Raw genomic sequence first — 235,569 nt, forward strand, 5'->3', positions numbered from 1 at the left:
CGTTTTGAAAAGGAGCGCCATTTCAGGGCTCCTTTTTCGCTGCACCAGGAAGCCTCGCGGTCTGGCCGCTGGGGCTTCCCTCCGCAGCGAATGGTGGCGGTGGGAGAACGGCCTAAAATTAGCATCTATAACCACTTATAAAGAGACACTGGACTCTTGAGAGCTTTCTAAAACTAGGTTATGACTAGTTATTTAGACAAAGAAACAACTTTTCTAGCAGTTATGACATTAATTTGGTTTATACCAAAGTACTAAGGGTCTAATATGTGTTTTGTCTCTAAACACAGCCATCAAATGCAAACCCTAATACTTCTAATTAACCAAAATATGATGGACAATATGAGGTCACACACTCATCTCTATGCTTATTGACAATTTGAGGCCACTGTAGCAAAATTACAACAAAATGACATGGAAATAAGGTATTTTCTGTACAGACACTTTTAGCTTCACTAGGATTGTACTTACAAAGAAGAATTAAGAGTGCTTTGTGCTTCATCACATAGTGAAATCTCCATTCAAATCTTCACATCAGAATAAGTAGTTATTAGCACAATACACTTTTAATTACGAGTCAGAAGAAAGTTACCAGATTTAAATTCTTGCTGAGCTCTTTCGGTTTTCCTGATTGTCATTTGTATGGTAGGTACTGAAACATTAAGGAAGACTGCATGCGTTTTTGAAGGTTTTTCCAGTCAAAAACAGATCATGTCTTTCATTTTGATCATGGATGAATCTATCACACTCAGTAATATTCCCAATACACAGCTTTTTGGTGTAGCTGAAGTTCAAACACCTTACCATTTAAAAAACTGTTTTTATTGAGCTAGCATTTAATAATATTGCTAATATGGTAGCAATATACAGGAAGAAAGACATTCAGGTGACATTCAACACTTCAATATGAATAATCAAGAATGCTTTTGCAATCTTCTTGCATGTGTTCAAGTCAACATCTGACATAATAAATCATGCCAATGAGCATTGCATAACTGAACAATATTTCTTTCCAGATGAAACAGTGCATTAAAAATGACTAGAAATTACCTCCAAAGCACAAGCAACAAACACACCCACCTCATGCTCTCAGAAACACTCTTCACAACTATGGGGTTGTTTACATACATATACTATTGATTATATGAGCTTATATATGTCAAAAATTATCTTAAACATTAGACAGAAACTTATTAATATCTGCTGATGAAAGCAATCCTATCTGAATCATTCATATACCTGATATCCCAAAACAAAAGCATTTGATAGTTTTTAGTTCATTATGTTTCTTCAAAACTGTAGTGCAAACAAAAGCATAACCTAACTTTTCCTGAGTTTTCATAGGAAATTAGAACCATATTTTTATTTGTTAAATTTAATTATCTTTCCACCAAATAGTTCTCAAGATCCTTTAATCTTGTCTTGACTAAATTTGATTTGAAAGAGTCTGTAAATTTATAGATCTGTTCAAAAGAATGGCTAAATCTTCCATCTATACTTCACATAGTTACAATTAAATGGGACAAAAAATTACATTTTCAAGTGAAGACCAGTCTCTGAAAATTCTAATACATTTTTAGAATGTGTATACTACAAATCTCAATTCATTTTCCACAGATGAATTAATGCCCAATGTCTTGTCACCCCACAGACAAAACAGCAAAACAAAAGATCTTGGGAATGTATGTTGAGTGGAAGTTCTCTCCTAAAAATACACCCTTGATGGCTACAGACCACGTGTTTCTAACTCAATCTTATCTTCACTTTGTAGTGGTTCAGGTTCAATTTGAGCAACAGGCGGCCTCAATATGATTTCTGGTCCTCCCCCATATATTGTTTGCAGAAAATTCCATGTTTCTTCAGAAATCTGTCCAGAATCAGCTCCTAAAAACATTTTTTGTTAAAAATATAATGGTCATTTTGAAGATCTCAGTTGGTTTTGAAAATATTTTGGTTAGAGACACTATATTTTAATACCAAGCACCCAGAGCTAAGAAAATACAAGTACAGTGGACTGTGTTTGCAGCATTAATGGGTCTATGATAGCAACTCATCAGTTTCTGCAACCGTACTGCACATTCAGCCCAGCCCTATTACATATATTGTGACATTTTTATTTTTATTTTGCCATGAGTAAATGTTTTACTATGTTCAAGACATTCAAGGAGACAACATTTACAAAGAGTCTTGACATTATAAAGGAATTCTGTCTCCCACTAACTTTGCTCCCTCACTCTTTTAGTCTGTGTCTTCATACATCTGCCTGAACATTTCTACAGGTGTTTCCAGTGGATCCTGCTGCCTCCTGTAAAAAGAGGGAGCCCTTCCATTCACAGAATGGGCCAATCTAGATCCAGCTCTGTGGTAAAAGTATGCGACACTTTGTATATGCCCTGCACACAGCAGAAATAGAGACAGGGACACAGCAAATCCTACATGCACATCACCACTGACAGAGAATGGAAAAAACTGAACAAAAAAGAGATTATCAGTAAGTCCATACCTTGTTTCAGAACAACTGTACCACATTTATTGACAGCAATTTTGGCATTATCAATGGGTCCTGGAGGATCTAATATACAGAAAAATATATTATATGGAATGTAACGGCATTGTAAGATTAGAGGAGTACACAGGAACATCATTTTTGTACTTTCTGCATTATCTCTTTTCGCTACTTCTAAACAAGTTAAATAAAATACTGAGTTATTAGCAAAACAGATCCATGATATTAAAATGGGAATTTTAAGAACCAGCACCAAATTTCAATTAACCTGTCTACAAGCACACAAGGAACTGCATATCTTTAGCTGCGCTTTTTTGGAGGGGGGTGGAAACACAGCTACTTTGCACTATAAACAGCTTTAAAAAAACATTTCTGAACCACTGCCCAAATCATTAAACAGACATTTCCACCCCCTCCAAAAAAAAAAAAAAAATCCATTAAAAATGTTATAAAAGCTCCTTAAAGTGCAAGCATATTTGTATGGTATTGTATTGATTCAGTTTGCATCTGCAAATATAGCATGTCTGTTCTAGTAGTTTCATTGTAAGCTGTGGTAGTTTCCCATATGCACATTTATCACGTGCCAAAACTTGTATTAGTCATTCTTTTCTCTTCATTTTATCAAAGTATCTGCACATTGGCAGAATTTTACTTTACCACAGTAATTTACTGATGGATAAAACGGTAAGTGCATAGTTAAGTGCCTACTACCAACTTGACATGTTTTCTGAAAGCTACTCACCACTGTCCTTGCCTTTCACAAACCCTTCCCATTCTCTGAACCACTGCATACTGATACAATAGAATATGGATGGAGAATCTTCTTCCTGGAATGCCTTATTGAGCTGAAAGACATTAAAAATAAGTTCTAAGACTGCAACCTTTGTGTCCCTTATGACGCTTCCTTGAATACAGTCGGACTTACTTCTGAGTAGATTTTAGAATTACACTACAAGATTTCTAGTTATACTGCAGTTACAGAATAATAATTTCAATAAGAAACCTTTAATATTTTCATTTATTATATTTTATCTTCATTCCACATTTCCCAGCTGTGAGTCTCAAGGCAGCTTAAAACAGAGAACAGCTAATATTTGTTATGTTTAGAGCACACAGTCAAATGAGAGGGGGGAAAATTCAGACTGATATCAAACATACATCTTTAATAAGCCTTCGTTTTGAACACTGGCGATTGTTCTCAATCAACGAGAGATGACTTTGGGATTGCAAATAGTGCTGTGGTCAGCTCATGGGCTTACAACCTGATAGATACTCCGAGTTAGGGAGATATCTCAAAGAAATAACCTGCAGGTTATATTTTGCCTGAGTGGCAGGATAGAGCTTAGAGCAGGGGTTGGCAACCTCCAGCCCGTGGGCCGGATCCGGCCCCCGGAGGCCTTTGTTGCGGCCCCCGGGGGCGGTTGCCGCCGCTGCCGGGCGAAAAAATAACGGCACCCAGAGTGGCAAAAAGCTGCGCTGGGCGCCACCATTTTTTCACCCAAAATGGCGGCGCCCAGAGGTGAAGTCTCGCGCGACCTCAAACAAGGTCGCGCGAGACTTCGGCCTCCAGGAGGCCCGATCCGGCCATCGGACCCCTCTTCGAGGGCTCCAGCGACGGCATCGGGCCACCTGGAGGCCCGATGCCAGCGACGGCGCCCTCGAAGAGGGCTCTGACGGCCGCATCGGGCCTCGAAGGCCCGCTGAAGCCATTGGAGCCCTGTTCGAGGGCCTCGGCGACGGCATCGGGCCTGCAGGAGGCCAGATGCGGCCGCTGGGGCCCTCGAATAGGGCTCCGACGGCTTCAGCGGGCCTTCCAGAGGCCCAATGTGGCCGTCGGGAGCCCTGTTCGAGGGCCCCGGTCGCTGGCACCCTCCAACAGGGCTCCGACAGTGGCAGCGGGCCTCTGGAAGGCCCAATGCCGCCGTCGCAGCCCTATTCGAGGGCTCCGGCAGCAGCAATGGGCCTCCTGGAGGCCCGATGCCGTCGGTGGCGCCCTCCAACAGGGCTCCAGTGGTGGCAGCGGGCCTCCAGGAGGCCCGGTGCCGTCACTGGGGTCCTCCAAGAGGCTTTTTTGCCGGCCTCTGACAGGGCCTGGGGCCCCGTCAGGAGCCTGCAAAGATGGGGAGGCCTGGCCCCCGGAGGGTGAAACTCCACCCCCAGCACGTGGCCCCGCCCCGGAGGGTGGAAGCTCCACCCCCAGCATTCAGCCCCGCCCCCGGAGGGTGGAAGCTCCACCCCCGGCTTTGGCCCCCCAGTCGCCTGAGGGACAGCAACCCGGCCCCCGGCCCAAAAAGGTTGCCTACCCCTGGCTTAGAGAAACTAAACAAGAGAAAAGAGCAGGGTAAATGTCCTTGGAAACAGTAACTTTGATAACGTAAAGAGTTGACTGGTTGAGTTGCAGTTCTGTTATATCCTGAGGGATTTCATAGCCTGGGTGGCTGAGTTAATAATAAGAATACAAAGATACATCTGGAACTAAGTGACCAAGAAAGACTAAAATAACAACTTTATATCATTGATACTTTATACAATTATATTTTTAAATACACTTTGGTTATTGTTTAAAACACCACTTGACCTGAGTTTTAAAACACAGAAACACGCTACTAAACACTAAGAGTCTAGAGTGGGCTGTCACATAATTTGGTGGCAGTGGTGGGAGAAGAATTCCCAGGTGCCTGCCATTATAGGACGCTTGTGGCACTCTTTCAGCAGCGCCAGAAGGAACTCGGTTTCCCGAGCGGCCCCTTTCTCCCTCTTCCCGCCGCTGTCAGAGTGTCCTTGGGGCTTGAAGCCCCAAGGACACCCCTTTCCAGACTGCAAGGAAGCAGCCTTTTGCCGCTTCCCAGCAGCCTGGAAAAGCGGCGGATTGGGGCCTCGGGGCTGCCGCTGTGGCAGCTGAGGCCCCAACCTGTCGGGGAAAGGGGCAGGTGCAGGCCGCCCAAAAGGGGCGGTATGTGTCCCACCAAAGCCAAACCTCCAACCATGAGAGAAATGGTAGAGAAAGAGGAGGTTGGAGAAGAAATGGTGGCTAGTGTTGAAACGGCCATTTCTGAACCTCAAGAAAGTTTAGAAATGTGGAAAATCAAACTTGAAATGGCCAGACTCAAGGAAAGTACTCATAACAGGGAAATACATGACATAAAAATGAAGAAACTGGAGAATGAGATGGCTGTGATGCTTGCCCCAATGCTGAAATTTCACCATCACATGACAAAATGGATACTGTGTGTGGTAAAAATACCATTACAAAGTATTTCAGTTATGAAAACCTAAATAAAAGTTAATGTAGACATCTTGGCTTGGATCTTGAGCTGACCTAGTGTGAACAGAAACCTTTCTGTTTGTGGAAGGCTCTTTGATCCAGAGGAGAAAGATATATATATATATATATATATATATATATATATATTACTTTATAGGCCTTGTACCACTTCCCATGCTATTTCAGGAGTCATTCAACTGCCAAATTAAATGGGGGGAGGAGGAGTTCCTCACAATGGAAGTATCCCATAGGCAGAGTGTTTCTCATGGGTCTGATGATCCAAGCCACCACTTTTGTGAAGGTAACACTTAAAAAACCAAAAACAAAACCATAAGTTATTTTAAAAAGGAAGGACACATTACCCGAATAAACATTTCCAGTTCTGTCTTCCTTCTTTTCTCTATTTTCTCTGCTTCCACTTGGCAGGTATGACAAACATACAGATGGTTAACAGCTGGTCCTCCACCATACCTATAATTAGTAGATTATTAAACATTTCACATACTCTTATCATGGAAAAAATAGATTCTGATGAATTAAAATCTTAAACTCTTTTCTGTGTGTTTTCCACAAATAAAACGTGTGTGTAAGAGGGACAGAAGCTGCATGCTCAGCTCCATTGCTGATGTCCATATGTCTGTCCCCAAAGTCTTCAAATGGAAACCTTCATGAGTGGGCAGTTGAACTCTTATAGGTGTTCCATGCAACTGGGATCCGCAATTGCACAGAGGCTCTGACTACATGAGGTGTGTTCAGCTACTCCAGTGTAGAAGCCCTCTGCAGATGTTTGGGCAATGCTTATGGGATGTGGGTGCAACAGCAGCAGCACCATCACAGACAATGGTGAGAGAGGTGCTAAATGCAGAGTGCAACTGTATTATTATCCATACATACATCCTATATATGGATAGCATGGGGAAAGGATTCTGATATATAAGAAAGCAAAACGACATACATAGCTAAAATATTAGAAAGATACAAATTACTCCACCTTGCCTATCACTGTAATATTCTAACCATTTTATCCCAGTCTTCAACGAAATATTGATATGTGTAATCAACCCCCAAAGAAAACAGTTGTATTAGCATATTAAAACAGAACTTATTTAAACATTATATTCTGCTGCTGAACTAAAGTTACTGGTAAGGAAGAGACAGGCATCTACAGTTATGGGATATGCTGCTTGATGAAAAAAGGATTCGCCAAGTTATTAAGACAATGTATGGAAGCCAACAGAATGGAAGGCTAACTGCAGAATGAGCCTCTCTCCTTCCAGCTTCAGCACCATACATCCTCCCAAATTTGCTATGGTGGGTCCTTCAAAACACCAGAGCAAATTTTGAGAGTACACAGGGGCTGTGTGATTCTGTGGAATTCCCCATGCATACTTCCTGAAGTAACTCTGTCAGCCTGAGGGCAGGAAACTGTCTAATTTTTTAAAAAATGTAAGCTGCTCTGATAGCCTTTTGGCTAAAGAGTGGGGTATAAATACTACTACTACTAATAATAATAACAACAACAACAACTTAACAGAAAAACCATGTTGGATTCATGGATCCACAGATCTCCTGCTTGCAGAATGGACCACTCCATTTCTGTTAAAAAGAAAGGAATATGTGACATCTGTCAATATCCCTTGCTTCCATCTAAAAAAACTGCTTCAGAAATTGGGAAGATGTTGTAGAAGAGGAGTAAACTGAGGGGCTGCTTGGAGGGATTCCTCAAGGTTCTTTGCTTTTTCTATTTGCCTAAAGCACAATTAGACCAAAGCCAATAAAGACATATGTATCCATTCATGACGTATTGGGATTTAGTTTGAAAGGGATATTCTATATGTTAGAATTTGGGATATTACATTCATTTCAAATCTGTACACTCCAAAAAAATTCATTACTCAAAAATGGACAAATACATAATATCTTGACTGATGAATGGACAAAGCATCTGATAGATTTTATGTTTACTGGAAATGGGTTCACTTAAGGTTCTGAAACTCCTCACCCATCTATGGATGGTGTAGATACTGTCAGTAATGAATCCAATGGCTTTGGTAGAGGAAATCCTACCAGAGAGCAGTTTTGAGGGACCTAACAAGTGGCACAGATACTGAAACATTTACAGTCTGACCACGCCATCCGTGGGCTTGCCATCCGTAGACTTGAGCTCACGCAGCTGGCAAGCCCTGGTGGACAAAATGGTGCAAGTGCTGCAGGCGTGCACTGCCGTACACAGGAATGTGCCACCATAGGAATCCATAGGATTCCAGCATAGGCAGTTTTTCTCATATGCAGGAGACTCCGGAACAGATCCCCTGCATATAGGAAGGGCCCACTATATTTTGGTACTGTTGAGAAAAAAGAATAACTACCTTATGTTGTGCCTTTATAATCTTACCTGTTGCCTTCTCTGATTTCATGAAAGCTAGCAATACATAAACTTTTCCGAAATAAATTATTTTATTTCATTACATATTCAAACAAAGGTTTGAAAGAAATAAGAGTTTTCCTTTGTGTTTGTGGAACACCTTTCTTTTTGTACATTCTGTAGCACAAGTTTTGAATGTGCTCTTCTAACCATTTGAAGATGGACAGCTCAGATGCCCATGGTATTAGATTTATCCACAGGCATTAAAGCAAGGCTTCTTACCCAAGAGGTCAAGATCCAGCTCCAGTGCAAAGATAAAAGGATGGTTGGAAAAAGCACACTAAAGATGCAAGAACTCACACCAAAGTATAGCTACTCTATCAGCTTGCTACAGAGCATAAGTTTTAGGTTTGTTTTCAAAATTTTGCTTGTATTTTTTATGTTATTAGCTAAAACATTTTGGCACATAAAAGACAACATTTTATCCTATTTCATCTCATTCTATTATGTGAAAACGATTACTAGATTCTAAGCTGCTTATGGCTTATACTGTAAACTATATTTATCTGCTACGCTGTACCTAAGAGCTAAATAAGCTTGACAAGGATTATGTCACTTGTTTTGTCAAAAATAGAATCATGCAGAAAACATAATGCAAACATGGTTCTGAGATTAAAATAATGATGAATTTGGAACAGCCAGTTTTTCAACCTTGCATGTGTTTCACCATTTTATTATTTTTATAAGATACTCTTTCCTTCCTTTTACAACTCTAAAATGAGTATCATACCAGATTTACAGCCAAATCCTTCATAAATTTTCTCAGATTTAAGATGAAATCTGTCCAATAAGAATTACTCCAAAGAAAACATGCAGACAACTGCAGCCTCAATTCTACCACATTTGGTTTTCTGGCTTACATCATGAGAGATTACTCTACTCATTAGCACAGAGACATAGGCAAGACACTACACGATCACCTTATGCTATCATTATTTTTCTATCTCTCAAATTCTGTAACGTGTTAGGAGCCAGTCCCAAAAGTTACACTAAAACACAAACATAATTTTCATTTCTATTTTTGCAAAGCAACGTTTTTTTCCTCTTAGCACCTGTCCTCAAGCACTAACCCCTTCAAGATACAGGTTGGGTGTGCAATATTTCAAGGCCTCAGCCTTGTCAAGAATAACTTGTCATTGTCCATCTGCTATACTGGAGTGAAGGGGCCTAGCATACAACCCAGTATGCTAAAAACACTCAAGCCCAAGACTTTTTGAAATGAAGAGGTTTATAATTCAACTATTATGAAACAAGTCTAGTTGCTTACTGGAGGCAGAAAACTAAAAAGTGAAGATAGTTTGCTACAGGTATGCAGAAAGACAATAATTATCATCTAATGCTTTTGTTCCATACACAGAAGGCTCTATAATCCAGCAGATTTATATGAGCAAAAGGAAATAGAAGTTATTACATATTACATATTATGTACATATATGCTCCTTTCCCCCAGTCCAGCAGTTCCTCCCTTCCACAACCACTTCTCACACCATTATAGAGGGTAACATTTGGGAACAGTTTGGGGCTTGCAAGGAAGAATCAGCAAAAACTGTATCCCGGCCTTTTGTTCACAAAAGTTTTTGTTGGATTAAAGATCCTTCTGAGAGCAGAACATGCAAATGGAAACAATAAAATATTTTGTTCAATTTCGCACAAAGGCTTTGTAAATATCAATTTTTTTCCCCAGCTACTATTTGATTAGCGTAGAAAAAACATTGTGTTTTACAAATGGAAGCTTACCGGCTGTACAAGCTATCCCAAATGTTCTGAGGCAGCATTACAACCAGATCCTCAACAGATGTAGCCTTGTGTGGTGGAACTCCTGTGGAAATGAAGACCAAGCCTTTGAATATTTTTATCTTTCAAAAATATTTTCGGTAAATAAGCTTTGCTTCTGACCATAAATGAAAACAAATGTCTGAAAGTTTCATCAAGCTGAGTGGTTCAAGCTGTCAAAATAAGTTGCTAGCATAACCTTCCCCTAGAACTGAGTAAGAAACGTATGAACTTGAAGTACAGTTATCCCATTAATATGTATAGAAAATTTTATTCCTATAATTTGCACAAAAGTTACAAAATTTTAAAACAGGTAATGGAAACTGAGTACCTGCTTGGGTTCAACATGCCATTCAAAAGCACTGCTCAGTAATTCACTGCTTCACTAGATACATCAATTCCCAAAAGTTCCCCCACAAACCCCTCATTCTTTTGATATGAAGGTTTGTTGCCAGAAGGGAATGTATAAAAGGTTTGAGTGAGAGAGAAACAAGAAGTTCATTCTACTTTATTTCAAACCAAAGGGTTGAATCCTGACACAATCCACTAGCAGCCTTGTGCTTCTAAACATGAATTGTGGAAGTTTTGTTGCTACTACTAGAATTACTTTTATAGATGTGTGAGTCAGTTTTAAAAATAACATCCAACCATTATGGATAAGATTCCTCAAGGTTTTTAAAGTACAGACCATCAATTAGTTTTAAGGTAACAGGACTTGAGTGATGCCATTTAGAATTTTTAGAGATATTCTATTTTGATGCCAAAACTAAAATTGCACATACTGTTGAGGAAATGCAAACTTGTTTATTTTCCAAGGGTCAATCTACAGAAGAAAAAGCCCTGAACCAAAAGAATTTCCCCCCACTTCAAACAAAGTTTTGATCTCCTAAATGGGACAACTTTAATAGTGTGCTTTAAAATAAAAGGCACTCCAAGAATGATAAAGCCATCACCTAATTTAACTTGGAATTGATACAGGGTTAAGAACTTGATTCAAAGAAATATGTGAGCCCTTTAATTTGGGACTTCACCACATTAGAAATAAGAGTTGAAAGTTCTTTTAGTGTTTTGCACCTGACCATCTAATGAAACTCTGACATCCTCTCCCCCAATACTTTTGCCTCTTCCTTATCAGTGTGCCTGAAATTAGCAGGCAAGATCCTTCTTTTGCTGATTTAGGAAACACTAAAGATTTTTAGAAGTTTAACAGAGTCAGATGCCCCCTCTGTCAGAGGCTAAGTGTGGAAATAAATGATGATGGGGGGAAAGCCTATGTGAACATAAACAGCAAAGCAAATTGCTGTTGGATGATGAAGATACTGGTCTTTCTAGCTCATATCTTATATATAATTATGATCTAACACAATTTTTACTATAGCTTTAAACTTAAATATTAGATGTCCAATGGTGATTATTTAAAACCAACAACAAGCAATCTACATGAAAAGTATGTGTATATGTGCATGTAATTTTAAATCAGCACACTCCCAATTTAATCTTCAACAGGAGGCATACCTCAAAAGAGTTAAACTCTAAAAGAAGTCATTTCTACTGTTAATAAAATAAAAAGGGAAATCAGGGCATATGATCACATCCTGAACTAATTACATGAGATACTCAATTCTGTAAGATGGCAACAGTGAAACTCTGCCAGCAAAGAGGCAAGGTCAAGGAAAACAGTAAATGTATTGTTCCAAAGTAACAAAACAAGCTTTCATCTTCACAGGGGGACAGTTTCCATAACAGCACTCTTACCTCCATGTATACAGAGGAAATCATTATTTGAAATAGGTCCCGGCTCTGCAAAAGTCCTGTATTTATTCAGCCACTGTCTGGAAATATAAAATTGGAGGAGGCTTGGTTCCATCACATTAAGATTTGACAGCCTCTGTCTCTCTTTTTTGGCTTCTTCGTTGCTTTTTCTATTGAAAAGAAGTAATATTAAAGATCATTTATGTAGATAATCTTATCCCAACTCCTATTGAAAATAAAATAGCATAATCATTTTTATTCACATATATTGAAGTGTCCAATTCAAGTAACACAACAATAGTTCTTCAGATTCATAGGCCTAAATCCAATTACTAGTACCAACCAGAGTAAACAACATTAAACATTAGGATTTACATACATATTTATAATTCAGCAACTGACTCTATAGGTTACTCAAACTGGAAGTAGCTACTAAATTTAGGCCAAATTGTTCTGTATGTTTATAAGGCAGTAACTTTAATTTGAAAGTATCTAATGAATTAATATAGGTATGTATACTATAATTATTCTTACTGCTCACAAGAAAGAGCTTCCAATTTTAAAAGACAAGGAAATGATGCAAATTTTGATTTGTTGTAAAGAGAAAATGTTTAGGTATTAACTTGCAAATCTATATAGTCTAACAAAAGCTAGCACATTATTTTCTTCCACAAGTGCAATACATCAGACTTCTCTTACACTGATGGGAACTCATTTATTTTAATGGTACAGTACTATTTAACCTACAGACACTTCTGGTACACTTGCCATGGATGCCCCCAAAATGGGGGGTCCTGTCCCTCCTAAATTTATTTTTGTTAATATGTACAGAAAAATACACATGCATATAGTCAGCAAGAGGTACAGATAGGTTCTGAGTCCACTACCACTAATGCCATCCACCAAACATGGACTCTTTGCATTGAACTAGAAGAGAGCTTTCCTAGGTAAACTCAAATGAATACTGCTCATTTTGACGTAATGATGCTGCTTCTACATATTTTCCAAGACATCCTAAAAATACAGAAATAATATAGTCAGTGTGATATAGGTTTGCCAAATAAGAAATTTATTGGTATCACTTTCACAGCAATGAGCTTGTTTGGAAAAACCTTTTGGAGTTCCTTACTACAATCTGGAAACTATATTAATTGTATAAATTATCACAGCAGCCATGGGCATTCTCAGTGGGGAAAAATGGGATTAATCTTCCATCTTCATATAAGATGCAATCTCCAGAATCCTTGATTTTATTTTTTTAAAAGACAAGTTTCTATTCTTGTGGAGGTTAAGATAAAGAGGCAAAATGTGTAGCCATAACTCTGCCCATTTGTTTTTCCAAACCACAAGCTTAATCCCATAATGTTTCACTGTTTTTAGAGAAGGGATTTCCTGATGCGTTTTAAAGGTATTGTTGTGGTCTCTCTATATAGTAAGTGATTGCTGGCCCATAATAATAATTGGAGTGCCTACAATGTGTCTACTGGGGTCCTTTCCACTTCTATGATTTAAAATTTTGCCTGTCACCCCACTGAAATGGAAGCAACAAAGATTGTAGTTAATGTTTCTAATTTGGGTCTGATTTAAAAGAATTTTTCCTTGAAACTGTAAACATTTAAAAAAACCTATCCTACCAATTCAGGGAAATTAAACTAATAATTTCATATCCTTGTGACAGAAGAAGGATTGTGGATGGGGGTCTGTGGGTTATGCCAGCCCAGCAAGGTAGCCCAGTGCTGTTGCAACCATTTTCTTGCGAGAATTCAAAGTGCTCTTTGACAAAATACACAAAATAGGCACCTCAAAGAGAACGTTTTTAGAACTCAGTATTCAAGTAATGCAAGTTATTTTATGTCATCTGATTAACAGTTCACTGTCTTCTAAAAACCCCAGCCCTGACCAAACATAGCCATTTCTCATCCCACTGCAAAAGATACTCTGTAGACCTTATTCATATGCTCTTTGTTATTGTTGTTATGTTCCTTCAAGTCATTTCTGACTTATGGAAACCCTAAAGCCTACAGCTCATACAAAGTTAATGTTATTATGGATGATGAAGCCAAAAATACATTATGAAACACTTGATCCTTCTCACTCTAAGTCTTAAAGTTTTTTTTTTAATGGACCTCACTCCACATAACTTTTTGTTGGAGTTTATGATACTTCTTTTGATCTGAATTACAGCTGTAAAATGCCACTAAATATGGCAATGAAAGTCAAAGCATGTGTTCATCCACTAGGGAAAAGCTCAGGAGCCCTGGTGGCGCAGTGGTTAAATGCCTGTACTGCAGCCACACTCAAAACCACAAGGTTGTGAGTTCAAGACCAGCAAAAGGGCCCAAGCTCGACTCAGGCTTGCATCCTTCCGAGGTCGCTAAAATGAGTACCCAGACTGTTGGGGGCAAATTAGCTTACTTGCTAATTAGCTTACTTGCTGTTCACCGCTATGATCTTTGGAATAGCGGTATATAAATAAAACAAATTATTATTATTATTATTATCATAGTGGCGTGTGTCACATGCACAAATTATGATCAGATACTACAGTGTAATTTTGCTACCCCGCTCACAGCAAAATTCCTTACAGTTTGCTAAATAAGGATCACTTTTCCCTGCAAGGTTTCCCATTTTGGGGGCCAATATCTGTCATTTAAAGCAAGCACAATTTCTTTAATCATTTAGTTCATCGGTTTATTTTTTCACAACTTACATTCCTCATTCATAGAATGTCTTTACTCTTAAGACTGGAACATTTATTTTCTTCTCCTGATCTAGCTCACATTTTTTAAAAGCCCTCAATCACTGGAGCTGATGTGTTTCAAACTACTACAGTGAATCTCCTTGTTCTCCAGCTCCCAGCTGCTAGACTACTAACAGCTCCTTCCTGTTGCAATTGCATTTTATCTGATTTTACAATCCTTTTACATGTACTCTCCTATGAATTCAAATGAAGATATTGAAGTTATTCCCTCAAAGTGATCTCTCTGCAGTGTTCAAGTTTACTACAGTAACCTGTGTGGGGTTTTTTGTTAACTACTGCATGGAGTGTTAAAAATTATAAAGTATTAAAAATTAACAGGACTATTACACTTAAAAAGATAACATGTGAGTCGCTTCAGCTCATTCTCTAGCTTTACATCAGAAATATACATTTGTCAAAGAAATTTTTTCACAGCCCTTGTTAATAAGATTATAACATTAAAATCAAATCTCTTAAACTTATACAGCATGCAGTTTCTGAAAAAAGAGATGGAAAGTGCTTTCTGTATCATTTTACATGGATTAAGGTTAGGACAACAATTAAATAAGTTCCAAGAATGTATTTTAAAAAATATTAGAGGGAATACTAGTAAAAACTAGGTCCCTTGGAAAGAGCCCAGAGAAACCGAAGGTGTTAAAAAAATCTAAGAACACAGGGGGAAATGCACCAAATTTCTGCAGACAAACATCTTCAAAGAAGCCAAGCCTTTTGTGCTGCAGCTGATCAAAACTCCAGGAAACAGCAAGACAATGAGCTAAATTCATGCTCTATATTCCATGAACAGATGAACCCTTCTGTCCATAGAAGGCATTTGATCCAAGGGAAGGAACCAACTAGAAAAAGGGAGCAAGGAAGCAAGTTTAGGCATCTTCCAGCCAATAAATGAAAGGGACAAGCAGCTGCAGGGAGAAAGGAAAATGAACCAAGTGTCCCGGCCCTTCAGCTGACAGGGATGAGAACTCTGTTTAAGGGAATATCCTGCTGGCAGCAGCAAAGTCTTAATCAATGCCATTATTTTCCACACTTTTCACTTGTTTTCTCACCTGTAGAAGAGAACATAAGCTTCTGCATTTTGGACAGTAGATTCCGTTACTTCAGTGACGCTCTGATCATCAAACTCATACCATCGATTATTTAAGTTATTCCGGCAATAGGCTATATAATGGCCATCTAAATTCAAGAAGAGATAATTTTCAGTGTCAGAACTGCAATGCAAGCAATGAAAGCCTTTAATTCCACATTAATTACTTAAAAAGCAGCATGCAAGAATATATGCAACCTGGAAGAAAGCATATACAATATGTACTTACTGATGGCAGTTCCATGATGGCAGATGACTGATAAAAGATCATATATCACTATTTGAGCTGGACTGTCCTTAGCAAGAAAAGGCTGAAGATCAAGCCCTTCCAAGGGAAAGGACACATGAGTCCCAATTTTTGTAGAAAACATAAGGTCATGCCTGAATCTTTTGAGATGAATACATAAGATCTGCAAAGAAGAGTATATTCATTTGAAAACCAATGTTTACCTCATTTTAGTATTAAATTATGTAGTTAGTAACCTGGTTCTGTGTTCTCATTAAAATGTCACTCCAGGGCCAGTTATGAAAGAATCAGGCCTGCAGGTGCTTGAACAGTATAGTATGTCTTCTGGGACAGAAACATATAATATAGTACAACCTCCGTATCTGTGGGGGATACATTCCCAGATTTTGCACAGACAAAACTGTGGATAGTAGTGAATCCCAGGCTGGATGAGACAGCATGGTGGGGGGAGGCAGCAATACCATCCTGCTCCAGCTTCCTTCCTGCCTCTACTTGCCTTCCTTCTCTCCTTCCTGGCAGGGCTCGGCAAACTCTCTATGCACTTCTCTCCATCCTCACTGCTCATACAGTAACGACAAAGGGCTATCCCCTATCTACCTCTCCTTGCTTTCCACAGCAGTCAGCTGGCTAGCAGCAGCTGCCTCAGCTGCACCCAAGTTGCTGCAATCTCTGGTTCGTGCCTCTTGGCTAAGAGAGGTGCCGGGGGTGGATTGCACAAAGCTGTGTGCCTCTCTCGGTGGCAGGTGTCACACTCTTGCATACGATACAAGAGTGTGGCCTTCCTTCCTTTTGTTTTTGCATTCAAGAGTGCCGTGCCCACGCATAATTTCTTGCAGTCAGCCCTTCTCTCAGATGAAAAGCAAGAACTAGAGGCAGTAGCGAGCTGGGCACAGCCAAGGCAGATGCTGCTGGCTGACTAGCTGCTGTACACGAAACTGTGATGGGGTGACGAGGGGGCAGCCCCCCATTCTCCTTGTCATGCAATGGGGAAGGATGGAAAGGAATGTTGCAGAAGAAGAAGGGAAAGAAGAAGGAACCAGGTAGTGGCACTGCTTCCTTCCCTCCCTCACTGTCTCACAGAAGGAAAAGATGAGGAAGGAGACTGGCCAGAAGGCCAGATCATGGGTAAGCAAAACCACAGGTACTGGTCCCGTGGATACAAGGGTCATACTGTACTAATAAGCATTGCACCCTTCACAGCAAACCAGTTTCTCTTCATCTTCAGAATTTGTCTTCTACTTGCTAAGACCATTTCCTTTCTGCTCTCCTCCTACTTTCTCTCCTCCCTTATTGTTTGTTGTAACCCTCCTTGATCCATAGGGAGAGGTAGGCTATAGATAAAATGTATTATTGTTGTTGTTATTATTATGAGCAACCTCCTCTAATAATAATCTCAGTTGTTCAAGCAAGTCTACCACCCAAAAATACATTTTACTAATCCAATTTATAGGGATGTAACTCTGGGATACTATCATATTTCTTGCCAACCTCATTTACATATCATGTAACCATCAGAACCAAAAGAATGAGTGATTCTTGCATGGATTGCTACTTTGATAATTAGTTAGAAACATCCTCTTCCATTAGGGTTGCCATATTCCAGTCTCTCATATCATTGAATCTAATTTGCATATTATGCAAATTATTAAAATTATGCATATTATTAATTTGAATTTTGATTATGCAAATTCAACTCATTAATTATTGCACTTTTTCTACCATTATGTTTCAATTTCAGTACCAGTACCAAGCTAAAAGCTCTTTTTTCCTCTTTCCCCCGCTAGCTGATGTGGAGAGAGGTTTCCAAGCAGAGGGAAGCTTTCCAAGTAAAGGGACTCCCTTTACTCTCTCAAGGCTGTTTGGAACCAAAGCTTCACCATGCTGCCTAGCACTAGGCTCAAGACACTGAGAATCACCATACAACACAAGGCCATCTCTGCTTGTCGCCTTTCCTTTCCCAACTTCTGGGCCTATTGGGTGTAGGGGAGAGGGAATGGAAGAATAAGGTGGAAATGCTATCCCTGTGCAGTAGGAACCGGAGCCTGCAGGGTGGGATGAGGATCCTGCCACTGCCAGACGTCTTGCACAGTTTACTGCTTCTTCACCACTACCACATTTTAACCTACCCATTGCCCTGTGATGAAGGAGAAATCCAGGACTTACTGCTTCAAATGGCCCAGCGGGCCAGGACATTTTTAGTTTCTTCAATCTGGGATTTTCCAGGTTTTCTGGAACAAATGGCAACCCTATCTTCTGTATTAAAAGTTAAATTCACACATGCACATTTATTCTTCATTGACTAGATTGTCAAGTGATAACTTACATATGAGAAACTGCCATTATAAATTAGGTATCACAGAGCTTTAATTATAATCCCAGAACAGATTAAACGCAGTTCCTTTCAATAGAAATAAATCACACATCCATCTAGAAGTCACATTTTCGAAACATTATATTAAATGTGTGAATCATGCCTAATTATACAACCTTTGAAAAGCAATGCAGGCAATATGATAAAACATGTTTAAGCAAAAAATATTTTCATTTATTTTAGTTGTACCCCACCTCAAAGATCTTATTAAGTGATCAAATGTAATCAGACATATACATTTCAGTAAGTAAACAATGAATCTACAGCTTAGTATTCATGCTGATCTATTATTCAGAATCAACTGTGACATTTAAGATATCGGTATTTGAAAAAGTAAAAGAAAAATACCTCAGGAAAGTGTTGAACTTTGCAGAATTTTACTCCATTTCTTAACCTAAAGAAAAATAAGCATTTGGCAAAGTTGTAAAAGTGATTAATTATAGATATCTCCTGATTACTTCAGAAATGCTAACTAGGAGCAGAGTGTTTTATATTTAAAAGAAAATAATGGGATTGGGAAGGATCATAAATCCATTATTTCTGTCTCACTCACAAATCCTGAAAGAATAGCTTCCTATAAGTCATATGTTTTATACAGTCAACCTTTTGTATCCATGGATTTATCCATGATTTGAAGAATCAAAGGTTTGAAAATATTTTTTAAATGTATGAATTCCAAGAAGCAAACCTTCATTTTGCCATTTTATATAAGGAACACTATTTTACTATGCTACTGTATTTAATGGGACTTGAGCATCCACAGATTTTGTTATCCATGGGGGGCCCTGGCACCAAACCCCAGAAGATAACAAGGATCCACTGTAGTTATATACACTATCTGTTCAAACATCATTATGAATTTATTAAATCCTTTTATATAAACAAGCATATATAGGATGAGACAGCACAGGCCTTAAATTACTTTAATATTCTGAAGCTTGCAGTGGATGAACATCGATCAGAACAGTTAAGCACAGGGGAATTACTGCTCAGCTGGCTGAATGATAACCTGTGGAGAGCCTTGCCTTTCCATATCATGTCTGCATCTGGCTCAAAATAGAAGGGAGATGACAAAATAATCAGTCTGAAGATACTGGGGTAAAAACAAAATATCTGTCAATTTCTGACAGGTATGCATAGGAACTAAGTTAACTAGAAAGGATTATATCACTTGCAGAACCCACTTGTCACTATCTGCTAATTCTTTCAAACCCAGCTGTAGTCCCTAACACTGCTTCAAAAGCTATTCCAGAGAGTACCTGGAACCTTTACAGAATCATTGGCAGGGGCAAATTGCTGTAGCAGAAGGAAGGAGACAGAAACTTCCTTACAAAAGTACAACTCTTCCAGTGGTTACTAGAGTGCAGCTCCCATTATCCCTTTTTTTCTTCTTTTCCCCGCTAGCTGATGTGGAGAGAGAGAAGGGTTTCCAAGCAGAGGGAAGCTTTCCAAGTAAAGGGACTCCAATAATTAATTATAACCAATAATTAAGAATGCTGGTAGTTATAGTCTAACATTGGGAAGACTAAATTAAATCTACCAGTTAGTTTGAACTAGAATGGATCCACTAAATTAATGGCATTCACATAAAACAGACTACTGCAACCATTCAACAACTGACTCATTGGTTCTATTCTAGTGATGCAGCCACCTCAGTTATAATTTTCTGCATACAAATGAACAACAGGTAAAAATTCAAGGAATTATTACCAATTCTTGATATACAAAGACAAGTTGCAACAGCCCTGTAATAAGCACTCATCTGGCAAACCCACATTGTTCATATGTTCAGCAATCTGCTGCACATATAAAACAGGTTCTATCATATACTGTAATCCTTGTTGCATGACTCTACTTCCTGCTAATAGGAATAGCTTCTGCAGAGCAGAGTTCCCAAATACTTTGTGCCTAGGTGACAGATAAAACAGAAAGCAATGCTTTGCCACCTACATATACTACTCAGATTTTGTTCCCACGTCCTTGCCAAGGTCTAAGGTAAGCAGTAACATGCAAATTCAATGCAACATCTCAGCCCTACACACCTTTATTTGGAAATAGGTAGCACCTAGTTTAAATTAATTAAAATCTCAAACAAACTGACTTAACAGAGCCTACATTTAAAATTATTTAAAAAGTTTTCTGACTAAAAGGAAGACTAAATGTAAACTTACATACAGAAAAAGTATTCATCTCACTGCTCAGTGCTAATACCAAAGTTTGCAAAAGCTTTTATGCAGAAACATAACTCTAAACACTTACTTTTTACACTTTTCACAGCTGTACATATTGTCACCTGTGGACACCATAACGAAGAAAGCACAATCATTATTCTAAAGAAAATGAAGCCCTATCCCTTATCCACAAGAACCTACACTGGGTACTTCTAATTTTGCAATTTTGGGGCACATTCTTTTCATTTGATGAAAGCAGATACTGAATGGCATGTTACGAACTAGGCCTTTCCCTAAATAGTTAAAGAGCATTTATCTTAATGAATTCAGGGACTGAGTGTTCAGTTAAAAACCTAAAACATTATGATGTGAAATCAAAGGGAAATGACAATACTTATCATCAACTGATATATCAAAAACAGTGTAATGGAAGAATATTATGAGCTGTTTTCTGCAACCTTTAAATGTAATGTACTAATTTATTTATTCATATTCCACTTTTGTCCCATATGTGACCCAAAGTGGTAGGGGACCCAAAGGTACAAAAAGTAAAGGAAGGATATTAGTCAAATGATGGGAATTAGCCTTTTGGCTGAAGAGTGGGGTATAAATAAATTATTATTATTATTATTATTATTATTATGTTTTACCAAGTATGTCAGTTCCTTACCTTTCAGTTCATCTCTAGCAAAAAAGGCAGCAAGACAATCTTGTAAGGTAACTGTTGGGCCCCAAAACCAGCTAGGAATACATGAGACAACAAACCTGAAACATCATTGATAGAAAAAACAGCATATGTTCTGCCGGTACAGCAGAAACATCAATAAAAGAGATCTAAACATTGGAAAGGAACCAACCTTTTGAAATATTCCACAAAAAATGCTATCCATCCTTGAGGAGCATATGCTTCACCACATGACCCTGCCTTGACAAGAGATGTCTGATGACTTGCTGAGTGCAGCTTAGCAAGGTCTTCCTTACCTGGAATAGGCAATGATAAATCCTGGAAAGTCTCCAAGGTAACTGACACCTATTGCCAAAGTGAAAGAATAAGACCATTAGGCCAACCATAGTTTTCAACTGACTCCAAAAGACTATACAGCGCCTTACGCGGCCTTGAGCATACGTGCTCAAGCCGCGGGGCGCGCGCGGGGTGGAAGGGCGGCGTGTCCCATTCAATTGAATGGGCACGTGCGCCCATTGCGCCCCGCACACGCCTGCGCCGCCACGCACGAGCCCCATTGTTTCCAATGGGGCTCAAGCATAGGCGGAATTCGCCTTACGCGGAGGGATCCGGAACGGATCCCCCGCGTAAGGCGAGGACGGACTGTACATTTAAATGTTCTGAATATTTTAATTTACTCCATTTAAACACATTTCTTCTATAAATGAGACATCAGGAATAGCACCTGCAAATTCCACTTGCAAGTAGGTATAGTGCTTTTTCTAAAAACACCACTAGGTGACAAGCACCACACAATTATAATTTTAATGTGAAATATATCTGGACCAGCCACTGGGTCACCTTGGGCAAGTCACATGGTCTCAGACTCAGAGGAAGGCAACAGCGAACTTCCTCTGAACAAAGCTTGCCAAGAAAGCCCCATGATAGGTTCTTCTTAGTATTGCCATAAGTCAGAAACAACAGAAAGCACAGAACAATATGCTGTAGGCCCACCGTATCTACAGACTCCAGATACACAGATTCAACCAACTATGGACTCAAGATATGTGAAAAACATACAATAATACAGGAGATCTAATAACATGAATTATTACATACAGAAGGAGAAGAAAGGAAGCCAAATTGCCTTTGCCCAGTTACTCTCCCATTCACCTCCACAGCTTGGCCGAGCAGTCCCGAGGCAGCAATGGAGGTAAGCCCCAGCCATTAGGTACACATCCAGCTGCCAGCTTCATGGGAACAAACAAGGAGGAATGGTACAGTTGCCTCCTCAAAGGCAGAAACAGGCGGTTGGTGGGTTTCCCAGAGGGGAGTTGTCTGAAGAATGTATGCCTGGTGGCCATGGTTAGCCACCACCTCTGCTGCTGCCAGGCTGTGGAGATGAGAGGGATAGTGAGTGGGCAAGGGTGATTTGGGTTCCTTTCTTCTTCCTGCATATGTAATGTGTGCCTGGCAGCTGGGGCTTACCAATGCTGCCGCTGCTGGCCTACATCATTTTAAATAATAAACTTCAGCATCTGGGGTTTTTTGGTGTCCATGCAGGGTTCTCAAACCAACCCCCCATGGATACGGCAGGCCCATTGTGCTGTGTTAATGTGGAAAATATTCATAAATGTGGATTATAAATCAAGGTCTTGTTCAGGTATTCCCCTGATCAAGTGTAAGGCTAAGATTTGAGATGGCCTCTATAATCATTAAGCACCCAGAAGTAAGACTTCACCCAGTGTGAAGAGGACTCCATAACTGCACCATGAGTAGGAATTCAATCTAATCAGGGAACTCAATTACAAGAGCTTTGTAATTACATTCAGTCAAATGCAGTCAGATATTCACATTCAACACATGAAGGCCTAATATCTAAGAGGTCAAGCAACATTTGGGAAAATGCTTAAGTACTACTCATGCACTTTTTCTCAATGTGAGTCCTACACATAATCAAGGAAATACAGTCATCCCTCCATATTTGCGGCTTTGATATTTGCGGATTTGCTTATTCATGGATTTCATTAATATGTTCTCTGTAGGACTGTCTAGGTCCTCCAGTGCAACTCTGTGGTCAACTTTAACTAAAAGTTGCACTGAAAGACTATTTGTAGCTACTCCAGTGCCATTCTATGGTCAGTGTAAGTTGGACATTGACCACAGAGTTGCACCGGAGGACCTAGAGATTCCTAGAGAGGTGTCCTCTCAGGTAAAAACAGTGTTTTTGTTATTTGCAGTTTTTCCATATTCACGGGGGTCGTGTTCCCCTAACCCTAGCAAATATGGAGGGACAACTGTAGTCAAAAAGGGCTTAAATTGAAAAAAGTGCCATACTAACTACAGGAAACAGGCCAGCCTGACAGCTCAAGCTAGAATAATCGAAGCAGGCACTGCATATTATTTAAAAATTGATTCTGAGTTGATGAATACGTATAATTTCATTTTAAAAGCTTTTTTTCCATGCAAGGAAAGACAATCTGATCATGAATTACAAATGTATGAACATGAAAGAATATGGGAAAAGATGGAAAGAAAAAGAGTTTCTTCCATACACTTACCCGATCACATGTCAGACACTGTACTGAACTTACAATAGTTCCATCAAATATATCTGAAATAACACTTCTGTATTTTTTGTGTTTCTTCTTTTTAGAGGGAGAGATAGCTGGAACAAATATAAACAGGGGAAAAAACTAAAACCAAAAGGACTCATTGTCACATGTGTTAACCCAGGCCCAAAATAGATGGGCCAAAAGAGGAGGCTTCCAGACGCTTCAGGGCCATGGCATTCAGATGACACATGCCCCCAAAGTGGCCAGAAGCCGCTCCGAGGCTGCCAAAGGCAGCCTGAAGCTGCCAGAAAAAAGAGCGCTCCTGCCAGCAGCCCATGTGGCACCGCAGTAACCAAGCAACCTGCTCTTAGAGGCTGCTCCTTGCCACCCATCTGCTTCACCCCCCCAGTGCAGAAAATACTAGGGAATCTTGCAGAGGGATAGTCTATATAGCTATATGGGAACAGGGTGGGAGGATGGTAACATCTAACAGGAATGGAAAGTCAGAAAGGTGAGGCTATATTAACAATTATTTGCAAGGCTGTGTTTGGACAAACAAGTACAAAAGCTTAAGATTCAGACTTAGGGGGATAAATGTATGAAAGCATTAAAAAAAAAAAGCCCAACCAGAATGATAGCTAATGGTAGAAAAGAGAGGAAAAACACTTCTATCCAAAAATCTCCCTAACTAGTTCTTTGGAAAGAACTGACTAAATAAAGGTATGTTTAAGAAAAACACAAGAATTAAATGTTCTTGGGAAACTATAATATACTTAAATTAAACTGCCAGAATGATGCAACTCCCCAATGACAAACAGTCAATAAACAATATACTGTACTAGTGTCTGGTCTCTTGTGTACTTGCTCTCCGTTACTGCCTTAATGTTTTGCTGACTAGAAGTAAAAAGATTACAAAACAGCTCTAATGTTTGATAAGTATGCTAACATGGCTTCCACTAGATGATAATAAAATGTAAAAACCAACAGGCATCTCTACTCAGTGTCCTCTATGAAGAGACTAGGGAGGATGGAATCATCAAAATGAATGGGGGTGATGTTATAGTGTTAGGAACAATACAAGATAAACAGAATAAAGCAGTAAAATAAGGAAATGTTATACCCTTTTTGTGTGGAGGTGCCAGTCCAGACCAGAAGGAACCCGACTTGGGGGGGCTGGTTGATAGGCGTGCATTACCCCCATCTTTTGAAGGAAAGCTCTGTGTTATCGACACATCATTCATATGGACATCATTTACATAGTCTGTAAAAGATATCTTTATTGTTATTTTATTTTCACAAATAGTAGAAAATATTTGTATTTTATACTTTAATTTTGCCCAAGTATTATTAAAGTAAAATTTAGATAATGAAGCTGGTAATACTAACTGCCAAGATCAAGATTCAAATTTCATAGCATCATGGAGCTGGAAGAGTACCATCCAGTCAAACCTCCTACCATGCAGGAGCAAATGACCAAAGCACTTCCAGCAGACGGCCATCCAGCCTCTGCTGAAAAACCATCAAAGGAGGAAGCATTCTTTACTACTGAGCTTAAAGAATGAGCTGTGGTGCCACAGCATCCTTCAGAAAACATGGTAGTACGAAAGGCAGAAAATGGACCAGGTATGAGAGAAAAGTTGTAAATAAAATCTGGCACAATTGAAGACCTGAGACAATTCTATCTCAGAAGTTTTCAGTAAAAGAATAAAACTTGGAGAGAACTGCATAGAAAGCAAAGAAACTGCCTATTTTGCCACTTCATACATAACCATCAGTCAGTTCCATCATTTTTCTATATTCATATAAGAGTGTTCCACAGTGGTTGAATTATCTGGAATCTGTCTGAAGTCCCCCTGCTTTGCTTTCCCTAGATTCTTTGTAAACCATCTGTCCACTTTACAAAGAGAACAAAGCCTGATCACTTTTATCTAAAACTGCTGTCTTTCATTCTTCTCCTTTATGAAAAAACTGGCTGTAACAAAACTAATGCACTCATATCTACCATCCCAAATTAATCAATATAAAAATATTCAGCCATACTCAAATCAAAAGTGGGATTAGAAATACTAGGGAAGAAACTCTGCTAGAACATGGCCACACAGCCCACAAAAAAATATGGTTGCCAGCCATGAAAGCCTTCAACTTTACTAGGGAACTGTTAAAACATAATACAGTGCGCCCTTGCCTTACACGGGGAATCCAAGTCAAATAGCGCGTATCCCTGAGGCCCATTGAAAATAACCTCGTTGTGTGGCTTTCAGCATAAGCGTAAAAAGTGCCCATGTAGTAAGGGGAAACAAATGCAGGATAACTGGGAAGGGGTTATTTTAATGGTTACTATTGAAATATTTCTGTCACATCAAAGTAATAGTAATCACCTGAGTATCTGCTGTGTATTTGCACCTTTACTGTTTCTTGATTATTCAAAAGTTCAGCCATTTCAAATAAAGTGTTTATGTCTTTTTCTGTGTTTTCCACAGAGCTCGCTGGGTTCATCTTGGCAGACAAGGATTTCTCTTTTTGATAGTCTTTAGATACATTTTCAGCATCCTCTATTAACATAGCATCTTCTGCATGGTTCTCCACCACAGGTTTTGACCAAGATTCATTGTCTTCCTTGTCTGTGTTACCACATGAATCAAAATCGCCATCTGATTGGCTCCTCTCTTCTTCTCCTCTCTCTTCTACATTTGTTGGGTTAGTATCCTCTATTGTGAAAACAGGCTCTTTTAACTCTTCATGTAGCAAATCCATTAAACAACGCAGAAATTCTTGAGCATCCTGGAAGTAAACAGTATATCTTTTTCAGAATAGCAATTCAGTGGTTCTAGGTATTATGTAAAACTAAAAGGCATTTTCATATAAAAAGCACATGCAATGTGTTGGCTAGTATTCAGTATAGCATTTACGTATTTATAACCTAGAGATGTTGTTGACGTTGTTTGCTGCCTTTTAGTCGACGTCAACTCATGGCGACCCTATGAATGAGACATCTCCAAGGCCCCCTATCCTCTGCTCAAATCCTGTAGGCTCAAGCCTGTGGTCTCCCTGATTAAGTCTATCCATCTGGGATGCAATCTTCCTCTTTTTCTTCTGCCTTCTATCTGTCCTAGCATTATTGCTTTTCTAAAAAAGTTATGCCTTCTCATGATGTGGCCAAAGCATGACAGCTTCAGTTTAGTCATCTTGGATTTAGGCTTGATTTGTTCTAGGACCCAACTGATTGTCTTTTTAGCCATCCATGGTATCCTCAGCAGTCTTCTCCAGCACCACATCTCAAATGAATTAATTTTTTTCCTATCTGCTTTCTTCACTGTCCAGCCCTGACATCCATACATGGTAATGTAAATACAATGGCTTGTACAATTCTAACTTTAGTGTTCAGCTAATCTATAACTTATATTTGTTTTCTTTGGCCTGGTCCAGATGGGCGCGAAAGAACGCCCTTGTCACATGCGAGGGGTGGCGCTTCTAGATGCCCCTCACCCCTGAGGGTGTCAAAATGATGGCGTCCTATACAGATGGGCGTAGCCATTGTTACGTGCCAGACGCATAGCGTCCGCACGTCGTAGCGCCATTATGACACCGCGAGTGCATCATTGGCGCACTGCGACATCAAATTGGCATCGCAAGAAGAACCTGCTTTTCACAGGTTCTTTTTGGTCCGTGGGGAAGTCCTGCGTCTGGAGGCTGCAGCTTCCCCACGGACCAAAACTAGGTGCCGGGAGACCATCTTTTTTGGATGGTCTGTCCCACGCCTTTATGTTTAAATTTAGGCCTGTTTTTGCGCCCTAGAGATATATTTCCATAATCAATCTGTATTCAGTAAGACTGTAGTCTTATTGAAGCATCCCACCTTAAGAACCAGCCACCAAATCAGGCAAAGGAAGTCTTGTTCAGCTTCCAACTGGCACACATGGCCGAGAATGCCATTTCATTCTCCTCTTGCCAGAGAGTGAGGCTGTGATAATGAGAAGCAGGACCTGGCAGAAGGGGGATGGAAACATTACTCTCCTTGCACCCCAAGTCAGAAACTGAATGGACTTCCTTCCCACCATTCTGGCAGCTGGCTCTTAAGGTGGGCTGGTGGTAGTCATGCTACACAGACATAAATAAATAGCTGAGCTGGGATACTGGAGGTAATTTTTTATTCAATTTTACAATTAAGTATTTTTCTCAATAAAGATCCAGAGATATACACAGGGAAGATGACTGTCTGAATATGACTCTCCCTCCCACTCCTCCTCACAGCATTCATGGAAATCATATTCTGAGCCTCAGAGGGCAAGGCTAAATGAGGGATGTGGTGTTGTGGGTTCAAGAGGAGGCGCCTTGAAAATCAAGAAATGCTTCTGCCTGATTTTTGCAATCTTCTTCTCCCTGATTCCCATGTGCTACAGCCCATTACATTCAGAAAGGCACTCAAGACTGTCAGAAAACATTTGTCACGTGCTACTCAAGAGTAAGGGACAGAAAAATCCAATTAAACATTCATTACTTGAACATCTAAACCACACTGCTGTTATATGCCTTTGACTCTGATTTATATTACCCTATCCTAGAGCTATTATTCAGAGGTAGTTTGCTATGCTTTCCTGTAAGGCCGAGAGAGTGTGACTTGCCCAAGTTCATCCCATAGATCTCCATGACTGTGCAGGCATCTGATAACTGGTTTCCCAGAGTCTTAATCAACAATTTAAGTAGTACACATATGCTGATTCATAAATAAAGAAAAATTAGATCTTCAAATATTCAGTATTAGAACCAAGATGAGTAAACTGAGGCTGTCGTACTTTGGCTATACCATGAGAAGACATGACTCACTAGAAAAGATGATAATGTTTGGTTTGGTAGAGGGCAGCAGGAAGAGGAAGACAGGATTCCAGATGGATAGACTCAATCAGGGAAGTTACAGCCCTGAGTCTGCAAGACCTGAGCAGTGTCGTTGAGTATAGAGTAGGTTGGAGATCTCTCATTCACTGGGTCACCATAAGTTGAATTCAAATTGAAGGCAGCTATCAAACTACACCAAACATTTGTTCCTAACATTATGAAAAACAAAAGAAGTTTGCAACTTCCAAGCTCCCTATGTTGGCCTAAAATACTAAGTTGTTGTATTTTGTTACATTATGGACATAGATAGTATTTCAGCTATTTACTAAACAATATTTTGCTGCAACAGCATTCACAGAGGGAACCGTAAGAAAAACATACCTGTTGAGTATAGCCTCGAAACGCTGGATTAACTGTTTTGATTCCTTGGAATAAATTTGTGGGGACAACAGCTCCAGGCCTGGAAGACCAAGTGAATATATAATTTTTAAAATTCTTTAGAATGCTTCATGTTACTACTACTCAATCTGGAATAGCTCCTAGGGCAGGAAATCAAGACCACGGTATTATTCTGTAGTATGATCTTATCATGTCTACTCAGAACTAAATCTAAGTTCTATGGGACTTATACGAATTGCATTTATCCCTCCACCCATAAGTGTGAAGACTCTGTCTAAACATTATATGAAAACTGAGGGATTTTCAACTATTTCCGACTGTGATAAGACATTTGGTGGGCTACACTACTTGGGATGCTACTGATTGGCAAATATTCCTTTCACTTATCAGAAGCACACACAGGTTTGTGTATGTATGACTGCACCCAAAGAAAAAGCTTAAGTCACCAAGCATGACAATCTGCTTTTATAAATATATATTTAATAATTACTTCCAAAAACAGAATTTACAAAAATTACCACACAATCAAAAATGTGGGATTTTCAACTTACGATCTACTGTATATACTCAACTATAAATTGATCTCATGTACAAGGGGAGGGCACATTTTGGGGCCAAATTTATGGATTTTGGTATGACCCATGGATAGGTTGAGGGTAAAACTTTGAGGCTCCTCAGGTCCATGGTGGCTCTTCAATATTTCCCTGTCAATGGACAGAGGCAGAGACTTCCAGCAGCCCATTCCCAGGCATGGAGGAATGTGGGGAGGAAGGTGTACATGTGTGTCTTTGTCACTGAATGAGCTTCCATCATCGGCATTACCATAATGAGCCATATATAAATAGACCCAGGATTTCAGGGTCAATTTTCGGGCATAAATTTTTCAACTTATAGATGACTATATATGGTACATTAAGTTCACAAGAACATGCTAATTGTATACGGTCATATTCAGAGTGGTTTAAGTGAACTTCCAAGAGGTTGTCTTACAAATAATATACCAAAATGGAAACAACACAATACCTGCTTTTATGCCAGAGGTCTGTCATGAGTTTGTAGTAACTTCTGCAAATAGCTGGTTTCTTATCAGTCCGAGCTAAGTTCCCACAGTCAAGAAAAAACTGTGTCAATGGTGGGCTGGTAATGAAGAAAAAGAGCACTAGTAAATTGAAGTAGTAGCAAATGTGCCAATATTCTTGCTACTATACTTATGCAGTTCCTTGCTCATTGTCAAGTACACTCCTCATTAGTCTTTGACCGGGTTGATAAGATCATGTGTGCATGTTTTCTTCCTTCTACTCTGTTACTGTAAGCATCCTTGTATGTAGCTCATGAAAAAAAATTAGGAAAAAGGTATTTTCACAACTACCTTCAAATTCCTGGCAAAATCAAGTCTTAGTGTTTCACAATCCTGCAGTTTGCAAAATTATGAAGTGGGTTGTCAAATGCAAAAATGTGGGCTGCCAATTAATACATAAAACTTCATCTTAAACTTGAGTGATTTTACATTAGTTAAATTACATCTATAAATCTAAAGTTATTTGCTGAGGTAAAACTTCTGCATTAGATTGCAGTATTTCTACTTTATACATTAATAACGTATCATGGAAAGTAATGAAGTGGGTTTCAAAATTTCGGTTAAAATATTAAGTAAATGTATTTATTTTACCCACTAAACACATTTATCTATCTTTGCAGTTTGGAATACAGAAATTTAAGCACTTGTCCTTCAAAAGTGTTTCACTGCATCCTTTGCAACTTCCAGCCCAACCTATTAAATGCTCTAAAATAATTATGTGTATTGTAAGAACTCTAAAAATAATAATAATAATATGTTTTATTTATAAACCACTATTTCAAATAGATCATAGTGGTATACAAAAAAATTATAAAACAGTACAATATATAAAAACAAATGCAATAGATATATGAAACTGATAAAAAATCACTTTCTTACCCTCAGTGTCATAACACTATTTAACTCTTTTAATACCTAAAATCACCAACTATTTCTGCCCTTAATAAGAGGCTTATATAATTACAAGAAGACCTATAAAGCAAATATAGCTATAGGTTGAGTCTACCTTATCCGGAATTCCAAAATCAAGCATTGCCCACAAGGGTGGATGAGATACTGATACCTTTGTTTTCTGATCGTTCACTGTATACAAACTTTGTTTCATGCACAAAATTATTCAAAATATTGTATATAAAATTACCTTCAGGCTATGTGTATATGAAACATAACTGAATTTTTATGTTTAGACTTGGGTCTCATCTCTAAGATCTCATTATGTATATACAAATATTCCAAAATCCAAAACATTTCTGGTCCCAAGCATTTCAGATAAGAGAGAATTAACCTGTACTACTTCATTTGAGTTGTAAACTACGGAACTTCAGGAAGGAACATACTTTTATCATGGACTTTACCAATAATTTCAGTTAGGATAAGGTTTCAGTTACTGTTACTAGATTCTTAAAGACTTACTGATCTTCACCTCTAAACAAGCTATTAATTGATCTGGAATTTCTGACAGCTGAAATATGCCCTACCCTAAAAATAGCTTTTCTTACCAATTTGAAAGAGCTTGTAAAGCTGCATTCATGTAACAGGTATTTCCAATGTTTTTCAAGCCTGTTAGTCCTACAAATAAGGGGGAAAAATTGCTTAGCAAGCAAAAAAATTAAACATTATGATATATGTAAGAAAAAAATCCTTAGATGTTGAGAAGCAAGATTTTACTCTGTTTTACCCATATGAATTTTCCAAACCTAACGAGATTGCTTTGCAAAGAGATATGTTATTATATTTTCTCTTAAAACATTTTCTACAAGGCACTGGGTATCTTGCTTAATGTGGGAAATCCAATTCCTTCATCACCATCTGCAAGTCTTTCCATACTCCTATATTAACCTATTACTGGTTTAAATCACTATCTTCCTTTGACTATAACTAGCACTCCTAGACAAAGCAGCAAAGAGAAACATTTATATCTCAGCTATTTCAGTTTACAGTGGCTCGGTTAAGCGCGCTTGACCGATTTCACCAGCATGAAGGGCCTGTTTATCTGCTCTGTTTTTAAAGTGGCAGAAACTTAACACTCACTTTTCAAGCTGGAGAGCCCAAACTGAGAGGGAAGGGGATGGAAGAGAGGAAGGAAGAAGGAGCTGTAGGAATGCAGGAGAACTGGTGGTTCTTTGGTACTTGCCTCCATGGAGCACAAAGAAACAAGGGGAACAGTACTGGGGCGGTGACTGTGTGATACCTGCCCTCATGAAGTGACAATAGGTGAAGGGGGCAGCAGAGAAGCAGCGACATCTCCAGCACCTCCCCTCAAAAGAGAACCAAGAGGCGAAGGGAGCAGTGGGGATGTAGCAACAGTATTGGCACCCCCAACTTATCCATGAGTCATATCAAAACCCATACATTTTGCTATAAAACCTGCCCTCGGCTTATACATAAAGATGACATACATGAGCACATATGATAATTTTACTCTTCATGTAACATGCCTTAGTGGTAGATTAAAAATGACACACTCATTACAATCAGATTTCTTTCATGAGCAGGATACTATTTGAACGCAGCTTGCACAGAAAAACTACTTTGAAACCACCAATGAGACAGAACTACAACAAAAAATGGATACTGGTATATTTCTCATAGAAACAACTTGTGTCAATTACTGTCATTCAGAAGAATTATCTAATTATATTACCTCTCGCCTTGAATTCATCTTCTTCATCTACCTGTGTATCTAGCTCATCAAATGTTGCAATCAGAGAAATTTTCAGTGTTGGGATACTAGGCAACCTAATATCCTTTAAGAAAAAATTAAAAAGCAGAACGTAAGTAGTATTATTTGTGAATATTACATTTTCCTTGCTTCCTCTTAAATCAGCCCCCAAATTTATTTATTTTGAGTTAAAATGCTTAGAAACAAAGCCAAAGTCTACTGATATGTAAATATAATAGTTTGTTCTTAAAATATGACACATGAAGCACTAATGATTACATACTGGAAGGTCAATCAACCACTGGATAGTGATTAATAATGTATATCCTTCCTTTGGTGCTGCAATGAAAGTAATGCTGCAAACTGATGCAGAATTAACAGTGCATTCCAAATGCAAGTTTATATAGTGTCTTTGATACACTTTTAAGAATGTTTGCCACAAGATGACTCAGCGTTGTAAATAAGTTTTCAGTAAAAGAATAAAACTTGGAAAGAACTTCTTAGAAAGCAAAGAAACTGCCTATTTTGCCACTTCATACAGAACCATCAGTCAGTTCCATCATTTTTCCATATTCTTATAAGAGTGTTCCACAGTGGTTGAACTGTCTGGAATCAGTGGCTGTGCTTCAAACTGAATGGAGGTCTCAAGCCACATGATTCTGCCCTGAGACTGAAGCTCTTCAATATTTTTATCAGCAGTTTAGATGATGGGGTGGAGGAAATCCTTATCAAATTTGGAGGGGTAGCTAACACATTAGAAGATAAGAAAGGAATTCAAAAGGACCTTAACAAACCAGAAAACTATTCTGAAATTAATATAATGAAGTTCAACAGAGGCAAATACAAAATTCTGCATTTAGGCCCCAAAAACCAAATGCACAAATATAGTAAGATGGGGGATACTTGGCTCAGCAGTACTACATGTGAAAGACTTTGGGATTCTTGTTGATCATAAGCTGAATATGAAGCAGCAAAGACATGAGGCTGTAGCAAAGAAAGCAAATGCTATCTTAGCCTATATTAATAGAAGCATAGTTTCCAAGTTGAGTAATGTAATAGTCCCCCTATATTCTACACTGGTCAGGCCTCATTTGGAGTACTGTGTTCAGTTCTGGGCTCCTTATTTTAGGAACAACATAGACAAGTTGTGGAGAACAAAACATATGAAGAGAGGTTGAAGGAGCTAGACATGTTCAGTTTGATGATAAGAAGACTAAGGAGTAGCATGATCACACTCAATGGCTCCAAGGAGAAAGGTGCAGGCTTGTTCTCTGCTGCTTCAGAACTAAGTCTAATGGCTTTAAGTTACAGGAGGGTAAATTTCAATTCACATTAGCAAGAACCTATTGACCATAAGAGCAGTTCAGCAATGGAACCAATTGCTCAAGAAACAGGGAGAAGTTATAGATCTCCCTCCCCACCCCCCAGCCATGTGAATGAAAAGGTTTTTTTTCTATTCACAACTGACACCTTTGGACACATGCACTTTCTGTGTTCATGTCATCCCCACAATAAAACCAAACGTCAGCTTTTCCCTGAGTTGTGATTTTATCAAGAGTTGGGTGGTTGTTGTTGTTTTGGGGGGGGGGGGGGGACTTATGTAACAAACTTACTTAAATACACAAGTAACTGACAGTTTATAAACAGACTTGTCCAGCATTGCCCAACCTTCAGAAGTGTTGGATTACAACTCTCATAATCCCCAGCCAGGTATTTGAGCAGTATAGTCCAATTTATCTAGAGGGCACTAGGTTGAAATGTATAAAAGGTGGTAACAGAAATTAATTCCCAGTGTCACATTACAAAACACCTTAACAATTCAGTATAAGATCAAATATTTAATCGAAGTAACATACTGCATTAAAATGTAACATAATATGTGCACTACTGTTCTGATTAAAAGTTTAAAAAAAACTGGAAAAAAGCATACTCTAAAGTGATTCCTAATGTATAATTATGTGTAATGTATAACTATAATCATAAAATATAAAAAAAACCCACACACACTAAGCATAAGCATTTAATATGGCATTTTAGAGTTTTGAAGTTTTTTCACATATATTCTAAAACTTAAGAGTGTAAAATCAAGAATTTAAGATTAAGACCAATGCTACATTATTCAAAGTTTGCTAATGCAACAGGATTTTCTCCTTCTTTCTTGTTCCTTGTGGCTACTGACATTCCTTTCCCTCAATCTGCTCCACATGGTGCCCAATTTTTCAGGATAGACTAAGGATCTTTGGTGGGAAAAAGTTTCATTATAAGGAGCTTGCAACCGCATACCACTATGAAACTTCACATATTTTGTTAAAATCTGCCATAACTGTTCTGCGAAATGCTTTGATATAAGAACAATAAAAACTCGAATAAAAATTCACCTGAAACTTTTTAGAATCTCTACGAAAACAGAAAGATAATCTATGTACAAAGTTATTTCTATATACAATTCTGAATGAATTATTTTCCTACTTACCTGTATAATGATGTCTGGAGCTTGATGAGACAGTCGTACATTTTGTAGTGAAGAATGAGATCTCAGTTTTCTGTCCAGAAAAACCTCTTTGCTACATGCATAACACCAAACACGTAGAGTTGTAAGATTAACAGTCAGACAGTGCTTTGTTTCCTAAAAAAGCAAGATCAGTGAACATAAGAAAGCTAACAAAACAAATATTTTTAATTGTAAGAATAGCTAATACAGAAAGTAAACTTTCAATAAATGCTATTAGTGCAGCTATTACATTCTGATGTTCTACTGAAGATTATAATCAGAAAAGCAGTAAAAAAAAAGTCAGGCACATCTTGTTATACAGATAACAATGTTGATTGTCTTCCTCCTTGTGCTTTAGTTAACTTGAGGAGAATATGCATCAGGAAACAGAGGGCCAAATACATCTCAAAGCCTGTAGAGACTCAGGCAACAATCACCCACCGGGATGGGATGGACCTAGAGAACTTGGGTAGATAACAATCCACATCTTAAATGGAACAGTTCCTTGCTGCAGAGAAGTAGCAGAGGAAAAGAGAAAACAAGTCCTGCTCAGAAAAAGCAGTATTGGAAAATGAATTGCCATTAAAAAATTCAGGTTCTGTACAACCGTATTTGAGAAGTTCTAATTTCTGACCTGTATGCTGGTCTATGCTGAGAGTAGAGATCAGGGAAAAAATTTATATTAAATTATGTTTTTCAAGAAAATAACTCCAGCCAGAATGTAAAACACCTTTTTTCCCCAAGGAAAAATTGGAGGGATTAGTATTTACATTTGCTACATTCTACCTCTCCCACTACTACCTCCTCCTAGCTCTCAAAAGAGTTTAAATCCATGGGAGGCAGGCAGCTATGATGGCAAAATGGCAGCAAAAAGTAGGAGAGAGGGAGAGAGAGAGAGTAGCAGACAGGAGAACCTTGTAAGATGTTGTCTATGATGCAGAGCTGCATGAGAAAAAAGGATCAGCCTGTGCAGGAAATTGTGAAGGGAATGGATGTTGCAACATTTGATTGCATTTGTAGGGGTCATTACAAAAGTAATAGTGTATTTTGGCCAGAAGTAAGAGAATATTACACTTAAAACATTTTATAGTTGCAGATAAACCCAAATTGGAAATTTTCAGAAGAAATTCCTTCCTTCCTTCATCCATCTATTGTAAGGAATAGAACTGTTTGGTTACTATTAAGGGTTTTTTTTTTTTGGGGGGGGGGGGTTGTTTTTTTTTTTTGAGCAGGGGTTTAAAAGGATTTCAGTGTGGTATTAATTATTCTAATACAGCCTGCTCACTCTGACCAAATGGGGGATAAAAATAGTATTTCAGAAATACTGTAGTTAAGAAATCATAATTACATATGAGTCTGTGAAACTTTCAATATCAGGTGTTTTAATAAGTGCAAACAATAAATGAAGTTTTATTTTAGTATATTATTAGATTTTGAATGTTTTATGATTTTTATAAATAAATGGATATTATTTCATTGACTGGCTTATGATCTTCTCACAGATAGGATTGCTGCTGTGGCTGATGCAGGCATCACAGCATTAAAGAATATGAAAAGATGGAAGAGCATTAGGACGATCCACAATCAAGTACTTGTGGCTTCAAAAATGAAATATTCTGGCATGGGTCTGAAATACCTGTATATAGAGGAAAACCTTAAATATAAAGCTGAACTCCTCCAAAGATGATCAGTTCAAAATGAGGTTCCACACTTAATGGGAAGCAAAATTTGAAGTAGCCAGGGGACTGAGAATTGTTCATGCATCACAAAGAATGTGTTATGAATACAATTTGAATGTGAAGAGTTGCTCTTTGCAGTTTTGTCTCGCTGTGTTCTTTGTTTTCTTATTTATCTTTCAGTGCCATATTCTGACAAATTAAGACAAGTCCTGGATGCCACTGGAGGAGAAGACAAATGTATGAAAATATGAACATCTGCAATAATGGCCAAAAGGAAGCAGTAGATTAAGAGCTGAACACTGAAGTAGCCAATTGCAAGGCAGTGTGGACAGAACTATTACCTTTGTTGCAACAGAGATATTACCTCTTCAGCATGTATAAAAACATCCTTTTGTGAATTAATTTGATTTCTTGCTCCAAAAATATGTGTTTCAAGACAGTGAGAAATAGAACCGAGCAGACTGTAGTCAGCATGCAAGAAAAATAAAAAGCAGATGGTTGTGGTGTCATATACAGCAACCCCTGTAGATTACTGGACCAAATGCAAGAAGAATTTCCAGGGTGGTGTGTTAACAACTTGCTAGATCAACCAAATTATTCTTAAACATGAGGTGGCTTCAAGACAAAAAGATCCTAGACAAACCGTGGTGGAACTCAACTGAAGCAATTATACAAGGCCCTATTGTGCATTAAACAAACAGAATGGTATTATATGCTACCACTCTTTCTGACCTGATAATAGAATCATAAAGGTGGAAGGAACCACGGGGCCATCTTGTTCAACCCCTTGCCATGCAGGAATACACAGCATAATGTATTAGTACAGATGTACACAGAGGTCAAGAGGCTATAGCCATTATGCATCCTGCTGCTGAAAGATGTCATGCCCATGGACTATCTGCTATGAACTATACACATTATGGAAAACAAGCTGAACACAGCAGAAACTAAATTAGCACCATAAAGGTTCTGCCTTCTGCGCCTGAGAAGGTATTATGAACTTATTAAAAAGTGACTTGTACCTCTCAGGGAAGACAAGTACCTGCATTTGACAGACCTCCTCCACCCTCACATGAAAGATGGTTGCAGATAATGAGGACACCAAGATCAATGAGTGAGATTAGAAAATAAAGAGAATTTCAGATGTGCCATCACAGAAGGGTAGATGTGAATGCATGCAATCCAATGTTCTGTTTTCTTCCCAGCAAAGGCCTATCGAGATGTAATAGCAAATAATTATGTAATATGATGCATACAAATGCACAGGAATAGGGGGCATCTTTCACCCCAGTACACCCCATGGGCCGCATGGGCTAGTGATGGAAATGCCTAAATGCTGTGTGTATGAAGTAAGATGTTACATAATTCAGGAAGAAATAAGTCAGTGATACCATTCCTTAACGGACATTTTGCCTTTCTTTCCTAGGTCCACACACTTAATTAAAAATATTTTAATTTTAATTTTAATTTAATATTTTAAAAAGGCTGAATTTAAAAAAATATATTAACTTACTGAAAAGAGCTGTACGAATTAGTATTTTGGAAATGCAGTTAGCTTCCATATGTATGGCTTTGAGTTTTGCAGACTTGATTATTTGTGGTTTTAATATGTTCTCCCTAGGATCTCTAGGTCCTAGAGTTGACCATAGAGTTGTGCTGGATAACCTAAAAATTCCTAGAGAAAACACTTCTCTAGGCATTTATATGTCCTCCAGCATTATTCTGTGATCAACTTCTGGTATATGTTCATTGCAAAGTTGTACTGGAGGACCTGGAGATTCCTGGAGAGGTGTTCTCTCAGGTAAAAAGAATAGTGTTTTTTTATTTGCAGTTTTTCCAAATTCACAGGTGTCCTTCACTTTCCAGCCAACTTTCCTGTCTCTGGCTCAGTGTGCCAGAAAGTTGTATCTTTGTTCCAGTTATCTTGGCTTTGCTCCACAATTGTTTTGATAAACTGTTTTCTTACAGTTTTACATAGTATGATGGCACTTTAATAAAATTAATTCAGGGCTGAATCAAATAATACCAGCCTTTCCTCACATGTTTTGAACAGAGGAAGCAGCAAGTTAAGTATTCTGTATAATCTTCCTACTGTGTTAATACCCAGTTCAAGGGATTTTTTGCTTCTCAAAAAATTGAGAGAGAAAGGAAGTATCCCATAAACAGGACCTTGCATTATTTGACAATTTATAAGTGTTCTCCCAATTCTAAATATAAGAACCAAAGCTTATAATTATACTTGTCATTTACTGAGAATGAATCCTGAAAGACAGTTTATTTCATGACCAGACCAGCGTAATTAGGACTGTTTCTCTTGTTACGAGAAATGTAGTTCGCATCTTAAAAGCAGAGCTGCAAAAGAATGTGGTTGTGCTAGTTATACATTTATTGGTGTTTTGCAATCGTACATCTCCTTCCCACATCAGCTTTCTGCATTATAACATCTTCACTGCAAGAAACCCAAATGTCAAATAATCTTTCAAAGAATCTTGGGAAAGATTTTACACAACCTTTTACTTTGAATTTAATGCCTCTCACACTACTACTTTCAATAAATATGTTTAATTGCATACCATGGATACTAACACTGATGTAAAATGACTAGCCGTTGCATCACACTATTCCACACATTTTGCTACTAAATATAATGGCAAAGTTATTAAAGTAGCTTCTATACAGTTAATGTTGGAAGACTTAGGCGGCATCTGCATTGTAAAATGACACAACTAACTGCCATGACTCAATGCTATGGAATTCTAGGATTTGTCGTTTTGTTAGATATTTAGCCTTCTTTGTCGAGAGCTCTGGGGTCACAACAAATACCAATCCCAGGATTTCATAGCCATGGTTGTTACAGCAGTGTCAAACTGCATTATTTCTGCAGTGAAGATGGAGCCATAGTAATTACAGGTGCTAAATAATAACAGTATTTACAAACAGTATAAATCAAACAGTTCTGGGTTCTAATTTAACACCTAGCCACTTCCATCATCTATTGCAGTGATTCCCAAACTCTTGTTTTGGACTTCAGCTCCCAGAAGCCTTAGCCATATTAGCCATTGGTTCAGAATTTTGGGAGCCGAAGTTCAAAACACCTGGAAGGCCATAGTCTGGGAACCACTGATTTATTCTGTATTAATAAATCAGCAGTTCAAAAAGTAGTCATAAACACAGTCCCAGTATATCAGGAAAACTGGAGAAGCTTTGACAATGTAATCTATTAAAAGTTAAAAATCAACCACATATACCTGAGAATGTATGGTGCTGTGATCTATATGAGACTCTCCACAACCAACATATGAGCATCGATTCTGTCATGCAAAGAGGAGAAATTATTAAAAATATGTAATACACTATATCTTCAGGAGCTCAATCGCCAACAAGTTCCATACACAATGACAAAGATCCATGAAAAACAATACTCTTTCTGAATCTATACAAAAGGGTCAACAAGGAAGGAAGACAATGTGTCAGTTGGTCATAGAATCATAGAGTTGGAAGAGACCGCAAGGGCCATCCAGTCCAACCCCCTGCCATGCAGGAACTCTCAATCAAAGCATCCCCGACATCAGAGAGGCAGTTTTTGTGATGCACTTACTACATGAGCCAAGACAATGAGTTGAGCAGTTAATATACTGTACCAAACATTTCTAACTAAAATCATTTTGGAGTAAATATACACATTTAGCAAATACATCTAATAATGATTATTAAAGTATTTATGAGTCTTTTCCACCTGACTTTCTTCTTTTTAGCAGACTACATTTTCCCCCCAATGATTTTATTTTACAAACACAGACATGCAGTGGTTGAAACAAAATCATCTTTTAAAAAGGTACTGGTAGTTTTATTTTGTGAAGTATGCCATGCCGGCTCTCTACTGCTATCATGTTAGATGTGAATACAAAACCTGTTAGCTCAAAGTGGTACTCAAACATAAATTTAAATGTGGTCTTTTTTTATTAATGGCCTAAAATGTAAAATAACATACCCCAAAAGAATGCCAAGCAATCTAGTGCACATACGAAAACCTGCATTACAGCTCTGCCATGACTAGTGGTGAGTGAATATTGTTTCCTACATACTATATGTTAATTCTGCTTACCTCTAAGCATGCCCAAAGATTTGGTCCTTTTATTTTACAGTCCTGGCAAGTGCCCTGTTAAAAAATACCAGACAATTCTGTGGTTAGTTAATAAAACTGGTGTGAAACAAACAAAACGACAGACAGAAGACAACTGCACATTATTTTCATTCTGGAAGGACTAAATATTTGGTAAATTACTAATTCAGGAAATGTGCTTTTTAAATATGCTACCTTTAATTTGAGAGAAAACACATAGCTAAATTCTGTTCTTTAAAACCCATTGCTGTTCTACAGTACAGTGGTACCTCGGGATACGAAATACCCAGGTTACGAAATTTTCGGGATACGAAAAAATCCCATTGGAAAACATTGTTCCGGGTTACGAAAGTTTTTTCGGGTTACGAAAAAACTTTTGGTGCTTTTCGGCGCGATTTCACACGGAATCGCGGCTTTTCCCCATTAGCGCCTATGGGAATTCGGCTTGCGAAAGCCTTTCGGGTTACGAAATTGACAGCGGAACGAATTAATTTCGTAACCCGGGGCACCACTGTATATCTTTGGTTCTACTGGATCACAAATGTTATCTGTACAAATTCTACTGCCTTTATATCTAATAAGGGCTTGTACAGAAAACAGAATGCAATATTGTATTCATATTCTAGGTTAAACAATGCAATACTATATGTATCTACAGAGAAGTAAATCTTATTGAGTTCAAGGGGATTTATCCCTAAGAAATTATATATACGATTGCAGCACTAAAAGCAGAAAGTTAAACCTATATTAAATCCCCTGCTACAAATCTAAGAAATTAAGAAGGGCATTTTTAGCAATTGATTCAAATTCCAATATTCATGGTTCTCTAAAGATATAGAAATAGATAAATAAACTGATACATATATAATCTCTATATCTCAAACTTACTAGTGAATTTAAAAATCAATGGTTCCATCCATTTAATAAGACAAGTGTGCTGCCTATTATAACGCTGACACAGAGGTATACTTTAATCCATTCAAGAAAAAAGTAATTAAGAAGCTAATATTAATTCATCAAGTAACCTAATTAATTAAGACTCACATGAGATTTTTGTATTAAGTCTTCCTTAGTGATCTCACCAACAGACTCCAGATGTGAGCAATCACTTAGTGCCGACATTTTAAGAGAAGTCACTTCCAAAGCCAGGTATTATCTACACCTTGAAAAGAAACATGATTATTGTACTCTGAGAGGTGGCTAGTACAACTAATAGCATCTGGCAAAATTTAAAACCAGATTATACAATTTAAACAGTTTATGATAGCATTGGAAAAAAAATGTAAAATACCAGAATAACAACAACAAGTGGCCTTTGTGAGACACAGAAAATAACATGCCTATAAAGTGCTTTGGGCCTGCCCAAAAATTATGCAAATAGTGATGTCTCTAAATAGCCCAACAGGTTATTTTTATAACCTTTTCTTCATATTACAGCCTCTAAGGCAGTGATGCCCAAACTCAGTGGCATTCCTGCACTGGGTGCCTGGGGTGTGTGTGACTTCCGGAGGTGAGACTTCCACCTTCTAGGGGCGGGACCTCCGGGGGGAACCCAAGGCACACTCTCTCAGCATCAAGCTAGCAATAGCAAACCCTCCTCTAATAAAACTTTCCAAGAAAACTCTCTCATAGATTCACCTTAGGGTTGCAATAAATCAGAAACTACTTGAAGACACCACACATACAAGTCACATTCTCTCAGCATCAGGGGATGACAATGGAAATCCCCCTCTGACAAAGCTTTCCCCATTATGGTTTCAGCTCAGGGTCGCCAGGAACTGGCGCTCGGAAGGGTCATCTGGGCCCAGTTGGAAATGACTTGGAGGCACACAACAACAACAAGCATAATGAAGCACAGAAGGCACAGCACAAGAACATAGAGAGCCAGTGGTTTGAGCAGGCAACTCTGGAGACCAGGGCTCTAATCTCAGCTCAGCCATGAAACCCACTAGGAGACCTTGGACATGTCACATTATCTCAGCCTTAAAAGAAGACAATGGCAAACCTCCTCTAAAGAAACTCACTTGGAGACCTTGGGCAAGTCACACCGTCTCAGCCTCAGAGAAAGGCAATGGGAAACCTCCTCTGAAGAAACTTTGGGAAACATTTGAAAGCACAGAAAAGATGGGCAAGCTATATTCTCTCAGCCTCAGAGATGGCAATGTCAAACTCCCGCTGACCAAGCTTACCAAGAAGCCCCTGTGATAGAGTCATTTTACGGTCACCAGAAATGAATTGAAAGCACACAAAGCCATCCCCGCCAAAAGAGTCTGGGAGGAGGAGGAGGAGAAGAAGGTAATGGCACCCTTCAGGGACTGTGCCTCATGGCAGGAGTGGCACTTCTAGCCAGAAGGGGCAGGGCTTCCGGCACTTTTTGTCACAGCTGGGTTTTCCAAGGGAGAACTGGGCCACAGTAAGGAGCTGAGAAGTCAGCCATGCCTCCCCGCCGCATGCCCGCCCAGAAGGCTTCACGTGGCACTCGTTCGCCAACACAGCTCTATGTGTGTGAAACATTTTAAAGTAACATTTGAAACATTTTAAAGTAACATTTGAAACATTTTAAAGTAACACAAAGGCTGACAATAATTTGTTTCAAATATAACATGGTATAATGTTAATGAGTGCATCTTTCATCCAAAGCATATTTACTAGAGCTTAAATAAGTCAGGTTGAAATACTAAAAGGGCACCTTTCAACTTCAGTTTATATGCCAACTGCCCTACCTGCCCCAGGGGGACCTTGAAACAGTGGTACACATACTGGTAACCTCTCGTTTAAATTTCTGCAATGCGCTCTACATGGGGCCAAGTTTGTACCAAGTTTGGAAGCTTCAATTGATCCAAAACGCTGCAGCCAGATTGATCGCAGGTACATCTAGATTTGACCATATTACTCCAATATTAAAATCATTACACTGGCTGCTGCAGATCAGCTTCCGGGCCCAATACAAAGTGTTGAACATTATCTTTAAAGCCCTACATGGCTTGGGCCTGGGTTACTTAAGGGAACGCCTCTCCCTACACAATCCGCCCTGCACTCTCAGAACATCAGGGAAGAAAATATTGGAATATACAAAGACCAGACTAATCACATCTTCCCATAAAGCGTTCACAGCCGCGGCCCCCACACTTTGGAACAACTTACCAGAAGAGATCCATCTTATCACCCCCTTAGATGCCTTCAAGAAGGCACTTAAGATGGATCTCTTCCGGCAGGCCTGTTAAGGAAAAAGCAACATGGGACATACAGTGATTGAAATAAAACATGTATGTGAGAGTCAGGATGACTCAGCAGAAGCAAATTAAGAGCCACACAGGTGTAGAAGGTAATGGAATTAACAAGTCCTAAATGCCAAGGACAGAAATGCAAAGTGGATAATTGAACACACCTGAAAATTGTTAAATGGTCAAGGCTGAGATGATGAGATCATTAATTCTGGGTAGTAGTAGTGGATAGTAGTATTATTGGAGTTGTGTTGGATATTATTGGAGCTGTATATAGTAGAATAAAGTAGATCTTTTATATAAGACTACTGAGTTGTCTGGTGTCTTGAGTGAAGATACAAGAGCCAGCTGGATCCTGAAGAAGTGGGAAGACTTCTGTGGAAGCAAGAGTGAGAAGGCTTGGAGAGTTTGTCAGGGTCTTCAGCCTATTCTCTGTAACTCTGCTGCTTTTGAAGCAAAGCTTTAACCACTGACTAAAACTGGTCAGCGCCGGTGCGTAACAAGGTGGTGAGTTCGAGCCAGAGGTGAAGAGCAACAACTCCCATCATCCCTGACAAGGCCTACCCATCTAAGCTTCTATAACTGATCTTAAAGAATCTTCCACACTTGAATCAATAGTACAGAAATAGATGACAATTTGACTATTTTAATGACTGTGCATCTATTTTTGTGTGCTTTTATTGACATTTTGTAACTGTATTGTTCGATTTTATCTGTTGTAATCCCGCCTCGATCCACAGGGTGAGGCGGGAAATATAAATAATAATAATAATAATAATAATAATAATAATTTTACTTGTTTCATTGCTGCAGAGCAATGCAGTGCACATGTCCTGCTTTTTTCGTGTTATTTCTGACATGGTGAATATAAGGCAACTCAATCACCAGGTTTTCTTGGGAAGATTTTTTGGGAAGGGGGTTTGCCGTTGTCTTCTTCTGAGGCTGAAAGAATGTGGCTTGCTCAAGATCACCCAGTTTCCATGGCCAAGCAGAGATTCAAAACCTGGTATCCAAAGTCATAGTACAGCACTTAACCCACTACACAACATTGCCTCTTGCTTTTGGACTACACATAACAGTTTATCAGACAAGGGAAATTGGAAGTATAATCCAATGGCAATCCGAACACAATCATGGGGTTTAACGTTATTGTGCAATAGACTACCACACACAATTTCGGGCAACGGGAAGTCAATCCGAGAGCAATCATGGGGTTTCATGTTATTGCGTGATAGACTACTACACACAATTTTGGGCAATGGCAAGCTATTTTCGGGCAATGGAAAGTCAGTTCAAATGCAATTTGAATTCACGTAAATTCGCTGAACTAGCGAATTCACGTGAATGTGTTCTGGCCCCACTTTCTTTTCATTCAAAATTAAGAGAAATTCCTCCCGTGTGAATAACTCCATAGGCATTTGGCTGGGTGCCATGAGAACAGAATGCTAGATTAGAAACAAATTTGACAACAGTATGCTCTTCTCGTGTTCAAAGTAGGATTTTGAAGGCATATAAAATAGGTAAAGCTGCAATGCTGTAAAAGATTTCTTTGAGGTTATAACTGAACTGTGTGCACCCATTTCAACTCTATGATTCTATGTAATGTACAAACACTATCTCTATAAAGTACAGTTTCTGGATTGTGTTTAGTAATGTTCCTTGCAAACTGTTTAGTCTTTGGTAGCTTTACAGATACCAGTGCAGCCATTAAACACTAGCAACATAATATATACTACATCAAAAAAGCCAGCTTCTGCTTCACCGACATCTCCCCCCTCCTTCTCTTTCACTCTTGGGCAAATGTCATTTGTCTTTCCATCTGTTTCAAGTCCATATCCTCTCAGAATGGGTGGGTGGACATTAAGATTCAGAATGAGAGTATCTGCAAATGTTCTGTATTCAAAATTCCTTAGGCATCCTCTACAGGCTGCTTTAAACGGACATGAACACTTTTCTTCAGCCAAACCTTCTATTCACAGTTTGTTCAGAGGTATTTATACAAAACAGTTTTATTATTTAACATTGGTCACCTGTTCCCCATCAATCCAAAATAAAACTACAGTATATAAAGCAGTACAGGGTCAATGAGTTAGGCACAGAATCTAAATTAAAAAGGAGCAGGATGCACCTCAACACGCTTCTGTTCTACCTTTCTGAAGGCATCTGTCCAATTCTTCCTGCTTTCTTTTCCCAATAGAGCTCACTGTCATTAAAGAAATAGAATGCAAGTTTGTATTCTATTAAATTTGACATGCACCCTAAGACAGAAGGAGTTGAAACATTTTCAAAATGCTTAAATATCCTCTATGCTGCCTGCATTCTTCCGTTTCGGGGTGGGTGGGGGGGTGGACTGAGAATCTGCCGTTCTGCAGTGTATTCTGCAGATTGATTTTTTTGCAGTAGAAACTGCTGCCCCTGCACTACTGCAAGCTGCAGTGGTGATTTTAACCATCCTGTATATCAAACCATGCTCTGCAGCACAGAAGTGTCGTCCCAACTATTTATTAACTGGAACATATGAACTGATGGGGTTATACATAAAGCCACTCTGATAGCCTTTAGGGCTGAAGGGCGGGGTATAAATACCATAAATAAATAAATACATAAATACATACATACATACATACATACATACATGAAAAGAAGTCCCTAGCCTTACTCCCCTTCCATACCAATATAAACTTACTTTACCTTAGGCCTTATGACAGGAAAAAGATGATATTATCGGACAACCTGTTTTATATTCCCTCAGGGGTGATCAGCCAGGTGCAGCATCATTGGGGGAGGAAGAAAAGCCAGTAGTGCATGGGACAAAGGTGAAGGCAGGGAAGCCCACCTGCTTTATATCTCCTTTGAACCCCAGCCTGCATGCTCTTGGAAAAGGGACACATTAACTTTCTCAGGCCTGTTACAGACTGCCCAAATAAAACTGCTTCGGGTCGCTTTGGAGGTGTGCTGTTTAAATGGTGCATGGGCCCTAAGAGTCTGGAGGTCGCGCCAAAGCCACACTCCATTCCTAAGCACTGGAGGGAAGCTTTGGTGCAGCTTCCGGATTCTTTGGATGCATGCATCATTTAAACAGCATACCTCCAAAGAGACTCGAAGCAGCTTTATTTTGGCAGTCTGTAACAGGCCACAGAGAGCTTTTGTAAGTAGAATGTAGACTACATAAAATTAAGCTGGCCACACATCACACTTTACACTAGCCTGAAGAAGAAGAGCCCTCCTCCAGTCCATCTGCCTTGGTCCAGGCCTCAGAGGGAGAGAAGTACCACTGGACCTCATCCCCTTTCCCTCCATCATTCCCTTCTCCTTTTGTGTCATGTCTTTTAGATTGTAAGCCTGAGGGCAGGGAACCGTCTAATTAAAAATAATAATTGTAAGCTGCTTTGATAGCCTTTAGGACTGAAGGGCAGGATATAAATACCATCCATAAATAAATAAATAATATCGAAATTGCCCCACTTGGTAAAGCTAGACTCCCATTTTTGTTCTCTTTAAGTTTCACTCTGGCAAGTGGTCTTGCTCTTAACTGCACGTTGTCAATCAAGGGTACCGCTAGCCTTCATCTATCAAACAACACAACATCTATCAAACAACAAAACAACATGCTGCCTCTTAAAGGGAACGGTTACTTAATAACACCAAGCTATACAATCCTCCCAAGGCCAAGTTAAATGCCCAGACTGGAGCCAGTTTGGACATTAGCAATGCAGAGGACTAGCCTTGAAAAAGGCAATCTGCATGTTCTCGGATGCATTCCTCATCACCGTGCCTGACTCCTTGCAGCATTCCCAGTACTTAGCACTTGTTGTATGGTACTCTCTAGAAGAGAAAAGAAAAAATAGCCTCACCATCAACAGAGGGTAAATAAAAACATCAAAATGCCCCAAAGGGTGGGAGGGAAATATAAGTCAACCACGAAGACCACAATCTCTCAACAATACCTTACTGTGGCAGGTTACAAACCGCCATTTTGTCCGTATTGAATACGTATTAGGGTTAGGAAGGGGCGGTGCTTCCGCACCCCCCTAACCCTAGTACGTAGTCAATACGGACAAAATGGTAGCGCCCCTTCCACATGGGGGCCGCCATATTGACGGAGCGGACGCTGTGCGTCCGCACGTCGCTTATGACATTGCGAGTGCGCCATTGGCGCCTCGCGGCGTCATAACCACGCCGCAGGAAGAAGCTCCATTTTGGAGCTTCTTTTTTGCTCCGCGAGGGAGTCGCGCGGTTTGGCTGCTGCGGCTCCCTCGCAGAGCAAACAGCAGTACCGGCAGACCGCCACAAAGCGGAGGTCTGTAACGCTCCTGTATTTCCTATTTTATGTATGTTGGTTGTCTGAATAAAGGTATCACTGTTTTGTGGATTCTGGATGTTATTGTACTTTGCTATATGGCCAAAACAGCTATCCCTGGATATATTTACACTCTGTGTATGTGTCATAGAATCATAGCGTTGGAAGAGACCTCAAGGGCCATCTCGTCCAATCTTCTGCCATGCAGGAACTTTCAACCAAAGCACTCCCAATAGGTTTAAAGACTTCCAAAGAAGGAGACTCCAGCACTCTCCCAGGGAGTGTGTTCCACTGTTGAACAGCCTTTACTGTCAAGTGGTTCTTCCTGATGTTGAACTGGAATCTCTTTTCCTGTAGCACTAATCCATCGCTCCAGGTCCTAGTCTCTGGAACTGCAGAGAACAAGCTTGCTCTATCCTCAATATGACACCTCTTCAAATATTTAAACATGGCTATCATATCACCTCTTAACCATCTCTATGAGTCTATGATTCTTCTCCAGGCTGTGTGTGTGCCTTCAAGTCATAGAATCATAGAATCAAGTCACCTTTGGGCAACACGATGAACCTCACAGGGTTTTCCTTAAGCAAGGAACACACTACACACCGAGGATCAGCTTGGCGTAGTGCTCTGAGGGCTGAACTACGACTCCAGAGACAAGGGTTCAAATCCCCAATGGAGCATTAAAAACCCTCTAAGTCACACTCTCTCAGCCTCAAAGAGTGGAAAGAGCTCTTGCAGCACCTTTGAGAGTAACTGAAAGAAAGAAGTTGGCAGCATGAGCTTTCATAGACTTCAGACTACTTCCTCAGAAAAACTGGGGTCCTCTCTGTTTCCCACTCTCTTCTGCTCTCCTTACCTGCAGGCAATACCTTCCTTGCTGACTTTGCCCACTCACAACCACTGTTAAACCTGGACTTGTCACCCCATTTCCACACCCACAAGGTTTCGAATCTGAGTTGAGACTCTCTCACACACAAACAACTGATATAGCTCTGCCCCTGGGCTTTCCACTCCACCGGGGCTCAAATCCACGAAAGCTCATGCTGCTGCCAACCTCTCTCTTTCAGCCAGTCTCAAAGGTGCTGCAAAGGATCCCTTTCCCATTCTGAGGCTGAGAGAATGTGACTTGCCTATTAATATAAATTCATGAGGTGTTTTTTTAAATTGTGATCTATTTACATATTATTTTAACTGTTACTTGTTTGTTATTTTAAGGGGGAGGAGAGGGAAATGTGGGTTACATTCAAGGTATTGTTGGAATTTTATGTAAGCCATGCCGATTGCTTGTACAAAGAAGTGGGATATAAATAAATAAAAAATATTATTATTATTTATAGGTTGCTCTGTGGGCTTTAATACTCCAAAGGGGGGGGGGGGTCTCTTTCCCACACTGATTCTTACAGAGGAACATTCATAGAATCACAGATTCATAGAGTTGGAAGAGACCACAAGGGCCATTCAGTCCAACGCTCTGCCATGCAGGAAATCTCAATCAAAGCATCCACTGTCGAACAGCCCTAACTGTCAGGAAGTTCCTCCTAATGTGGAGGTGGAATCTCTTTTCCTGCCATTTGCATCCATTGCTCTAGGTCCTAGTCTCTGGAGCAGCAGAAAACAAGCTTGCTCCCTCCTCAATATGACATCCCTTCAAATACTTAAACAGGGGTATCATATCACCTCTTAACCTTCTCTTCTCCAGGCTAAACATTCCCAGCTCCCTAAGGCATTCCTGATAGGACATGGTTTCCAGACCCTTCGCCATTTTAGTCGCCTTCCTTTGGACATGCTCCAGTTTCTAATCTCAACATCCTTTTAAAATTGTGGTGCCCAGAACTGGACACAGCATTATTCCAGGTGGGGCCTGACCAAAGCAGAATACAGTGGCACTATTACTCCCTTTGAACTAGACACTATACTTATATACTTTCTGTCCTACACTATACCTTTCATTGCTATGAAGTCTTTGAACTCAGCCTCTTTTCTTGTTGTGTGCCTTCCTCCAAGTCCAGGTTTGTTCAGAGGAGGTTTGCCATTTTGTGGCTGAGAGAGTCTGACTTATGCCCCAAGGCCACTCAATGGGGTTTAATACTCCAAAGAATTAAGACTTTCCCCTGAGGCTGAGAGAATGTGACTTACGGCCCAATGTCACCCAGAACCCAGCCTCAGAGGAAGGCAAATGGGGGGGGGGAACCCTTTGAAGAAAACCTGCCATGATAGGGAAGCCATAAAAATAAAATAATATTTTAAAAATAAACAATATTTAAATAAATAATATTATTTAATATTTTTATTAAAAATAATTAATATTTGAATAAATAATATTATTTATTAAAAATAAATATTTGAATAAATAATATTATTTAATATCATGTTTAAAATAATATTTAAATAATTAATATTATTTATTAAAATAAATGATATTTGAATAAATAATATTACTTAATATTAATTATTATAAATAAATAAATAATAGTTTATTAAAAATAAATAATTAGAATAAATAATTATTATTTAATAGTAATTATTAAAATAAGTAAAATTTTAATAAAATGTTTTAAAATAATACTTAATAATATTTCTTAAAAGGCAACACATATTCCTATCCCCAGGGCTGCAGTTCGGACTATAACCCAGTGCAGAGCAACCCTGAGAAAGCAGAGGAGCCATTTCTGAGCCAAAGGGGCTCAGAGGGCTTGGTCCTCCTTCGCTACACAGCCACCTCCCCAGCCATGACCCACAGCCACCTCCTCCTGCTTCTGCTCACCTGCCTCCTCTCAGGCTCATCCGGGGAATCTGAGAGCACAGCCGAGGCCATCCTGAGATGGAGGACGAAGAAGAGGGGAGGCCACGCCCACTTCCTTCTTTCCTTCCTCGCCTGCCCTCATTGCCCGCTCTCCACTGCGCATGCGCAAGGAAGCCAAAGCCGTTATATTAATCGAACCGTACAAAAAATGGCGGCGCTGGCTTCAATCCCATAGACATGCCTGGAGTACAGCTTTTTCATTATTATAATTTGCCCTTAACAAAGATGGAGGCGCACGTGTTTCCCCCCCACCGAATAGAAACGAGATATAGAGATAGTAATTGTAAGAGTGGCCCATACAACGTGACCGTTTGGGTTCTCTCAAAAAGACAAGTTCATGCACCTCAGTTGCTCTTTTGTTAAATAAAATCTGTTTTGACCTCAGAAGATTATTTTCTGGTTTTCTTCTTCTTTTTTAGCAAAGAAGTGGCCTATATAGACGTTAACACAGTGTGACCCCCCAGACGTCCTCCTTTTCCAGGACGAGTCCTCCATTTCAACCTTCTGGCATTTTAAAATGTCCTCCGTTTTGAGCATGACTAAGAAGCATGAGTTGATAGTCCTATGACTGTGTTTAAGCTTTTATTTTCTGTCCAGGAGGACTGCCCACTAGTCCTCCATTTTGAGCAGGACTAAGGAGCATGAGTTGATAGCTCTATAAGTGCTTTTATGCTTTTATTTTCTGTCCAGGGAAAAAATAAGTACCCTTCGTAGACAGAGCTCTTAAAACAAAGAGAGAGACAGAGGAGAGGAAATGAATGCTGGCCTCAGAATGCTCCTCTGTGTATCTGTGTCTCTCCTGCTTCAGCCGCAGAGATCCCCAAACTGTCCCCTTTAAGGGATTTTGGACTACAGCTCCCAGAAGCCTCAGTCATATTGGCCAATAGCCTGGGATTCTGGGAGCTGTAGTCCAAAATCCCTTAAAGGGATCAAATGTGCAAATGATTTTCAGACGTAGACCGTGACAAATCTGTGTGTGTGTCCCTGCTTTCCCTCAGTAGCTGTTTCTTTAAGAGCTCTGGCTCAGAGGGAAGGCTGAAGTGATCCCCAAATTATCCCCTTTAAGGGATTTTGGACTTCAGCTCCCAGAAGCCTCAGCCATATTGGCCAATAGCCTGGGATTCTGGGAGCTGTCGTCCAAAATCCCTGAAAGGGGACAGTGTAGGGCTTGCTGTGCTCTGGTTAGAAGGGAGGGCTGAAGCAGGAGACAGTGTGAAAGCGAGAGAGAGGAGCATGCAGGGATTCAGACCAGGAGGCAAGCAGGCATTCATTCTCCTCTCTCTTTCTCTCTCTGCCTTTGCATCAGCTGTTTGTTTTAAGAGCTCTGGCTACAAAGAAAGGTGGGTACTTATTTTAGGAGCTTTACAAGCAATATTACAGTATTGCCCAGTCTTGCCCCACAGCACTGGAAGTAAACTTGCCCCAAAGAACCAGGGGAAATCTGGCAACAAACACAAAAATAGGGAGGATCCCGTAAACAAACCATAAGTAGCTTTCACATTACAGCAATGGTGCAAAAAAGCAAATTCGTGAATGAAAATGAAATGAATTCATGATATTTTCCCCCAAAATGCCTATTTGCCACTTTCTTGTTGGATTCTATGCAATTTGTACACAGCGTCATGTGAAAACCATTCACGCATTTGCGCCTAATATGCTGGATAATCACGGGTTCCTACCTGTTTAAGCTTCTCATTTTCCCCTTGTGATAAACTCCTATGAATGAATAAAGCTTGGAGCCATTGTGGTGGTTTGAGTGTTGGATTATACCACTAAAGAACCTGGGTTCAAATCCCTGCTGTGCCATAGAAACCCACAGGTGACCTTGGACAAGTCACACTCTCTCATCCTCAGAGGAAGGCAAGGGCAAAACCTCTATGAACAATTTCTGCCAAGAAGACCCCCTAAGTTCACCTTAGGGCTGCCATAAGTCAGACATGACCTAAAGACACACAGCAACAATGAATGAGATATCATCAAGGGTGACTCAGCTCTGCTCAGATCTTGCAAAGCCAGGGCCCTGGCTTCCTTCATTGACTATAGCCACCTGTAATGATGTTGTACAGGGATCCACAAATTGTTGTTTCCGACTCATGGCGACCCTATCGTGGGCTTTTCTTCGCAGGTTTTGTTCAGAGCTGGTTTCCCTGTGCCATCCTCTGATGCTGAGAGAGTCTGCCTTGTCCAAAGTCACCCTGTGGGTTTATACGGCCGAGGTGGGATTCGAACCCTAGTCTCCAGTGTCCTAGTCCAATGCTCAAACCACTACACCATGCTGCTTTTTACAGTCCACAAAGGTTAAATAAAACAAAACCTGTGAGAGTTCCAAGTGCCATAAAACCCATTGATGATTTTGCTGCTTTCCTCCACTTTGAAATTTTTTTCAGAGCATGTTTGGTAGTCTCTGTTTTCCTCCTTCTAGAAATAAAATGAGTTCTAGAAACATATATCAGCTGTAAAACATGTCCCAGATTACAGCCAAAATAAATGTAGATGACTTCCCCTGGCTGCACCACAAAGCAATCACTCAAATGAGGCATTTTGCTGAGGAGTGAGACATGGGCTGCTGCCACCCCCCAGATTGGTGTAAGGTCTCTATAATCGACCCAGGAAAGATGCAGTGTTCTATGTTTTTTCCTCTCTCTGTGGTTTCCCTGGCTTCATTTTAGCAGCTGCTGCTGCTGCTGCAATAGTAGCTGCTGCAAAGGGAGGACTGGGGAGGTCCTGGAGGAGGCTGCTTCTCACAGCTGAGACACCTGAGAGGTAATGCTGGGAAGCCTCCAGGGCTCACCCCCTTTTTTAGTGAGGGGGAAATATGATAGCGCTTCAGCCCCTAAGGAGAGAGAGGCATTGCTAATATTTTCAGCAGGTGACAGGCTGCAAACCTTCCCCTAAGTCCCAGGCTTAGCAAGTGGGGGAAGCAAGAATACATGGGTGGGTTTTTATATCAAAAACTTGTGATCTCCCTATCCAGGTTGCAACGTCCTTCCTTCCTTTCTTTTTCTTCCTTCCTTCCATTCCTTTCTTTTTCTTCCTTCCTTCCTTCTTTCTTTTTGGACTGTAATACAGGCACATCCTTTATCTTGTATGGACTTCTGGAGCTAATGAAGCTCATAGACCAGACTGTGAGACGATCACCTCTGATCTAAACCCTTGCCATCCAATATGTGAGCATCCTGGTCTCCCAAAGAACATGCAGGATTAAACACCAAGATCTTTGAAATGAGGGATGTTGGTGTCTAGCTAAACTGTTGTAACCACAAGATTCTTTAGAAACTCTTCTGTTTTGTATGTGTTACCCACCCACTGCTCCATAAATATTGTAATGTCATCTGCTTTCCACTGCAGTCCTGAAAGCTAGAGGTACAACTTCTTCACTCCCCTGCAGGTTTCTGGGTTTGTAAATTTCCAGTTGGATTGTAGTCAGTCTCCCAGTGTTAAGCTGAAGAACTGTGTGCTCTTTCATTTCTGCCTTCCCTGCCCTTTAATTTCAACCTTTGTTCAGATCAAGAATAGTAAGCATAGTAAGAATCTGGAAAGAATGTGTCTTGGACCACTGCCACACATAGTTCTTTCTGTAGTACATGAAGAATGGAAAAAGCTGCTGGCAACCATCTAAATATTTTTTTAGGAGTGAAAGAAAGGGTACCTGCAAATGTAAAGCATTTAAAGTTTTTAAAATATAAATACTGTATATTAAAATAAAAATACATAAATTCTTTCCTGCTTAGAGAAAGATTATTTCCTCGCATTCCTCTTTGCATGTTTTGATGGTACGTAAAACTGTTGTGACTATTAAAGCTCCTTTGTGCATTTTAATAGTCTTATGTGTAATAGTTTTTCTACCATTCCACAAATATTTGGAGGTAGCTCAGGTCAGCCACAAAAGAATGGTCATTTTCATTAATAATCTGTTCTATTGGCGTACATAGCGTTTTACATCTTTTCCAAAAATGAGGGTGAAGGCAGAGCATTGGAAACTAATCCTTGGGAGACATTCCATGATTTTTCTACTTTTGAGAGCCAGCTATTCATTGGTACTTTACAGTGCAATTCCTGTACATGTCTATTCAAAAGTACATCTTAATGCGTTCAGTGGAGCTTACTCCATAGTAAATAGAAACTTGATTGCAGCCCTGTTCCTCTCACAGTAAAACTAGAAAGGATGTCCATCCGGTGCCTTTTTCTGCATTATCCACTGCAAACATTCATCCTTCTTTGTGCCCTTTAAATTCTGGACAGAAGATTTTTAAACTATGGTAAGCAACTGAAAGAACCTCTCAAGGCATAAGGTGTATAATCCATTATCTGTCTCTCATTGGCAGACTCCCTTCAGCATCACATGCCAATATTTTGACTTAGCATCTCTTAATGATGCTGTGGGAAAGAAGGAGCCATGTCAGAAGACGCTGCTGGTGAGACCCAATTTTCTATGAAGACAGTGGTTTTGAAAGTATTTGAGCTTCCCCTTTCCTGGTATCATTCTCTAACCCAGGTAACTATTGCATACCTTCATCTTTTTTTGTAGTGCTTTCTGAAGACTGACCTGATAATGTTTACTCTTCGTCATGTAACAGTATTTTATGTCATCTATTGCATATTATGTCTAAAATAGTTTGTAAGTCAAATTTTGGACTGTCAGTCATGATCGTTGTAAAAATGAAGCATTCTGTATTTTATAATGTGATAGGAGCCACACCCTTTATTTCATAGTACGAAATGCTTTGGGCAGGGTTTCTGTTCTATCTCTGTACATCTAGCAGTGGTTTTTGTTTTTCAGTGCTGTTGTTTGTTTATGCCATAATTTAAAGAGGGAATATAGTGGTGTTGGCATGTCATTATTTTTTATGAACTGTGAAATGGGAAAAGGCAGAAAATAAGGCAGTTATGTGGAAGGGTGGGCATGTGTGATATCTGTAACTAAAGCAGGCTAGGGTGGAGCCCGGACTGCTTGGAATATGGCTGCACTCAAATACTGACTTGCCATGATTATTAGTAGTCATTGAATTTAGCCACATTACTGTTGAATAAATAACCAACACGTCAGTATTGGTCTGAAGTGGGCAGAATTTAGCAGCATTAGTGTTAATGTTCTCCAGTCTGAGGCTTTTATTTCATTTGCCTCAGTGAGCATTTGTATAAGGAGTGAAATAATTTGGGCAAGCATTTTCTGCTCATCTCATGAGACAAAAGAATGAATATACAGGTGTATATAATATGAATTGGGAGTTTAAATATCAATGTAGTCATACACACATATTGGGAGTGTGACTGTGAATGTGCAAACAGAACATGTAGGTGATATATGCACAATATCCAGCAATAGGCAAACCATGTGCAGAAATAAAATGCTGTGCGAGGGTGGCTGCATGTCATTCAAGGATGCAACTGAAGGGGTTGGAAATGTATTTTAGCCAGTTTGTTTATGCAAGAAGAATCTTAATCCAGAGATCAGCAAATATAGCAGTTGAGTGAATGCATACTGCTATGCTTTTGGAAAACACTACCACTTCCCTGTGATTAACATAGCCCATGTACCCTTTCTCCATTGTCACCTGTTGAGCAAGAGAACACGTATGGAAAGAGCCAAAGATTTACCTGTGTTTTTGGATCTGTTGAGAAAAGCAAATGTAGGTGTAGGAATTAGAAATTGCAATGAAATATCAGTGAAGAGTCTATCCGAATAGATACATAATGCTTACATATCACAGGGTGCACAGGCTAAGATGTTTCTGCTATAATACATATTTATAATAATGCAAGGATTGCAGCTGGATATGTAGGTAAATAATGACAAAATATGTGAAGTTGAAGGCTTTCGTGGCTGGCATCCATAGTTTTTTTGTAGGTTTTTTGGGCTATGTGGCCATGTTCTAGCAGAGTTTCTTCCTGCTAGCATCTGTGGCTGGCATCTTCAGAGAATGTTTGCCTGGAAAGGACTTGGCTATATATATTGTGTGACCTGGAAAGGCAGGAGTGATTTGCATGTATATTGTTTGTTGCTAATGGCAGGCTCAGGGTGTGAGGGTCTGCACAAGAGGATTAATGTCTGCTTGATAGTGCTCATTGTCTGCTGGGAGAGTTCTCATTTGCATTTGTTGAGTCTTTATCTTGCTATCTTTCAGGACTGGTAGCCAAACCTTGTTTACTTTAAGGGTTTCCTCTTTCCTGTTGAAATTGTCCAGGTGTTTGTGGATTTCAATGGCAAAATGACAAAATATAATTGTTAGACTGGTGCTTGCAGAATAAAACAGCTGCATCAACCTGCCTGCACAATGTGAAGAACATCAGGGTTTGACAGTGATAACATACATTCTTTTTTTGTAGTGCTGCTTCTAGTAATACCCTGAAGGGTACCTTAGTTGGTCTTTTGGAGACAGACAGTTAAATATGATGGTATACAATTTGTAGGCCGCCTTCTTCACATGTGTAAAGTATGCCAAAATTGAGAAAAGATCTTCTCCTATTTGGGTTAGTAAAGGACTGCTTTAGGCGGCCCCGGCACAACCCTGGATGGCTTCTGGGTGCTCTGGGGGCGTGTATCGTCAAAGCGCCATACACCCCAGAGCAGCTTGAAGCTGCACTGTCTGGTTGGCTGGGTGTCTTCCTGGTGTCTTGGGGCATGTGCCGTCAAAACGCCATGCTCCCAAGCCACCTGGAAGCCAGCTTTTCCAGGCTGTATGTTCGGCCCCATTGTTTTCTAGCCATATCCAGTCTGCCCATGTAGACTTGCCATCTGTAGACTTGAGTTTACACAGACAGCAAGCTCAGGGGGACAAAATGACGCATGTGCCATGCATGGGAGCGCACCACCATTAAAATCAATGTGACTTGAGGTCCCACGGTTTTTCACATATGTGTGTGTGTCCAGAATGGATCCCCTGCGTATACAAAGGGACCACTGTATATGATTTTAAAATTTCTTTGCACTTTTCCAAAACCGAAGATTTATTTAAAATAGACTGTATGTGGGAGTCATATTTCCAGTATGAATTTTAAAAGTATGCATAAAATAATTTCTTCTTTCTGAAATATGTGTTATAACTTCCTTTTTCAATTTTTTTCCAGATTAAACTCTCACCAAGTCTAAAGAAGTTATTTGTAATAACCACAGTGAGTGCAGTGTCTGTGTTGTTTCTTGCTCATCACTTCAAAAGAAAACGTGGGAAGAAGTCCAGGAAAGTATCTCCATGGGAACCAAGTCATTTGGTATTAGACCACATGAAAACATCTTCATCAGACAAAGGTAGGTGAAATATCTGTGGAAAAGAAATATCCTAAACCTGTGGTGTTCTAAATACCTGAGATATGTTACATGCTTATCTGAGAGCAGGTTGCATAGCACTTACTTCTACATAAGGATGCACAAGAATCTATTACACACCTTAGAAATTACTTGACAGCAGGTTTAGCTGAAGAAACTGTTAAGAGTGGGATAAAAGTGTGAATGGGTTTGAGTGACTTTTTGGTGGAAAATAGGGGTATAAATATTTAGAAACAACGTATTACTGACTTTTAAAAAGAGAGGGAGAATTTACCTGAATTTTATTAGAATGACTGCAAAGTATGGTTGCCAGCACATACTGCACACTGTGCTAACAATAAGCAGCTGCCAGGTCAAATATATCCTATTGAAAAGTATGTGTGGGTTTGGGATTACAATTCCAGAAGGTATGGCCATGGGATACAAACCTCAAACTTAGACCCTGGACTGTTACTGTTCCCCTCCATCTTCAGCATGGTCCTCCACTCAGATATATTTGTCAGTAGGATACTATACTATGCTCAAACTTCTACAACATAGACTCCAACCATACATGGAGAGAGAAATCCCAGAGGTCCAGGAAAGGAAAATGCACTAGGGACCACATTGCAAACATATGATGGGTAGTGGAGTGAACCTTCCAAAAGAAAATCAGCATGTGCTTTATAGACAGAAGCAAAGCTTTTAACTGGATAGGTCATGAAAGGCTATGGAACATCCTTAAAGACATGGGAGTGCCTTGATAGTCTTGATGAGGAATCTGTACTCAAGATAAGAGGCTATTGTCAGAACAGAACATGGGGAAACAGAATGGTTCCCTATTGGCAAAGGAGTCAGACAAGGCTGCATCTTATCACCCACCTGTTTAACTTATATGCAGAACATATTGTAAGAAAAGCAGGCTTAGACACAGAAGAAGGAGGAGTGAAAATAGGAGGAAGGAATAGCAACAATCTGAGATAGTCAGATAACACCATAATACTAGCAGAAAACCTCAAAGACCTGGAACAACTACTGAGAAAGATCAAGAAAGAAAGTGCAAAGGCAAGTTGAACATAAAGAAAAGGGGAAAAATGACCACAGAGAACCTATACAAATTTGAATTAGACAACAAGGAAATAGAAATAGTAAAACAATTCTCAAACCCGGGATCAAACATTGATAGAAATGGAGACTGCAGTCAGGAAATCAGAAGAAGATTAAGAATGGGAAGGACAGCTATGAAAGAACTTGAGAAATCCTAAAATGCAAGGATGTACAACTGAGCACAAACGTTAGAATCGTACAAGCCATTGTATTCCCTACTGCCATGTATGAATCTGAGAGCTGGACAGTTAAGAAGGAAGAAAGGAGGAAAATCAACTCATTCGATTTATGGCGCTGGAGGAGTGCTAAGGATTCTATGGGCATCCAAAAAGACAAATAAATGGGTCCTGGAGCAGATCAAGCCAGAAATCTCCCTAGAAGCCAAGATGACAAAACTCAGGTTGTGGTACTTTGGACACATCATGAGGAAGCATGAATCATTGGTAAAAACAGTAATGCTAGGAAAGGTGGAGGGAAGTAGAAAGAGAGGAAGGCTGCATGCAAGATGGATGGACTCTATTAAAGCGATCACGAGTATGAGTTTACAGGAGTTGAGCAGAGCAGTGGAGGACAGAGGGTCTTGGAGATGTCTCATCAGCAGCATTGCCATGGGTCAAGATTGACTTGAGGGCAGTTAACAACAACAACAACAACAACAAAGTATACTATACGCATGTATCAGCATGTATGTGTTGGGTCTCTCTGTTTTTCTCTGGGCTGTGTTCTCCGCCAATTCCTAAACCGTGTCTTTAATCTTTAGATAATTAAAACACGCATGCATGCACCAATCCAGTTAGTGGGTTCATAATTTTTATCTCTGGGTTGCAGGATGTGTTAGCGTGTGGAGTACGTTAAATGCTAGATTTTATGTTATAGTTGTAAAGAATGACTTGTATTTATTTACATAAAATTTAAGTTAAAATTATATTTTCTCTCCGTGGAGAACTTCCTCTGTGGAGCGCTCCTTTCTGGTCTGTCGGTGGAAGAATTTGGGAGCTTATCAAGGGAAGTTTCAGGTTGCACAGGGAGAAGTTAAATTTTCCCTAAAAGCAGGTCCAGCATAAACATGCATTCAGCCTTTCTTATTATCTGCCATCCTCAGATCTTGCAAAATATGTGTACCATATCCCTGGAAAAAGCAATTAATACAATCTGATCTAATCATAACTTTACATACTCAGTATCCCATCAACCTTTGTATTTCAGTGCCAGCCTTTTTGAGCATAAAATTGGTCTCACAATGAGAATTTTTTGTGTTCTTTGCACATTCTCCTACCATCTTAAATGCAGTTGAAATACAATGGCAATTTTAGGGATTTCTTGATTAAAACCTATTTATGGTCATGGCAGTGTCACTAGTTTTAGTGGAACTCACTCCTGAATAGATGTGCATATAATTGTGGTCTCAATCAACTTGTTTTCTTCTTCAGGATCCAGTTGTTCCAGCAGCAGACAGAATCTATCACTTTCACTGAGTTCAGCCAAAGAAAAAGGATTTCAATCCTATATAAATGCAAATGGAAGTCTCTTCAGTAAATATTCAGGTTCAGTGCAGAGTTTGGCCTCGGTAAGTGCAGGTTATGAAAGATTACTATCAAGTACTCAATAAATCAGTTGCTATGTTTTCTTGATACTTTCTCATAACTTGTTTGCATAGAAGCTTACATACTATTTCCTCTTCTTTGGAACTGGAATCATTTCTGCATTCAGGTGTTTGAGGAAACAGAATAGCTTTCTGTCACAGCATGGCATTCTCTGTTCTACCATGATTTTAAAAAGTCAGGTTCAACCTAGGAATGCAATAGGAATACCAGCCTGTCTCTGCAAAGAGAACTGGCAAAATGCTTGTGATTCACCTGACAGAAAAGTGTGTTTACTGCCATTGTGGATTTTCCTGAAGCCATAGAATTCTTTTTAAAAAATCATGAATAAGATGTTCAGCAGAGAGAATGGGAATTTGATTTATTCCCTTGACATCTGATCAACAGGGTTTTAATTTGTACTGGCTGCACATTTGTCACTGCACAACTTCCAGCAAAGTTCTTCTGATGTCCTGTTACTTTTCAGCAGCTGGAAGTGTGCCTTTTTAAAGAAAGATGGTGCAGTAATGAATTGTTTCATTTCCCCCCCATTACTGCATATATTGTGAGACTGGTAAATGTATATTATACAGTACACTGTTAAATATCATGTGTAAATATAGCACCCATTTTTATCTAACTATGAGAAAGCAATGCTTCAGCATTGTGGATGCTGGCCTTTGTTTGTACTTGATCAGATGTTTACCCATTGTTCTTAAAAATGCTTTTCAGAAGCAAGTAGCTTTTCCAAGCAGGCTGTGTTCCTTCTTAAGGAAAAACTCTCACCTGAATTTAATAGGACTGGTGCACAAACCATTTTTGGCCCAGGGATAAGTATATTTACAGTTGCATTTCAGGAAGTCCGAATGCAAAAAGTGATGATTTAGGCTAAAAGATGGTAAGTATAAGCTATCTGTGCTTTTGTGTAGCTCCTCTCATATTAGCAGTAGAATACCTTTTGGGCTCCACAAACACTATTTTTGTTACTATTTTTCTCTGATGGACCCTATATCTCAGAATTTGCAGGTTAAATCCTTAACACAGCAGGCTATAGCAAAATAGCAATAGACTCATCCCTCCCCATTCACTTGGATTGGGGCACTGTGAATGTGGAACAACCGTAAATAACAAAAACACATGTTTTTACCTGAGATTCCTCTCTAGGAAACTTTAGGTCCTCCAGTGCAACTCTATAGTAAACATCTGCCAGACATTGACCATATAACTGTGATGGAGGATATACAGAGTGGAGTGTTCTCTCTAGGAACCTCTAGGTCCTTCAGTGCAACTTTTGGTTAAAGTTGAACACAGAATTGGCCTGGATGACCTAGATAATCCCAGAGAGAACATATTAATAAAATATGTGACTAGAAAATGTGGAGGGACGAGTGTATCACATAAAGCATTCTGTTAGTTAGAACAACACTGGGGCTGTTGTGGAATGTAGCAGAATGTAAGGCTCCATACAGACAGGCCAAAATAAATAAAGCTGCTTCGGGTCACTTGGGAGGTATGCTGTTTAAATGATAAATGCATCCTAAGAGTCCAGAAGCTGTGCCAAAGCTGCACTCCAGTCCTTAGGACTGGATCGTGACTTTGGCGCGGCTTCCTGTCTCTTAGGATGCATGCATCATTTAAACAGCATACTTCCAAAGTGACCCGAAGCAGCTTTATTTTGGCCTGTCTGTATGGGGCCTAACTTAGGCCCGTTCAGCACGGGCCTTTGCGCCGCCCCCATCACGTGCTAGGGGTTGGCCAATGACCTAGCGTCCATACCGGCCTCACCCCAGCACGTGATGGGGGCGTAAAAATGGCGGTGCCCTATACACACGGGCGCGGCCATTTTTACGTGCCAGACGCTTAGCGTCCGCACGTCCCCCATGCCTTGTGACGTCACGAGTGCGCCATTTGTGCACTCGTGCATCGCAAGCGCAGCGCAAAAAGAAGCCGCTTTTTGCGGCTTCTTTTTCTGCCGCCGGGAAGCCTCCCCGTTTGGAGGCTGCAGCTTCCTGTCGGCGGAAATGGAGGCGGTGGCAGACCGCCCGTTCTGGGCGGTCTGTAACGCGCCTTACTTTTTAAAAAAAAGCTCTTCAAGCCATTTATCGCCTCTTTGAAGGTTGTCAATAACTGCTCCCTTTTCGAAACTGGTTCTTGCTACCACTACGTTCTTGGATAGTATCTGGCAGGGGTAATGAAAGTATCCATACTGTATAGGTCCTGTATTTTTAAAGAAGCTTGAAAGCTGATCAATTCAGGCAAACAAAAATGTCTGAACTGTGGCAAAACTGGGCAGTCAGTAGAATGTTCTATATTCATTAATGGAATTTCTTTTTAAAACTGATAAATCTATCAAATTCCCTAGGCCGCAAGGGAGATACATAATGATAACCATATTCTAATTTTTATGACAGAGAGATATAATGAACCTTGGGTTTCTACATCCCTCTCTCTGTCACGTGATGAAACAATTGCAAATTTCTATTTTTGATGTGTGACTAAATACAGCTTTCAGATATACCTGAAACTGAAACTGAATAATTCTGATTCGGGACCTTATACGGGTAAAATCGGGGAGAAATCAGGAGTTTAAACAGGAATTATCCCATACAAAACCCGATATCACAGTTAAGATTGTCACACACATAGCTATTAAACAAGCAATAAATAGCAACAAATCATTTTCAGAATTACCCTGTGAATGATTTGTTGCTGTTTATTGCCTGTTTATTGCCTGTTTATTAGCAACATCATGTGAAAATCTTAATTGCTATATTGCATTTTACATGGGATAATAGCCATTTAAACCCCCGATTTTGTCTGACTTCCCCCGTGTGATAAGGTCCAAACAAATCAAAGTCAAATTTTTGGTTTCAGACCCTGGATAATTGGAGCTAGCAATAATCACAGTTAAAATAAACCAGTTTTCTCATTTCTGTTTTAATTTTGAATTGTAGGCTGGAGAACTCTAATGCCTCACGAAACTACAAATCTCAGAATTCCATAAGATGTAGCTATGGCAGTTAAGCCTGTATTAAAGTGCTATAATTGTATAGTATGAAACTCACCTGAGACTTGCCATGGTTTTATGTTAAATCATGCTTTAGCATAAATATTTGAAGACTTTGAGTGACATTTTTATGGTGCTTTTTACTCCCTCCAAGTTTTCAAGAATCAACACAAGACATTATGGGGAGAGTATGTTAAATTTCAACCCCTTTTCCTTGTTACTGAAGCCTTCTTTCCCCAGGTCAGTATTTTTCATTTGGAATGTCAAATTTAACACTTTCACCATTTTTTTTCCTTTTTGGAAAATACTTCAGTCAAAAGATCATGTTTACAAATAGTTCTTACTGATCTATCACACTCAACCCCAGATTTCAGAAACACTTAGCCAAAAACCATATGCACGTCACTTCCTTACCTTCTGCTTTTCCATTTTCCCTTCTTTCCTATCTTATTTGGAAGAATTTACCTTACTAGCATATATCATGGTTGAGCAATTTTCCTCACAATAATGGTTCATTATTGATGAGACATCTGTAATACATGATTATGAAAAGTAGAAAAGAATATAGTGTTCCAGCCTACATTGTGTTTGAGATGTGTGAGAATGGAGAGAGACGCATGCAAGAAGATTGTTTGCCACAGGTGTGGCAGACAAGCAAGAGGGGGCTATAGGAAGCATGTAGGAGAAGAGAGAGAGAAATTTGTCCATGGGTTTGGCGAGGCTGGTAGGGAAAGGCTGTATATTGGAATTAACCAGCCAGATCATTGTCTGTAGTGTTCCAGTCATTATTAATGTTTGAGAGTATGTGAGAGATTTTGTTATACTTTTGCAAGATAAAGCAGAATAGCACCAGTTAGTTACAATGAGTTAGGCAGAAATAACTAGGTAATGAGGCTAAAAGGATCAGAAATGGCCTCACTGAATACATGATAAATACCTCTTTGTATACCCATCCTTTTAGGTTCAAAGTGCCACATCCTGTCCTAGCTGTGCATGTGTCAATTCCAGTTCCTGGGACAAAGCTGATGAAGATGATGTCAAGCTAGTCAATATCCCAGTAACTACTCCTGAAAACTTATACTTGATGGGTAAGTGAGCTGCCTTTTCAATGTATTTTATTTCCCCCTGTAATTTACAATATGTCTAAATTCATTGTCTAAGTCTTAACTGTATGCCAAACACACACAGAGAGACATGCACACATAAACCCCCACTTTTTTTTTTTTGCATGGCATGATGGCATATATCTGCAAGGCATGTTAAAAACATAGAAGTATGTAGCACAGGCCTTAGTCCCAAGGCAAAATTGCCAGTGCTCTCACCTTTTGCCATAGGCAGATATCAAGACCAAACAAAGCACTTGGAATCTTTTTGATTTCATAAATACTATTAAAGACATAATGGCCTGTTACAGACTGCCAAAATAAAGCTGCTTCGGGTCTCTTTGGAGGTATGCTGTTTAAATGATGCATGGGTCCTAAGAGTCCGGAGGTCGCACCAAAGCCACACTCCATTCCTAAGCACTGGAGTGCAGCTTTGGTGCAGCTTCTGGATTCTTAGGATGCATGCATCATTTAAACAGCATACCTCCAAAGAGACCTGAAGCAGCTTTATTTTGGCAGTCTGTAACAGGCCAATGTCTCAAGTGCCTCTTTGCACATCCAATACCCCTTTGTGCAGCTCCTTTCCCCGGGCAACATAATAGAGCTAGACGGTTCCCAGGTGTATCTCTGACCTCCTGGCTACTGATGAGCTATGGAAGTGTACCTGCATACTATCTGACCTGTATTGTACAGGTGGAGGAAAGAGCAGCATTCCCCCACTGGAACTCCAGCAAGTATGCTAGAAATCCAGGTGAAGTCTGAAGTCTGTTGTTTTCTGTCACTAGCCATTGTAAGCCCAATAGTCTTATGTACTATAAGTCCAACAGTTCTATCTCCAGTGCACAAATTGGATGTGGGGGTACCTTGTCCATCTTGTGTCATGCAGTCAAGAAAAGAGCAGACTCAGGGGCTTTGCAGACTGCCCCTAAGGGGCAACCTGCAGCAGCCTTCAGCATGCTGTGGCCCTGATCTGCATGCCACGGCCCCTATCTGGCCTTTCCAGGGTACTGCGTGCCATAGCCCCAATCTGGCCTTTCCAGGGCGCACAAAGTGGCTGCAAAAAGTGGCCCCTTTTTGTGCCCTGGAAAGTCGCGGTGCTATGGGTTTAAGGCACTTCTTTGGCCTTGAGTCATGTGAACGCAGTGGCAGAGGAGTCCCGTGATGCTGCACACTGTGTGGAGCAGCACATAGTGTCACACTGCCCTGGGGCGGAGTCAGGGTGTGTGTCATGTGGATGCCATGCCCCGACTCCATCCCCCAGGCTGGCCTTTATGGCCGGTGTGCACAGCCCCTCACTCTCCAATATAAATACGCTGGTACAGTTTTAAACTCTGCCATCAAACTAGTAGGATCTTGACTTACATGTGGTTCCTGTACATAAAAAATCCAAAATCCATAAGGTTTTGTTAACTGATATAATAAAATTTAAGACTAAAATTTTGATATATGGATTCATAAAATGTTTTGTTATTCAGTGTTGAAATAATATGGAATAATTCTACTTAGAATAGTGGAACAGTGGAACAGGAAGGAATCAACAGTTGTCTTATCCAGCTCATAAACACCTTGCACTACCATTCTTCCTGATCTATCCATGCAGTAAAGACCAGCTTGGCCACAGCTGGAAAACAGGTACATTGTAGAAATGTGCCTGCAAAGTAAATGGCTCAACATGGCTTGAACCAAAAGGAAAAGACTTACGATACAAGAGAACAATTAAATCTTTATTTGTTTCTATCTTTTCTTTTTTTGTTGCTATTATTGTTTGTTTGTTTTCTCTTTAAACCCTCTGCTTCAGAGTAATTAACAAGAAAGCGCTAAAATAAAAGTAATATCAATTCTAAATAAAACAACCTTTTTAGTCAGTAGCTTTATCTTCCCAACACCAGTCTCTAAACCATAATTAGTTGCAATATTTTTGATACCAAATGATTTATCTCCACATATAGATCTTTTCTTTAACTATCTTTTTATAAATGACTATTATCCCCGCTATGTCTGTTATGGACTTATATCTAAGTCAGACATTAGTAAGGGGCTCTGTTACTCTGTGGCTTCCACAACTCCACCAAATGAGGAGGGGAGGAATTATCCCATTATCATAAGAGAAGAACAATTAAATCTTTGATGAAAGGATGGGGGATTTTCTTTTAAAAATCAGACAAAATCTGTTGCATTTCTTCCAGGAATGGAACTATTTGAAGAAGCACTGCGACGATGGGAGCAGGCCCTGACTTTTCGTAACAGACAGGTTGAAGATGAAGCCAATTGTAGTGCAATCAAACTTGGAGCAGGGGATGCAATTGCAGAAGAAAGTGTAGAAGTGAGTACTGTATATACTTGACTATAAGTCGACCTCATGTATAAGTCAAGGGCAGATTTTGGGGCCAAAATTATGGATTTTGCCATGATCCATAGATAAGTTGAGGGTAAATCTTGGAGGTTTCTTCACTGTATGCATATGTGCGCACAGCAAGAAGGATTCTAATTGAGGCTTTTTGCTTCAGCGTTTCAACTTTGGTTTCACACTTGACTTCCCAGATAGCAGCAGCCAGTGCAGGCAGGAGAGGAACTCTGTTTGTTTAACAGCAATCAATCACCCAGGACTCTTTCTGCTTGGCTCAAGAGAAAAAGAAACTGCTCTGCTGACTGCATGGGGAAATCTAAAAGAGGTGCTATCACATTACCATACTGACTCGTAAATAAGTCAACCTGGGATTTTAGAATCAATTTTTGGGCCTACGATTTTAGACTTCTAGACGAGTATATATGGTAAATATCAGTACATGGATGCTTTTTCACTAAAGCACTTTGGAAATTTTTCAGGAGCAATAAAAATATATATGCCAGGTTCCAGTGAAGAAACTACAGTTATTCAAGAGAGCCTCCTGCCATTTGGTGACCTCGCCTGTTTCACCATCTCAACATTGTTCTTTGTTGTCATTTTTCACCAGTATTTTAATGGCATTCTGTTACTATGAAAAAAAATGCTTATATGCAACCTTTTCAAAGTTACATATTACTTTTTATTTCTTTAGTTATAATGGCATTTACACTTTTTAAGATAAAAGAATAAATATTTAAATAAGTATTTTGTTCCTTTAAAATTAAATGTATTCATATGAGGTAGTTGTACCAATACTACTTCAGCTTCATTTTTGTGCCTTACTCCAAACATATTTTTGTGGAAATAAGTGTTCAGTATAGATCTGAACTTCATGTGTGTACAAGAGTTTACTTTTTAGTTTTCTCAACAAGAGTCTCTTTGTAAATAATGGTCAGACTTTGCTGCTCAGCTGCTTCAGTATGTAACTGTTCAGGTCCTGCTGTTCCATCATGTGGTGTCAAATAAACGGTTAATAACTGAAAAAATACTTGCTGAGTTTTGTACATCACAGAATCTCAATTTTGTTGTTCTTAATTGCCACCAAGTCAACTTCAACTTATGGAGACTGTATAAATGAAAGGTTTCCAAGGCGCGTTACAGATCGCCTGAAAGTGGCGGTCTGCTGCTGCCGCCATTAGCGGTGCTGAGGAGCCCCAGCGGCCAAACCATGAGGCTCCCTGGTGCCGCAAAGAAGAAGCGCCAAAATGGCGCTTCTTGTTGTGGCACACTAATGACGCCGCAAGGCACCAATGGCACACTCACGATGTCATTAGCGATGTGCGACGTGTGGACGCTAAGTGTCCGCTATGTCAAGATGGCAGTGCCCGTGTAGAACGGGCGCTGCCATTTTGTATGTCCCCAGGACGTACTAGGGTTAGGGGCGTGTGTAAATCACGCCCTTTCCTAACCCTAGTACGTCCTGGGGATGTACTTTACGCCCGTGCGGAACGGGCCCAAGTTACCCTAAACTCAGCTGCCCTGTTCTAGTTTCGCAGACTCGGGGCCATGGCTTGCTTGATTTAGTCTATGCATGTGGAAAGAAGTCTTCCCTTAGTGTCCTTCACCTTACCAAGCATTATCATATTTTGTACTGAGTCATGTCTTCTCGTGTTATTGCTAAATGACTGCCTCCCCATTACCTGCCTAAAATGTTAGTGAAAGAATCCATTTATGTGCTGCTCTCTCTTTTTACAGGATATCATTAGTGCTGAATTCATTCATAAGCTTGAATCATTGCTCCAGAGAGCATATCGACTCCAAGAAGAGTTTGAAGCTTCCCTTGGGGCATCTGAACCAGCTTCCTTTCCCAAGGATATTGGTGAGTTTTCCCTTTCCCTTTCTCTTTTTCTCTGTGTGTCTTACTCGTCCATATTGACAACAAACACTGCCATTCTTGATAACAAAAGAGGCCAGAGTAGGCACTAGGCAGAATTGGATGATACAAAGCTATTTGTATTTGTATTTCTATCTTTTGCACTTAGGACCAATTCTATATTCTGAAGAAGCATATGAAGTCATTTGTTCCATATTAAGACTAAAATCTGCTCAAGAACGTCTAATCAAATGATTAATATGATGTATGTTCATAGTCCTTACATGTAACTAGAAAGCATAATAGCTCAGATGTGAAAGTAGGGTAAAATAAGATACATGGTTCAGTAAAAAGTCAGCAGAGAAGGATATGACTTGTCTGGATGTTGTTGTTTTCATTGCTGTTGTTAGTATGTAACATCTAATTGTAGAGCAAGGTTGTGTGAAGGGCAGCTCTGCATATATTGGACTACAGCTCCTATCATTCCTCACAATTACTGGCTAGAGTTTCTAGAAGTGGCAGTCTAATATATGGAAGGCTGTACTTTACCCACTGCTGCCATAGGGAATCCATACTGTATCTTTTGTTTCATTGGGTATAGTCCAGTACCTAGAAAGCCACCTGTCCCCATCTCTGGTCTAAAATCTCTTTAAAAATCTCCTTAGGAGGTGTTCCCCTAAAATAAAACGGATTATATTGGCGCGATTCTGATTCGGATTATGTTCCGGGAATAATTTGAATTTTTCCATCGTTTCCATTACGAATAGGGGCAAATTACCTCAATTCGTTTAGACCCTGTTTTCATTCCCATTTATTTTAAATCGCTTTATTTTAAAGCGGATTAATTTGCTCCCCGTTCCCATTTGTGTCTGCAAGCTTCAGTCAAGCGCCTAGGCTTCAGACGTCACAAGTCTTGGTTTTTTTTGGAGGGGGCAGCCAATGAAAATCGTCTGCATCCAAAAGACTCTTCTGTTGTGTCTCCCCAGACTAGAAGGAACCTTATTCGTCCTCTTCTGTGTCTCCCCATATTAACTGCCATAACTCAGTGCTAGGGAATCCTGGGAATGGTAGTTTATTATGGCACCAGCACTCTCTGGCAGAGGAGGATAAATGTCTCACAAACACAACAGTTCCCATAATTCCTTAGTACTGAGCCAGGGCAGGTTAAGGGGTCTCAAACTGTATTATTTCTACAGTGGGTTTTGAACTACAGATGAGTGTTTTTTTTCGTAAATTAAAAAAGTTGTTACTTTATAATTTACTTTAGAAATATGCACACACACACACACACACACACACACACACACACACACACAAATATAAAACCTACTGTTTCAGTGGAGAGAGACTCAGCATCCAAAGCCCAGGGTTGGAAAATTGGATCAAGGGGGAGAAGGCATTGGGTTTCAGTGGGGACAGACTGCATCCAAAGCCCAGGCTCAGCAAATCGGATCAAGGGGGAAAGGCAGCGGGCTTCAGTGGGGAGAGACTCTTTGGGGAAGAGAGAAGAGAAGGCTTGATCTGCCCCCCAGATCCCTGGGCATCCAGGCTCTCATGTGTCTCCCCAGATTCCCTATGGGAAAGAGAGAAGAGAAGGCTGGATCCCCCCCTCAGATCCCTGGGCGTCCAGGCTCTCCTGTGTCTTCCCATAGTTCCTCTGGGAAAGGGAGAAGGAGCTTCCATTCCCCCAAATCCCTTTGCCTGCCCCATTGCTCCCTGGGCTGTCTGGGGGTCGATCAAGCAGGCATGTAATGCAAAGCCCATCTGCTGCTCAGGCGCTCAGGCAGAGGCGAAAAAAGAAAAAATAATAGTTTAAAATGGTGTTCAAAGGCTCTCCTCACACATCGGTCTATGAATGTGGAGCAGAGGGGAGGTTGCAATCCACCGAGGTAAAGGCTGTGCGAATGGAAGAAAATGGCGCTGGTGATGCAGAAAGAGAACAAAGAGTGTGACACCCCCAGGCCAGCCCCTTAAGCACTGCTCCTCCCATCTTCAGGTTCCTGAATCAGACACCCTTGTCGTTCCCATTCGGATACCGCGAATCAGACCCCAGAAGCAAAAATAATCCGTGTTAAAATTTACTGTTTTTTTTAAACCGGTTTATAGGCATATAATCTGGATTATACAATAAAACCTGAATCAGATTCGAATCTGGGAACGATTCCAGGGCAATGTGGATCGGATTCGGGGTTAAATGGGAACGATGCCCCCTTAATTCGCATCCTAATCCACGTTTTAGGCCAGTGGGAATGCCACCTAAGACAAGCAAAGCTTAAAACAGCAGGGGGCAGCATCACACAATTACATTAATAATATTGGGTGAGAAGGCTATCCATCAATATATCATATGCCCTCACAGGATATTTTTTTGTATCCTTGTTTGATTTTGTTTCCTTTCTGCAGTACAGACATTTAAAAAATAAAGATTTCAAAGAATACAAAACAGGGAGTGGTAACAGTAGGGAGAGAAAGAGAGTGAGGTAAGAGTGGTGGTGGGATCCCTTATGTTCTGGAAAAGGTATCACTTATTCTAGGTCAGTGTTCTGTGGATCTCTATAACCACCCACCCTAATTCTATTTCAAGCAAATATTTCTTTGTATGGTGTCCAAATGTCCTGGGGTAGGTCTTGCTGAAGTAATCAGTGGAAATAAATACACTTGAAGGATGCCAAAGTAGTTAGGTCTTCCAGACTGTTTATTTAGCTTAAGTGTTGTTCCTGTTGCCAAATGAATTTATTGGTCACAGTTTGTTCCTGGAAAGTGTGCATTTTATGGTTATCACAACTGCCTGGTTTGACTGAAGCCTCAGGTTTTCGTAGTATTAACATCTGAGACAAATGCTTCCCAACTGCCAATGTGCAATGCAGACAAGCCTACCTCCAATAACTTTATAATTGATTTTTTTATATATATTACACTTTTAAACAGAAACTCTCTCTTCTCTGAAGTGAATCAGTCACGCTTGTTCTAATACTGATTTATGAGTTTGAGATATTGATTGCCGCCAGAGGTCAGCAATTCATTCATTATTTTTGATGATGATCTGTGTATACTACTATTGCATGGGGACACACTAGCTTAAATTTAGTTAGTGGGTTCTTTTGCCTTCTTTTTCAGCACCTGCTACTGTAAATCAGTACACGGGGCCTTGAATGACAGCTCTGGTGTTAGAAATTGCCCTGCTATACATTGTATTGGCCTGCATCTGCATATCAGATGCTGTCTGTCAGTTTCCTTTTTAATTTTTCTTTTCTGCAGAGTCAGGCCTGGTACAGATGGCACAAAGTGCCAGCCTGCGGACAGAGTCACTGCGGAGCATCCGCACACTGGATGCCGTGACTCTACTCCACTCATACCATGACACCATGCGCCCTTCTAGACGACGCGCAGCATCATGGTATGCCCCTGGCACTGCATCTAGATGATGCAATGCCAAAAGGGTGTCACAAAGCCACACTGCAGCAGCTGTAACGCCCTTTAGAGGGTGCAAAAAGGAGCTGCATTTTGCATCTCCTTTTTTGCCGGATCAGGGCCGCCGCGTGCAGTGGCCACTGTCCCAATCCTGTCAGTAAAGGGGTGGCTTTATAATTGAGCTTTATCATTCTGAAAGGCTTGAATGAATTATGTATCTTTGAGTACATCTGGTGCTGAGTAAGGGAGTTGACTATGTAAGTAAAGCAGCCTTTTGAGTTTCTTGACATACTGTTTTCAGGCATTTAGGGAATATAGTTTTTAAGTATTTTAAACACTGCTACATGTTCAGATATGACAGTTTTACTATTCAGTAATAGCGCACATTAAAAAAACAGCTCCAGTTTATTCTGTAAATTTTTGTAGTGGCTACATTTCAAAGGAGATAAAAGGAAGAAAGAGTAAGCTACTTGATACTGCTGTTTCTTGTCAGTAAATAAAACCAACAAAACTTCTTCACTCTGTCTTAATGTATGTTGGCTTAATGCATGTAAATATGTTGTTGTTGTGTACCTTCAAGTTGTTTCTGATTTATGGTGGCCCTAAGCTGTGCACCCCAAGGTAGCTCCATACAGTATAATCAACCCTTACTCGTTTACTTTTTGTCCCATTAGGGTGAAATTTGAGAGTTGAGTTATCCATTTGATAGTATCTATGGTATTGTTCTCTCTTTGCATTTAAATATTATGAAATTATTTATGTAGGATAACAACTATTGAAGAACCTGACCATCCATCTACCTATTATACTCCATGTTATGTGATCATCAGTGTGTTATCTGAACAGGAGGCAAAAGAAAGAAAGAATTAGCAGGAGTATTTTTCTGAATTATGTCAAAAGCAACATAATCTCAGCTACAATAATTGGAATTTATCTTGGCAGCAATACCTCAGAATTATTATTGTTGTTATTTTGTTGGGAGGTAGTACAGTATTTTATGCAGAACCTGGAAGGTTGCTTTAAATAAAAGTTACTATAACTTTACGCTAATGCCATCCACAGCCATGTTAGGATGTTGGGTGTGGGGACTGCTATTTTGATTTTGCAGAAAACAATAAGAATTTAGGATCATAGAAAGGAAAATGTGCTGCTGTAATGTATTTGTATCCAAAGCTTTTCTTTCTTTCAAAAGCACTGAGAGCACTGAACGTTTCCATTTTTCCTTGGAGGATCAATGAGAACTTGTGTCTAAGAGAGCGACTGGTACAAACTACTGGAGCCTAGCAATGTGGAAAGGGGACTGGGACCATGTTGCATATCCTTTTGTCTTAGTAGTACTACTTAATAGTAGTAATAGTATTTACTGATTGATTCTGACATCCGTTGTGAAATTGGTGAATTTAAATGATATACAAAATGCTAAAAATATTTAGCTGGTCTGCCCTTCCTGCAAGAGGGAGCAGGACTGGAGCTCAAGGATGAGCAAGAGAATGCAGTAGCACAAGGAAATGGGAGGAAAGGAACAAGAGGGGCAAATGGGCAGCATCAGAAGAAGCCACAGGTAAAACCTAAGATCTCTAAGCACAGTGGCAACAGCTGGAAACCAGAGACCTAGAGATGATCAGCTCACTGTAGCCTCAGGTGACCAGAAGAAGAAGAGGAGGAGCACCACTTCCACCTCCTTGGCCTAGGCAAACTGCTTCCTCAATTCTTCACTAACTCCTGTGCCTCTCAGAGCTGCTCCTGAATATCTCCTGACTGCCCTGAATAAGCTGGTGACGGGCATGTGATCCAGGAGGAGGGCAGCCTCTGGGTGTGGGTCAAAGAGTGAAGTTGGCCAAAGAGTAGTAGCCAAAGAGAGAGGGCGCTGATTGTGGGTGGCAGTGACTGTGTGTTCATTCCCTCCCTACAAAGATTCAAAGGGCCTTTAAGGAGCAAACAGATGTCCAGAGACTGGCCGGGGGGGGGGGGATAATGAAAGTAGAAACCTACGCTTGGCATCCTTCAGAATAGGATATAAAGATGAAATTGATTGATTGATTGATTGTGTGTATGTGTGCACGCTTTCTTTCTTTCTTTCTTTCTTTCTTTCTTTCTTTCTTTCTTTCAAACACCTTGCCTTTAAAAAAAATGCTTCCCAAATCTTTGGAATACCCTGCCACCATATTCCCACACTGTACAATGGTAGCACTTGCAAAGTACTTTCATCCTGTGGAATCGTGGGATTTATAGTCTGATAAGGTACTTAGAGTTTTCTAATACACACCACAGGACTGTAGCCTTAGAACTCTTTATCAACAAAGTCTAAGTACCTCAGAAAGCTACAAGGAACAACAGTGACAATTAACTTTGATAGTTTAACAAACAGATGAAACATAAGTATCAGTCTGTGCACTATATGATCAAGAAAAAATATAATTATAGCTGGTATAGTTAGGAAAGGACTTGCTCTCTTCCATCTTGACATTTCTTTGTCAGAACTGGTAGATGATCAAATGCTATTAAATACATCAACTTTTAAATGAATTAAAAGCTTAGCATTTAGGCAGACATTTAATGCAGTTGCTACAATTATGAAGCCCTGGTTGTCCTATAAAGGGCTATGAACATGCATAAGCAGGCAGAGGCACCTCCCTCTCTGCAAATTCACTTAATTCATATTCCATTTTAGGGCATCTGTTCATCCACCTTGTCATGAGTCATGTGAACTCAGTGTGGCTTCCATCCAGCAGAAATACCTGATTCATCTCATGGATACTTTTTGGGCCAACAACAGTTTATATCATTATTAACTCAGGTCCAAAACACACTGCAGAAATAATCCAGTTTGACTCCCCTGACTCAATGCTAAGAAATTCTGGGAACTGTAGTTTTGTGAGGCATTTAACTTCCTCTGTCAGAGAGAGCTTTGGTGCCACAACAAACTACAACTCCCAGGATTCCCTAGCACTGAGCCAGGGCAGTTAAAGCAGTCTCAAACTGGATTATTCCTGCAGTGTGTTTTGGACCTCACTTTTTGGGTTTGTCCAATGATAGGACTCGCTCAAAGAATGAATCCAGACAAGCACTCTTATCCACATTGGCCTAAATAGATATTTCCATCTTGGTTGACTAATGTAGGTCCATTCTCCCAGGATGTTCCCCTTCATTCCACACTGTCCCACTGACAGCAAGTCACACTGGGTATCTGGGACGAAAGGATCTCTCTTGGGCTTATTTGTTCTTGCTCTCTATGCCACCGCCACTGCCCCTCTTCTTTCCCCTTTCTTCTGTCCAGCAACGTTTCCCATTCTTTGCCTGGCTTATTCGTCCTTCCTTCCTTCCTTCCTTCCTTCCTTCCTTCCTTCCTTCCTTCCAGTTTTTTGTCTGTGTTTTACCTGCCCCACTTCCTTTCTCTTCCTCTTCAAAATGGACTGCTCTACAGGCTAGAGAAACACACAGAAAAAAGGAACCATATGAAATGGCTGTAGTTTTATGTAATTTTTTAAACTGTTCTGGACTGCAAACTACTGCTTAAGTTGGGAATGTAGATTGGAAAAATCAGGACTCATTGCACATCATGTGAATTCTAAATAAAAAAGCACAAAGACAAATAGGTGAACAGGCCCTTCAAATGTGACAGCTTACCCATTTGATTTGCTCCACAGAGGCAATGAGAGACACTGTTTTGTTGCATTAGCCCTAAAATGTTTGGGAAAAGTGAAGTCTCAAAGTAAAATAAGAATGACACAAGATGGGATAAATGGAAAATAATAATATTTTTTGCTTCAAAGAGGCTGAGTTCCTTAACATAATAAGGTGTATTTCATGTAAAAGAATAAATAAGTTGATTTATTCTTGTGGGGTTTCCCCCCTCAAACTGGTCACTCTGGGAGATAATGAATTTGTTGTTTTTCCCCTAGTTTGCCCCACTCTACTGCAAAATCTGAGACCCAGAGACACATCTTCCACTTACAAATAGTGATTGCAAAATTAGCACATGTCCTCTCTTGCAATTGCAAAAGTTTGGATCCAGCAGAGATTTCACAAACAGATGTGGTAGAGAGACTACTTTTTCCAATTTCCTCAGTAATGCCCCATGCCATTTTCCTTATCTATTCATGTGTGTGTTTTATTGTCGGTTTACTGAATATTTGTTTGCAACTTAGAACTTTCTAGATATTGTTAGTTTAACTTCAACTATACAGGAATAAGTTGCAGTGTAAACATATTGGCTCCTTTTTGTCATCTTAACTTCAAACGACTTAATATCAAGCTGTAAGTTGCCATTCTCAAGCTATGAATGGCAGTAACATTATGCGCTGGTAAGTTGGAATGATATTAATTCTTGTGTTTTATTTGGGTTCCTTATTCAAAGCATATGCTTAGTCCCTCCGAAGGCCATATGTTTCAGTCATTGGCATTAGTCACAGCTTAAAGATAGACATTAGAGTTGGGATGTGAAAGATGACACTTAATTCCCCCTCCCTTCCCTTCTTATTATGATCAGGTGGAGAACAAGAAAGTTATAAGATCATACACTTTAGAATTTTCCTTTTCCAGAAGAGTGATGAAGACCACAAAAGTTTGAAAAGTTTGAATTAAGGGATACACAATGAAGTAATACAAATGCATTCTTTCAAAAAGGCCCTTTAACCATGAAATAAACATTCCATATGTGAAATGTTTACATTCTTTCAAGCCAGAATTTATCTTAACAAATAAGTGTATTGCCTGCTTTTTGGATGTTTAGATAGGCTGCAATGAAGAGTTCAACATGCCTCAAGAATTATTGTATTGCTTTCTGCTGTGCTGCTAAAAAAATTGCAGCAGGCTGCTTTTGTAATTTGGGAATTTCTGAACAAAAAGACAGTGGCAACTCTCCTGTCCCCCCCCCCCCAAAAAAAAAAACCCTCCAAAAACTGAGGGAGGTGACAGGCTTCAATCTGTTTCATCCTTTGTTTCTCTGATGTTTCTGAAGTAAGGAAAATGTAATGAGCTTCCCCTGTATTCTGGAGAGGTCTGTCCTGATGGCACATTGTGAGCTTTGACAGTATATAACTTTTCTCACTGCTTTATGATTCTCTGTGGGGCACGATGCAATAGAGATGAGCAGCCTCTCCCCTTTTTTCAGTTCTAAGCTAGGAGAAAAACAACGGATTGTCTTCTTTGATAGCTCTGGGTCTCAGAGCACAGTGTAACATGACTATATCACAAAAATGTACATGTTTTCACATTCTCCAAAGCTCCCTTTCAGGCTATAGGTAGTACAAAAACGGAATAGGGGAGAATGCGAAAAGGCCAAAAAATTGGTCTGCATATTGTAGCAATGAAGTCGCAAGATGTCAGATCTCAGTTGTCACTGGCTTTCAGGTTTTAAGGATGGAGATTACCAAAGAAAATCTATCAATTATCTTATGATACCATACATTATAACTCTTCTTCTGAAAAAAAGTGCACAAGTTAACTAGCTACCAGGACTTTCCAGATTCCACACACTCTTTACTGGGAAGAAACAAATGCTCTATCAGCCCTCTTGGATAAACTTTGTTTTCTGAGTAGAAGTCAGGGTGGGTCTAATGCCACATATATTTTCCTACAACAGAAGGGTTTTTTTTTAAAAAAAAATATTCTTCCCAAGTCTTTCCATGCACCAGAAAGCAAGTAATTTATTTCCTTAAGGTCATGCCCATTTCAGCCTTTGTACTACTCTAACCTACTCTTCATGAGGATTTCTTTATAAAGTGTATGAACATTTCAGCTGTAACAGCTAGATGTTGCAGAGAGCCAGCATGGTGTAGTAGTTTGAGCATTGGACTATGACTCACAGCCATGGAAACCCACTGGGTTACCTCAGGCAAGTCACACTTTCTCAGCCTCAGGAAGTCAAGGGCAAACCTCCTCTGAACAAATCTTGCCAAGAAAACTCCATGAAGGGGTTGCCTTAGGATCACCATAAATCAGAAACAACTTGAAGGCACACAACAGAAAGTTGTGGCCATCAGAGCTAGTTACATTAAACATGAAACTCCCTATTTTACAACAGCTTCACTGGCTATAGTCTGATTATCCAAGCACAATTCAAAGTATTGGTTACAACCTGTAAAGCCCCATATACTTTGAGAAAGACCATATTCTTCCATGTGATCCTGTCTGGGTTTTAAGGTCTTAAGCAGATGTCATTCTTTTGGTTCCACTCATCCCCTACCATTATGAGAGTTGGTAAAATGAACATTTTGATAAGCCTAGTTACCAGTGCTGTTGACTTGAGTCAATTGACTTGGACTTATGTTGGATTCAAGTTGCTTCAATGACTTTACTTGGACGTGACTTGGTAAAAATGACACACTGACTCGACTTGACATGGGATTTATGCATTTTTAGTGACTGTCTTGCTGGTGCCATTCACTTCGAGCAGCAGGCAAGACCTGCTCCCAAAGTATGGGGCACATTTGTTGAAAGGGAACAGCAAATGCCTTATGCAATGGGCTTTAGATAGAAGGATCCTTCACTTTTGAAAGGCTCCTCTGATGTGCTGCAGGGACAGGGTGCCATGCAGACCTCAACCTCTGCCTCAACCCATTTCCTAAGACACTTGCTGTTTCCTCTGAGAAATGCACCCCGCTTCCTTTTTTCCAGTTTAAAGATGGTTCCCAGGCTTGAGATCTTGCAAGGACTTGAGACTCAACTTGAGACCTGAAGGTAGAGACTTGATACTTGGACTAAAGGACTTGAATACATCTCTGCTAGTTACACCCCAACTATGTTGAGGCACAAGATGCCACTGCTTATTCTGTGTCAAGTTTCTCCAACATAAGTAAGTTGCATTTGAGGTTTTCCCCTGAAGCCTAACCAAGTTTTACTTGCCTTACCAATGGATATACTGATTACTGGTAAAATAAAACAAAACAAAAAACCCTCTGTGTTTACTTGTGTTTTCCCCACCCCTGTTGTGGAGTGTTAATGAATATTCCACGACATCAGAACAGCTCAGCCACTAGCTTGGAGGGAAGGACAGGAGGAGGTTAGTTAAAAAACAAAACAAAACAAATAAACACCAGAAATCAGAGCTACATCTGTTAACGCTTATCTGTTGCAAGATCCAAATTCAGTTGCAAGTAGGAAGTAGTAAAGTAGATTCTCAATAGGGCTAGACTAAACAAATGAATGCAAACAGGCATTTTTTTTAACAAAAAAAAATTGAGCTCTTGTATTTTTGTCTTATCCTGAGTGAAATATTTGCTTATCCTGGTGCCAATCCTGTTGGAATGAGTGCAATACATTTTTCTGTGTCTTCCCACCAAAGTTGTGACATCTCAAGAAATAAATAGCACTTATTAATCTTGATTTAGGCTGATTTTTAAATAAAGGACTGATTCATAGGTTTTCTTTGTTCTTCTAATAGGCAACAAATATTACTGTATCACAAGGGGAAATGGATTGTACTAAGTGTTAAAAAGCATGTTGTAATAAGGTACTGGTGAAGGAGGAGAAAGAAGAAGGTAGAAGTTTAGAAAGTCACAGAAGACAATCATAGTAAAACGGTCTTTTTTAATCCCTCAAGAGTTTTGGTAGGGTGGGGGACATGATGCACTTGCAGTCCATGGTATATGGGAGTCATACTATTGTAGCAATTTCAGTTTTGGTCTTTTTATTTCAAAAATGTAAATGTACAGTTGCTTGAATCGCTAAAGACAAAGTAAGCGTGGACAATAAAAGGGACATCTCTTTCCACTTCAGTCTGCCCAATGTCTTCAGAGATTCAGGAGTCATTGAATATTGTGCACCACACACAGAGACACATACATAGACATTTTGTAATGCATCATTTCAGTTTTTACGTTAAGAGGCATAGCGAGACAAAACAAGTGTTCACTTTCCTCCCTCACTTGGTCATAAAGTGCTGTGTTTCTATGAATCAGCCATGTGGAATTTGCTTGTCCTGCTGTCCCTCAAATGTGAGGAATGTGAACAGAGGTCTCTGATTTTATTCATGGTCTGTGAAGCACAGAGAAGGAAAATGCCAGTTACTGTGCTTTTGTTGTTCCTTTCCCCCCAAATTTCATCAAGTTTTTTTTAGGAAAAAAACTGGCTTTTGTGGGGGGATTGGGGGAATTGTCTGTAGCATAGCTGGGCTTGTAATGAGATGCATCTCCTGTGCTCTAATGGTTTTAATATATAATCCAGTGTGCTTTATAGACCATAGCAAAACCTTTGACTGCATAGATCATGAAAGGCTATGGAACGCCCTTAAAGACACAAGAGTGCCAACACATCTGACAGTCCTAATGAGGAATCGTTACTCAGGACAGGAGGCCACTGTCAGGACAGAACATGGAGAAACAGAATGGTTCCCAATTGGCAAAGGGGCCAGACAAGTCTGCATCCTCTCACCCTATCTGTTCAATACATATTATATGTATGTTCAGAACATATTATATGAAAAGCAGAATTGGACACAGAAGAAGGAGGAGTGAAAATAGGAGGAAGGAATATCAACAATCTGAGATATACAGACAACACCAAACTACTAGCTGAAAACATCACAGACTTGGAGCAACTACTAAGGAAGATCAAGGAGGAAAGTTGAAAGGCAGGCTTATTGTTGACCATAAACAAAACAAAAATAATGACCACAGAAAATTTACACAAATTCAACCTAGACAATGAGGAAATAGAAATAGTAATTTTCATACCTGGGATCAAATATTGATTAGAGTGGGGACTGCAGTCAAGAAATCATAAGAAGACTAAGAATGGGGAGGAGAGCTATGAAAGAACTAGAAAATATCTTAAAATGTAAAGACATACAACTGAGCATAAAAGTTAGAATCATACAAGCCATTGTATTCCCTATTACCTATGTATGGATGTGAGAGCTGGACAGTTATGAAAGTAGATAGGAAGAGAATTAATTTGAGATGCGGTACTGGAGAAGAGTCCGGAGGTTACCATGGACAGCCAAGAAGTCAAACAAATGGGTGGTAGAACAGATCAAACCAGAAATCTCTCTAGAAGCCAAGATGTCTAGACTGAGACTGTCATACTTTGGCCACATCATCAAGAGACACGACTCACTAGAAAAACCAATAATGCTAGGAAAGGTAGAGGGAAGCAGAAAGAGAGGAAGACCACATGCTAGATGGATGGACCCTGTTAAGGAGGTCATGGATATGAATTTGCAGGACCTGGAGCAGAGCAGTGGAGCATAGGGAGTCTTGGAGATGTCTCATCTACAGGGTCACCGTGGGTCGATATTGACTTGAGGGTGGATAACAACAACAACAAACAAAACAAAAACAGATTGAATGCATGCTTCCTCTAAGCAGCCCTGAGAATCCCCACTATCTGCTTTCAGGTTTATAGTGGGTAGGAGGAGGAAGGTTGAACTTCCATCAAATTCATGGTGGACAGATCCATCAGTCACTATTTGTCAAGATGACTTCATGCATTAACCATATTCAGAGACTATGTGCCTCCACATATTTTGCCACTTGCTAGAGAACTACAGTGGAAGAAGAATATTGCCTTCATGTGCTGTTTACAGGCTTCTCAGAGGCATCTGGCAAAGTTTGGAAGAGTTACTTTTTTGGACTATAGTTCCCAACATCTCCAACCAGCAGATTCAGTAGCTGTGTGGGTTGGAGGATTCTGATAGTTGTAGTCCCGATAGGTAACTTTTCTGAGTAGTGATAAATTAACTAGCTGTTGTGGGAAATGGAATAGGGACTCAACACAACTTTTGGTTCCATTATGCAGGGGTGGTGATCCTATAGTATAGAAAGTGTATCTCTCCTTTGTCCCTCCCCAAGCAACCTTTTCACAGAGTCCCATTTTTTCTTTAGTCTGTGAGGTGGCAGGCAGTGGGCGACAAGAGCTGTCAGCATAGTCTGGAAAGGATTGGGAATGATGGCCTGGCATAGTGCCCAGCATGATGCTGTGCCAAAGAGCAGGCTGGCTGCTGAGAACAGGTGGGCTGGAAACAGTGATCTGGCTTGATGTTTTGATCATAATAAAGGCTGGAAAGAGAAGTTTTTTCAAAAAAAAATTTTTGCAGGGGTTGCGGGAGGGGCTTGCTTTTTGAACAAAACAATGTCATTCCTGAATAGTGTTCTTGTAACAAATGATTTTTTTTTAATTTAAGAGAAATAAGTGTTAGGGCCCCTTCCAACCCTCCCCACGAATTGGGTAGGGTTGGGATTAGAAAGAAAATTCTTTTGTAAATGGTGAGGAGCAGGAGGAGGTGGTGGTACGATGAAGCTGAGAGTGAGGACAGTGCACCCTGTGACAGTGGGACTTGAACAGAATCAAGAGCGGGGGGAGGTCTAGTCTGATGCAGTGCCCCCATTGACTGCAGTGTTTAGGAATGGAGGGATTAGTGCTTGTGCCAGCCACCAATAAGAAACCACAAATCTGTCCCCCTGGCTTTCCATTCTGCCTTCCTCACTCCAAGGGAAAACACTTTGTCTGATGCTGGTCATATTTTGAAGGAGGATATAATTCAGGAGGAGAGCATTCAGGAATGGGAATCACCACATACCCAAAAGGATTTAGTCTGTTTCAGGCATCTTGGTATTCTGCTACCTTTAGACCAGATTTCTGATTGCCCTGAAAGCAGGGAACAGAGATTTCATGTCTAGTATTTATCTGTCTCTGTATAGTGGCCACTATGGCTTAATGTAAACAGTAGTAGAACTCCTGCTACCTCCTATCTCATCCTGACTTACTTCCAAATTGACTTTTTTTTGCACTTTTTTTATTTTACTTTTTTTAACCATTGTTCCTTTTTCCCCATTGCCATCAGTAAAAGATGATAAAACTACACTATCTCCAAGTCTGGTTTAGTCAAGAGTTCATTTTAGTAGTATGTTGGAATAAGAGATCTTTGACAAATCTCTCCACTTCCACCCATCCACTTCTGACAGAATAGCTCTGGCAAGAAGTGCAATGGTGTCCATGGTATACTGGGTATCATCCAGCAACATAGCTGCTACTTGACCTCTTCACCACCAGCAGAGTGGCTCTTAGCACCCCGTCTCACAATAAATCAGTGTACATTCTGCATTTATCTGTGCTTTTTTAAAAAAATAATAATTTTCTGAGTAGTGTTTGTAACACTGTCTGATCCTATAATTTTATTTTTTAAAATGTAAAAGCATTTCATAAAACTCCAGATACTATTATCTGAAATATTAAATTTATTGCGCCACTGGTGAACAATCAGTTGCTGGACTGTCTATATCAGGACGGAAAAAATATGGACACTCAATTTATACTTCAGTCATTTTTGGATTAAAAATGCATGAAAGCTAGAACTTTATGTAGATAACCACTTTTGATTATTACCCACTCTTCAAAAAATATTTTCTTTCCCATGATAAAAAGAACTTAACCTTAAAAAAACAAACCAACAGCACTTGAAGACAAGAGATTTCAAAAAACCTGTTGCTTCTAAAATAAGTACATTGAAAGTATAAATAAAATAACCAACATATCAGGCTGTTAGATCGTGGACATCATGAGAATCTGCGACTGGCTGCCTAGGGTGGCTGGGTGGATCAAGCAGCTGTGCATTCCTAGAGCTTTCATTGTGCTGATGTCTCCCGTCTAAAGCTCTCCGAAGCATTTGTAGCGTATACATTTTGAATATATGCAGCTCTAGAGAAAACTATGCTATAACAAAGTGTTTCCTGAACAGCTCTTGTCACTATGCCTTTTGGCTCTAGGATTTATTGTAAATGAGAGATTAAAGCCAGAGGCACAGTTATAGCCAAACCACAGGATAGGGCATCTTTTATTCCATGAAGTTGTGCTCAGCATCTTATCCAAAGAGCCTCATGTAAACTCCTTTGAGACATTCTGGAAAGATTAAGATGTTGAATGCAGTTCTACCTTCCTCTCCAGCCCCCAGTCTTTTCTCACAGTGAAAAGAAAGACAGAGAAAAGGTGCTGTTATCTGGTGGTAAAGATGTGAAAGGTATAAAGTGTTCAGGAGAAAGGAAGAAAGCAAGGGGTGGTTTGTCGGCTTGGGTCCCCAGAAGGTATTTTCCCCAGGATCCCTTCACTCCCACTAGCACCACTGATTAGAGGTATAATTGTTCTGAACATTTATTGCCTCTTATTTTTGTCATTCAGCTATCTGCAACTCAGGACGTTATCTCTTTATTGGATTCAGTTCTCCAACTATCTTGAATTGTTTACCTGATTATGAATGGGATACTAGGCTTTGTGACTGGTAGACATTTTATAGTTTTATGGTTCTGTTTGTAAGAGGAGATTAAAAATAGTGCATAGCAGAAGTGTCTGAAAGTGGCAGTTGGTAAATGTAATAGATACTTCACATGAGTCTCAACCATGAAAATGTACGATTCCAAGTACTTGTATGTATTGTTACTAATCAATTTGGGCGAGTAGTTTCTAAATAGTTTCCATGCTGGAAAGCCTGAGAAGATTTTTCTCTCTCATAAATCTTCTAGCTATCACAGATGGCTAAAAATTGGTTTTACTCATCCCGAATATTGGTTACAAATTTATTTTCCCTTTTGAAATCCAACCTATTTATTTATAGGGGCAAAATTCAACATTGTATACCCAATGACAGAACAATACAACTCAGCAGTGTCAGGAGGATAGCAGTCACCCCTTTGCACTGCAGCCCTCTGTGAACTCCCAAAATCTGGTCCAGAGGGTCAGGAAACCATGTAGAGCCAGTTTTCATGCAGCAACAATCCCTAGGCAGCTAATGTTAGTAACAGTATTTGCCCAAGAAAATGGCTACAAGAATGAAATTAAGGAGCACATTTGAGTATATCATTAAGTATAATTATTATGGTCAGTGAACAAAAGATGTTTTTAATCCATTTTTATTTCTTTGTTAAGATAAAGACACAGATATCACTGTGAAAGATAATACAGATGAATTCAGTCTGCGTGATACACTAAGCATTGGATCAACAGATTCATTTGTTTCAGCTGCAGAGGTATGTTGAACCAGCATTTTCTGTGTGATTGTATAGCCATCATATCTCTAAAGTCTTGCAGTAGATTAATCAGTGGTCTCTACTAGTTAGTACACATTGAGTCAATTATCCAAAATGTTTGGGACCAGAAGTGTTTATGATTTTGGATATTTTTGGATTTTGTGAATAGTCGCATATACATAATGAGATATCTTGGATCGAGACTCAATTTAAATTTACACCTTATAAATGTAGCCTGGGGTAATTTTAGACATATTTTTAATAATTTTGTGCATGAAATAAAGTTTGTATACACGGAACCATTAAAAAGCAAAATGGTCACTATCTCAGCTACCTATGTGGACATTGGAGCCCTGCTGACACAGTGGTTAAATGCCTGTACTGTAGTCACTCACTCACAAACCATAAGGTTGTGAGTTCAATACCAGCCAGAGACTCAAGGTCAACTCAGCCTTGCATCATTCCAAGGTTGCTAAAATGAGTACCCAGCTTGTTGGGGCCAATGAACTTACACCGCTTAAGGAGTGCTTAAGTGCACTGATAAGCAGTATAGAAATGTACTTGCTATTGCTATTGCTATTGCTATTATCCATGTGGATATTCAGCCTGTACTTATTTCTTCCAGAAGGGTATGTCCTAGAAAAGCATGTATAGATAATGAAGTTTTTTTAAAGGTGTAAATTCATCAGATGTAATTAATTCCTTTAGTTATAGGCACATAAATGCCAGGCTTTTTCTTCCAAGTTTCCCATGTTGGACGCATGTAATAGATTAGATTGAAATAAATTGATAGACTGTGAGGATTCTCATAAAATCACTGAAAATGCAAAGTGACTGATTGGCTTCTGGTGGTGACCACAAGTTAAATAAACATATCTCAATTAGGATAGCAATTTTTGGAAACTCAGGGGTATCACACTAATGGAATCTGTAGTCCCTAATTGCCTGAAAGAGATATTCTTAGTCTGGAACAGCTGGATGTTCAATTTCATCTGCCATTTAGTCTCTGCAAGACAGTAATACTAGTGCTTGTCTGATGGCAAAAGGAAGGCTGTGTTAGAAGATAAGAGTTATGTTATGTTCCTTGTACAAAGGATAGTTTTCTTTTTGCTTTTGTCAAAATGTTGCCTGAATCATTAAAAGGAAACGTAAGCGTGAAGCAGATGGGGCAGAAGGAGCTGCCAGAGGCCAATCCTGCCCCAATCGCCACAGGACTGCAGCAACCAGATGCTGTTTGTCCCAATGGTGGCTGCTGCCATGGTCCTGAATGGGCTGGGGTTTAGCGGCCATGTTTGGGCCATGTTCAGTAGACCTGGGGGTATGCGTCATGTGCACACTCCACCCCTGGGGCCCAGGGGCAGCTTTTTTGGGCCGTTTATTTGAAGCCCTAGATTCATAATAGAAATCCTGGGTTGAAATTTTAAGGTGTTTGGTATGCAGATGAGAACCTGTTTAATCAGAAGGAGTTCAAGTGAAACAACAGACAGTATACAACACTTTCTGCAAAGGAAATGGTGTTGCACTTTCCCCTTTTGCTGGATATCACTTGACAAATGTAGCTTTGTTTTGTAGTTGAAGTAGTTTTGAAAAGAGACCTAGATGCTGATTTGTCCAATAAAGAAGGTGGCTTAATCTAAATCCATTCCTTTACTGGGTTTGCAAAGGCTTTGTGTTGCAAGATATTCAAATGTCACTAAACCTGGTTAATGCTTCCCATTAATGCTTCCCAATCTGATTAATGCTTCCCATTGACTATAAATGTGGTTTTCCCTAGAGATGATAAATTAGCTTGTTTTACATTTTGTTGAAAATTGTACAAATTCTCACTTTTTGAACTTAAAGATGGACAGGGACCTAATTTGTCATCAAATTTCATAACATTTTGGATGTTTGTGACATTTTAAAACAAATACACACAATGTGGATACAGTACAGTGCGCTTGTGTCTTACACGGCTTTCAGCTTAAGCTGTAAGCCATGTGATGGAAATAACAATGGTGCATGCCCCTGTGGCGCATGCTCCCATGGCGTGTGTGTTCCATGCCGTGTGACGTGCACGAGCCCCATTATTTTCAATGGGGCTTGAGCATATGTGCTATTTGCCTTACGTGGGTGGGGTTTTTTTCCAGAATGGATCTCCCATGTAAGGCAATAGCACACTGTACATACTAAAATATATATGCTTAAGGGAAATAATGCACAAAAATTAAAAATAAAATGTATTTGAAAAAAATCAGTACATGTTCTGTGCTGGAAAAATATACATGTCTGTAAATGTGTATAAAAATCTGCACTGTAAAGATGTGACAAAATGAGACACACACCCCCCCCAGAAAATAGAGAGAAAAGTCAGTACAAATGTTTGTGAACAATTTTAAAAAGTGAAAACATGAAGCAAAATTGACATGACAAATTTACAACTCTGTTGGGAAGTCCTGTTGGGAAGTTTGTGATTATTATAAGACCCCACTCCATGTGTCAGACTGTATATTGTTGCAACCTTCTTTTCCCCAAGTACTGTACCATACTTTAATAAAATTATTCTTCACCATTTTTGGCTTGAGAGCATGTATTTCTAAAAGCAAAATACATTTCATGTCCTTGTAAATCACCTGATGTGTGTGAATCAGTCCAGAAATAACTGATGTTAGTATTTTGGGTCACCTATATTAAAAAACTAGATGTGAGTCTGAGAGACCAATGACATTGATTTGTTGTAATTTTTTTTAAAAATCAGCTTGGTGGATGTAGGCTGTATGGAATGTAAAGCTTTTGCATAGTATGACACTGATGCAAAGTTGTTTAAGAACATGCTGAACTATCATGGGAGTGATTTGTGTGGAAGTGATTTTACATTGTTAGTTGTATTTACCCCCACAGTGTTTTTACCTTTACTTGATGTAATAGTTAAAACAGTCTCCTCCCCTCTCTCTCTGTTTTTTAACCATGCAATATATAGCTGGAGTCCTTTGGAGTGATCACTGTGTGGGCCTTTTGTTCAATACATCCCAGCACAAAATGTGGACTATCTCAGTTTTCTTTTTTTATGACCAGGAACTTAATTGCCTTGTCTTGAAGTTCTGTATGTTCTTATTCCTTCATTATTAATCCCTCCTTTGGAAAGATATAATTAGAAGATCACTTGTAAATTATTCCTCTGCACTTGCGCACGCACGCACACACGCACACACACACACTTGAATTACTTGCATTGGCTTTTCTGGAATGTGCCACAAAAGCACTTGAGCAATCTTAAGAGCTCAGCTGTTGTTGCACAGTGGCAACTCTATGGCCTAGTATGTCACTGCCATTTTTCTTTTACATGTTTCAGGGGGAGAAACATTAACCTGCAATTTAAAGCGTATCAGTTCTGAGTTATTGCCAGTCCTTAAAAAATTTCTTTTTCAGCTTACAGAACACAAAGAAAGCCGAAACCCTTATAATTTGGATTCCTTTTGCCATTGTCCATTATATGAAGAAGCTATGCGTTTGGCAGAGGAGGGCAAGATTTATTCACGCATCTTACGGTACTAAGTATTTCTGTGTTTTTCATAATAACTGCAAATATTAAAAAATCTGAACGGAATATGAACATAGTTTTCTGTGGCTTTTCCGGACTATTTGGCCATGTTCTGCAAGAGTTTGTTCCTAATGTTTCACCTGCATCTGTGTCTGGCATTTTCAGAGAGTGGTGGCATGGAAGTATGCGGGGTATACAGTATATACTTGTATGAACATTGGTTGGGAGGAAGTGATTTACATGTTAATCTGTGCGATGGTCTGTTACTGAATGGCAAGGCCTCAGGGTGGAGAATATGACTCAGTGCATGCAAATGAACACCACTCAGGGTCAGAGGGTTTTCCCGCAGCCAATGGATTGCTAATATGAAATCGAAGGGTTTCATGGCAGGCATCCATAGTTTTTTCTGGGTTTTTCGGGCTTCTCTTCTAGAACATGGCCACATAGCCCGAAAAACACACACAAAAAACAATGGATTGTTAATTAAATTGACACATATATCTTTCCACATATCCTCCCACCGTGAGACTTTGCCATTCAACAACAGACCATCACACAGATTAACATGTAAATCACTTCCTCCCAACCAAGGTTCACACAGTATATAAACCCCACATACTTCCATGCCACCACCCTCTGAAGATGCCAGTCAGAGATGCAGAGAAAACATCAGGAACAAACTCTTCCAGAATGCAGCCACATAGCCTGGAAAACCCACAGAAAACTATAGATGCTGGATGTGAAAGTCTTCGACCTCACATTCAACATGAACAATTTCTGGAATTAAAGTGCAAGTCTTCCACTATGTTTCAAATGTTATCTTACACTTTTTTTTTTTTTTTTTTGTATTTGTAGGACTGAAATGCTGGAGTGTTTGGGGGACAGCGATTTTCTTGCTAAGCTTCACTGTATTCGACAGGCTTTTCAGGTAAAAAGTCCAGTTTTTAGATACAGTTGCTTTTCAAGTAAATGGGACCTTTCCCAACTGTAGGTATGCAGCTGTTAGACTATGGTTACTATGACCTACAATTTGGCTACGGTTTCTGGAATTATGAGACGTGGTTCAACAACAATAGGCAGAGAAACTGGGAAAGGGCGATCTAGAAAGCCCTGTGCTTTTATTATAACTAATGTACCAGTGAAACTCATGAAAGTATCCAGTAAAAACTAGAATACAGTCAACCCTCCTTATCCACAGATTTTTTTATCCACAGATTCAAGCATCCACAGCTTGAAAATATTCAAAAAATATATATATTCCAAATAGCAAACCTTGATTTTCCATTTTAAATAAGAGACACCATGGTGCTATGCCATTGTATTTAATGGGACTCGAGCAACCACGGATTTTGTTATCCACAGGGGGGGGGGGGTCCTGGAACCAAACCCCGAGTGGATACCAAGGGACAGGGACAGTCCAACTGCTCAACTATAGTGTTGTGACCCAGGGACGTAGCTAGGATTTTAGGAAGGGGGGTTCCAGACTAAGTGCCACCATTATAATGGGGCTTGGGTGCGGCAGCGCAGCAGCACACACCATTCATTTTTCTAATGGAAGGGGGGGTCTGGACCCCCAAGAACCCCCCCCCCCTTGGTTACGTCCCTGTGTGACCTATACAACACTCCATGGGGCAGCTTCTTAGTATGTTACTCCTTGGGTATTGAACACTATTACTTTTAAAGCTTATTGTTAATCATGTCCTGCAATGCAAAACTATACATTAAATGTTCATTTACTTTATTTATTTACTTTACTTATATGCTGCCTTTCTCCCAGAGCAAGAGTCAAGGCTGCTGTTGCATGACTGATATATACATAGGATTGGACTCCCAGAAAATATATGCTTTTGGCATACTATAACAGTGTTGATTGGAGTTTTAGGGAATAATACCAACCATCACCCAGTACAGTAGTGGTGATTAACTGTTTCTGAAATTATTTCGGGAATATTTGATTAAATATAAGCGACTGTTAAGGTGTATGTGTGATAGTATTATTTATGAAATCTTTAAAGCATCGGCAAAACTGGGCTGAGCATTTTTTCCATCTCCACCTTTCCCAAGGAAATCTATATCGATAAGGAAACAGAGGCCAATAGCAGCAGCTTTGGAGGCCAGTTTCCCACAGCGTAAGGGTAAGAGGTCTAAGGATTCTGATTAAGTCTCCCTGCCACTGGTACTCTGCCTTCCTTGCAAATATATATTTACTTGGGAAAGGGCAGGTTCTCAGGGAGGACTGGCTGGAAATGATCTCAATATGTTATGAGTCAGAACTTAAGTGATCTTGTAGATTTGGCTTGTAATGGGTTTGGATGTGGAACGAGGATTTAAAATGCCTAGTTTTCTAATGACTGGTGATTCTTTACAGGTTATCCTTTCAGATACTGCAAATAGAGTTTTTCTTGCAGAAAGTGGTAGGAAAATTTTGTGTGCTTTAATTGCAAGAGCAAGAAAGGTAAACCACATTTTTAATAACTTAAATGACACATTTAATTTTTATGTTTGTCTATCTGTCAGTCTGTCTCTCTAAACAAATTATTGAATAAAACAATTATTTAATTACAAGGTGTATTCAGTGTACAAAAAGATTTACACTCTTGATTCCCAAAGAGAAATAATTAAAATGTATTTCAATTTTCAATTTGGAGAACTGAATGTGAAAACGCTTTCTACAAGTACAAAGCCCATGTATAGTAGAGGTATTAGTTCTTGGACATAGCTGTTGATGAAGGTACTTGCATGCACAGTGGGTGCACTTTATACTCCTATGTGGAATTCCACTTGTACAGCAATTCCAGTTAATGGAGCAGAACCATCCCAATTGTCATAATAAAATGTTTCCAAGGCTGCATCCACACTGCAGAAATAGTCTAGGTTGACAGCACTTTAACTGCCATGGCCCAATGCTATGGAATTCTGGGAATTGTAGTTTTGTGAGACATTTAGCCTTTTCTGTGAGAGAACTGCGGTGCCGCGACAAACTACAGTTCCCAGAATTCCATAGCATCGGGCAATGGCAGTTAAGGTGATGTCAGCCTGGATAATCCTGTAGTACGTATACAGCCAAATTGTGCCATCAGATGAAAATGAACTGCCATTTAATGTTAAGAACTAAATAGAATCATATATGACTTGCTTGTTATTTATTGTTTATTTTACAGAACCCAAATAAATTTGAAGAAGTATTTGATGAAATGATCACTTTCTTAGAGCAAGCAGATCATTGGGCTAGTACTGAAATGGAACTTGCTGCTTGTGGAGTAAGTATATTTCATGTACCTATTTTATATTTCATTTATAATATATTTCATTTGCAAGTATACATTTTATTTCTTAAGAAAGCAGCTAACAACAACTATACTTTTTACTTCCATTAAGTGGTTTGTAATTGTTATCTGTTTTGCACTGCAATTTAATAAATAATTATAATTATAATAATGTATTTATATCCCGCCTCTCCCTAGAGATTAAGGAGGGTTACAGAAATGCAATTAATACAATAAAATACATAGTAAAAGCAAATTATTATTATTATTTTCCATTCCTCCCACCAAAGGAAAAATAGTAACTAATAAAATACAATTTAAAATAGTTAAAAAGATGAGTTGAAGAGAGACAATTTAGGATAGGGAGGGCAATCGGCGGCAAAGTAAGGGAGGTCAGTCTAGGAAGGCTTACCGGAAGAGATTATTTAAATATTGATCCTGATTTTTGTCATTATTGGAAGGTGTCCACTCTGTTATTTTTAGTTGGTTTTTTAGACAATAGAATGATTAGAATGATTAGAATAGAATGATTTTAGTTGGTTTATTTAAATAATGGAATAGTTTCACTATGATTTGATTTTTCCAGTTCAATATAAAATAGTTATTAAACGTGTGCAATAATTTTCATTAATTACATAATATCCAAATGTAGGTAAAACATCTAAATTTCTATGATGTTGTTCTGGACTTCATATTAATGGATTCCTTTGAAGATTTAGAGAATCCACCTATGTCTATACAGAATGTGGTTAACAACCATTGGCTGAATTCATCCTTCAAAGAAACGGTAAGTATGTGCTTCAATATTTCCATAGGTTTTTTCAGAATCTATAGAATGGAACTGAATTTAGTAACTGCATTCTCAATAAATTTTAAATATTGAGGAAACTGTATTGTAGCTTAAAAGTCTGTCTGAGATACTTTTGCTTGTTAGAACTTTATAATATACATTATTATTATTGCAAATACTGACTTTATCAGGACTGCAAATACATTTCAAAACTAATCAATAATTGGGTTCTACCTGCAGTCCAAACTAATCCAATAATTTGGATCTAGCTGCAGTGCTTAGTACTTTGTACAATAAAATATAGTATATATAAAAAAGTAGAGGTCCTTTTATTTACATGTTTAAACAGTTTAAGAATATGTACCTAAAATTCTGATCAGTCAATTTGCCCACTGTATAAAAGTGATCTGTATTGTAGCCAAGGTGGACAACCTTCCCAAACTGACAACAGTTATTCATTAATGTGTTCAGAGAGTTTTACACAGTTTTTACTTAGTGTTCACTCACTTAGGAACCTGAGGTAAAATACCTGAGCAGACAGGTATTTTTGTCAAGTTTTTTGCTATATATTTTCACAATTTGTACTGCTTAATGCACAAACAGTACATTTGTATATCTTAAATACAGATAATTTTTTGTCACTAGTAGACTGGATAAAGGCTAATAAAACTAAAGATCAGTTCATATAAGATGAAAGGCTCATCTGTCCAGGTGAGTAGAGCTCTGGTGCCACAACAAACTACAATTCCCAGAATTCCATAGCATTGAGCCCTGGAGTTAAAGTGGTGTCAACCTGGATTATTTCTGCAGTGTAGATGCAACTTTGTAGCCTCTCAGTTATAGAATGTGCTTCCCAGAAAAGTCGCTTGACACCTACCCTAGCAATTGCTTTATGCCTTTCTATTTTATTCTATCTATCCTTTTGCTTTCCACTTTCTATTTATGCTGCCATACTATCTATGTATATATGCTGCCATGCAAATTTTATTTTATTGATTTAATTTAGATCCTGCCTTAATTTGTATCTTGTATGACATTGGGCAAGTCACACTCTCTCATCCTCAGAGGAAGTAAGGGGCAAACCTCCTCTACATAATTTCTGTCAAGAAAACCCCATTATAGTTTTCTCTTAGGGTTGCTATAAGTCAGAAATGACTTGAAGGCGCACAACGACAACAGCTTTCTCCTGGTATGGCACTCAAGATGGCCACGCTCTAAAATATTCTTAACTATGTGATACTTTTAGATCTTCATATTGCTTGTTGTTTTAGTTTAGGTTCTGCTGGTTTAAAATTGTTTTTGTGTGCTGCATTTTTATTTTTTTACAAAGTATATATATATATTTAATTGTGTCTTTGTGTGCTGCTGGAACAAGATATTACAAGGCAGGCAGCCAACAATTCCCACCCTCATCTCATGTGCATATATGTTCACAGATTGAGAGATAAAGGGAGAGAAGTGCCAAGATGGTCAGACACACATATATAAACACACACAGAGATGGGTATTTTCTGTGATTACCAGTAACCACAGTCTTCTCCTTTATGACAAATTCCCAAGCTAGGATGCCTGTTTTAAGGAGGGGATTTGACTTAAATATTATGGATTGTCTTGCTAGGCTAGAATGTAGCTGTTCTGACCCAGCATTCTGTTTCTGTCAGTAGCAAAACCAGATGCCTCTACATGTTCACAGACAGGTCAGGAACATAATGGGCATCTCAACGTGTTCTGAGCACATAACATTCATAAGTACTATTTGTTCTTGAATATGGAGGGAGTAAGAGCACCCTGTTAACTGGCCCAAAATCCTTACTGCTATCTGCACAGTTCACTGTTTTATAAACATTTTAGTTCTATAATTGCTTTTATTAGTCTTCACATTTTCAGCGGGGAAGCGCTATATGGCTATAAGCCAGGACTGAATAGGACAGCTCCATTGAAAGAACTGTTTCTGTCTGAAGAACAGGATGTGTGGCACTGGGAATATTTCTATAGTAGAGTTTTGGCAATCTAGATGGTAAGAGATAGCAGGTGTGTATTCCCATGCTAACAGTCAGATGAGCAGTCAATTATCCCTGGCTTTCATCCATAATTTTAAAGGAACTATTCAGGCTAGTGAACCTGGTTTGTGGTTATGTTTCAGCACCTTGGATAAATCTTTAAAGTTTGGACCCAAGGTGGGTTCACTGTCCCACTGGCAAGAACACTGTCGGTCAGCACTGGTGTGATACTGACCATAAAAACATCTCTAGCATAACAAGGATTCTGTGTCTTCTTTGTTTCGATCTCCTTCAACTCACTTGCTGAACCCTTTTAGAGAAAGTTAAGCATTGTTATGTTCTATGAGTGGCAATTTAAATCGTCAAGTCAATTTAAAGGTCCTGTAGACTTCAATAGCTTTAGTTGTATTATAACTATTGGAAAGAGAGGGAGTAAAGCTTTAGCTATGAGAACAGACACACAACTCAAATAAGTCTAAAGCCACTCTTATATATTATTAACTTGAGTGCTAAGTTCAGGTGTTCTTCTGAACATGCAAAGAACTAAAATAAGAATGGGATGTGAATGTATAGGTACACCCCACCCTGCACTAGGCCCATTCCTGATCACTTAAAAGTAAGGAGATTATCGCACTGAACTCACTTCAGCAGCTATTTTTCAAAGTCAGGACCGACTTTGGAAAACGGCCACTCAGTTGAGTACAGGGAGCCGCATTGGAGCTGGGCTGTACCAGGATGGCAGTTTCTGGGAGAAAAGCTGTGTGATAACACCAGGGTACAGCCTGAATGAAGCTTGAATTACAGCAGCGGTAAGAAACTTTTTTCAGCAGTGCGATAATCTAAAAGTGAGATCCATGTCAGTTGAGCACCAAGCTCTTAAGAAGGCTCTATAAGCAAAATTGGCAGAATACAGGTTATAGAGCTGCCATGAACATGTATTTAATCTTTTGAAGATTCTTGTTCAGTGGACAAAATATGTTGTTTACTGCAGGGTGTACAGAGACCATTGATGTAGAGTTTTTCTGCTACCCACATCCCCTTCCCAGTTCTCACATCTCATATTCCCCATTCCCTCCTTTCCATGTCAACAAAAGAAAGGAATGGGGGGGGGGGTGTTACACATGTAATACATCCCCCCTGTGTACCATAACATGCTCTTCTTTGTTCTTTCTTTCTTTTTTACTTTTCTGCCATGTAGGATGATCTCTTATGTCTCGGCATCCTATAGGATACATTTATGTGTCTTTCTTGTAAGCTGTGTTCTTTCTACATGCCCATTCTTTTGACCATCCTTTTCTTTCTTTACCACCCCAGTCTATATCATTTTCTATTATCTCCCTTTTCTCTTTTCTTTTAAATTACCACTCTACTTGGCTTCTCACCCGAATTCTCAGTTCAGCCCTTTAGATCAGGGGTGGAGGATATAGCCCATGGACAGCTATGGCCTTTCCAACCCTTCAAAGACCCTGCTTCCCACTGCATAATGGAATGAAAAAGTACTGCCAAAATATTATTGACAAGTGATAGTTTGTTTTAAGCACTTGCAAACCCCTCCAAAACATCGAAAACCCCTGGAAATCACAATTGATTCCTGGTTGCATTTTTTCCCGCTACAAATGGGATAGCATGATCTTCTGTGGATGCGTGGAGTGAAAATTAGTCATGCCCCTCCTTTATATACTTTATTCCTACACATCTACATGATTCTGTCCCTATATTCCTTAATTCTGCACACATCTGTGCTAGCCATAGGAACTTGTCACAGCTCTGTAGCAGACTAATAGAATGGGCACCAAGCCCACCATGTATGATTCTGATTCCAGAAAGAGGAAAAGCTGTACAAATATGCTGATGACCTCCCCTTGTTTCATTCAGTTTAGGTAGGCAGTAGATTTCTTGACGAAGAAGAGTTAAAAGGGGAGTGAACAATGTATATTTGGATTCCATGAAGAGGTCATATTTAGCCCATTAGTCTAATGTTGTGGAAGAAGAATACATTAGAAGAAGCTGACATCAATGCTCTCTCTTGGTTATCCATTTTGTGTATATCTAAATGGATTTTTGTCAGTAGCATTTTACTTCCTAGTACTAAAAGGAGCATTCCTTTCCTTTCCATTCAAATTCTGTTATGCCCTATGGGAGACAAAAGTCTAGGTTTGCCATCTGTATATTGTATTATCCCAAGCCTTATTAGGACAAAACTGCTTAGCTGGTTCAAAAAGTATTTAAAGTATTTTCCCCTTTGGAGGAGGGTTTTTCTTTCTTTCTTTTTTTACTGCAGTGATCAAATCAAAAATATATGCCTCAGTTCATGTTTTTTTATGGGTACAGATACATCTGTTGTTGTTTTTTAAACTTTTCACATGAAAAATTCTGGGGATATTGAATTTAAGCTGTAATAGAGTTAGAAAAGGAAAAAAGAAAGAGTATTTTAACTGCCATATAACTAAAAGCCATATATTTCACAAGGATTTTTTTTCTTTAAGTATGCTCCCCCAAGTAGGCAAGAACAAATAAATGATAGATTATGCCTGCTTTTAGAGCTGTTAACACTAATGAACAGAATGAAACTTCCTGTGTTCTGGAGACTTCTTCAAATCAAATTATTTGAAAGCTACATATAAAATTGTAACCTAATTTTAGAAAACTATGTTCCTAATCTTTTGGAACAGAGGTAGGAAAAGTGCGGCACACATACTGACACCTCTCCAGCCAGCACCAAAAAAAAAGAGGGTAAAATTTTTGTCACTGCTGGAGGCTTTCTTATTTTTTAAAAAATGTCACTTGGGAGAGGTGTGTGGCCTCTCATTGTTGTTTGACATGGAAATTCAGCCCCCCAACCTGCCAAAGGTGATAAAATAGAGAGATTTTACATAGTTAAGAACTGCCATAGGCTGCTCTGAGCCCATGGGCTACGGAGAGATGTAAATCAGAGCAAATGACTAACTTATATCATAGCAAAAAATGTAGGCCATTTCTTAAACATGTAATTGTGTGTGTATGTGTACGTGTGTGCCTCACCTGTTGACTTACAGCAACCCCATGAATTTCATAGGGTTTTCTTAGGCAAGGAATACTCAGAGGTGGATTTCCCAGTTCCTTCCTCTCAAGTATAACCTACAGCATATGGTATTCGTTGACAGTCTCCCATCCAAGTACTAATCAGGGATGTTTAGCTTCCAAAATCAGACAGGATCTGGTGCCTTTGCCTTTAAGCTTCGAGGTTGCCATGTAATAGTTATACAACATAAAATATTAGGGTATTTAGGTTGCCATGTAATAGTGATACAGTATAACATAAAATATCTCAGTTTTCTCCTGATTTTCTCCTGTAATTATTAGTTTTGTAATCAGCCCTCCCTATCCAAGGATTCTGCATCCATTTTGCAATTTAATATAAAGGACACTCTTTTACTATGCCACTGTATATAATGGGATTTGATTCTGGTATCCATGGGTGGTCCTGGAACTAAAGCCCAGCAGATACTAAGGGCCAATTGTATTATTTTACATTTAATAGTGGTACAGTGTTAAATAATATTACAGAACTCCTAATCACACAATGTCATAAAATCAGGAGAACAGATGGGATATTTTATGTTATTTATAAAGAGGAAATATTCCAACTGTATAAACACCTTTTTTGTTTCTTTCTATAGGCTGTGGCTTCCAGTTGCTGGTCGGTCCTGAAACAAAAAAAGCAAAAAATGAAGGTCAGTTTTCAGTTTTATATTTGTAAAGATAATGGTCATTATCTAGAGCTGTAATCTGTGATGAGTACAACTAGAGATCAGCACAGCTATGAGATAGTGCCTGACTCAACTGTGAGTAACATATACCATTACAATAAATCATAAGACTTCAGGAATATGAAAAGAGAGGTATGAAATCTCATAATTTTTGAATGTGCAAGCAATTTGTATTAGGAAGAAAACTGTACAATGGTTCAAGCCTCAATCGGTATGTACCATTCCCCCTAGTGGCACCTAAAAGGAAAGGTGACCTGAATATCATGAGATCCCACTAGTTAATGATCCAACCATGAAAAGCTGAGAAGATTATTCAGGAGTAGCCATGTCATATTACTCAACATGATAAACTTTCTTTGACTAGAGATAAAAATGGCCAAAATATTTGTCATGTTACATCCACAGGTAGCTAAAAGAAAGAAATATCATTTTCATTATTTATCAGGAAAAAACAATTATCAAATATTCTTCTGCATTAAAATGTATTTCATTCACATCCATAAGTATTGGCCATTTTAAGGTAGTTGGAGCAACTTCAATGTTCAGTTATGCAGAGAGGTTTAAGTATAAAAACTACATTTACCGTTTTGTTGAAAATATACCAAGACGTTAGGAATAAATTATATAAGGAAAAAAGTTACAACTGGAATTATTTTAGTCCATGACAAAAACTGATCTGTGGTCTGTGTATATAACTATAAAAGATTTGCTAGAAACACGGTGAAACAGATTCAGCTCGCATTATTGAATATTGAATATAAATGTACTGTAAAAAAGGCCACCCTTTTGTGAAATGACTTTTTAGTTATGCCATACAAGTCTACTCAAAAGTAAAGCCCACTGAGTTTGATAATCCTTACTCTCAACTAAGGCTGCATTCACACTGCAGAACTAATCCAGTTTGAAACCACTTTAATTGCCATGGCTCAATGCTATTGAATTCAGGGATTTTGCAGTTTTGTAGTTTGTTGTGGCACTAGAGCTCTCTAACAGAGAAGGCTAAATATTTCACAAAACTACAGTTCCCAGAATTTCATAGCATTGACTCATGCCAGTTAAAGTGGTGTCAAACTGGATTATTTCTGCAGTGAATGCAGATGTAGCCCCACTCACTGTAGGACTGCAACCTTTGCAGCTGAATCCAGTGCATGTTCATTGGGACCTTGAGTTCATTGGGACCTATTTCCGATAAATATGTATAGTATTCCAAAGTTAATATGTTAATTTAAAGAAACAATTATGTATTTGTAATGATTACATTTTTAAAATTCTGTCTCCAGATTCCTGATGGTTTCTTTGCACATTTCTACGCTATTTGTGAGCACATTAGTCCTGTTTTGGCATGGGGCTTCCTGGGTCCTCGAAATTCTCTGTATGAATTGTGCAGCTTCTTCAAGGTATGGAATTTCATTACCTTAAGAGTATTTATTGTACACTAACAACAATAAACAAATAAAGTAGAAATACATAAATGTTTCTGTAATGAGTCTAAGAACTGCAGGCTACTCATGAATAACTGAATTTGCTATGCCTTTATTTTCACTAGGATCAAGTTCTTTATTTCCTGAAGGACATATTTGACTTCGAAAAGGTGCGATTTTCAACAGTAGACAACCTAACTGAAGACCTTATGCAGTTGTTAATTCGGCATACTGAACTTCTCCTGGCCTACCTTGGAACCGACTCACTAAGACATGTCAGTGGCTGTGTGAGCGCATGTGGAACCACAACAGCCGGTGGCCTTTTGGAAGCAAAAGTACAATAACATCGTTTTTTTATTCTTATTCTCAACATGAGCACAATTTTTGCCTTTCCTCAAGGAAACCTACCATTGCTTCTGTTTCTTTCTAAGCAAGGACCTGAAAATCTACAGTGTTGTTAAATATGGTCTCAGGGAGGTTTAAAAATATGGAAATCATTGCTTAAAACATTACTGTATAATATATCTCAACAGTCACTGTAGCTATGTCCCAACCTGTTTTAAATTAATAAGTTAAATTTATTTTTGAAAATACTGTACTTTTGCCTCGGATAAATTATTTGTAACTGAAAGTGATATGGATATATGTGGTATAGTAACTGTGTCTCAAAGGTTTACATAATTACTTAGTAGAAAGTTTTAAAAGCTCTGTCTGAACATATGTTTGCCAAGTTATGCATCTTTTTTGTCTCAAGTGACATGTGCAATAAAATACTATGTGCAGTGATAAATGATTTAACTTCAGCTCAAGATTTTTCATGTGTAAGCTATCATTTATAATGTAGCTGAATCAATATATACATTCAGCATTTAGAAAACAATGCCATTCTGTAGGCATTGTTACTAAACTTAAGTGTTCATTCACACACTTCTGTGTAAATTACTCTTTACTTATCTTTTACGGTTTGAAATCCAAGTCTAGTGAGGCCTTAAAAATTGTTTTAAAACAATTTGAAAATTGGTTTAATCCCCTCCAATTTAGAGAGCTTTTAAAACTTTATACTACTTGTGTATAAGCTAGAACCTTGTCTTGTTTGAATGTAACATTGGAAGTCTATTTTTAAGAAGAAAAATGTATTTCAAAAAAGATAATCACGCAACAAACATAAATATATGTTCCTTTATCATTTTAATTGTTGTGTCTTTTTTTAAAAGTCTAAGGTTTGATTTAGACAGGGACTACGAAAACTACTTCAAATACATTTTTCTGTATGAATGCTATACAATAAGGTTAGTCCTTGAAAGTACTTTTTGAAAGATTATAACTGGTATCAAAGTCTATAAATTGAGAATTTACCAAACTATATGAAATGTTGGTCAGGAAATAATGTATAGGAACTTGGTAGGTGTAGCCAGTGGTAACATATATTTGAGTAGAAGGCTTTTGTAATGACACAGATCTTTTGTATTGCTCATCTACTACAAGTGAATGATCTGTACAGATTTTTTTAAAGGAATGTAGACATTTTTCCTTAGTTTAAAAGAGCCCTGGTGGCACAGTGGTTAAATGCCTGTACTGCAGCTACTCACTCAAAACTATAAGGTTGTGAGTTCAATACCAGCAAAAGGGCTGAAGCTCGACTCAGGCTTCCATCCTTCCAAGGAGGTTGCTAAAATGAGTACCCAGATTGTTGGGGCAATTAACTTACAGTTGTAAACCGCTTAGACACTGTTAGTTCAGTATGAAGCGGTATATAAATGAAGCTGTTTAATTAATTTTGACATTTCTTTAATTGAGTTTAGTCTTTTTTATACTTTCTGAGTTTGAAATATGTTGTAGAATTGAAACAGGTTCATTAGCTAATGAAAGAGATCCAGACATATATATGGGAAAGAAGGGGCTTTGATGAGACTGGTACATGACCTGGACATCAGGAAGCATTACCCAGTCAGAATTATTTTGGTGGATGCATCCTATGCCCAGCCTCATACTACATAAAATAAAAAGTACTTAATTCTAATAGACAGTGAATTTGATAGCCAAGTAATTAGGAAAAATTACTCCCATCAGAATTGTTTAGGTGTGCTCAGCTTAATTACATCTGTTGGTGAGAGGGATTGACCTGAACATCAGAAAATTTTGAAATATGACATTGTACAGGAAATGCTGTTCTTGGACCATCTGTACAGATTATCGTGTGCTTTTTGCAGAAAAATAGTTTTACACTCAATTACCTCACAACTCACTCTTCCAAACTGTGAACCTACTCAAAAACAGGTTTAACATGACCACCTGATCTACCCTCCATACTTCCATGATCCCAGCTTCAGTATTAGTTCCTGGGATCGTAGCTGTGCCTAGAGAAACTCACTGGCTGACAATTTGGACTAAATTCAAGGTGCTTGACTTGAACTTTTAAAGCCTGAAATAGCCACAGTTCAAACAACTTCCAACAGTACTCCATGGATACTGAAATCTCTAGATGAACCCCAGCTCCAGGTATTTTGCTTGGTTACTGCTAAGATTGGTATATACTAGCAGTAGTGGAAATACTCTATCCAGTATGCCATCTTGATTATATACTCTTCTCTCTGCAGTCTCTCCAATAAACTTTACTTGCAGAAATATTCAACTCCCTTTGGCTTTTCCACATTTTGTTGTTTTACAGCCTGGAATGGAAAGTGATTTAATTAGCACTGTTACCACTTGAGGTACACGAGATACTTGGAACTGTTGAGATGCAAAATAGCTTTACTAGGGCACAAACGTTAAGAAAACAAACAAATTGGCACTTGTTGGTTACATAGGTATTCACTCCCTTGACTCAGTACTTAGTAGAAGGTCCACCTACAACAGTTAGAGCTTCAAATTGTCTTGGGTTAGTCTCTGTCAGAAAGTCTGCATTTTTTATCCATTTTGGCAAAATTGTTCCAGCTCTGCTAGGTTGGATGGAGACTGTTGATGAACAGCAACCTTCATGTCTTGTCACCAGTTGTCACTCAGACACCCCCCCCCCCCATCAGCACTCCTAAACACAGGTGGTAACATACCTCCACCCATATGGCTGCATCCGCACTGCAGAAATAATCCAGTATGACACCACTTTAACTGCCACGGCTCAATGCTATGGAATTCAGGAACTGTAGTTTTGTGAGACATTGAGCCTTCTCTGTCAGAGAGTTCTGGTGCCACAGCAAACTACAGTTATCCATCGTGGTCTCTGTGAATCACACAAATGCGTTTTCCTGCACAGATACATTCGAAACCTTCTAGGATTGCTAGGGAAGACTTTTTGGTGGTAGCTCAGCCCACCTTGTAGATACCCTTAGCATTCCCACTCTTTTCCCTCAGTTTTTTGTCCATCACCTTAGCAGCATTGAAGGAACTGATTCTTAGAATCGCTTTCACTATTAAAATTATACCAGCTTTCTGATCAATCAGTTTTGCCTTTCACTACCCTTCTTTCTTATCAGATTTGGCATTGGAGTAGAGTTTTTCTACTTTTAACTAAGTTTGACTTCAACTACTCTCTGTCTCAGATTGTTTGACGACACTATCTTCCACCGGCAAGTTTGGCTTCTCAGTCCATGTCATTTAAGTGATGTGAGGAATGTGTGGCCAAAAATACATAGCACTGAACCATGGCAGTTAAAGTAGTGTGAAACTGGATTATTTCTGCAATATGGATGCAGCCGTATGTTACAAGAATGTGCTCTTTATTGCAGGGGTGTGTGAGGATGTCAGACTTTTCTCATATGGTGGACTTGTTCTGCATCAAGAATATTCTGGAATCAGGTTCTAAACGAAACAGAAGTCAAAAGGGAGAGGTCTGTCACCCCTGCTGAAGAACTTCCTTTGCTCATCATTGTCAAGTATCCAACAAGGCTCTTTATCACAGATATGATTATCCTTTTTCCACTGACAGCAGGCAACAGACTAGGATACTCTTATCTCTTCATTTTCATCCTGCTACATCTGAGTATGAGGCATTGCACTGGCTGGAAAAAGAGGATTTGAGAGGCAGACAAGACAACATTGTATAAATTAAATTAAAAAGTTAATTAGCTTGCAGGAGAGGAGAGAAACAAAGCCTTGAACAGAAAGTAGGAGAAATAGGAGATAACAAGATATATAAAAAAATTGGAAGCTGCGGTTAGCTGAAGAGAGGAAGTCAGCTTGAAGAAGGCAAGGGAAAGGAAAGGCTGTCACTGAAGCAGATCACATATTTATTACACTGATATTCAAGCCCCATTGGCTTGAATGGCGGCACTCCCCATTTTAAGTCCCTCCGTTTGCCCCTTGCAAGTAAGTGAGGGACATGGATTTGAAGTCTGCACAAATGGAAGGACGACTGTGTTTTATTTGTATTTGGTCTGCACAGATTCCATAGCACCTGTACAAATATTTACTGTAATATTTTAGATCACTTTGAGGATTGTGGGAAGGAGATGAAAAATAATTGAATGAATTAACAAATGAATTAGTTTATTTAGTCTGGGATCATGTTCCACTAAAAGCATTTACCATTCTTGGTGTTCGAGAGAAAATGAATCAAAACAAAAGAAGATAATCCAGACAGAAGTACAAATGATAATGAATACATATCATACCCTTATATCCACCATTGTGTAGTGGTTTGAATGTTGGACTGGGACTCTGGCAAACCAGACTTCCAATCCCCTCTTGCTCATGGAAATCTGTGGGTGAGCCTGGACAGGTCACACTCTCTCAGCCTGGAATGGAAGAAATGACAAATCTGAACAAATCTTGGCAAGAAAACCCTGTAATAGGGTTGCCGTAGATCAGAAATGACTTGAAGGGACAAGAAAGTGCAACCACACCCTGCCTTGTAAGAGCTCATGACAGCCACTAAAATTATCCTTACAGATATGTATTCACACTAAATTAGAAGCAGAAGTAACTTGTCTTGCATGTTGCATTACATCAACAGTCGAGCCATTACAAGTGTGGAAATACTGGTGTTAATAGTGGTCTGACCCATCTTTCTGAACACTAGCAAAATACTGAGAAGTTGAATACACAAGTAGTTTCACAGATCTGGTACTGACTGGATTTCATGTTGCTACAGCTATCTGGTAAGTTACTATTATTAGTTGCTTGCTGTCCATGTGCTATAAAAAAAGCTACCAGGGTCTCCGTCTCCTAAACAGTTACTCGAATATACAAAAGTAAGCTGCTCAGGGGTTGAGTGCCGACCTAAAGACGAACTGCCAACAACTGGACCAGAAGCATTTGTGTACTGGAAGGACAGGAAAAGTTTAAATACGTAAGTACAGGTTGTTGTTGTTGTTTTTACTAAATAGTGGCACTATGGATGAATTTTAGACCTAGCTACTGTTTGAGCGTTGGTGTCTGCAGTTGTGGTTCTTGGAAGTGGAAGTGATTTTGTGTTTAACATTTTTACATATTTGGGTCTCTGTGGTTACTTATAGGAGCTAGCTGTGGTGTAGTGGGTTGAATGTTTGGCTATGACCCTGGAGACCAGAGTTTGAATCAGTGCATTGTGCATGGAAACCTACTGGGTAACCTTAAGCAAGTCACATTTTCTGAGCCTCAGAGGGAGGCACTGGCAAACCTGCTCTGAACAAACCTTGCCAAGGAAACCCTGTGATAGGTTTGCCTTAGGGTCGCCATAAGTCAGAAAGTACTTGGACGGCACACACCAACAATGGTTATTGTTAGGTTGCCTTACACAGTCTAGTGCCCTTCCTCAAATTTGGACTCCAGCACCCATCATCCCTTGCCAGCATAACTAGTCACCCTGCTGTCTGGAGATGATGAGAACTACATACCATGTTCTCCCGAAAATAAGACACTCTCTTATATTTATTTTTCCTCAGGAAGAAACACTATGGCTTATTTGCAGGGGATGTCTTATTTTTATTAAGTATGGTACAACAATGTACATTTATTCAAATATAGTTAAGTCGTCTTATCACTAGGTCTTATTTTCAGGGTATCGCTTATATTGCACAAATGCTTAGAAGTCCTGCTATGGCTTATTTGATGGGTATGTCTTATTTTCAGGGAAACAGGGTAGTTGTGCATTTACTGTGACTCAGTTCAAGGGAGCAGCTAATAAGGCTCATGATGACATATTCAAGACAGTGATAATATAAACCAGACCCTCTCCTTCTGTTGGGACCCATGCAGGGTAAAGGGAAGGCACTCTGCACCCGCTCAAGGAGGCTTTCCCAGGCCACGTTCCCATGTATAAATCGCTTTGTGACCCAAACCAATGGATCGGTTTGGCAGCGGAGTGTGGGTCATACTACATTTGCCCCCATCACATTTTCTTGCTATAAAATAACGAATGAATTGATTCAAAATGGACCTGCTCCAGCAGGCCTAAGGGCAAATTTATATCGATTCCAATACACATCTAGTTCACATTTGCGCAGAATCAATTTATCCAAAAAAGATGTAGGAAAAAATCAGTGTCAAAAAGGCATGGATTAAATGGGTCTAGCATGTGTCCTCCTCCTCTCCGAATTGCTTCAGCAATTTGGTTCAAGTATGAACCATGGTAATTTAAATTGGTTCAAACCAATTTGTGATCTGGTTTAAAAGGTAGTGGGAATGAGGCCTGAGTTTCAACTCCCTTGGCTTGGCTGAAACATGCGAGGGATGGCAAACTGTCTTCTAGTCCAGCATCTGCACTGTGGAAATAATCTGGCTTGACACCACTTTCACTGTCATGGCTCCATCCTAATGAATCCTGGGAATGGTAGTTTGTTGTTGCACCAGAGCCCTCTGACAGAGAAGGCTCAATGTCTCACAAGACTCCAGTTCCCTGAATTCTGGAGCATGGGGCCATAGTGGTTAAAGTGGTGTCAAACCAGATTATTTCTGCAGTATAGATGCTGCCATAACTGGAAAGGAGGACAAGACACTGCAACATGTAGGACAGTCAAGAAAAAAAATGGAAGATGTGACCAAATCAAAGTTACAAAGCACTCATATATAAATATAAATCCATGCTGCTCAGCCATGTGCCAAATGGCAAAGGAGGCTTGGTCCCCCTGCCCTAAGGCTAGCACCCCTGGCTGCATCCACACTGGAGAGAGAGACCAGTTTGGAAGCGCTTTAACTCTTTGTCTGGCTGAAGGCTATGGAATTCTGGGAGTTGGAGTATGTTGTGGGGCCCACAACAAACTCCAACTCCCTGAATTCCATAGCCTTCAGCCAGACAAAGAGTTAAAGCGGTGCCAAACCGGTTTATCTCTCCAGTGTGGATGCAGCCCCTATCCCCTGGGAAACTGCAAAGAAGTGCCCCATTATGCCAACTGGGGGGAGGTGGGTGAGTCTGGGGTATTTATAGCCCATCGGCCCCTCCGTCCCAAAATAGCCCCTGGGGAAGCAGTGTGTGTGTGTTGTGTGTGTGTTGTGTGTGTGTGGGTTGTGTGGCTGGACAGCTGCAGCCTGGCCGGGGCTCGCTTGGAATGCAGCAGGAGGCCAGGCTGCGCACCGGGACTTTTATGGAAACTTGTTGCAGAGCCCGGCGCCGGAGCAGAAGAGGCAGAAGAGGCAGAGGGAGCCCAGGAGGGGAGCCCAGTTGCAGCCCCAGCAGAGGCGCTCCCCAGCCTCCCTCGCGCCCAGGCAGCCCCGGCAGCAGCAGCAGCCAGGGATTATTAAGCTCCGCAGCAGCAGCAGCAGCAGAGGACAGCAAGGAGCACAGGGGCCTCAGGTAGGGAAGGGCCAAGGGGGCAGGGGGCTTCTGGGTCGGCCTCTGGAGGGCAGGGCAGGGGGCACCAAGGGTTGGGGGCAGAGAGAGAAGGAAGGAAGGAAGGAAGGGAAAGGAAGAGAGAGAGAGAGAGAGAGAACAAGGAAGGAAGAGAAAGAGAGAGGGAGGAAGGAAGGAATAAAAAAGAAAGAGAGGAAGGAAGGGAAAGAGAGAGGGAGGAAGGAATGAAGGAAGAAAGGAAAGAAGAGAGGGGCAGGAATGAAGGAATAAAAAAGAAGAGGAAGGAAGGAAGGAAGGAAGGAAGGAAGGAAGGAGGGAAAGAACGAGAGAGAGAAGGAAGGAAGAGAAAGAGAGAGGGAGGAATAAAAGAGAAAAAGAGAGAGAAAAGGAAGGAAAGAAGAGAAAGAGGGAGGGAGGAAGGGAGGAAGAAAAAGAAAGAAAGAAAGAAAGAGGGTGGAAGGAAGGAAGGAAAGAGAAAGAGAGAGAGAGAAAGGAAGGAAGGAAAGAAGAGAAAGAAAGGGAGGGAGGAAGGGAGAAAGAAAATAGAAAGAGAGAGAGAAGGAAGGAAGGAAGGAAGGAAGGAAGGAAGGAAGGTAGGTAGGTCTGTCATGTCTCCTGAGGGAAAGGTAGAGACCGCAGGAGGACTTGTGGTTTCGTTTTCTGGCCCTTCCCCTTCTTCTTCTTCTTCTTCTTCTTCTTCTTCTTCTTCGGGGGGTGAGTGGGTTTCTGGTGGTCCTCCTTTCCCAGGAGCCCGTCCTCCATTCCCAGCCTCCTCCCCAGGAGGAATTCCCAAAGGCCCCTCCATTTTGAGCTGGACAGTTTGAAGCATGGCTCCACTCTGGGCCCCACAACAAACTCCAGCTCCCAGAATTCCATAGCTTTGAGCCAGGAAAGAGTTAAAGCAGGGCCAAACCGGGTTATTTCTCCAGTGTGGATGCAGCCTCACTGTTAGGGAGGTATTTGAAGGGGGAATCTCTCTTCCCTCCATTTCGCATACAGTCCTAAGAGGAGGAGGTTTATCTTTTGGAACTGATGACTTGCCCTCCTTCGCACCAAGTTTGGGCGCTTGCTGAGGGTCTTCCCCTCAGGAAGGGAGAGAGACTTCAGTTTATCACACCGGGGCATTAAAGAGAGATTAAAGCACATTTAAAGCATCCCACAAATAAAGCAAAAATGGCGAGTAATTGCACAAATGATTATCACACGCAGTTGCCCAAATACAGTGATATCGGAAATGCATTGTCGCCAAAATCCCAAAAGTAAAAAGCGGCACATGAATGCTTCTTTGCAGCCACTTTAACGGAGGGCTTTGTGCAAAGTTGGGCAAAATCCTTACGTGTAATTATGAGATTTTTCCGGGATATTTTCCGGGATAAACTCCCAATCTCCTTCGTGTGATAAACTCCATATTTGACATTCATTTCCAAACCATTCCCTTCCCTTTCCCTTCCCAAGAGCAACAGGTAGAGATACTGTACAGTAGTTGGACTTTTGGGAAGAAAACTCTTTCACACTTCCAAAAGTATTTCGTCAGGAGAGATTGGCAGCTCCTTCTCCATTTGGGGAGAGAAAAAAATACGGATGGAGACAAGCTCTTGTGTAATGGAGACATTTATTGCCTTGAAGAAACTGGGCCTTAAGTGTGTAACATCTTGAACAAGGGAAGGACCAGATGTCCTTCCTTTCGGAAGAGGGCCCTCTTATTCCGAAATGACTCCGCTTCTGCATATTATTGCAGCACTCCCAAAACAGAGCCCACAGCACACAAAGCTTGCCCTCCTCTCCCACATTTTCTTTCAACAGAAAAGGCAATGCAAGACTAAGTTGTGTGCAAATCAGGTAGAGGACTTTCCCTGATAAGTCCCTGAAGAGAACAGCCTGGATTATGCGGATGGCTTTCGGCCTTTCAGAGGTCAACGTAAAGGGAACCTTTTCCTTGAAAAGGTGTGGGACTGATCAGTGGCTAAGGAGATGACAACTGGAACTAAGGTGCTGAGCTAATATTAGAGCCAAGGTTGTGGTGGTTGATGGTGTCACCAGATATGTGGGTGGGTGATCTCTAAACCCTTGCTCTCGTCATTTGCTTATCTTGTGGGAGTCACTATGCCCTTATTAAATCTAGAAGGCTGTTCTGGGTGACATTGATGAGAGATGGAGAGTCTTAAACTCCCTCCCTGCCGCCCCATAAAAAAAAACATCAGATGTGTTTATACAGGCTTGTTCCCACTGTATAAATTTAATTCACTATATTGCATTGGTCAGGAGAAGATACTTTAACAAACTGTAGCAGCAAAAAGGAATATATATGTCAGGGAAGCAAGAGGCGACGGTGACATGTTGCAATACACATTGAATGCCTCATTTTGAAAACTTGGTGCCTCATGTTTAAGAGGTGCTGTATTGGAATGTGTCAGAGATGTGAATATGTGTTTTAAAAAATCAACAGAGTGTATACAAAACTGAATGTTTTTGTATTAGAGACACTGGAGCCAGCATGGCATAGTGTTGGACTGCAAGTCTGGAGACCAGAGTTCAAATCCGCACTTGGCCATGGAAACCCACTGGGTGACTTTGGGCAAGTCCCATACTTTCAGTCTCAGAGGTAGTCACTGGCAAACCTCCTCTGAACAAATCTTACCAAGAAAACTCTGTGATAGGTTTGCCTTAGGGAAACCATAAGTCACAAACGACTTGAAGGCACACGACAATAACTAAGTCTCACAAGTGCAGAAAGGTGGGATACAAAATAAATAAATGAGGTGTCTTTGTTTTATATAACCAAAGGCCATATGGAATAGGATAACATGAGTAAAACCTGTAAAAAAGAATTGAGCAATAAAATAGAAATATTAAGCTATACATAAAATAAACCACATTACTTTAGTCCATGTGTGAGAGTGAGAATGAGAGAGAGAGACCATTTTGGACAAGAGGAGTAATAAGGGCATGAACATGTATTCATCTCCAACATACTGCTCTGAGTTGTCCTTACTTATATTTTAAAATACGTTTCATATCGACTTAATTGTTGAAAACCAAAGGATGTATTTTATGTTGTGGCAAGCCACCTTCCATCATAACTTACAGTACACAAATATAAAGGTTGTACATTTTATTTTACCTCATAGCTTGTGTATTTTACTTATTTTAAAATTGTTTTAAGTATGAAACCTCTTGCACCTATACTAGTATTTTAATTATGTTTACGTGCCTGCTCATCCAGCTGGGGCTCTTTCTCTGCAGACACACACTTCATGCAAAGTTCTCATTCAGATCTCACACTTTCGAAAACCAAAACAAGCCACTAGCTTAAACCACGAGACTTTAAGCCCTAAGTGTCTATGTATGAAGGTTTACTTTTCACTGGTCTACCAGCTACACTCTTTTCTGGACCTAGATAACCTGGCCACAGTAGTCCATGTACTGGATGCTTCCAGATTAGATTACTACAATATGCTGTATTTGAGACTGCCTTTGCAGGTGGCTGGGAAGTTAATTTTTTAGCTACATTTTTTTGCAAGTATATGAAATAGAACCATAGAACAGTTTTAAACATGTTCAGATGTGGGTAAAACCGATAGGTCCCAAAGCCTTCACTATAAAGCCATACTTTTACTTGGCACCAGAATGACTCCAGTGTTGGTACCAACTAGGCTCCTAAAGGGAAGTTATTCTACAACTGCTGCATCACTGCAGAAAAGGCCCTCTCCTCTCATGATGTATTGCCCCACTGGTGGGACACAGAGGAGAACCTCTCCTGAAGGCTTCAAACCTTGGACAGGTATATATAAGGAGAGATACTCCCCCAAGTTCCCAAACTGCTTAGGTCTTTGAATATAATCACTAGTACCTTAAATTCAGACAGGGAGCATATTGGCAGCTGGTGCATCTTCTTTAAGATCAGCATTTTCACTGATCCTAACTGTTTTGATTGTTCTCATTTGTCTCTTTAAATTATTCCCCTCATTTTATATTGCTTGAATTTTTAAAACTGATTTTACTGCATGCTGCCCTGAGATCCTGTAATACAATTATAATTCAGTTATAAATAATTGAACAAAATAAAATAAAAACACTGGTGTATTTAATTGTACTATTGTAAAAATTACTGAGATAATTAATAGGGAGTACATTGAAAACTGAAAAGTGTTGTATAAAAAAATAAGTAATGTTGCTTATTCACTTGAATTTTACATTCTGAATGCTAATTATTTTATCTCAGAGGTGAGATGTCATTGAACTGCCAGTCCCAGCGTTCCTCCCCAGTGGTAAGCTATGTCAGGTTACTGGGAGTTGCAAGGGCAGCAAAATTCCCATTTTAGGTTTAGATCCTGAATGATTTTCCAAGATATTAAACAACTCAGGGAGCTTAAATGTATCCAGTGCATAATTTTACCCTTAATAATTGGAGCCAGACAGAGCAGGGACCCCATCATGCATATTGATTGTGTCCTAGAGCAGAACACCCAAAGAGGGCCAAGGACTACCTGATGTCAAGGTTTTCCATTTGTGTCCTTTTTTTTATTATTATTTAGAGCACCCATTGGCAGAATGGACAGCCTGTGTGCCCTTACCTTCCTCTGGCATTGCTGCTACTGAACTGTTGGTGTGTCTGATATGGAAATGGAGAGCCTGGCCACATGGTTGCAGGCAAGGTGCCCTATTTCCACATCAGACATGGCAACAAGGATCTGCTCAGTAGCGGCAAAAGCGGAAGAAGATAAGGGACATGAGGTGGTAGCAGGTTCATGGCATGGCAGGGGGTGGGTGTGTAAACACCTGCGCAACCCTGTGCTGCCCTGGGGATTGACTCGCATTAGGGCTGGGCCAGAATAGCAGGAAGGGGCTTAGCCCAAGCTATCCTAGCCCATCTACTCAGCCCCCAGTTTCCTCACATTTTAACATGTGGTTGCCGCAGACCCAATCCAGCGCTCAAAGGGACAATGTCAATCCGCCCCTATATGACTATCTGTTTTGGCCCTAAGTAATATCTCTTGGCCTGACCCCTCTCCCCCATGTCGACCTTAACAGCTAGCAGCCACATCAAATGAAAAAGGTCTGTTCAGCTGCTGAATGGGGCATCAGGAGGATAAAATTTCTAGCCCCTTCCCACCAGTGAGCAAGGCTGCAATGAGGAAGAAGAATCCTTTTATTGATTGGGATGCAGCTGCTGGCTGTTAAGGTGGGCTAAGGGAGAGTTTACAATTGTGTCAATAGTGCCATGACTACACTGAATATAGAGCAGTTACAGACGTATAACTCTACATTATGAATCAGTAACTGCAGTACAGAATGCTAGCTACTGTTTCCCCTTTTAAACCAAATTCTAGCAGTAAAGCACTTTCTTGAAACTCATCTTTGCCCTTTGGCAACATAACTCTCCACCTCTTTGCATCTGGCCCTGTTTCTGTTTCTGTTGTTGTTGTTGTTGTTTTGAGGCTTGGGTCTTCTGCAGCAGACCCAGTAGTGGCATCTTTTTTTTTTTTTTTGACATCTAGTACCATGTACTGCCTGTCAACTTGCTAGCATCATGAGGAGTGGGCAGCATGTGGCCTATGGACTATATACAGCCACATCTATTTTTTTTACTGCATCTCCCCAAGTGTCCATGCCATTGCCAGTTGTGTCAATCCTGGCCCCCCAGTGCTTTCACTTTAAAAATGCCACTAAAAAAAAATTAAGGAATGTGCTTCCTGTGCATCTTGTATACAAATGGGTTCATGCTTCCAGGAGGTTTCTAAAAATACAAATTTAATCGTAAAAAAGATATATAACTTTTAAAAAGAAAAATGGCACTTGGAATATGGATTTATTTTATTTTTTGTTGCAGCCCACATATTCACAAGGTTCTATAGAGTGAGATGAATCCCTGTTTCATGTAAGTTGCCTACTTCTGCAACACAACTCTATCTCTCAACTCTAAGGCCTGTTACAGACTGCCAAAATAAAGCTGCTTCGGGTCTCTTTGGAGGTATGCTGTTTAAATGATGCATGCATCCTAAGAATCCGGAAGCTGCACCAAAGCTGCACTCCAGTGCTTAGGAATGGAGAGTGGCTTTGGCGCGACCTCCGGATTCTTAGGACTCATGCATCATTTAAACAGCATACCTCCAAAGAGACTTGAAGCAGCTTTATTTTGGCAGTCTGTAACAGGCCCATGACAGTCAGAAAAGCAACAGGTAAACCTCTGGCTCCCATATGACATAGGCTTCATTTTCTTCACTACACTGTATTTCAGTTTGGAATATTTCCATTGTACTTTTTAAAGACATTTTGAACCACTTGGCCAAAGACAGTGAGTAAATGTCAAATAACTCAGTTTCTGAAGAGAAAACAATCACTTTGGAATTAAAAGCATTATTTACTTGCATTTGGAATATTTCTATACACCCTTTCCAACTTATTTCCCAAGATGTCACACCAGTGGAAGCAGCAGTTTATGGCAGAAAGAATGTTCTCTGCTGTGGTAACCTTGTTTTGGAATGGCTTTCCTTTGGAAATCTAATGCCAGCGGGGGCCTTATTTTAGTGCCAAGTTAAAACTTGGCTCTAACTTAAGCATTTAGGGGCCCCATAGCCTTGTCTTGACTTGCACATTTTTTAATCCTGTTGAATTGTTTTAAAATGTTTTCTAATCTTTAAAATTGTTTTATTGTATTTATCCTTCTTTAAGATCTCTAAATACAGGGCAGGATATGTATTGTAATAAACAAATAAAACAATAGGGCCAAATACTAAACGGTTTCACTAGTGCACACCTGTGATAATTGATTTACACAGAATCATAGCGTTGGAAGAGACCACAAGGGCCATTTAGTCCAACCCTCACAATCACAATCAAAGCATTCCTGATAGATAGCCATCCAGCCTCTGTTTAAAAACCTCCAGAGAAGGAGACTCCATCACTCAGAGGTTGTGTATTCCACTGTTGAACCACTCTTACTATCAAGAAGTTCTTCCTAATATTGAGGTGGAATCTCTTTTCCTATAGTTTGAATCCATTGCTGCAGGTCCTATTCTCTGGAGCTGCAGAGAACAAGTTTGTTCCATCCCCAATATGACATCCCTTCAAATATTTAAACTGGGCTATCGTATCACCTCGTAACCTTCTCTTCTCCAGGCTAAATGTACCCAGCTCCCTAACTCACTCTTCATAAGGCATGGGTTCGACTTTTCACTATTTTGGACACCTCCTCTGGACAGGCTCCAGCTTCTCAGCATTCTTTTTGAATTGTGGTACCCAAAACTGGACACAGTATTCCAAGTGAGGCCTGACCAGAATTGAGTGGTACTATTACTTCCCTCTATCTAGACACAATACTTCTGTTGCTGCAGTATAGAATCGCATTGGCTTTTTTAACTACCGCATCACACTGGACATTATCAGACAAGGGAAATTGGAAGTATAATCTAATGGCAATCCGAATGCAATCATGGGGTTTAACGTTATTGTGTGATAGACAACCACACACAAATAAGGGCAATGGGAAGTCAGTCCAAAGGCAATCATGGGGTTTCACGTTATTGCATGAGAGGTGATCACACGCAATTTCGGGAAATGACAAGCTATTTTCGGGCAATGGGAAGTCAGTTTGAATGCAATTCGAATTCACGTCAATTCGCTAAACTAGCAAATTCATGTGAAAACGTTCTGGCCCCACTTTCTTTTCATTTGAAATTAAGAGAAATTCCTCCCGTGTGATAAACTCCACTGTTGACTCATGTTCAACTTGTTGTCTACTACGGCTCCTAGATCCCATGTACATTGCCCAAGCACAGTGCTTGGTAGTTTGATTACAGTTCTTTTGGTATAAAGTGCAGTTTGTTTCTAATGTCATTGTTCAAAAGCTGTGATGCTAGGGTCCATTTACACTATATAAATAATGCAGTTTAAGATGACTTTGAGTCCTGTAGCTCTATCCTGTGGAATCTTGGGGTTTGTAATTTTATATGGTCTTTAGCCTTCTCTGCTAGAGTGTGTTGGTGCCTCGCCAAACTACAAATCTCAGGATTTTGTAGGATGGAGGCATGGCAGATAAAGTAGTGTCAAACTGCATTATTTCTACAGTGTAGACGCACCCCCTAGTTCTCTGAGTCTGAAAGGTCTTTAAGCAATAATTCTATGCATTTTTATCTGATTGTTAGTTCTAATGAACTAGGGTGTCTTACTTCTAAGTAGACATGGGTAGACTTGTGCTGCTTGACTTGTTTTTGTTGAACAACAGTGATCCCGTGCCAGATGTCAAATTCCTTTCAAAACTGGAGTTACAAAATCAGTTTTGGATTATGACACGGAGATCAGCTGCTAAAAGAATTTCATCCCAAAAAAAGTTCTGTTGGCAAGCTTTTGTGAACCTAAGCAGTTCTTTGGATGCTGGCATAAAAATGGAGTTTTATGGACTTTTCAGAACAGAACTGCAGTAGTTTCCAAAGGTGTTTTAAAGTGACCACAAATGGAATTTTGTTTGTTTTAAAGAGAAAAAAAAAGGAAGTTCCATAAGTTCTTCAGTACCTTGGCATATATTGTTCCTAAGATCTAGATTGCTGTCACACTGCAGAATTAATACAATTAGACACCGTTTTAACTGTCACAGCTGCATCCTATGGAATTGTAAGATATATAGTTTGTAGTGGCACCAGAGCGCTCTGACAGAGAAGCCTGAATACAACACTACAAATCCCAGAATTCCATAGAGTTGCACCATGTTAAAGCGCTATTAAATTGCAGTAATTTGGCTGTGTGACAACTGCCCAAGTTTCCAGCTCCTGAACCCAGTGGTGGTTGATATTAGTTAATCCACCATTTCTGAACATCTGATGAAATGAAACTTCACTTTTGAGCATTAGTGAATAGGCTTGGGAAAGTAAGACGGTGTGGCATATTTTCATTAATTTAATTAGCAGGAAAGTTCATTTTACTATTCTGTGTTGTGGATTTGCTGGTAGTAGTTGATATATACTTTCTCTGTTGTACAGTTTTTTCTTCTCTTAACCGTAACATAATGCAACATCACTGTGATGGAAAATGGGATGCTAAGATGACTTGTGTATGATGGTTTCCACCACATATGAACGTGGAAAAAGTAATCTAGCTAACGACATCAAAGAATAAATCTTGGAACAATATTCGCCTTTTTCTAATTTACATGCTGGAAGTTTGTAGTGAAATGGAAATTGGCAGCTATACACCAGAACATGCTGTTAAGGAGGGAAGAAAGAAAGGCGGGGTATAAATATAACTAGAAATGTAATGTCTGGACAGCTGCTACAGCCTTAACAAATGTATTTTTTCTCAATCAGGGATGTAAGGGAAATGGTAAAGTTTAGCTTTATACAGTTTTCGAGTAGTTTATTGAAAGACCACATGGAAGTTGTATAAAGAGCTCATCAAACTCCAATCAAGTAACCATGGGACTGCTTAAATGAAACAGGTGGTGGAATAGTGGAAAAATAGATGGTTTTTGCTTGTGAATATAAATTCCATCTTACATGGTATCTATAATAGTAAAAGTGTGTGTGTAACTTTCAGACACCTGAAATTTAACATGGATCCTAATGATATGTGTAGTGTTAGCCTTAAGAGAGCATCCTTGGGCTTATATGTTTTAAAATATTAATACTATTAATTATAATTTGTATGTAGTAACATCTGTAGTCAATAGATGGAAGACTTTCTAATTGGCAGAGAAGGTTGCAGTCAGACCTGATTATTCATGCAACTAATTAGTCTATTCATCTTATTAGGGACGTGGTGGCTTAGTGGTTAAGACACCAACTCTGATGACTGCAAGGTTGGCAGGTTGCCATTTCAAGACCCAAGTGCTATATGAAGGAGTGAGCTCCATCACTAGTCCCAGCTTCTGCCAACCTAGCAGTTCAAAAGCATGTAAAAACGCAAGTAGATAAATAGGTACCACTTTGATGGGAAGGTAACAGCATTCTGTGTGTCCCCGATTAGTCATGCTGGCTACATAATCACAATGTCATCTTTGACAATGCTTGCTCTCTTGGCTTAATAATGGAGATGAGCACCACCCCTACAGTTGGACACGACTAGACTATCATGTCAAAGGAGAAGCCTTTACCTTTAATTAGTCTGTATGCAGCTTTATGTATTGCTCTTCTCTGCAGGACCCTGTCCTGCTGCTTGGTGAAAGAGAGTGAGTAGGACAGAAGGCTAGTCAACTACCAATGTGGGAAAGCGGGGGGCAAAATGGAACAAGAAAGAGCCCTGGGATATTATGGCGGATTAAGTTTTTTTTAACCCTTATGAAACTGGATAGTTCTGTTATGTAAAAAGAAAAAAGTACATGTGGATTAACAAGACCACTGCTGGCGCAGCATCCTCACGATCCCTTCGTTCTGGGGTTTTTCTCTATTGGGAAGAATAAATCACCAGGTAGAGATGTCATACCAATCCACAGAGACAGAATCAAGTTTAGTTCTAACTAAAATCTGCCAAGAAATTTGGAAAACAAAGCAATGGTTTAGAGATTAGAAGTGATCAATATACATTCCCATCCACAAAAAAGGAGACACAAAAGATAGCAGTAATTACAGGACCATTGCACTAATTTCCTATGTAAGCAAAGCTATGGTCAAAATTCTGCAGCAAAGGGACTAAGCAGACAAGCCAAGCCTGGGCTATCCTGACCAGGGTCCTAACTTGGGTTGGTCCCCAGGCCTGCACAACGATGGAAGGGTTTACATGCGCACCTGCCACTGTGCCATAGACCTGCTACCACAGCAGACCCATTACTTTCCTCCACTGTCACTGCTACTGAGAAGATCCCCATCACCATGTTGGACAGTGAAATGGGGAATCTGGTTGGACTCATATAGTCAGGAGCCCCCTTTCCATGTCAGATGTGGTGACAGGGGTATTTTCAGTAGTGGCAGAAGACGATAAGGAACATGTGAAACTGTCCATTATACTGGGTGTTGCTGCAGAGGTTCTGACAAATCCCATGGCAAACAGTGGGTCATTCTGACTTGCAGTAAGGCCCCTTTGCACCAGCATCAGACTGGGACCACCAGATTGGCATCCGGTCTGCCCAATCCCAACCTGGAGGCTGGGGTACACATGGGTCTTTTGACCTGTGCTGACAGCCCCAAAGTTTCCTACCATATATTCCTACCATGATGGTCCTGATATGATCTAGCGTTACTGTGGACTGTGCACAAACTTCTCCTGAATGGTGGAAGGTTACAGGATTGGTATTGTACTGGAACCATCTACATTTTTTTTAGGTAATTGAATGGACACTGTTGCTGACATCCTTTTAGAACTGCTTGTTTAATATGTTCTTCCTTTAAATACATCCAAACCCTTCCCAGTTATTCCCGGTGAATTTTGTGATCTCGTTTCACAGATATAATTATTTTTTAGCCTAGAGTCCCTCCCCCCCCCCCCCCCCCCAAGATTGCTGTTGCAGTGATTTGCACTGTTGGGTGGATTTGCAGTGAAATCAGGTATACTGAGATCAGAAATCCTATCCCATGTACTTTCCACACAACTTATTTTAATTAGTGCAAAGAACTTTTAAAGTCAATTTGTGTGGAATATCAGTTTCTTTATATGCTGTCATGTTCAAAATATTTAAGATGTACATTATCATTATCTTCTCTCTTACCCCTAAAAAACAGGCATGCACTAAGTTGCATAATCATTTCCTAATATTTTTTTTATTACATTGTTTCCTGGCCAGGTCAAAATATGTGGATTTTGGCAAAATTCCTTGATAAAATACAGACTTTAAGAAATAATTAAAAGAGAATATTTAATGAAATTATTTTCCCCCCGTTATGTTTCTACGTGAAACACATGTTGCCCTCTGACAACAAAATCATGCCCCCCCCCCCCCAGATCCTTTAAAAACATTATGATTTGGCAATGAACACTATCATCTGCTTAAATATAAGGATAACTTGTATGTATTTCAACTTGATGCTGATCAGTAGTAGTTTGCCTAGCATTAAAAAGAATGAGAAAGAGCCATCTGGCTGAACTTCAATCCACTTTATTCGTGCCCTGTTGTCTTTAGAGTGGAGAGTAGAAACCAGAAAAAAGGGCAGGGTTCCTAATTAGGAAAATGTTCCTGCCCGTTTTATAGACTTGTAATTCAGGTCTTGTTATATCTGCTCATGCAGGTGTTCAGGCAGTACCGTTTGCCAAAGAGTGCTTGTTCTCACTTGTGCTGAAACATGAATATGGCTCCATTATCTTTTACACATTATTCTTTGCTGTAAATATTCATTCCTCTTGCTATTGAATCATTGCAATACGCTCTGCATCGAGGGCTTCATCTTAATCATTCCTTCTCCTGATTGAATATCTGACTGCTTCCACCCAGTCTAGATGTTATGCATAGCTGAGGTTATACATAGTCCTTCTCCCACCTCCTAAAGTTCCCTCTGAAAGCTGAAATTTGAGGATGAACCCACAAAAAAAAGGCTTAAAATGAAAAACTAAGGAAGGCCATATGCAAAGCGTAGAGATGTCTTCTCTTTCTTTTACACAGTTTTTACAAACGCTAAGTTATAACATGGGAAATTCCCTTTAACTGTTCTTAACATAACACTTGACTGAGCTTTCTGTACAGTACATTTGCTATGTACCAGGATATCTTTTAAGTTTTTTGAGTGCTTGTCTTTCTTTTAGACATTCAAGGAAAAACAGTTATAATTGAGTGTGTTCTTAATTTTATTTGATGACATATACAGTACCATGTGAGCATGTGCACTCATGCACAATTGCATTTTATTTTGTCTTTGGTTTAATTTTCCAGATCATTTTAAGAACTTCTTATTGTTTTGATTGCCAGAATCCACAGAACACTCTGTACATGTTGAAGTAAAGTAGTATTATAGTGCGTGCTTGTTTGACTGTGCAGACATGCGCAAGAGTGCTCAGCTAGCACTCTCCACACTCATTGAGTGTAGTCTATATTCCATTATTTGTCTGCTGTGGTAATCTGGGGGTCAATGTCCTGCTCTGCAGGAGATGTAGCAGGTTGATGGGGTAGAATTGCTCATTCAAGTTCCTAGAAGATTACTGTTTCTGTATCATTTCTATCAGTTAGTCCTAGCTTACAATGGCTGTCTGTTAGTGACTGTTGTTGTTGTTGTTGTGTGCCTTCAAATAGTTTCTGATTTATGGCAACTCTTAGGTGAACTATCACAGGTTTTCTTGGCAAGATTTGTTCACAGGGGTTTGCCATTGTCTTCCCCTGAAGCTGAGAGAGTGTGACTTGCCCAAGGTCACCTAATGGGTTTACATGGCCAAAACGGGATTCAAACCCTTGTCTCCAGAGTCAAAATTCCAATGCTCAAACAACTACACCATGCCTGCTCTTATTTCTCATTACTGACTACTCAAGCATAAATCCAAGTCATGCATGTAAGTATTTTTGGTCATTGCAGTGGTTGGTATTCTCTTCCTTCCTCTTTAGTGTCCAAAGTTCCCCCACCCACCCAAGACTCGTTGTTGTGTTGCAATAGCCACCCCTATGGCCATTCTGTTGCAGGTGGAGAGTGAATGTGATCATTTCCCGAGCCAGATGTGGGTTGATGACATTACAGTGGTCCCTCCACATTTGCAAGTGTTAGGGGCACAGGACTCCTGTGAAAGTGGGAAAACTCCAAATAACAAAAACAATATGTTTTTACATAGTGGTAGAACTCAAAGATATAGTCGTGTTAGTCTGTAGAATCAGTACATAGAGAGATTTAATTGGCACACGAGCTTTCGTAGAAGTCTACTGAAGTCTACGAAAGCGCATGCTGTCAATTTCTTTATTTCAGTTAGTCTCAAAGGTGCTACAAGATCTCTCTATGTACTATGTTTGTACCTGAGAGAACACCTCTGTAGGCCCTCTTGTGCAACTCTGTGGTCAACATCTGTCAGACACTGACTGTAGAGGTGTGCTGGAGGAGCTACAAATGCCTTGTTCTCTCTAGGAATCTCTAGCCTAGGTTCTTCAGTGCAACTTTTGGTTAAAGTTGACCATAGAGTTGTACTGGAGGACCTAGATATTCCTAGAGAGAACATACTAATGCAATCCATGAATAATCAAATCTGAAAAAGTCAAATCTGCAAATGTGGAGGGTCTTGTGGAAGATCTTGGAGGAACTTAGCCAGATGCTTCTCCAATGCATATCTCCAAAACTGTGATTATGCTACCTAATTATGTCAGTGTGATACCACTTCAACTACCATGACCTATGGAATTGAGATTTGTAGATTGGTAGGCTACTAGAATTCTCTGCAAGAAACCTCTAGTAGACTCCCTGGAACCAGGCCATGAGAATTAGAGTTGTATCAAACTGCCGAAACAGTGTAATATATATAAATTCCAAATTTGTCTAGCAAATAGCTTGACTAAAGAATTACTATATTTCCCTTAAAAAGTGAACAGTGGAATTATGACTTGACTCAGACACAGAAGGCAGAACCAAAAATAATCTGTATACCTTGACACATTTGGGGAGGGTGGATATGTTTAATCCAGGCCAACAGTCCTGGAGCACATATGCTGGGTTTCTTGATCAAAATCAATGATTGTGAATGAAGTGAAATGTGATGTTTCACTAAAAGGCTGCTCCATGAATAAGCGCATCAATTGTCTGATGGCTCCAGAGAGCCTTGTTGGGAGATCATATGTTGAAATTGTTATAGAGGATGCTGCATCATTTCTATTACAAAGAATTGTTAAATTATAAGTGGACATTTGCCAATGTGTCCAAATCAGAGAATACTCCTGAAATTACTTAAGTATGATTGTAACATTTTGATAGTCTAAAAAGCCCAATGCATTTCAGCCTTGCCACAAATTGGCCTTTTTCAGGGGCTAATTATAAAATAAATGAAAGTACATTTATTGTAGTTGTGGTATTAGGACAAGACATAAATAATCTCTTAAAACATAATGTCTTAAACATCAAATAGCATCTGTTATCCCTACTATCATATACATATCTATTATCAGAGATTTCAGAAACTGCAACTCCAGAAATCTCTGATAATGGGTACGCATATGATAGTATAGATAATAGATGCTACTATGATCAATGTACTTTTATTTATTTTATAGTTCGCCCCTGAAGAAGGCCAATTCGTGGCAAGGCTGAAATGCATTGGGCTTTTTAAAATAATAAAGTTTGTGGACCATTAACAGCCCTTGTGACCTCATTTCCCTTAACTCTTCTACAATATATAAAATCCAAATTTTGCAGAGCCAAAGTGGTTTCCCTCACTGTAAACCAAAGTCTGAATCTAAGCTGATGTGACTGGAAACAGCTGGTGTCATTCATCTACTTCCCAATTTGGGAGGAGCAGCTCCGTTTGTATCTTTCTAAAAATAGAAGCTTTCAACTTTTAGCAGTAACTCAGAACAGACCTCTTGAAATCAGTTTTTTTTTGTTCTGATAAACATAACTGTTGCTTTTCTAAGGCAAGAATCAGAATGTGTGAATTATTATCACCGTTACTTGTTTCCTTTGGATTGTTCTCTTTTCTTGCTTTCATTAGTGTTTGCATAAAGACATTTTATAATTCTAAACTTAAATTACTTCACAATGAAAATTTCCAAATGTTTTTAGCAAGATAGTATTGCTGCTGTCTACTGGATGATAGGTAGAAAGTCGTGGGTGGAAACTAAAGAGACATTGAAAGAATTCAGAAGGGAAAGTGGGAAAGATCAGGATTATGGGATGGGTGCAATCAGGAAGAATATGAATAATGAAGATTAAAAGCTGTCTCAGGGCTGAAACAGATGGCCCTATAGAAAGCCAGGTGGGGCTGTGGCAACCACACACCACAGCCTCAATCCAGCCAGTTTTTGCCCCAAATAGGAACGGAAAAAATCCTCTCCTATTTGGGGCAAAAAAAGCTGCCCCTTTGCTGCTAGAGCTAGCTTTTCAATGGCTCTGGGGGGAATGGATTTAAACGCCATGCCTGCAAGTCATCTGGAAGCCGCCACCCCCAAACCAGCAAGAAGCCAGCTTTACCAGGTCATCTGTTTCAGCCCTCAGTCTCTACACGTTGTATTCTTGCATAGTCACTCCAAGCATTTATAGCTCCAGTTCCTGACCTTGACCATTCTGACTCAGCCATGATCTCCCAAAGTGTGTCTCCTGAGTCAGTCACACCTGTGAGAATCCTGCACTGCCCCAATTATTCAAAGACATCGTTGGAAAATCAGTAAACAAAGGGATCTTGCAGCACTTTTGAGACTAACTGAAAAATAGAAGTTGATAGCATGAGCTTTTGTAGACCTGATTGTATTCCTCAGATGCATTTGCATCTGTGGAAGTAGACACAACTCAAGTCTATGAAAACTCATGCTACCAACTTTTGTCTTTCAGCTAATTTCAATGGTGTTGCAAAACCCTTTTGCAACTGATGTACCATTTATTGTTACGTTTGCCTCCTAACTGTACAAGACTTCAAATGTGTCATGTGGAGCTGGAACTGTAGATAGTTGGTGCCAGGGAATCAAAGGCAGAATAATATTACTTCCATTTGACATATAACAACTGGCAGTCTACCCTGTATCTCTGTTTAGTTTTCACCCTGACTCTATAGTTATTTGTGCCACTGATTTTTCTGCTGCTGCTGCTGTTGTTGTTGTTGTTGTTGTTGTTATGTTTTGGGTGAAAGTATGTAGCAACTTAAGGCTACCCAGCAAAAGATGGACCAGGTTGTTGGGAGCAGAATTAGTTGTTATTTAAAATAGGTTATTACCAGGAGTCTGTGTCTGGTTTGTACACTACACCCTTTTTGTAAGTGAGGCCCACCTTACTATTCGCTCCTCCCCACATCCCAACTATTATTATGTGCTGTTATTTTTAGCAGCCAGAACAATCCTGTTAGGCTACACAATACTTGCACCCATCACTCACCCAGCAGAAAAGATAATATTGTGGATGTAATAATTATAGCTGTCAAATAACACACTGTTGAAAAAAAATCAGACTATTAAAGAATTTACTATCCTATACTAAAGAGCTTATTCCTTCTATTAAGATTTCCCCAGGCTATAATGCATGTTATACATGACTGTAAAGAAAGATCCTGTGTTAATTTGGTAAAAAGGTTTTTGAACTGTTGAGAAAAGGTGAAGATCCCATGATGGTTTATATTAACTTACTTCTTTGTGGCCATAGACCAACAGGTGGAATGATTTAGCTACATGACAGGTTTAAGACAATGGTGTGTAATTTACTCTAGCAAAACATATAAAAATACGAAGTATTCAAAATTCAAAAATTTAAAAGAGTAGGCATGGGTCACATCATGAATGAATAAAAAGAACAGATACTTTTTCAAAATGTGTCTTATGAAAAACACCCATTTGATGGCAAAACCATGTAGCAATAATATAACAATCACTGATTCTCAAATGTTGGTCTTCCAGATGTTTATCACTTCAGCTCCCAGATTTCCTGACTGCTGGCCAAGCTGGCTGGGGCTTCTGGAGTTGAAGTCCAAAACAGCTAGAAGACTAGAGTTTGGGAACCATGCTGTAACTGCTCTTATCAATCCATACACTCTAATTTAGGTGTCACAAATCATATGCAGCACTCATTACGAGTATGTCCCCAATCTCAAATAGGAAGCATAATAATAATAATAATAATAATAATAATAATAATAATAATAATACTTACATGTAAATAATGTTTCTGTTTTTTATGACTGGCAGGAAATATTCAGGAAATATTTCTCCCCCCACCCCCCAAAAAAAAAAAGATTTGAGAGAGGTTATTTTGGAACAGGAAAGTGGCAAGGTGGTTGGTTTTGGTCTTTCCATCCCTGTATAGAGATCTGTGGTTTGATTTGCTTTGTTTTTAAAATCACTTTCCCAAGCTGCTTTTAATGAGCCAGACGTGTAAGGGAAAATAAGATTCTGAAATGCTACAGGGCTAAAGGGGAAAGAGTCTTGTGTATTGTGGAGGAAAAGATAGAAAGAATGTTAAATTCTACTCTTTAACAAACCATCAAGTGAGGTTTATAATCCCTGTAGTTCCATATAATGTTTAGTTTGGACTTTAAGGGGACACAGGATAATATAGGCAACACAAGGAGAGCTTGGTCCTGTTACAGAAAAAGTGTTTTTATTTTATTTCTCCTTACATGTGTAATCCTAGGAAAGAAAGCATGGGCCTCATTCCCACTTACAGATAAATCTGTTTGCGATCCGAATCGATGGATAGATTCAACAGCGGAGCGTGGTTCACACTACATTTGCCCTGTTCGCATTTTTTCCCTGTAAAATAACCCACTTGTGGTTCACATTCATGAATGAATTGATTCAAAATGAACCCGCTCCAGCCAGTCGAAGGGCAAATTTAAATCGATTCGGATCCGCATCTGGTTCACACTTGCACTGAATCGATTTATCCAAAAAGATGCGGGAAAAATCAGCATCAAAAAGATGCAGGCCAAATGGGTCTAGCGCATGTCCCTCTTCTCCAAATTGCTTCAGTGATTCAGTTCAAGTGGGAATCAGGGTCATTTGAACCAGTTCACACCAATTTGCGATTCAGTGTAAAAGGTAGTGGGAATCAGGGCATGGACTATCTTATTTGCTGCTTGTCGCAGGGACAGGGAGTAGGAGCTAACATTTATTTATAAAACTGAAATATTGTCTCCATTATATGTTCAAGAGAGGTAACAAAATAAAGCAGTATGCATGCTATCTAATCTTCAAGTGAATCTGGCTGGTACCTTCTGGTTGAATAGTAGGCACTGGACTATTTTCCTAGATGAGTTTCCAAAGAGGGAGCTTCATAGCAACATCCTGTTTTAGGACTGACAATGTAAAACCCTCTTGTAGTAAAATCACTCTTAAAAGGGAATAATTGCATCCAGATCTGCTGCCTTGAAGGCTTCATAGGGGTAATTTGGATCCCTTCTGTACATTTTCCACATCCATTTAAAACCAAATGTGTTTCATTTTTCTCTTTATGAGAGTTAGGCTGTATTCTATGAACTTTCTTGATAAGATATGGGTTTCCTCCTGTGTTCTGGCCATGGAAGGATGACAACTGAAGTAATATTTCATTATTATTTTTATTTACTTTTCTTTGAAATATATTAGGTAACTATAATTTCATCTACGCATATTAGACCACTTATACTTATGGATTGTTGTTGTTGGTATCAGTCTTTTCATTCTGATCCCAGATCATTATACATTTTAAAGGTTAGAACTAGCACTTTTGTTTTAAAGTAGAAAAAAATGGAAGACAAAAAGGGAAAAAAATGGGGAGGAAGGAGAAATCTAAAAGCACCTTTAAGGCTGAATTATTTTGACAGGGTTTTTCATGGATATCATTCACTTCTTGAGATGCACTGATAGAGAACTATATTACAGTAGTCATAGATATAGAAGCACAGTTGTGGGAGCAGTAACAGAACAGCAGGCAATGTAGTTGGTACAATGTAGTTGGTCTGATCTGCATTTGAAATTAGTTGAAGTTTCTGGTCAGTCTTCAAGGGTAGCTCCATGTAGAACACGTAACTGTAGACTAAATTGGAGGAGTCTAGAAAAAGGAATCATTGAGGCGCCATCTAGTTAAAGAGAAGGAGGGAGGGGTATAGTTAGTGTGCAGGATGAAGCAGAGAAAACTATTTATTCTACCTGGGCATCCACAAAAGGGAGGCATCCAGGAGTACTGCCAGACTGCAAGCTTACTGCTTCAGAAGAAATTCAGTCACATCAAGAGCAGCCTGTACACCTATTCCTGGTTCAACAGAACTCCTGATCAACAATACTTCTATCTTTCCTGGATTGAATAAATAGTTAATAAATAACACACAAACCACCATGGACCACCAAATACATGCTATGTTCTATTAGTAAGTACTGTAATAGTATCTGTGGCTAGACTAAGGCAAGACCTCTAGCTAAGTAAATAATTTTAGTTACACAGCAGTTCAAAATTGCTATTTATTAAAGCTTTTGCAGATGAATACTTTCAGACACCTTCCTTCTCAGCAACTGGTGCAAGGATTTAATCATAATGCAGATTTAACTGGCAGTAGGCTGGAAAACCAAAGGAAAAATAAAAGGAAAAAAATATTGATGAAATGGGGGGAATGGGCCTTAGAGACTGAGTTGATCCGTGTGTTGTTGATTTCAAAGGTAAAATCTGGTTGGAGCACTGGACTCATCAGGTAATTTTGGACACTTGAGTTTCTCAGATGAAGCAGTAATTCATCTTACACACAGGAGTCTGTGTGCAGCTTTTCCCTCATTCTGTATCCACTTTATAAAATGGACTTGTTAAGATTTTGATAACTGTATTTTAGAATGGTTGTTTATCTGTATAGCCCTATAAATACAGTTGGCCCTTCTTATACACGGATTTTTTATACATGGATTCAAGCATCCACAGTTTGAAAATGTTTCAAAAAAGTATAAATTTCAAATATCAAACCTTGATTTTCCATTTTTTATAAGGGACACCATTTTGCTATGTCATTATATTTAATGGGACTTGAGCATACACCAATTTTGTTATACATGGGGGATCTTGGAACCAAATCCCAGCGTATAACAAGGGTCCACTGTAATACAAAGCCAAATAATAAACCTTAATCAAAGTCTTTGATTGAATCGCACTGGCTTGTGCCTTCCTTCCTGGAAGGCAAGAAAGCCATTTTATTTTCTTTAGCTGTTACACTTGGTCAGGTTTAAATGTTTCTGTTTTTGTGCAAAATAAGCATTGAATCCAGTGATGTTTCATGTATGGGGAGGGTTTTCTGCAACACTGTGTTCCTGATTTTCTTTATAAAAAAACCCTCTGAATGATACCACCTGTAAAATTCATGGGTTAGATTTTTAAGTATATACAGTACTACAGTCCTATTAGATGGAGATATGAAGTTGCTCTGGCAGAGACTCCGTACAAGGTCTTCAAGTAGTTTCTGTATTTCTATTAAGCTTTTTAAATAAATCTTTGATATTATATTTAAAGTCTTCTCAGATTGCAGGTTGTGCACTAACAAAGTCTCAGAGACTTGTAGTAAAGTTGGTTCAATGCAATATGAGAAATTGGACAAGAAAGATCAATTGAAGAAAATAAAATGGTATTATGGTGGACTTCATTACAAAAAACGGGGGGGGGGGGATAATATTTGTAAAAAGTAAGTCTGGGCCATGCAAACATCTGTTGCACTGCATTTGTCAGCCTGTAAGGTCCCATAAGCTTTTGGTTTAGCATAGGATAACATTTCAAATAAACTGTTATCACAAGAACAGCTGAAGTATTTCATACTTTGGAGCGTATTTATTCTTTTGCTGCCTTATTGCCGCACTTAGGACTTTATCATATGACCTTCAGTTTCATTTTGGTTGTTGCAGTCACATTATTTAAAAAGAATAGAAACTTACTAGGTTTCATTAGATACTACAGATCAAGTGATGGAAGTTCGTAAGAAAACATGTCAGAAGAATTCCCTGCTTTCTGTCTTAGCAGGTAATGTTTATGGGCTTATATTAGAATTAACAAATTGGATATGAGATGGGCTTCCTCTAATGTAATCCTGAATATATCATGGAGCAGGGTGAAGTACCCTAAAGCTCCATGAAAGCAATTGTCCTCCGTCAACTTCCAAACTCTGACTTTCAGTTGCAGCTGTCCTCTCCCAACATGGTTATTGCCCCCCAGTAGAGAGCGGGGAGGGCACAAAGACCATCCCATGATACGAACAGAGTTTGGTGACAGGAACAGAGGTGGATACTCCTCTATGCTCCCTCCCTCTGCTCTCCACTGACAAGGCAGTAGCTGTGCTGGGATGGGACAGCTGTGGCTGGAAGTTGGGGAGGATAGGTAGTGAAGTCACACTTGATGGAGCTTTACAGTGCCTTGTCCTGCACCATGATCTTTCCAGGATACAGGTTACAGGAACTCCATCCCATATCCAACCTGGCTATCCTAGCATATATGTCCAGTGAATGAAATCTAAACAGGGCAAAATTCAGTCCATACCTGCAGCACATAGATACTGAAGTATGCATGCTATCCCTTAGATTACTATTAAAAAGCTCTGTTACAATATATTACTCAGGCGATTTTTTTTCTTATAAAGGTGAAAACTGAAAACATACATTTTTGCACCCATCTGTTACTGGATCACAGATCATAGCCATGAATGACGTTGCACAGAAGGCAGAGGTATGTAAGAGATTTAAAGGGGAAGTAATCATAATAAATTGTGGCTTTATTATATGAACCTGAAGTAAGTCCTGTTAAGAGGGTTAGACCTATAACTCTTAAAAAAGTGACAAAGTTGCTAGGGAAGGAAGACACACAGTTTAGAGTTTTATTAGTGTTTGGGTAGATAGATAGGCATCAGTAATCATGATTTGTTTATACCTTTTAAAAACAACAATTTTCAAATAACATACAACAATGTGATGTAAGGTCTTATGGGATACTCATTTCATCCTGGGTTGTATGGCTTCCAAGAAGTATAGCCATTTAGAAAGTCAGTATCTACTGTATTTGAAAAATGCACACCCAAACCTTGGATGCATTTCTAGTAGGGTTTAAAAATATTTTTTAGGGTTTTCATTTATGATGGGTTATTCGACTTCAAAATGAGGTAGCCATTTAGTCAACGTCTACTGTATTTGAAAACTTCCATACTTATGCACTATTGGTCTCTCTTAAATCATGCTTTTGAAAGTGCATGTGGAGACCATCTTGAAAATATAGCCATATATAGCTCAGTTATTAGTTACAGATTTATCTGGGCTTAAAGCCCTCTGTGTGTTAAACAAACTAGGTCCAAACAGACAAAGTAGACTGCTACAGTCTCACAATTGAACTGGAATGCATTAAAGTTGTTGTTGATGATGACAATGGTGATGATAGGAGAGTGAACATGTTGCCTTGTGGTTGTGTGAGGTGATAACATTGACTGCAAAATCTACATTTAACATTGTACATGGAAAGATCAGACTGAGTGGTTATATGAGCATAATTTCAGGAGTTTTGTTTGTCAAAGATCTATGCTTGCTAATGGTTAAAGAAAAAAGAAAAAGAAAAGAAAAAGACCAGATGCTTTCTTTTGGTTTTTGAAAAAGTATAAATTTGTATGGGATAATGCAGCTTTGGATACAAAAACCTTGATTCCATTTATATCTGTGCTTCTGTAGTCTCACATTCTGTCTAATACTCTATGTAATTTCTCTGCTTCTACCATCTTTTCTCTGTCTTTCCCTTCTTCACACCTTCACAAAGATTCTGCTTTCTTCATCTAAACCTGTCCAAAAGTCCTATGTGCCCAAACTTCGAAAGGGTGATGTAAAGGATAAATTTGAAGCCATGCAGAAAGCAAGGGAAGAAAGAAATCAAAGGCGATCTAGAGATGAAAAGCAAAGAAGAAAAGAACAATATGTTAGAGAGAAAGAATGGAACAGGCGAAAGCAGGAGGTCATTTCCTTTGCAAATACTTGTTTTGTTACTTTTATTTCCTTTAATACTTTGACACTTGTATATATTTTTTTTCCTATAAGAAGCTCTAGAGTTTTGATTTCAGTCTTAAATGACAGTCAACATTAATATCTCTGACCCATTATTCAGATGAAAGAACTACTTGCTTCTGATGATGAAGAAGAAATGTCTTGTAAAGTAGAAAAAGCTTACGTTCCAAAATTGACAGGTAAGAATTAAAAAGTTAAAGTCCATAGTTGTTGAGTGTTTGGTCCCCCTCAACCATGTTTTGATATTACAAATTATTTGACTCTTAATTTCAAGACATCTGTCACTAATGCAGAAGGATCTAGTTGCATCCTTTAACAGGTACAACAAACAGCATATCTCTGTGTTCTGGCCATATTCTGCTGCTTACACACCTGCTTTCAGAACTAATTTAGAGTGCCTATGTACCTTTTCTTTTTTTAAATCCTTCCTTATGTTCCTTCCTTCTTTCCTAGATGTGCTTTGTTACTCCAGATGTTACCCAAAAGGCAGGGGGACCTAGGGTCCTCACCAACAATTACAGCATCTCCTTGGTATTTGGGGGGAATTATTAGCTCAAAAAGGAGGCCTGCAAGAGGTTGGGTGACTTTGGGGATCTTTCCACCTATGCTTACCAGTTCTCACTGCAGAGAGACTCGTGTTTTAATGAACAAGAAAGTTTTATTTAGAAATATGCAAAGATGGATGCACACACACAAACCCAGTGCAATGTGAAAAGCTGGATAGTGAGAAACTGGGAATTAGAGGGGTGATGATTACCAGTCCTGAAGAGAGGATTCCATGGAAGATGGAGAATGGCTCAAACAGAGTCTGAGGACAACACAGTGAGAGGGACCTTCTGTGGGCACACAGCTTCCTTATCTTGTAGAAGTGAAATCTACCAAGGGCAGATTTCTACCCTTCTTGCTGAGAGTACACCTTTTTTACATCCCTTCATTGTACTGCAGTGCCTGATTAATACCTGATCGTCATTTTTCTGGTGTTTTAAGAATGCCTTTTTAAATTTAATTTTTTAATTTTAGAAAAAATATATTATAAATCTGTTTATTTTGGCTACTTTTTCTTTATGGCCCTTCACTGCTCCAAGTGCCAGTAATGACAGTTTAAAGCAGGGGTAGGCAACCTTTTTGAGCCGGGGGCCGGGTTGCTGTCCCTCAGACAACTGGGGGGCCGAAGCCGGGGGTGGAGCTTCCACCCTCTGGGGGCGGAGCTGTACACGGGGGTGAAGCTTCCACCCTCTGGGGCGGAGCTGCATGCCAGGGCGGAGCTTCCACTATCTGGAGGCGGGGCCACATGTCAGGGGTGGAGTTTCCACCCTCCGGGGGTGGAGCCGCATAATAATAACAATATTTGCAAGAAGCGACTAGGCAAGGCCACAAAACAGCAAAAAATGCATGCCACTGTCTCAACCCAGAAAAGTGCAAGCGAGTCCATGTGGGGGGATCTTGCAAAGAGAATACCAAGGGATAACAACAATAATAATAGCAGTATTTGCAAGGATGGAAGCTACTAGGCAAGGCCACAAAACAGCAAAAAATGCATGCCACTGTCTCAAAACACAAAGGCACAGGTAGTATAACCCCCCTCCCCCAATGAACAAACCTCTCACCTGGCTCAGTGGCTGTGGTTCTCTCTCTCTCTCTCTCTCTCTCTTCCCTCTCTTTCTCTCCCTTCCTCCCTCCCTCTCACTCCCACCCTCCCACCCTTTCTCTCTCTCCCTCTCTCCTCATAGAGTCATAGAGTTGGAAGAGACCCCGAGGGCCATCCAGTCCAACCCCCTGCCATGCAGGAAATCAGAATCAAAGCATGCCCAAAGGAGCATGGGTTTTTTTTTGCAAAGATAGTAAGGGAATCACAAAGCATAGGAGAAACATAGAATCATAGAATTGGAAGAGACCACTAGGGCCATCCAGTCCAACCCCCTGCCATGCAGGAAATCAGAATCAAAGCATCCCCAAAGGAGCATGGGTTTTTTTTTGCAAAGATAGTAAGGGAGTCACAAAGCATAGGAGAAACATAGAATCATAGAGTTGGAAGAGACCCCAAGGGCCATCCAGTCCAACCCCCTGCCATGCAGGAAATCAGAATCAAAGCATGCCCAAAGGAGCATGGGGGGGGGGGGTTTGCAAAGATAGTAAGGGAGTCACAAAGCATAGGAGAAACATAGAATCATAGAGTTGGAAGAGACCCCAAGGGCCATCCAGTCCAACCCCCTGCCATGCAGGAAATCAGAATCAAAGCATGCCCAAAGGAGCATGGGGGGGGGTTGCAAAGATACCAAGGGAGAGTAAATCACAGTCACCAAGCAGAGGAAAATACATGCATCAACCAACCTCTTCAGTGGCTTGCTCCGGCTGGCTGGCTGGCTGGCTGGCTGGCTCTCTTACTTTCGCTTTCCTTTTCTCTGCCACCTCCTCCTTTCCCTCCCCTCCACACTCTTCTATTCATAGAGGGAGGCGGAGAGAGGAGGGCAGAGCTAGGAAAACGGAGCCAGGAGGGCGAAGGGCAGAGAGAGAAGGGAGGAGGGCAGAGCCCATTTGGAGGGCTGGCGCAGCCCTGCAGCCCTGGAACAGGGCTGCAGCAAGCGCCCTGGGCCTCCTAGAGGGGCGCCGCCATTTTAAAAAACAAAATGGCAGCCGGAGCGGTACCAATCGGCGGCGCAATCGGCGGCAGGGGCGAGCGCGGGCCAGTCCTAGAGGCTTCGCGGGCCGGATGCGGCCCGTGGGCCGCAGGTTGCTGACGCCTGGTTTAAAATAAAAGCCTATGTTTTTATAGAATAATTTCCCCCATTGTTGCCAACACATGAGAGTCTGAGATTAAACTGAAAGTTTGCTTTTTGCCTTTGCTGTTCATAGGAACTGTCAAAGGAAAGTTTGCCGAAATGGAAAAACAGAGACAAGAAGAAGAAAGAAAAAGAATGGAGGAGGAGAGGCAGAGGAGAATTGAACAAGACATGATAGAAAAAAGAAAAATTCAGAGAGAGCTGGCAAAGAAAGCACAAGCGGTATGCCTATAGTAATTAATAGACTATCTTTCAAATACAAAAAATAGCCATGCATTTTATGAATGTACAATAATTATTCACTTCTGGCTTCTGAGACATAGAACACTTGATGCATCATGTGGCATAAAAGAGGCAGGAACCCTTCAATCTGTAGGTAGTGTGCCAGGGCCACTGGTGTGCACCCTACCAAGCAAAAAATGTGTCTCCAGAAGCCTCCAATGGGCCATTTGTCTATTTTAAGACTTTCTGCTCCCCTTTCCTGAAATCCTTTCGGAACCTGAAATGGAATGTTGGATATTTACTTTGAAATTCTATTCTGGGTTGGACCCTGTGATGTGAATAACATTTGTCCACCACCACTACAGAAGTATCCATTTGGTAACTTTTTCTTTTGGGAAAATTGATAGGTAAACCTCATGGGAGTCTGGGCAAGTGGAAGATGGAGTGGATGTAGCTGCTAGTACTCTTGCAGATGCTTGTATATCATTTAAAAAAAAAATAACATGTCAAGATTGCATTTACTAATTCCAATACGAGAGCCGTGTGTGTGTGTGTGTGTGTGTGTGTGTGTGTGTGTGTGTGTAACAGGCTGAGTATCCTTTATCTGAAATGCTTGAGAACAGAAGTGTTTTGGCTTTTGGCTTTTTTCAGAGTTTGGAGTATTTGCATACTGTATAACTAAAGAGATATTTTGGAGATGAAACCCAAGTTTAAACATGGAATTCATTTACATTTTGGCTATAATTTATAGATACAACATGAAGTTAATTTTATACACAATATCTGTAATAATTTTATGCATGAAAGTTTGTGTAAACTGAAGCATCAAAAAGCAAAGGTATCACTATCTCAACCACCTATGAAATAATGGACAGTTTTGGATTTTGGAAAAATGGCTTTCTGGATAAAGGTTACTCCGTGTGTGTGTGTGTGTGTGTGTGTGTGTGTGTCCTACTATCTGGTTATTCTGTGCATTGAAACACTTGGTCTATTTGCCTACAGTTGAGGAAGATTGTAAATCTGCTCTGGATTTTAGTTAGATTTTTAAAGAAGTTATTTAAGGGGCCAAACCTGTTTTAGCGATACAGTTCAGCACTTTGGATAGCTCCTTTACGGTTTGGATTGATAGCCAAAGTGTATTCACCATCTTAAAGACACAGAATCCAAGGCTCTTCCTAGAATGGTGGTGGGAAGAACCGTCTTACTGAATCCCCTGCAGTCCCCTGTCCCACCTCTTCTGCTGTTGTGGATTATCTCCTGGCCTTCGAAGCAGCCTTTTACACAGAGGCAAAAGGGCACAGAGGCAAAAGATCCCAGAAAGCCTACAGAAAACTATGGAAGATAGACCATTTCTCCACCTACCTCCAGCAATAGAGTTCCCATGGGAGGAACTGTACCACTGATAATCTGGATCCAGTTGTAAATTTAGTATAGTTGGCCCTCTGTATCCATGGATTCAACCATCCACAGCTAAAAAAAAATCCAAAAAGCAAACCTTGATTTTACCATTTTATATAAGGGACACCATTTTACTATGCCATTGTATATAATGGGACTTGAACATCCACAGTTTGATATACACAGGTGGCCCTGGACCCAAACCACAGTGGATACCAAGGGCCCATTGTAGCTGAATACTAGAAGGTAATTGTCTCTAGCTTCACAACACCCAAATCATTAGGCAAAGTTTTAATTTCTTAGTTTATTTGTTGATACTGTAGGCAATTTCTATAACACAGTTCTCTTTCCCAGAGAATGGCATCTATCAGAACCCCAATACCAAAAGATATGTATATCTTTTTTTGAGACTGAGGTTTCTCAACAAAAAGACAGGATTTTGTGTGTGAGTAAGGTTGCTTATTAGATCATATTGTCATGTGACAGTAGAAAACTGGTAATAAAATTGTGCTGCCAGTAAGGCACAACATGTTAAAAGACTAGAGACAGAGCCAAGAATACTGTCCACTAATATGAACTTAGCAAAAGGTCAGGTATGGTATAACATTAAATGCATATGGATTTCCTTTATAGGATTTGTACAATTTAAAAGACTTCTAGAATCTTGAAACTAACAACTTCCAGTTCAAAGGCATTTCTAAGGTTTTGTAGTAAAAAATAATTCCAATAACATAAAATAAAATAAATTTGCTTTGTTTTTATGGGATGAAATGTAGCCATGTGATTAAAATGGCCCTGACCTAAAGTTAACTACATGCTATTTATGGCCTCACTGATGACTGTTGTCTAGGTCTTATGGAAACAGTCACAGCTCATGACTAGACATTAAATACCATTAGATGCTTTAGCATTCCTTATGATCAATCTTGCCAGCAATAAATGAAACTGCCCATATTGGCATCTTGAGTTAACAGTAAGGCCCCTAGTTCTTTGGGTTACTTGTCCACTTCTAGACTAACACATGTAGTCATATTATGAAGCATTTCTGTTAGCTTCTTATTAATTTCATTATATGGTTCCCTTTAGACATTAGTATTTCCACATGGAAGCCACTGAAAAGCTGATACAATGCTCTTGCTTTGATTGTATGCAGCTTTAGGAAGCCATTACTTCATATTTCAGGTGGCACAAAAATGACAGATATTCATATAATAACAGAGACATGGTATTTGGATTAAGTACTATATATGCCATGAGGAATCTTGCCCTGGATCTTTTGCAATGATACTTCGGTAATGTGAAGTCGAAGGCTTTCATGGCTGGTATTCATAATTATTTGTGGGGTTTGCGGGAACAAACTTTTCTCGAACATGGCCACATAACCCAAAACCCCCACAAAAAAAACATTTTTGTAACCTTGGAGCTGTAACAATTAAATTGGTCATTACTCTTTCAGTGGAAACTTTATTTTCTTGGAATTATCTTGTTTTAAAATGTAGTGGCATACATATTGTTGCGGAGTAAACTGTAATTACCAGGATTTCCCTGGAGTATTATTAGCATTGTCATGATGTAAACTAAAGTACTTCACTAATAACTGTGTAAATGAGCAGACTGTGGTAAATGATTGTTGCTAGTTAGATCCCAGTGTGTTTCACTGAATTCGAGGGATCTGCTCAGGATGGCTTTACATCCTAGATTTTGTAGTTGAGAGGCATGCTGGGGTAGAGTCCTCCCAGGTGTGAAGGTCACTTGTATGTGAGATTCATTAATGGTGCCTCAATAAAGAGAAAGCAAGAGCTTAATAGCTTCTGAATGTTTTTAAGGGATGTACACCACATTGTATATATTACTCAAAGTTGAGTGTGTATATTCTGTGCACACATGATCTAAACTGGATGAAGCATGATATACGAATGTCTGAAAGAAACAAACAAACATGTAAAAGCTTTGGTCATACATTACTCAACCTGGTTAGCACATTAGATATGGGGAAGGAAACAAAGCTGGGCTGCACTGTGTTTATGTGTACATGGAATATCTGTGACTATAGGTTTCAGCCCTCCTTTTCAGATCACAAAACAAATAGGGAGAATACCAGGAAACCATACTTTCCAATAAAAAGGCATTCCCTGCTCACTCATTATCAAACCTGCACATATTGTGATTCACTAATATAGCCCAACTTGGCTAAGAGTATCAAAACAAGGCCTCAGTTGTAAGCTGGTGGGCTTCGTTCAGTCAGCTGGGTTAAAAAGCCCTATACCTTTCAAAATCCTGGCTGCATACCCTGCATTGGGCTGGGAGAATGCAGTTTATGGAAAGTTTATACTTTGGATTACAACTCTTAGAATCTGCTAGGTATGGCCACAGTTACAGTCCACAGAAGTAAATTTTATCAGCTCTGGTTTGACTTGGTAGGTGATCAACTGTTCCATGGAGTTGGAGGTTGTTGTGTGACTTCAAGTCATTTCCACCATATGGCAAATCTAAGGCTATGGCAGGGTTTTCTAGAAAAGCTTTGTTCAGATCAGGTTTGCCATTGTTTTCCTCTGAGGCTGAGAGTTTGACTTGCCCACAGTCACCCAGTGGGTTTCCATGCCAAGCAGGGATTCAAGCCCTGGTGACTCAGGGTTCCAGTCCAACACTCAATCCACTACATCATGCTGGATGAAGGTAAGGCATGCTGACACCTGAATTTCTGATGGAGCTGAGATGTATTATCCGAAGAGAAATGTCTGATCAGGAGTCACATAGATTTACATGTGTGCATTGGAAGTTGAAGGCGTATCATATTTAATACTTTTTATTGTCATCTCTTGATTTATAATCACTCACCCATTTGCACAATATTTTCATTTTATGAAAGAAAAAGAACCAAAGTAACACTGTTGTGTAAAATTCTTATTTAATAGATTGATGAACAATTAATCAATTCGGGAACTGAATCGTCATCGGAGGTAATCAGACTTCTTTACAATGAAACATTCGCCTATATATGATTCATTGTTATTACTGTAGAAATAGATGTTTTTAAAGTGCTCTGTGAGTATTGGATAACATTTTGGGAAAGATGAGATCAGATTGGATAGCAGAATATTTTCAGATTGATCATTGTCTCTGGTGTCTAGGGTAAATGTAACTTCAGAATTACTGTTACTCCCTATATTCTATGTGTTATCTTTTGTTGACTTATTGACTTTTATTTACTGTGCTTTATCCTTTGCTTGCTAGAAAGAAAAACGTATATTTATCTTAGACTCTGAACATTTGTGATAGTTTGAGGGGAATTCTGAACTGCCATCTGCTGGTTGATCTTGTCATTGGTTGAAGCTGGTGAATGACCGAATTGTTGGCATTGAATAGATGGAATGTCTTGAATTATATTGTTCCAAGGAAAAGGTTGTGATCTGATAGAACCAAAACGGCTATTCCATTTATTGTCTGCACTTATGTAATACCATTACATTCGCATTGTAAGTGGGTATATTCAGATAGCGCTATCCTGGTACCAGCGTATCAGGTGAAGCATACCTACTTACAGTAACAGGATTACAAGTTCATCTGCTATTGGTTGAATTTTTCCCCATTTTTTAAAATTTAGTAATGCTCATACAAACATTTCAACAGGCATACAACAAAAATATGTCTTGTCATGTTATTTATTACTCACGAAAAAGCTTTGAAGTCAGTTAAATTTCAGGCTTTTACAATTAATTAAGCTCCCCTTCTAAGGATTTATAAGGATAAAAGTCTCCAGAGCTTCTTATATTAAAATTAGTTGCAGGATCATTTAGAACTTAAGTTTACTCATGTAAATTGATACCATTTTAATAATTAAAACTTAGGTAGGTTGTAGAGACCCCGGTTAAGCTGAGTAGGTGTTGGTTTGGTCATTGTTTGGATGTGAGTGCCACTTTGTGCATGGTACTTTGAGTACAAGAATGGAAGAAGCATGGGATAGAAATGACACTTCTGGTGTACCTACAAGAGAACTGCTTATCATCTTGGGTAGTTTTTAAAATTGCAAATGCACTAACAACCCAATGTGTAATACTGTTAAGTAGGAGCACGTATATCTTAGCACAAAAGAGGTTAACTAGCAATTTTAAGGTACCTTGCCATGATTTCATAGCTGCTGCTAGAACTCTGTTTTGCTGGTAGTCAACCAGATGATAGCTTTTACATGGTGTAATTTCTTATGCACCAAGGGTGAGGTGCATTCAGTTACACACAAAGACTGCTGCAAGGCTCTACTGTGTGATTTAGGCAGTTTTGCTGTAGACTCTGTGCTGCTGCCCCAGTATGTAATTAAGAATCCATATGACCCATTTCTTGCATGCACCCTAAAGAGCTGTGATGATCATTGTCGTATGATTTTTAAAGCCTTGAGTAGCACAGCTGTGCTTGAGGGGTGGCTCCTTATATTGCAGTATAGTGCTTCATTTTGGCCACATCAACTAAAGATGCATATTATGAATGCCTTTCCCATAAGATACTCTTTAAGACATTTCTACATTCTTTAAAAAACTAACATAAAATAAATGTTAGATACAGGACATTTCTCAGTAATGCTGAGTACCATATCTAATCTGATTCATTGAAATTTCGTCGAAGATCAGCATTTAAAAGAGGTATGCAACTTTGGTTTCTGATTTTGTTTTGGTTTTTTTTTTTAATGCTTGAGATGCTGCAGGTTATGCTTCATTTTTAAACATGTCAGTCTCCTTAAGATGATTCCCATCAGTTTTAATACCTTGTCATTGGTATCTCTCTTGCAAATGGGATGCTCTGCTTCTCTCTGGACTTAATTTTTAGTGGAATGAACTGAACTGAACTGAATGTTTGAGGAGAAGATACTTTGAATTAGTATTGTAGACGGTACTGTTAACTTGTTTTCAGGAGAACTTTATTCCTTATGCTTTATGCTTTAGGGCAGTACTAACTGTGGTGGCTGTTTCTGAAAAAGCTAGGTACATTTTAGAACAGATTCCTTTAGTAGTCAAAGTTGTATAAGCATATGTCATATAGTAGCAGACTGATTTAACAATGAGAGACTCTCCAGTTGGTATATAACCTCTGTCATGAACTTACTGGGCAGGGCTAAGCAAAACCCAGCTTCTCTATCAGCAATATAGGAACAACATTGTCCTGCCTTGCAGGATGGTTGTAAGGACCACACAGATTTATCTGTAATTTGTATAATCTTAATGTTTCATGAGCAGAGTTCCTTTCATGAAACAGTAACCTATAAAAGGGGAAAATATACTTTTTATCAATTTGCCTTCCCCTGTCCAACCCTTTGCTGTAGTTTTCTACCGGTCATGGAGCAACGAGAAACAAAAACACCTTCTTCCTCCAGCAGGAGTATCCAGATCTTTTCCGCATAAGGAAGGAGCCCATGCTCATTGAAATATGTGTATCTAACTCATTCATTATCTTTTTCATCATTCAAAAGTGCAATCCAAGTGCAATATGTGTTCAAGGTTCTTATGAATGTTTGCCAGACATTCTGTTAATCTTTCCCCAATATCCTGTTACTATCTAAAGGCTAGCTGACCATTGGAAGCTGGTTTAGTTCTACAGTGGCCACAGACTGGTCTCCCACTCTACAGGAAAGTGAACATTTTGGTGGAATTGCAACTATTCACAGGCAGTAGTAGCTGCACTGTCCAGATGTTCATGGCAACATTTGTTTTTGACAACAGGAAGGTGATGATTCTTTGCTAGTGACAGTAGTTCCTGTAAAACCTAGCAAAACACCTGGGAAGATGAAAATAAGTTTTGAGGACCTAGAGAGAGAGAGAGAAGAACAAGAAAGACGAAAACTTGAAGAAGAGAAACGTTTGAGATATGAGCAGGAAAAGCAAGCTCTCAGGGAAGTCATATATTTTTCACCAGATGTGGTAAGCAAACTGGGGGAAATACCCCTTGCATGGTGATCATAAGCATGTTTACTTGATAGTTAGGCTTACTGATTACAAGGTAACTCACTTCCAGGTAAGTGGGCTCTAGAGCATGGAAAGGAGAGATGTTAAGTGTGTACATTACTATCATGAAGGTTTAAGTCTTGAGTAATAAATTTTCTGTACAGGATGAAGAAGAAAATCCTGATGGTGAAAGAAAAGATTCTCCCTCTCCTGGTAAAGTGAAATTAACATTTGAGGAACTGGAAAAACAAAGACAAGAACATCAGAGGAGGCAAGCAGAAGAGGAGGCAAGACTACGTTTGGAAGAAGAAAAGCGTGCCTTTGAAGAAGCAAGGCAGCAAATGGTAAACATGTAGGGCTATGTTCCAGTATACAAGGAAGATCAAAAAAAGTTTACTCAGTGCATGGCTCAGTAGTTTCCATTTCTTAGACCTATAAAAATAAATATAACGTAACATATTTACTAAATAGGAGACCAAAACATTGGGCTGGTTCTAGCTTCAATTATGCTAGCAGAGCATCCTAAGTGGAATATTGCTCAGTATATACACTCATCCCTCCATATTTGCGGATTTGATTATTCACCAATTTGATTAATATGTTATCTCTAGGAATATCTAGGTCCTCCAGTGCAACTCTATTGTCAACTTTAACTAAATGTTGCACTAAAAGACCTAGAGAATCCTAGATAGAATACTCTACTAGGCATTTGTAGCTCCTCCAGTGCAGTTCTGTGGTCAGTGTCTGTCGGACATTGACTACAAAATTGCACTGGAGGACCTAGAGATTCCTAGATAGGTGTCCTTTCAGGTAAAAACATGGTGTTTTTGTTATTTATGGTTTTTCCATGTTCACGGGGCTCTTGTGCCCCTAACCCTAGCGAATATGGAGGGACAAGTGTATTTATTATCAAGAGAAGTGCTGATTTCTTTGTGCCCTTGAAAGTCTGTTACATCATTCAAGCCTCTGCTGCATAGAGGTAGGAAATCCTTTGGAACAGTTTGGAAAGTGGTTTGGGGGTGAGGAGTACTACGGTATATATTCTTGTACAAGTCGATCTCATGTATAAGTCGAGGGAAGGTTTCAGGGTCAAAATCCTGGATTTTGATATGACCCGTGGATAAGTCAAGGGTAAAACTTTGGAGGCTGTAAGAAAGGATAGAAAGGGGGAAACACCACTTCCATCCCTCCTTCTCCTTATGTGGAGCTCTCCCAACCTATTCCCAGGTGCTGGAGGAGAGGTTTTAACATCAGATTGAGAAAGGAAGCAAGTGGATTTAAATGGAGAGTTGTTTCCATAGGAAGCAAGGTCTTGCAAAAGGGAGCAGAGAGAGAAGCAAGTGAATTTAAATGGGGATTTTTTTCCCCATGGGAAGCCAGGTCTTGCAAAACAGATCAGAGAAAAAAGCAAGTGCATTTAAATGGGGAGATTTTCCCATAGGAAACCAAGGCGGGTTACAGACCACCCATTTGGGGTGGGCTGTACCCGCCCCTTTCTCTGGTGTATCGGGGCCTCAGCTGCCAGAACAGCAGCCGCTGAGGCCCCGATCCACCTCTTTTCAGGCTGCGAGGAAGCAGCAAAATGCCGCTTCCCCGCAGCCTGAAAAGGGGTGTCCTTGGGGCTTCAAGCCCCAAGGACACCCCGCGGCGATGGGGAGAAGGAGAAAGGGGCCGCTTGGCCCCTTTCTCCCTTGCTTCGCTGGGCGCAGCTGTCTGAAGGCTGCGCCCAGTGACGCAAAGCGGCGCCGCAAACCAGGAAGGAGCTCCGAAACGGAGCTCCTTCCTGGTCTGCACAAAGGGCGCGGCCGTGACATCCTCATGGCGGTGGCCGTCTGGAACAGCCACCGTCATTTTTTACGCGCAGAGCACGTATTAGGTTTAGGGAGGTGCGGAAGCACCACACCTCCCTAACCCTAGTACGTGCTCTGCGCGTACTTTAATGGCGGTGTGTAACCTGTCCAGGTCTTGCAAAACGGAGCAGAGAAAAAATCAAGTGGATTTAAATGGGGAGATTTTCCCATAGGAATTCAGGTCTTGCAAAACGGAGCAAAGGAAGCAGGAAGTGGACTTAAATGGAGAGGTTTTCTGATCGAACGCAAAGGATTGCAAAATGGATTGGAGGGGGAAGGAACTGGTGTTCAATGGAGATTGGGTCATCAGGCTTGCTTGCTTTAGGACCCTTCTAAGCACTACTGATGTATTGACCCTGATATAAGTCTACCTCAAAATTTTAGGGTCAATTTTGGGGCATAAATTTCTCGACTTATACTCAAGTATACATGGTAGTCAGAATTTACATTCCTCCTCTTTCTGGTTGGTGGATTTTCTGACAGATCAAAAGCATTCCATGGACAAGGAACATTCTGGATAGCAATGTCTCAATCTAACACATTTTTATAATTTGGGGGTGAAGCAGACCATCGGCTTGGAGCAGCCTCTGGCTCCGGCCCACCACGCTGGCGATTCCAAACGAGATGGTGGAAGAAGTGGTTCTTTGCTGCTCCTTTTTGGGCCAGCTTTTTCCTGACTGGGCATGCTCTCAACACAGCTTCCATCTGCTTTTGGGACGTGCGTCATCTGCATGCCCTGTCCCCAATGCAGCCCGAAGCCGGTGCTTTTTGCCCGTGTGCTTCAGGCCATTGATCCTTTTGCTTTAGCTTCAGCAAATGTAAAAAACCCAAGAATACAAATGTTGCCTACATGTTTAAGTATATCCCTGCTCTTCTTTCAGCAGCAGGTTTAAACATTATTGCGCCGTCAGGCTTTTTGAAACTGATGAGGGGTGGGCTTTTAAATGCTCCCAATTCTCCAGCCATCAACTGCCCCGCTTAACTCTTCCAAACTCGGGGCCTCGACTTCCTTGATTGAATCAATCCACCTGAAATCCCTCTTTTCCTTCTGCCTTCCACTTTACCAAACATTATTGTCTTTTCCAAATGAATCATTGGTGGGTTACAGATCGCCGCTGTTGCTGCCGCCGGTTGCAACGTCCGGGAATCGCAGCAGCCAAACGGTGCGGTTCCCAGACGCTGCAAAGGAGTGTGAAAATCACGCTCCTTCCTGCGTCCCGGAAGAGATGCTGCAAGTGCTGAAGCGCGCACTCGCGGCGTCATTTCCGGGATGCCATGTGCGGACACAGTGTGTCCACTACGTCAAGATGGTGGTGGCCGTGTGGAACGGTTGCCGCCATTTCGTACGGACTCCATCCATACTAGGGTTAGAGGTGTCTGGAAGAGACGCCCCTTTCTAACCCTAGTACGGACTGAGTCCGTGCTAGTGTGCCTGTTTGTAACGGGCCGTATTGTCTCATGATATTTCCAACGTACAACAGCCTCAATTTAGTCATCATCATTTCTAATAAGAGCTCAAGCTTCATCTCTTCTAGGATTGATTCATTTGTCTTTGTAGCATCTGTAAAACTCTTCTCCAGCACCACAATTCAAATAAGTTCTGCATGTGTTATATTGTTAAATATTGAAGTCCTTTCTTCCTAATTTTCATATTTCAGTGTTAGCAGCGACACTAATGTTCATCTAAAAGCTTTTTTTTCCAATTTGTCCCCCCCTCCCCCAAAGATAAATGAGGAAGATGATAATGAATCTGAAAATTCTGTCAAGGAATTCAGTCCTGGAAAACTGATACTTACCTTTGAGGAATTAGAAAGACAGAGGCAAGAAGAAGAAAAAAGGAGGACAGAGGAAGAAGCCAGAAGGCGCATAGAAGAGGAGAAAAAGGCATTTGCTGAAGCCAGAAAAAACATGGTAAGTAATATAGCAGTTACTCTGATGTCTGTTTTTCACATGGCTGTACTGGACAGTACATTAGAGGTGGGTGAAATTCAGCCTTCAAGATGTTGCTGAATTACATCTCCCAATAGCATAGCATAATCATTGATTTGCCATGGCTTCCCGTTAAGACTGAGAGAGTGTGACTTGCCCAAGGTCACCCAGTGAGTTTCTATGGCCAAGTGGAGAATCCTGGTCTCCCAGAGTCCTAGTCCATCACTCAAACCACTATACCATGCTGGCTCTTCAAGTGAGGCTGGCAGGGGGTAAAATGACTGGTTTTACAGAGTAAGATAATTCGTTTATTTGTAACAACTTTGCATAAATTAGAAACCCATAATCCCAACACCAGCATAGTGCTCTCCTATCGGATCTCTTCTCCTGCCTCACTTTTTCCCCTTTTTTCCTGGACTTTTGCTTCACCTTGCACTTGTTCAGGCTTACTGTCCATCTTCTTTTATCAGGCAGCATTTCTGTCTCCTTCTGAATAGTCTGAAGAATTTTGTGGAGCAGCTTTGTGGAGAAATCATTCTTCCAAGCCCGCCTTCCTAGATAGGAAAGTTCTGGCACCTACTGTCTGAAGATGGCACTGCAGGCTACAGAAAGTTTAATTACACTGTTGTTAATCTTGTAAGCTGCGCCGAGTCCCAGTTTTGGGAAAAGGGTGGGATAATGATGATGATGATGACGACGATGTTTAATTAGTCCTCCCCCAAATATATTTCTCCATCTCTGAGGTGCATATGTCCAGTGTCCCCATGGGATTTGATACAACTGTTGGGTGTCTAGGTTTCATATACCTAGAGCTAAAGATTTCTGACAGTTGGCTAATATGCACTCTCATTTATTACTATAGAGCAATACAGTGCACCCTTGGCTTACGTGTAGGATCCATTCCGGACCCCCCCCCCCGGCATAAGCCAAATACCGCGCATGCTTGTGCCCCATTCATTCAAATGGGATGCGCTGCCCCTTGCACCCCACGCGCAGTTGCCAGAGCATGTCCTAGTGATTATTTAGTGACTGGTGGGGGGCACTCAGAGAGCATCTAGCTGCATTTCATCATCCTTCTGGACTGAATACCTCTTAGTTTGTATGCAGGATGTATGCAGGTGTCTCTGGAGTTTCTCACCAACAGGATTCCAGCAATGATCTTCCATATTTTCTGCAGTGTTTCTCACCGGAGCCCTAGTTTAGAAAGCAGCTGTATCACAACTATCATTAAACATAGTTGTGCATGAGACTGCAAGTTAGTCTATATAATTTTCTAGAAAATTATAGATTTCAGTCACTTCAGTTATCTAAATTATAATTTAATGATGGCTGATAACTTGTGTTGAACCTATAACTAGTGAGGCAATAAATTGTTTTTAACAGGGCCTAGAAGATGAGCTTTCGCCTATGTCAAAAACTGTGTCCCAAGAATCTCTCACACCTGGAAAACTGGAAATCAACTTTGAAGAATTACTGAGGCAAAAAATGGAAGAAGAAAAGCGACGCACAGAAGAAGAACGCAAACAAAAACTGGAAATGGAAAAGCAAGAATTTGAACAGCTCAGACAAGAAATGGGAGAGGTCTGATTGTTACTTAAATTGCCCTCCTCACTTGTTTCTTGGGTGAGAAGAGTATTCATAATCTGAAAAGGACTGTCCTGGGCCAGGATCCAATTAAAGCTCAGAATCAGCAACCCCCTCACCCTTCTTTGCAAGTGTTTCCCAGCCCTCCAAAGTAGGTTTGTAGGGTTTCTTGGTGGCTGGTTTTTGTTGTTCTTTGGCTTTTTGCTGATTCTGTCTAGAAGCAATAATGGGATGCACCTTGAATAACATATTGATTCTGGCCATAAATCCTAAATTCCCATGAACAAATCTTAGTATCACTTTTTTGCTCATAGAGGGGCAACTCAGGATTGAAGTCACAGCTAGGAGTGGATTACATAAAGAGCCAAGATGTTGTAAATGCACTCAAGTGAATGTCCATGTTGAACTTAATGGATCTTAGCATTGTTAACAGTTTCTTAATAAGAAACATACATAGAAGCAGGTAGTGCAGAAATTGTTCAACTACCAATATCATTGGCATATTTTTTTAACAGGAGGAAGAGGAGTGTGAAACCTTTGAACTTAGCAGAGAATATGAAGAGCTAATACGATTGAAAAGAAGTGGTTCAATTCAAGCCAAGAATTTGAAGAAAAAGTTTGAAAAAATTGGGCAGTTGTCTGAAGAAGAAATACAGAAAAAAATTGAAGAAGAGAGAGCAAGGAGGAGAGCTATGGATCAGGAAATAAAAGAAAGGGAAGCAGAGAAGTTTCAAGAGGTATGCTGATATTTTTGTAATGCCGAGAGCAAAATTGCAGTTACTTAATTTTTCAGCAATATGTTGCTGAAAAACAACATATTGCATGCAATTTCCAGGTTTTTTTTAATGACTGTGATTATTATGTACTGGATTCTAGAAGTGTATGTATAGCCACTACCAGACAAAGATTGCACTGAAGCATAGTTGGTATGAATCTGTATTTCCACATGGTTAATTACGTCACCACAACTGGATCCTATGGCATTGTGATAATGAATTGTAGTCATTACAAGTATTTGAAATTTCCCTTATGGTTACCAGACTTAGATGTTACTACAGAATGCAGTTGACCCATGGGAAAAGAGTGACAATACAACTGTAGGCATATAAAATGAAATAAATAAACATACTTCCATATCTTAGCAAATTAGGATTCTGATTCTACACTGAGATATTCCTCAGAATCTCACTGACTGAACCAAATAGCTCTTTTGATGAAGAAGTACTCTGGGGCAACTAGATGTTGCATGCAGATAATCCTTGTTTACATCTGAAACATATTAAGTTTGTCGCTTTCTTTAATATTTGGCTTCTATGCTGAATAGTTACATTAATATCTTGCAAATCACCTCCAGTATGTGGGAATCCTGTGAGATCCTTGAATCCTCTCAGGACCTGCTATGGCAGCATATTCTGAGCTATATAACCAATATGGTTTTTGGTGACTTTTCTGATAGCTTAGCTTTAAAAGTACAGATGAAGGCCCTGACTTTCTAATGAACACCTTTTGAAATGGGATCTTGGCAAAAAGGAAGAGCTAGCAGACCTGGCATGGTGGTAGGAAAAACAAGAAGTAAAATGTGAAGCAGGACAAGCTGGTCCTAATTAGAGTTACAGTGTAGAGCATGGAAGCATATGTATGGACTTTGTTATAGCAGGTAAGAGCAGTGTGGGACTGAATAAAAAGTACATAGACTGGCTTATTTTCAAGGTGGCGGCAAGCTGTCATTGCTGGATATGAGGAAAAGTTAACTAGATATGATGCACAAGTGATAAACACCAGACAGAACAAAAGTAGATTCCCTCCAAATATATAGAACATGTATAGTTGGCCCTCCACATTTGTGGCTTTGACTTTTATGGATTTGATTATTTGTGGATTTGATTAATATGTTCTCTAGGAATCTCTGGGTCCTCCAGTGCAATTCTGCCAGTAGCTGACAGAGTTGTGCTGGAGAACCTAGCCGTTACTAGAGAAAACTCTTTTCTAGCCATTTGTAGGTCCTCCAGCATGATTTTATGATCAACTTCTGGCAGATGTTGACCATAGAGTTGCACTGGAGGACCTGGAGATTCCTAGAGAGGTGCTGTCTTAGGTTAAAAGAATAGGGCTTTTTTATTGGTGGGTTTTCCACATTCACAGGACTCCTCCACCTCAACATTAGAAAGAACTTTCTGTTTGACAGTGGAAGATGCTACATCAGAGTGTAGTGGAGTCTTCTCCTTTGGAGGTTTTAAAGCAGAGGGTGAGTGGTCATCTGTTGGGAGAATTTTGATTGTGGAGCCCTGGTGGCGCAGTGGTTAAATGCCTGTACTGCAGCCATTCACTCAAGACCACAAGGTTGCGAGTTCAAGACCAGCAAAGGGCCCAAGCTCGACTCAGGCTTGCATCCTTCCGAGGAGGGAGCTAAAACGAGTACCCAGACTGTTGGGGGCAAATTAGCTTACTTGCTAATTAGCTTACTTGCTGTTCACCGCTATGATCGTTGGAATAGTGGTATATAAATAAAACAAATTATTAATTATTATTATTATTGATCCCTGCATTACAGGGAGTTGGACTGGATGACCCTTGTGGTCTACCTCTAGGATTCTATGAATTATGACAGAGGATATTCAGGCTTGCCACCAGTTGTATTTTCCATTTCCCTGACTTTCCCAGGCCAACCTTTGTAGATTTCCTTGACTGTGATTCAAAATATGACCAAAGTTTAAAAATGCATTAAGTATTTTATTTAATGTTCTAAAACTACAAATACTGAAATACAATTATTTTTGGCAAGACATAAGTTTCAAAGAACATTGCCAGAGGCAGACTGTTAAGTGGAAATGCACTGCAATTAATCTTTAAACATTCCACTGCAACTAATCATAGAATCATAGAATAATAGAGTTGGAAGAGACCACAAGGGCCATCCAGTCCAACCCCCGCCATGCAGGAAATCCAAATCAAAGCATCCCCAACAGATGGCCATCCAGCCTCTATTTAAAGACTTGCAAGGAGGGAGATTCTACTACACTCCGAGAGAGTGTGTTCCACTGTCGAACAGCCCTTACTGCAGGAAGTTCTTCCTAATGTTGAGGCGGAATCCTTTTTCCTGTAGCTTGCATCCATTGTTAGGGGTCCTAGTCTCTGGAGCAGCAGAAAACAAGCTTGCTCCCTCCTCAACATGACATCCTTTCAAATATTTAAACAGGGCTATCATATCACCTCTTAACCTTCTCTTTTCCAGGCTAAACATCCCCAGCTCCCTAAGGCGTTCCTCATAGGGCATGGCTTCCAGACCCTTCACCATTTTAATCACTCTCCTTTGGACATGCTCGTTTCTCCACATCCTTTTTAAATTGTGGTGCCCAGAACTGGACACAATAATCTTTAAACAATGACGAATGAGATAACTTTTTGTTAATTTTAAAATGGTGATTTCCTTTTGTTGAAATAGAGGTCTCTATGAAAAATATGGTCAGATTCCTCTGCCAGTTACAAATGTATAACCAAGTTACACTCTTGAGTGTTATTTATGCATGACCCCTATCTAGGCTCTAGTTTAGAACTATGTAGGGGCTATGGAAGTCTCCACTTAACAGTCAGCAGCCAATGCAATCAGTAGATGCCTTGTTTCCCCGTTGTTCAAGAAGCATCTGACTGATGTTCCCCCCACTTTGCGCTAGAAATATCTGATGCAAGGGGCCATTGCGACAGATGTTCTGCTTCTGTATATCACATCAGATGGCTCATGGGAGTGGCAGAAATGACAGTCAACTGCTCCTTGAGTGATGGGGTAACAGACCTCAATTGATTGCAGCAGCTGCTTTCCAGTAGGTAGGGATTGGGCTGGGGTTCACCATGTATTATCTGTACGTACCACACATAATTCTGCCCCTGTATGTGCTTAAACTCATATTTGTCTCCCTCTTGTTTTTCTGTCATTAACACAGTTCCATGTATCTAGCCATAATTTGTGACCCATTAATGTTTGCAACTTCACATGAACAGAAACTTGTCCAAACTCAGGTGATTCAGTTGTGTGAAGATAAATTCTCCATGATAAAATGCTGTCATATTCAGGATGCTTTTAATTATGATTATGATTTTGAACGTTTTGCAAAATCAGTCAAATATAAGGTGTGCCTCCATATTTGTATCCTTTCAGTTTTGTACTGCAACTGCTTAAGAACAGACTGTCCTCTTGCAGTTGCATCTCAAAGGTATTTCCCTGACTTTTGGTTACTTCACTGCCTTCCCCAAAAGAGGCAGTTCTACAATAATTTGCCAGCACTTTAGTAATGCTGGGGGACAGGTATGGCAAGTGATGTTCTTCCCCTCCACCATGTACTTGTAAACTGCTGTTATCCAACTCCTTTTAAAGACAAGACAGCTGGTAGTCACTTGCAATTCTTCCTTGCAGTCCTATTTTGATAAATGTATTTTTATAAAATCCATCTCCCTCATTTTTAACAATTTCCCACAGGAAGATGAAGTAGATGTGAAGCCAGCCACAAAATCTGAAGCTCCTTTTACACACAAGGTTGACATGAAAGCTCGGTTTGAACAAATGGCAAAGGCAAGGGAAGAGGAAGAACAAAGGAGAATTGAAGAACAAAAATTGTTACGCATGCAATTTGAGCAGAAAGAAATTGATGCAGCATTGCAAAAGGTATTAGAGGCTACTGGCCTTTCCTTAAGAGCACTGAGTTTTTCTTACTTGTTATGTGGTAAGATTTAACATGCATGAAGCTACCTTCTGTAAAAAGTGCCGGTCCTTGTGATGTACAGCTGTATGTGGACAGGGTCCTAATCCTTATTACACACACACAGACACACCCTTTTAATGTTCCCTTCGGTATGGCTACATTGGTCCATTCACTGGCAGGAATGACTGGCAGGTTTTTTTTGCCCAAGATGCCGCACATATAGAAAGTGTATCACTGAAAAAGTTATGAACCTGTTGCAGAGTAAGAAGTAAATTTTGCTTCTCAGCCTTTTCAGGGAAGCATGCATAGTTCTCATTTTTTTCTTATTTCCTCTGGTTTGTTAAACTGAAAAATGGCAGGTGGTCTTTTGCCACCTAGTTTCCTCACTGGATAAGTTTGAACCCATTACTAAGTGCCTTACTGCATGACAAAAGAAAGCCCCAACGAAGTAGCAGAGAAGTGGCTTTCTGCTTTCCTCCCCACATGCTGCCATAGCTTTTCCATTCGCCTTCCCAAGGGAGTTGTAAAATCATGCCTTTTGCCAAATGGGTTTTTGTCCAACTTGAGAAGACACTTATGACCACCTCCCTCAGGAAGAGAACAGAAGTGTTTCAACGGCATGTGGACAGGCAAGGAGAAAGTCAGTGATCTGTCTTGGATTTCTATCACTAAACTATTGTATAAGACTGGATCTTCAAAGTTTTGTGTGTATATGCCTTCATGTTGCTGGCTGACTTAATTTATTTTTATCCCGCTTTTCTGTGATGAGACAATCAAAGCTTCTCACAATACATTAAAATATCCACGTTCAGTATTATATCTCCAATTCCGCCCTTGACTTGTGGCAACCCCATGCATTTCATAGGAATTTCTTAGGCAAGTTTACATTCCATGTAACTCAAGTGGAATCCTATAAGAACTGAGCCACTATCTGTCTTGTTTTCCTGAATAATCTTAAACTAAGAAGTTCATTTTAACTTAATTTTCAAATTGCCACTTCACTGGTTCATAGTAGCCAACAGTCCTTCACATCTAACTGCTGTTCATTAGAACAGGAAATTAATTCAGTTTAACAGCAGCCTCATATTTGCATGAGGGGACAGTATAGGGTCATATTTTGATTGTAAACCTACAAGCATTGGCTGCCCCCCCCCCGCCATGTTTTATATAAGATTTACATAATTTGTTGCTTCCCAAGGAATTTGCTTAAAACATCCATACTTAAGACTGCTCCACATCTGAAAAATTATCAAATGATTACTAGAATACTAGTCTAAATCAGGTGTGGGAATTGTGCAGCCCTCCAGATGTTAGTAACCCCAATTTCCAGCAGCAACAATGGTAAGTATTTCTGGTAGCAGCAGTTTAACATCTGGTCTTCATCATTCCCACAAATGGTCAAGATCTAATTCCTAGTTCCAATTAGAGTAGATCTATTGACCTAGCATGCAAAAATTACCTCTCTGGTAATGGAATATAGGCTAAGCCTGCTGATAAAGTGAAAAAGTATTGAAAGGGTAGTATTATATATGCACAGACTCTTAGTACTGAAGGTACAGAATCACTCCATCTGATATGCAAACATTGCCTTTTCCTTCACAATTTCTATTTTAAATGCAGAAAAAAGAAGAGGAAGAAGACGAGGAGGGGAGCATTGTCAATGGCTCGGTATATGAAGATGAAGAACAACAAGCACGGTCAGGTGCTCCGTGGTTCAAGAAGCCTCTTAAAAATTTGTCTGTTGTGGATAGTGAACCCGTGAGGTTTACTGTGAAAATAACTGGAGAACCAAAGCCGGAAGTTACATGGTGGTTTGAAGGGGAAATGCTGCAGGATTGTGAGGACTACCAGTATATTGAGAGGGGAGAAACCTACTGCCTATACTTACCAGAAACTTTCCCAGAAGATGAAGGGGAATATATGTGTAAAGCAGTGAACAGCAGAGGAACAGCAGCTAGCACATGCATTCTCACTATTGAAAGTAAGAGTTAGCATAAGGGGCTCTCAGATCTTCAGTTCTTATTGCACATTCTGCTGATCTTTTCTTAACTTCTTTCTCTTCTCTTCTCTTCAGCTGATGACTATTAAAGTATGCTTTTTCTGGAGCCTTCCTTCTCTAAATTTACTGCATTCATCTCTTTCTTCTGTGGCGGGGCCAACAAGAAGTTGTCTATCATTCCTCAAATAAGATACCCAACTGCCTGAATTTCTTGGTTTCAGACTGAAAATTGGCAACAGAAGCGTTTTATTTAGCACACGGTGGCTTAATCTACACACACAAGCACAAGCGTGGCTGATGGCTTGTGCCACTGCAGTACTTCAAGTGCCAGGGATTTTCTATTAGGCCAATGAAGCTGTTCACACAAAAGTTTGGCATTTAGTTCCAGCAACTTTCCATCATGGAGTATATATACTAGTGTTGTGAAAAGTGATCAAAGTGTAGAATTGGTTGCTTAATATTGAGAATTTAAATTTCAGTTTGGTAAATTAGGCCAAAGTGATATGAAAAAGCAAAGTTTAAACAGAATTTCTAGAGCTACGGTAATCCATTCATTCTCCATAAAGGTTTATGTTTATTTCTCTGTTCCTGGTAGCTTTGTAATATGTATTCTTGGCTAAACCTTTAAGAAACCAAAAGGTCATGTAGTGGCTTACATTAGGCTCTGTTTAATGCAATCTTTTTCTTTTCTTCTGTGTTAATAAAATTGCATCAAGATTTACATCAAGTTTATAAAGGCTTGAAAGCAGATTTATGTAACTACAAATTATACAGTTGTTAAGCTGAAGTTATTTCAAATCAAACATTTGCATTTATTTTTTATTAGACAGTATACACTGTCAAGCATCTAACTTGAAATACTGAACCATATTTGTATCATTCATATTGAAGATATTAGCGTTATAGTGGATGGATTTTGAATGTTGCATCTCATGTTGTATAATTTATCTATAGAATCATCTCACCACATTATTTACAACTAAATGATACATGTGTGATTCATACCCCCTCACACAGCCACTTCTAAAGCAAACAACTGTTACAGCTATTTTTTTTGTAATAGACACAATCAGGTAAACTCCAATACAGGTGGAAGTATGCACTGGAAACTCAGACTGAAGAGATATGTGATAAGTTTGTAGAATCTTCCATTTGATTTTGGTTTAACATTACATTTATGCAGGAGATAACTGTTTCTCTTTGAACATAATTGTATCAAATTAACTGTTTGTATCCTGAATTAATTGGAAGGTTAATAAATATGCTCAGTTCCTAAGGCTGGGTACTTTTCTTCATTTCTACATTTTACCACTGAACACTTCAAATGCAGAAGAACAGAGTATATGTATACGTATAAAAAAAGACAACTGATATTCATTAGTTTACATTTATTGAGAACTCATACAAAATCATTACAATTAATGGGTAATTCATGAGTACAGACAATGTCAATATCGCAAGCTCAACACAACATACTGTAAAGCATTTGATTTACCTCACGTCCAAGCTGCATCTCCCTAAGATACTTCCCATCACAGTTGCCTTTAAAAGACAGTCTTCTGTTTTTTAACACGGGTAGTTTCTGTAGAGAACACTATCTCAGGACGAAAATGCATCTTGCATGCATATAAGATAAAGGTTGCATAAACACAAAGTTTTATAGGGTACTACCAGTAGAACATGTATATCTACATTATGAATTCTGTAGGACCTAATGTTATGGTTTATGAACTGCTAGTACACAAAGAAAAGGGAACAGCTCTACCTTTTAGTTTACAAAAATAAAGATTTCCTAGCAGCTGGCAAGTCTCTTTTTTTTCAGGAAAAAGGATTAGTGAACGATGCAGCCTACCTAGCAATTAAGATCACTAAAGGGTGATTTACACAAATAAATCTAGATAAAGACTGCTTTTTTTTAAACTAGAAAAGCATATCTTAAACAAGAATACATACTGAAGGATGGTCTGGAGATGGTACTATCAGATGAAATCAAGATACTTTTTAAAACATTCATTACTCTGTTTTGTTAGAATGCTACATTTCCCCCCTGCTATAGCACATGAACTGCTCAACGATAAAATAACCGCCTATAGACTGGATCCCAGTGTTGGAACCTTTTGATCCAACCTAACATTTCTAAAAGAAACAAGACAAACCAAACAGTAGAACTACTCTTAGGGCAAGAAGATGCCTATAGGTCCATCAGCAAACTTAAAATGAAATACAAAAATAGTAAAGCAAATCTTCTATCATCGCCTATGCCAACCATTTTTATTACATCCTTTCTCCTTACAGTTACTTTCAGTTTAAGCTACATATATTGAAACTGGAGCAAATAGTTTTTTATTGTAAAATGGTGAAACAATCTAACCAAGATAAAGCTAGTCTGCACATACCTAGTTGTTCTATAAAAATGCAAACTGACATGTCAAACTACAACAAAAAATGAAGTGTCTTGAGGGAATTCAAGTACAACTATTAATTTAGTTGTGAAAATGCAAAACATATCTATGCTTGACTATTTAGCAAAGTGCAAATTGATAGATGGTTTGTAGTATTACCACATAACAAATTATGGAACATTTATGGTCAGGCAAATAGCACTTTAAAGAATGAGAAGCGATTAAAACAGGCAAATTATACCCTACACCATTAAGTATGGGATACATTTAAAATCGGTATTGTTTTGCCAATTTTACCTTCTACATGGAGCCCTTCTATGGTCCATGCTCATCGGCTCACCATGGCCATACACTCAAAGGAATCCTCTTTATTGGAAGTAACTATCTCAGGACCTGATTTTATGAGCTATGATTTGGTGCTTGCAGCATCTTCAGCACTGTGTGTGAAAATGAAGGCAGGGTTTTTGAATATTTTTCTTTGATGCAGATAAAAGCAGGACTTGATAAAACCAAAGCATTTTATTACGTGATGAACAAAAAACTGATGGTACTGCCTCAGCATTGTATTGTTTACTTAAACTGAAAAACTGCACCAGTTAAACTATCTAGATAAGCCACATACAAAACATTTAAACTGGCAAAAATATACAGCAGTTCAGCTGAAATAGCAAGGTAGGAAGGAGATAGCTATAAAAAAGAAATATTTGCCAACTGTTAACATTTCACTGGCATACATGCTTTCTAAACTATTCTGTAAAATTCAAGTCTAATTTTCCTCTTTATAAAATAAGCAAACTAGATTAATTTATGTTTAAATGGTGTATACCTTAAACTTGTTTGGGATTAAGAGAAACATACAGTATGCTTGAATAAGTAGTAATGGGTATAACATCCTTTAACATTATAAAAACATTTTTGAAGGCTGTTGAAGTTCTGACCAATAGTTCCTGTATCTTGAAAAAATATTTTATATTCATATGTAACAACTCAGACTATTGAGGGAAAAATAGTAAAAATGACTTACTCAAAAATTACTGCAGCAATCCACTTATCTTTTAAAAATAAAGATACACATTTACCCAGAAATGTCAGTAATTGTTTCAGACTTTCCACTGGAATGAAACCATGAATAGCAGAATACATTTGGGGAACGGTATTAGCAGATTGCTTTTGAATACACAAGCACAGAAAAAATCTCACAGGGACAACATTAATATACTGAAATATGTATTTATACACTTCCTTAGGTTGTGCTTACCTGTGCTTTTTGCAGCAGAACCTAAGGTGGAAGTTCTGGGAAGGCACTGTGAAGTATAAATAATTGCACTGTTTGCAATTAATAAAGATTTTATACTTTAAATGAATCAAAATCAACAGCCTCCATTTGGTGAATGATAAAGAATCTGGTGAATTTTTGTTCTGTTTAGTTAGTAAGTACACCATTCTCCAATAAACTACAAACTAATCATGCAAAATATTTGATCTAGAGACTTCAAAGCCTACACTACATATATTTAATAACTTCCTAGCAGGGCTTTTTTTTCTTTTCAAAATTTAAATCCTAACCTAAATTGGGATAAAATAATTCCCTCCTGATTCTACAGTACAACAAAATGCATTTCTAGTTATCTGTGCAGTAAAACTACTTTATTTTAGACCTCTTTTTTCTTCTCTTGCAGCCACCCTAAGAGTATACTCCAAAACAACAAAATCATTTTCCAAAGGCTAATAAAGGTTTATAAAATTAACATATACCTGTATCACCAAACATATGCAGACAACCGAACACAAAACAACCTGCACCTCACAAGCATTTTAAACTTTAGCAATGCACAAGTTTGTATCTCACAGTATCTCATTTCCGAACTCCTAACGAATAATGTTTCTTAGGCAAATGACAATTTCTTTAGCTAAAGCTAAATGTCTCAAGGAATACTTACCCATAAAGCTCATACAAACAGATATTTATGCATATCTAGGTTTCTGAATTAAGAAGCAATTATGATTTTCTAAGATATGAGCACTGTATTTTATTCCAACATAATATTCACACAGGTATGGCATTTGCATTATGTGGAACATTGACAAAAAGATACTGTTGCAGTTCATCATTTTGTCATTCTGATGTACTTACAGTGCAATGCTCCTTGAAGGAACAATCAAGGATGATACACAGCACAGTCCTCCTCACCCCTACAGAGCTAGTTCTATACTGGCTGGATCAAACCTGCACTTCAACAGACAATGGCAAGACAGACTGTATTGCATGTAATCTAAGATATGCAAAAAAGCAAACAGTGGATTTTATCAGAATATCAATTTTCAGTATGGATTATTAGAAATTAAATGGATTACGGAGATTTTGCAAAATATCACTTATTGACTAGTCTTCAGCATTTAAAAAGACCTCATCTGCAAGACGTTTTTCTGTTAAGCACTCCCACACTCTGAAAACATGTTCCTAAGACAAATGCAGTTTTGGTAACTATAAAACATATCATCCTTACTACACTGAATTTTGAAGCAAAGTGCTGCAAACTGATTGCTTAGCACATTTTGCCTTCTACAGAAACTGAATTTAGTAACGTGCCTGAAAAATATACTTAAGAATGAAATCATGTATAAAAACAAATGTTAACTACAGCAGCTGTATGGGTCTGAGACAGTGGTCATGAATAAAAAAAAGAAATTGCAACTGTTAGTGCAGTAAAGTATGTCAAGAAACGCCTTCACATACATGCAATTTTTTAATCAAATAGAAAGAGAAGACCAAGATGCTAAACAGAAAAATACAATAACAAAAGAGATCCTTCTATAACTATTCTGCAAGGGGAGAATATCAATGTCAAGCCCAAACTTCCAAGGGGGAAAAAAGTCTTATTTGTGTACATGTACAGCATTACTAACAAATCCTTGCATTCTCTGAGTACCCACATATCCAACTTACCGACACAGGAGGTTTCATATTATTTATTGTAAAGCACAAAACAGGCATTTAAAAGTGATCAAGTATACATTGAAAAAGTACATTTATATCACAAAGCATTGACCACATAATAGTTGCAAATACATTTGCTGGAATGTGTACATCTATACTAATGTACTAAAAACAAACCAATTTCCATTTCTACACAGAAATATTACCTCCTATCAGAAGTGATAGATATTTTGTACATTTTCAAAAACACTATTTTAACCAAACAAAAATTATGATCTTCATCAAGGCGTCTGCATCCACACATTTAACAAAGGTTTTTTCCCCCACATAATGAAGCAAATACTGTATTGTCCACTTCTTATTATTGGCCCTGTGCGAAGAAATACATAAGAAATACACAAAAAGTTAAAGAAAATCTTTTAAAAATTGCGCTAACTCAGGAGTGAAGCCTTTAAGAAAGAAAATGTTGTTAATGTAATGGTGGTGGCTTCCTGCATGGCTTTCAAAAACCCTGGGAGGAGAAATTTTTAGATCAAAAGCACTGAATGTATGCAAAGAAAAGACAGAACTCCAGTTAACAGAGCATGAATTCATTTAATAACTACCCATTGCCAGGAAAAATAATGCATACTCCAGAAAGATACCAAAGTGGGAGACATGCAGAAACCAAAAAAACAAAAAGCCCACAAAATAAGAAAAAAAAATCTCAGCCATGTTATTCAAGATTGTTATACCTGTGGTGCTGGAGGATGTTGTGGCATTCCTTGTGGACTTGTCTGGGCATAATAGGCTGCCTGCTGTCTATAGTATTCAGCCCACGCTGCACTATAATCTGGCTGACCGGCTGGTGGGGCTCCGGCTGGAGCTGGAACTGCCTGACCTAAAAAGAATATAGATTACACAACTCTGGTGCCAAAAAAGGGACAAAAGAAGCTCAAAATAATCTCATTTCTAACAAACATTACCTTGCTTCTTGTAATATTCCTCCCAAGCTTTTGAATAATCTTGTGGCTGCCCTTGTTGACCTGAAAAACCCCCCACATTTTAATGTAAAAACAGCTCCTAGGTACACCAAAATTACAGACAAGAATACAGTGGAAGAGTTCTTTGCTGTTTAGACGCTCAGTACAAAGAAGAGATATTAAATCGAAGTTTAAATTTTCTTGTACATTTTGTTTTTAACTTAAATCCAAGATTACTGCCTGGCATCATATGCCTGTATTTGAATTCACCATTTGTAGGGTGTCTATATTATAGAGTCCCATTCCTCTTCCTCAAGTGCATCTGTGGCTAAGTTTGGAAATAGAGCTGTGATATACCTGTGGTACTATTCTGTGGTATGCAAATCATATGAATTAGACCATATAACCCAACCCCTTCCCTCATGCATATGACTTTGAAAGATTTATCTCATCTGTTCAGGAATGTACATTAACTATGCATGGTTTTTAAGAGAACCCTGAATTATAGACTACGAAGGCAATTTTTACAGAAGAGCCCTGGTGGTGCAGTGTTTAAAATGCCTGTACTGCAGCCACTCACTCACAAACCATACGGTTGCGAGTTCAATACCAGTGAAAGGGCTCAAGCTCGACTCAGGCTTTCATCCTTCTGAGGTTGCTAAAATGAGTACCCAGCTTGTTGGGGGCAATTAGCTTACAATTTGTAAACTGCTTAGGGAGTGCTTAAGTGCACTGATAAGCGGTATAAAAATGTACTTGCTATTGCTATGAGCACTTCTGCCAAGGTTACTTCAAAAATTAAACACACATCCTGTCAAACCATGTTTAAGCATTCCTAGTGACCTTTGTATTGCAGTGACTGATGCATCAGCAACCAGAATAATGAGGGCAGAAAGAAAGGAGTCAAAAATACTATCAGTTCAATGTGACCACTACTGATTAATTTTGTACATTTTAAACTGCACAATTTAAATCTTTTTAAGCATATAATGCACATTAAACAAAGTAAGGAAACCACTGCCGTTACGAAGAAAGCAAAATTACATCAATCATAAGGTACATATGGGGCAATAACTTAAAGGACTGACACTGTGTACAAGTCAGTATGGCGGGATACAGACTGCCAGAAAGAGGCGGCCAGGAGCTGCTTCTCTTTTCCGTGCAGCCACGCCACAGCAACCAAATTGTGCGGCGCGGCTACACAGAAATAAAAGGAGCACTGAAAAGTGGTTCCTTTTCGCGCTGCTGCAAACTGCCTGTGACAGCGCAAACACATCACTGCTGCGTGAGTCCATCTTGATGGCGTGCAGCAGTGATGTCATTGCTATGCATGCCGTGTATAGGGCACCACGCAGCAATGACATAATCGCTACATGCTAGGGTTGTGGGGCGTGTGCACACGCTGCCCCGAGGCAAACCTAGCATGTCGCCAGGACGTGCTAAAGGGCCCGTCTGTAGAGCGCCTATATTGTCAAAGAAATACTGTGCACTAAAAAGTTCCTTTTAAATCAACACAACCTCATTTGTCATAGCAATGAATTCTGAATCCATGGTAGTACAGTGGGCCCTCGCCTTATGCGGGGATCCGTTCCGGATCCCTCCGCGTAAGGTGAATTCCGCCTATGCTCAAGCCCCATTGTAAACAATGGGGCTTGTGCATGGCGGCGCGCAAGCGCCCATTCAATTGAATGGGACGCGCCGCCCCGCCCGCGTCGCTGTAAAAGAAATCTTAAGAGATTTTGAAACAATGCATTTATATCCTGCCTAATCTCCAAAGAATTTAGGATCAAACAGAGTTATCCTATTATCCTTACTACAAATTATGTGAAGTAGGTTAGATTGTAAGATAGCAACCAAACTTGTCTCCTTGTTTGGAACCTAAGATTACTAATTTATGGCTCAAATTTTATCCACTACACCACACAGATTCTCTATGCTACATGAACATGCAATATGAATTCATAAAGAATGGCAAGTTATAAACCCCCAGTGTTATAAAGGTGTCAACCTCAACCACACTGAAGATAAACAGAATAATTCTACTTGGTCCATAAAAAAGGTAAAGGTAAAGGTTTTTCCTTGACATAAATGTCTAGACTGTAGGGGGTGGTGGTGCACATCTCTGTTAGAAAGCCGAAGATCCAGTGTTGTCCGAAGACAGCTCCGGTGGTCATGTGGCCAACAAGACTGTACTGAACATTGTTAGCTTGCCACTGAAGTTGTACTTTTCTATCTACGGTGCGCCCTTGTCTTACGCAGGGATCTGTTTCGCCCCCCCCCCCCCCCCAACGTAAGCCATAAAATAAAATGCCTATGCTCGAGCCCCATTCACTTGAATGGGGCTTGTGTACATGGCGGTGGTGGGTGCGTGTCCCATTCAAGTGAATGGGGCGTGCTGCCCCTTGCGCCCGTGTGGCTCTCTGCAGATTTGAGCGTATGCTCAAACCCTCGTATGACGCAGGCGCACTGTACTTGCATTTGCATGTTTTCAAACTGCTGGGTCGGCAGAAGCTGAGACTAGTGACAGGAGTCCATCTCATCATGCGGCACTTGGGCTTTGAACTGCCAACCTTACAATCATCAAAACTGACATCATAACCACTAAGCCACTGCATCCTACCTGGTTCATACATGTGTACATTTTTAACAATGCCTTCTAGCACTCTTTAAGTTATCATGGCAAGGCATTTATCAAGGCAAAAAATGCAAAATGCCTACTGTTGATTCCATTTGTGAAACTACTGCAGCAGCACTGCAAAAGAGCTTGTTAAGTAATTATTCTCCATATTTTTAAAACTTTTAAATTTTTTAAAAGGCTGCTGATCTTAGATCTATAGTTTTCATATTTCCAGCATTCCCTACTTGCCTAGTTTGGTCAATTGCCTGCACTGAATTCTGTCACTTGTGGCTACTTGGCAAACTGATCATACCAGGCTGTATTGAGCTGGCTCAGATAGTGGAAAATTTCTGGTAATCTTTTGCCAAGCACTGAGGTCTTTGGAGAAAAGGTAGGATACAATTATTTAAATGTTTATCCATAAATAAATTGTCCCATTTCCAGTCGTAAGTGCAAGCTTATTTTATTAAAATATGCACTATGACAACATCAACCTGAACTTCTGAAAAGAACACGTTTGTCAGTAGTTTCAAATATGCTGTTGCATAGAATTAAGAGGCTATATATCCATTAGTTCCAAGATACAAAAAGTCACAGAAGTTGAAAATATGTACAATCTCTTCAGTATGTAAAGCTGTGGAAAGTCTAATGATTTAGCTCTCCCTCATCTGGTTTGAAGAAGGCCAGAATTGTTAAAATCAGGAATATATTTCCTGAAACTGTATTATTGAACTATTTTATATTTGAAAATTCTCACATCTATTAAAGCAAGACCCCTAGAAGTCCACATTTTGACCTTGGCTATCCTGAACAGAACTTAGAGCAAAAGATGACAATGCATCAGTATGAGGAACTTCTGCTTTTCTACTGCAGCATGATGACTTCCCCCATCTATCTCTGTCAAAAGTCACGCTGAGATCCTGAAGTCATCTGTGCTATCCCAAAAATAAACTTTTCACTTGTGGCCAGCTGGATCTTTGACTCTGGATCAATGCATTTCACCCCTAAGAAGATTTGACACAGCAACACATGGAGTTAAACAGCAACCTGTAAGATTATTATTGTGGCCAACTGCAAGTTCCATCTATGGTTTGTAGCCATAGTTACTGTGATTTTGGTGGGCAGTTTCTCAACAGAAGTAACACAAGATATCTTACTTCCTACAGTATTAATTAACAAACTTTCTCAAGTGCAGATATATCAGACTATTCTGCTTCAAAGATTTAGGATTGCTGGGTTGCAACCCATATTGTGCTGGTGGTCACAACAGAACTTTTCACCTCTCCTTCTTTCTGCACCCTTCTGTGCTGCCTGAAAACTGCCCCCCAGAGGGTGTTCCAGAACTGCTGAATTCTGCTGCCCCCAACCACTAGTACTCTTGTGCTGGACCCTGCCTACTCTCAAAAAGGAAAATACACTATTTCACCTAGTGGGAACATCTGCAACAGTCTTATGGATTCAACATCTATTAGCATGAAATGTGGGGTAACTAGAATTAGCCTTGTAACTAGAATTAACGTAGCATTGGCAGACAAAGAGCTGCATGGGCATCCACATGACCCATCTGTGGATGAGCGTGGGTACATGTTGGACCATAGACAAGGTAGATTTGGAAGCATGCTGCTTGCTGGAAATGCACTCAAATGATTCCTTCCTGCCAATTAGTTGCTTCTAAGCACTGAAGGTAGGTTAAAAACAATGGCTTTCTATAAGGACAAAGATTGTTGGGGGCCATCAAGCAGGTCTTATTCTGGTCTCCATGTAAAACAGTGACACTGGTGACACCATCCCTAGACCCCTCATTTCATGCTAATAGATGTTGAGTGCAAATACAAGACCATGGAATGCAGATTTCCCAACTAAACATAAGCATTCATAAAATGCCATCTCATCATCCGAGGTCAACAGACTAAAAATGATACATATAATATAAAGCTTATGAATATTAATCAATGTCTTTCCTATCTATTCTTTTCTTTTCAAACTGCGTATGAAAAGTATTCTTTTATATGCAAAATCATAAAACATTCCATTTTAAATCACATGCAAAGTAAGACGTACCCATTTTTTTATAGTATTCTTCCCATGCCTTGGTGTAATCTACCTGCCCTGCTGGTGCTGGATTTGGTTGATCTCCTAATTTAATAGAAAGTAAAAGAAAAAAATGGTTTTGGATGTATGCATACACACACCAATTCAGTTATGCATTTGAATTTTATACATATTCCATGCAACAGCTGGAAAGAAGTTTAAATTTCTAGAAAGTGAACTACAAAATATTTAATAGAAGACAGAAAAAATTGAAACAGAAATAAATAACTGAAAATATTTATATAATAGTTAATAATTAAAATTATTTCAGGGAAAATTTATTTCATCGAGATGGCAAAATGCAACTGCGCATCAAATTAAGGCCAAAGTCAATACTCATTTTCCCAGTTTCAACCTAGAATTCTGAATAACTTGCAAACACAGATACAAGTTTAATTGCTAACCGTGTCTGACACAGTACATGCATGGCAACTCTTAAGACTGTCTCACATTCCTTAATGTTCCCTTCTCACATAAGACAACATAAAAATCCTAGATACAAGGAAGAGCTTGTAAGTGCCAGTGACTGCTTCTTATTTGTTAAGAAAGGAAGGGTATTCTGCCATGGTAATAGGAATTAAGTAAACTACCCTTCTGGTAAAGTAGGAATGCACAACTGTGAGCCAATCCCCCTGCCATCCCAGCCCACTTCTCGCTTTTAAAGGTTGAGTCTCCCTTACCCGAAATGCTCCAAAATATGAAACCTCTGAAGCTACAGCACAAGTATTGCAGTATATACATTTGCAAAGTTGGAGAGGGATGCAAGGCTGGAGATGGATGTGAATCAATGACCAGGATTGCCACCATTTTGAAGGCAAAGAGGGTGGCTTGAGGTCTCCTGTACTTTAAACAGGTCCATTATATAAACATTACTTATATAAAAATCAAGTCCCTTATATTTAAAACAATAATGCATTATTTCCAGGCTGCAGAGAGAGATCAGATTTCAAAACCTGCTTTTTAACAAATGCATGAAAAATAAGAGCGAGCCTTTAAAAAAAAAAAGGTACAGGAAAGCTCTGAGCCCTCCAGCCACCCGTCTCTGCCTTCATGGTGGCAGCAGCACTTCTGGTTTTGCATTTGCAAGGCAGTAGCAAATATTCCAAAATCAGGTCCTTTAAATAAAATAAAATGATGGCATATTTGAAGGCTGCCAAAAGATGTGGCTGGAAAGCAACTTGAATTTCTGGCTGCTCATCAGTGAATAGGCTGAAAAGGCTGCTTATGGGGTCCTTTCAATTGTTGCCCCAGTCACTCTATTTTTCATGCATTTTTTTTAAAAAGGTAGGTTTTTTAAAAATCATGTCTTTCTCCAGATGTGTCTCTGCAGTGTTACATCTTGTGTCTCTCTACAAATAATACACCATTTTATTTTATATAAAGGATCTAATTACTACTGTACAGGAGATGTCTGGGAGCCCTCCTGCCACCCATATCTACCTTTGAAGAGGCGGCAGCACTCTTGGTCATTCATTCGCAAGGCAGAAGCAAGCAACTGACAATTTTTCCAAAACCAAAAATATCCAAAATCCCAAACATTTCAGATCCCAAGCATTTCTGATAAGGGAGACTCAGCCTGTAGTACTTTTTGCAGTGGTTTTGCAGGGGGCACAAAGATGGGGGGGGGGGCTGCAAGTGACCCTGGGGTCTATTGGATCAACATGCCATGTCTAATGGTCTATCTAACCATCAAAACTTTTCACTTGTTCTTGCACAAAATCCCTTTAGTACGTAGCCATCAAACTAGTGATTGTCACAATTTTAGTCAGAATTTATAGGGCACAGGGCAAAACTGTATTTTTGCCAAGGTAATGGCTTGTATATAAAAGAACTTAACATAAGGTATATTTACTAAGTGCATAGCCCCGGAAGCCCCTTGTACTCCCCCACCCCAAATATTTTCTCTGATTGTCTGGTGGTGTGCCCCTTAATAATACAGGATGAAGCATGGGCTGTTCGAAGGGAATTGTAGAAAATCTGGTAAATTTCTGCCCAGTTTGGGGGACTTACATTAGAAGTCAAACCAATATATATGAAATTTTATGTTTGGAGAGAAACTTGTATTTTATGCTCAATGAACTCAATACTGTGAACCTGGTAAATAAGGTAAATAATGTTTTAGTGAAATCTATTTTCTTACGAAGGGTAGAAAATAACACAGGAGGTCAATTACAACTATTTACTACCTTGTCCATTGGTCTGAGTAGCTGGTGGAGCACTAGGTGGAGCTGCAGGCGGCGGTTGTGCTTGCTGCTGATAATAGTGAGCATAATAGGCTGCCCATGCTGCCGAATTAGGATCTGTTGGCTTACCTAAGAAATAAAAGTTATTTTTAGTTCAATGTATAATTTGGTCAATGTCACTAACTATCCCCTTGTTTAATATGGCTTTACTCTTATCATTTTAATTCTATTGTGGTTTCTTCATCGGTTTTCTACACAGATAGTGATTAAACACACAAATGCCGACCCAGACACGAATATTGCCCATATACGACAATGATACCAACAAATTTGGCAAATATACACTTTGTTGTGGCAGTAGTGGGCAACATGATGCCCTTCAATGTTTTGAACCATAACTTCCATGTGACCCTTAATTATGTCTGGAACAGATGGGAATTGTGATCCAAAACAGCTGGGAGGCTTTCTGGCTACTAAAGCCATCAGTTTGCAAATTAGTTGGGCCAAATGCAGTAATAAAAACACCCACTGTTGTTTTCTGCCAGAGAAATTAACTCCACCATCATACATGTATAGTCTGCAACAGAGACTATACATAAAAACATATGGACAGGGGTGAGTAAATATTTTAGCCGCTTAGGGAATGCCAACAGAGTACTCAAGCATGTTTTTCTGCAAACACATATACATGAATAGGCTATTTCATCTTACCAGGGTCTGGAGGATTGGGTGGCTGCCAGTGTGGGTACGCATTACCCCATCCTTGTGGTGCATATGGTGCTGGAGGCCCACTAAAATGAAAGTATGACGCACAATTAGAGCAGTACTAAGCAGAAGTGGAAATTATGTTTTTAATACATGAGATGCACTGAAACTGGCAGCTAGAGATGATTCCAGCACAATCTATTCAAGGTTGTAACATTCTGCACAGCAGTGGATTAATGGCCTACAACACCATTTGAGAAACTGTAGTACATTCTCCATTAAGTAAAACTCACTAAAAATGATCCAGATTTGCTCCATGTAATGCTCCTCTTACAATTTAGTGCATCAACTCAGTACAATTAATGCAACAGGCATGCAGATAAAGGAAACATTAATGCACATCTAAATGTGGTCTTTGCTAGGAAGCATTATCTATATCTTCCTTGTTCTGAGAAGCTATCACAAAGTGAACTTTAAACAACTTCAGTTTCTATACCAAATGCATTTTTAAAATTGCCTGAAAACTGCTTTTGTATGGTTATACAAGCCTATGTATGGTTATTGACTGGTCAATGAAAAAAAAATAACTTTAATCCTCAGAAAGCACCCATTACTTCCCAAATTCCTGGACTTAGTTTTGGCAGTTAAAATTAATTCTGGCTTAAATTCTCGTTGCCCCAGAGTGAAATTACAGAACAGAAGAAAAGAATCTGTTGAGGAACAGTTAAGGCCCAAACATTTTTCCACTGGCCTTTTAAAATTTATTACAGTAATCTCAGAAACTTGAATTGTGGGATTAGTTTTTCTAAATTTTGGACTAGTGAATTTCCCTTCCAATAGAAGTGGTTTTCAGTTTCATGCATATATGACCCCCTCTGAAGAAACTTGTCAAGAACCTCATGATAGGTTCGCCTTAGGGTCGCCATAAGTTGGAAATGACTTGAAGGCACATTACAACAACAAACAGCAAAGCAAGCTACTATATTTTCCTCCCCAGGGAAGTAACTTCTGCAAATGCATTTTCAACAGTAAGCTACTTACTGAGGTGCAGGGCCAGGTGGGCCAGGCGTATAAGGAGCAGGATTGTATGGTCCCATTGGAGCCCCAGGCGGCGGCCCTGGAGGCCCATGTGGCCCAGGAACAACACCATGAGGTCCGTGTGGCACAGGTGGACCCAATGGATTCACTGGACCCTATCAGAAAAGACAAACAGGTAAAATGTAAGTTACCTCCGGTAGTCCCCTTGGCTTCTTCCTATCAGCTGGAAGAAGTAGTTCACATATTCAGTCATGTTATATTCTCCAAATGTTTCCCTTCAGGGAATAACTCCAGTTTGCTACCACAATGACTACTCTGGAAGAATGGATTCCCTTTTCCTTCTACAACACTCTTCATACCCCTCCAAATCTGCTCTGGAGGGCTGGGGTATCCTCTAGAGAAAATATGGGGGGGGGGGGGGAATTCCATGCCACCAGGTGAGGTCTTTTCATACAAAATTGGGTGTTGTTGTTTCTACATAAAAAATTCTGCAGTTGACTTTTCCATAATACCCAGCACTAGGTTGTTTTCTGTAGTCTTCTTGCCATCTAGGCACCAAGAGGTCTTTAACTGAATGAATATACTGAACCGACACAGTTCATAGACCACCCTTGCACTTGCAGTTCCCAGGACAAGCAGCAAATTATCAGGGCAAATGATGTTGTGCAAAGTGCCCAATCACACAGAAGGGCAAGCATGTCCATAGCAAACATATTACTTTACTCAAATGTAAAGAAATCAATGACAACAAAGACAATGACAACAAAGACAACGAACCATTACAGTTTAATTCTCCTCATCTAATCTGCACAACTACCACAACTTTCAACCCATTAAGTATAATATAATACAGCTGATTTTCTAGAATACTTACTCCAATCTTTTCTTCTATGAGCTGACGGGCATAATCAATCTGTTGAGGTGTCCCCCGGATAGTAAACAGTTTCATGTTAGGGTCGGCATTTGGTGGAGGATTTCTCTGAAGTTCTATTCTAGCACCAGATTGTTGGCTAATGCTCTTGATAGTTTCACCACCTGAAATAATAAAATAACCACATACCAAGTTCTACCTAACAACTTAAACAAACCGTAGTCTCCTGAAAATTTCTGTCACAGCTTAGAACAACTGGGACCAACCTTAGTCAAATACAGCAAACTGTACTGCATTTCAACCTTTGTGCCACCCTCTTCATTTTATCAAGTTCTGGTTCTGACAAGAGGCCACAAATCCTCTTGCTCTCAAAAGAAAAAGTATTACCTGATATGCCATATCAAATATGCCACATATTACTCAACATTGGTGCTATCTTTCATTTTTATGACTATGAGGAATAGGAGGGAATATTAGTATTCAAAATTCCCATTTAGCTTTCTGTTAGGAAATGAAGAACCATGCAATTTCTTAGAATAGTAATTGTGTACATTTTGATAAAATTCAGAGAGAAATGTGTGAGATGTGGCACATAAATGTGCTTGAAAATAGCCAATATGTCTACAGCAGAGGTTCTCAACATTTGGTCCTCCAGACATTTTTGACTTCAGCTCCCAGAAGCCCCAGCCACCATGACCAGTGATCAGGAATTATAGGAGCTGGATTTTTTTAAATTAAAAATATATGGATAAGCAAAGGTAGAGAACTACTGATTTACAGGATGTGGGGTTAGATTTTCCCATTAGCTGACGAACTTTCACATTGAATATCAATCTTCTGCCTTCCTTTTGGAACAGTGAGGCATCCAGCAGTAGAATTTACTACTGCTGAACAGATTCACTTGCAGGTAAGGTGGCTGCACCAAGAGGGGGGTGGGTGGAGATGTGCTGGAGCATCCTCTTTGTAGTAGATAGAGGTAAGAGAATTAATCTAATGTTTTCTGAAGGTGTTTCCTGAAGATAATTTGGCCACTCAACAAATCTGACTAAAATACATACTTGCATAAAGTGTGGCTGATCTTGCAGATTCCCCCTTTTGAGATGCAAGTGGAAACCAAGTGATATGGGGCCTATTTTGGACTGAAATGGTGGAGGGAGAGCCAATTATTAGTTACTACACTTTTAAGTTGCTAACAACCATGTAAAAGACCTGGACCAAATTCCTCTATCAGCCTTGAAGCTTATAATGTCTATTTACACCGGGACATGCCCTTGTTTGAGAAAGAATTTATGGGCTAGTTAGTATGTCAGTGTGAAGAACTGGGGTGTGGGTTATCAGGCTGGTGAATAGTGATGGGTACTTACAACTAAGAGAACATCAATTACTTAGAACTAAGAGAATAGCAGTTCAACAACACATTCTCCACAGTTGAGACAGAAGACAGGTTTTTTTGCATTCATGTTTTAATGGAAACACTTGAGTCCTGCTTATTATATAAATACTATGAAACATTATTTATGTATTAGAAAGCAGATCAACCATGTTTTAATGCTTTCTAACATGAATAGACCAAACTTATTAAAGAGCCCTGATGGTGCAATGATTAAATGCCTGTACTGCAGCCACTCAGTCACAAACCACAAGGTTGTGAATTCAATGCCAGCTGGGGCTCAGGGTTGACTCAGCCTGGTATCCTTTCAAGGTCGCTAAAATGAGTATCCAGCTTGTTGGGGGCAATTAGCTTACACATTGTAAACTACTTAGGGGGTGTTTAAGTACACTGATAAGCGGTATAGAAATGTACTTCCTATTGCTATTTAATATGATTTACATTAGTGGTCACCAACGTTTCCTACATCCCAAGGAAATTTTTGGTTAATGTTCGCACCCTCTACAAAACTAACATCACATTTGAAGATGAAGAGGTCTAATTTCTAATTTTATAATTCCAAATTGAGCCACATACAATGTGGGTGAACAAACTGAACTTTAAAAATAAACTTTAACTCAGTGCATAATTGAGCAATTAGGTTCTAATTTATTGAGAATAAATTGTAACTACAGTTGCTCCTAATTTGCGGATCTCAGATCCATGACCTTGAATATCCGCAGCGGGGCAACCTTCGCTATTTTCAATGGTGTCTGTAACTCAGGGCACCCCCCATTCAAGCCTATAGGCAAGCCAGCTCCATTAGACCTTGCTTGAAAGAAGAAGGCCCTCTCTCCATCCCTATCCAGAGGGAGAGAAGGGCAGGCCAGCTCAATCAGGCCTTGCCTAAAAGAAGAAGGCCCTCCCTCCATCTGCCATCCAGAGAGAGAGAAAGGCAAGCCAGCTCCATCAGACCTTGCTTGAAAGAAGGCCCTCACTCCATCCACCATCCAGAGGGACAGAAGGGCAGGCCAGCTCCATCGGGCCTAATCAGAGTAAGAAGAAGGGCCCTCCCTCCAGTCCATCTGCCATGGTCCAGGCATCACAGGGAAAGAAGATCTGCTGGACTTTTTCCCTTCCCCACTGCCACTCCCTTCTCCTTTTGTGTCTTGTCTCTTTAAGATTGTAAGCCTGAGTACAGGGAAATGTCTAATTAACAATTTGTAATCCGTTCTGATAGCCTTTTGACTGAAGAGTGGGGTATAAATAAATACATAATAAGACTTGAATATGCGTGAGCCTCCATTTTCGCGGGGGTGGGTGGGTCTGGAACGGATCCCCCACAAAAACGGAGGGCCAACTGTAACTGTAATGTTCTCTCCTGATTACTGTAAATAAACAGTGACACTATTATCTATTCAAAACATGCACCTACTACCACTTGTCAAGGTACACTGAGAGCTGGCTGAGAGATGACTCGTGACTCATCACTCAAGGACAAAAACCACTTTGTTGCACCCCTGATATTCCGTCTTGCACTCTCTGGGGTGCAGGAACCCAGGATGGGAAACTGTCATTTACATATTTGAATAAAACACAATTTTTACTGCTTATTATTACTATTAAATTTTAATTTAAGTAGACTATACATAAGAGTAAAACTTTTTTTCAAAATGAATTAATTTTTTTTTAAAGGGAGGTTTTTTTAAAAAAAAGAGGTATTGGGTTTAAACCAGCCAACTTTGGCCACCTCATTAAAGAAGTGTCTTACCTTTCCCAATAATTAACCCAGTCTTTCCCGTGGGCACAATGAAATTGAATTCTTGCAGTCCACCAGGTGGTCCCATATTCCAGTTGCCCTGACCTCTACCTCTTCCACGACCTCCAGGCCCTGGACCACCAGGATTGCCAGCCTGGATTAATATGGAAAAGTAACAATTAGCAATACTGAAAAATTGTGAAAAAGCCAATTATTTTGGGGCATGACAGTACACGTCAAAAGCTGACTTAGGCCTGTTACAGACTGCCAAAATAAAGCTGCTTCAGGTCTCTTTGGAGGTATGCTGTTTAAATGATGCATGCATCCTAAGAATCCGGAAGCTGCACTCCAGTGCTTAGGAATGGAGTGTGGCTTTGGTGCGACCTCCGGACTCTTAGGACTCATGCATCATTTAAACAGCATACTTCCAAAGAGACCCGAAGCAGCTTTATTTTGGCCTTAGTTGTGTTAAACAATACTCTCTCAATGACTGTATGCTGATTGTATCTTTGCAGAAGAGAACATTTGTTTTACCTTTTCTGATCTTTCTGATACCATAAATAAACTGGTTTACAAGTGCCTGATGGAAGAGTAAAGGTTTAAATTCCCACCATCAGTTTATTCCTTAGATAAAGTTAAGATACACACATGCACTTTTGAGAGCTTTTCTTTCCCTAGAAAACAAGATGACATGGGGTAGCAGTCTTTTAAGATTTTCGGTGGTATGCGAGCTTTACCATGTAATCAGCATAGTTTTATTTCTGGAATCTTCCAGAATGCTCGAAGACATCATCAATATGTTTTCATAACTATGAAATGTAATAATTGTGTTCATGAGGGGAATTTATAGATTACAAATTCTGCAATCTTAAATGCAGAGAAATAATCCACATCACAGTACTAATTTATGGGAGTCTTCTTCTAGGCCAAAAGGCATATTTGTAGTTAAGTTTGGACAGCTGTGCTGGTAAAACTGTTTGTTATACAGCTAACATTCTTAAAACAGAATTTCCACACACCGATATAAATAATGTTCACAATTATCAGCTCATTTCCCTTCTCCACTGTTTTCAAAGATACTTTCTAAATACCACTTTTAGAACTGGCAAGAAAATACGATTTAACATTAAATTATACCTGCAAATTAAGAAAAGAGATATTACAGAAAATCAAACCGAGTATTTTATAGAGTCAACCAAAAGTGTTCCTAGAAACTATTAACCAACCTGAACACTTCGAAGAAGATCTGTAATAATTTCTGCTGCATGCTGGCATCTGTCTGGAGGACCTGTGATTTGTGCTATTCTGTCTGGAGTTGTCCCATCGTCTGGAAGATGAATGGAGTATTTTAACAAATTTGTCTTAAATATTACAGAGAGAAATAAATTTTTTTAGCCTTGCACTCAGAAGCAGCCCACCTGGTTTAAACTGGATCCTCACACCAGCATCATTCTGTATTTTCTTTATCATTTCCCCATTTCTTCCAATTACAATCCCAACAGCAAATCGTGGTATTGGAACCTTAAGAAGCAACACATATTTAAAGAAATGTTTCAGAATGTGTAAAACCAAATCTTAATTGTTTCAGTGTATAATTTTACACAGAACAGACAATGTGTTTTGCATACCAGCAAGTCACATGGGAAAATAATAGGTTAAGTAAAACTGTCTGAGGAAAACAGCAGAACAGTTAAAAGTTCTTCCAAATCCTGTCAAGTCAACTTGATTGTGTGATATGGCATCAAACAGATCCTGCCAAAGGTGCTGAGAAATGGTTTCATAATGATCAGTTTCTTTACAACTTAATAGTATTATGAAAACCAAAATAATTTTTCTTGTCTCTTTAATATACTTTTATAGACAAAAATAAGCTCTGCAAAACAAAAACTCTAAAAAATACAGTTCTTACTCACATCTAGTCCTTCATTGCCTCCTATTCTTGATCCATATTCATTGCGCACCTCTCTAAAACCACCTTGATCACGAATGAGGTCTAAAACCATTTCCTTGGCTTGCTGAAATAAATAAATAAATAAATAAATAAATAAATAAATAAAAATTTAGACGTGATAATCTTTAAATCACTTCACCGATAGACAGAAGTGTCAGGTTTCAATTTTTTCCCCTTACTTGAACTTTGTAAGGATCTCCTGTGATTCTAAGAGGTTTGTCTGCTCCAGTGTTCTGTGGTCCATCTTGAATCATTACCATCTTAACGCCTGCTCGCTCCTATTTAACAAAAGTAACCTGTACAGATCATGCAAATTTAGAATTTTCATGTATTTACCCAACAGTAGAACACTGTCAGCTTACCTGAAGTTGCTTTATTGTCTCTCCACCCTTTCCAATAACCAATCCTGCTTTGCTTGCTGGAATCATAATTTCTTGGACTGCATTTCCTGGACCATCACCATGGTGGAATCCTGGTGTAGGTCTTCCTTTTTCAACTATCTGATCAAGCAACCTCTTTGCAGACCTGGAAAAAAATAATAATTTATGGCAGTTAACAGGACTCAAAAGCAACAATAAGCCCCATCACTGCCAACAGATAACAAGTGGAATAGGAAACAAGGAATTTAGTAACTAGAAAATTATCATGTAAACTACTTCAAAACTGAGTTTTTATGAAAAAGGAACACTGCATAAAATTTTTCCAGGCCTATTTTCATTCTACCACATAACGGGAACTGATATTGTATTGTCTGTAGAACCATGCAGTTGAGATGAGAAATTTCAGATTTGTACTGTCAGCAGTCATTTTAAAATGGTGAATACAGTCATGTTGTGTTCTGGGCTTGAGAACAAAGTAACACAGTTTCAGAATTGTATATCATAATTCAACTAGCTTCAAATACCTGCAGTCATACAGTGGGCCCTTTGTATATGTGGGGGATCCATTCTGGACACACACCCTGTATGGGACAAACTGCAGGACCTCAAGTCCTGTTGATTTCAATAGTGGCATGCTCCTGTGCTCCCATTTTGTCCCCCCAGGCTTGCTGTCCGCGTAAGCTGAAGTCCACGTACAGCAAGCCCGCACATTTGAAAGTTGTGCTAAGCCACCAAAACCAAGATATAGTTGGCCCTCCACATTTGCTGCTTTCATTTATTTGCTACTTTGTTTAATATGTTCTTTCTAGCAATCACTAGGTCCAACAGAGCAACTCTGCCAGAAGTTGACCAGAAAGTTGTGTAGGAGGACTTAGAAGTTCTCAGAAAAACACTTCTTTAGGCATTTGTAGGTGGTCAGCACGATTCTATGATCAACTCATGGCAGATGCTGGCCATAGAGGACCTGGAGATTCCTAGAGGTGTTTTCTTACAATAAAAATAGTGTTTTTTTATTTGCAGTTTTCCCACATTCACAGGTGTTCTTAATCCCTAACTCCAGCGAATGTGGACCACTGTAGATATTTACTTGCATTCACTCCAAAGCAGAACATATTGAATAAAATGTATTTAATATATTAGTATTTTTGTAAACAATTTCTGCCATGAGTATAACATATGGAAATTTAATTCTTGAAGAGAATTTTCAAAGGTCTTTAATACTAAAAACTTATAACTGATTAACTTTGTGAAACATTATAGAGTACATGCACAGTAAAAGTGGAAGCCATATTTTCAATTAGCAGTATGCTACCCTCTATTAAATAAAATACTGTATGCCCCAACTTTCTTCCCTTCCTCTCCCCTGTGCAGCTTCCTGCATTGCAAGAAAGGCAGATCGGAAGGCGTTCCCAATCATTCATTGCACCTGCATGGGATACACAGGCTACTAAAGTAGGGAGGAAGAAAACACCCTCCTCCTAGTTTTATTGGCCATCAATTGATCCACAAACTCTGGCCACAGACTGAGAAATACAGTGCACCCACGCCATACGTGGGCGCAGTATACAATGCTTTCAATATATGCTGAAAGCAGTGCTGTGTCTTCCGGCGCTATGTGCAAGACGAAACAATGATGTGCATGCCCATGGTGCGCATGTGCTGCTGCTGCAAGCACAAGCCCCATTACTTGTAATGGGGCGAACATACGCACTTTTTGTTCTACGTGGGAGGGGTGACTGGAACGGATCCCCCACTTAAAACAAGGGCACACTGGATAGGCATGAATACAAATTTTAATGACTGATGTTAAACTACTGTGTATTCAAAGGTAGTGCTGGACAAAGTAATTTGCTTGGTAGTGAAAGACTAAAACAATAATAGAAAAGACAACTGCACTGCCCATAGCCATCTTTTAGAAGAAGAGACAGAAAAAACATTTGAAAATGGGCACTCAAGTTGACAAAGTATGTCAAACCCAAGGTGCAGTGGAGATGAAATTACAGCAAAATTTACTAGGTAACACACACTGGATTTCTGTCCCTTAAGTTATATAAGTTCTTTTATTTATATATTTTTATTTATTTTATTTATATGCTGCCTTTCTCTTGGAAAGGGAATCAAGGGAGATTTTAACTGATAAAATCTGTTGAAAACATTACAATATTTCTTTAAAAAACAATTAAAACCAGCTTGCTAAAACAATATAAAATTACATTAAACAAAGAAAAGGCAAATAACACAAATAAAGCACACACCGTACATAAAACCCACTCTGACAAAGATTATATATTAAAAGCCTAATTGAATAAAAACAGAAAGCAGGGAGGGCTCCAGCCTTTCTCTGTAATGAGGCAAAAATGCTATGCAATGAAATGTAATCTACAAATCTTGAGTATGAAAAAACAAAGAGACCACTGAAATCACAACAATCCAGTTTCTATACAAGTCCCATCATAAAACAGTATCTGCTGGAGCAGTAATGAACATACTTCATTCCAGGTCCAAATCAATCCTTAAAGTGTATGGTTATGTTCCATGAGATACAGAACATTTCAAAATACACTCACAAACTGTGTTCTGGTCAGACTCTTTAAATTTCTAAGTGAACACTTACTGTACTGACTCTGGAGTTCCAGTTAACATGCAAGATCTTTCAGGCAGCCCACCACTATCTATAAAATGAAAACAGAATGGAATGAATACTAGTGATCACAAAAGAAGAAAACAATTTGCAGTTACAGAATAAGATTTAATCACTTATTTTAAACAAACACTAAAAACTACACAAAATTAATCAAAACTGTAATCCAATATTGGACTCTCCCCTTCCCTTAGTTATTAACTTATACTCCATACACTTATTTAAGAGCACTGACAGAGTCATTTCAAATAATAATTCCTAGCAGTCTACACTTGAAATTAATACAAATTAAGTAATTACCAGGTGCAATCTGTATTTTGCATCCAGATTCTTGCTGTATACGAGATATTTGTTCTCCTCCTCTGCCAATTACTTGGGAAATGAACAAAAACACCTAGTTATTGAAGTAATACAATACACAACAGAGTTTTTAAAATTGTATTGCCATAAAATTTATAATACTTACTGAATCCAACCATTCCATCAGGAACTTTGTATTCCTCTGTCATTACAGACCTGAAAAAATGACAAAAACTAACATTTGTACCTAGCTTGGAATCTAGGTATTTCTATCTTTGAGTTATACTGTATTCTGAAATTCCTATTAAGCTGAAATCTAATGCTTTTCGTGTCTGCAAGGTTTGTTAGATTGAAAGCCTTTGAATATTTACGTTTACTAATACATCTATCTGTAGCCAATTATTTACAATGCCAAAAGGTAGAATAAAAATGCTTCAAATATTTACCACAAGGCCTTCAAAATTCAAAACCCTTGCATGAATTACCACAAGAAATGAAATTACTACAAGCAATTTATATGACTTTTACAGAAATTTAGAATAGCCTTTTCTAGCTTTAAATTTATATACAAAGAAGTCCCAATATATGGTAAGAATATATTTGGGGAAGAAAGCTTTCAACCATTTGGGCATATACTGTAATATAGCATTGTTTGTCAAATGGAGTAGAATTACAATAAATTTTATCAATTAACTTCATGACTGCAACACTTATAGCAAAGCTCAAAGTGGCACACTCCAAATTTTAAAAAGCTAGCAACAGCAATGAACGTTTTTTTGATTCTTTCACATTGCCTCATGTGAGCAGCCTGAGATGTTATTCGTGCAGTGGAGAAGACAACAGTGCCTTTTCTGCATCCTGTATCTTGATTTTAAGTACATCTCAAGAGCAACAAGATTTGCTCAGATTATCCATCAAATTAACGGAAAACACTGCTCTGGTGGGGAAGAATAAGAGAACCACAGCTACCAACAAAGCAAAATTTTATTTTCCTCCAAAAATAACATGCTTGCTTTCAGAAAAGTGCACCAATGTAAGAACTTTACATCTATATAACATCTGACAATATTACTGTGCAATCATGCAACAGTTCATAAATTGCCAAGAGAAGCCAAAAGGGAATTATTAGTTTTTACAAGAAGCAGGTAAGAAGAAAATCCTACCTCTGTTGTTGATGCATGGGTGGTAACTGGTTTCCAAAAGCTAAAATGAAAAATTACATATTAAAATGGAGCTAACAGAAATGAGTATTATTGGCTTTTGAAATGTATCTCAGCTTAGATGCTTTACTGTTTCTGAAGGCTACCAGTTTGTTTCCAAAACCAGTTTAAAATGCTACATTTGGTCACTGAAAATTTAAATCAAGATGGATAACCACTCGCATGAAGTATCTTCACTTCCCAGAAAGGGACACAGAGGGGCTCAGACTTGCAGAGGGAAAGGTTAATCCTGTAACCTTCCAGAACCCTCTTGTCCTTCTCTCAATGGCAATAGTGCTAATAGAAGCAACTCTGCAAATCTCCACTGTACTTAAGGGAAGTGTTCATCACCTCTGCCCTAAGTGTCTTAAGGCCAGAAGAGACCAGCTGGGAAAGCCAGCTTCTGGGCGGCTGGGTGTTTAGACACTACAAACCCCCAAGGTGCCTGTAAGTCGTGCTGGGCAATTACACAGGGCCAGCTTCAAGTTGTTCTGGGGATGTGGCATTTAGATGCCGCACGCCGTTGGAGTATGTGAAAGCCTGAGGCTGCATCAGGGCTGCCTGAGTCTGCATCAGGGCTGCCCAAGGCACCTTTTTACTGGCCCAAATAGGAGTGGATCTTTTCCACTCCTATTTGGGCCAGCTCCGGGGCAGATTGGGGCAGCAGCATGTGGCTGCTGGGGCGTATGGCTGCCACAATCTGCCCTTCTGGGGTGGTCTGTTTAGCCCCACAGTGGTCTTAGGCTGTCTGTGAGGGAAATGTCACAAATATAAACCTACAAGAACCTTAAAACAGAGTCTGTATGGTGCAGTGATTTGACTGCTGGACTATAACTCTGGAGACCAGGGTTCAAATCCATTCTCGGCAATGGAAACTCACTGGGTGATCTTAGGCAAGTCACATTCTCTCAACCTCAGAAGGAGGCAAAGGCAATCTCCCTCTCAATAAACCTTGCCAAGAAAACCCTGTGATAGGTTCGCCAATAGTCAGAAATGACTTGAAGGAACACAACAAAGCATCCTAAGATCTTGTCAAAGGATGAGGAGTAACTCTCCTTAGGCTCTTTCTTTGCTGTCTTTCAGATGGAAAACTATGACATTAAACACACCGGCATAAAATGCTGGCTTCCACATGTCTTGGGGGCACATGCCATCAGAGTACGTTAAAGCTGGCTTCCAACCGTGGTAGAGAAGACAAGCGGGTTTTTTTGCCAGCAGAGGTGGGGTCCTCTGCCATAGCCACCACCAAGGAAGGGGGGAAAGGCAGGAGAGAGGAGAAGAAGGGAAGGCCAATAAAACTCTCAAACCGCTTTCGGAGAAAGGAAAAACCTTGCTGGCTTGAAGAGATGCATCCTGCTAGGAGCATAGGCAGGAACAAGACTGAGACTCAGCGGGGCTAGCTCCTCCCTATATAGGGGCCGGTCTTTTGTTTATTGTCCCTGCCTACAGGAGCAAATAGGAGGAGCTAAACCCAGAATACAGGAGGTTAGGACCCTGTCTGCTGGGAAAAGGAGTGGCTGTTTGCTGCTTCTTTTTCAGCTGGCAAAAAGGCAGATTGGGGCTGTGATATGCAGTTGCTGCAGCCCCAATCTACCTTTTGAAGGGGCAGTCTGTTTTGCCCCTATGTTATTTAAACATAATTTTAATGTTTCATTCCAGGACAGGTTGAATGTCCCTTATCCAAAATGCTTGAGACCAGAAGTGTTTGGGATTTTGGAAATTTACATATACACAGTGAGATATTCTGGTGATGGGGCCCAAGTCTAAACATAAAATTCATTTATGCTTGATATATACCTTATACACATGGCACGATGGTAGTTTTATACAGTTCTTAAAAATAATTTTGTGCACGAAACAAAGTTTGTGTACACTGAACCATCAGAAAGCAAACTAACTCAGCCACCCATGGAAAAAAATTTGGATTTTGGAGCATTTCAGCTTTCCATACTCAGCCTGTACTGTGTTAATTGATTAAAAGTAAATAATAGAAATACTGTTAAAATATGTGTTTCTTACTGCTGAGTACTGTATATATTATTTTATACAAGTAACTTTTTTTTGTTTATCAACAGTATTTATTGGTTACCAGCTGTGTATTAAATATCTCACAACTGAAAGGCTAGCAATAAAAGCCTGATATTTGGACCACCAAACTCAATGGTATTACCAGCACCAATTATTATTATTATTATTATTATTATTATTATTATTATTATTATTAACCTTTATTTATAAAGCGCTGTAAATTTACACAGCGCTGTACATACAATATTTTTAATTGGATGGTTCCCTGCCCTCAGGCTTACAATCTAAAAAGACACGACACAAAGGGAGTGGTGGTGGGGATGGGCCTCTCTAGTAGGATAATACATATAAAATACATAGCAATACAGGAAATGATTCAATAAAACAGGCAACAAAAGAACATCAAATAGCAAGTGACAATTATGCAATGCCTGGGAACGCTGCCCTGAACAGGATGGTCTTCAACTCCATTTTGAAGCTGGTTAAAGAAGTGATGGCTCTTGCTTGCGGGGGAAGAAGGTTCCAGGAGTGAGGGGCAGCGAGTGAAAAGAGGTGAATCCAAGATGGGGCAGAGAAAATCCTGGGCTGGGACAGCAGACCTTGACTACCAGAACGGAGGGCCCTAGCGGGAAGGTGAGGAGAAATAAGGTCTGATAAGTAAGGAGGGACCAGCCCATGAAGGGCTTTAAATGTCGACAGCAGGAGCTTATACTGAATGCGGAAAGAAAGGGGGAGCCAGTGAAGGGATGCCAACACAGGAGAGATATGGTCACAGCGGTGGGCGGATGTGATAATGCGTGCAGCTGAATGCTGGACAGAGATTAAAGGACGGAGGTGAGAAAGAGGAAGCCCAGCCAGGAGGACGTTTCAGTAATCAAGTAGTGAGATCACTAGGGCATGGACCAGGATCTTGGCAGTAGAGGCGGAGAGATAAGGTCGGATTTTGGCAATATTGTATAAAAAGAATCTACAAGCCTTGGCTGTGGTCTGGATCTGAGGGATACACGACAGAGAAGAATCAAAGATAAAACCAAGACTGCGGGCTTGCTGGACTGGTTGAATAGAAATGTTGTCCACAGAGACAGAAAAGGAGTGTTGAAGGGTGGACTTAGGAGGAAAGACAAGAAGCTCCGTCTTGGACATGTTGAGCTTCAAACGTCGATGGCGCATCCACTGCGAGACAGCTGTGAGGCAAGACGAGACTTGCTGTTCAAGCCTTGGAGAAAGGTCAGGGGTGGAAAGATACAACTGGGTGTCATCGGCATACAGATGGTAGGAAAAGCCAAAAGAGCTGATGAGTTTACCTAAGGACAGTGTGTAGAGAGAAAACAGAAGGGGACCCAGAACAGAGCCCTGGGGAACTCCTACAGATAAGAGAACAGGAGATGAAGTTTGACCACCTGCAACCACTGCAAAAGATCTGCCAGACAAGTAAGATCTAAACCAGTTGAGAACAGAGTCTGAGAACCCAAGGTCAGAGAGTATGTCAACTAGGAGACAGTGATCAACGGTGTCAAAGGCTGCAGACAAATCAAGAAGGATGAGAACAGAGTACAGGCCATTAGTCTTGGCCTGTAAAAGGTCATTCGAGATCTTAGTGAGAGCTGTCTCTATAGAATGCCTTGGGCGGAAACCAGACTGAAAGGGATCGAGGATGGAGTTGGCTTCAAGAAACTCAAGACAGCGCGAATAAACAACCTGTTCCAAAACCTTAGAAAGAAAGGGAAGAAAAGAAATCGGGCGATAGCTAGACAAAGAGGAGGGGTCAAGAGAAGGTTTTTTCAGAATTGGGGAAATGAGAGCATGTCTGAAGTCCGACGGGAAGGTGCCTGTAGAGAGAGAGATTGAAGATATGGAGAAGCGAGGGGAGAAAAGAAGGGGCAATAGAGATTAGAAGATGAGTAGGAATTGGATCAAGAGAACAGGTTGCAGGTTTGCAAGAGTTCAGAAGTGTAGAGAGTTCATCCAAAGAAGCAGGAAGAAACACAGAATTTTTTTTAGGGGAGGGCGAAAGAAGATTATGAGCAGAAGAGGAATCAGGAGGGACTATCTCAGAGCGAATGGTGGTAATCTTAGAGACGAAATAATTAGCAAAGTCATTAGGAGAGAATGATGAAGAGACAGGAGGATAGGGAGGTTTAAGCAACGAGTTGAAGATGAAGAACAAACGCTGCAGGGGCCTCTCATTGGCAGAGATCAATGATTTGCAATAAGTTTGTTTAGCCATAGACAGAGCACGTGAGAAGGAAGAAAGAACAAACTTGTAATGAATAAAATCAGCCCACTCTTTGGACTTTCTCCAAAGATGTTCGGCCCTCTAGAGCAGGACTGGAGAAACTTGATGATAGGGGTAAGAGAGGGCTGAGGCCTAGTCTTAGAGGAAGAAGTGCGTACAGAGACAGGGGCAAAGCTGTCAAGAGTCAAGGAAAGAGTGGAGTTAAATAAAGACATTGCTGAGTCAGCAGAATCCCCAAGATTTAGGGAAGTGTTGCACTTGAAGTGTTGCAACAGAACTAGTTATCACCTCAGTCATTTAAAATGCAATCCTCTACTTATCTAATGAGCAGTGAGAGCCCTACTGAACTCATCATTTCTTCTACCTAAGATAATCATAGGACTGCATTAATAGAAAGTTTCCTAACTTTGTCTCAAAGATAAACTTTAATTTTGATAGACCTGAGAAAAGTGAAGCTGTGGATGACTTGAAATGTGTTTCAGAACAATTATATGTAGTTGGCCCTTAGTATCTGCAGAGGGTTCCATCCCAGACCCCCACCGTATGAATGCCAAAAAATGTCAGACTTCAAGTTTTATGGTTTTAAATAGCTGCATATGGTGCCGCTGACATGTGCACACGTGCCATAAGGGCCAATGTGATTTGCCATCCATGGATGTTTAAAATTTCGGAGCCTTGAGCTGATGGGAGAAAAAGATGAAATTCCAAGCTGAAGAGAGTAATTACTGGCTGCATTATGCATCTTCATGCAGGATATGATTGTCAGACTGCATTGCTCAACCAAACTCACAATTAAAACTATGGGATGCAACCAATTAAACAAAAGGAAAATAGATACAAATATGAACAAAAGGAAAAAGTGGTCGACACCAGTTAGTATACTTGTTAAAGCAAAATAATAATAATATTACAGATACTTTTTCCAACAGAACTTTAGAATGGTGAATAACACAAAGACAGTATGTATGACGCCAATGAAATAGCCCCTCTATAAGAAAACTGTCTCATCTTACAGTACTTTCTCTTACATTACAGAATTTCCCCAAGACCAAATGGATATTTTCAGGGATAGAAAGCCAATTAGTTTCCATGGGGGTAATAATTTGCTCCTTCAGCTTCAGACTTTTATAGTTCTACCTTTAGGAGAGATTTCTAGTACAATTTCCTAGTGAGAATGGTATCTAATACAGTTGTCCTGCTGTATTTGTGTGGGTTGGGGCGAACAACCCTTGTAAATATGAAAAATTAGCAAACAGAGGCCCCCTCAAGACGGAGCGTGTGGGTGCCAGACCCCCTTAATTCGGTCTATAGTAGGCCAGGGTGCTGCCTGCAGGCAAGTTGGGAGTCGTCTTATACGCCCAGTCATCTTGTATGATGGAAAATACGGTAGCTGAGCTGGGCAGGGAGGAGAGCTCTCTTGATTCCCCTTCTGATGCCTGGATCAGCTGTTCCAGGCATCGGAAGGGAGGGGGATGGGTTCACGCTGGTCTCTTCATGTCTCCTCCCGCGCGGGTCTCTCCTATTCCCTCCAATGCCTGGATCATTTGCTCCAGTCAATGGAGGGGAGGGAGAAGAGCCCGCACAAGCTCTCTCCGGACCCCTCACGAATAACTAAATTTGCAAATGCCAAGTTTGTGAATAAGAAAAGACAACCATAGTTTTATCTTGCAGCCTCACACTTCTGCCATGCGCTCAAGTAATAACACAGAACCTTTCAGCTTAGTGAATTTAACACTAAAAAAAAAAAGGGGGGGGGGATCACAATGAAAAAACTGCCTGTTGGAGATTTGCTAATAAATTTCAAGTGTTTACCAGAATAATTTGATATTTTGAGCATGAAGGCCCAGAATGTATTTTAAAAATAAACTAAAATAAAACTAATACTTTGGTTGCCTCTAATATGTTCTAATCAGGGATGGGCAACTGGGGGAAGCCAAGAAGCTGCATTAGTTCCCTAAATTTATTGATTCTGTCCCTAATGCTCTCTAGGGTATGGAGGACACTGCTGCCATGCTTTTGGGTGATGTAGCAGGAGCTGTTTCCTCTTCACCTGCCTTAGAAGATCTCTCTTAGGCCTAAAATGGCCAACAAACATTGTGAAAATGGTCCCATACCCCCCTCTAGAGGGCATTGGGGGAATATAGGTTTTTTTCCAAACCAATCCCTGGGGGCCCTATGTAGCCTACAAGTTTCACTTCGCTCATCCCTGTTCTAAATGAACATTTCTTTGCTCATAGTAAAACTTAACGTTTGATATAAATCTTATCTTGTTGCTGTTTTAAACTGCAGTTTTCTGCTTTAGGTGCAACTTTTTGTTTCCATTAGAAAAAGAAATGCAGATGTCTTTTTAAGAGATGTTGTTTGTCTGTTAATTGTTGTTGTTCCCCACCTTGATGCATAGGGAAGAGGCAGGTAAGAATTATTACTATTAATCAAACATCAGAGGAAGTCCATTGCAAACTCCCTCAAAAGTAGTTTCAAAGGTAATGTGATACACAGCTTGTTGCCTGTTGACTTATGGCGACTCCTTGAATTTTATAGTATTTTCTTAGGCAAGGAATTCTCAAAGGTAGTTTTGCCAGTTTACTCCTCTGAAATATAGCCTACAGCACCTGGTATCTGTTGGTTGTCTCCTATCCAAATACTAACCAGAGTTATCCTGTTAGGCTTTCAAGATCAGATGGGACCTGGTACCTTTACGATATTTGGGTGGGTCAGCAAGTGTACTAAATGCTAATAAATAAAGGTAAATTACCAATATTTGCAGGTTAGGGCACCACACACTGGTTTTTGAAACCTATACTGATGATCATAAAGCAAATGAATTACAAAAATACTTACAATCATTATTTGGAGGCGCAACCTTCTTAGGCTCTGGCTGATCTGCAAAATTAAGATTTTTAAAAATATTTTTGGTAACAGATACAAGGAATGCAAATAAATGGCTGTTCCAGAAGTGCAAAATGCAACTTGTCCAGCGCACTTTAGCATGTTTTTGAAATTTCAGGGAATAGGTCATCTAAACAAGGAAAAATCTTATATGTTTAACACTTGGTTAGTATAATCTGGGGAAAAATACAAAGCACTTCCATTTATCAAATAAAATGTTGAACGTTTTAATAAGGCACACATGTTTAAACGCACTATTATGGACATCCAGTCACTACAGCGTAGCAAACAAACATTTAATCATATAATTAGAAATTTGACACTAAAGCTAATGATGCTTCTGTAACAAAAACTGAAACGACCACTATTGTGAGAAATCATCATTTTACAATTATGTTTGACAACAACCACAATACTAAATAGAAAATCAAAATTTAAGACTTAACCAACACATAGCAATACAATCTCAATCTGGGAACTGTCATACAGACTACCTAGCTAAATACCGAAACTTTCATGGTGTAAGACTTCAAAACAGAAGCTTCAAAGCCACTACCATGACTACCATGGAAATCTGTTTAGTATGAGTGAAAGTCGCAGGTAACTACTATCTGATAAAAATGACTTCAAATGTTTCCTTCCCACCCCATATTCAGGAATAGATGATGAAACACCATAATTAACTGCAGCAAAACTCAGACACATATTCCAAGAAATATCTGTGTCATCCATTTCAAAAGATCCACTAGTTCATTTCACGTTTACATACTAAACACAGGTAATAAATAAAAATTCCTGCCTTTAAAAGGAGAGGGCATTCCCTCCCAGTGTGTTGTACTGCTCGGACTTGTCCAAGAGCCATCTACACATAAAATAAAAAGAATACATTACATACATCATTTGAAGCATCATTAGCTCATTTTTGAATATTAAAAGCCTCACTGTTAATAAAAAGGCACTTAAATAAAGTACACGAGTACTCCTTGTCAAGAGCCTTAGAAATTTTCTGCAAACAAAACTATCATCCTTCAGAACCTATATATGCCTCCAAAGTCAGAAAACTGTCTTCAAGATTTAAAAAATACTACATAATGCTTTTAGAAGATAAATATATTAAACCCGGTTAAGCCCACAAGCTTTAAGAAACAAGAACATCTGCTACACATTTCAGTAACATATTTTAAAAGAAAAAAAATCACAGCATTATTTTATTAGGGTTTGAACATGTTAATCGTAAGTAATTTCCCTCCCAAAATGTCTTCTAATGCTTGTCTTTTTCACAAAATACATCCTATTATAAAATGCTGCACCCACACAATACAACAATACAATAATAAACTGTAAGAAATAATGAGCATTGACAGAAACTAATCTTTAAAATAAATATTTCAATATCATACTTATTAAGACACATTCTAAACAATGCAAATTTTACCTACCTTACCACAGATTTTAAGTGTAAATTTTATGCTATCCATTTATAAAAGTAGATGCAATCTCTTATCATCTAACTTTATTAGTCATATCTAAAGATCAAACCTATGTGTAAGTTGGATCATTAAACCTTTTAATCAGAAACAATCTTGAAGAATAGGCAATCTATAACATACTTTAAACATATGCTAATCGCTATTTATAATATTCAGAATGGAATATGTTAGCATCTTATATGTTGACAGCATACCTCCATCTTCAAGAGGTCTTTTTTGTCCCCCATAACTGTAGTCATTTGAATTCACTGATGTCCCTGATTCATTTCCAATTTTTGCTGCAATCTGTAAGAAAAGAAAGACAGCAACTTCCTTAATTTGTTATACTGTAACGTATATACTCGATTATAAGCTGACATCATGTATAAGTCGAGGGCAAGTTTTGGGGCCAAAATTATGGATTTTGCTATGATCCACGGATAAGTCGAGGGTACAATTTAGGGGGATGTCACAAAGGATCTAAAGGATTTAGCAAAGGAAAATAATCTCAAAGAACTTATAAAATTCTAGCAGACATAACTCTGTGTGCTTACTCTTAAGATTGGATAGATGAGAGAGTAGAGGGGGTCAGTGCTTCACATATTATACTGTTGCTTTTCATCAGGAGATGGCGCCTTCTTTTAAATAAGTGTTAAGACACAGTTCTTACATTGACCCATGGATAATCCCATTTAGGTTTTTGGGGGTCAATTTTTTGGCCTAAATTTTTAGACTTATACATGAGTGTATGAGTGTGTGTGTGTGTATATATATATATAAAAAACATTATTACAGAATGCAAATCCCCTAATTATCAATTTTAGCCCATTAACTGTCAAACTGCACTGAAGAATCTAGAGATCAGCATAACTCTCTTAAGAGATTAATAAGACAGGTCAACCTTCGATTCAGACACGCAAGTACTGAATATATAATGATAGAAATGAAGGAAGCCAAGCCCTCCAGATGTTGTTGGGCTTCAACTCACAGGATTTCTTACTCTTGGCTTTGATGGCTTGTGTTGTGGACATCTGCAGAGCTGCAACATTTGGTCACACAATTATTCCCATTTTTGGCATGTGTCAACATTCAACTATAGTTGGCCCTCCACTTTTGCTGGAGTTAGGGGTGGAAGACCCCGTGAAAGTGGAAAAACTGTGAGCGTGCCCCCTGCCTCATCCGGCTGGGGCCAGCTGGCAGAAGCATGGGAGGGTTCCAAGCATCCCACTTGTGCAGCTCCCTGCCTCCCAGCCAGCTGGAACCAACTGGCGGAGGCACAGGAGGGGTCCGAGCAGCACATGCACATCCTTCCTGGGTGCTCCCTCCCTCCTGGTCTTCCCCCTTCACCAAGGGGGAAAACCTAGGAGGGAGGAGAGGGAATACGCCCGCACATGGCATGACACTCGCAAATAATTGAATTCACAAGTGTCAAAACTGCAAAAGTGGAGGGACCACTGTAATTCCAGTCTTGAAAGTTACAGCAAACTGGCCTATGATGTGTGTGCCAATGGTTATATAGACCCAATATATCCCCAGATGCCTGAACCCTTACCATTTATTGGCTTCAAACGCCTTTACCATCTATTGATAGCAACCATCTATTGACATCAGAAACCAGCCATCAGATGGTGCTACCATAATCTGCCATGGGAAGAATTACGCTAAATACTTTGCTATGGGCGCATCCACACTGCAGAAATAATCCAGTTTGGCACCACTTTAAGAGCCATGGGTCAATGCTATTGTTATTCCTTATTCCTGTTATTATAGTGATTACCATATGATCAGAATTCTGAAAAGCAGCCTGATGAATCATGTGGCATGAGTAGGAGTAACATTAAGAAAAAATATCTTAATACTCTGGAGTAGGACAAGGAGTAAACACAAAATCACCACTACTCCCCAGCGCTGCAGAATTCCACAGCATTGCACAATGGCAGTTAGTGGTGACAAACTGGATTATTTATGCAGTGTGGATACAGACCAAGACAGTTACCATTATCAGGCTGCTTGAGTCCTCTGTGTCATAAGTGCAAGAATTAAATGTGGCAACACCACATGGTATTTTGAAAGTTACAGCACGACTACTGTGGGACTACACTAGCATAGTAACATGTGACACTAGCAGGGCTTCTTTATGCTCATCTAGCGAAATGCAGAGAATGGTGGGAAGAGTTGTCAGAGATGCCTGATTCCAAAATGTCTGGCTTCTGGGGAAGAGGGTCCACATGGACAACTTGTCTGTCTTGTATCAAAGTGAGGACCAAAGACAGTTCATTTACCTAACACCAGCCCACGATTAGGTGCTATACCTGAGCAGTGAAAAATTGCATTTGACATAGGATAGATACATATGAAATTAAAAACTACTCCAAACTGTCGTCAACCCTTGAGGAATGACAGGAAAGAAACGTAGAATTTTTGGTGTTGCTCTAACATCTGTAGTTAGCACTGTCAAGAAGTATCCTAATTTTAAAATGCATCAATGTTCAATTCCAAGACTTCTCTCTCTTCAGCCATTAAGAGTGGAATAAATCCAGGAGTGTTTTAAGAAGTTATTGCTTAGTTTTATTTCTCCTTCTAACAATTTACTAATTTTCTGCACCTGAAAAGCTGTTTTGTGTGAACAACAAAACCCTGTAACCACAATTATTCTTCCAAATAAATCTTTGGAGGTTGGGGAAGAAGCTGCTGCTTCTGTGATTTGTTGGAGAACTTCTTGTAAAGCAAAAGGAGGCATTTGGATGCTTCAGATCACATTAATTCTTTTGCCGCTTTTTGAACAAGACAACCAGTCCTACAAAACTACTAGATTCAGTACTCTTCTCCCATCAATCTCATCTAAATGGACTAGGAAGATTATGTTGACCTTTTTGCAAGTCTTTCAAGTGGCATGATGAATTTATCTGTGAAAAAGAATTATTGCTGAAGGAAAATGGCTATCAGGGTGGCTTACAAATTGTTAATTAGACATTTAACCTTTTAATTAATTAATTAGACTTTAACCTTTAATTACATATTAGTAAAAGACGTGAAACATGTGTGACTCTTACATCACATACATGTTGTAAATATCCATGGATTTGTTATCTTACACATTTAAGCATTCATGGCTTGGAAATATTTTTAAATGATATAAATGGCAGAAAGCAAGCCCTGATTCTGCTAGTGTATATAAAGGACACCATTTTACTATGCTATTGAGCATCCATGGATTTTGGTATCCATGCGAGTCCTGGGACCAAACCCCGGCAGATACCAAGGGCCCACCATATTCTACTGTAAGACTTCAGGAGAGGTTGCCCACCAGGTCTAAAAAGGTTACTGTAAACAGGAAACAAAATACATCGAGGTGGAGTTTTATTTTTAAAGATGGCAAAGAAGGGAGGGGAAAAGTCACTTGTTTTAACAGCAATTTCTCTCAGAGCCACCCACAGAAATGAAGTGATTTTCCTGATTAGAAACTGCTGTCTGTTCGGCAGGATTTCCAGTGCCTTTCTGCCAAAATTCATGGGAATGTATAATTTACTACTCACAGGATTCACTAATTGTTAAGCCTACATCCGCACTGCAAAAACAATGCAGTCTGAGACCACTTTAACAGCCGCAGCGCCATGCCATGGTATTCTGGGATTTGTAGTCTTGTGAGACATTTAGCCTTCTTTGTTGGAGAGCTCTGGTGCCACCACAAACGACAAATCCCAGGAGTCTATAAAATGGAGCCATGGTAGTTAAAGAGGAGTCAAAATGGATTATTTCTGCAGTGTGGATGGAGCCAAAGTGAAAAGCGGAGCGAATACAGGAAAAACCATCAACTGCAAAGAGTTTCCTTCTGGTAGAACACATTCCTAATGAAAGAGCAAACAGGAGGGGAAGAGAGAGGAAATTAAGGAGGCCATTCATTTTGAGTAAAAGAAAGTCATTTTGAGCTTGGAAAAACTGAAGTTAATGAAGGCACATGACCAGAAACATGGCCATCGACTGTGAGAGACTTGGTTTGATTCCTCCTCCATCCACTGTGTGCCCTGAAAGTGGCAATGAAAAAGATCAAGTCTCATAGACACACACATGCATAAACATAGAAGACATCTAAAGGGCCCTTTTACTTCCCTCTTCCCAAAATGTAAGTGAAAACAAAGCCATTTATTTGCTTACACAGGGGGCCCTTAGTAGCTGGGGTTTGGCTCCAGGACTCTCAGTGGATATTCAAGTCTCATTAAATACAATGGCAGAATGAAATGGTGCCCCTTATATACAGTAAAATGGCAAAACCAAGGTTTGACTTTTGGATTGTGTATACATATATATATTTTCAAGCCAAGGACGCTTGAATCCGTAGATACGAAGGGCCAACGGCATTGTGCTTTTAATGTTATTTTTAAATGTTGTTCTATGGAGAAAGCCTTTGTTGTCTTCATAAGCAAAGATCTTGTGTGTTTCCTAATAGCTGAACCATTAATGAATTAGTTGTGTTCCTAGATGTTACTTTTTAAAAGGCTCTTGGTACCAGAGGCAGAAATCACGTAGAAAGAAGAGCCGTTAAAAGCAACAAGATGCACATGAGAAATGGAGCAAGTGGCAATGAGGGGCAAAGGCCCTCCTCAGACTCTTGACGCCGGTCAGGAGAAGAGCCACAAACGGCGGGATTGTCGGTGGGTAAAGAAGCACTTTAAGAGGCACAAAGGAAGCTGGAGGAGAGGAATATGGGGGAAATAAGGAAGGGCCTGCGGGGCTAATAAGTAAATACATAAATAAATACATAAATATTATTATTATTATTATTAATTTAACTAATTTTAACCCTTTCTTTTAAGGCTATAGGGGGTTGTGTTGCGTTGGTTACGTGTTTCATTGATGCATCTTGCTACTCCAACACAACACATTTATAATAGATAGATATATATATTATAATAATTGCTATTATTATAATTATTATAGTTTCATGATGACAAAGGAGTAACTCCAGGTTCTCCTGTGAGCAAGGGCCGCCGAGGGAAGTCCCGGGCTCTTCTGCCCCCTCCTCCCCCTCGTTGAGACTGAAGGCGACGTTTTCTATGGTCCGAGGGTCCGAGAAGGCCCCCCTGGGCGTCCCGGAGGCCGGCGGCGGCCCTTGGGAGGGAGGCCGTGGGCTGCCGCCGCCGCCGCTAGGCCCGAGGCCCTGCCCTGAGGCTCCGACCCACCTGCCTGGCCCGTTGCAGCGCGTCCTTAAAAGCGTCATTAACCGCCCCTCCGCCTCCTCCCCCTCCTCCGCCGCCGCCTCCTCCTCCTCCGCCGCCTCCGCCGGGGGGACCCGAGGAAGGAGGGGGCACCGTAGAGTAGTCCGACATGGCCGCCTCGCCGCTCTGCCTACCGCGCGCTCTGCCTGCCAAGAAAGAAAGAAAATGGCGGCCGAGGGCGGGAGCCTTTCACATTCCTGCGTCGCATCGTGTTCCGAAGGGGAGGGGGGAAAGCCGGACAAAACCTCGCGAGATTTCCAGGCTGGTGGCGGCCGTTCAGAAACGGAGCGGGAGGGGGGATTTCAGTTCTCGCGAGATGTGGGCGGAAGCCTTCTTTCACATTCCGGCATCGCATCGTGTGCCGAAGGGGGGGAGGGAGGGAGGAAGAGGGAGCCGGACAAAACCTCGCGGGATTTCCATGTTTCAGAAACGGAGGGTTTTTTCAATTCTCGCGAGATGATGTATGAGGCATCTGCCAACACGAGATTGGCATGAGAGAGACTCCAAGGGCGGGGGCTGAAGGAAGGGAGAAGAAAGAAAGAAAGAAAGACTGGCGTGTGTGCGTAAGAGCGCGCGCCCGCGCGTTGTTCTCACGAGAGATGGGAATGATCTTTTTCTTTTTTTAAAAAAATGGGGAAAGGTTGTCTCGCGAGAGTTGAGTTGAAAAAGCCGGCCCACCTCCCCCACACTCTTTCCCCAGTTGGCAGCGCGCGTGTCGCCTCCCGCACGGCGCATGCGCACTTTCTTCGGTCGACGAGGGTCTTTTATTGGGAGAGGGCCGCCAGAAAGAGAGAGCGTCGACTGAAGAAGGGCGCATGCGCGGAGGGACCTCGCGCGTGCACAAGTCTCCGAGAGAGAGAGAGAGAGAGAGAGAGGCCTCTCCCGCGCATGCGCCCTTAACGCGCCTTCAGTTGTCTGTCTGTCTCTGTGGCGGTTTGTGGGAGTTTCCGTCATTGCGCGGAGGAGGAGGAGGAGGGAGGCTGTCCCTGCGGCATTTGGCGAGTGAGTCCTTTGGAGGGAGGGAGGCCTTTAAGGCAGTTAAGGCTGCATCCACACTGGAGAGATAACCCGCTTTGGCACCGCTTTAAATGTGTCTAGGCTCTTTGCTATGGACTTCTGGGAGTTGGAGTTTGTTGTGGGGCCCAGAGGGATGCCGCCTATATATAACATTCGTAAGGAGGGTGTTTGTTTAATCGCTTTGCTTCCCTGTGCCCAAACTGCCTCTTCCAGTGCTCCCTTTTACTTCGGTTAACATCTAGAGCGAGGAGCCTTTCCCAAACTGCTTCCCTTCCTAAACAGAGAATGACAGCCTTTGCTGTCAGGATTTCAGCACTCTACTATAGTTTCCCAACGCCTCAGCATAGTAAAATCCCAATTTAAATCTACCCACAGTAGAAGGAGAGGGGGAAACCAGACCCTGGGCTCATGGTGTTTTGTGGTCCCATGGCATTGTATTAATAGAATGCAATTAAAAAGAAACAACAACTTATCTTAGCATGCATTTTTGTGGGTCACAGTCCACTTCCTCCGATGCATGAGGCACATTATTGGGTCTTGGGGGGCATATGTGCACAGTATGCTTTTCATGCGTGAGTGATTACAGTGAATGCAGAAATTCAGTGCATGGCTAGGATTGTCAGGTTTTCCAAACAGCAATAAGGTCACCTAAGACAGGCCAATATAAGGCCCACCTCAAGAGCAAGGCCTCATAAAGAGTTCTGGGCCCCTGTGAGATCTCAAATCTCATAGAAACCTCAAGCGCTGGAAATCCTGAAATGGGAGACCGGCGCTTGCCATGAAGGAAGGGATTTTACTGTGGCAATGCGACGCTTGGTCTACAAGGGAAAGAGCAGGTGTCAGCCAGCTCACAACAGTGCCAACATTGGGTGCGTAATTTGGAGGCAGTATCTTCTACCAATACTCAATACAGGCGTTTTTGGCGTCCTTTATTATCCTCAGATGGGACTATGGGTCCAAACAGACAGGCCAAAATAAAGCATACTTTGAAGGTATGCTGTTTAAATGACACACGCATCTTAAGAGGCTGAAAGCTGCGCTCCAGTCCTTAGGAGTGGAGTGTGGCTTTGGTATGGCTTTTGGACCCTTAGGACGCACGCATCATTTGAACAGCATGCCTTCAAAGTGACCCGAAGCAGCTTTATTTTGGCCTGTCTGTCCAGGCCCAATGTTTTCTTTTCTGCAGTCATGTCATTTCTGACTTATGCCAGCTGAACCTATCACAAGGGTTTCTGGTGGAGAGTGTGTGGCTTGTCTCCCTGAAGGTCAGCCAGTGGGATTCCATGCTCAAGTGGGGAATTGAACTCCTGATCTCCAGAGTGGTAGTCCCAACGCACAGAGCATTACATCTCCGGGACATTATTAGTGGCTCTTAAATAAGGAACATCCTGGTGAAGAAGTGTCATTTGCAACCCTATTTGTCACCTCTGTTAATAACGCCATTTTAATCTCCATTAAAGCAGCCACACAGTCATTTACTCTGCATACACAGTTGAAACTTCAGTGTTTAACTCCATGCACTTGAGAAAATGGATTGTAATCTGTGAGACCCCACGTCACCACTTTGTGCAGGAACAGAGTAACATGGCTAGTTCTTTGAAAACGTTAACACAGTGGAGCTTACTTCCTAACAAATTGGGTTCCTGTTTTAGAAATCAAGAACACGCCATGCCTTAATAGTTCTTTGGTACGTTGCAAAATGTTACTGTACATCCTTGTTTGGTTAGGGCAAGGTCATTATCTGTAGGCTCTGGTCTTGAGTTTTTAAATGCACCCCATTGCACTGTTTTTCAGATCAAGGCAATTTATAGGATTCCCACCCTCCAGTATGGAAAGAGTGTGTGAAATGTGGATGGATATGCAGGCTACAGTCAAGGCACTAGTCACCACTGCCTATAACAGAAGTGGTTTCTTTCCGTCTTGCGTTTAGAAGGGTAATGGTTCTCTATACAGTGGACCCTTGTTATACGCTGGGGTTTGGTTCCAAGATCCCCCATGGATAACAAAATCTGTGGATGTTCAAGTCCCATTAAATATAATGACATAGCAAAATGGTGTCCCTTATTAAAAAAATGAAAAATCAAGGTTTGATATTTGGAATTTATAATTTCTTTGAACATTTTCAAACCATGGATGCTTGAATCCGTATATAAGAAGGGCCGACCGTACATAGTATTTGGATGCATACTTTTTAAAAAGGGGCTTGGTACCAGAGGCAGAAATAATGTAGAAAGAAGAGGGAAAGAAGAGCCGTTAAGTGTGTTAACAGCATTCAAAACTAACAATATGTACACAAGAAATGATACAACCAGGTCAGGTAAACCTTAAATAAGGCCTGTTACTGCCAAAATAAAGCTGCTTCGAGTCACAGTGGAGGTATGGTGTTTCAATGAAGCATGCGTCCTAAGAGTCCAGAAGCCACACCAAAGCCATGCTCTAGTCCTTAGGGCTGGAGTGTGGCTTTGGTGCGACTTCTGGACTCTTAGGACGCAACGCATGCATCATTGAAACACCATACCTCAAAGCAGCTTTATTTTGGCTGTCTGTAACAGGCCTTAGTAAACAAAAAAGTCTTCTAGAGACCACTTGAAGGCTTCTTTCAAAGCACAAAATACATCCTTCATTCACCAGTCTCCACTCTTCTGATTTTCAGTTTCATGGACAGCCTTAAAGATCTATGGATTTTTAAACATATCCAGAGTCACTGGTGAGATAGAGCTTATCTGCTCTCTTCATTTCTCTTTTGCTAAATAAGGGATGCTGGAGGCAGCTGCTGTTTACCTTGCCTGTTTTAGGTAGGAACGTATGTCTAAAATCGGATTCTTTGTCAGCTCAAATTTTATTGCATTGCTTATTGTAAAAGTATTGTTACAATCTAATACTGAAAGTCTGAGTTTCCTTAGCCTTCATTCACCCATCCTGCCAATGCTGCTGAAAAAATTACATCTAAATGGAAGGCAAGGAGGAAAGCAGGACTAAAAAGACAATGTAAAAATGAATTTCTTAGAGGCTTTGTTAAGTGAGATATGCCTGTATAAGGTGCTTGTGGTTTCTATTAAATATATGATACTCCAGCTAATTCCAAGCTATGGATTTCATTTTATTATTTATTTATGGTATTTATACCCCGCCCTTCAGTCCTAATGGCTCTCAGAGCAGCTTACAATTATTGTTTTTAATAAGACAGTTCCATGCCCTGAAGCTTACAACCTAAAAGACACGACACAAAAGGAGAAGGGAATGATGGTGGGAAAGGGGATGAGGTCCAGTGGTTCTTCTCTCCCTCTTAGGTCTGGGCCAAGGCAAATGGACTGGAGAAGGGCTCTCTTTCTTCATGCTAGCCCTGATGGAGCTGGGCCTGCTTGTTCACTTCCTCACAGGCTGAAGGATGACGGTCATCATGGAGAGATTTCATGAAGTCTTCAAATGCTTAGTTGTGTGAGAGAACCCAGGAATTAAAGGGGGTAGGTGGGATTATGTTCTTGTTGCCAGGGAGATGGAAGAGAACATGTAGAACAGTCCCAATCCTAGTAAAAGAAGGTTTCTGAAGAAATCTGAAATTACATTTTATTTCAATTTTTATTTCATTTTTTTTAATCCAAGGAAATCTACAGCAAAGGCAGAATTGATCGAGCTCACTGCCACAAATTGTTGAAGCATCAGGGGCTTAGCGTTGGTGTTTTCTGGAGGATTCTTTTTTTCAGGAGGAAGCCCACAGTCCTGTTCCAGTAATTTCCTAAGACTTTTCAGTATGGACACTGACAGAACCATGGCAGTCACCTGCAACACTTGTGGGATGTTTGTCTTCTTGCCTAAAGAAGTGGAGAACTTCACATGCCCCAAGTGCAAGTTGGAAGCCCTCTTGGAGGAGAAAGTGCAGCAGTTGGAGTCCAGAGTAGCTACACTTCAGCATATTAGGGAGCAGGAGGATTTCCTGGACAAATCAGAACTAACAATCCTGGACGAATACCATGCAGAGGAAGATGCTAGAGCCGAGGAGGTCACTTCACATACACAGGAGGAAGATAGCTGGAGGAATGTCACACAGAGAAGTAGGCCAAGAAGGGATTGTTCGGGGAGCTTGCAGCTAGAGAATCGATTCAAAGCTCTTTCCCTTATCAAGGAGGATGAAGAAGAGCAGCATGGACAGACTTCAGGGACAGAGCAGGCAAGCCTGAGCGTCCCACCCAAGGGAACAGCTGCTGCTAAATCTCGTAGGAGGCGTGTGGTCGTAGTGGGGGACTCCTTGCTGAGGGGTACAGAAGCAGTGATTTGTAGGCCTGACAAGATGTCTCGAGAGGTGTGTTGTCTCCCAGGGGCAAAGATCCGTGATGTGACAGAGAGGCTGACAAGACTGGTCAAGCCTACTGACCAATACCCCTTCCTCTTGGTCCATGTGGGAACCAATGATACTGCAAGACACAGCCTGTAGAACATCAAAAGGGATTACGAGGCGCTTGGTAGGAAGCTGAAAGGAATGGATGTACAGGTTGTCATCTCATCTCTTCTGCCAGTTGAAGGGCATGGTCCAGGAAGGGAGAGGAAAATAGCGGATGTGAACAACTGGCTTCGCAGATGGTGCAGCCAAGAACAATTTGGATTCTTCGATCATGGGCTGCGGTTCCATGAGGAGGGACTTCTTGCAACGGACGGGTTGCATCTCACACCAGTTGGAAGAAATGTTTTTGCCAACAGTCTCAAGAACTTGATCAGGAGGGCTTTAAACTGAGTTCCGTGGGGGAAAGGAGACAATATTAAGGAAGGCGAAAGGGCTGGAGAAAATAGTCAAACAGACATAGAGGAAACAAGAAAAAAAGTGCAAGGATCCAACAGTGGGAGGCAAATAAACTTGCACAAGCAAAAAGTAAATGGGACCCGTGGTCTGCGATGCCTCGACACTAATGCACAGAGCATGGGAAATAAGCAAGATGAACTTGAACTCCTAGTACAGCAAAACAAATATGATATAATAGGCATCACTGAAACCTGGTGGGACGAGTCTCATGATTGGAATGTGGAAATAGAGGGGTATAACCTTTTTAAGAGAAATAGGCCAAACAGGAAAGGAGGAGGAATAGCACTATATGTCAGAGATATTTACACCAGTGAAGAGATCCAGGACATCAATCATGGAAGCCAGGTGGAGAGCATCTGGATAAGAATCAAAGGGGAGGGAAACAACAAGGATGTTATGGTGGGAGTCTACTACAGACCCCCAAGTCAGACTGAGGAATTGGATGATGCCTTTCTAGAACAGATGACCACACAGTCAGAAAAGAGAGATGTAGTAGTGATGGGCGACTTCAACTACCCTGATATTTGTTGGAAGTCAATCTCAGCCAGATCCTCACGGTCTAGCAAATTCCTCACTTGCCTGGAAGACTATTTCATGGTCCAAAAGGTGGAAGAGGCAACAAGGGGGTCAGCTATTTTGGATCTGATCCTAACCAACAAGGATGATGGTTAATGGGGTGCAAGTTGTGGGATCCTTAGGTGGAAGTGACCATGTTCTCCTGGAGTTTGTTATACAATGGAGAAGAGAAGCCAGGCATAGTCAAACACACATTCTAGACTTTAGGAGAGCGGATTTCAGTAAACTTAGAGAAGTATTGAGGGTGATCCCATGGTCAGAAATACTAAAAGAGAAGGGAGTTCGACCGGATGGGAGTTTCTCAAAAGAGAGATACTGAAGGCACAATTTCAAACAGTTCCAGTGAGAAAGAAAAACGGGAGGTGTCTCAAGAAACCAGGATGGATGACTAAGGAACTTTCAACCGAGCTAAGTTTGAAACGGAAGATGTATAAGAAATGGAAAAAGGGGGAAATCACGAAAAAGGAATTCAAAGAAATAGCAGGCATGTGTAGGGGTAAAGTCAGAAAAGCTAAAGCACAGAATGAACTCAGGCTTGCTAGAGAGGTTAAGAACAACAAAAAGGGCTATTTTGGATATGTCCGCAGCGAAAGGAAGAAGAAGGAAACGATAGGGCCACTGCGTGGAGAAGATGGCAAAATGCTAACAGAAGACAGAGAAAAGGCAGAATTACTCAAGACCTTCTTTGCCTCAGTCTTCTCAGAAAAGGCAAAGGGTGCTCAACCTGAGGATAATGGAGCAGAGGACAGAACAGGGGAATTTCAGCACAGAATAAGTAAAGAGATAGTAGAGGAATACCTTGTTAATCTAAATGAATATAAGTCTCCAGGACTAGATGAACTACATCCAAGAGTATTAAAAGAACTGGCAAATGTAATATCGGAGCCATTGGCAATAATCTTTGAGAACTCCTGGAGAACAGAAGAAGTCCCAGCAGACTGGAGGAGGGCAAACATTGTCCCCATCTTCAAAAAGGGGAAAAAAGAGGATCCCAACAATTATCATCCAGTCAGTCTGACATCAATACCAGGAAAGATTCTAGAGCAGATCATTAAACAGAGGGTCTGTGAACATCTAGAAAGCAATGCCATAATCACAAAAAGTCAACACAGGTTTCAGAGAAACAAGTCATGCCAGACAAATCTGATCTCTTTCTTTGATAAAATTACCAGCTTGGTAGATGAAGGGAATGCTGTGGATATAGTATATCTTGATTTCAGTAAGGCCTTTGACAAGGTTTCCCATGATATTCTTGCAAACAAGCTTGTAAAATGTGGGCTAGACAAAGTAACTGTTAAATGGATCTGTAATTGGTTGACCGGCCAAACCCAAAGGGTGCTCAACAATGGCTCTTTTTCATCTTGGAGAGAAGTGACCAGTGGGGTCCCACAGGGCTCTGTCCTGGGCCCAGTGTTATTCAACAGCTTTATCAATGACCTGGATGACAGAATTGGGAGCACACTTATCAAATTTGCAGATGACACCAAATTAGGAGGAATAGTTAATACTCCAGAGGACAGGACCAACATTCAAAATGATCTGAATAGACTAGAAAGCTGGGCCAAAGCTAACAAAATGAAATTCAACACAGAGAAATGTAAGGTACTGCACTTAGGGCAGAAAAATGAAATGCACAGATATAGGATGGGAGACACATTGCTGAATGAAAGTACATGTGAAAGAGATCTAGGAGTCCAAGTAGACCATAAGTTGAACATGAGTCAACAGTGTGATGTGGCAGCTAAAAAGGCCAATGCAATTCTAGGCTGCATCAATAGAAGTATAGTGTCTAGATCAAGGGAATTAATAGTGCCACTATATTCTGCTCTGGTCAGGCCCCACCTGGAATATTGTGTCCAGTTCTGGGCACCACAATTCAAAAAGGACATTGAGAAACTGGAGCGTGTCCAGAGGAGGGCGACTAAAATGGTGAAAGGTCTGGAAACCTTGCCCTATGAGGAACGACTCAGGGAGCTGGGGATGTTTAGCCTGGAGAAGAGAAGGTTAAGAGGTGATATGATAGCCCTGTTTAAATATTTGAAAGGATGTTACATTGAGGAGGGAGCAAGCTTGTTTTCTGCTGCTCCAGAGAACAGGACCCGGAACAATGGATGCAAGCTACAGGAAAAGAGATTCCACCTCAACATTAGGAAGAACTTCCTGACAGTAAAGGCTGTTTGACAGTGGAACAAACTCCCCCGGAGTGTAGGGGAGTCTCCTTCCTTGGAGGTCTTTAAGCAGAGGCTAGGTGGCCATCTGTTGGGGATGCTTTGATTTGGATTTCTTGCATGGCAGGGGGTTGGACTGGATGGCCCTTGTGGTCTCTTCCAACTCTATGATTCTATGGTTTTTTAGCTCTACTTTGTTTTAAATAATAGTGTGAGATTATACAACAAGATATGTATAAATAATATAAATATAATATAAAAGTTCTTTTATGCTTGCCCAACCCCCTTTTTCTTTCTTGTCCTCTGGCTGGCTAGAAGGTATTTAGCAGCATTAATACTGGGAGGATGGTGAAAGTGGGCTGGAGAAACATGGAGAGAAGCCATGAGAGGGAGACAGAAAAAGAATCTTCTTCCTTAGTTACAATTTACTGTGAAAACAGTGTGTTAAGTGATGACACCTGAGTATCTGAATATGGAAGTAGTGTGTGTCATGGTTTCTTTCCATAACACACACCTCACCCCTTTGAGATTTGAGTACAGAGAATAATAGCAAGGTCATTGAATCAATCCTTGTTTAAGACAAGAACTTTCTGATACCTGATTTCCTCCTCCCTATCCACTGATTCAGCTTTTCATCTCCTTCCCTGCCCCTTCTCGCTAATATACACCAGCTGATAGAATTCAAAGTATAGCCGTGTTAGTCTGTAGAATAAGTACATAGAGAGATCTTGTAGCACCTTTGAGAGTAACTGAAAAAAGAAATTGGCAACATGAAAGCTGTACGAAAGCACATGCTGCCAATTTCTTTCAGTTAGTCTCAAAGGTGCTACAAGACCTCTCTACATATACCAGCTGAGTCATTTCTTTAAAAAAAATTCTAAAGAATGTTTCTGACCTTCATCTGAGCATCTTTTGGTTACATCAAGTGGATTCTTCCCTACGTTTTTAGTCCCACATGCTTGACCCAACCCAAATAAATTCTTCATTCCCCTCTAAAAATGAACTCCTTTTCCCTTCTAACACATGTGTGCATGGAGTGGTAATGGTGATGACAAGGTTCCTCAAGATGACTTTTAATAGCTTCAGAATGCTACTGGGTCCAGTCATAGTGGAATGTGCATGCAGTGCTCTTCTTGATCTTATTTGCAGGGACAAAGGGACAAAGCCATATTCTAACAGATTCAGAAACATATTTTGAGCATGTATAAAATACAGGGAGAGCCAGTGTGGTGTAGTAGTTTAAGCATTGGACTACAATTCTAGGAAACCAGGAGTCAGATCCCCACTCAGCCATGGAAGCCCACTGGCTGACCTTGGGCCAGTCACACCCTCTCAGTCTCTGAGGAAGGCAGTGGCAAACCTCCTTTGAACAAATCTTGGCAAGAAAACCCCTCAGGGTCACCAGAAGTCTGGGGGCACACAACAACAACAGCATAAAGTACAAAACATTTCTACATGTGCTATTTTTCACGTTAGTGTAAAATACTTCACTATATCATTGTATAACTTACATAAAATAATGGAGATGGTATGCCTCTTTGTACAAGTGTGCTATGACTGAAGGGTGGCTTTGTACTTTTGTACTTGTACTCCTGTTTCTGGACTTTGTATGAACAGCCCTCTGGGTACTGTAGGCAATAGTTTGAATTAGATTGACTTTCAGACCGATCCAGCAGAGGATCTTATGTTTTTGAAGAGAACTTTCTTTGAAACCCTGTTGAAAGGCTAGTTATGGAAGACAAGATGCTGTTTTTCTGTACTATTCCTAATATGTGAGTTGATTTGACAATATATTTCAAAGTCACTCATTGTCTTTTATATCCATTCTAACATGCCACAAGCCTGTCAGTTCATTAACTTTAAGGAGTTGTTGGATCCAGCCACTTCTTAACAGAACTTTTAAGTGCAATAGAGTCAGACTTCTGCAAACTTTAACTTTAGCACTGTGAGTCATGCTCCTCTGTGTGGGTGGAGAAAAAGCCCTTGATAGTATCTGGCATGGATACTTGGAAACATAGTCCTCTCCCAGGAATACTTCACATGTCCAGAGATGAAATGTAAGCTGTTCCTTTTTTGGTAAAGTATTGATAGCATTAATTTTTTACAAAATCTGTTTGGAATAAAATAGTGGGATAAGCCTAAAATGTCCCCTTTCTGTGTAATCCTCTGCATTTCTATCCAGACATAAGCCCCACTGAATATAGTAGGATTAAATCTCAAGTATATATAATGTTGCCATCTGAAAGTTGTTTGAAATATTCCAGAGATTAAGTTACAGTGACAACTGCATCAGATGGAGTAGACTTAGGTCTGGAACAGGTGGGCCAAATGAAGCAGCTTCTAGCCACTTTGTAGTCGTGGTGTTTAAACAATGCACATCTCTAAAGTGCCCCAAAGCTGTATTTGGTCCTTTGGACTTGAGGGAAAAGGGGCTGGGATAATCCGGCTCCTTGCAACACAAGTTGGGCTGTGCAGTTAGCAGAGTCCCAACCTGCTTGCGGCTGGAGTAGACTCGGGTCACTCTTTCGTGCCCATCTGCTCCAGCTCTAAGTCTATGAAATCTTATGTTACCAATTTCTTTCTCTCACTTGATCTCAAAGGTGCTACAAGATCCTTTTGCATATGCTGGCTCTGTTTGGAAATAGCTCTAAGCTGTTTTGTTTTACAAGGGTAGATTTTACCAAGCCTTGGACTTAAATTATTCCCCTCCTGTTCCTCCAGTAAAGCTGCAAGGAGAGCAGGAACATCCACTTCTGTTTCAGATCAGCCAGTTATTTTAGCCTATCACTGGAACTCTAATTGGTGACTAATCTTAATGGATTAGTTGAAACAAGCCATCTTCATAAACACATGATATGAAGTTGACTTGTTGTATTGAGCCTAATTGAGGTTAACCTCCATTTGTCTAGGTTCAGATGATATACAAAGTTGTGTAACACAGAAGCAGAGGCTTCTGAATTTCTCTGCACAATGATGGTGAAGGAAGAAAAAAGAGAAAGAAGGCACGCTGAAATCTGTTTAATTCTTGGAACTCTAGTTATTTTCAGAACGAGGTAGGAGGATGTGTCCTTCCCCTCAGATAATTGCTCTTTTTAAATAGTTTTGAAACATTTGATACTTTACTTTAAAAGTATCTGACAAACATTTGTTCAGGAAGACTAACATTTCTCATTTGATAAATTTTTGTGATGCAGCAACCATGGAGACAACAATAAAACAAGAGGAAATTCTTTGTTTTCAGGACACAACCCTTTGGATGCTTATCATAGAGTGCTTGCAGTTGTTGTGTCATGTTAATTTTAAGCTGCTCAGTATTCAGTATCCTTTGTATGACATTGAACTGAATGTCTGAGTAAAATGTTCTGCTTGTATACTATATAAATTGCATAAACAATAACAACAAGGAATCTTCTGGTTCTTTGATTTCATTAGCCAACGTATTCATAAGAGTTTCATTTAGCTCTTGCACTTAGTTTTTAGGATAATAACCAAATTCTGCTTACAAAAATGGAACTCTAATAGAATATTATTAAAATACTATCAGTATATCTTTGCAGTAGTAAGGATACCTCTTCTATATCTTCAATACACTTACATCACACTTCTCTATTGAGCCAATTATGTTTTCCATGTTAGCCCTGACACAAAGAATCCTTACACCACTTGACTGGAGCTTTTATTTGACAACTAAAAGTCAAAGGAAGGATGTTTACATAAAATTGTTTCCCACTCCATTCCAGAACATGATAAGCTGTTTCATTTTTAAACATTTGAAACAAATCAGACTTGGAAATTGCTTTGTCGTTCCTTCAGAGTATTTTAGTTTTTCAGAAAAAAGATGAAAACAGACCCTGAATGTGATGTTTCTTAACTAAATTCTTATGCAGCGTTCATCTGAAATTGGTAGATTGAATGCAAGGTGAAAACATCAATTCCCAGTTCTCTTGTCATCCTTTTAGGAGTTTGGGAAGGTGTTAGGAAGAAGGCTGTATCAGGACATGGTAGAAAGGCATGGAGGATGGAATACAAGGGCCACCCATTAACTTTGCTTTTAAAACAACAGCAAGACTAGAAGTAAGAAAATAGAAAATACCCAAAGACAGATCTATCTTCTTACTAAAGCTGTTCCTATCAGTTCCTTCATAAGCTTCTAATTCTTATTATAACTTACTACCTGTGTAGATGATCACAGAAAGGAAAAAGTTCAACTTTTTTTCCACATGTCTCTTTTGACGTTAGTTAGACTTTAGATATGAATGGTGCAGAAACTTGAGTGACTTATTATTTCCCTCATCATGCTGATTTTTACATGAATATTTAATTCATGACATTTAATCTAAACCATTAAAACTATTCCTGCATGGCAGGGCGTTGGATTGGAATGGCCCTTGTGATCTTTTCCAACTCTATGAGTCTATGAAAACAAAGACTTGCATCCTGTTAGCAAGCTCCTCTCATAGAAAGGTCACTATGTGCTCGCTAGTAGAGGGAAGAACCTGTTTTTGGTTGTTTTGTTTTGTAAACTCAGGCAAATATACAAAACTATTTGTAACAGATGCTATATGAACATAGTCTCCTTACGCAGGAGTCATAAGAAGAAGGTCCTTTGCAGGTTCATACATGTATCTATGATTTATTTATTTGTACATGATATTTTTCTTATAATATATTTCAGTGATACCCAAGTTTCCCATGTACAGTGTTGTGTTTCACTCAGATAGCGCATTATTAGCCTTTGTTGTACTCCGTGCATTTGATGATGTGGGGTGAAAAGCTTATGCTAGAAGTGTCTTCTTTCAGTGTCATAGGTGCCACATGATTCTTACAGCTTTTTGTGCTGAAACTGACACAGTGGTTTGTTTGAACACTTTGTGGAATGTGTTTCTGTGAGAGCATGAGAATGTCTGTTGAATATTTTCTATGATGTAGTCATGAAAAGTGTTGTTATTTCCTAGTCCTGTGTTGGTGAATATATCTTATTTACTTTATTTCAGTTTGGCGTCAGGATTCACATCTGCATAACTACAGTTCCCATCATGAAATATTTTTTATGAAGAGCAGTGGCTATTTCTTTCGTTATTTTAATGCAGGCCAAGAAATGCATAATCCTCTGGAAGCTGTTGGACTTCCAGCTTGAATCATCCTTGGCTGTTGGGTGGTGGAAGTCCCAGAATACCTGGAGAGCCATACAACCTTTATTCCTGTTTAGGCTGTTTAGTACACTCTAATAAACGTTTAAAATTGAGGTGAGCTGTGAGCAGACGTATGCCCACCCTGGCTCTTGGCATTTGCCCACTGTTGCTTTATATTTGTATTGTTCTCCTACCTGAAGTCTTTGTTACACAGCTCTGCTCTAATCCCATCCATGTCTCCCGTCTAACCTGCCTCTCACATCTACCCCTTCCCTCAGTCCTCCCACCATTGCATCAAGATTCCAGCTATCTAAGCACTATCCAACAAAAACCAACACATTTTAGTTACTGCAAGAGTAGCTGCTTCATTGTTTGGCAGCTCACTCCCCAAGCTGGAAAAGTAAAAAGAACCAGAGAGACAGCCACTTGCTTTGGTGCTGAACCACTGTAGGTGTTAAAGCTCAGTTTTGAACTTTTTTGTTGTTTTAAAGTTTTTGCACATCTACAGTGCACAAGCTTCAGGTTTTTTTTTTAAATAAAATGAACAAAATTGGTCTGGCAAATCTTTGGTAATAAATGTTGTTGTATTGATTTTGTGAAGGGAACATGTGTCTAGTTATATGGAAATGCTTTCCCAAATGCTGCAGAACAAAGAATTTGCCCTCCTTTCAAAGAATGGTGGAGTAGTACAATTTGCAGAATGCACTTCGAAAACTTAAAGAGGGCTGAACTTTCCTTCAGTAATTAGGAAGAGGAGAGAGAAGGAGGAATTTTTAAGCGGTACTTAAATATAATCTAGGCTGGCTCCATTCGCCGAAGACTAGATGCTTAGGATTGTGGTAAACTTCCCTAGGGAAATGCCTTAACGTGTTTTTTGCTTGATTCCTATAATTTAATTTTATTGTACAAGTATTCATGATTTTCAGTATGCAGCTTGTGTACATAGCTTTTCCTCGAGATTATATTAAATATTTCTCCTTCATATGTGTGCTTATCTGGCAATAGTACTAGGTAGAATTTCTAGATGTTTATCTGATCTAGGGATGTGGTTTCCTTGCCGTGACACTTATGTCTATCTGTATATTTATAGATGTGATCTTTTTGGAATTTGGCTTGTCATTTGCTCATCATTCTGCTGCCTTTACACACTTGGATTTGTCCTAAATAAATTTGTGATTGAACAATGCAAAAAAAGGGGAGGGTGTCATATGTAACTACAAATTTACAAATGCTTACAGATTTGTACTGGGAAATCTACCTGCTTTTAAGCTTTTATTTCTGTATATTATTTGTGTAGAGTTCCATTTGAGCACATTATAGGACAGTGTCCTTAATAACTTTTGATCATAAAGTCCGAATCTATACCCCCAAAGCATCTATTTATGAATCACAGAGCCTCTTATACCCCCAAAGTATCTCTTTATGGCAGGGCTTAGACCATAGAATCATAGAGTTGGAATCTATACCCACAGAGCATTTCTTTATGAATTATGGAGCCTCTGTCTATACCCCCCCAAGCATCTCTATAGGATGGTGTCCTTAATAACCTCTGACCATAGAATCATAGAGTCGGAGGAGACTTCAAGGGCCATCAAGAATACACAATCAAAGCACCCTTGACAGAAGGCCATCCAGCTTCTGTTAAAAAACCTCCAAAGAAGTAGACTACACCACTCTGAGGGAGTGTGTTCCACTGTCAAACAGTGCTTACTGCCAGGAAGTTCTTCCTAATGTTTAGGTGGAATCTCTTTTCCTGTGGTTTGTATCAATTGTTCCATGTCCTAATCTCTGGAGCAGCAGAAAAGAAACATGCTCCATCTTCAGTATGACATATTTTCAAATATTTAAACAGATGTCTGTCAAAGGGTAGAAGGGGTTGAGTCGGATTGGGGTCCCGCACAGGAAAATGGCAGCAAGGGAAGGGCGAGAGCCTGGAGGCGAAACAGCTGTGACTGGGGCGGGTCCAGGGAGGAGTTGGGAGCACGGGGTAGAAAAGGGAAGAGAGAGGAGAAACCTGGGCAGGGGGAGCAAGACGGAGGTCTGAAGCGAGAGATGGAGACGGGCTACGTAGAGAAATTGTGGCAAGGGTACAGGAGGCGTGGACTGCTGAGTTGAACTGCTGCCATTTAAGAGGGCGTCGAGGGAGTGGCTTGGTGGACAGGGTGAGAGAGCATCACTCTGAGGACTTTGCCCACTTCATCCACCCTTCTTCAGTAGAAGCCGATGAAGGGCTGTACCAAGTCTGGCCCATCATAAATCTAGGGCCCCGACTGTGCTGGGATATTTGTGGGCTGTGTTGGCCTATGGGTTGGTGTCCTGGACTCAGAGTGGACTCCGAAGAGGAGGAACCTGAAGGAGAGAAACCAGAGCACAGGCCCTACACCCAAGGGAGTTAGGTAGGGACGGTGAGGTAACCAGTCCCCATGTGGATGTTTGTTTTGGTTGTAGTTATCTTGAGTTACACTAAAAGTTGAGCATCAGCAGTGGCCTCATGGATCTACATCCTAACCCCTCCCCTCTCCCCTTTGGTCTCATTTGCAAATTCCATAAGTATGCCCTCTATTCCTTCATCCAAATCATTGATAAATATGTTGAATAGCACTGGGCCCGAAACAGAACTCTGTGGCACCGAACTAGTCTCTTCTCTCCAGGATGAAGAGGAGCTATTGGTGAGCACCTTTTGGGTTCAACCAGTCAACCAATTACAAATTTGTCTAGTGTTGTCTAGCTCACATTTTACAGTGGAACCTTGCCTTACGCGGGGGATCCGTTCCGGACCCCTCCCCCATGTAAGGAGAATTCCGCCTATGCTCGAGGCCCATTATAGTGAATAGGGCTTGTGCATATGGTGGCACAATGTGCATTCGGGGCGGCCATGCGTGCCATTAAAAGTATTGCAGCGCGGCTTCCACATAAAACCGGAAGCCATGTATGGAGCGGGCGTGCTGTACTAGCTTGTTTGTCAGAATATCTTGGGCTACCTTGTCGAAGACCTTACTGAAATGAAGATAAGCTACATCTACAGCATTCCCTTCCCTGTGATTCTATGAAAAAAAGAGATTTATCTGGCATGACATGTTTTTGAGAAACCCATGTTGACTTTTTGTAGTTATGGCATTCTTTTCTAAATGCTTACTATCTCTCTTTTTAATGATCTGCTCTAGAATCTTTCCTGGTATTGATGTCAGATTAACTGGGTAGTCATTGTTGGGTCATCTCCCCCCCCCCCTTTTAATGGGGGCAACATTTGCCTTCCTTCAGTCTGCTGAGGCGTCTTCTGTTTTCCAGGAGTTCTCAAAGATTATTGCCAATGGCTCTAGGATTACTTCTGCCAGTTCTTTTAATACCCTTGGAAAAGAGAAGCCATTTTCTTTATGAATAATACTATACAGCAAATACTATGAATAAGCAGCTAGCCACTGAAATGATCCCATGTCTTTAACATGAAATGATGGTTCAAATAAGAATGTCCTAGCATCATCTCTAAAAGATTATCTGTTCCACAGCTAGAGAAAGTGACTATTCAGACATCTTTGCCCTTTGCTTTTGTATCTGACATGCACAGAATGTAGATATGTTGTTAATTGATATGCCTAGTTTGTTTAAAGGTTTTCTTGACCACTGCTGCTAAATTTTCCAACTAGCGAATGAAAATAGCATCAGTTTAGTAGGATTCTTGAACAATCAAGCATTTGGGGAGTGCACAGATAAGAAGCAGCTTGTTGCATTGTTCCTGAACACTAAAAATGCTGATGCTGAAGCACTGGCTTGATTTTGCATTTTGCTCTTTATTTTAAATTTTATTTATATCCTGCCTGCTTCCAATATGGGACCCAAGACAGTTAAAACAAAAATACAGTTGAAACAGTGGATAACATAATTAAAGCAAAATGCAGTGTGTGTGTGTGTGTGTGTGGGGGGGGATTTCACAGCCTGGGAACAGCCACTCAGAAGGCTCTTTCCTGTCTCTTCATCAGACTTGTCTGTAATTGTGGGGGGACTGAGAGAAGGCCTGGGCCTCCCACTGGGGACCATAAAACTCAAACAGGGTCATTATAGGGAGATACAGTCTATCGGACCCCCTCCCCCAATAGGTCTCTATAGGTCAGGGGTCGGCAACCTCCGGCCTGCAGGCCGGATGCGGCCCGCAGGCACCTTTCTGCCGGCCCCCGGTCCCTCCTGCCGCCGAAATCGCCGCCGATTTCGGCCGCTCCGGCCGCCATTTTGCCCTTCAAAATGGCGGTGCCCATTAGGAGGCCCGATGCAGCCTCCGGAGCCCTGAAACGGGTCTCTAGCAGCAGCACCGGGCCTCTGGGAGGCCCGATGCGGCCTCTGGAGCCCTGAATCGGGGCTGCAGCAGCCGCACCGGGCCTCTGGGAGGCCCGATGCGGCAGCTGGAGCCCTGAAACGGGGCTCAAGCAGCAGCACCGGGCCTCTGGGAGGCCCGATGCGGCCTCCGGAGCCCTGAAACGGGGCTCCAGCAGCAGCACCGGGCCTCTGGGAGGCCTGATGCGGCAGCCGGAGCCCTGAAACGGGGCTCCAGCAGCAGCACCGGGCCTCTGGGAGGCCCGATGCGGCCTCTGGAGCCCTGAATCGGGGCTGCAGCAGCCGCACCGGGCCTCTGGGAGGCCCGATGCGGCAGCTGGAGCCCTGAAACGGGGCTCAAGCAGCAGCACCGGGCCTCTGGGAGGCCCGATGCGGCCTCCGGAGCCCTGAAACGGGGCTCCAGCAGCAGCACCGGGCCTCTGGGAGGCCTGATGCGGCAGCCGGAGCCCTGAAACGGGGCTCCAGCGGCAGCACCGGGCCTCTGGGAGGCCCGATGCGGCCTCTGGAGCCCTGAATCGGGGCTCCAGGAGCCGCACCGGGCCTTCAAATGGGCACCGCCCACCTCCCTCCTGGCTCCTCCCTCCTGGCTCCGTCCTCCCTCCTATAAATGGAGGGGTGGGGGGGAAGGAGGAGGAGGCAGAGAGAGAGGGAGGGAGGGGAGGAGAGAGAGAGAGTGAGAGAGAGAAAGGGTGGGAGGGAGAGGAAAGAGAGGGAGGGAGGGGAGGAGAGAGAGAGAGAAAGTTTGGGAGGGAGAGGAAAGAGAGGGAGGGAGGGGAGGAGAGAGAGAGAGAGAGAAAGGGTGGGAGGGAGAGGAGAGAGAGAGGGAGGGAGGGGAGGAGAGAGAGAGAGAGAGAGAAAGGGTGGGAGGGAGAGGAGAGAGAGAGAGGGAGGGAGGGGAGAAGAGAGAGAGAGATAGAGAGAGAAGGTGGGAGGGTGGGAGTGAGAGGGAGGGAGGGAGGAAGGGAGAGAAAGTGGTTTGAGACAGTGGCATGCATTTTTTGCTGTTTTGTGGCCTTGCCTAGTCGCTTCCATTCTTGCAAATATTGCTATTATTATTATTGTTGTTATCCTTTGGTATTCTCTTTGCAAAATCCCCCCACATGGACTTGCTTGCTCTTTTCTGGGTTGAGACAGTGTGCATGCATTTTTCCTGTGTTATGGCATTGCCGGCCCTAGTAGCTTCTTGCAAATATTATTATTATTATGCGGCTCCGCCCCCGGAGGGTGGAAACTCCGCCCCTGACATGTGGCTCCGCCCCCGGATAGTGGAAGCTCCGCCCTGGCATGCGGCTCTGCCCCAGAGGGTGGAAGCTGCACCCAGAGGGTGGAAGCTCCACCCCCATGTGCGGCTCTGCCCCCGGAGGGTGGAAGCTCCACCCCCCGGCTTTGCCCCCCCCCCCCCCCAGTTGTCCGAGGGACAGCAACCCGGCCCCCGGGTCAAAAAGGTTGCCTACCCCTGCTATAGGTCATAACCAACACTTTGGATTATGCCTGATAAATTTTCTGTCCTGTCCTGTCTCCCCTGCTTCCCTTATCTGGGGAGCTACACATCAGTGACCTTGTATAAATTCAGCAGTTGCATTTTAATTTAAAAACCAAACAAAAAACAGTGCTTGGGTGAAATAATTTATTTCATAACCTGAGTCCATTGAGATCTACAAGTTAAATTTAGCTGGAAAAAGACAGGTTAGGGACTTTCAGTTATTAGGCAGATATCAGCCCATGTTTTTGTTGTTGTGTGCCTTCAAGTCGTTTCCAGCTTATGGTGGCTCTAAAGCAAACCTATTGTGGGGCCATTTTGGCAGAACTTGTTCGGAAGGGGGGGATTACCTTTGCCTTCCTCTGAGACTGACAGAATATGACTTGTCCAAGCTCAACCAGTGGGTTTCCACGGTTAAGTGGGGATTCAAACTCTCGTTTCTCAGTGTCTCTGTCCAACACTCAAACCACTAAATAATCATAAATAAAAGATTTATTTTTACCCCACCTCTCTATCAGAAAGACAATCAAGGTGGCTTACAATTACAGTGCACCCGCGCCATATGCGGGTGCACTATACACAGCTTTCAGCATACACCGAAAGTCACGAGGGAGCCTGCAGGAGTGCTTGGGGCACAAGCGGCAGCACATCCCATTAAGCTTAATGGGGCGCGCACCTGTGACGCTGCACCACCGGACCATGCATGAGCCCCATTACTTTCAATGGGGCTTCAGCATATGTGCGCTTTTTTTACGCGGGGTGGTGTCTGGAACGGATCCCCCGCGTATAAAAAGGGTGCACTGTAAAAGGAATCCATACAATACACAATATCCCAATTATTCCCTCCCTCCCCTAAAACATCAGTTAAACACATTACCATTAAAATAATACATAAAAATAAGGGGACATTGCCATTAAAATAATCCATAAAAATAAGGGGACGGGCGAACGAGGTTACAGAGTACTCAGTGAGATGGTGGATACAATTGGTGATCGGATTTGCTATTCAGGAAAGGCCTGCCGGAAGAGATTCATCTAGACAGCCTTTCTAAAGCTGTTCAAGCTGGTAATATGATGGATCCCCTCCAGCAGGCCATTCCATAATCTGGGAGCGGTTGAAGAGAAGGCCCTCTGGGTAACTGCAGTCAGCCTGGTCTTCATAGGCTACAGTAGATGCTTCCCAGAGGACCTGAGTGCGCGGGGTGGATTGTACGGAAGGAGGCGATCCTGTAGATAAGTTGGACTAAAGCCATGTAAGGCTTTAAAGGTCATCACCAACACCTTGTACTGTGCCTGGAAACTAATAGGCAGCCAGTGAAGTAATTTTAAAATAGGTGTTATGTGGTAACTTCTGTTTTTTCAGTGACCAACCTGGCTGCCATATTTTGAACTAACTGAAGTTTCCGGACTAGGCACAAAGGGTAGCCCCATGTAGAGCGCTTTGCAGAAACCACTGTGCCATGCTGGCTCATATAAAGAGTTACGAAGTATGTAGGTTCAATTCTTTGCCCTTCCAGCAATGAGCAACAAGATTTCAGAAGGTCTTTATTTTAATATGGATAGGCTGGTGGTCTGATTTTAGAGTAAAGCATTTGCTTCTGTTTCCCTTAAACCTCTTGTCTATTTTTGGTGGTATAAGAATACTCTCAGCAAGTTGAACTGAAATTAAGTTATCAGCTTCCAATTATAAAGTATTTAGGAGCATATGAATCATCATTCAGTTGCTTCAAAGAAAACAATCCAGATTAACAAAGAAGGCTAGAGGTGGAATAAATTACAAAGCTGTTTCTTATCAGTCATGTAGATGGACATTTTGGAGGGGGCCATAGTGTGAGTTTAATCATTATAATCATTGACTTTCTTAACTTTAAACTATAGGAGGAGTGGGGAACTGTGGTCCTCCAAATATTGTTGGATTTCAACCCCATGAGCTCTAGCCACCATAACCAAGACTGCAAGCTGCTGCAAGTGGTAGTCTAAAAACATTTAGAGGACCGTTGTTGATCAACATACATTAGTTTACAAGAAGTGTGAGCTATTGAGAGACCAAGTGTCAGCCACCCTATATTTTTATTTTAATCCTGAAATACCTGAAAGTGGGTCATGTGAATGTCAAGTCTCATGATTACCTTTACTTTCCTTTTGCATGTCCTCTTCTAGGTGTTGGTCCAACATGCAGAAATGGGAGAACATGGGAAATGGTAAAAATTGGGTCTGCTTGACTATTTGAATGTCAATCTGTTCTGGATCTTTGGGGCAGGTGTCTTTGCATGTCCAAAAGTGCTCATACAGGTTTGCCCATTTCACAAACCTTGCTTTTTTCCCTTCTGTCTTGCAAACTGATTCTCATTATTGACAGAATCAGATTTTCAATAAGAATTAAGCATTTGTTATTCATAGAACAACTACCATATTCACACTGTTTAGCTGTTTATCCTGTTGTCTAAAATCTGACCATTCTCTGTAATCTACAGGTTTATACAGAAGAGGAAATGGATGCATAATCTTATTAAATAACAATTTCATTCATCTGCAAAGAGGAATGGACATTGAATAGTTAACTGTACAACCAGAAAATGCTGCAGAGTTTTGGCTGTAGTTAGTTTGGGAAGTGACGTCTTAGAGCATTTGCTGTTCTAGAAAAAGAAGAGACACGTAGTGTAAAGGGCTCTGGGTGGTAGTGTCTCTACCACCGTGTATATTTATCTGTATAAAGTGACAAGGGAGGGGGAGAAAGAGAAAGTGATGAGCAGTCTGCCTGCTGCTTTAATACAAATAGAGTTCTTGTGACTTGTTAAACGATTTTCCAGCAACACTTCATAGGTAAAATTAAAGACTTTTTTATATCAAAGTAAATAAATTTTGGAACATTCAAGATGGGGAAGGATTATTATTCCGTTCTTGGAATTGAAAAGGGGGCATCTGATGAAGATATCAAGAAAGCCTACAGAAAACAAGCCCTTAAATGGCATCCAGATAAGAACAAATCTCCTCATGCAGAAGAGAAATTTAAAGAAATTGCAGAAGCCTATGAGGTGCTGAGTGATCCCAAAAAAAGAGAAATTTATGACCAATTTGGAGAAGAAGGTAAGGTTTTTTTTGTTTTTTGTTTTTTTTTACTTTTGTGGTAGTTTACAATAGAAAATTACATCTCAGTTGTGTTAAACAGTTCAATAAGCAGGTTTGAACTAATAATCTGAGTAAAATAATTTGAAGATTCATGTTTCTGTCATCTGTGATATGTACTAATTTAACTTACATGTTCTGTTCATGACATTTCTGTTTTATTCACCTTTTAAAAAGTTGTTATTGGCTCCGAATGGGATTTCTTTTACACAAATGTTTGCAATGATGCCTTTCATTTGGTTGTATGTTAGTTGTTAAATGGATATATTTTTCCTACTCTTTCAGTGACACAGAATACCATACTGTACTATATATGCATTAAAATAAAACTTTTATTGGAAGACAGTCATTACTGGCCAGAGTCCAAGTGTCCAGACTTCAGCTAATATTGGCATCTTGCCTCGAAAGGAAAGAATTTGCCTGATGTCATGAAATACCAGGAAAAGTTTTCAGCTTAATTGTAAACAATGTTTATGTTCCAAGAGAATGAGGCCCAGAGAAACTCTGTGTTTTGCTTAAAGCAGTAACTTTTAAATGAGTTATTTTTGGTTTATTTTTTAAAAATTCTTAGAAGAGAGCCTTTATAGTTGAAGATTCTGCTGAAGATTTTGAAAACGCTTTTGTTCAAAAACTGAAAAAGTTGGAGTCACTCGATACTTTTGTTTTAGTAGAACATTTTACCTCATTGAGACAGAATTTTTAATTTCAAGAAGATATGCTTGAGTTACGAACTACTGCTTAGTAGATAAATCCTAATATACTCATGCTTACCAGTGCTCTAATAAACAATAGAAAAGCTAGTTCTGTTTCAATGACTGTGCATTTCCAGGTTTGGTAGTTCTCTTATACCTATGGGAAGTATGCAGTAATGTGACAACAGATTTGTTTGTAATTTGTTATTTATACTTTTTTCATTTTTTACTCTCCCTTTCATTGCTGCTTTTTTTCTAAGATTTTCTTTCTGTTTCCTCTGTGTGTTCTTGCTCCTATAAGCACTTTCTTTCCATTAAATGTTAGAACTGATAGTATTCTTAAAACAAGAAGTTAACATGAACGGAAGCAAGTGTGACAACTCTAAAGCCTATACTTTACACTTCTGTGTAAAATAGGAGTGACAGTATCTTAAATTGATGCAGCTGTGAATCTTGGTAACTGATAGAAATTTGCCAGTGCCCAGAGCATAGTCACACAAAAGGTCTATGGCTCTTTTTGTATATATAGTGATGAGACTTGATGTCCTTTAAGCAAAATTTATCCATTATCTATTCTAGGATGTGTCATTCAAGCAAGCACATGGTGTAGTTTGTCAGCAGGCTTGTCATTACCTGTTAGTTAGTACTACATTTGTATATTTAGATGTAAATACAATCATTCTTCCATATCCACTGATTCTGCATCCACTGACTCATCCATCCATGAATTCATATATTTTTTTAAAAATATTTTTTGAAATTCAGAAAGCAAACCTTGATTTTGCCATTTCATATAAGGGACACCATTTTATTATGCCATTGTATCTAATGAGACTTGAGCATCCATGGATTTTGGTATCCACATGGTGTGTATGTCCAGGAACCACAGATACCAATGGCCCACTGTGGTATCTTAAATCTTCACTACAGATTTGTACTCTTATGGCATCTCAGTATATATTTGGTGAAAATGATTGACATTGTGAGTTTATTCAGTATAAGGTACTATGTTGCCATTTGGTGGAATTCTGATTAAATAATCATGTACTCACGCAAAAATTTGTTCTAATATTACATGATTGTTGTTTGTTTCTGAAAATAAGATATGAGAGTAGCAAGTATGTGTTTCACAGCTTGTTCTATGACTGAGTGTATATTGTTCCATTGGGGTCCATAAAGAAGAAAGTTTTAATGGAAATCCAGTAATTAGACAATTATTTGTTTAAGGTTAGTTTAAAACAGATTGTTTGAGGATTTCTGTTAAATATTTTTAAAGGTGGACTCTTTTAGTTGGATTCAAACATATACTTAACAGTGGACATATATTGAAATTAATCATACTTCATTTATTTGACTTTATTCTGTATAATCTTGATGTGTCTTATTTAAAAATGGCTAGCACAGTAGGCCTGCCACATTGGTGGGCAAGCTGTCTGCGGATTGGAGTATCGGCAGCTCTCCACACCCACATATTATTCAATGGATGCGCATACGTCACCACCAATTGAATAATATGGGGCTTGAGTGTCAATGTTTTTTCCATCCACAGGCAACCCCAGAACCAAACTCACACAGATAGGAAAAGTATACTGTATGTCTGGATCCAGCCCAGTGGATACTTAGAATCCAATTTAATTCATTCTTCTGGTGGAACACCTTCCATCCATCAAGGAGATGTAGAGGATGGATTCCATCTAGTCTTTGCTATCCCCACACCCTGAAAATCTACTATGAAGTGTTGTAGGGGCATATGAAGCAGCTTTTGGGAAGATACAGAGAGTAGGAGAGAATGAAAATTCTTCTTGTTCCAGCAGACTGCTCATATGACCTTAGCTTCCACCTTTAGGTGTGCTTGTAGTTACAGTGTTGCTCTGAATTTGCACAGTTTCATTAGAGTGGACTAGGCACACTAGATTTTGTGGCAGTGCATATGGTTATTTAAACAGAGTATGTCACTATCTTTATATTGTAAAGCTAGTGACTTACTTATAATGCATGGTTTAGGATACTGCAAATATCTAAATTGTATAACTAGCTAACTGGTTTGCTAGGATGTCAGAAAATAAACAAACATCTATTTTTCCTGGAAATGTAGCTGTGTGCATATAGTGTGTTAAAAAACAAAACAAAACTGCACTTCCAAGCATTTTTGTGGAACTTAAAGTATGTCCATGTCATGAATTTATATTTTCTACCTGTTTCTACCTGTTTCTACCTGTCTCATTGCCTCTTCCAAAAAATCCTTAGAATTATACATTTTACTCTTTGCTACTGATTTTAGTTATTTGACTTCAGTGATACTAGTCTCCAAAACAATACTAAAATAAAAGAAATCAGAGGTCCTTAGCTTCATTCGTGAATTGCACAGGCAGAATTCTTACCAATTTGTTATGTAGATAAACACATATACTTCACTGTAATGTATATTGTTAAATTCTGTAGTAGATATACCCTTGAAATATGAAAATATTTGGATTTGTGGATGTAATTATTAAGTAAAAAAACAAAAACAAAATAGAGGATTAATTGTTAAGTTAAAAAAAAATCAAAATGGAGGCTCAATACCAGTGGCTTAAAGCTATGCCAACCTATTGCCTTATCTACAACTTGAATCTTTTCATACATGTGACAACTAAGTTGTTAAGCTCATTGTTGCTAAGAAGCAAATGGATATTTAATAATAAAGAGTTAAGATGACATTGAGTCTTAAGCAGATTTCTCTTGTTGCTTTGTAGAAAGAGTAGAAAGCTGCAAAAATTTTAAATTTAGGAAGTAAGCGTAGGTGAAATTTAATCACAGCATGTAGGCGGGTGTCATGATGTAGGAAGAAATGGCAGGCTCAAAATAGTCTACGTAACTGTCATCATAAGTGTGATAGCATAACTTTGCAAGATCTCTTTTTAAATCTTGCATGTATTGTTTGTAGTACTTTAGAGCTGTGCAGATTTGAGGTTCATTCCTTTTTATACTTCAGATACAGTAAGTGCAATTAAATTCAGTTGGACTTCCTTCCAAATAAAGATGCATAAGATTTGGTCATTTTTAATTGATGTGTGGCCTAGTCTTGTGCTTACTTTGAGCTTTTTAAAATCAGAACTTAGAAGAGTTACTAGCCACCAAAATTATTGTCCTAGACTTCTAAGAATCTATTAACTGGTATTTCCAGGCTGGCCAGAGAGCTGGAGAGTTGTCTCCATTACTTGTGATTGATTAACCCTACCAGGTTATTCACAGAGCATCTATACCTGGACTCCTGTCATCCACCTTGCCATTTTATCATGAGCCACAGATTGGAGTTATTACTTATGGCTGCCCCTAAAGTGGCTGCCCCTTTGGATTAGCATGTCTGTTCTTTGTGGTTCTGGGTTTAAGTGTATATGAAGGGTAGAGAAATTTTATTGTTAAAAGCTAAAAGCTGTCACAATATAAAATATATCCAAACAGTAAATACAAAAACAGGTTTAAGTGTATATGACCAATATCCTCACAGTCTACAGAAAGGAATAACACTTAAGAAGAGGTTAAAACAAAAACAAGTCTTATAATTAATCAAAGGCTGTTGGAAAGTATCGGCATGATGCTAGCTCACTATTGCCTTCAAAGCCACAATTTTTATCTTCTATAACTCTTCCTGAACTCTTGCTTCTGACATTCCGCTGCCATCTTTCTCCTCAACCTCTTCCCAAAACCGACCCCAGACTCCAACCTCTCCTCTTATTTCCCCCCTCTGTGATTGGGTTGGCCCACTGTATCACCAATGTACAGATCCTTTTTGTCTGTAACAGTCAGATGAGTTGTTTAAACAAAATCTAGACTGCTCATTAAAATGTTTTAAGTTTTTAAAATTGTTGCTTGCACCAATGAGCAGGTGTCAGTATATAAGTTGAAATTGTTCAAACTTGTTTGTACTCTTTTGAAGGTCTGAAAGGAGGAGCTGGAGGACCAGATGGGCAAGGTGGTACTTTCCGGTACTCTTTTCATGGAGACCCACATGCTACATTTGCAGCATTTTTTGGTGGCGCAAATCCTTTTGAAATCTTCTTCGGTAGAAGGATGCCTGGCAGCAGGGACACAGAAGATATGGAAGTTGATGGAGATCCATTTGGTTCCTTTACTACTTTTAGTATGAATGGATTCCCAAGGGAAAGAAACAGTGTTGGTAGCCAACTGCGTCGTAAACAAGACCCCCCTGTTATTCATGAACTCAAGGTATCATTAGAAGAGATTTATCATGGTTGCACCAAAAGGATGAGAATTTCCCGAAAAAGGCTCAACCCAGATGGTAGAAGCGTCCGAACTGAGGATAAAATCCTTACTATTGATATCAAGAGAGGATGGAAAGAGGGTACCAAAATCACATTCCCAAAAGAGGGTGATGAAACACCTAATACCATCCCAGCTGATATTGTATTTGTTATTAAAGATAAAATACATGCGCACTTCAAGAGGGATGGTTCCAATATTGTCTATCCTGTGAAGATTAGTTTACGGGAGGTAAGTTCTCTCTTAAGCCCTGTGAGAGTTTGTTTGTGTGTGTGTGTGTGCTGTTAACATTTCATAATATGTGCATAGAATATCACCATTGCAGTTGTCCTGACATTCTTCTTGTTAACAAAAGACTCCTCCTCCATACATACACCTCTCCTCATAGTAAGCCCAACTACTTCCATTTTCCTCTGCAGTCTCTTTCAGAACAGTAGTAGGAAGTTATAACATGTCACTTTCTGTTGCCATTTTGAGAAGGGACTGCAGAGGAGAAGAGGTATTTAGGGGTAGTAGGGATTATGGGGTACTTGTGGGGGTTGGGTGGGGGTATTTTGTGTGTCTTCACTTATTGGTCTGGAACCAAATGGGCAAAGTATGGCCATAAGGAAACATGTTTCTCTCCTAAAGCTGTTTTGGTGTCCCCAGCTACATTCCCAGCCATACTTCTTAACATTAGATAATTTTTTCCATACCAGTGGACTTCCAGACACTTCCAGCTTTGGCCTCTGATTCCTTTTGGAATTGCATGACATAGTTCAAGGCATATTTGTGCAATCCCCTGAGGTTCTCAGGGCAAGATAACTGACCCGCAGACCTGATGAAATTGTCCATCCTGATATAGAATAAAACAAACTAGAATCATTTCTCAATTTGTATGAGGGAAAACATTTTCCAAATTTAGATGTAACTATGATGTGATATGTCCTGTAATGTGACAGACAAGTACTAATCTCTAAAGCAAATCAAATATTTTCTTCTTAACTTTATTACAAAATAATATATCATATGCTCTTTTCATATCTCTAAAGCAAATCAAATATTTTCTTCATATTAATTTTTAATACAAATTAGTATGCTATATACTCTTTTTAAAAGTGGCAAACTATTTGAGAATTTGAAGGTACTCAAAAGCTTCACAAGATAGTTCATATAGGCCAGGGTGGGAATTGTACAGTCCTCTGAATATTATCAGACAACAATTACCAGCATTCCTCACTATGGGGTAAATTTCAATGTAACCAACCACTTTGAAAGGCTTACATGATTCCTATACCTGTATGGATCCTGTATTCCATGCATTCAGAGACTGCTTCATTCTGTTCTGTCAGTTAAAAATGTGTGCAGTGGAAGTTCAAGTTTTATGCCTATATCTCAAGAAGAAAATCAGTGGTATTGGTCTGTACAAGAAGCTCCTTGTCAGTGGCCCTCTGGAACTGCAAGATCTACGGCTTCTGCTGTTAAATTTAAGTGTTCTTTTCTGAATAATGAGTGATGTGCTTTGGTTACTTTCTTACTGAAGTTTGGCATTTTACCCACTGAAATTTTCTCTCTGTACTTGCCAGTTTAATGTGTCCAACTCTGGGGTACTCAGCAGGGACTCTCCAAATTGTGTTGGACTTCTGCTCTCATGAGACCTAGGCAGCATAGGAAACTGAATGATCATGGGAATTGCAGTCAACCCATATCTGGAGAGCCATAGCTGCCCTACTGCTATTCTAACTGAGCCTATATTTAGGAAAGTAGGGCTACAGTAATTGAAAACACTGGAACTTTCTTTTAAGTAAACAAGATTCAGGTTGTGTTGTGATATTAAGTTGGGCAATATAGTGTAAATTGTACTAGAGTTAGTTTCTTGTTTGCGGCAGTTAGACACTGGGCTTTACTTAATAGTAGTTACTTGAAGTATGTCCAGTGTTCTGTAGGATGCATCTTAACCTTTTCTCATTATATTTCATACACTTGTATTCACTTTATGTGGTTTGGATATAATATATGCTTCTGCTCCTGACATTTTAATATTGCATATTTTCCAGGCTTTATGTGGCACCTCAATTAATGTACCAACAATAGAAGGTCGAACCATACCAATGACAGTAAATGAAGTTGTAAAGCCTGGAATGAGAAGAAGAATTATAGGATATGGTTTACCATTTCCGAAAAATCCTGACCAGCGAGGCGACTTAATAATAGAATTTGAAGTAATCTTCCCAGACAGTATAGCTCCAGCTTCAAAAGAAGTACTCAGAAGAAATCTTCCTGTTTCGTAAGAAACTTGGTGAACTAACTGTTCCATGAGTACACTTCAGACTGAAGACTTTCAGGTTTATGCTGTAAACGTGCAATCTATAACTGTGGAACTTTTATTTCTTGTTTTGGGTGGGGAATTATGCCATGCTGCATGAAAATAGGAGGGACAGTACAGAAGACTTTGTAATCAAGTATAAAGCTAAAACCACTTGCTGTGTACTGGGTCTTCCATTTCAGAACATTTTATTGAATATTTTGCTTACATATAAAAACATAATTCTGAGGTGGGAGAACACCTCTGTGCATATATCATGAAGTGCTTGACTTTCAAAAGTCCTTTATTTCAGATATTTCTTGATCTTTTTGTGAGGTATTGTATTGCAGTATCAAATCACAATTCATGATAGGAATCTATGTAGGGTTTGCAATATTTATGTTGTGTGTATGCCCACAGGCTTTGTTTACATTGCACATAGCAGAAAGTGGAAAATCTGGAAATTTTCATGAATCCCAGGGAACCACAAAGTTCTTCCTGCAGTGTTCTATAAGTTCACAGATTTCTTTTCTTGGCATTTTTCAGGAGTGGCCGGATAAAAAACAGAAACTCTGTTCTATGGCGTGCTCATTTAAACCTAGTCAATTTCAAGAGGGAAGTAGTTGTTTTAATGCCTTTAGAACATATGTGCAAAATGTACACTGCATATTAGAGGAAAAACCCTCTGAGCAGTTGTTAAGACAAGTGGACTATGTCAATAATCACTTATCTTTCACAGTTCTATGAGTAGTAAGCTTATATAGCAATTTTCAAAGAAGGATTTTAAGCCCATCTTGAATTATCTGAGAGAAGAAAGAGTGGGGGGGGGGGGGTCCCCAAATGCTCTAGTCGTTTTTAAAAAAAACATTTATAGGGCTGGTACCCTTAGGTGGTAAAATAAGACTACTAAACATGCTTTCAGCATTAGTCTTGAACCGTGCTGCAGTATGTTAGCATTGAAAATCTATTTTGTTGATAAGAATTTTAAAATTTATTTACATGTTAAAATTTATTTACATGTTAATCTGGTAGGGAACTGCATTGGTAAATAGCTGGAGTGGACAAAATGTGGGCTTCCAGATAATGTTGAACTGCAGTTCTCACTAGACCTAGGCAGCATAGCCAGTGATGAGGAATACTTTTGGGGAGGCTTTCACTTCAGGTAAATCTGGAAGGCCGCACTTCATCCATCCTTAACAACTGTGTACATTTCCATGTAGGGAAGTCATAAGCACTAGCACAACAAAAATCCAAAGCAGTTACAGAAATCCCGTGGAAACAATGTTTTTGACATTAAACACAATCAAATGTATTTGCAACTTTTCATAAGTTTCACTACAAGAAGTGCAAATGTACTACAGTTGAAAATAGAGAGAGATCCAGAATGTTGGTTTTTATGACCCTAGAAATGGAGAATAGTACATAACTGCTTGTTCTTTTATGCATATTGTTAATGCATTAAATATCATATACGATCTGTATTGCATTTAATGTTTTTAATTAAAATATTGTTTCTATTTCTCTCTCTCTCTCTCTCTCTCTCTCTAATATAAGTTGAGTGAGTGAATTGAAAGAAGATAAATTGTATTCAATCATTAATACTAAATAACAAATCTAATTCAGTTTTATTGTTTTGCTACAAAGCCATTACCTAGATCCATTTCAGTCTGGATGGTACAGAGACAGCTTTGGTTGCCTTGATGGATGACTTCTGCAGGGAACTGGACAGGGTGTGTACGTCCCTATTGGTCCTGCTACATCTCTTAGTGGCTTTCGATACCATTGACCATGATCTCCTTCTGAGCTGCCTTTCTGGGATGGGACTTGGGGGCACTGCCTTGCAGTGGTTCAGGTCTCTCTAGGAGGGGCGGACCCAGAAGGTGGTGGTGGTGGGGACCCCTGCTCAACATCTACATGAAACTGTTGGGAGAGCTCATCTGTAGTTTAGGGGTTAGGTGTCATCAGTATGCAGATGACACTCAACTCTTATCTCTCCTTTTCATCTGACTCCAGAGAAGCTGTCTCTGTGCTGAACCAGTGTCTGCTGTCAGTAATGGACTGGATGAGGACAAACAAACTGAAGCTTAATCCTGACAAGACAGAGGTGCTCCTGGTCAGTCGTAAGGCAGATCAGGGAATTGGGGCTTTGCTTGTGCTGGATGAAATCACACTCTCAGTTTGGGTGTGCTCCTGGACTCCACTCTGAGCCTAGATGCTCAGGTTTCAGCAGTGGCCAATAGTGCATTTGCATAGTTAAAACTAGTGCACCAACTGCACCCATTCCTTGAGATGTCAGATCTGGCTATGGTGACACATGCCTTGGTTACATCTTGTTTGGACTACTGTAACGTACTCTACGTGGGTTGCCTTTGGAAACTGTTCATAACCTTCATTGGCTGACTGGAGCCAGTTATAGGGAGCATATAACCCCTGTATTGAATCAGCTTCACTGGCTATCGGTTCGTTTCCGAGCACAATTCAAAGTGCTGGTCATGACTTATAAAAGCCCTATACAGCTTAGGTCCAGACTATTTGGACTGGATGAGGACAAACAATACAAGCCATCTAGAGCCCTAAGATCCTCAGGAGAAGGCTTTCTCCCAGTCCCACCACCTTCCTAGGCTTGTTTGGTGAAGACACAAGGGAAAGCCTTCTCAATGGCTGCTCCCACCCTTGGAACTCCCTTTCTCAGGAGGCTAGGCTGGCCCCCTCCCTCCTGGCCTTTCGCCGGCAAGTGAAAATATGTTTTTTCCAGCAAGCTTTTTAAAACCATGTAGGGCTGGTTTAACCTTTGTATGTTTTAAATTTTATATGTTTTAAATTTTAACTTTTACCTGTTTTATTTAGGCTATTTTAAATTTTTTTTTAATGTTATATTGTGAGCTGCCTTGGGTCTCTTTTTGGGAAACAGGCAGGATAAAAATAAAAATTAATTAATCTGTTCAGCATTCAGCTGCAAGCATCATCACTTCCACCCACCACTCTGACCACATCTCTCCTGTGTTGGCATCCCTTCACTGGCTCCCCCTCCCTTTCCGCATTCAGTATAAGCTCCTGCTGTCCACGTTTAAAGCCCTCCATGGACTGCCCCCTCCTTACTTATCAGACCTTCTTTCTCCTCACCTTCCCACTAGGGCCCTCCGTTCTGGTAGTCAAGGTCTGCTGTCCCAGCCCAGGATTTCCTCTGCCCCATCCCGGATTCGCCCCTTTTCACTCGCTGCCCCTCACTCCTGGAACCTTCTTCCCCCACAAGCAAGAGCCATCACTACTTTAACCAGCTTCAAAACGGAGTTGAAAACCATCCTGTTCAGAGAAGCCTTCCCAGGCATTGCATAATTGTTGCTTACTATTTGATGTTCTTTTGGTGCCTGTTTATCAAACCATTTCCTGTATTGCTATGTACTGTATATGTATTATCCTACTTGAGAGTATGTATTTTCCCTGGAAAATGATTAACCATCCATTATTCAGCCAAGCCCTCCCTCCAGTCCATCTGCCTTGGTCCAGGCCTCGGAGGTAGAGAGGAACTGCTGGACCTCTTACCCTTTCCCTCCACCACTCCCTTCTCCTTCTGTGTCATGTCTTTTTAGATTGTAAGCCTGAGGGCAGGGATCCGTCTAACTAAAAAGATTGCATGTACAGCGCTGTGTAAATTTACACCGCTTCATAAATAAAAGTTAATAATAATAATAATAATAATAATAAGTAAAATAGTAAACAACAATATATTGTACAGTAAAACATGATTAAAATACCAATATAAAGCAAATCACATATCTACATGCAATATATTCAAAAGTATATTTTAACATGTTATTTTATGGGGGAAAAACAGTCCCAGAATAAAAGCTTGGCTACAATATTGATGATTCAGAATCTAGTAAAAGAAATCCTAGAATGAAGTACCTACTCTAAATTCTGTTTGTCACAGACATTTTAGGTTTTAATGTTAACTTAGACTTAATAACCACAGTAACAGGCCTTGCCATTTGTAATGTAACAAATGCTCAAAGTTCAACCCAGAGCAATTAAGATATTCTCACTGACAAGAGAAAAAGAAAAGATTCTGTACAAAAGGATGCAAAGAGGCAGAGTCAACAATCTTCCTGTCCTTTTGCCCCTTTCATCCCTTCTAATGACCCAGGGATTTCAAACCCTTGAAATCTTCCTGAACAAAATATCAGTTCCCTTTCTCTACCCCTCCCCCCCCCCCCCCCCGGCCAAAGGTCCAACTGATAGCCCCATGGGAAATCAACACTCCAAAAACCCTTTTGATTATACATTTTTTAATAATAATAATACATTTTATTTGTATTTTCCTGATTCTCCCGATGGATCAAAGCAGGATTACAATCAGGGTATATAATACAACAATAGAGATACAAATGCAATTACAAACAATTCCAGTAACAATTATTAAAAACAAAGTATAAAAATAATCATCTGTCTAAAAACATGCAATGTGCAATCCTAATTAGCATCTTGAGGTAGGCTCCTGTTTGGGAATGATATTCTATTATAGAGAGTCAGGGGGGTATGCTAATTGGAAGAGGTGAGTTTTCAGCGCCTTCTTGAAGGTGTCCAGGGTAGATATAAGTCGGATCTCTTCCGGAAGATTGTTCCAGTGCGTAGGGACCATGGCCGTAAATGCTCTTTGGTGAGTAGTTGTTAGTCTCACCTTGGGATGCTTGAGTAGATACTTCCCAGTTGTTCTGAAAGTGCGGGGCAGATTGTGTAGGGAGAGGTGTTCCCTCAAGTAACTCAGGCCCAAGCCATGTAGGGCTTTAAAGGTAATAACCAACACTTTGTATTGGGCCCGGAACCAACACTTTGTATTGGGCCTGGATTATACTCCACACTGGATAGGAGGAACATTATCGTAATTCTTTCATGCCTGGAAGGCCTCCACATCAAATCAATGAGTGTTAAAAACAATAAATGAAGGATACACCATAGAATTTCATCATCAAAAAGGCACAGTTTCCTGCAGTGTGCAACATCAAAGTCTCATAAAAAAGATCTAGCAATTCCACAGGCCTTATCCCATATGTTAGAACTGGGAGCCATAGAACCCCCCCCCCCCACCCAACAAATGAAGAAAGCCTTCAAATCATCCAGGACCAGCTCTTAAATTGAGACTTCCTTCTTTTTATTGATCTCATGGTAACTTTTCTCCCAACAGTGAAGGGAGGAATATCCTTGTGTGAGTTGCTCTTTCTGCTCACTCCAAGAGGGAACAATAGCTCAGACCTATTTGAAATTGCCCACTAGGGGAGCAACCCTCAATAAAGCCAGTCTCATTCTTGCCTCCTGGATAGGATAAACCTAGATTCTCTCTGCTTCTCTTTTCTCCTTTCCTTCTTTTGTTGACTTCTGCTGCCTTAGCATCCCCAAAATAAATAAATAAACTTCTATCCTCACTACCTCTCCCTTCGTCCACCTCAAATCTCACTTTTATTCATCGTCTTCCCATCTACCCTGGAGAGGGCTGGGAAGCGATTTTGTTGGTAAAACATGCATAGACTCACTCAGAGCAAGCCAATCCAGGGATTCTTCAGCTTCTCCAAAGACTCTTTGTTCCAGCTTGCTAGAGCAGGAAAGTCAGATGGAGGCTGGGTTGGTCCAAGAAGAGATGAAGGAATTGGTGGGCGAGGGAAAAATGTAAGGCCGCCGACACCCATCCTGATATGGGCCAGGAGTGGAGGCAAATGAGATGCCTCAGGAGATTGTAGGTACAGGGGCCCTCAATCAACGTTGAAGGCAGGCATATACCCCATAGACCCATAGAGAAAGAAGGAGGGCAGGAGGCTCAGCAAATACGAACAGCCCTTCTTTCACCACCACCCCTAGAACCAAATATTCACTTTAGTTCTTCCTTTAGCCCCAGGGACTACTGGGGCTTTGAACCTCCATGGGGTGAACACAGGTTCCAGTCCAAGCAACAGCCCTCCCACAGCTCAGGCAGACTAGTCCACCTCCACTAACAAGAGGCAGGGGGGAAAAGCCTAACACCTACCTGTTTTCCTTGATGCAGGAACATAATTTTGATGTAGTTCATAAACGTTTGCATTGAATACTATTGTCTTCTTACTGAATTTTCACTTTAATCACATGAAATTTTGCTGTTGTTGTTAGCTGCCCTCAACTCATGGCAATCCTCAAGACCCCCTGTCCTCTACCTCCCTGCTCAGGTCCTGTACGCCCAGGCCTATGGTCTTCCTGATTGAGTCTGCCTATCTGTTGTTACACTAAGTAAGGTGGATTAGGGAGTGCATTGTTGCCTCATCTGAGTCTCTGGGAGTCATTCTACTTACCCTTATTCTTGCTCACTCCACTAGGAGCACAGCTGTCTTAGCAGTATTGGTCACCAATGCCCTACTGTCAGAAATTTGTAGGGTTGCCACATGGAAATCACCTACTTTTGTTAGATACTACAGACTGTATGCCTTGCCTCAGCCAAGGGTTAATTTGGCCAAAGGGTACTTCAGCAGATCATAAAGCCATAATCAGCCATGAATGCCAGCTCTGCCCACCCCACTAAGGAAAGCTATCATATCTCCCACACATGGATATTCTTCCCTTCACTGCTGGGAACAGTAATGTTTGTCTTACCTGCGATATACTCATTTCCAGCATTAAAGGGAAGAACATCCTATCCGCCCTGGTACACAGGAAACAGGCATGTATAGCTTCATAGAAGCCAGGGGAGAGAAAGCAATGCTCAGGCTGGCATTCCCTCCCTGGCCCTTTTGTTAAACCTTTGTTTTTGTTCCACCATTCCAACCTTTCTTCCCTATACCTGACACACACACACACACACACACACAAAACGGGGGGGGGGGGAGAGAAAAAAGAGGACCCCAAGATTCTATGTGGAGTAAGTCTCACCTAGGAGCATCAGAAGCAGTAGCATCAACTGACCTTACTGAGGGTTGCTCCTCCTAGTGGGCACTCTCAAAAAGTTATGAGCTATTTCTATTATTGGAGTGAGTGGGAAGAGCAACCCACACAAGGATATTTGTCCTTCACTGCTGGAAATGAATGTATCACAGGTAAGACAATCTTTACTTTTTCATGTCCCTATCCCTTTCCTACCATGGTCTTTTTTACTGGAACACCCACTATCAGTACAGAGCAATTCCCTTCAGCCTAGCATCAGACTCCAGAGAATTTACCAAAGTAATGATAGTCCCTGTAGCCTTGCTGAGATTAGAGAGAATACATATTTTCCTGTAGTTTGATGGTCTCATCGTGAAATTGTTCCACCATGAAGCAAGCACTGTCCCTCCTGTTGAATGCTCTAAAACAACACAGCTTCATGATGAGTGAAAACAAGAGTAATCATCTTCCATCACAGCAATAGATACCGGGAAAGAACACATCATCTCATCACCAGAAAAAAGTATATATAATCCCTATTATACAAGGATCATGTGACACACCACCCCATAAAACAACTTTCCTTATTGCCAATCTGTTTCCAGGCACAATTCAAAGTACAGTGGTACCCCGGGTTATGAAATTAATTCGTTCCGCCGCCACTTTCGTAACCCGGAAACTTTCGCTAGCCGAAATGCCCTTAGGCGCTAATAGCGAAAGCCGCGATTCCATGTGAAATCGCGCCGAAAAGCACCAAATTTTTTTTCGTAACCCGAAATAACCTTCGTAACCCGGAAAAATGTTTTTACATGGATTTTTTTCGTAACCCGGAAATTTCGTAAGGCGGCGCATTCGTATCCCGGGGTACCACTGTACTGGTTTTGACCTTTAAAGCCCAGACCATCTGAAAGACTGTATCTCACTATACCTGCAGGCATGTTATAAGAATGACGGAGACAGGCTTCCCAGCATCTTTGCAGGTGCATTTACTGAGGACATCTTTGCTCCTAGGTTGTAGAAATCTCTTCCACAGCAGATGAAGTTGCTCCCCAGCAGGTGAAGACTTTTTTGTTTAGGTATTCCTCTGAAATGTAAATCGTGTTAACAATAGTATGCATGAAGTGGTGTGCTATAGTTTATTTTTGAATATTTTATTAATAATTTATGTTTGAAATATGTTTCAAATGTTTTAATCATGGTTTCAATAATTTTGACATTTAATTCTTTTTTAACTTTTGTAAAACAGGATTTTTAATATAATAGTTTTATATTTTTGGATGCCACCTTGGATTTCATCCTGGATGTAAGGCAGGGTATAAATTCAATAAATAAATAAATGACAGGAAGCCCTTCTGTTTACCAAATCTAAATATGCAGATCTCATGGTCCATGGTCCACTTTCTAGGCCTTATGGTTTTAAGCATACATCTGCAATGTGGGCAAGGTTCCATTGCTGACCATGTCGATGGCTACTTAGATTATTCCAAGCTCTAATTTTGAGTAATCACCACACATGACTGCATTTTCCTCAAGAGGGCAATTTCTCCCTCTATTATGGTGAATGAACAAACACAATCTTTCACAGGGTATTCACCTGCAAGATTGTCTCAAGTCTAGTCCTTCCAACAGATGCGAACCTCATGGGTTGAGGAAGGGCACTGCCAAAGCCTATTGACACAGAGAATCTGGTATGAAGCAAAATAGGCCTGCCGTATAAATTGGATGAAACTCATGAGTGATCAGGCTAGCTCTCATTTCCAACACATCCTCAGAAAGTTCCATGACCTAGTCCAGATAGACAGCAAAACAGTCAAATCCTGTCTTCTGAGACAAAGAGCATCTTGTTGTCACTCCCTACACAAAGAAGCTTGCCTTCTCCTATTTTGGGGAGAGAAAAACACAGTATCAGCTTAACACTTCCAAAGTGCCCTGGACAAACTGGCAGTCTCCTTCAGCAACCACACTCTGAATCCAGAGTAGTAGAGTCTACCCAGTCACCTTCAGCCACCTGCCAGCTCAGTTGGGTGACCTCCACATCAACCTCTTCACCTCAGATGTAAATCACAAGTTCTCAAGATACTGTAATCACTTCAGCAAAGTGGGTTATGACTGGCTGCCCTCTTCATAGTTCCATCTTGCTGTAAAATTTAGGCAGATGCCATTTTTTTTATGGCTTAACCCAAGGTTTCTATTGTCATCGTCGTCATACTGCTTTCCCCCAAAATTAGGATACAAAGCAGGTTACAAATTAAAAGAACAATACAATTAAAAACATGCAAAAGTAAACATTAAAATAGAATTAAACTAGTACAACATTAAAACATTACTCAAAAGAATAAAATGCAATCAAAAAGATAAGTGCTTAAAAACAATACATATTAAAATAATACTAAAATGTATGAAAACAATAACAATCAAACTATATACTAACATTAAAACTTTTTTAAAAAAACAATACCACAAAACATTAAGAACCCAACCTCAACTGTTTGTGAAAGCCTGGCAACAGTTTTAATTTGCCATCGGGAGAACAGCAAGGACAGGGCCATCTTGGCCTCTCTGGCAAGGGAGTTCCAAATTCTGAGAGCAGCCACTGAGAAGGCCTTGTCCCTTGTTCCCATCAAAGAAGCCTTGGAAGGTGATGGAACAGAGAGGAGGGCCTCTCCAGATGATCTTAAAACCATAATGAGTTCATACAGGGAGATACTGTCCTTCAAATAACATGGACTCATGCTGTATAGGGCTTTATAGGTCAAAACAAGCACTTTGTGCCTGGAAATGTATCAGCAGTCAGTGCAGATATTGCAAAAGGAGAGTTTTTGCCAGCCCCAGTTAACACCCTGTCTGCAGCTCTTTGGGCCAGCTGAAGTTTCTGAGCACTTTTCAAAGGCAGCATTACAGTAATCCAAATGGCATACCAAGGCATGTACCACTGTGGTTGGGTCTGGCCCAAAATAAACGTAATTTTTCCTAACTCACAGCCCTCCCTCACTTTGCCCTCGTCTTACAAATCTTCTAGAAACACAATGGCATAAACTGGACATAGGAAGAGTTCTGAAACTTTACATCAGACATGCCAATACATTCAAGAAAGCAGAAGTCCTCTTTATTTTCTTCCCACATCCTTAGAGACAAAGGTCTCTCTTTCCACCAAAGTATGCATCTTCTTGGCCTATGAAACAATAAAGCTTCATAAGCCTCAAATGTAATAGCCCACTTTACTAGGTTAGCAGCTATGACTTCTGCTCTACCAGTTCACCGTTAGAGAAATCTGCTGGGCCTTCCACATTAAAAAAAACATTACAAACTAGACAAGTTTGCACCTGTCAGGACTTCCTTTGGTATGAGGGTCCTACAAGTCCTGCTGCATCAAAACTTTCTTGCCATCTTCACATCTAAGTACATATATCTGCTTGGGTAGCTGGATGGCTTGGATGGCACATTGGAGTACTTAACATGAAAGTCCATTCTTGGAATGGAGGAGAGGTCAGCTAGACCTACACTCGGTAGCAAGACCCTTCTTACCATTTCTCTGCATGGGGAGTCTTTTTCTCTTTCCTGTTTTCTTGGCTTGTGAAAGAACTGAACTACAGTGGGCCCTTGGTATCCTCTGGGGTTTGGTTCCAGGACACTCTGTGGAAACCAAAATCTATGGATGCTCAAGTCCCATTAAATACAATGACATAGTAAAATGATGTCCCTTACATAAAATGGAAAAATCAAGGTTTGCTTTTTTGTATAATATATATATATATATATATATATATATATATTACAAAAAAAGCAAACCTTGATTTTTCCATTTTATGTAAGGGACATCATTTTACTATGTAAAATTTACTACTCCGTATTCCATTCCATTTACTATTTACTATTCCACATATATACAGTATATGGAATATTTTATATATGTGCATGGTTGAATCCTTAGCTTTAAAAATGCATAGATATGGAGGGCTGACTGTAGTAGGAGATGGAGGGCCAATAGAAAGTGTCTGTTTAAAATCATTTGATGCTTTGGCTAGCCTGGGTCGCAACATGACTTAACACCTACATAGATGGTTCCTTCTCCTTGGAAACAATAGACCTTCATGGTAAGTGCTCTGATGTGCCATTCTACAACAACCTAATTTCTTCCAAAGGTTTGTATAACAATTATTAAATTAAGACATTTAATTTATTGTGAGTGTATAGGTCAAATTGTAAGTGACAAGACACTATACGCCTGTCCACTCTGGCAACAGAAATTGCAAGGGACACCAATCATAAGGCAAGCAAAAGGAGATTGCAAGAAAGTAGTTTGCCTTGAAGAATGTGCTTGACATTTCTGCAAGTCAGAGTACCTTTTGTTTGTCCTGAACATACTGCCAGTAAATTTCCTTTTGCAACTCAGGAGTTTTATAAGAGCAAAGAGAACATTCTTACCATAATGTTTTTATAAACATCAACTGACATTCTGCTCAATATGATTTATATTGTATATTGTATCATATTTAGAATGTTACAAACTAGACTTAAGATTCTGTAAATTTTGATATTCACATTTATGATCATGGCACCATTGCCACAATCTCAAATGTCTCATAAAAACCACTATAACAGCCAAGGGGAGACACCTGCAGAAGTGTTATGTGGTGCTGGCTGGCAGGGTACTGAAGGATGACATGTCCAACCGCTTTCTGCCAATGAGCCACAGGCAACAAGTAGTTACAACAAGACTCCATAGTGGTCACTGCTGCTTCTTGTCAAGGTACAATTTTCTGGCAGGAGGGGGCTGGATATAGAATAGTAAAATTATAGAATTGGAAGAGACTACAAGGGCCATTCAGTCCAGCCCTCTGCATACATCAATGCATACTCCCAATTGACTGGCCAATTGATTTTCACACACGTCATTGTTAAAGTGGTGTTAGCCCGAATGGAGGTAGACAAAAGCCACTCCTTTTCACTTTCAGGATTTTCCAAAAGTAAAAAGGAGTAGCTTTTGTCTATTTTACATCTACTTTCCATTTGGGTTAACACCACTTTAACAACAACATCGTGTGAAAATCAAACCGCTTTTGTGGGTTTCCCCCCAATTTAACCCTCTGTTTCTGCATGGGATTTCCCCCGTGTGATAAATTCCTTTGTTTGTTTGGGATATGGACACTTTGTGCATGTGTATCTGATTTGTACAAGTTATACTAACAGGAATTTAAGAACCATATTTCCTCTCCCCACCTTCAGCTCTGTGAACAATCCTTTGAGGTGGCTGAGGACATCATTTTAAATTGCCTGTTGTGCCCCGCTTACACTTTGACTTGTAAGACTCCTTCTCTATCAAAATCTTTTTGGAGGAATGCCATTTTCGGCTGCCAGAATAGATAATCTGAACCTGGCAATACAGGAATCCCAGCAAGATTGGTCCTGAAAGGACCAGGAGCTACACTGGGGGCTATCTGTACTCCAGAAAGATCTCTAAAGAAGGTACTTCAGAAGGAA

The 235,569-nt window shown here is 40.0% G+C and overlaps 5 protein-coding genes across 27 annotated transcripts; 3 read left to right on the forward strand and 2 right to left on the reverse strand.

The window, feature by feature from the left end:
- Nucleotides 1-797: 797 nt before the first annotated feature.
- On the reverse strand, nt 798-51,224 carry USP33 (ubiquitin specific peptidase 33). 4 transcript variants are annotated; one of them, XM_089515482.1, is made up of 24 exons: nt 51,125-51,224; nt 41,878-41,995; nt 40,816-40,869; nt 39,959-40,021; nt 35,014-35,166; nt 32,523-32,625; nt 31,378-31,447; nt 29,824-29,937; nt 28,783-28,861; nt 25,947-26,349; nt 24,689-24,829; nt 23,575-23,681; nt 21,207-21,379; nt 21,020-21,090; nt 20,438-20,471; nt 18,527-18,572; nt 15,790-15,970; nt 15,523-15,649; nt 11,722-11,888; nt 9,931-10,012; nt 6,131-6,239; nt 3,246-3,348; nt 2,501-2,569; nt 798-1,881 (listed from the first exon to the last, which is right to left on the reverse strand). In XM_089515482.1, the coding sequence occupies exons 2-24, from the start codon at nt 41,953-41,955 to the stop codon at nt 1,724-1,726; spliced, it is 2,685 nt and encodes an 894-aa protein (XP_089371608.1). In that variant the 5' UTR covers nt 41,956-41,995; nt 51,125-51,224; the 3' UTR covers nt 798-1,723. The 4 variants fall into 4 exon arrangements, with proteins under 4 accessions (XP_089371608.1, XP_089371605.1, XP_089371607.1 ...); XM_089515479.1 differs by having other exon boundaries at nt 21,020-21,114; XM_089515481.1 differs by having other exon boundaries at nt 21,020-21,114; nt 41,878-41,989; nt 51,125-51,216.
- A 2,625-nt stretch (nt 51,225-53,849) lies between these two features.
- On the forward strand, nt 53,850-101,656 carry MIGA1 (mitoguardin 1). The gene is made up of 16 exons (XM_089515483.1): nt 53,850-53,926; nt 55,489-55,658; nt 58,232-58,409; nt 60,944-61,080; nt 65,062-65,188; nt 67,390-67,526; nt 69,285-69,408; nt 85,672-85,772; nt 89,181-89,299; nt 90,148-90,220; nt 91,661-91,747; nt 92,454-92,552; nt 93,211-93,345; nt 99,008-99,061; nt 100,378-100,494; nt 100,644-101,656. The coding sequence occupies exons 2-16, from the start codon at nt 55,560-55,562 to the stop codon at nt 100,860-100,862; spliced, it is 1,806 nt and encodes a 601-aa protein (XP_089371609.1). The 5' UTR covers nt 53,850-53,926; nt 55,489-55,559; the 3' UTR covers nt 100,863-101,656.
- Nucleotides 101,657-105,593: 3,937 nt separating this feature from the next.
- On the forward strand, nt 105,594-155,376 carry NEXN (nexilin F-actin binding protein). 9 transcript variants are annotated; one of them, XM_089515496.1, is made up of 15 exons: nt 105,678-105,805; nt 108,035-108,226; nt 130,322-130,407; nt 131,479-131,670; nt 131,821-131,899; nt 134,574-134,722; nt 139,036-139,080; nt 141,829-142,026; nt 142,215-142,394; nt 145,626-145,811; nt 147,213-147,410; nt 147,929-148,150; nt 151,885-152,070; nt 153,728-154,088; nt 154,182-155,376. In XM_089515496.1, the coding sequence occupies exons 3-15, from the start codon at nt 130,381-130,383 to the stop codon at nt 154,193-154,195; spliced, it is 2,037 nt and encodes a 678-aa protein (XP_089371622.1). In that variant the 5' UTR covers nt 105,678-105,805; nt 108,035-108,226; nt 130,322-130,380; the 3' UTR covers nt 154,196-155,376. The 9 variants fall into 9 exon arrangements, with proteins under 9 accessions (XP_089371624.1, XP_089371626.1, XP_089371622.1 ...); XM_089515498.1 differs by lacking the exons at nt 105,678-105,805; nt 108,035-108,226 and adding an exon at nt 105,594-105,614; XM_089515500.1 differs by lacking the exon at nt 154,182-155,376 and having other exon boundaries at nt 105,677-105,805; nt 153,728-154,099.
- Nucleotides 155,377-155,479: 103 nt separating this feature from the next.
- Nucleotides 155,480-193,476, reverse strand: FUBP1 (far upstream element binding protein 1). 12 transcript variants are annotated; one of them, XR_016280491.1, is made up of 24 exons: nt 193,315-193,476; nt 188,350-188,440; nt 187,465-187,527; nt 186,618-186,659; nt 179,477-179,516; nt 178,480-178,529; nt 178,314-178,385; nt 177,987-178,044; nt 175,355-175,517; nt 175,172-175,270; nt 174,955-175,056; nt 174,460-174,562; nt 174,268-174,368; nt 173,054-173,195; nt 169,917-170,077; nt 169,046-169,197; nt 168,011-168,090; nt 167,303-167,428; nt 165,087-165,161; nt 160,412-160,471; nt 160,181-160,326; nt 158,643-158,740; nt 157,767-157,812; nt 156,912-156,945 (listed from the first exon to the last, which is right to left on the reverse strand). XR_016280491.1 is itself a non-coding variant. In XM_089515485.1 (23 exons), the coding sequence occupies exons 1-23, from the start codon at nt 193,459-193,461 to the stop codon at nt 156,908-156,910; spliced, it is 2,157 nt and encodes a 718-aa protein (XP_089371611.1). In that variant the 5' UTR covers nt 193,462-193,476; the 3' UTR covers nt 155,480-156,907. The 12 variants fall into 12 exon arrangements, 10 of the variants coding, with proteins under 10 accessions (XP_089371611.1, XP_089371612.1, XP_089371610.1 ...); XM_089515485.1 differs by lacking the exon at nt 158,643-158,740 and having other exon boundaries at nt 155,480-156,945; XM_089515486.1 differs by lacking the exon at nt 158,643-158,740 and having other exon boundaries at nt 155,480-157,195.
- Nucleotides 193,477-194,249: 773 nt separating this feature from the next.
- LOC149316443 (dnaJ homolog subfamily B member 4) lies at nt 194,250-224,684 on the forward strand. Its single transcript, XM_089515506.1, has 4 exons — nt 194,250-194,352; nt 215,319-215,931; nt 220,582-221,156; nt 222,962-224,684. The coding sequence occupies exons 2-4, from the start codon at nt 215,721-215,723 to the stop codon at nt 223,193-223,195; spliced, it is 1,020 nt and encodes a 339-aa protein (XP_089371632.1). The 5' UTR covers nt 194,250-194,352; nt 215,319-215,720; the 3' UTR covers nt 223,196-224,684.
- The last annotated feature ends 10,885 nt before the right edge of the window (nt 224,685-235,569 follow it).

The sequence above is a fragment of the Sceloporus occidentalis genome, unplaced genomic scaffold (genome assembly GCF_023333645.1).
Source record: "Sceloporus occidentalis isolate IW3139 unplaced genomic scaffold, rSceOcc1.0.p SCAF_3, whole genome shotgun sequence".
Taxonomy (NCBI): Eukaryota; Metazoa; Chordata; class Lepidosauria; order Squamata; family Phrynosomatidae; genus Sceloporus; species Sceloporus occidentalis.

What these genes read in the sequence shown, in the direction of transcription:
- NEXN (XM_089515498.1), top strand. Translation starts at nt 130,381, where the DNA reads ATGAATGACGTTGCACAGAAGGCAGAG. An exon ending in GAACTGAATCGTCATCGGAG is followed by an intron (nt 139,081 to 141,828) that starts GTAATCAGACTT and finishes TTTTGACAACAG; the next exon opens with GAAGGTGATGATTCTTTGCT. An exon ending in AAGCAGAGAAGTTTCAAGAG is followed by an intron (nt 148,151 to 151,884) that starts GTATGCTGATAT and finishes AATTTCCCACAG; the next exon opens with GAAGATGAAGTAGATGTGAA.
- LOC149316443 (XM_089515506.1), top strand. Translation starts at nt 215,721, where the DNA reads ATGGGGAAGGATTATTATTCCGTTCTTGGAATTGAAAAGGGGGCATCT. An exon ending in TGACCAATTTGGAGAAGAAG is followed by an intron (nt 215,932 to 220,581) that starts GTAAGGTTTTTT and finishes ACTCTTTTGAAG; the next exon opens with GTCTGAAAGGAGGAGCTGGA. An exon ending in TGAAGATTAGTTTACGGGAG is followed by an intron (nt 221,157 to 222,961) that starts GTAAGTTCTCTC and finishes CATATTTTCCAG; the next exon opens with GCTTTATGTGGCACCTCAAT.
- MIGA1 (XM_089515483.1), top strand. Translation starts at nt 55,560, where the DNA reads ATGTCAGAAGACGCTGCTGGTGAGACCCAATTTTCTATGAAGACAGTG. An exon ending in AACATCTTCATCAGACAAAG is followed by an intron (nt 58,410 to 60,943) that starts GTAGGTGAAATA and finishes TTTCTTCTTCAG; the next exon opens with GATCCAGTTGTTCCAGCAGC. An exon ending in TGAAAACTTATACTTGATGG is followed by an intron (nt 65,189 to 67,389) that starts GTAAGTGAGCTG and finishes CATTTCTTCCAG; the next exon opens with GAATGGAACTATTTGAAGAA.
- FUBP1 (XM_089515484.1), bottom strand. Translation starts at nt 193,461, where the DNA reads ATGTCGGACTACTCTACGGTGCCCCCTCCTTCCTCGGGTCCCCCCGGC. An exon ending in CGCTGCAACGGGCCAGGCAG is followed by an intron (nt 188,441 to 193,314) that starts GTGGGTCGGAGC and finishes CTTTTCTTACAG; the next exon opens with ATTGCAGCAAAAATTGGAAA. An exon ending in TCATAGAAGAAAAGATTGGA is followed by an intron (nt 169,198 to 169,916) that starts GTAAGTATTCTA and finishes CTTTTCTGATAG; the next exon opens with GGTCCAGTGAATCCATTGGG.
- USP33 (XM_089515479.1), bottom strand. Translation starts at nt 41,955, where the DNA reads ATGTCGGCACTAAGTGATTGCTCACATCTGGAGTCTGTTGGTGAGATC. An exon ending in AGATGAATTCAAGGCGAGAG is followed by an intron (nt 31,448 to 32,522) that starts GTAATATAATTA and finishes CCTTATTTGTAG; the next exon opens with GACTAACAGGCTTGAAAAAC. An exon ending in TTCGAGGCTATACTCAACAG is followed by an intron (nt 26,350 to 28,782) that starts GTATGTTTTTCT and finishes GTTTACTTCCAG; the next exon opens with GATGCTCAAGAATTTCTGCG.